Raw genomic sequence first — 282,647 nt, 5'->3', positions numbered from 1 at the left:
GAATTCATCCCACATACCGCCCCCCCGCCACTTTCCCCCCTTGGTGTCCATACATTTGTTCTCTACATATGTGTCTCAATTTCTGCCCTGAAAACGGGTTCATCTGTACCATTTTTCTAGGTTCCACATATATGCATTAATATATGATATTTGTTTTTCTCTTTCTGACTTACTTCACTCTGTATGACAGTCTCTAGATTCATCCATGTCTCTACAAATGACCCAATTTCATTCCTTTTTATGGCTGAGTAATATTCCATTGTATATATGTACCACATTTTTATCCATTCATGTGTTGATGGGCATTTAGGTTGCTTCCATGACCTGGCTATTGTAAATAGTGCTGCAATGAACATTGGGGTGCATGTATCTTTTTGAATTATGGTTTTCTCTGGGTATATGCCCAGTAGTGGGATTGCTGGGTCATGTGGTAATTCTATTTTTTGTTTTTTAAGGAACCTCCATACTGATCTCCATAGTGGCTGCATCAATTTACATTCCCACCAACAGTGCAAGAGGGTTCCCTTTTCTCCGCACCCTCTCCAGTATTTGTTGTTTGTACATTTTCTGATGATGCCCATTCTAACAGGAGTGAGGTGATACCTCATTGTAGTTTTGATTTGCATTTCTCTAATAATTAGTGATGTTGAGCATCTTTTCATGTGCTTCGTGGCCGTCTGCATGTCTTCTTTGGAGAAATGTCTATTTAGGTCTTCTGCCCATTTTTGGATTGGGGTGTTTGTTTCTTTGATATTGAGCTGAATGAGCTGTTTATATATTTTGGAGATTAATCCTTTGTCCGTTGATTCATTTGCAAATATTTTCTCCCATTCTGAGGGTTGTCTTTTCGTCTTGTTTATGGTTTCCTTTGCTGTGAAAAAGCTTTGAAGTTTCATTAGGTCCCACTTGTTTATTTCTGTTTTTATTTCCATTACTCTAGGAGGTGGATCGAAAAAGATCTTGCTGTGATTTATGTCAAGGAGTGTTGTTCCTATGTTTTCCTCTAAGAGTTTTATAGTGTCTGGTCTTGCATTTAGGTCTCTAATCCATTTTGAGTTTATTTTTGTGTATGGTGTTAGGGAGTATTCTAATTTCATTCTTTTACATGTGGCTGTCCAGTTTTCCCAGCACCACTTATTGAAGAGACTGTCTTTTCTCCATTGTATATCTTTGCCTCCTTTGTCATAGATTAGTTGACCATAGGTGCGTGGGTTAATCTCTGGGCTTTCTATCTTGTTCCATTGATCTATGTTTCTGTTTTTGTGCCAGTACCATATTGTCTTGATTACTGTAGCTTTGTAGTATAGTCTGAAGTCAAGGAGTCTGATTCCTCCAGCTCCGTTTTTTCCCTCAAGACTGCTTTGGCTATTTGGGGTCTTTTGTGTCTCCATACAAATTTTAAGATGTTTTGTTCTAGTTCTGTAAAAAATGCCATTGGTAATTTGATAGGGATTGCACTGAATCTGTAGATTGCTTTGGGTAGTATAGTCATTTTCACAATATTGATTCTTCCAATCTGAGAACATGGTATATCTCTCTATCTGTTGGTATCATCTTTAATTTCTTTCATCAGTGTCTTATAGTTTTCTGCATACAGGTCTTTTGTCTCCCGAGGTAGGTTTATTCCTGGGTATTTCATTCTTTTTGTTGCAATGATAATGGGATTGTTTCCTTAATTTCTCTTTCACATTTTTCATCATTAGTGTATAGAAATGCAAGAGATTTCTGTGCATTAATTTTGTATCCTGCTATTTTACTGAATTCATTGATTAGCTCTAGTAGTTTTCTGGTAGCGTCTTTAGGATTCTCTCTATATAGTATCATGTCCTCTGCAAACAGTGACAGCTTTACTTCTTCTTTTCCGATTTGGATTCCTTTTATTTCTTTGTCTTCTCTGATTGCTGTGGCAAAAACTTCCAAAACTATGATGAATAATAGTTGTGAGTGTGGGCAACCTTGTCCTGTTCCTGATCTTAGTGGAAATGGTTTCAGTTTTTCACCATTGAGAATAATGTTGGCTATGGGTTTGTCATATATAGCCTTTATTATGTTGAGGTAATTTCCCTCTATGCCTAGTTTCTGGAGGGTTTTTATCATAAATGGGTGTTGAATTTTGTCAAAAGCTTTTTCTCCATCTATTGAGATGATCATATGGTTTTTATCCTTCAATTTATTAATATGGTGTATCACATTGATTGTTTTGCATATATTGAAGAATCCTTGCATTCCTGGGATAAATCCCACTTGATCATGGTCTATGATCCATTTAATGTGCTGTTGGATTCTGTTTGCTGGTATTCTGTTGAGGAGTTTTACATCTATGTTCATCAGTGATATAGGCCTGTAGTCTTCTTTCTTTGTGACATCTTTGTCTGGTTTTGGTATCAGGGTGATGGTGGCCTCATAGAATGAGTTTGGGAGTGTTCCTCCCTCTGCTATATTTTGAAAGAGTTTGAGAAGGATAGGTGTTAGCTCTTCTCTAAATGTTTGATAAAATTCCCCTGTGAAGCCATCTGGTTCTAGGCTTTTGTTTGTTGGAAGATTTTTAATCACAGTTTCAATTTCAGTGCTTGTGATTGGTCTATTTATATTTTCTATTTCTTCCTGGTTCAGTCTCTGAAAGTTGTGCATTTCTAAGATTTGTCCATTTCTTCCAGGTTGTCCATTTTATTGGCATATAGTTGCTTGTAGTAATCTCTCATGATCCTTTGTATTTCTGCAGTGTCAGTTGTTACTTCTCCTTTTTCATTTCTAATTCCATTGATTTGAGTCTTCTCCCTTTTTCTCTTGATGAGTCTGGCTAATGGTTTATCAATTTTGTTTATCTTCTCAAAGAACCAGCTTTTAGTCTTATTGATCTTTGCTACTGTTTTCTCCATTTCTTTTTCATTTATTTCTGATATGATCATTATGATTTCTTTCCTTCTGCTAACTTTGGGGGTTTTTTGTTCTTCTTTCTCTAATTGCTTTAGATGTAAGGTTAGGTTGTTTATTTGATATGTTTCTTGTTTCTTGAGGTAGGATTGTATTGCTATAAACTTTCCTCTTAGAACTGCTTTTGTTTATCCCATAGGTTTTGGGTCATCGTGTTTTCATTGTCATTTGTTTCTAGGTATTTTTTGTTTTCCTGTTTGATTTTTTCAGTGATCTCTTCGTTATTAAGTAGTGTATTGTTTAGCCTCCGTGTGTTCTTATTTTTTACAGATTTTTTCCTGTAATTGATATCTAGTCTCATAGGGTTGTGGTCGGAATATATACTTGATATGATTTCAATTTTCTTAAATTTACCAAGGCTTTATTTGTGACCCAAGATATGATCTATCCTGGAGAATTTCCATGAGCACTTGAGAAGAAAGTGTATTCTGTTGTTTTTGGATGGAATGTCCTATAAATATCAATTAAGTCCATCTTGTCTAATGTGTCATTTAAAACTTGTGTTTCCTTATTTATTTTCATTTTGGATGATCTGTCCATTGTTGAAAGTGGGGTAATGAAGTCCCCTACTATGGTTGTGCTACTGTCGATTTCCCCTTTTATGGCTGTTAGCATTTGCCTTATATATTGAGTTGCTCCCATGTTGGGTGCATAAATATTTATAATTGTTGTATCTTCTTCTTGGATTGATCCCTTGATCATTATGTAGTGTCCTTCTTTGTCTCTTGTAATAGTCTTTGTTTTAAAGTCTATTTTTTCTGATATGAGAATTGCTTCTCCAGCTTTCTTTTGATTTCCATTTGCATGGAATATCTTTTTCCATCCCCTCACTTTCAGTCTGTATGTGTCCCTTGGTCTGAAGTGGGTCTCTTGTAGACAGCATATATATGGGTCTTGCTTTTATATCCATTCAGCCAGTCTATGTCTTTTGATTGGAGCATTTAATCCATTTACATTTAAGGTAATTATTGATATCGATATTCCTATTACCATTTTCTTAATTGTTTTGGGTTTGTTATTGTAGGTCTTTTCCTTGTCTTGTGTTTCCTGCCTAGAGAAGTTCCTTTAGCATTTGTGTAAAGCTGGTTTGGTGGTGCTGAATTCTCTTAGCTTTTGCTTGTCTGTAAACCTTTAAATTTCTCCGTCGAATCTGAATGAGATCCTTGCTGGGTAGAGTAATCTTGGTTGTAGGTTTTTCCCTTTCATCACTTTAAATATGTCCTGCCATTGCCTTCTGGCTTGCAGAGTTTCTGCTGAAAGATCAGCTGTTAACCTTATGGGGATTCCTTTGTATGTTATGTGTTGCTTTTCCCTTGCTGGTTTTAATATTTTTTCTTTGTATTTAATTTTTGATAGTTTGATGAATATGTGTCTCGGTGTGTTTCTCCTTGATTTTATCCTGTATGGGACTCTCTGCACTTCCTGGAGTTGATTAACTATTTCCTTTCCCATGTTAGGGAAGTTTTCAACTATAATCTCTTCAAATATTTTCTCAGACCCTTTCTTTTTCTCTTCTTCTTCTGGGATCCCTATAATTCAAATGTTGGTGCATTTAATGTTGTCCCAGAGGTCTCTGAGACTGTCTGCAATTATTTTCATTCTTTTTTCTTTATTCTCCTCTGTGGTAGTTATTTCCACTATTTTACCTTCCAGGTCACTTATCCGTTCTTCTGCCTCAATTATTCTGCTATTGATTCCTTCTAGAGAATTTTTAATTTCATTTATTGTGTTGTTCATGATTGTTTGTTTGCTCTTTAGTTCTCCTCGGTCCTTGTTAAACGTTTCTTGTATTTTCTCCATTCTATTTCCAAGATTTTGGATCATGTTTACTATTATTACTCTGAATTCTTTTTCAGGTATACTTCCTATTTCCTAGATTTGTTTGGTCTGGTGGGTTTTTACCTTGCTCATTCATCTGCTGTGTGTTTCTCTGTCTTCTCATTTTGCTTAACTTACTGTGTTTGGGGTCTCCTTTTCACAGGGTGCAGGTTCTTAGTTCCCGTTGTTTTTGGTGTGTGCCCCCAGTGGCTAAGGTTGGTTCAATGGGTTGTGTAGGCTTTTTGCTGGAGGGGACTAGTGCCTGTGTTCTGGTGGATGAGGCTGGATCTTGTCTTTGTGGTGGGCAGTACCACGTCCGGTGGTGTGTTTTGGGGTGTCTGTGACCTTATTATTATTTTAGGCATCCTCTCTGCTAATGGGTGGGGTTGTGTTCTTGTCTTGCTAGTTGTTTGCCATAGGGTGTCCAGCACTGTAGCTTGCTGGTCTTTGAGTGGAGCTGGGTCTTAGCGTTGCAATGGAGGTCTCTGGTTAGCTTTCACTGTTTGATATTACGTGGAGCTGGGAGGTCTCTGGTGGCCCAATGTCCTGAACTCAGCTCGTCCACCTTAGAGGCACAGGCCTGACATCCGGCCACCGTACCAAGACCGTGTCAGCCACGTGGCTCAGAAGAAAAGGGAAGAAAAAAGAAAGAAAGAAAGAAAAAAAGAAAATAAAGTTATTAAAATAAAAAATAAAATATAATTATTAAAAATAAAAATATTACAAAGTAATTTAAAAACAAGAAAAAAATAGAAAGAAAGAAAGAAGTGAGCAACCAAACCAAGAAACAAATCCACCAATTATAACAAGCACTAAAAACTATACTAAAAAACAAAACAGCCAAAAAAAAAAAATGGAGAGTCAGAACCCTAGGACAAATGGTAAAAGCAAAGCTATACAGAAAAAAATCACACGAAAAACTATACACATACACACTCACAAAAAGAGAAAAAGGAAAAAAATATATATATCATTGCTCCCAAAGTCCACTGCCTCAATTTTGGGATGACCTGTTTTCTATTCAGGTATTCCACGGATGCAGGGTACATCAAGTTGATTTTGGACGTTTAATCCACTGTTCCTGAGGCTGCTGGCCCTTTCTCTTCTTTGTTCACACAGCTCCTGGGGTTCAGCTTTGGATTTGGCCCCGCTTCTGAGTGTATGTTGCCTGAGGGCATCTGTTCTTTGCTCAGGATGGGGTTAAAGGAGCAGCTGATTAGGGGGCTCTGGCTCACTCAAGCCCACGGGAGGGAGTGGTACGGAATGCGGGGTGAGGCTGCAGCGGCAGAGCCCGGCATGATGTTGCACCAGCATGCAGCGCACCGTGTGTTCTCTCGGGGAAGTTGTCTCTGGATCACCGGACCCTGGCAGTGGTGGGCTGCACAGAGTCCCAGGACGGGAGCTGTGGATAGTGACCTGTGCTTGCACACAGGCTTCTTGGTGGCTGCAGCAGCAGCCTTAGCATCTCATGCCTGCCTCTGGTGTCCGCGCTGGTAGCCGCGTCTTGTGCATATCTCTGGAGCTCATTTGGGCCGTGCTCTGAATCCCCTCTCCTCGTGCACCCCAAAACAATGGTCTCTTGCCTCTTAGGCAGCTCCAGACTTTTTCCCAGACCTCCTCCCAGCTAGCTGTGGCACACTAGCCCCCCTCAGGCTGTGTTCATGCAGCCAACCCCAGTCCTCTCCCTGGGATCTGACCTCCGAAGCCCCCGAGCCTCAGCTCCCAGTCCTCGTCTGCCCCTTTGGGTGAGCAGACAAGCCTCTTGGGCTGGTGAGTGCTGGTCGGCACCGATCCTCTGTGCGGGAATCTCTTCACTTTGCCCTCCGCACCCCTGTTGCTGTGCTCTCCTCCATGGCTCTGAAGCTTCACCCTTCCGCCACCCGCCGTCTCCGCTCGCGAAGGGGCTTCCTAGTGTGTGGAAACCTTTCCTCCTTCACAGCTCCCTCCCAGAGGTGCAGGTCCCATCCCTATTCTTTTGTCTCTGTTTTTCCTTTTTTCTTTTGCCCTACCCAGGTACGTGGGGCAGTTTCTTGCCTTTTGGGAAGTCTGAGGTCTTCTGCCAGTGTTCAGTAGGTGTCCTGTAGGAGCTGTTCCACACGTAGATGTATTTCTGGTGTATTTGTGGGGAGGAAGGTGATCTCCACGTCTTACTCTTCCTCCATCTTGAAGGTTTCCCCCGATCTGTCCCTCCACTTTGAATCCCCTGCTGCACATGTTGCTTCTTCCTCTTACCCTTGTGACCTCATTTCATATCACTCTCCTCCTTGCTTATTCCTCTCGTGTTTTTCCGTAAACACACTAGTCTCTTCTGACTTAAAGTTCTTTGCTGCGGCTGTTTCTTCTGTCTGAAATGCTCTCCCAAGATATCTACTAAACTAATATTTTCACTTCCTTTATGTCTTTGCTCAAGTTTTACCGTCTCCCTAAGGCCTATTATGACCACCCTATATTTTTTAAATTGAGGTAAAATTGACATATAACATTGAATTAGTTTTAGATGTATAACATATGACATATATATATATATTAAGAAATGATTACTGCAATAAGTTTTGTTCACATCCCTCACAACACATATGTAGTTACAATTTTTTTCTTGTGATGGGAAATTTTGATCTACTCTCTTAGCAACTTTCAAATATACAATACAATATTGTTAACTGTATTCCATGCTGTACATTACATGATCACTCTGTTCAATACCCCAACCTGCTCCTTCACCCTCTGACATGCCTTGCCCTACTCCATGTTTTTTTTTTATTCCATAGCAGTTACCACCTTCTAACATACTACAGTATATATTATTTGCTTATTTATTATGTTTATTCCCTGCCAGAGTATAAGCTCCTATAGCAGGCATCTGTGTTTTATTCCCTGATGTATCTTAAGACCCTAGAATAGTGCTGAAGGCAAGCCTACTGAAGTTGTTGCCAATCACAAATGTTTTCGCTGACCCGGTAGCTGTAAGCTAGTCAAGCATGTCCTACATCAATAAATATGACAGAGCAGTGCCTCCTAGGGACCTAGTGCTATTCTTCTTTGGTTGACTTTTACCATCATCACCCTTGCTACTGAGCCTTGTGCTAGGCATCCCCCTCCACCCTGTGTCTCTTATGTCCTGACAAGTTTGGTCAGCTATGGCATGGCATTTTTTCTTCCTATTCTATTTCCTTTCTGCTGGATGCTGCGACTTCAGCCTTTTGGGCAAGGCTGTTGCTCTCATGAGAATCACACCATTCACCGCACCACTTTGTCTCTTTCACTGCGTGCTACCGCTGAGTCACTGGAGACTTGGTGATTACACAGACATTTGTAAGAACAGGCAAGAATACTTTTATTGTGCAATGCTCTGTTGGAAGGGCACCCCAAAATATTTTCTTACTTGTAGGGCTTTGCCAAGCACCATATTCATTTGAAAGAAACCATGCTATTCTTTGAATCACTCTTGCCTTCTAGCTACTTAGCATTTTTAAAAGCATTTATTTATTGAGCACTTTGATCAGTACCAGCCCAAGTACGATATATACATTTTTAAAGTTTTCAAAACAACCTTGAGAGATAAGTGTTATTCTCCCCAGTTTTATAGGTAAAGAGCCCAAGTTCAGAAAGCCTAAATAGTTTCCAAGTGTTGTATAGCTAATAGCTATGTGGTGGGACTCAAAGCCTGATCATTTGGACCCTGCAGAAGATGTTGATGCTGCAACTGGATCCACTTTACCCTGCTGGCCATCCCATCCTCAGCTGATATGACTGTGGGTTGCTAACTCAGCAAGTTACTCTCTCCTGGAAGACTGATTCCTCCTATCCCTACCAGTAGCTCTTGACCAATGACTAGATTATAAGGGTTACAAAGGTCTGACCACTTGCCTCAAGGTAAGGATAATTCTGTGGTGCGATTTGTGCTCTGGAGCTTTCCTGTTAGGTCAAACTGAAACTAGTCTCTATCTGGGCCCCTCTCTTGCTTCTCCTGACCTATACTATCCTTCACTTTTGAGAGTACACCGTAATAAAACTCATCTCAGGCCCTTCTAGGGAACCTGACCTAAGACCCCTAATCCCATTTTCTAACCACCGCAATACACTGCCTTTTTTTTTTTTTTTGGTACCAAGAGAGTTTACTCAGTTCTCTCTTCCCTTAGTATAAATTCTCTCCCAGAAGGTTCCTTGATTGCTCATGTAAATAGATAGGACAATAGATTGAATCCCCGTGATGAACACATCTTGTGATAAGGCTCAGTAGCTCTTATACTGTGTTCTTTTTACTGAGAGTATTTTAAAGCTGAACATAGATAAATTTTTGTAATCACTGCTTGGGCTGCTGCCAGCCCAAGGATGTCCAGTAGAAATTTGAGAATGTAATCCTCTCGCTAAAATTAGATTTACTACTTTGCATTTTGTCTGTTAGTGAAAGTTACATCAGTAAAAGCAAAATTGGAATACTTTTTGATAACAGAAAACTAGGATTAGTGGAAGAGCATATATTTTTTTTCTATTCCAGAGTATTACAAGTTTTTGCCTCTAGTTTTTCAGGTACCTATTAAGTACTAGTAGTAATATATAGTTTTTGTGGAGCAAATTCCATGTCCATCCAGGATTTTTAAATGTATATATAATAATAAGGATATATTATAAAATATCTGACTAGGAATAGGAAATAATACAAAGATTAAGAAATGAAATAATTTGGCTAGGTGGTGCTCATGAAGGACTTCATTTTTCCAAGCACATATTAATCTACTACTATTAGCTGACTAAGTGTGTATCTTATCATTACAAATAACTTCTGTGTAATCGATCTACACAAAGCATTCCAGTGGAGGTCCTTTTTGATTACAGATTGCTTACTTTTACTTCAAGGGCAGGGAAGCTGGTAGAATTTGTAATGAATGGTATAACTGTTGAACATTTAAGCAAACACAGTCTATTTGCAGATGAACTGTATGATTTACGTAATGGGAAATCATGCCACCCAATCAAATTGAGTTGAGTGGAATGATTAAATAACTATCTGAAAAAATAGGAACAAATAGATATAACTTATTAACGTTAGAAAAAATACCTTTGACAAAGTCTTCCTTCTCCTTGCTGTGCTCCCCCCATTCCCCTCACACATTCCAACACACACACACACACACACACACACACACAGACAGACACCCCAGAAACTATTTCTTAAGACACACACTATAGGGTTGCTATAGGGTTGGAGGGAAAGATTTGCTTTGTTTAGGAACTGATTTAGAGACCAGTAACAAAGAGTCAGGGCAGTTACTTATTTAAAAAGTAAAGTTTGGTAGTTGGCTCTCCCCGTAAGAAGTGCTGATGTTAGTTTAAAAATTTTATAGATGAGGCACTTATATTAAGCGTCTAAGTTCACAATCACATAATAAATGCTTTATAGATGTGGAAAAACTTAAGAAAGAGATTTTTAAAGTCTGGAATTATGGGAGGGAGGACAGAAAGAAGAGAGTTAAACTTTGGTATGGCTAAGTATAAGATATAATCTAAGCCTAGAAAGAATCCAAATTATCATTGTAGGGACATGATCTTATAAGAGTCACTGTAGACCTTCCTTAGAGATTTTGGGAAGTTAAAAATGATGGCTCATTAAAATTTTTTAAATTAATTAATTTGTTTTATTCTGGTAAAATATACATACCATAAAATGTACCATTTAAACCATTTTTAATGGTATAATTCAGTGGCACTAAGTACATTCACAATGTGCAACCATCCCCATCATCCATTTCCATAAATTTTTTATCATCCCAAATAGAAGCGCTGTATCCATTAAACAATAACTCCCTATTTCCTTCTCCCTCCAGACCCTGGTAACCTGTATTCTACTTTCTGTTTCTATGAATTTCCCTATTCCAGATATCTTGTATAAGTGGAATCATACAATACCTATCATTTTGTGTCTGACTTATTTCACTTAGCATAATGTTTTCAAGGTTCATCCAAGTTGTAGCATGTATCAGAATGTCATTCTTTTTATGGCTGAATAATATTCCATTGCATATACTTTTTTTAAAGGAAAGAGTATGCTGTCATTCACGCACTATGTTAAATTTTATGGGCAATATCTCATTTAATCCTCACAACAACCAATGGGGTAGGTAATATTATTATCTCCAGTTTATGGATGAGAACACTGGGGCCTAGAAAGTTTAAGTAATATGGTTTAGAATATGGTAGGGATAGAATCTGAACTAGGTCTGTCTATCTCTAGGGTCCAATCACATAAGCAAGACAGTACAGTGCTGTCTTAGTAGTATGTTCTCTCTTGTAATATTTATTTATTTTTGATACTGAACTTCAAGGAATACATAGAGCTATAGGAGAATGTATGGAGAATATGCTGGAGAATGCATTTTAGAATAAACAAAGAATTGAAGGACATTTACTGCCATGATATCAGTTAACAGAAAATTTTTTTCTTCTGTATAGATGAAGGTAGAAAGGGAAAAGGACTGGAGTTAAATTCTGAAGCCTATGCTTAGGATAAATAGAATCTTATTTGACAAATCCTGGAATATTAGAGGTAGAGAGTTTCCCTTAAAAACTTTCAAAATGAAAATTTAAGGTGAAGGGAATTACTATACTATTTTTTTTTTTTTACAAGAAAATTAGTTATTTCTGAGATATACATTTTAAAGTAATAACTAGGATTATTACTTATAACATTATACCAGAACATATAAGATTTTTAGACGTTTCCTGTAATGTCTGAAACATTTATATTAACATATTTCCATACATATTTCCATACAAATACAAATATAAGATTTTTAGAAATTTCATGTAATGTCTGAAACATTTATATTAACATATTTCCATACATATTTCCATACAAATACAAATATAAGATTTTTAGAAATTTCATGTAATGTCTGAAACATTTATATTAACATATTTCCATACATATTTCCATACAAATACAAATATAAGATTTTTAGAAATTTCATGTAATGTCTGAAACATTTATATTAACATATTTCCATACATATTTCCATACAAATACAGATATAAGATTTTTAGAAATTTCATGTAATGTCTGAAACATTTATATTAACCTATTTCCATACAAATAACCCAATGAAAGTTTAGTATTAGTTGTTTTGTTTGTTTTTTTATACTGCAGGTTCTTATTAGGCATCAGTTTTATACACATCAGTGTATACATGTCAATCCCAATCGCCCAATTCAGCACACCACCATCCCCACCTCATCGCAGTTTTCCCCCCTTGGTGTCCATATGTCCATTCTCTACATCTGTGTCTCAACTTCTGCCCTGCAATCTGGCTCATCTGTACCATTTTTCTAGGTTCCACATACATGCATTAATATACGATATTTGTTTTTCTCTTTCTGACTTACTTCACTCTGTATGACAGTCTCTAGATCCATCCACGTCTCAACAAATGGCTCAATTTCGTTCCTTTTTATGGCTGAGTAATATTCCATTGTATATATGTACCACAACTTCTTTATCCATTCGTCTGTTGATGGGCATTTAGGTTGCTTCCATGACCTGGCTATTGTAAATAGTGCTGCAATGAACATTCGGGTGCACGTGTCTTTTTGAATTACGGTTTTCTCTGGGTATATGCCCAGTAGTGGGATTGCTGGGTCATATGGTAATTCTATTTTTAGTTTTTTAAGGAACCTCCATATTGTTCTCCATAGTGGCTGTATCAATTTACATTCCCACCAACAGTGCAAGAGGGTTCCCTTTTCTCCACACCCTCTCCAGCATTTGTTGTTTGTAGATTTTCTGATGATGCCCATTCTAACAGGAGTGAGGTGATACCTCATTGTAGTTTTGATTTGCATTTCTCTAATAATTAGTGATGTTGAGCATCTTTTCATGTGCTTCGTGGCCGTCTGCATGTCTTCTTTGGAGAAATGTCTATTTAGGTCTTCTGCCCATTTTTGGATTGGGGTGTTTGTTTCTTTGATATTGAGCTGAATGAGCTGTTTATATATTTTGGAGATTAATCCTTTGTCCGTTGATTCATTTGCAAATATTTTCTCCCATTCTGAGGGTTGTCTTTTCGTCTTGTTTATGGTTTCCTTTGCTGTGAAAAAGCTTTGAAGTTTCATTAGGTCCCACTTGTTTATTTCTGTTTTTATTTCCATTACTCTAGGAGGTGGATCGAAAAAGATCTTGCTGTGATTTATGTCAAAGAGTGTTCTTCCTATGTTTTCCTCTAAGAGTTTTATAGTGTCCAGTCTTACATTTAGGTCTCTAATCCATTTTGAGTTTATTTTTGTGTATGGTGTTAGGGAGTATTCTAATTTCATTCTTTTACATGTGGCTGTCCAGTTTTCCCAGCACCACTTATTGAAGAGACTGTCTTTTCTCCATTGTATATCTTTGCCTCCTTTGTCATAGATTAGTTGACCATAGGTGCGTGGGTTAATCTCTGGGCTTTCTATCTTGTTCCATTGATCTATGTTTCTGTTTTTGTGCCAGTACCATATTGTCTTGATTACTGTAGCTTTGTAGTATAGTCTGAAGTCAGGGAGTCTGATTCCTCCAGCTCCATTTTTTTGCCTCAAGACTGCTTTGGCTATTCGGGGTCTTTTGTGTCTCCATACAAATTTTAAGATGATTTGTTCTAGCTCCGTAAAAAATGCCATTGGTAATTTGATAGGGATTGCATTGAATCTGTAGATTGCTTTGGGGAGTATACTCATTTTCACAATGTTGATTCTTCCAATCCAAGAACATGGTATATCTCTCCATCTGTTGGTATCATCTTTAATTTCTTTCATCAGTGTCTTATAGTTTTCTGCATACAGGTCTTTTGTCTCCCTAGGTAGGTTTATTCCTAGGTATTTTATTCTTTTTGTTGCAATGGTAAATGGGAGTGTTTCCATAATTTCTCTTTCAGATTTTTCATCATTAGTGTATAGGAATGCAAGAGATTTCTGTGCATTAATTTTGTAACCTGCAACTTTACCATATTCATTAATTAGCTCTAGCAGTTTTCTGGTGGCAGTTTTAGGATTCTCTATGTATAGTATCATGTCATCCGCAAACAGTGACAGTTTTACTTCTTTTTTTCCAATTTGTATTCCTTTTATTTCTTTTTCTTCTCTGATTGCCGTGGCTAGGACTTCCAGAACTATGTTGAATAATAGTGGTGAGAGTGGACATCCTTGTCTCGTTCCTGACCTTAGAGGAAATGCTTTCAGTTTTTCACCATTGAGAATGATGTTTGCTGTGGGTTTGTCATATATGGCCTTTATTATGTTGAGGTAGGTTCCCTCTATGCCCACTTTCTGGAGAGTTTTTATCAGAAATGGGTGTTGAATTTTGTCAAAAGCTTTTTCTGCATCTATTGAGATGATCATATGGTTTTTCTTCTTCAATTTGTTAATATGGTGTATCACATTGATTGATTTGCGTATATTGAAGAATCCTTGCATCCCTGGGATAAATCCCACTTGATCGTGGTGTATGATCCTTTTAATGTGTTGTTGGATTCTGTTTGCTAGTATTTTGTTGAGGATTTTTGCATCTATATTCATCAGTGATATTGGTCTGTAATTTTCTTTTTTTGTAGTGTCTTTGTCTGGTTTTGGTATCAGGGTGATGATGGCCTCATAGAATGAGTTTGGGAGAGTTCCTTCCTCTGCAATTTTTTGGAAGAGTTTGAGAAGGATGGGTGTTAGCTCTTCTCTAAATGTTTGATAGAATTCATCTGTGAAGCCATCTGGTCCTGGACTTTTGTTTGTTGGAAGATTTTTAATCACAGTTTCAATTTCATTACTTGTGATTGGTCTGTTGATATTTTCTGTTTCTTCCTGATTCAGTCTTGGAAGGTTATACCTTTCTAAGAATTTGTCCATTTCTTCCAGGTTGTCCATTTTATTGGCATAAAGTTGCTTGTAGTAGTCTCTTAGGATGTTTTGTATTTCTGCAGTGTCTGTTGTAACTTCTCCTTTTTCATTTCTGATTTTATTGATTTGAGTCCTCTCCCTCTTTTTCTTGATGAGTCTGGCTAATGGCTTATCAATTTTGTTTATCTTCTCAAAGAACCAACTTTTAGTTTTATTGATCTTTGCTATTGTTTTCTTTGTTTCTATTTCATTTATTTCTGCTCTGATCTTTATGATTTCTTTCCTTCTGCTAACTTTGGGTTTTGTTTGTTCTTCTTTCTCTAGTTTCTTTAGGTGTACGGTTAGATTGTTTACTTGAGATTTTTCTTGTTTCTTGAGGTAGGCTTGTATAGCTATAAACTTCCCTCTTAGAACCGCTTTTGCTGCATCCCATAGGTTTTGGGTTGTCGTGTTTTCATTGTCATTTGTCTCTAGGTATTTTTTTATTTCCTGTTTGATTTCTTCAGTGATCTCTTGGTTATTTAGTAACGTATTGTTTAGCCTCCATGTGTTTGTCTTTTTTACGTTTTTTTCCCTGTAATTCATTTCTAATCTCATAGCGTTGTGGTCAGAAAAGATGCTTGATATGATTTCAATTTTCTTAAATTTACTGAGGCTTGATTTGTGACCCAAGATGTGATCTATCCTGGAGAATGTTCCGTGTGCACTTGAGAAGAACGTGTAATCTGCCGTTTTTGGATGGAATGTCCTATATATATCAATTAAATCTATCTGGTCTATTGTGTCATTTAAAGCTTCTGTTTCCTTATTTATTTTCATTTTGGATGATCTGTCCATTGGCGTAAGTGAGGTGTTAAAGTCCCCCACTATTATTGTGTTACTGTCGATTTCCTCTTTTATAGCTGTTAGCAGTTGCCTTATGTATTGAGGTGCTCCTATGTTGGGTGCATATATATTTATAATTGTTATATCTTCTTCTTGGATTGATCCCTGGATCATTATGTAGTGTCCTTCCTTGTCTCTTGTAACATTCTTTATTTTAAAGTCTATTTTATCTGATATGAGTATAGCTACTCCAGCTTTCTTTTGATTTCCATTTGCATGGAATATCTTTTTCCATCCCCTCACTTTCAGTCTGTATGTGTCCCTAGGTCTGAAGTGGGTCTCTTGTAGACAGCATATATATGGGTCTTCTTTTTGTATCCATTCAGCCAGTCTATGTCTTTTGGTTGGGGCATTTAATCCATTCACGTTTAAGGTAATTATCGATAAGTATGTTCCTATGACCATTTTCTTAATTGTTTTGGGTTTGTTTTTGTAGGTCCTTTTCTTCTCTTGTGTTTCCCACTTAGAGAAGTTCCTTTAGCATTTGTTGTAGAGCTGGTTTGGTGGTGCTGAATTCTCTTAGCTTTTGCTTGTCTGTAAAGGGTTTGATTTCTCCATCAAATCTAAATGAGATCCTTGCTGGGTAGAGTAATCTTGGTTGTAGGTTCTTCCCTTTCATCACTTTAAGTATATCATGCCACTCCCTTCTGGCTTGCAGAGTTTCTGCTGAGAAATCAGCTTTTAACCTTATGGGAGTTCCCTTGTATGTTATTTGTCGTTTTTCCCTTGCTGCTTTCAGTAATTTTTCTTTGTCTTTAATTTTTGCCACTTTGATTACTATGTGTCTCGGCGTGTTTCTCCTTGGGTTTATTCTGTATGGGACTCTCTGCGCTTCCTGGACTTGGGTGGCTATTTCCTTTCCCATGTTAGGGAAGTTTTCGACTATAATCTCTTCAAATAGTTTCTCTGGTCCTTTCTCTCTCTCTTCTCCTTCTGGGACCCCTATAATGCGAATGTTGTTGCGTTTAATGTTGTCCCAGAGGTCTCTTAGGCTGTCTTCATTTCTTTTCATTCTTTTTTCTTTAGTCTGTTCCGCAGCAGTGAATTCCACCATTCTGTCTTCCAGGTCACTTATCCGTTCTTCCGCCTCAGTTATTCTGCTATTGATTCCTTCTAGTGTAGTTTTCATTTCAGTTATTGTATTGGTCATCTCTGTTTGTTTGTTCTTTAATTCTTCTAGGTCTTTGTTAATCATTTCTTGCATCTTCTCAATCTTTGCCTCCATTCTTATTCCGAGGTCCTGGATCATCTTCACTATCATTATTCTGAATTCTTTTTCTGGAAGGTTGCCTATCTCCACTTCATTTAGTTGTTTTTCTGGGGTTTTTTCTTGTTCCTTCATCTGGTACATAGCCCTCTGCCTTTTCATCTTCTCTGTCTTTCTGTAACTGTCTATACTATTTTAAAAAGTGGAGGTCATAGAGACTGAAAATATAGTTGCAAGTACGAATTTATAAAGATTTGTGAATTCTATTAGGAGTTAAATAAGGATATTATGGAAGTTCAACCCTAATTTCTTTAAGCTGGTGGCATATAGGGCAACTATTCTGTTCTACATCACATGCTATAACCACACTCTTAAAGTCACATGGATTGGCTTAAAGGTTATCTATTAGAATGTATGTTTCCAGAAAACTATGCATCAGCTTGTACTTCAACACGTCCAGTGACAGGGAGAAAATACAATCTCTTTTCATTATTGGGCTAGTCAGATAAACAATTTTATGTTGTTACTTTCCAACCTAAGTTCTTATTTCTTTCAGGGCACTATGCAGGGCAAACCTAATGTTTTCATCCCTATGATAGCCTTTCAAATATTTGAAGACAATATTGTGTATTTCCTATCCCTTCCCTTCCCTGCTTAATATGATTAGCAGCCAGGACTTGAGAGGCCAAAATGCTTGGAGAAGTAAACCTGGATTTTTCCCAAAAGACACTTGTATATTTCTAGCAGAATACAAAAGTACTCAACTATAAAGGAAAAGATTAATGAAGGACTTCATTAAAATTAGGTACTTCTTGGGACTTCCCTGGTGGCGCAATGGTTAAGAATCTGCCTGCCAATGCAGGGGACACAGGTTCGATCCCTGGCCCGGGAAGATCCCACATGCCTCAGAGCAACTAAGCCCGTGCGCCACAACTACTGAGCCTGCACTCTAGAGCCCACGAGCCACAACTACTGAGCCTGTGTGCCACAACTACTGAAGCCCGTGAGCCTAGAGCCCCTGCTCCATAACAAGAGAAGCCACCCTAATGAGAAGCCCGCGCACTGCAACGAAGTGAAGCCCCTGCTCGCTGCAACTAGAGAAAGCCCACGCTCAGCAACGAAGACTCAATGCAGCCATAAATAAATAAATAAAATAACTAACTTTATTTTTAAAAAATTAGGTACTTCTTTCCTCAGATGATATCATTAAGAGAGTGAAAAGTAAACCCACCAAAGGGAAAAGGATATTTGCAATATGTTATATCAGATGAAGAACTTATATCTAGATATATGAAGAATTTCCAACAATCAATAACAGAAAGAGAACACGTAATCTAGTGGAAAAATGAGCAGATGTGTTGAACAAGTGTTTCACAAGTGAACACATTCAGTTGGTCAATAAACATATAAAAATGGACTCAAAATTATTAATAATCAAAACCCACAATGAGATACCACTACTCACCAAAATGACTAAAATTAAAAAAGGAAAAAAACCCTGGTTATGCCAAGTGTTATCTTAGATGTAGAACAACTAGATCTCCCAACAACTAGATCTGCTGTTGGTAGAGCGTAAATTATGAAATGATATAACATTTGGAAAACTATGGAGATTTCTACTAAAATTGAGCATATGTAAAACTCATGACACAGATTTTCTACTCCTAGATATCCTAAAAGAAGTGCAAAAACTGTAAAATCCAAACATTCATTAAGAATAGAATGGATAAACATATCAAGTATATACATATGATGGGATACTATATAGCAATGAAAATGAGTGCACTACTTTTACATACAACGGTATGAATGAATCCCACAAACATAATTTGAGAGAAAGAAGCCAGACTCTAAAGAGAACAGACTGTAGAGTTCCACTTAGGTGAAATTCAAAACAGGCAAAACAAATCTATGGTGACAGAAGTTAGAATAGTAGTTTCTTTGGGGAGGAGGTAAGATTGAGAGGTGACCAGAGGGGACGTTCTGTTTTGCTGGTATATTCTATTTCTTGATCTGGTAATAATTACTTGGGTTTATTCACTTTGTAAAAAATCATCAAAAAGTTAACTTTAAAGGGAAAAAATGGCCATAAATAGGTCTAAAAATTCCAGTTACCTAAAATGTAGGGCTGTCTTACTGTGCAATTAATGAGTCAGAATTTTCATAGTAAGCACAATAGTAAAGATGGAATTTTCTGCTGCACACAACAAACTTAATTTTGTGTTGAGAAAGTCTGAAAATATCGAGAGACTGTCATTTCCTGATCCTCCTCCCCCAGAAAAAGAATTCTAGCTCCTTTTTTTTTTTTTTTTTTTTTTTGAGAATGAGAGCTGGGCAATAAATGAGCCAATCACAAACCCAAATTTGCATTATTACTCTGGGGTTTTATGAAATATGTGACAAGCTTAATGTAGTTCTGGCACACAGTAAGCACTCAGTGAAAACACATTGTTAACTTTTGGGGGAAAACTTGTATCACACTGTAGACTTATTTTAACTTTGCTAATATCTAAAATGTGCAAGTCTCTTTCACAAATGGTACCACTATGAACCTCATGCTTGTGCAACTTGTGGACAATGTAGTAATTCCTGTTTTATTTTACTGTGGTAGAATTGGTTCAATGTCCGGTTAGTTGAGATCTTTAAAGATTGGGGTTCACTATTCTTCATTCTCAACATTAATGGGAATGCTACTTAGGGAGGACTGGAGAAAAAGCCCTGCAGGACCACCCTCTGTCCTGGCTCACAGTGATCCAGTAATCAGACCCTTTTGGATAAGGTCATTCAAACAGTTATGAGTGCTGCTAATGAAACTCACCTAGTCCATGTTTAATTTGTCAGTAAGGATGTAAGGATGTAAATGACATAAAGTATCTCTCACTCTGACATGTTTTTATGCTTATATTCTTATTTTAACACGGTCATTTATCTGAACTATGTTAAATAGTGAAATATTTCCAAGTTCCAAACATTATTTTTTTATTCCAATATTAACTCACATATGAGTGGTGAGATAATATGATGGCAAATTAATCTTATGGAAAATTATATATATAACTCTATAGTACATTTCTTGTTTAAAAATAATACTTTTTCAGTATGTTGTGTGAGGCTTCTTTTTTTTTTTTTTTTTTTAAAGATTTATTTATTGATTGATTCATTACTATGTTGGGTCTTCGTTTCTGTGCTAGGGTTTCCTGTAGTTGCGGCAAGCGGGGGCTACTCTTCATCGCGGTGCGCGGGCCTCTCACTATTGCGGCCTCTCTTGTTGCGGAGCCCAGGCTCCAGACGCGCAGGCTCAGTAGTTGTGGCTCACGGGCCTAGTTGCTCCGCGGCATGTGGGATCTTCCCAGACCAGGGCGCGAACCCGTGTCCCCTGCATTAGCAGGCAGATTCTCAACCGCTGCGCCACCAGGGAAGCCCCGAGGCTTCTTTACTTTTCACTTTTCTCTTTTTTGCCAGCAGAGGGCAGGCGAGGAAGAGAGAAGAAAATATAGGTATCTCTTCCTGGTCTTGATTCAAACTATTTAAACACTTTTCTGAAATGTTTACAAAGCAGGTTATTTTGCTTTTTCTTTGGTTATTCTATTTTGAAAGATATTTAAGTATAAATTTTACTCTTTATAGATATATTTGGCTTAATTAATGAATTTCAAATGAAATTATTTGAATTTTTAAGTTTATAAATCAGTGATTATATTGAAAAATAGGAATTAATTTGCATTTTGAGGTTATATGTCTACAGTGCTCCTTATTTTGGCTAATGCTGATTAGTTAAACCTCTTTATTCTAATTTTCTAATTCAATTATGGATATGTTTATGTGTATATTTTACATATGTATCTTAATACAGTTATTTGGTCATTACTTCAATATGCAGGGTTGTTAAGCATAGTTTGCAGTTTTTTTCAATCAACTAATGTGTCTTTTAAAACAAAATTGAAGAAAAAAATGGTTCTGAAGAACCTAGGGGCAGGACAGGAATAAAGACGCAGATGTAGAGAATGGGCTTGAGGACATGGGGAGGGGGAAGTGTAAGCTGGGACGAAGTGAGAGAGTGGCATGGACATATATACACTACCAAATGTAAAATAGATAGCTAGTGGGAAGCAGCCACATAGCACAGGGAGATCAGCTCGGTGCTTTGTGACCACCTAGAGGGGTGGGATAGGGAGGGTGGGAGGGAGACACAAGAGGGAGGAGATATGGGGATATATGTATAGCTATAGCTGATTCACTTTGTTATAAAGCAGAAACTAACACACCATTGTAAAGCAATTATACTCCAATAAAGACGTTTAAAAAATAAAATAAAATAAAACAAAATTGAAGGAAACTCAAGCACAATGCAGTAGAGGTTTTTTTTTTTCTCTTTCTTGTAGTAGTGTACCTCATGGGAATGTTTAAATATAGTTTTTGTAGGTATATTAAGATGTTTTCTCTTGCAACTTTAAATTTGTTTAATCAATAATAAAACATCCTTTTCAAAACATTAGATGGTATGATAAACTATGTAATTCAACAGCTCAGGACAGTTTCCATGTAACCTTTGTTAAATCAGAAGTCAAGTGGCAGCTTGGAGTTTTGCATTCTCTGTTTGAATTATACCATTGTTCTGGAAGTACAGGAGCAGGAAGAAACTGAATAAGTTCTACCATTGGGAAGAGAAATCTCCATACTACTTATTCCAAGTGCTAGGAATTCCTTCTTTCCTCCTCTGTGAACGTCATCTGTAAGAATCTTTTTCCTTTTTTTTTTTTTTTTGAACTGTCAAGCGAAGTTATATATAGTGCTTAGAACACTACCGGCACATAGTGAGTGCTTTATAAGTGTTAGCGATAACTACAAAGTCATAGACTTATCCTAAGTTTAATCCATTTATTGAACTAGGCTAGGGGATCATGTACAGTTGAAAAAAGTTGATTCTTCAGTAAAAGGAAAAACTAGAAAAATAATCTCATTCTTGGAAAGGCCAGTTCTATTCTTCATTTATTCAATGGAAAAAAAAAAAACTTTGACTTGAGTGACTCTTAACACTAACTTTATTGAGCAGTAATGTTTGTCACTTAGTTGTCTTGGACTAAATGCTTCCTGGTATTGTGAATTGGTATTGAATTTCCTGACTATGCACAATAAATATATAATAGGATAAGATCTACTCCTTTTAAAGGAACCAAGCTGGGTGAGGAAGGAAATCTTACCTTTGATGAGAAGTCCCCCTGGTCTTAATAAGGAGTGTCTCAAAACACTGAACAAAAGAGAACTTCTTCTGATCACCCCCTGTACGTAAGCTTATAGCTTAGGTGGAGGGAGAATATAAGAAAGGGTCTTCAAGACTGAGGAAAAAGGAAGTTCTTCGGGTTAGGCAAAGAATGATGAATCTTCAGGCTGAGGGTTGCGTGCCAGCCTCCACACTGATTTCCCATACCATCTTTTCCTGATTCACTAGGGCACTGTGTGTATTTATTCCAGTTTTATCTTCCTAAAAGGCAGCATGATGATGTTACTTCCTTGTTGAAAACCCCATACTCACTTTCTTTTGCCAATGAGAGTAGGAGTGGGACTCCTTACCCTGCCATTTGTGACTCTGAACTACCTGGTCCCAATCTGATATTCCATGTTCACTTCCTCCTCTACTTTTTACACACCAACCAAACGGTGCTGTTCTAAAGATGTCCCTCTCCATTCATGTCTTTCTCACTCATCTGTGACTGTCAATAGCGCCTTGTTTTTCAAGCTCCATCTTCAATGACACCTCCTCTTAAAGATACTCTAATTCTTAACTGGAAATGGACATTGGTGCCATTGACTCTCACGGCTGTTTGCATCTCTAGAATGGCCCTTATCTTATTCTATTAACTATAATAGGTATGTTTGTATTTGATTCTTTTTTTCTGCTGACAGTAAGCTTGTTGAGAGCAGGGACTATGTCTTCTTGTCCCCAGAGAACAGCATGGTGCCTTGCAGCTGGCAGAACCTGTCAGATATTCAGAGAGGCTAGGGCCATTTGCATTTTTGAGGCCCTCAGTATATTAAAAATGCCAGGGTTACAAAGTTGTGGTGTATTTAAAATGTTATATTGATAAATGGATGCAATTAAAACATATGAATGCCCACAATAATCCCCAAAGTAATTGTGATGTTCATGAGATAATCATAGGATTTTTAAAACATTTAACTCATAGTACACTTCAGCTGATGTGGTCTAGTAACTGGACTCAAGTTTAACCTTGTATAGCAACTATCTTCTTTCAGTCTTGCCAGGGTATCCCTGGGACTGTGCATCATCTGAGGCCTGCGCTAAAGGACCCTCCAGCTTTCTGTGTGAGGGGCCCTGATAAATATTCACTGAAATGAGTTAAATTTAATTATATGCCAAAAAAGGTGCTGTATATAAATATACTGCATTAATTCCTATTTTTAATTTGATCAGAATATTATTCAGAAATAAAATTGAAAGTTAATATTAACTTCAAATTTAATGCCTGTAATTTAACCTCTACTTGTTTTACACTTGTCAGATCAAAGAACTAGACACTGGGAAGCTTAAAAAGTACTCATTCTTACTGATTGAGTGACTAAATGCATATTTCCCTGTACTATGAGGCACACAAAGAGAACTGTGTTCTCCGTGACTCTCCTTAGTATCAAAAATGAACACCTGATGAGAATTAGCATAATTTATTTCTTGAAACTAGGCTAGGGATGAAAAATAATGAGAATCTCTGTGATTTTCCTTCTAATACAGTGCATAGAAATCAGGCACAATTGGAAGCATGGACTCATTATTAGAATTACCATTGTTTATTTTTTGAAATGTATGCATTTAGGTATTCTTTTCTGATATAATCTCTCTTAGACTAATTAGTAGAATGATGTGTTTCAAGCCCTACTTTGCTAAATTAATATGAACCCAACCTTTTCTAGAAAATTATTTTATAATGAAAAGGAAAAGAAGAAATGAAGAGAACCCAGTTGCTTGTGATAATTCAGTAGTACGAAAGAAAATTTGGTTATTTAAGCAATAGGTATAAACCTTTTATCCTACTCCTATATACCTGAGGGATTTGACATATGCCCATAAATATCAGGGGTTCAAGAAGTAGGAGTGGAGAAGTATTGGGAACCAAGGAGTGGTGAAGTTAGAATCAAATAAGTTTTATTAAATGCAAGTGGTTCTGATATGTCCACCACAAGAATCATTCCTAAGAGATAGATAATTAAATATATGAAAACTTGAAAGTTAAACTTGTCAAGTTTATTGATAAATTTATTTTAAATACATTAACTTACACTTATTTAAAGTTTATTGTGCATTAAAAACATTTAAAAATCTATAAGAACGCTAAAGGTTTTTTAATGACTCGAAGTAAATTGCAATATGAATAACCCATATCCATATATGTCTCATATTCTCATTTTTTACCTATAAATTTTTTAATTTACCAAAAGTTAAAAGCATTTTGCTAACCTACAATTTGTTTTTAAGTATAGCACATGAAGGCATTTAAGATAATTCCCAATATAACTTAAACTTAGGAAAACTATTAGTATGCAAATGCTATCAATGTAGAATTTTATGGAAAAAAGTGAAGATAGTTTTTTAACGACTAAGGACAAATATCAAGAGGACAGTTTGCACATACAAAAATATATCTGAAGGATAGCTCTCATGATGACCTAATGACCAGCACTTTCCAGTTGAGTAAGCATATATATGGCCAACAGGTATCTGAAAATAAACATTTATTTGTGTGCAAAACTCTGTTAATTATGTAGTTGTGAAACACTCAGTGTAGTCCCAACCATTTCAAAGGTTCCAACAAGAATTTAAAATTTGTCTCATTTTAAAAAACTGTAAGTTTAAATATTTCTGTGCAGTGTTACAAAACAAAACTCAGTATGTGTCTTTATTTACAGATAACCACATGGAATTCCATGTTCAAATGCAACAAAACTTATATTACTCTCCAAACACATAATTTAACCTTAACCTCTTCTGCCAACCACAGGCCCTGGACATTGGTTTGAGCTCTGGCTTGAACTGTTGAATGAGAGGTGTCCCATCAACTGACTTCTTCTGAGTGTGGGAAGGGTAAAAAGAGAGTATTGCTTTGTAATTCTCTCCTTCCTTGCCCTTTGCTCTGTAAAGTGGACCTCTTGAGACTCAAGGGAACAACCATAGTGTCCCCTCTTCCAAATGCCAAAAATCTGTGTGATGTTAAGATGCCAGATGAAGTTTCCAGAACAAATTATTTTGCTGATATTACACGGTAAAAACTTAAAATTTTTATTCGTGAAGATCTGTTGTTAAAAACATATTGGGCATTACTTCAACAATTTCCTATTCTCAATGATTTTAGTTCACTGAGTGACATTTTACCCCACAACAGTGTAGTCAGAGAGTGGTCTTGGGATATAATCCAGGGCTACCTCTACTAGATAGAAGGCTCTAGATACGTATGGTAAGGATTCTTTTGAATTGTATTTTCCTCACGAGTAAAACGGTATAATAGTAATCATCTCATAAGGATACTGAGAGAGTTAAATGGGGGGAAAACAAATGAAAGGCTTAGTACATTAGAAACTCAATACTAATTAATTTCCTGCATTTCATTTATCCTGGATACACAGTGGGTTTGGTTCAGATTTGAAAATGAGACAGGATCAAGTGAGGAACAAAGATGCATATTTTATGCCACAATGTCTTAAAACATTAGTTGTTCCCCAAAGAAAAATATTTTATTTTCAAAGCATGTTTTACTACACATTTTCCAACAGAGATGTAAAAACTATGGCTGGACAACTTCAACTACTTCCAAAATACTTTTTCTTTTTTTTTTTTTTTGAGTGAAATGTGACAACTCTGTTAATTCATAGCAATCTCACATAAAATTTAAAGCTGAAAGTCAGTAATGTTATCTACAGAAGAAAGAGAGAACAGAGTGCGTGGACAGATGGAATCACACAGATACAATATAATTATTTCTGTGAAGTATTTTCCTAGAGAAAATAAACAATAGCACCTTAAAGTTGAATCCAATATTCTTCTAGAATCCAAATGTTTTTTACATAATACAATGTGAGTAGAAATTTTTCACCACTGTGGCCAAAGTCACCTTTATTTTTAAGTCATATGAACTTCATAGTGAGTAGTTAATATTACCTTGAAACTTTGGCATGAGAGATGACTTTCATTTTCTTAATAATTTCTTAAAAATAGCTACAGATTATGGAATAATTGCAGGTCAATTTGATGGTCCCGAGTTGACATTAGAACATGAAGACTTTATTTTTCTTGTGAGTTTTTTGGAATCAATAAATTTATTAGATTTTTAAAATTAGTTTTTAAGAAATACTCGTTGACTATTGTTTTTTACATGATTTATTTCCCACTGGGACTAGAAAGGCTTTTTTAAGGTCATTGAGTAACCCAATTTGAAGCCAATTTTCCAGACTTATGTGGTTCATGCTCTAAGTCCTAGATCCTATGCTCACCCTTGCAAGAGAAATAATTAATAAAAGTAAGTACAAAAGTATTAATTTTGAAAATGCTAAATATGAGATAAAAGGATCTGACTGGGCTTGAGATATTGTTATTAAATATCAAAGATTATTAAAAGTCTAAATTGTTAGTAATTTGTGGTTGCATGGAAATGTGCCAAAAATCAATAAAATTTTGTTCCTTAGTTTCTGAATAAAAATTTTATTTTAAAATAGTTTTAGATTTACAGAAATATTGTGAAGGTACTACAGAGAGCTCCCATACATCCCACACTCAGTTTCCCCTATTGATAACATCATAACATTAGTAGGGTACATTTGTCACAATTAATGAACCAATATTGATACATTATTAACTGAAGTCCATACCTTAGTCAGAATTCCCCAGAATTCTTTTTCTGTTCCGAGATCTCATCCAGGTTAACACATTATATTTAACCCTCGCGTTTTATTAGGCTCCTCTTGGCTGTGACAACGTCTCAGATTTTCCTTATTTTTGATGACCTTGACAGTTTGGGATTTGTCTGATGTTTTTTCATAGTAAGACTAGGGTTATGAGTTTTAGGGAGAAGGACCACAGAGGTAAAGTGCCATCTTCATCACATAATATCAAGGGTACATACTGTCAACATGACCTGTCACTGTTGATGTTGACCTTGATCACCTGGCTGAAATAGTGTTTGTCAGGTTCCTTCTCTATAAAGTTACCCTTTTCTCCCCTTGATACTGTACTCTTTGGAAGGAAGTCATTATGCACAGCCCACACTGGAGTGGGGAGTTGAGCTCTACCTCCTTGAGAGTGAAATATCTACATAATCTAAGTGAAATTCTTCTGTGCTGCAAATTTGTCTATTCTCTACCATTAATTTATTAAATCATTTATTTTTGCCACTATGGACTTGTGGATATTTATTTTAGACTTGGGTTATAATTGAACTGGGTTATGATTATTTTATTGCTTAAATTTTTCCAGCTTTGACCACTGGTGTGCTCTTTTCCCTTTAAAATACCCCAAATTTTATTTTTGTTTTGTTTTAGCACTTCTTTACTTTCTGGCACTGTAAGATTTTCTAGGCTCCTTTTGTATATTTTCTGCCCCAGTCCTAAAAGGAATCCTGGTTCTTTATATTGAGGAACAGTATTTAATACCAAGATCTGGGTGTTAGGGTGTATGGCTGCTATTGAGGTGTCATAGTTTCTAGGCTATCTCAGCTGACAGAGCAAGAAAATATACGTGTGTATGTAGTGTATACACATCTATAAATAATTCAAAATATAACCATCTATATCTTTATTAAACTAATAGTGAGTTAATACTGGTGTCTCTAATTCTAATTCTTTACAGTATGGATCATTCTAATCTCTTCCTCTTCCTTATCTGTAGCTTCCCACTCGAATAGTGAGAAAACTGACTTCCAGTATCCACTATCTATTTACTTACTCGTTCATTTCCAGTATACATGTATAGTGGTTTCGGAATTGTTAACCTGTTCCCCCGTGGGATAAAACTTTATAATCTAGAGGAGTGCTTATGTAGACTTTTACCTTTAGTTTTATAGACTCCACTATTTCCAAGTTACTTAGACCAGAAGCTTCTCCCACAACACTTCTCCCCCAGTTCCTTTCAGTGAGGTTGTTTCATATATTTGTAATACAGTGAGATTCTTTTGTCATATTCTGTGTTCCAACCTGGAGATCCCCCCATTCCTGATCACCTAAATGATTTTTAAAAAATTCACAGACATTAAGGTTCACTCTTTGTGCTGTAAAGTTCTATGGGTTTTGAGAAATGCATAGTATCATGTATCCACCATTGCAGTATTATAATGAATAGTTTCACTGCCCTAAAAGTATTCCTTGTGCCCCATTAATGTAACCCTCTCCTTACCCCAAAGTCCTGGCAACCAGTGATCCATGTAACATCTCTGAATAGTTGTACCTTTTCCAGAATGCATATAGTTGAAATCATACCATATGTAGACTTTCCCCACTGGCTTCTTTCACTAACAATACACAATTAAGATTCATCCATGTCTTTTCGTGGCTTGATAGTTCATTCCTTTTTATTACTGAGTAGTATTCCGCTGTTGAGATGGACCACAGTTTGTTTATACATTTGTCGGCTGAAATATATCTTGTTTACTTCAGGTTTTGGCAATTATGAATAAAACGACTATAAACATTGGCATGCAGATTTCTGTGTGGATGTAAGTTTTCAAACCAGTTGGATAAATACCTAGAAGTGTGATTGCTAGATTGTCTAGTAAGACTATACTTAGCTTTGCAAGAAACTGCCAAATTGTATTCCAAAGTGGTTGTACTATTTTGCAATCCCACAATCAATCCTCATCAGGATATGGTATTGTCAGTTTTTTGGATTTTAGCCACTCTGAAGGGTGAGCAGTGGTGTTTCATTGTTGTTTTCATTTGCAATTCCCTAATGACAAATGATGATGAGCATCTTTTCATATGCTTATTTGCCATCTGTATATCTTTTTTGGTGCAGTGTCTGTTCAGATGTTTGGCTTGTTTTTTAAATAGGGTTGTTTGTTTTCTTATTGTTGAGTTTTATTTTCCCTTATTTTTGAAGGAAGTAAATGAACAAAAAGTAAAACTTGTTGAGAAGATGTGCATTAAAAGAACTATCCCATGCTCATTTCATTCTTCCGTGTAAAAAAAAAAAAACGTGGAAGAACCACTTCAGCCTTCAGTGAATCAGTAATGTAAGGATGTGAAATTTGAAACACACACACGCACACACACACACACACACACACACACACACACACATGCTATTTATTGAGTGCTTATCCTATGTCAGATAATCTGTTACATTTTTTACTTATATCAACTCATTTAATCCTCACAACAACCCCTATGTAATGAAAGCTCTTGTTTCGCCCGTTTTACAAATGAGGAAATCTCAGTTCCCATTGAAGAAGCTCTGAACTTTAAAAGGAGATGACCTAAAGTTTATTTTATTACACAGCCAAATGAAAGTATATTTTAAATTTAATTATCAGTGAACATAGAAACAGATTCCAGAAGAAAGTCCATTTTTCTTGAATTATCCAGATTGTTACAAGCCTCAAATTTGTTTGGGTTGAGAACAAAAAGAATTCCTAAAGACAATTAGACTCATGACCAAATTGGGCCTTGAAAAACATAGCAGTGCAATCTCAGCTGGCGGCTGGCTCTGAGCTGGCCAGGAGCCCGCAGCGTGGGACTGCGTGTCCCACTCGGCCTGGCTCCTTTCCAGGGAGCTGTCAGTTGCTGGGTTCCCACAGTGCCAAGCACTCGGCAGGTGCAGAGAGGTTCAAGGTTTCTGTTTCCCCTAGGGCCCTGAGGGGCATGGGGAGTGGAGCTTCTGCTCTGTCTCGGGGGAGAGCTCTGTGTTGACAGTGGTGTGAGAACTGCTGAGCCTTCAGTGCCTTCCTTAGCCTGGCCTCTGAGAGGAGTGGCGCGAGTTTGCAGGGTCCTCCGCAGAAACAGGACTGAGACACTTCCATTTCGGAGGCTTCTAGTGTTTTTTTGTTTTTAAGAAAAAAATTGCCAAATTAGAGTTCTCAAAATTGTGTCTTATCTTGCATTTCTACACTTAAAAAATTATTGCTCTTAACCTGCACAAAATGAAATGCTGTATAACTGTGGCACTTACATAAGACACGTAACACTCATAGGATTTATTTAAGAATATTAACTTCCGATGAACTAGTAGAGGAAGCTGGTTATGGGTCATATGTTTAAAGTTACTTGATGGAAGTATTTTTCTGCTACTCTTGACAGGGTGTCTTTGTAACTGTATCCTAAAACCAGGAATGGGGAAACAATGCAGCTCTGGGGTGGGGCAAAAGAAAGACTGCTGAAGAAGATTTAGGGAGTTGCTGTAGATTTTGCAGAATCCAGAATGAATGAAAGAGACATGGACCCTGGTAATTTCCTTTGGGCTCAGGCAACTAATGCTTTGTTCTGTCAGTTTAAGTAACAAATTAGATCTATGAAGCCCTTTGAAGGTTGTAGCAGAATTCCATCTTTTCCGCCTTCCTGGCATAGAGCTGCAGCGCTATAGGCTTTCCAGAAACATTTGTGGAATGGAATCAGAAAGTCACTTTACTTCACAGGATGCATTTCTTCCTCCATCCCCCAACTGTCCAGGAACCCCAGGGTTTTCATCATCCAAAGGGGTTATTTCTGTTTCCAAACACCAGAGAGATGGAGAATATGGAGGACCTGACCAGGCTGCTGTCGCATGCCCCACCTCATTTTCTGCTGCAGGAGCCTCTGTCACCACAACATTGCATTACTGGTGAAAAAAGGTCCTCCCACAGAGTCTGATGCACCCTGGCACACTGCTACGATCATCACCCTGTTGGAACAGATCTCTGCACAGGTCATAGCAGTTCCTAGAGGAAGATGAAGCTCACTCCCCCACCTTAGTCTCAGCCAGTAGTACATTATAATTGGACTTTTAACATTTCTCCAGTAGTTGGCAAGGCCCGCCCAGCATCCCATGATGGGTAGGAAAAGGCCACCTTCCAGTTTCAGCTGCAAAGTGGCCCATCTCCCACCAAACTGAAGACATTGACATTAAACTTTTCCTCTCATGGTATATCTGGCTCTCCATGGGGACCCTTGGTGTCCATATTTGAGCATTTCAGTTGGGGTCATCTCAATTCATCAAATAGATTCTATTTTGAACCTCAAAAGAAAAAGAAGGGCCTCCCTGGTGGCGCAGTGGTTAAGAATCCGCCTGCCAATGCAGGAGACATGGGTTTGAGCCCTGGCCTGGGAAGATCCCACATGCTGCGGAGCAACTAATAAGCAGGTGCGCCACAACTACTGAGCCTGTGCTCTAGAGCCCGCAAGCCACAACTACTGAGCCCACGTGCCACAACTACTGAAGCCCACACGCCTAGAGCCCATGCTCCGCAACAAGAGAAGCCACTGCAATGAGAAGCCCACGCACCACAACAAAGAGTAGCCCCCGCTCGACACAACTAGAGAAAGCCCGTCTGCAGCAATGGAGAACTAATGCAGCCAAAAATAAATAAATAAATAGATAAATTTATTAAAAAAAGAAAAAGAAAAAAGATTTTGTTTCCCCCTTTCTCCCCTTGGATACCTACCTACTTTATAATCCTATAATGAAGAGACCACTCAGTGGATTCTGAAGAAATGAAGAAAAAGAAGAAAGAAACATCTCCTTTGTAATAAGCCCCTGTTTTCACCTAAACAGAGAAGCAAGTGGATAAATTGTAAAAAGCAGCTCCTTTTAGTTAAACAAACAAAACCGTTCTATATGGTCCAGTTACACACAGGGCACCATGATTAAATGCTCAGCTCCAGAACCAAACCAATAGGTTTGTTCAAATTCTAGCTCTATTTCTTGAATTTGGACATGGTCTTTAACCTTCTGTACCTCAGTTTCTTCATTTGTAAAATGGAACAACGATGAAAATAAAATATACCAACTTTATAGGGTTTTTCTGAGGTGTGTAATATTATTTATGCAGCAAATAAATATATACAACATATTTTTTCCTTGTAAAACAGGATCATGCTAAACTTTTGTTATAAAAAATTTCAATTAGTTTTAGGTAAAACTTTATGACTGTCTAATTTGTTTACATGAAAACTCTGATACATTTTGTCAGTTTGATTTTCTTTAGTTAGCATGATTCACTTTATTCTAGAAAGGATTTAGACGATTTTCATACATATTGCTAAACATAGTTCTTGCACAAGTAAATAAGAATTCCAAAGTGTTTTGCCATCCTTTCATCAGTGCTGCCTCTCAGCAGTCTTTGAAGTAAGGAGGTTCCAGTCACACTGGGAGACACTGGGATGCAGGCTGTGGAGGCCAATGAGCCAGAGTCCCTGAACCAGGAATTGGTTGTCCTTTTGACCACACAGATTAATCACCATAGTTTCACCAATCACATTGAACTTGTAGATCAGTAAGTAGCCAGCATAGTGTCTAAAACAACAAGATCTCATAGACTTTGTCTATATAGGGTAAGTTAAAGCAAAACAGAAAGGAAACTCTGAACCTGGGAATTCTTCTATTCTAGTTTCCCAGGCTGAACAGCCTTCCTTGAGTAACTGACTTCATGTTGTGTCCTTGGCTTTAATTATGAATTGGTATAAGAAATGACCATCAAATAGATGTTTCTGAAAAAATTATTGCTGAAAATAATGACCATGATGTCATTCAGTAATAATTCTATAAGTCTTTGAATGACAAACACTTCCAAGATTGGGGTGGAGGGAGGATTTTTTTTTCCCCAGGTGAACTTGCGTATCGACTTCTGTCAGGTATCAGACTATGAGAATAATACAACCTTTTGGACTTTGACAACCAAGATATTCAGAATTACTTTTAGTTCCCAGATACAATAACAATTTCCCACCTAGTCTCTCGTATTTTTTATTTCAAACATTCTCCTGATTTATAGGTTTTTATTATAAATTATCTATTTGGGGGGAAATAGTTACAAATAAGTAAATAACCTACTATTCTACTTACTGCACTCTACTTTCTTTTTTTTTTTTTTTTAAAGATTTATTTATTTAGGATGTTCCAGGTCTTAGTTGCAGCACGTAGGATCTTCGTTGTGGCATGTTGGATGTGGTATGCGGGATTTCTGTTTCCGCATGCATGCAGGATCTAGTTTCCCAATCAGGGATCGAATCCAGGCCCCCTGCGTTCGGAGCATGGAGTCCTACCCACTGGGCCACCAGGGAAGTCTCTCTACTGCCTTTCTAAATGGAACTCTTCTATGAAGCACATAGATTAGTATAGAATTCACCTGAGGAAAATTTTTCTTAGGGTTTAAATATATTAAACCACAATTTTAATTCTATAGAGAACATCTGCCTTTCAAGATGATATCATCAATGAAAATTTAATCTGGTGTTATACATTCTCTTGTTTCTAAAAAAGCTTCAGTAGGAAAAATGAAAAAGCACCAATGTAAACAATGAAACATTTTATAAAAAGGAGTTTTAGAAAATCCCAGACTTATTAGCTTTTACATTCATGAAAAAGTTGTATTTTATTTTTTTTACTTTTTATTTATTTTACTTTTGGCTGTGTTGGATCTTCGTTGCTGCGCGTGGGCTTTCTCTAGTTGTGGAGAGTGGGGGCTACTCTTCATTGTGATGCACGGTCCTCTCATTGCGGTGGCTTCTCTTGTTGCGGAGCACAGGCTCTAGGCGCACGGGCCTCAGTAGTTGTGGCACGTGGGCTCAGTAGTCGTGGCTCACGGACTTAGTTGCTCCGCGGCATGTGGGATTTTCCTGGACCAGGGCTTGAACCCGTGTCCCCTGCATTAGCAGGCGGGTTCTTAACCACTGCGCCACCAGGGAAGCCCCAAAGTTGCATTTTAAATATTGTTCACAATCATTCCAGTTCATTAGTAGCATTAATAAGCTCCTGTTTTGTACAGATTGAGGATCCTTAAGGCTTCCCTTACAAGGAAGTACTTTTAAGTTACAGAAGACCCTCAGGGTGCCAAATTCCATCTGGATACGGTTGTTAAGAATATACCACTGGTGATGAGCTGAAAATGAGAGGAACTGAAAAATAGAGCTTTCAAATGTCATTTCAATGCAAAAGTAGTAAGAATGTTTCCACAGTATAAAAACATAGTTCTGCCTCTAAATCAAAATTAGCTTACAATTGGAAGGATACCTGAATTTCCGCCTTTTATCTAATCTGAATACAAACAAATAACTTCAGAGGGGATGAGAGAACCCAGTGTTCCTGAGAATTCTGATAGCTGTTAGGGAGTTCCGTTTTCTGTAGCCATCCATTTTGCAATGCTACACTGATTTCTGATTTATCACTAGTGATACGTAACAATAAATTCTAAAGTTTGTGGAGTCCTTATTAGGTTCTAAGCCCTTTATGGCTGTTGTATGCATCACCTTTAAATAATTTCATCCAGTGATTCATAACGGGAGCAATTTTGCCACCCAAAGGGTATTTGGCAATCTCTGGAGACAGTTTTGGTTGTCACATCTGGGGGGAGGGGGTAGTTCTACTGGCATCCAAGGGGTAGAAGCTAGAGATGCCGCTAAACCTCCTACAATGCACAGGACAGTCCGCCCACATCAAAGAGTTATTCAGCCCCAAACGTCAATAGTGCTGAGGTAGAAAGACCAGGACTGAATACATTCAACAACACTTGGAAGTGGCTATTATTAACCTCATTTTCAGAAAAGGGAACTGAGACACAGAAAGGTTAAGTAACTTACCCAAGACCACACAGCTAAGTAAGTAGTGGTACCAAGATTGAAAAACCAGCTCTTTATTTCCTCAAAGCCCAAGATCTTTCCACTACACTCTGCTACCCTCTTCAGGGAATTTTGATGACCATGGGTAGATTCTGAGTTTTGGAGGGTGGAGATCCTCTTTTATTCCGTACTCCTGCCTTAGCACTGAGCTCTTGCTTGCTGAGAGATTAATGGCAATGATTCATCTCTTGAGCATCTTCAGATTCCCCCTTTAGGATGACATTTCAACTGTTAGGTCAGTAAGCCCGAGAGAAAATTGTTTGATTGTACACAGTCTTACTAAATAAGAGATGAGTTGAAAGGAAAACAGAAGACACAATTCTTGTCTCCAAGGAGGTTGTGGGGAAGAAAGGTTATGTATGTCTATAAACAGAAGTATGTGTGCATGTGTGTTTATAAACAGAATTTTCAGACCAAACAGAATGTTGGAAGTGGTAAAAATAAATGATAATCTGGCTTAGTCATGTACCAGGACACCTCTCTCTGGGTCTGAAACATCTTTGTAAGACTATGATGTGTACTCGCATCCTTGGCCAACACTGTGGCACACTGGGGGAGAGCCTCAGCTGCTCTTACGCTTCCGGCTTAGATACATTTATATGCAGAGCCAGCCTATGCACATGAAGCTGACAAGAATTTGCCCTTCTCTTGTTTTGTGACTTTTTCCTTTTTCCTTCTACTTTTCCAGGTTTTAGTGCACTCATGGTCATGGCCTACTTATCACTATTAAGGCCTGTTCTCAGGAGAGAATCTGAGGAACACAATCATATTAAATTGAACATAATGGATAAGTAAAGTACAGTGCAGTTGCACTCTGGTGATATGTAATGATGAAACTTCAGCCATCACCTGATGGCAGAGTGAGTAATGTATGACAGGAACATATGAGAGAAAGGTTATCTCAAGCTTTCATATATTGAGATCATTTGAGGAAGCACTTGGCACATTGCTGAACACATAGTAGGTACTAAATAAACATTGACTTTCTTTCCTTCTCCTTCTTCTCTTCTTCTTGCTTCTTTTTAATATACCTTTAAAATGATGCCACACCATTACACCCATGTTCACAGCAGCATTATTCACAATAGCTGAAACCCAAGTGCCCACCAAAAAATGAGTGGATAAGCCAAATGTGATATATACGTACAATGCAATATTATTCAGCCTTAAAAAGGAAAGAAATCCTGCACTATGCTACAACATGGATAAACCTTGAGGACATTATGCTAAGTGAAATAAGCCAGTCACAAAAAGACAAATACTGTGTGATTCCCCGTATGTGAGGTAGAGTCAAAATCATAAAAAACAAGAAAGAATTGATACAATGGTGGTTGCCAGGGGCTGGGGGGAAGGGAGAATGGGGAGTTATTGTGTAATGTGTATAGAGTTTCAGCTTTACAAGATAGAAGGGTTACTGTGATGGTGGTGATTGCACAACAATGTGAATGTGTTACTGGACTGTACACTCAAAAAAGGCGTAAGTTAGCAAATTTTATATGTATTCTACAATTTAAAAAACCCATACAAATGGCCATCTAATCTTCTATATTGAAGGTCAGTTCTGCTTAAAATGTTAGGAAATTCTGTGGGGGAAGTATGAGTAGTGGTTAAATGCTTGTGCTCAGGCAATAGACTGTTTAGGTTCAAATCTCAGTTTTCTCTGTTACTTTTTACTACGAAACTTGCTTGGGAAAATTACTAAACTTTTTATACCTCAGTTTCTTCACCTATAATATATAGACAATGAAGAAGGTAATATCTCATGAAGGTGTCATAAGGATTTAAAAAAGGCAAAGCATTCTGTGTATTTAGCATGGCACCTTACATACATGGTAAGTGCTTAACATATATAAGCTATTATTATAAAATTTTGTGAGCTGATATTTGAGCAGCTTGGAGAGAAGAGTTTCATTGTTTCTTACTACCACCTTTTATTTTCATCCTGGCCCTTTAATCTCTTTCCTATTCCTGACATCTCAAAGACACATTTAGGATTTCAGTCATGACCTTCAGCCATATTTGAACATTTTCCTGGTGCATAAATCTACATTCCCACATTACGTTTGTACCTAGATGCAAGCCTTGAATATCACGTCTCAATTAGTTCATTTGTTTATGTCAGCTAACCGTGTTAATGTTCTGAGTAATGGTGAAGTCTTACTTATGCCAGGAACAAATTTGGGATGTAACCTTTCATGATAAAAATCTAGGGTCTTCCTAGGTATGTGTGCGTGTACACACACTTAAAATGGAATATTATAGTTAGATGTCATCTTTTAAAAGTGTGAACTCCAGTAGCTACTTGGTTTGCAGATTTCTGCTTTATTGCCTCATTCTTGAACAGGTCTAGCAGTTACAATTGCATGAAACTAATATGAGAAGAAAGACTGGTTATACCAGTGTAAGTGATAGTACATAAATGCATGAGGGATGATTTGATTAGAAGCAATATTACACACTGATACGAGTGATGCTTTGAAATCAGACATGAGTTTAAATGTTAGCTCTATCATTACAGGCATTTACTTCTCTTTTCTGTTTCCTCTACTGAAAACTGGGGAGAATAACACCTATTTACATGGTTGTTGTTAGATTCCCATGAGATGATGCCTGGCAAATAGTAAGAAATCAAGAACTAGTCACTATTTTATCTATTCTTTCCAGAGGAAAGAGATTGATTGACAAATATTTGGTGTCTCTGAGGTATATCACTTGGTCAGCTTCTGTGATCTTCTTTGGAACTCAATTCTTAATCTCTTTATTGTCACCTGCTCTTTGAGAACAAAGAGGAACTGATTACCGCTTCCTTTCGAAATGTGTGTGTTACATTTGATGGGTTACATTAGCAGTTATAAAGCAAACAACAGAGTGGGGGGTGGGAAAGTGGATGAAGTGAGTTCAATCACATACCTGGGAAAAGTCAATAATGAAGGCAGAGCCTAGATTTGCATGCCATACGGGAGAGAGGAAAACACAGGTACAGGATTTGAAGCAAGAGATCATGAGTTAGAAATTAAGTTTTCTCCTGGTATCTAACTTTATGCAATTTGCCTATCTCTTTGGTGTTATTTTCTCTACTGTTAAAATTTAGGATAATAAAATTTAAATGTTTATAAAACCCACTTTAAGATTAAAGAAAAAGGTGGCATGGAAATGCAAAGGGGAGCTATAAAGACCTGATTTGAACTCATTTATTAATTTAAATACGTGTTCCTTTCTTTCTATTATTATGAAGTGCAGTTTCATTTGTACTATATCTGGGTGACCACAAATCAACAACAAGCAATTCACAAGTAAACGCCCTTGCTTTAGGTGTAGAGGCATTAAAGTAATCAGACCAAACTTTTTACTTCCATTTGAATTTTTCAATTTAAACTCAATGTGCCCTTGCTTTTACACAACAGGATTCAGGAACGAAAGCTTTGGCTCTTTAAAAACCATCAAACAGGCACACAATACACGCAGCACAAACTCGGGGAAGCTAGGGCGCCCACACCTGAGAAAGCTTAGATGCCCTTCAAGAGTTGAAGATGGCGTTTCTCTGAGGCAGGTCAGCGTTAACATGCTACCTTCGCTTCAAAGATTGTTTGGATTCCTTTCAGTGTTATTAGTCAAGATGTTTTACTGACCGAGACTAGGAACTATAGGATGGCGGGTGAGTCTACATACTGTCCGCTTCTCATCATCGTAGACGCTAACACACATAAAAGCCTTCTTGAAAAATGCAAGCCGGACTGAAAAACTTAGGACAGACAATGAACAAAACCTGGGCGGGTAATGGACAAAGCGGCAATTCCTCTTACGTCCTGATAGGGATTCCCTCCACCTGAAGTACATCTCCTAAGGGGCCACACTTGCAGCTCACCTAAGCCTGAAACAAACAAGCTTGGTTTTTCCCTCTGACACTCAAGGGAAGCGCTAAAGCGAACACATCAGACGCTGCCGCGGAACTTTGCAGCTCTCCGAGGCTGCAGTCTGATACAGGAGAGACATCTTTTCGTTTCCCTTTCAAAAGGCACCGTACAAACGTAACGCGAACCCGGCTAGGATCTCGGAAAAAGGGAGGAGGAAGAAGGCTCGGGGAAGTTGGCCGCGTCGTGCCCTGGGTCTCGCGGAGCCTGGCGCGCAGGAAGGTCCAGGAGGCTCCCGGCGGACTGACCGGCTCTGCTCGCGCTGGTGGCTCCTTCTGTCTTCGAGCGTCGGAGACTGGACCTGGAGAGTGGCCGCGACGGTCCCCCGCCTGCGGGCTGGGCTGGGGCCGGAAGGTAGGTAGGGACGCGCACCTGGAAGGAGCGCGCGCGAGGGAGGGAAGGCTGGGAGTCAGAACCGGGAAAGGGTGGCGCGGAGCAGCGAGGGAGGGAAGGAGGCGAGAACGAAGGAGCGGGCGCGGTGCGGGCGCTGGGGGCGGACGGGGTGGGGAAAGCCACTAAAGCAAATTTGGGGCCGGACCAGGCAGCGTCCAGCTTTTAACCTGGGCAGTGGAGGCGGGGGAAGGAGCGAAAGGAGAGGGGAGGTGTGTGGGGCAGGGGTGGGTGGGGGTAGTTGGAAGCAAATGACATCACAGCAGGTCAGAGAAAAAGGGGCGAGCGGCAGTCACCGAGAAGAGTAGGGCATTTGGCACTAGGAGCTCGTGCCCGGTCTGCCCCGGCAGGGACCCCGGTGCTCCCAGAGACCATGCAGAGGTCGCCTCTGGAAAAGGCCAGCGTCGTCTCCAAACTTTTTTTCAGGTGAGAGGGTGTCCAGCTGAGCTTTGGAAGCACACGTGCCCAGGAAAGAGGAGGACGCGTGTATGGGCTGGATTTTGGGGAAAGTGGAAGAGTTTTTTAAAAAAGATGTGCTGTCATTCATTGTTATGGAGGAGAACGAGGATTTTGTGGAATAAGATAGAAAGCATTAGGAAGAGATAAAAGAATAAACTGAAGCCGATTGTGTGAATAAAGAGCCTTAGCTTAACCCTGAAATTTTAACTACTTGCAACTGAAAATCACTCTCAAGACCCAAATGTGCTACTGTGCAATTGTCTTCTTAGATTCTTCTAAGAAACTTGTGAATTATAAACTTGTTAATAACAAATACTTACGTTTGGCCCTTATTTTTCCCCCCTTCATGCCTTGGAAACTTAGAAGTCTTCTTGGCTCATGTACTACAAGTGCCATGCTTGCATGTAGTAGGTGCTCAGAAAACACTTGTTGACTGAATTTTGAACGTTTATAGGGGAGAAGTATAAAGTGGGTAATATGTGCTTAAAGTTTTTATTGTTATGATACTGAGTATATCTAACAAGTATTTGCCGCAATTCCATTATTCTTTCTTTTAAGAATGAAAGCAAATCCTTCGAAATATCCGTTTTAAAAAAAAGCCAATTCTACAAGCTATACATTTTAAATGAGGGGTCAGAATTACCATGGAAATGTGAAACCATGGGAATAGATGCTGAAGTTAAACCAACTGACATTTAATAAATTGTACTCTTATCCTACTTTACGTGTGATGAGCCATAAAAGCTTGTGAACTTCATCTAATGAGATTTTAAAAAATAGAGTCTAAGTTCAGAGTCTTAGGCAAAGTGTAGTTAGATGTAGCATTTCATATTTGAAGTGTTCTTTGGATACTGTATCTACTTTATTTCTGTTATACTTGTATGAATGAATGAATAGGTTCAGCTCTCTCATGGGATATTACTTATCCCATTCATAATTATCTAATGAATCAGCATACTTAGGTATCAGAAAAGCCAAATACATTATAAATATGCTCATATGTGTGTGGGGGGAAGGAGCTTGGCTCTCACAGCTTTCTAATGTTTTATTCTCTGAATGTGCAGCAAACCTGGAACTCAGGTGCTAAGGAGAGGGCATAGGCCATAGAAGGAGAGCTCCTCCCTGTGGATGGGAGAGAAGGACTTTACTGTTTGGAATTGCCTCTTGGGTGGGTGTTTTCAGCACCTTTTGTTACTCCATCTATACAAATGGGATTGTCTGTTGATCTGTTTTCCTGTTATTTACAAAATCAGAATGCTAATTGGCATAAATTGTAGCCTTTCTACTAGAGCACTTGGAGGAACCTAAATGCCATTCTGTCTAAAAATGCAGTTTTAAAAAAAATGCAGTTTTCAGAAGAATACATATCCCATGGCTACGTCTAAGTATAATACTGAGGAACTTTAAATGAGCTCATTGTTGATTTAAATTATATCATTGTTGGTCTATCAAAGTATTTTTTTCTTTTTTTAAAACAGATCACCTTATACATTTTAGTATAGTTTTAAAAATGCTCTCAGGTGGATTTGTTAAAAAATAAATATTATAATGGCTACTAAATGTGTGAAGAGCATACTCAGTCCTGCTCTTCAAACTACTTTATAATAAGTTGCTCTAAGAATAGGTATATTTTTAAAAGTTAAGTTCCTACTATTTATAGGAACTGACAATCACCTAAAGTACCAGTGATTATAAACTTCCTTCTGGGTTGTAATTCTGAAAGGGTAAGAAACGTATTTTCTGTCTTCGGATTAGACAGTAGTCCTGCTTAGTGGTCCAGGGTTTTAGGCTTTGGATTCAGATTGTTTTGATTCAGATCCTGGATCTGCTACTTAGTAGCTCTGTGACCTGAGGCAAGTCCCTTAACATCTCTGTTTGTATGACTTCACCTTTAAAACTTGGACACTAGTAGGACCGATGTTTTAGGGGTTAATCTGTTGAGAAAATGCATGTAAAGTCGTTAGCCTAGTAAATGTTAGCTGCCACTATTATTATTATTAATTACCATATTTTTACATTCTTTACAATACCACATACCTTGTTTATATAAAATATTCAATTCATCTTTGTTGAATATAATTTTGTGACTATCCATCTGTATGTGCAATGGATGGGCCTAGATGAGAATTTAATTTAGGAAAAATCTCGTCCAACATGGCATTACCAGATATACAGGAAAAAAGTCATATGCTTGTATCATATGTTGTTAAATGCCTTAGAATTTAACTTTCTGAGTATGATCCATTCAGTTTCAGAGTCATAAAACAGTAAAGCTGTTTGGTCTGGTTTATAGATTATATTAAATATCTCTTTTATTGTCTAGATTTTGTTACTGGGAAAACTGATAATGTTTAGGAAAAATTTAAGTACTTTCTTAATTTTGCATGAGTTTCACATCAAGTATGAAATTTGAAAGATATCTGAGGTGTCATAATGCATAAAATAATAATAATGTCAATATTATAAACATAACCTAAAAGAGAATTTCACCACAAAAATTCAAATAGTGTGCATCATGGAGACCAAGTTACATTAACTTAAAGCTTTTATGAAATACAAAGATGTTTTTAAACTAGAGGTGATATATTTGCATAGAATTTATAATTTATATACCAGTGTAATTGATTTACAAATGTTTACCAAGAGAGATTATGTTTTTCATTTTTGAGCAATTTGTCAAGTTTACATTTTCTAACTTTTCAAGGTGGTTATTCAGTTTGTTCTCTGTCTTCTCTCATGCCCTGAATTTCCCATATTCTCTTTAGATGTTAGATTGTGTACCAAACCATGTGTCAGATGACACAGCTTGAATTTTGGTCATGGTTTTCATACCAGAAGTCTAGATCTATACTTGAGGAATTGTCAGAGCCCCACAGAATCCATGTGTACAATGCCACAGGTTTCTTACAAGACTGGATATAGGGGCCCCCAATAAGTTCCACAGGTAAGTCTCAAGTAAGACCAAAAAGTAAACAAGGTTAGGCTCTAAAGTGGAAATTCAGCAAGGAGTCGCATATTGTAAGTCTCAGGTTAATAATAAGATAATTTAAGTTACTTTTGTAATCATTAAATACGAAGTAATGAGAGATTTTTAAATAAAGAGACTAGAATTTCTACATCAGGATGGGTGTGGTGGATCAAAGTAGCTACCAGTGAAATTCTGCCTTTGATCAGAATATTTTTGGATTCTTTTAATGGAATTAACTTTAAAACAGTATATAAATTTATTCTCATAAGTAGCTTCATTACCTTTTAGCCATTATTTTATAGTCATAGCTTGCTTTGGATTAAAAGTTATATTACTCAGACTGATCACTTGGACTTGCTTCTAAATGACTTTTGATTGTAGCTCAAAAAAGTATAAAGATTTTTCATCATAATTTGCTTTGTTAACAGCCAAGTGCTACTTAAGTTTAGGTATTATCATTCCAAAAATGTATTGCAAACTTTAAAGACATTTCTTAATGAAGAGAAACATAAGTGCTTTGAGCAACAGAACATGATTACAACAAGTATGTAATGAAAGACCCATAAAGATGACAATTTTGAAGAGGACCACACTAATTTGGTTATATAAATTACAGTATATGTAAACAAAAAAATCCATCACAATGACTTTATATTTACATTTTATTTACTTTTGGCAAGGTGTGAAGAAATCTAAAGTTATGGCAGAGCCATAAGTATTTTTGCAGTTTGTCGGGGGTATTTATAGAAATGTTGCCAAGGGAGACCAGATGACCACTCAAACAAGGGCCTGTTCCTATCTTGATCAATACACGTATTGTATCTCAGGTTCGTCTCTCAGACAAGGCTTAGACGATCCAAATCAAAAGAAATAGATGCATAAAACAAAATGCCAATATGAGTTGCACAATTCTTATTGAGATGTACAGCTGCCAAGGGTCCCTCAATAGCATGAGTTCATTTAGTCAGTCAGTGGGCAGATGCCATCCAGTGAGGACAGCCCAGGGTTCCCATACATTCCCTTGGCTTTGTCTCTTGTAGGAATTGGAGGAGGCCACTTTTGGGACAGGGGCCCCTCTGGAACAGTGTTGCCTGAACACTGACAAATGTTGACTCCCTACACCAGTCCCTTAAAATTCCTTTCTACCCATCTGTCTTCTGCTAATCATGATTTTTATGATACAGTTCAGATTTTCAACTTGGGATATGTGCCAATTTTGATTGATTTAACTCTCAGAGTTCTAAAAGTACCTCCTCTGCATGATATTACTAAAATTGTAATTATATATATTTTATTATATAAAATATATGTGTATATATAATTAAGTTTCTTTTAGTTCATTTTGCAAGTTTAAAAACTTCCTCCTTGGTTATGAAGTGTATTCCAATAGTTTTTATATGCTGGTTCAAATTATTACTCACTTAACTCTCTGGGAAGATTCTTATATACTTATAACACATACCATACAGTGTAACTGTAATATTCCATCCCTTGCTAAAGAGAGAAGTGGAATCAGTTTTCTTAACTGGTTAATTAATATTTTATGTTTGATGTGACAGTCAAAATATCCTCTAGAGCCAACTGATACACTAGGGAAATCATGGTTTTTCAGTTTTCCATTTATGTTTCATGGGAAGAAGTAGGAGTTAGTGTGATAATATTCAATGCATAAATGTTAAAACTTGTTTAAAAGGCCCTTGAATGATCCCCAGTATAAAATGTATTATTATTGTCAGTGTTGCTTCACAGGAACCTATAATTTCAGTGATAGAGCTACAATATAAGTATAGGATTGTAAAACCATCAGGGAAGGGTGTTAACCGTTTAGCGTGCAGCTATATGTTGTTTATCAAAACTTTAAAAACAGCTCTGACTCAGCAGCAATTTTGGCAATTTTGATTCCAGTGATTCCTGACGCATCTGTGTAGGGCTCTTCCCTGGAGCAAAATCCCTGTGATGCAATGATGTCAAGAGGAGAAAACAGATTATGATAGAGGTCTGGTTGTTTGGGAACCCTGACTGAAGGCTTACTTTATAAATATGTTAACATTACTATTTCAGGTGCTTCTCTTCAGCTTCTAAGATTTTACCTTGTGGTCGTTTGAAAGTAAAATTAGTATTACAAAGTGGCTTTGCTATTGAGCCTAAGAGTTTAGGCTTCTTTTTGCAAGAAACCTGTAAAAATTCAATTAGGTTGCTTGATGTAGAGAACGAATATATTCTTACAGAGCTCTGAATGATCTGTTTTCACAGCTGTATCCAAGTCGCAAGACTTGTCAAGTTTGCTATTCTTTGTGCAGCTCTGTTAGCTTATTACTATCTTTTGACATCAATGACTCTTTCAAATTGTAAAGCCCTGGATGTCAGGGCCTTCTGTGACTTGTTTAGTATTCAGACCATTTCAAGACTCCTGCATGCAACAGTTTACTAAATATTTCTTTGTGATGATGATAATTCCATGGTGATCCATGGAGATTTATGGATATTGTAGATTGCTGACATTCAACAGTCCTGTAATACAGCATTATTCTGATAGAGAGAGGTCAAAGCGAGCAGGACCCTGGACAGATTTTCTAATACTTAGAGTAATTATTCCATGAAATATTTCTTATCTTCCTTTATAGCCAGGCCTTTGCCTTGCGGGAAGGCCTGCTTGCTAATTCCTTGCTCATGGGGTCAAGAAGTGATTTGAAGATTTCTGCTAAGTCCTTATGGTTAGGATTCTTAGCTCTGAAACTGGACAACTGGGCTTTACTCTGATATAATCAGAGAATTCTCCCATAGGTTGCTTCAGAGAACTGAATCAGAGCAATACTGACTTTGTAGATTATGATTCAGGGCAGCTTGGAGGATACCTTAATTCATTAATTTACCACCTTCTGTATTCTATGAAAGGCATTTTGAAGGTTGAGGTGGACAAGGAAGAAATTGGTGCTGCCTTCATGGAATGAGTTCTCTGAAACCCAGATTTTCAAGGGCTTATAGTAACTCTCCCTGGGCATCTAATCCAGTCTTAGACCGGTTAAGGAAGGCTTGCTGCAGGAGTGACTCTTGAGTTGGCACCTATCCAGACAAAAAGGGTAGGGCTGGGTTAGGAAAAATTTAAACACAGAAGCGGCAGACTGTGTGTAGGACTGACAGCAAAAGTGAGCATAGCACCTTCAAAAGAGTCAAAGAAGTTCCCTGTAACTGGAGCATAAGATGTGTGACAAAGATTTGTGGGAGCTGGATCTGGAACTCTAGCGAGGACCAGATCATAAGGGGCTTGGTGAACTTTGTCTGGGCTTTATCATACTGGAAGTGAAAAGCCGTGGCTTTCTAGCAGGGGAGCAATGTGTCCAGTTCAAAGCCGTTGCAGTTTTGCAAAAAACGGATGAACTGAAAGAGTAGCAGTTGGGATAGAGAGAAAGATGGATTTGAAAGACTTTAGGAGGTAAAATCAACAGGTTTGGTAATTGATTAGATGTGGAAAGTGAAGAAGAGAGAAGAATCAAGGATGCTGTCTAGATTTGCTGACATGGGTAACAGTGGGTGATGGTGACGCTTGCTGAGGGCAGAGGTTTCAGTTGGAGGAGGCATCTTGGGGGGGAGGTGGAGGCTTATGCAGACTCTCAACTTCTTTTTAAAATGAAAACGGAAATGATGCATATGGCTCAAGGCCAGGTAATATGATTATTTGAAAACACATTGAAGTGATTTAGAGCTTTAGGTGAGAGAGATTTAGATGTCAGAGGTGACAGTCAGAATTGTAAATACATCCCTCACACTGTTCAGTAAAGTCCGGGGTGGTATCTAGGTAATAATTTAAAGTGCTGACTTTTTGGGCTTTATTGTGATATGGAGTCACCTGAGAGTGTGTCAGAAAAAAAGCAGCGGTATACTAGGGACAGCACTGGTTAAATTCTACCTAGAAATTCTACTTAGCACCCTCCCAATACCCTCCCCTGCAAACCCACCAACTGATACATGAAGGGTCCCCACCCCACCATAACTTCACACATTTAAACAGCAGTTTTTACACAGCTGATTTCTATGATCATAGACGTTTAAGAAGGACATACGAAAATTCACTGGGGCTTCAAGTATTGTCTGCAGTGATTGAAAAAAAGATTTTCTGCAATACAATCTGAAAAAAATATAACTGAAAAAGGTAATGCATGATCATTAGCAAAAAGGTATTTCAAAGTTACAGAAATATATAATGTAGAATGTGTAAGCCCATGGGTAACACTGTGGTTTCAACATATATTTTAAACTCTAATTTAATACCTAATACCACTATTAAATTTTGTTAATCTGAAAAAAAAAAGATTCTCCTACTCTTGAAAAGATTACGTATCATTGTTTTATGTTAAAACTTTGAACCTGTTAAAACACACAGAGCTTTCTTAGCATTGCCTACATAGGTGCAGCTACCTTCTACCCAACTTCACACCCACCCCCAATACCTAGTGAAATTCTTAACTGAAGTTCTTAACTTCAAAAAGGGACCCAGGAGTTTCATCTGTTACCAGTCAGACCATTGTGTGAAAATTAAGCTTAATAGGCAGAATCCTAGAGGTGCTGACAGCTGTGTTTCGAGGAGATTCAAGGCCAGACCTTGGAGCCCAGTATTGGCTATGGGAGCAACAAGAAAATGAAGCCACTGCTGGCCAGGATTAGCAGTCCTCATAGAGGCGGCATACTGGAGAAACTTTATAAGAAGCTCTCTTTGCACATTTTATTTATTTTAAATATCTCTACGAACTCTGGAAAATAGAGCAACAACAACAAAGCCGTACTTTTTTCAGCCAAAATCCATTGCTATCCTTTAGATCAGGGGTCGGCAAACTTTTTCTGTAAAGGGCCAGTAAATATTTTCAATGTGTGGGCCACGTAGTCTCTGCCATTGTAGGAAAGCAGCCATAGACAGGACGCAAACAAATGGGCATGGCTGTGTTCCAATAAAACTTTATTTATGGGCACTGAAAATTGAATTTCATATAATATTTTTTTTTAAAAGTCTATTGCAATAAGCTTCAGAATTTGCAGCTTTAAAATTACTTAGTTTTAAATAAAGATCTAGGAAAAATTTCAGGGCTCATTTGTAATTAACATTAGTGTATTCAATAATTGAGTAATTTTAAAAGTAACTGAAACACTTAGACATGCAAAGTGGACTTTTCAGAAGAGGGAACAGTAGTTTAACATTAGATTAGATATTAACTTCTCAGAATAGTTTTGTCTTATAGGAACCTACTGACCATTTCTTCTTTGCTTCTTTTTTGCATATACTTTTTTTTTGATGCGTCCTTTAAGGTATAGGCTCTATCTTATCCATCTTTTGGTTCCAGCACCTGTCTGACTCCCTGGTGAATAGTAGGCCTTTAAAATATACTTGTTGAATGAATAAAACTTGACTAATTCAGTTTATGTTTATGCTTCTAAAATTTAATTTTTGATGGAAATGTAAAAATTTACTTATAAATATGAGATTTTAAAAACTTTCCATTTGACTTTTCTGAAGATAAAATATCAATTTTGAATAAAAATATTAGTTGCTTTACCAAATCCATGAATTCTAAAGTATAACAAAATAGGAAAATTGGTTTCTATGGTTTGCTTTCTTGTGTGGGTTACAGGACTTTCTAGGAAAATACCAGGTTAAGTTAGTACACTATTATTTTTCTTCAGAAGATCAACGCTTTGCTAAAGATGAGCTTTCCACCTGAAATGTTTTTTCTCTTCAAATATCATGTGAGTATTCTGGGTGCCTGACAGTTTAATTTTAAAACAGATTATTTAAATGATTATTTCCAGAATTTCTTCCTAAATGTATATACCACAATCTAGTCTTAAAAAAAAAAAAAAAGACCTTAAACTCATTTTCGTCTTGGACCTCTGAATACATTTTTCAAAATAATAAATAAGCTGATGAAATATTTATTACCAAAAGAACGTCTCCTTTCAATCAAAGATAGGGTTGGCTTCTGAAACTCACATTAGCCTCTTTTCCACCGCTTTTCATCTGAGATCTATTAGAGTTAATCTCTCCTATCCATAAAAGTGAATGTATATCTTGTATATATGGACTGTGAACAAAAGTGCACAAATAAATCCCCTACGGATTAATTTGATTATGGAGCAAACTTGGCTCAACATCATTAATGTAATTAAACAATATGTATTTTCATAAATCAGTTTCATAAATCAGAGCATAAAATATACAATGACAATGAGATCCAAAATTTTATTCACTATATTAAGAGTTTATAAGACTGATGAAATTAAAGCTCCAATTTAGCCATCCCAATAACATCAGAGCTAAGTTTTTTTTTAAATTAATTTATTTTTTATTTATTTATGGCTATGTTGGGTCTTCGTTTCTGTGCGAGGGCTTTCTCTAGTTGTGGCAAGTGGGGGCCACTCTTCATCGCGGTGCGCGGGCCTCTCACTATCGTGGCCTCTCTTGTTGTGGAGCACAGGCTCCAGACGTGCAGGCTCAGTATTTGTGGCTCACGGGCCCAGTTGCTCCGCGGCATGTGGGATCTTCCCAGACCAGGGCTCGAACCCGTGTCCCCTGCATTGACAGGCAGATTCTCAACCTCTGCGCCACCAGGGAAGCCCCACAGCTAAGTTTTTTTTTTTTTTTTTTAGAAATTCACGTTCTTTTTTATTTATTTATTTATTTATTTATGACTGTGTTGAGTCTTCGTTTCTGTGTGAGGGCTTTCTCTAGTTGCGGCAAGTGGGGACCTCTCTTCATCGCAGTGCGCGGGCCTCTCACCACCACGGCCTCTCTTGTTGCGGAGCACAGGCTCCAGATGCGCAGGCTCAGTAATTGTGGCTCACGGGCCCAGTTGCTCCGTGGCATGTGGGATCTTCCCAGACCAGGGCTCGAACCCGTGTCCCCTGCATTGGCAGGCAGATTCTCAACCACTGCGCCACCAGGGAAGCCCCAGAACTAAGTTTTTATGCAATTTTATTAGCTAGAAAGACAACCACTGTAAAATGAACTCATTAATGTAAAAGTAATTTTTGAAATACTAATGTGATTTTTATTCATTCATTTATTCATGCATGCATGCCTTTATTCAGTATAAATGTTGAATCTCTGATATATTCCAGGATATAGCAGTTTGAAGGCTTAGGCCACATATCAAAATGTATTATACATTCTAATTATTCTTTTACTGGAATTTTCAGATTGATATTTTTAATGAGGCAATGTTATATTCTCTTTGGAGCAAAGGCCATCATATATATCTATAGATTTTCCCTTACTCCATTTAATGAAGGGGGCCTAAATTTTTTTATTGATTTACCAAATGACTGTATAAAGGTCATCTCACATAATAATCTTTTCTAAAGTCAACAGTATAATTCCTTGACAGCAAATATTGTTTGATGTATTTAAAATTTTTTAAAATACTTCCTATGAAATGTACAGATAAGGTCATTACATTTAGAAATGTATATTGGATTTAGTCCTTGAACACAGTCTTTGGATCCACTGAGGTGTTAACTTGTAACTTGGCAGGCTTTTTGAACTCTCATACAAGGTTTTGCTGATTCAATTGCTTCTGTTTCTGCCAAGGGTAGCCACACAACTCTTGTCTTTCTTGAGTCACGGTCTGTCACTCCAGCCACTATTACTGCAAAGTAGAGTCAGGTTCTGGGGTTAGTAGACATGTATGTTATTATTAAAAAACAATGAGTTGCCAAATTTCCTATCAATGAAAATTTGATCAAAGTTTAGTTATTCTGTTGGAAAAGAAATCTAGCTAGAAACAGGATTAAGAAATTCTTTTTTTTTTCTTTTGGCTGCTTTGGGTCTTTGTTGCTGCGCGTGGGCTTTCTCTAGTTGCGGCTACTCTTCATTGCGGTGTGCAGGCTTCTCACTGCGTTGGCTTCTCTTGTTGTGGAGCACAGGCGTGCGGACTTCAGTAGTTGTGGCACACAGGCTCAGTAGTTGTGGCTCGCGGGCTCTAGAGCGCAGGCTCCGTAGTTGTGGCGCACCGGCTAAGTTGCTCTGCGTCACGTGGGATCTTCCCAGACCAGGGCTCAAACCCGTGTCCCCTGCACTGGGAGGCGGATTCTTAACCACTGCACCACCAGGGAAGTTCCAAGAAATTCTTTAGGTAAATACTTATGCTCTTAAAATTAGAAGCCCTTCACAAATATCAGTATTTTCTATAGCTTTAGATAAGTGCTTCTCAAATTGCCAGTCACCTGCTCAAAAAATATATTAAGATAGATCTATCTATCTATAATATATCTTATGTTAAATATGCAGATTCCTAGGTCCCACTCCATATCAACTAAATCCAGAATCTCTGGGAGAGTGCAACTATAATCTTGATTTTTTGTTTTCTGTTTGTTTGTTTTTTACATTTCAGGTGTTTCTTTTTGCATACTGAAGTCTAAGAGCCATTAAGTTAATCTTAAGAAAGTGGGTTTAAATGGCCCAACTAGTGCTTTTCAACCTTAATGAAAGATTGGGAAACTGCAGATTTGAGGACAAAAAACAGGATTCTACCACATAATCATAAAATGTGGGATATGGAGGTGATTCCATCTTTTCCCAGCTCCACTAAACTTGTCTTTCCTAACATTCTTCTTTTAAAAAAAAAAATTTTTTTTATTGCAGTATAGTTGATTTACAATGTTGTGCCAGTCTCTGCTGTACAGCAAAGTGACTCAGTTATACACATACAGACATTCTTTTTTTATATTCTTTTCCATTGTGGCTTATCACAGGATATTGAATACATTTCCCTGTGCTATACATTAGGACCTTGTTGTTTATCCATTCTAAACATAATAGTTTGCAACTACTAACCCCAATCTCCCAGTGCATCCCTCTCCCTTGGCAACCACAAGTCTGTTCTCTATGAGTCTGTTTCTGTTTTGTAGATAGGTTCATTTGTGCCATATTTTAGATTCCACGTATAAGTGATATTATATGGTATTTGTCCTTCTCTTTCTGACTTACTTCACTTAGTATGATAATCTCTAGTTGCATCCTAACATTCTTCTTTTTTAATCTTAGGATCCAAGGAAGAGAATTTTGAAAGTTCACATTTTTTTTTTTTTAGAAAATTAACAATAGAAATATAGATATTGTTCAACTTTCCACAGAATTCAAAATTTCCTCTTAAATAGTTCTTGAAATCTGCAGTTTTGCCTCCAGTATCTCCTGACATTTACTAAGCACTTTCTATGTACCAGGGATTATACGTATTATCTCAGTGAATTCTTCAAATAATTTTAGATAGAGTCTACATGTAAGAAATATGTAGTTTAGAAAGATTAAAGAGCTTATGCAAGGCCACCCAGCTAATTACTGTGAAGTCAAGACATGAACTTACATTGATCTCTAGAACTCTTAAGCAGTGTATCACACTATCCAACAATCTAGAATGGAATTGGTAAATTATATAATTTCACTTAATTTTGTATATAGGTTTTCTTAATTTTCTTGTCTCTGAAATTTATTTTTGATACATGTATTATCAATAATATTATTTAAATAAGGCATTAGACTCTGTTCTTCTTGCAAGTGCCAGGAGCATGCCCTCTTACAGTGTTTTGCATGGATCCATATGACAAACTACTTGAGGTGGAGAGAGGTGAAGAGGGAAGGATGGGGAGGGGAAGGGAAGGGTCTTGTCTTAGGTTAATGAGGTCTTTAAAATTCTAAATGTCCAGTTAAAGAGTGAGAGATGTGATCGGCCAAAGGCATGCCATTAGCCAACCATTGTTACATGGACACAGCTCAGTTTCACAAAACGTGACCCAGACTGCACTTCTTATCCTTATTTGTTCCATCCAGGTACTAATAATCTCCCTTCATCTTTTTCATTTTCTAAATCTAGCTTCCTGCCTTCTTCCACTTTGTCAAACCTACTGAGCTAGGCTTTCTGTTGCGTTTTTGTATCCATTCTTCTTACCTTAACAACTTAATCCCCTCCGTTGAGTTCCAGGTTCAGTCACTTCAGTGTTCCTCTCACCACCACCCACCCTCTTTGGTGTCCTGTTCTGATCACCAGTCCCTGGTTGTTCATCACTCATGTCATTTGTTTCTTTATGTTTACTCTTACTGTATTTCTTGGGGCTGAAGGAAGAGGCAGTCACCTCGCAGATAGTTCTTCAACTTGATGTTTGACTCTTTGTATGTATAAATCTTGGATTTTCCTAGTGCAGTGGTTTTTACAATTTTTTAAAAACAATATTTTTATCAGTGAATCCAGAATCCAAAGGAAATCTTCCATGGAACTGCAACATATGCAAATAAAAGTGACAATAAAAGACAGTAAGTCCTCCGTAAATACAAAGATATAGGTAATCTCCTGCCCCCAGATAAGGGCTGAAATGACTGTATAACATTTACGTGCTCTTTTCTTGGTCCTACATGCTTACATTTTTCACATTATGCTTCTGAAATTGAGATGACTCTTATAATTGATGTCAAAAGAAACCTGTCAGCCATCAGGCACAGGAATAACTTGAAATATGGGAGCTTAGCAGTTCATAGAAGGTATATCTTCCCGTAACTTCAGTTGAATTATTTGCATTGGTTGTACCCCACAAGGTTGACTTTTAACTTAAATTTAGTTTCTTGCTTGCAATTTCTTGAGAAAGATTATTCTGTGATCTAGTTTTGAAAGAACAGTAATTATTTAGTCTGAAGTTTGTCTGGCATACCAAGCACTGTAATTAAGGTAGAAGTTGCCCAAGCTCAGCACTTTGCTTTACTTTGAAATTATACTGCCTGTCCTACAGGTGAAGGTGGTGTGAATGCAACTTGTCACTTGTAACCCTATTCATAACTGTGAATACCAAGAATAATCCAAAAGTATATTTTTGACCTGAATGTTAAGAAGGCTTAGAAGAAAACTTTAATTATGACACTGAAGGAGGAAGTGGTGTGTAATTGTGTGAATTAAGTATATAATACTGAAAAAAAATTTTTTTTAACTGTGTATATTTAATTTAGAGGGGCTTTTTAGGAAAGGCCATTATTACACTGATGATGCGTCTTGTAATCAATGTCACCTTACTGTTGAGTAAGCATGGTAAAATATTGTAAAACCAAGATAATATCGTATGCTTCTTGTTATCATTCCCTGGGGATTGCACAACTCTCTGTTAGGCTGGAATGAAACCTTGTATGAGCAGGTATGCCAGAGATATGATGGGCTGTTAATTGAGCTTGGTGCACGTCTATATATGCATGTCTTGGTGCATGTTCACTATAGACTGTGTTCACTTGGTTTATAGTGAATATGCTCATTTATGCAGTGTGGATATAACCAATGACAGATTGCAATATGTTTAAATAGGTTCAAAGAGATGTCAGGGGAAGCTTTCCTACACAGTGGACACTAAATGAGTTAGCCTTAAAGTCCAGGATAATGTTTAGATGGATCCAGTGTGTTAAAATTTTCATATAACAGTTTTGCGAATGTGTGATGTTTTTTATTCTTATTTTTAGAATAGCAAAACATACTTTAAAATATTGACATTTCAGATCAAAAGTTGTTGAACTCTAGGAAGTATCTCAGGGGAACACTAGGTGTTGGGGTCCATAGTTTGAAAGCCACTGAACTAGTTTTTCCCCCATATTCGTTGGTCTCGACCTTCCCTTGAGTCCTCATTTCATCCATCCTATACTCTTAGAAAATGATCTCACATTTGACTTTGTCTCTATCCTTATTGTCAACTCTTAAGTAGCAATATATAGGGGAAGAAACATGTACTTTGGAATCAGACAGACCTGGCTTGAATCCTTGCTCTGTGACTTAACAACAATATGATCTTGGGTAATTTACTTAACTTTGATGATGATGTCATGCTCATCAGTGCAATGAGTTCTCCTCCTCTTAACACAGCTCAGCATTATGATGAGACCTAATATTCACTGAGTGTTTAATATGTGTATTAGTGTTCTCCAGAGAAATGAAACCAATAGGAGATATATATATATATATGTGTGTGTGTGTGTGTATATATATATATATATATATGTATATACATATATATGTATATAAAAGGATTTATTACAAGGAATTGGCTTACATGATTATGAAGGCTGGCAAGTCCCAAATCTGCCGCATAGGCTGGTAGGCTGGAGACCCAGGAGAGCTGATGTTCCAGTTTTATTCTGAAGGCAGTCTCCTGGAGAATTCTCTCTTGTTTGGTCAGGCCTGCATTTTTGTTCTATTCAGGCGTTCAGTTGATTGGATGAGACCCACCCACGTTATGGAGGGCAATCTGTTTTGTCCAACGTCCACCAATTTAAATGTAAGTCTCATCCAAAAACACCCTCTTACCATCATGCTCTTATAAGCCAGTGCATTACTTTGCTAGGGCTGCTGTAACAAAGTACCAAAATCTGGGCGGCTTAGACAACAGAAATGTAATGTCTCACAGTTCTGAAGGCTAGATGTGTCTGAGACCAAGGTGTCAACCGGTTTGGTTTCTGCTGAGGCTCTGAGAGACAATCTGTTCCATGTTCTCCTCCAGCTTCTGGTGATTTGTTGGCACTCTTTGACTTATAGACACCTCACTTTGGCCTCTGCCTTCATCTTCACGTGGAATTTTCCCTGTGTGCCTGTCTCTGTGTCCACATTTCCTTTTCTTTCTAAGGAGACCAGTCATATAGGTGTAGGGTCCACTCTAATGAACTCATTTTAACTTGGTCACCTCCGTAAAGATCACGTTCTGAGGTACTTGGTGTTAGAATTGAAATATATCTTTTTTGAGAGGAGCACAATTCAACCGAGAATAGTAATAGTTTTCAGGAGCAGAATGAGCTATGGAAGCAATTTGAAACTCTAAAGTATAATACATACAGAGGGTTACACTAATTTATGAAATTTTTTAAAAAGCTGTGTTTACCTCATCTGTAATGGTACACAGGTAACATGGAGACAATGTCAAGTACGTCAGGTGACATGACATGGGAACGGTCAAGAAGGGTCAAAATAAAAGGGTCCAGTTGTTCTTAAGTAGACTGAAGAACAACTTTCCATTTATGAAATTTTGGTACATCTCCACTGAGAGTAAATAGCTTGAAGGCCAGACATTAGACTGTTTTGGTAATGAAGAGTGTTAAAAATGAAAACATTTTATTGAGGAGAATTAAATAATTTTGGCTGGAAGTTTTAGAATTACTGGCTTTAACTTATGACTCAGAAAAGGGGCATAACTGTTAATAAAGAGTGGTCCCTGGAAAAGTATAGGCACCCTCACATTTGCATTGCATTTACCATTGACTTGGACAATATTTTCACTTTTTTTTTTTTTTTTGCTTTTAATACATTTGATCAAGAGTAATGGCTGGGCAACACCTATTTGCCATCATATCAGTGTTCTCACATGGGCTATAAACATATCAGGTTTGAGTAATTAATTAGTTAACACTTTAATTCATTCAGCTTTTATACTGCCTCAGACACTGGACCAGACAATGGAGATATAAAGATATATATTACAACTACATTGTCCTCAGGAAGTTAATCTTATGAGGGAAATAAACTAGCAAAGTATAATGTGGTAACATATATTTAACAGTTTAAAAAATAATTGAGTGACAGTTATGTGCTATGCTCTGTGGTAGGCAGGGAATACAGCAGTAAAAAAAATCTCTAAGGTATTTGCCCTTGGGGAGTTTATAGTCTGGCATGTTTGGAAACACGGGGGTTTGGCAGACAAGCAAATAGACAGTAGTGACACCTCAGGTGGAGGAAGTACAGGAGAGAATGGAGCACATGGGAGGAAAATTAAACCTAGATTGTAGAGAGACACACATAAGTCATATGAAACTATTTCAATGCATTTGAGATTTTTGGGAAATAGAGGTCAGGTTTTATTTTGAGGAAGTTATTACTTTTTCTTCAGTGTGACCTGGCATTTGGCTGGTGTTGGAACAAAACCAAAAAAATGCTGTATCAACTGATACGAATAGGAGAATCCTTTAAAAAATTAAGAGCCATCTTATTATCAATGGTTTCATCCAGTGAGAGCTCCTGCAGAGTTTAAAAGGAAGAGAATCTGGCTTGATGTTTCCTTTAAAGTTCTTTTTCCTAACGTGTATATGCAAGCAAGAGATTATGACATTCTGAAGTAAAAGTAATTCTTAAATGCCTGTAAAAATGATTTGCACTAAACTATCATCATTTGTGTTAATGATTTCTGTTTTTAAGGACCTGATTGCAAAGGTGACTGTTCTGAACTTTTAAATTGCTTGTTAGGATCTAATGATTCAGTCATCCATTATTGCGTGTTTTGCTATTGGGGGAAAAAGTAACTTAGGTTATTTTGTGGATCTTTATTTACTTATATGTTGCCTATATGAAAAAAAGATGTAGAGATTAAGTGAAGAGGATTTAAAGTAAGGCTCTTGCAGTGAAGTCTTATTTCCATGATAAATCTTGAACCAATGGCTGTCTCCATTCTCTGCTTCTGTCAGGCACCTTTTTTTCCTGGGATTCACACTGGGGATGAGTGAGGGTTCAGCCACTACTGTTCTCCTCCCCTTACATCTCATAGGAGTTTTACTGTCAGTGTCCCTCTTAGTGATATCAAGGCTCCAAGAAAATGAAAAATAGCATTAGCATTGCTCCAGAACCTCAGGAACAGGATCTGATACTTAAATCCTGAGTCATACAATGTGTCTACAAACACTCCCCACCTTGCCAAAGCAGGGAGAAATAAAGAAGATGCTAAATTTACCTTTTAATGCTATAATTTGTGATGTGTTTTCTAGAGGGTGAACTAATAAAATGGAAGATAAAAAGGGGTTAAAATGCAACCAATGACCAAATTCCATATATAGTTTGAAGATGGGGAATTATCTGTAGCTGAGAAGTCTGAATACAATGCCATAAGGCTCTTTGAGTCCTGAGAAATTATCATGAGTAACAGCAGGATAACAGTATAACAGAACATACAGCATATACAAGTTAGAGTAAAGAGAAAGTTAAGATAAATGAGAAAAATTCTAGAATTTGACTGATCGTTTATCTGGCTAGAGGATTCCAAGCAGAACCCTAGAGACTAGATTTATCATGCCTAAATTTAAAAAATCATCAGCTTTGTCTTCCTGATGTGTCGTGTTTGAATGTTACCCTTGGAAGATTCATTCTTAACCATCTTCATCTTAAAACATTTCTGAGGTTGTCTCCAACCTCCATTTTACCATTCCACCTATCAAGCAAAATAAACAAGTAAACATCCTCAAATAAACTATGTTAGGTGGACTTAGACTGCTTTTTTTTTTTTTTAAATTTTGGGAAAAGTTGCTTTCAGGCAGTAACTGGAAAGCAGGTGTCACAGAGGATTTAATAAGTAGTGATTTTTTTTGTACACATGGTGAGGGGTCATTAAGTCGTTTGGAGGTTGAAGGTCATGAGAGTCTAGCATGTGATTTGCCTATTACAGCTCATACCAAACAGATCACTGACTCCACAGCCCAGAGCTTCTCAGAGGATTTCTGTCCCCAAGAGGGGAGAGTTATCTCCATATTGCGAGAAAGACTTTAGCAGAGAAATATCAAGTGGCCTTGACTCCAGATGTTGAGTTAATTCTAGAATGGCAACCCTGACTCCGAAGGACATGGGGATTTCATTGCCGAAGGATGAAGAAGCCTGTTAGAGAGTGTTTACTTTGGGTCCTAGTGATGGTGTCTGAACAAACTAGGTGAACAAAGAGCTTCAATAAGGGATTCAGAGTTCTATAAAAAAGTGAGGGAATAAGTGGGTTAATTATAAAACAAATACCAGTTAAATCAGTATATCATGTGGGAGATATCCTTACATCACTCATGTGAAGTATGTTTTGTTCCTACCTTAAAAGATCACGTAGAACTTGTTTCCCTTCTTTTCTTTTCAGCTACCACTGGGCATGCTTGAAACTGCTTCTCTGCTCTGTTGCTAGTATGGAATTGTCTAAAATAATAGTAATAGTGGTGATTTTCTGATAGTCACACAAGTTTCTCTCTGTAAGCTTTTACAAATGCCAGCCAGTAACCCAGTGGCATTTCTACCATAAAATCAGAAGGCCAATCCATTTCCCCTCTTCCTTATTTTCTTGGTTTCAGATATATTTCTTATTGCTAATGGAAATAAAAATCAGAAGTTAGACAGCAATGTTATCACTTGTCTTTCTTGGTTAGTAAAGAGCTCCTAAAAGTGAACTCATACAAGATGCAGCAATTTTATTGGTAGTTAATCATCCTATCTTTCTAGCCAGTTGTTCCAGCTATAATCAATTTCGTGTCTCTTATTTGTGGCTTCATGCCCAGATAGAATAAAAATCAAACTAAAACCATGAAACAATGCTCTGAGGCTGCTTTTCTAAAGTACACGGACTTGGGCTATTTTTTGTAGCATTGCTTATTGTCTCTCAATTGCTTGAGTCCCTGAAATCCAATACATGTGAATGGCTTAAGTATAGCTGTTAGAAGTGGTCTTTTTATGCCAATGCTACTCCCTCACCATTCTTATTTTTTCTGTATTCATAGTAGTTCCAGCAATTAAGTGCTTTGCTTGTGGGGGCCAGGAATAAACGATTTATATGACTCATGTTTCATGTCATCAACCCTTGGAGCCTTTTGTGGGCTTTGCAGAGTCTTAATCACTTGTAGCAGCTACCCAGGCACTGACATATATGAAAGGGTTTAGAGTGTCAAAGTCACCATAATAAAAATGTGCATTTCACCAACTCTAGGAGGGAAAATCAAACATTTGGGAAAAGTTTCTAAAATCCATGCTAACAATTGATTTCTTTATGCTGTTTGTCCTAATACCAGCTTTTTTGAGATATAATTCACATACCAAAAAATTTACCTACTTAAAGTATACAAGAGGTGCGTAACTATCACTACAACCAATTTTAGAACACTTGCATCACCCCAAAAAGAAACTCCATACCCATAAGCAATCATTCCCCATTCCCTCCTTCACCTCCACCCTGGACAACTACTAATCCACTTTCTCCATAGGTGTGCCAGTTCTGGACATTTCATATAAATGAAACAATGTGGTCTTTTGCGACTAGCTTCTTTCACTTAGCATAATGTTTTCAAGATTCATCCAAGTTGTAGCATGTATCAGTATGTCATTCTTTTTTATCGCTAAATAATATTCAAGTTGTAGGATTATACATTTATCCATTCAGCAGTTGGTAGATATTTGGATTGTTTCTATTTTTTGCTTATTATAAAAAATGCTGTTATAAACACTTGTGTACAAGTTTTCATGTGGACATATATTTTCATTTCTCTTGGGCATACACCGAGGAGTGGAATTGCTAGGTCATATGGTAACTTTCTGTTTAATATTTTGAGTACCTTTCAGATTGTTTTCCAAAGTGGCTGCATCATTTTACATCCCCACCAACAGGGTATAAGGACTCTAATATTATTTTCCACATCTATGTCAACACTTATCGTTACCTGTCTTTTTGATTATGGCCTTTCTAGTGGGTGTGTAGTAGAATCTCACTGTGGTTTTGATTTGCATTTCTCTAATGGCTAATGAGGTTGAACATCTTTTCATATGTTTTGGGGTGTTTGTATATCTTCTTTGGAGAAATGTCTGTTCAAATCCTTTGCCAATTTCTAAATTGGGTTGTCTTTTTATTACTGAGTTGTAAGAGTCCCTTGTATGTTCCAGATACAGGTCTCTTATCAGATATATGATTTGCAAAAATTTTCTCCCATTCTCTGGGTTATTTTTCTACTTTATTGATGGTCTGCTTTGAGGCATAAAAGTTTTATAATTTGATGATGTCTAATTTATCTATTTTTTCTATTGTTGCTTATGCTTTTCATATTATACTTATCTGTGTGCTGTTTTTTTTTTTCCTTCTAAAATTAGTCCTAATATGGCAAATTTGGTACAAGTGTAGGCTTTGGTATCACAGTCCTGTTTTGAAATTCTAACTTTGCCTTGGATAAATTATTTAAGCTCCCTCAGCCTCAGTTACTCATCTGTAAGATGGAGATAATATTAGGGCTTATCTCTTGAATTGTAGTAGGGATCAGATGAAATAACGTATGTGAAATACTTAGAATTTTAGAGAGTTATAGGAATAGTCTATTAAGGTTAGCTAGTACTTTTGTTATAATCCCAATAATAATAAACTCCAGTGCTCTGAAAATTAAACTAAAGCCAAGTAGTTTCTATGAAGAAGCAATGCAATAATGTACAGCTGTAATATTTTATATACAACATTGAATTTGGCCCCCATGAAAACCAGGTAGTCATAGTAGTTATTATTTCCAGCAGGAGCCACGGCTGAGAGAGCTTAAGAAGAGCTATTTCCAAGGTCACATGACTGGAAAATGACAGAGACAGAGTTAAAACCTAGAGCTTTCTTAAAATCACTAATTCAGTTTTTTCAGTAACAGATTCGTAGTAGAAGTTAGGTAACTAGAGTTTTGTAGCCTTCATGATAAAGTTTTACCTCAGACAATCATATCAGGAAAGAAAAGAAAGCAATTTTATGGGAAATGAAAATTAATAGTGAGCATTATATGCAAATCATGGAGTTAAAACATATTTGACTAGAAAGTTTATGTGCATAGCTAGCCATAGCAAGTACTAATTATAATATGTAACTTCTTTTTTAATTAAAAAGAACTTCCTCCTTATTTCCAAAGTTATACATGCTCATAGTTAAACATTAGTGAATATAGATAAGCAAAAAAAGAAAATATCTTTCCTGAAGTTTTCTTAATATGCTTACATTCCAAATACATTTATATTTGGGAGCATCTTTTAAAATGGGCAGATCGATTTCCTATTTAATGTTTAGGTTCATTAAGCATGAAGTTAATTTATGTTATGGTTTTAAATTCTGGGCCTCTGGAAGGTTTTTCAGAATTGGTTTGTAGTGTTTTGTTGAGCAGCAAATAATTATCTTTCCAAATCTTCTAAAATGCATTGACTACATTTACTGTTTACTCATGTACAGAAAGAAAAAGAACTTCTACAGTTCTCTTGGTAAACTAGGAGCCTCATGAGAAATTAACTCTCAAACACAAAAATAGCTCATCTTTAGCAAGCAAAAAGGTGATTGAGCTGACTAAAGTGGTTATTTATTATAAATTTACCATTTTATGGGTAAGCAGCAAACACTGTTTAATTACCTTGTGGGATGAGAGGACAGAGACTCACCGACTTGACCCTCACCCCAATGCTGTGACTTTGGGGTGCATTCTTGAAGCCTACAAGTTTTATACAGGACTTTTGAGAGCTAGATGCCACTACTTTCTCCAGTTTTATTTTTACTAAAATTCATTGAGAAAAAACATATCCAACTATAAGATAACACCAGATCTAAGTTGATAAAATAACTGTGACATTTGAAGTGTTATTTATATGAATTAGAAAAGAAACATCCTTTTAGAGATGAAATGACTTCTGGTCTCAACTCAATTCTTCCCATCATAGCCATTTATCAAAAAACCTAAAGCAAACTGGCAGAATATGCTGCAGGAATTTGAGATTTGTTGTCACAGTCTGTTCAAATGATTCCCCCTCTTTCCTCAGCCTGAACTTCAACATTTTCTTTAGTTAGGACTATCCAGCTTATTTGGGCTATTTCAAACTCATGGTAAACATATTGGATGATGAGAAAACCTCTAGCATATTAAAATTTGTCCATACTAAGCAGTTTAGAGTAATTTCTACTTAGTTCCTCAAGTATTATTTCATGCAAAAAGGAAAAAGACTTAGTCATTTGAGTGTATCAATTTGTCAGTATTTGGGAGATGTGTCATGCAACCATGGGTTTGAATTTGCGATTTCATTTCATTTTATCTGGCTAGTTAAATCAAAAGTAATGTTAAATAATGTGGAGGCATGATTGTTTTATACAAACAAAATCATTTGAAACTGAAAAGATCTGATACCTGACCTTTATCTTAAATTCTAGCAGATGAAAATGTCAGATGCCTCTGTTGGATTAATAAAAGCCAAATGTCAAATGGAAAAATGATTATAAGCTTTAATTATGTGGTTTTACGGGGATAGGTTTCATGAAAATCAAGGCTTTAATAGTGTCTATAATTGGAAAATTCTTTTCATCATGAGGAATTACCAGTCACTCTAAATTTATGTAAAAATCGGAAATTTTGTCCTAAGAAACTAAATACAGTTTCATTGTGTGTATGTGTGTGTATATATTAAAAAAAATCAAGTGATAGCATTTTTCCTTAATAAAACCTGAAGACTCTTATCGTTAAGTGCACAGTGTGTCTGGGTACTAGACTTTTTTAAAGTTTGTTGAAAACTTTAGGAAATATATATATATTTTAAATAAATTTATTTATTTATTATTATTATTATTATTTTTGGCTGCATTGGGTCTTCGTTGCTGCACACGGGCTTTCTCTAGTTGCTGTGAGCGGTGGCTTCTCTTGTTGCGGAGCATGGGCTCTAGGCACGTGGGCTTCAGTAGTTGTGGCTCACGGGCTCAGTAGTTGTGGCACACGGGCTTAGCTGCTCCGTGGCATGTGGGATCTTCCTGCACCAGGGCTCGAACCCGTGTCCCCTGCATTGGCAGGCGGATTCTTAACTACTGCGCTACCAGGGAAGTCCCAAAATTTTAGGTTATAAAGAACTATATATCTTAAGGATTTCTGTCTGCTACCTTGTAATTAATGATTAGCTAGTTTCTGTTAGAAATAACGAGAACTTTGGAAACTGTCACAGTTTCTAAGTAGATCAATTTATAAGTCCATTTTCAATATACACTGACAGGTTATGGATGAAGGAGAAGGGTAAGGTCAGTTAGAGGTAGAGGAAGGGTGGGTGGGAGCAAATTTGAGGATAAGGAGGAATAGTGTTTATTGCTTTTGGTTATCCCAGGTGTACCTGCCTTGCTAATGAAACACCTGGGTACTCATTAATATTTAATGGAAGAAATACTGAAGTACAAATCCTGAGTTGGCATTTCTAAATTCTATCCAAGTATGTTTAACATACTCAAGCTCATTCAAAAAAAGCGGTGGCTGGAGTTTTACAGTAACTAATATTTCATTGAATGTCTAAGTGTAGATACCTGGGGAGTCTTTTGTTTGTTTTGTTTTGTTTTTTGTATTTCTGCGACTGGCTTGAGGTAGTCATGGAGACCTCCTTGATGGGGCAGAAATTTCATTCAATTGTCTTTTTGGTTTAATCTCACAAAATAAATTCTTTCAGATAACTCTGGTGATTGCCAGGCAGCCTAAGGTTAATTGATTTTAGTTCTCATAATTTACCTTAAGTTGTTTCTATTTCAGGTTACAAATATAGGTTTACTGTAGTGAATCTGTCAGAAACACTAAATTATATTAATAATTATAAATGGCTAACTTTTAATACTACTGAATATGTTTGATTTGATGATGCTGGGCTATGGAACTCTTGATAATAAAAACTAGATGTCTTGGTATAACATATATATTAAAATGGGCATGGATAACGCAGGAAGCTTTTTATAAATGTAGGTGTTACTTAAAGTATTTTAAAAATGAGCTAGAAACTCATTAATGGAAACGGTGATCAAGTCTTAGATATGGACCAAAAGATGTATGTTTATTTAGTTTTTAAAAGAAAGAAAAGATTTGCTTTTAAATTTCCTGCAAATGTCTTTGGTATTGTAATATTTACAGATAGTGAACTTCTCTTTATTTGTAAATTTAGTTTCATATTTTAACAATTTCAAACATACTGAAAATGAAAGGTTTATTAATAGATAGAGTATATTTTTCTCTTCTAAATTTTCCATAGGCCCCTTCCTTTCCATTCTCAATGCTATTACCCTTGTTCTGAGTCTTTCAACCATCTGGCAGTCAGTGATCTATTGCAGTTGGCCCTTTCTGGCTGAGCTGATTGTTAAATTTTCAGGAACTTTGTGAGCTGGTTGTTAAGAACAACTAGTATTAAAAATTAATTGATTTATACTTACAATTAAATAAATTATGTTAAAACGAAGATAGTAATTGAAAAGTTATCGCTACATAATTATTATCTATGTATTGAGGTTATGTTGATTGTATCTGAATGGTAATCACACTATCTTATAATATGCAGCTGTGTATCTCTTCCCAACTCTGTGTTCAGTGACTTCACATTTGGTGACTTGAAACTGGTCATGGTGGGAGTATTTACACCACAGAAATTGGCAAATACCATAAGTCACTTTTTGTTTTTGTTTTCCTGGAGAAGGCATGGTTAAAGATTTGTCAGTACACCGCACCACACCACTGCCTGCAGTCTGCTAGCTTCTGGTCTCCCTGCTTCCAGACCCGCATTCCAGCACTATGTCTAGAATAACCCACCAAGCTTAATTTTCCTAAATATAAGAGCTGAACATGGTAAAGGAAGGCATGACATCAGAAGAATGTGGTAAAAATCTAGTTTTTGGCATTTAGTAACAGACAAATTTAACATCTTTGAGCCTCCATTTCTTTATCCTTAAAGTAGGGCAATGATCTCTTCTTGTTCTACCTACCTATCAAGATTTTCAAATTAAAATCACAATATGCTAGTGTTTGTGAAAGTGCTATATACACATAATTTTTTTATTAGTAGTAAACACTTGCTTCACCTTTTCACTTCTTAAGTTTACAAAGGCTTATAACCAACAGAATGGAGTTTGTATCCTAAATTGCTGTCCCAGATTTTTCACACCCTTACTGCCCCCTATATTGGCAAATGTGCTTCCAAAGTGCTTATGTTGGCTAGTGGATTGTGAGTGCCAGGCAGGTGTGCCAGCACTCTCACAGACGATGCCCAATGCAGATGCTGCATGATCACAGCACTTCTTTAACTGCTGTGTTCAGACTGTCCTTAACTATTTTCATTCTTGTTCTCCAGGAGAAATTGCCAATGGATCACACTGGGCAATAAAGATAAGACAATTATCACCCTTTGCTGAGGTTTGAAGGCTCTTGTTAAGATGCAAATATTGCAAGTTAATGGAAGAAACTGACATATTAAGCCATTGTCACTCGTTGATATCTTGGTCAGAAATGGTTGGTGAAACTACTGAGCCTTTGAGCAGGGTCTTTTTTTTTTTTTTAAATATTTATTTATTTGGCTGTGCCGGGTCTTGGTTGTGGCACACTGGATCTTTAGTTGCAGCATGTGGGGTCTTTAGTTGCGACGTGTGGGGTCTAGTTCCCTGACCAGAGATCGAACCCGGGCCCCTTGCATTGGGAGCGTGGAGTCTTAACTGCTGGACCGCCAGCGAAGTCCTTGAGCTGGGTCTTAATTCAGTTAAATTTTAAGGAAGGACAAGTTGCAGAGACATCAGGAACACAGGGCAGTGGCTGACTGAAGAAGGTGGAGACAAGGGAAGTGAAATGAGAATCTGGACTCTTGGGGTGGGAGTGGTGAAGGTGGACATGAGAGCCTTCTCCAAAGTTTTGCCCTGAAACAATGTCAAAATGTTTGCATTTGGCATAGCATTTCCTCTTTTTATTCTGAATGGCTTTGCTAGAATACTTTTCCTAGTATAAGTTTATTTTGCTTCTCAGATATTGCTAAAACACTCCCTATTGATTTTTGGTGGGTAACATGAATTTTGATGTATTACCAAAGTCTCGATGACACCAAATTTTAGGACTCTCTGGAGAAAAGAAAGATGGTAAGGGTAAAAGCATATGTTGGGAATCACTGATTCCAAGTTCAATTCCTTTCTTTAATAAATATATGACACATAGCACAGGGAGATTAGCTCGGTGCTTTGTGACCACCTAGAGAGGTGGGGTAGGGAGGGTGGGAGGGAGACGCAAGAGGGAGGAGATATGGGGATATATGTATATGTATAGCTGATTCACTTTGTTATAAAGCAGAAACTAACACACCATTGTAAAGCAATTATACTCCAATAAAGATGTTAAAAAATAAATAAATATATGAAATTTCACATGAGAAAGGTCTCATTTGCTCAAATTTCATTTAGAAGTTTCTCTTTGTACGTGATTTCTTTGTTTTACAATTCTCCTGCCCCTCCCTCCTTCCTCTTTGTTTTCCCTTGTCTTTGACTTCTTTTTAGATTTTCTTATCTCTGTGAAGATTATTTTGCCTTATTCACAGTAGTTAGAAACAATGTATTTGAAAATAACTAGAGTATCCTGCATAAGTATTTACTATGCCAGCTTCCCTAGCTTCCATCATAAATTGTTATTTATTAGATGCGTAGCGGGCAGATGTGCGTAACTGCTATGGGGTGAGGAGACAAAACATAAGAAAATAATGATCCCCACTCTCATTCAGGGGTGATGATTAAGTCAACAAATTGATACTCCAGCTACAGTCAGTTCATTCAACAAATAGCTCATTGCTGAGTACTGTGAGCTATGGTTAACAAAATTATATAAGGGTGTTGTTTGAGGGTCTGTCTTCTTATTCAGAGATCATTTTGTATTTGAAGTGGTAGAGACTGGACTTCAGCAAACTATAAACTCCTAGTATCTGGTTATTTTGGGGAATTTTCTTCTTTTTTTTTTTCTTGAAGAATACTTTTAGTCTAGAATGTTTAACAGTTTGTTTTTTCCCTCTGGGAAAGATGATGATTCTACCGTCATCCCCGATCCTTTTAGACAAAGCTATAGTCACATCAGTTCAGAGGTGATGCTGTTTTATAGAGTTGTGTTCTGTAAGATATGACTCCCTGGCATTCCTATAAGTTGGCTTATTTTATTCTCGTATTTATGCACTACCACCATTTTCCACATGCTAGAAAATTTGAAACTGTATCTGATTCCAAGTCTACACTGGAGATCAAATCAAGTTAACATTTATATCTGTCTCTCCTCTCTTTATTTTAGCTGGACCAGACCAATTTTGAGGAAAGGGTACAGACAGCGCCTGGAATTGTCAGACATATACCATATCTCTTCTTCTGATTCTGCTGACAATCTATCTGAAAAATTGGAAAGGTATGTTCACGCACATTGTTTATTGAAGAGAGAAATTAATATTATTATTTAGAGACTAGAGAACAGACATGAGAGGGTTTAATTCTTAAAATGGCATATTTATAATAGGAACATCCTATTTTCTTGATGAAGTCTTGATTAGTCAAGAATTAAACAATGAAAGGATGAAAGAAAAAAAAACCATTCTCCTGAGATAGGACCTTTTTTTGAAAAACACATATTTGAATTCTGAGAAGCTACCTGCCTTTAAAGACTATTACGTGGATTTTGTGAAGACTGCAATCACATCTTTATGAAGCAAGTTGTGTACATTTGCCTCCATAATCTTAATGTGTGAATACAAATGTACATACTTGGAAATTTTAGGGTAAAGGCTGTTGGATGTCAAAGAAATGTAAAAATTTCATATTTTTGAGTATACGTTGAATGCCAAGTGTAGTATCTCCTCTCAGCCACTCTGGAAGGAAAGCATCATTATCTCTGTCTTACAGAAGAGCAAACTGACGCTCAGAGAGATGATTTAATTTTCCAGCTAATAATTGATTGAGCTGTGGTTCAAACCCAGGTCTATACTCCTGGCCTCCCCAGGAACAGTGTTTCCCGTTGTAAAGAAGTCTCCCTTTCTAAGGGTATTGGTTATAATCCTTTTGGTTGCCAGTGAATTTATTTAAGAGGGAATTTATTGGCTCATGTAGTCAACCTGTGTGAAGGCCTAGGTAGAGAATTGGCCTTAGGGACTCAGTGGAACCAGGAACTGGTTTTATTCTCTCAGACCAGCTTCCTCCATTCAGTGGGTCCTCAGAACTCTTTGCTCATATTTTTGTAGACCACAGAGGAAAGAGTCCTTTCTCTGTGGCCAAATGTGAAAAATCCCAGAAACTTTTGAGTCACAAGCTCACTCCTTGGACCAACAACAATCTATGAATGAGCTAGACTGGGTCTTGTGCCAGCAGTACAGGGTCTGATACCAGATGAAGGGGAGAGGGAGTTGACAGAAAAAAGAAAAAGAAAAAGAAGTAGCTACTTTTTACTGCACCAAAATAAAATAGTTGAGTAGATTTGCAATTTGTTTACCTTATTTTCATGAAATTCATTGAATTTCTTTTGAAATTTCAAGGCAAATAAGATATTCAACCTTACTTTTTCTTGATTTATTCAAAGAATTAGGCTAGTGGGAGTAGCAGGTTCACATTTCCAAGTTCAAGGTCCAGCTCCTAATATTGAGTACTTAGTGTGTGTACGTGCCATGAGGGCAGGGATATATTTTTTTGTTTTGTTTTGTTTTTGTTTGATTTGTTCAGCTTATGATGTGCCTGGAATAGGGTCTAGAATAGGGTCTGGTATATACAGTTGTCCCTTGCTAGATTCCCCCTGGATATAATAATCTATGGATGCTCAAGTCCCTTATACAAAATGCATATAACCTACACATATCCTCTTGTATAGTTTAAATCATCTCTAGATTACTTATGGTACATAATACAATGTAAATGCTATGTAAATTGTTGCCGGCACATGACAAATCCAAGTTTTGCTGTTTGGAACTACCTGGAATTTTTTTTGGTGAGTATTTTCCATCCCCAGTTGGTTGAATCTGAGGATGAGGAACCCGCAGACATGAAGGGCTGACTGTAGTAGGTGCTCAGTAAATATTTGTTGAATGAATGAATGATGATTGAATGTGAAATGGCTAGCATTATGTAAAAACCTGTAACACTTCTGCAGAGATAAAATATATAAACATAGTATATTGTAGGTATATCAGCAAGTTCAACATAATATAGTAGATGATGAATATCTAAGTTCTAAATGGATGCTGAGGGAAAGATTAATCAGAGTAGGACTAGGTTAATCAAAACCTGCGTACTCCAGATTTATTTTTACTTATGGCCAAATAGAGGACATAACCTGAATTTGTAGGATTATCTGGCCTAACATTTTTTTCTCCTCAGTTTTCATTGTGTCTCCATATCAATTCAGTGCTTAAAATGTACCTATTTTGTTTCAATCCAACAACACTGTGCCAGCATAAGTCCATAGACTATTATTTTTGTCTTTTTTGGGGTATCTCTTCTTCACTCTGTTATTTCTTTTTTATAAAAATTGTTATTTAGAATTTACTGAAATATTTTGAAAGAGTGAAATACCACTTATAGTACTTTGTATCTCTGCACCCTTGGAAAGTGACCCTGGCCACAGATTTCAAAGATGACATGTGACAAAGGCCCTAGGTGGTTACCATGTGGTTGAGGTACCTTGGCCCATCTAGCTCAGTTTGTGGCCGTGGATTTGAACCCTGTGCATTACTCCTGTATGCAGACCGCACATCCATTCCATGATTGTAGCTAAGCTACAAACTTGATAAGTATAAAATTTCTTCCATTATGATTCAAGTCTTGGTGTTTGGAATGCTTACTGGGTCTGTCGTGGTGTTGCGGGAACCACCCCATCTACTCTCGCTGCTGATTCCTTCCCTCAGGGTCCAGTAGTTCAAGTCCCATCCACTGAAAAATTCCCCAGCTTTGCCTTCCCCTCAGATCGCTACCTCATTCATTTTTTTTTTCCCCACAGCTAATATCTCTGTGCTCTCCTCGTCTCTCTACTTCTCCTTTCCTTTACATCTCAGCTCCCTGAAATATGGTTTCTGTGTCTACCATATTCCTAAAATGACACTGACTAGGGTCATCAGAGGTCTCTTAATGTCAAATATAATGACATCTTCCTACCATGACTTAAGAGTGGACCACTTCTTCCCAACTTGAAACCATTTCTTTGGTTTATGTACCACCTCTCTTCCTGGCTTTCTCATCTGACTCATTCTTCCTTTGAAAGAGAGGCAGAATCTGTCTCCATATTTAGCTTCTTACCCCGTTGTGAATCACCAAATGACATGGATGGGAGGCAAGTCTTGTGTGTGAGTGAAAGAGTGGGAAGAGTGTGAGCAGGTAGATGGATGGCATAGCGTAATTAGGCATGATAGATAGTAAGCTTTTCAGGGAAGCCAGTGTCCATGCACAATGCCCATGACTGCCAAACCTGCCCTCAAATCTCAGTTGTGTGGTCTTCCTTTGGAGTAACTTAGAACCACCTCTAATAATGGTAGATGGACAGTAATGAAAATAGCTGTTGATAAAATATAAAGTCTTTATATAGTTCTTTCCTGTGAAACTTTTCATCTCTGTACAGTTTAACAATGAAGATGAGGGTAACATTTAGGGATATATTTTATCCACTTGGGAAGAGAAAGAAGGTTTTTATGAACAGAAAGTAGTGGCAAAAATGTAAATATAATCGGCTGATGAATGTATAGTATTTAAAAGAAAACAAAAACATTTATTTGACACCAACCATTTTTCAGACTTATTTAATTTCTATTCCTGCCAGAAAATATAGAATTTGATTCTGTTCTAATTTTCCAAAGATTTTTATTGTAAAGAATGACTTTAGTATTTGAAAATCAAAGTTGATGATACTTGTTTCATACCCCTACATTTAAAAACAACAAGTTTTACTAATGTTAAATCACAGAAAAATCCACCTGACTTTTAATCTTGTTTTCGGTTTGACAGTTAGATTTTGTAAAATCCACTACAATTCTAAACAGGTAAAGATCAAGAGGTGAAGGGAAAAAAATTAAATATTTATTTTTCACCTTGTTCTAAGCACAGCAATGTGTATTCATAAGAGTCATATTTTATTTGTCCACCTCTTGCATTCATTGCTTTTTAGAAGTCCAGAACCTTTCTTTAACACATATAGAGTGGCCTTTTCATGAAGTCAACTCCTCGAAAATTGATATATGGCGGAGCATTGAATTCTGCCAAACATCTGCCTGAGCGTTGGTGTTGGAAGGTCCCCCCAAGGTTTTGTCTCTTTAGTCACTTGGGTTAATCTCCTTGACTGTACTTGTGTGAATAAAACTATGTTAAGGGAAATAGAGAACTCAGATATTTGCACATGCAACTTACTGGTCCCATTTTGTGTTCTTTTGCAGAGAATGGGATAGAGAATTGGCCTCAAAGAAAAATCCCAAACTCATTAATGCCCTTCGGCGATGCTTTTTCTGGAGATTTATGTTCTATGGAATCATATTATATTTAGGGGTAAGGATCTCATTTGTAAATTCATTATGGATAAAATAATTATATTCATTTTTATTTATTTATTTATTTTTGGCTTTGTTGGGTCTTCATTGCTGCGTGTGGGCTTTCTCTAGTTGCGGTGAGCAGGGGCCACTCTTTGTTGCAGTGCATGGGCTCTAGGTGCACAGGCTTCAGTAGCTGTGGCACGTGGGCTCAATAGTTGTGGCTCGCGGGCTCTGGAGTGCAGGCTCAGTAGTTGTGGCACACGGGCTTAGTTGCTCCGTGGCATATGGGATCTTCCTGGACCAGGGCTCGAACCCGTGTCCCCTGCCTTGGGAGGCAGATTCTTAACCACTGTGTCACCAGGGAAGTCCCTATATTCATTTTTATGATTATAGGAGGACTAGGGTAATCTGGTACACAGGTAAAAGGCTAACTCTGAATACAAAGAAACCACTAAAACTCTAGTGGAGACAAGTAAAAAATGCATTGGAACTAGGATGTCCTGGAACACAGGTGGCCATTTATAATTTCAAATGGGTTCAGTAAAATAAATTTCTTTTAAAAAGTTATTTTCTCTTATGATCCCAAATCACATTATATTACTGTTATATGAGATTGCCGATGATTTTATTTTCCTGTATTCAACAGGAGAAAGTCAGGAGACAATGTCAGGAGGAGAATTAGGTAAAATTCAGCCAATTACATATATGAGTGTTTGTAATATTTTGAAATCATATCTGCATGCTGAATGGTTTCAAGAAAAAATAGCAAAAATTTAAAATATGGCAGTGAGGTACTCCTGCAGTATGTTTTCTCAGTCTCCTATGTCTTCCTCATTGTGGAGAGAGCTCAATGCGTGAAGATCCCAGGCTTTATGGTGTTTAAGTGCAGTCTGGGATGTTCCCCAGCTGTTGTCAAATATGACTCTGATCTATTATTTTTTACCTCACCAGAGCATCATTTGGAATCCTTGACTGTAACCTGTAAGACTGATGGCAAGTTGAAAACTTATTTAGTCTTCAAGTAAAGGCTGTGCACAGTATTTGCTTTGGGAGGTTAGGTACCGGTTGGATGGATTTGTGTTGTAATTATATTGGTCTTCATGCCTTTGGGAGTGAGGGTTGCCATAGTGTCTCTCGAAGAGATGCTATGCAAGTTGCATTGCTTTAGGAACTTGTACTTAATACACAGCAAATAAATACATTTACACATTTATTTTGACAAAGATGACCACATTTAGGTCCCCAATGTTTTGTAATGCTCTTGATTACCTCCTGGGAGAAATGCTCTGGCTTTTGAAGTTATCTGTCTATTGATGTCCGTCTATCTGTCTGTCTATCTATCTGTCTATCTATCTATCTATCTATCTATTTATCTATCTATCTCTATAGAAACCTGCAGCAGTTTGGGGGTGAAAATATTTTATCTGTAAATATGAATAAGGTAGCTGAAGAATTAACTATCTTTTAAGATATCTTTGAGGTGATTTTTCTTAATGAGAGCAGCCAGAGCTTTGGGAAACAATTTTTTTTAAAAACTTTATTTATTTATTTTTTAAATTTTATTTATTTTTTGGCTGCGTTGGGTCTTCGTTGCTGTGCACGGGCTTTCTCTAGCTGCGGCGAACGGGGACTACTCTTCGTTGCAGTGCGTGGGCTTCTCATTGTGGTGGCTTCTCTTGTTGCCGAGCACAGGCTCTAGGCGCGCGGGCTTCAGTAGTTGTGGCACACGCGCTTAGTTGCTCCGTGGCATGTGGGATCTTCCCAGACCAGGGATTGAACCCGTGTCCCCTGCATTTGCAGGCGGATTCTTAACCACTGCACCAACCAGGTAAGTCCCAGTTTGGGGGAACAATTTTATCCATAGCTCTGGCTCCATTTGACTTAATGTTTTAAAATGTTTTGTTGTTTGCCTTAATGACTGTACTCTCTGCATTTGAATCAGTGTATAGAAGTACAGTTTACTCCGCCCATAGCATATAAGAATACAACATTCTTTTTTTTAAAATATATGTTCAGCACTGAGTTATTTTTCTAGTATTGTACTAATATAGCCACTAATCTATGTCACCCATTTTATTTATTTATTTATTTATTTATTTATTTATTTGGCTGTGTTGGGTCTTCGTTGCTGCACGTGGGCTTTCTCTAGTCGCGGTGAGCGGGGGCTACGCTTCATTGCGATGTGTGGGCTTCTCATTGCGGTGGCTTCTCTTGTTGCAGAGCACGGGCTCTAGGCACGCGGGCTTCAGTAGTTGTGGCTCGTGGGCCGTAGAGCACAGGCTCAGTAGTTGTGGTGCATGGGCTTAGTTGCTCCCCGGCATGTGGGAAATTCCCGGTCCAGGGATAGAACCCGTGTCCCCTGCATTGGCAGGCGGATTCTTAACCACTGCGCCACCAGGGAAGTCCCAAGAATGCAACATTCTTAATAAGTCATCCTTGGATTGAAGTGAATGATATTTCAAATAATTGTTATGTCATAACTAAGATTGTATAGAAACTCAAAATTTTCTCTTCGTGTTCTCCATCACATGCTGCTTCCATCAATTAACATAAGCACAACTGAGTAGAAGCTGGGAGAGAGGCTGAATTATTAAGTCCCTTTTATGCTCTGCCTGACTTGTGAGATAATTTATTCCTCTAGATTCCACCAGCATAGAAGTTTCATGTGAACCAAAGCAGTCACCTAAACATGAAAATTTAGATGATACATGAACATATTTATAAAATTTATTTTTGGTCTGGTACACACAGATCAAAAAATAAACAAAATATAGTTTAATATTTATTGAGTATCTACTCTGTTCCAGGTTCAGCATTAAGCCCTTTATACAGATTATTTTAGGTAATTCTCCTAGCAGCTCCATGGAGCAGACATTAGTATCTCAAATATATAGAAAAGGAAATTGAGATGCAGGAAACTAAGTAACTTTTCCAACGTTATGCATGTGGTAAATTTGAGTGATAGCCAGGTCTCTTTGGTTCCAAAACCTATGACCCTTGCATTAGATCAGATTATAATTGCTATGTAACTATATTTGTAATGATTGTATGTAGGTACTCAATAGAATTGTGACTGTAGTAATCAGTCTTGGGTCTGCTGAGCTTCTTTGCATCTGCTCAGGAGACATAGGTTAAAAGCTTGAATGTTGAGGATTCTTCCAGGGTCACCTCAGGGGCAAATCTGAAGAAAGTTCAGAGCAGGTGGCAGGATAGGAGAACCAACTGGAATCTTTCCACTTATACTTGGGAAGGAACTGTGTGAAATCCACCCAAGAGCCAGCAGTGCTAAGAGTCAAACATACAGAAAACATTAAGGGTAGAAGAATGGAGTGGATGTGGAGAAGGACTAACTTATTCTTAAACTTCTCGAGCTTAAAAATATCCCAGCAAAAGGAATCTTAAAGCCTTTCTTGGTGTATTAATTAATTACCCAGGGGTGGGATTGAGGGGAGTGAGTGGTGCCACTGATCTAAGCTGAGCCCAAGGCCACTGGTCTGGAACTGACAGCATGTTTAAAGGGCAAAGGTGATTTCCATCAGCTCAACTTCTACTGATAACCAGTAGAAAATGGGCGAGGAAAAGAACCGATGGGGAAAGCAGCTGAAGTGTGTATGGTGAGAAGGCATGGAGAGGAAATTTACATTGGCAATGGCACAGGTGTGGTGAGGCTGTGGGTTTCTCACCCTTGTCACAGAGTAAAGGCTTCACGGCCTCACCGTGCAGTTTTAAGTAGTAAAAATGTTAAAAACTGTTAAGTCTTTAAGAACTTATATGGTGGTCATTAAGATGAGTGTAGCTTTTCAGAGCATCTGATCTCTCTACTCCATCCTTTCTGTCTGTTACAGGAAGAAAAGAAGGCGAGAAAATTTCGCTGTTATTATGATAAGACCTCTATCCTTTTAAACAACTTATACCAATGCCTTAGTATTTATCGTATTCTTTCTGGGGATTCCTTCTTTTTTCTGTGTGTGTCATCTTGATAATGTTTTAATTTCCATTAAATGAGCAGGGATTCTTGAAGTTGCTTTACACTACTCTTGGTAAAAGGTGGACGTACTTTCAAGATATCCTGTGTGTTCTTAATCCCTCTAAACCAGGATAATTGTGGTATGAAGAATATTTGATTGGTTTCAGGACTGAGAGAAAAAGTACTATAAAATTTGCTGTTGGGACTTTCCTGGCATTCCAGTGGTTAAAACTCCAAGCTTCCACTGCAGGGGGCACGGGTTTGATCCCTGGTCAGGGAACTAAGATCCCACATGCCATGCTGGTGTGGCCAAAAAAAAAAAAAAAAAAAGCTGTTGACTGTGAAAGGTTAAGAAAAAAAGGAAATGCCATCATGAAAGAGTTTGTCTCTCTGCAATACTGATGTAATTTTAAATCATATTAGCTATGGCCTCTCATGATTAACTATGTACTTGTTTTTTCTCCATTTGACTCAGCAGCCAGATATAACATTGCCTTTAACATTTAAGACTCCCAGCATAAAGGAAAAACTGGCCATTGAAGAATTGAGTGTGCAAGTCAATTAAGGACAGTCAGAGGGAAGCCAAGGGAAGGGAGTCCTGTAAGCAGGTTGCTGAGAGAATATGGTTATCACAATATCTTTATTATGATAAGAAATTTACAAGCATTCACTCAAATATATTCTTGACTCCTAGGCAGCTCTGGGCATATTTCCATCATCAAATTGAGACAAATGTCAGTACAACTTGAGTCAAACTACTTTTATTATTTACATTTCTTAAACCCCAAGAAGTTTAAGGTCATAAAGAAGTCTTAGGACTTAGGCTGTTAGAGTTTTCAAGTCCCACAGTCTACCTTGCAAAAGATCTTTGTCCCTTATGTTTTGACAGAGACATTGGGTAGGTGTTGAATTCAAGCAAACTGCTAACTAAGAGAGTGTTTTGGGGCGTTCTGCACACAGGTAGTCTCTGGCTTAGGCACTTTGACTTACTTATGTCCCTTTCACCTAAGGTCACCTACCTCCAGCAAATTTTCTAGATGCCTGTCATGGAGAACTCTTTTCTCAGCTTTCTCTCCCATCCCCCCATATCTAGCTGCTTCTCTAACCCCAGCAGGGACTTGAATGCTACATTGCCTACACTCACCCTACATCCTGAATATTTCTACCCTCTACTAGAACCCCCATCCGTAACACACATGCTGTACTTCCTGTGCTACCCACAGTGTACTACCCAGTTCCTGTGTCAAGGTTTGTAAAATCATGGGGTTTAGATTTCTTTGAAACAGAGAATTTTTACTTTAGAGTAACCAGCAGCCCAACCCCAGATAATGTGACTTAATTGGTTTGGGATGAGCTTGGGGCTAAAGTTCCCCAGGTGATTCTGATTGAGGTAGACAAGCAGGAACGTTATCACTGAAGGCATCTGACTTTCGCTAGAATCTAAGGTGAGGGTATTGGGGGGTGGTACACATGGAATTTTTTAGTTTGATTTTTTAAAAATGATAATATCAAAAAATTTTTAGACAAAAAATAAATATTAAGTCCTTTAATGACAGAAGGACAGTGTTTCTCAAACTTTTATATGCATACCAACCACTGCCCCCTCCCATCTGGCTAAAATGCAGATATTTAGGTGGAACCTAAATAAACCTCAGGTGGAACCTGAGATTCTGCATTTCTAAAAGCTCCCAGGTGAAGATCCTGTTTGCCCTAGCACCATGCTTTGAGTAGCAAGGATTTACAGGGTCATGAAAGAAGAGAAAGCCTAGTTAGAAGTTACAGTTATTGTGAAAAGATAAGTAGGTGGACTAATCATGGCCAAGGAGCCCCTGAATAGAAGTGACAAGAATCCCACTGAGATTAAATGTGGCTGAGGGTTTACTGCAGTATCCCAACGTTAACTGTTAACTTTCTGCATCTTCCTCCGGCACTCTCTCTCAGGACTCTGCTGGAGAGAAGTAGATGACTGTGTGCGTGGAGAGGGCAAAGGTATAGCTAGGAGGGACTATGTTTCTCTTCCAAGACTGCACGGAGGAGATGATCCATCTCTTTCTGTAAAAACATTGTTATGCAGGTTGGTTAGGCTTTTACAGTACTATTGAACTCAGAGGTGCTCCAAGAGCATTTACCATTATATGTGCTTTTGAAGGCGAACCTAGGAATCCAACACCATGTCTGGTAGGATATTGTATCTAGGGCAAAATGCGTCTGTTCTCACGTGTGAAATTTTAGAACAAAATCGATTTGTAAATTAGGAATTGTCTGTGATCTTGTACTTTCAACTTAAACTAGATATGAGGTGGCCCAGTTTCCTCATTCTTGGTGTGAACATGGTGCCTCTTTACTTCTTGTAGTTAACCAGTATCCTATGGTGACTAATGAGTGTGATGTGGTGAAAGTGTACAGTTTCTATGATCCCTTCTACCTTTTAAATTATGTGTCTATGATACGGGGCCTAGAGAAATGGCTTTATCTTAAATTACAGTGATATTAAGTTGTAACTTTATTTGGTAGGTTGATACTGAACTAGTCACAATGCTTGAATTGATCAACTGCCAGGTCATATTATAACATTGTCTTTTCTATTTAAGGTTATGAATAAGATGGGGGGCTCTGGAGTCAAACTATCTGGTTCAAATCCTAGTTCTACCACTTGCTAGCTGTCTGATACCTGGGAAAGTTATTTAAATTCTCTTTGTCTCGGTTTCTTTGATTGTAAGATGGAGACAATAATAGCACATATTTCATAGAATTATTGTGAGAATTAAACAAGTTAAGCATGTAGAATAGATCCTGGTACGTAGCAAGTGCTTTATAAATGTTACCTGTTACCGTATCATTCAATACAATCTCTACCTACCTTCACAAATACTCCTATTATTTGCATTTACTTGTTTCTCTATATATGCTATAAGCAAGTCTTAAAGTACCAATTTCATTTTTATAGGGCACAGGAAAATATTTTGCTAATGTTTAAAAATGATACCTAGATTCTAAGCATTACTTCAGAAATTAAAATTAATATTTTAACGTGTCTTCCATTATTGCATTTTCTGGATTAAACCTACTTTTGCTGCTATATCAGCAAGTCTAGGATTGTTTTCTTACAAAACATGAAGAACAGAGCTTAGATTTCTAGTGAAGACATTGCTGGTAATAGTTAATAAATCAATGAACACTCAAAGGAAAATACCAAAAGCAAAACATTTTAAATTAGGCACCGAACCTAAAAACATGATTCAGGGTAGACAGATACTATAATAATACTTTTGAGATTCTGTTCTTGGTATGGCAGCGGTCCCCAACCTTTTTGGGACCAGGGACCAGTTGCGTGGAAGACAACTTTTCCACGGACTCGGAGGAGGGGGGAAGGTTTCGGGATTATTCAAGCGCATTACATTTATTGTGCATTTTATTTCTATTATTAATACATTGTAATATATAATGAAATAATTATACAACTCACCGTAATGCGGGATCAGTGGGAGCCCTGAGCTTGTTTTCCTGCAACTGGATGGTCCCATCTGGGGGCGATGGGAGACAGTGACACCCGTGTGTTGCTCATGTCCAGTCTACTCCGTAAGATGCAGCTTAATTGTCACTTGCCACTCACTGATAGGGTTTTGATATGAGTCTGCAAGCAGTTGATTTATTATGGTCTCTGTGCAGTCAAACCTCTCTGCTAATGATAATCTGTATTTGCAGCCGCTCCCCAGCGCTAGCATCACCACCTCAGCTCCACCTCAGATCATCAGGCATTAGATTCTCATAAGGAGCGTGCAACCTAGATGCCTCGCATGCACAGTTCACAGTAGGGTTCTTGCTCCGATGAGAATCTAATGCCACCGATGATCTGACAGGAGACGGAGCTCAAGAGGTAATGCGAGCGATGGGGAGCAGCTGTAAATGCAGATGAAGCTTTGCTCACTCGCCTGCCACTCCCCTCCTGCTGTGTGGCCCGGTTCTGGGGGTTGGAGACCCCTGTGGTATGGTATACATACATTTTTGTAAAAACTACATACAGTTGGGGCATTGGATAGGTTTTATTTTCTATGCTGAATATGGAAAATTTTTTCATTTAGCAATTGTATAAAGCCAAAAATTTCCATAAGACTCTAGTGTATCAAGATAAACAAAAATTTGACACCCTTGTTTACCATGTCAAAGGCAGAATCTTAAGCCTTTGCTTTGGTATATAAGCCAGTACTCTTTGTATTTTATGATAAATTCTGGGTGTATGCCTGCATGTGTGTTCACTCTGTTCTATTTTTTTGTATGGGTGTTTTCTTTTTATCATTTATTTGTTGTCGTAAGTTATATACAATTTTCTATCCAATATTTTATTATTTATTTTATCTTTTAAATATTCTTTTATGATTCTGAAAATAATCAGATAATTATTGATAAATTTGATGTTTATCTTTCCAGTTTTTTCCCATGAGAATATATACTTAATGAAGGGAGGTGGATCATTACTTTATATATGTGTCATAAATCTACTTCTCCTCTTAATGTTTTGTGAATGCCTTTTCATATCATTAGATAATTCTCTTCCTAATCATTTTAATGTTTAATGACTCATGTGGCTGTACCATAGTTTATTAGTTCCTCATTGTTGAATATTTAGATAGCCTCCTATTTTTCACTGTCATAAATAATTCTTCAATGCACATCTCTTTAAAAGCTAAATTTTAGTAGATATTCCAGTTGCCTTCCAGAAAAGATGTATTAATTTACTTTCCTGATACTAAAGTATGAAATTCAGCCCTCACTAACAATACTTATTATCATTTTAAAAATGTTTCCAAATTGCTAAGTGAAAAACAGTATATTATCTTTTGTATTTGCATTACTTTTGGTTCCTAGTGAGTTTAAACTGTTTTTATGTATTAATTATGCATATCTTTTGTGGGGTGCAAATTGCCTTTTCATATTCTTTGTCTATTTTTATTTTGGTGTGTTTGTCTCTTTCTTATTGATCTATGAGAGACTATTTTCCTCAGCCTGTCATTTGTTTCTTTTTTTTTTTAATTAAAAAAAATTTTTTTTAACATCTTTATTGGAGTATAATTGCTTTACAATGTTGTGTTAGTTTCTGCTGTATAACAAAGTGAGTCAGCTATATGTATACATATATATCCCCATATCCCCTCCCTCTTGCGTCTCCCTCCCTCTCTCCCTCTCCCACCCCTCTAGGTGGTGACAAAGCACTGAACTGATCTCCCTGTGCCATGCAGCTACTTCCCACTAGCTATCTATTTTACATTTGGTAGTGTATATATGTCAATGCCACTCTCTCACTTTGTCCCAGCTTACACTTCCCCCTCCCCGTGTCCTCAAGTACATTCTCTACCTCTGCGTCTTTATTCCTATCCTGCACCTAAGTTCATAAGAGCCATTTTTTTTTTTAGACTCCATATATATGTGTTAGCACATGGTATTTGTTTTTCTCTTTCTGACTTACTTCACTCCGTATGACAGACTCTAGGTTCATCCACCCCACTACAAATAACTCAATTTCGTTTCTTTTTATGGCTGAGTAATATTCCATTGTATATATGTCACATTTTCTTTATCCATTCATCTGTCAATGGATACTTAGGTTGCTTCCATGTCCTGGCTATTGTAAATAGTGCCGCAATGAACATTGTGGTACATGACTCTTTTTGAATTACGGCTTTCTCAGGGTATACGCCCAGTAGTGGGATTGCTGGGTCGTATGGTAGTTCTATTTTTAGTTTTTTAAGGAACCTCTATACTGTTCTCCATAGTGGCTGTATCAATTTACATTCCCACCAACAGTGCAAGAAGGTTCCCTTTTCTCCACACCCTCTCCAGCATTTACTGTTTGTAGATTTTTTGATGATGGCCATTCTGACCGGTATGAGGTGACTGTCATTTGTTTCTAGTGAGTTTTGTTAATTTTTTATTTTCTTGACAATCAGAAGTTTCAGTTTTTAAAAATTTGTTGCCAGTATCTATAGTTTTTTTGTTTTGTTTTCTGTTTCTGGCATTTGACATTTTAAAAAGTCCTCTCTACCCAAGTATTGTGTAAACACGTATCTATGTTTTTATTATTTCATCTTTTACATGTAACTATTGCATCCATTTGAATTTATTTGGATGTATGTATGAGATAGAAATCTAATTTTTAAAAAATGAGTTTCCAGTTTCTCCATTGCTTATTACACTTTCTCCACTGAATTAAAATGCCGTATTTTATTATATATAAAATGGCTACATGTACTTGGACCTGTTTTTGAACATTCCAGATAAGTTAGTCTATTTCTTTGTCATGCCACATACTATTCTGGCTGTATAATATAATTTAATATCCAGTAATGTAAACCTTCTCACACATTATTCTTATTCCTCACATGTTTTTGATTAGTCTCTCATTTTTTTTCCAAATGAAATTTAGAATCATTTTATCCATTGATTCAACAAGTATCTGCTGAGTGGATATTCTGTGCTAGGTGCTGTGCATGATGTTGAGATTGTTGCAAAAACTAAGGCAGTCCCTGCTCTTATGGTTCACATCCAAAAAATCCACTTGGAATTCTGATGAAGATTGTATTAATCTTATAAAATAACTTGGAGGAGAATGTAATCTTTGCAGTATTCAGATTTTTTTATGGAAACTTTTAAAGTCTCTCCATTTATTTGACACTTAAAAAATATGTCTTAGTAATGTTTTTTAGAATATATTGTAAGATATGTATATATTAATTATTGGTATTTACAAAGTATCTTTTGTATCATTACTATAATTGGGATACTTATTTAATTGATTATTATGCTTGGTATCTAGGAATCTATTTTCTTATTTTCTATTATTTTTATTTTCTTATTTCTGTATTTCTGGGATTAAGATATATAAAATATATTTAAAGCAAATTGAGATGATGATGATGATGATGATGATGATGATGGTTTTACTGACTACACACAATAGAAAACAATGTAACCTTAGAAGTTCTTCAGTATTGATTCTTCCCATATTAGAAACAACTATGCTTTGGATTTGGAATTGTAATTTTTAAAGTAAAGTTATTTTGGGATTAATTAATTTAATGTAATTGCAAGCATGAACTAAGTTTTTTATTTTCACCTGAAATTTCTTTCTTGGTCTGAATATCCAGCGGACATCCCCATCTCTAGAAACATCTGACCCTGTCCTAGGTATGCAGGTAGAACAAAATGGTTAAAGGATTCAGACTCATCTACAGTGACTTTAAGTTCTGGTCTGGGGGATCCCATGAGAGACCAGATGTATTTCCCAGGAGGTATTTCCAGGCTTCCTAATTTTCCCCTGGGAGGCTGATCTAAATTGAGATTCATGATTATTCCTAGCAGGAATATAGTCACTTGTGTTGTTCTCTAACCTGATACCCTCTACTCAGATGGCATTCTGAACTCATCCTATTCAGACCTGCATCCCTCTGAGTAGAAAATACCCATAGCGATGTCAGGATGTGTGCCAGGACCATTTGCCCAAGAATCATCAGCCTCTGCCACAGGACTCCCCAGACTCAGATCATATATTCCAAGATATTAGCTCTGGAGGGGAACTTTAAGATAAGCTTGCTCCACCACTCATTTTATCAGTGAGGAAACTGTCAAGAGAAGGGAAGTGACTAAGGTGACACAGAGAGTGTAGGTAACATGCTGGGATAAGAACTTGGGTTTCATGACTCTGAATTCAGTGTTCATTTCCCTGTCATGCTGACCTAAAGATTGGTATCAGGCTTCTTCCATTAGCTAAGTGAACCCTTAATTTCATCTTGATTTGTGTCTAATTAAAAATTAATAAAATATTTTATCAAATTTTCAAATTAATTTACATTCCGACTCATTACATTCAAGCCTTAGTCTGCTTACACTATTTTACATGGTGGCAGATTGGGAAATTTCTTGTGTAACTGAAACTATACTGGCAACAGGGTTCACACAGCTTTCACATATCAAGAATAGACGACTGCGTTTCTCCCAGTCATTACAGGGATGATTTTTGTAAAGGACTGCACACCTAGATTAAGCTAGGTATCAGTTACCATTGTTTTCCCTCCCAAATTATAAAATCAGGTGATGTCTGTAAATGCTTTCCTTATAAATATTAGACAACATGCTGCTTAAAACAGAGTAGGGGAAACTAAAGGAGGGAGGGGTCTGGAGTGCTGATTTTGTCCTTGAATGTTGACAGTTCCATGTTGTGGTGAGGTTTATGTTGTTTTGCTGCTGGCAGATGGTCCAATTATTGGAATTTTCTCTGCCAGAAATAAACTGCATTTTTTTTCTATGAACAGGTACCCTCCCACAGTAATGCTACCAGTGTCATTGTGTAATAGCTGTTATTGTTCAGAGGATGAGTATGTCCTCTTTTGCTTGAGGCAAGAAGACAAGTAATTAATTCAGTTATGCAACCTGCAGAATAGGTGTCTGAATTGGATTGACACAGTTTTATTTATTTTGTTATAAATCAAAATAAATTCAGCAAATGGGTCTATTGTGATAGAGGTGACAGGTTCTGGAAAAAATATAATGGTGATACAAGGGCAGGGACTTTAGTTCAGATTACTCGATAGGAGAAAACTTATGTAAGCCTGTACATTTCTAACTCTAAAAATTCTGTGTACAGCTCAATTACTAAAATATTTCTCTTTTTCCTCAGAATGCTCCTTTTAGCATTCCATAGATAGGAGTTACTCCTTAGAAATATGTATTGTGGTCTTTATCAGTGGTTCTATTATTATCTATTAGGAGATTATATATATATGAGTTCTGGAAAAAGGAGAAAGGTGATTATGTTAATTACGATATAAGCAGTTGGATTCATGAGAAGCAGTCACAGATCATAGTCTTCTGATTATTGTCTTATAATGAACAAGAAATTATGTTTTATCTGGTATGCCTGGTAAACATCCAAGCTCCTTACTTACTCTCTGCTTTGTGGCCACACACAATATCTCCAGCATGGGTGGCACACATGAATCCAATGCCCTTGACTGCAACTTGAGAGCATTTTAGCCAAGTGCAAACCCACTATTAATGGAAAAGTAAATCAAAGTAGATGTGGCATTGACATTTGTCTAGGAAGAACAACATAATATTGAAAAATTCTAGGATAAAATATTGATCTAAAAATAATTTTGAGGATGAAATATTGCCACTATAAACATACTATGAAAAATTATATTTGTATTGCAGATATATTTATACATATAATTTAAAATCCAAGGTTTATCTTAACTGTACATTTTCCTAGTTTAAGGAGTTATTTTGAAATAAAATTATCTACTCTAGAGAAAGTTTGGCATGGATCTATAGAATTTAATGAAAACAGTGAGTGCAACACTTGCACAGATTGTAATAGTTTAAGAATGGAAACAACCCATCTTCTCCAACATAGGGCAGTGGGGCAAATAGCCTGATTTATTCACAGGATGTCATGTTAAACAGCACTCAGAATAAATGAGGTAGATATACAAGTATCAATTAGACTAAATGTCAGAAACACAACTTTTAAGTTAAAAAAAAGTTGCAAGAAGCACGATATGATACCATTTATATAAAATTTAAAACCTGAAAAACAATTCTATACATTCTAAAAACGGATACATGTGTAACAAAAGTACAAAGCATGCATAAAATGACACATGCCAACAAGCAGTAATTGTTCACTTATTTACATTTTAAAAAACAAATGCTGGCTAACACATATATATGGAATCTAAAAAAAAAAAAAAGGGTTCTGATGAACCTAGGGGCAGGACAGGAATAAAGACGCAGACATAGAGAATGGACCTGAGGACATGGAGAGGGGGAAGGGTAAGCTGGGACGAAGTGAGAGAGTGGCATGGACATACATACGCTACCAAAAGTAAAACAGATAGCTAGTGGGAAGCAGCCACATAGCACAGGGAGATCAGCTCTGTGCTCTGTGCTCTGTGACCACCTAGAGGGGTGGGATACAGGGGGTGGGATTGAGAGGGTGGGAGGGAGATGCAAGAGGGAGGAGATATGAGCATGTATGTATATGTATAGCTGATTCACTTTGTTATAAAGCAGAAACTAACACACCATTGTAAAGCAATTATACCCCAATAAAGATGTTAAAAAAAAAAAGATGATATGAAGTTCAAAAAAAAAAAAAGTGCTCTTCAGTTGATATTGGCCAACTATTAACATGGTATATCTGGGTAGGTAGTTAGCGATTTTCTTTTCAGCACCTGTCTGTTTGCTGTAATTCAAACTTATATTAAAATATGGCTATGTGAGATGAGAGAACTCTAATATTCCATGTTTGTGATTAGTTTGGAAACTGTTTTTTAAAGGTTTGAATCTTTTCCTACATTCAGATCCTTGGTCTACACAGTTAATTTGAAATGAGGTACTGAATACCAACCAGGTATAGAGTGAGCAGCTACCCAAAGCTAGTGGTCAGTCAATGATGGTGCTATAGCTTAGGATTCCTTGTGGGGATGAAGTTGTTATAGGAAAGCATTTTCATTTATGGAGAATGAGAGGGCTGATGGGATTGGGCACTGAGGTTTAGAGAAGACATAGTAGAAAATAGAAAAGAAAAAAAAAGCAAATTATGGGCTGCCAGAAAGTAATGCTGAGCCATACTGGGGGGAAGGGCAGTCTGGCTTGAAAATATACATTTGAAATGGAATCAATTAGCATAATATTATTTCCCAGAAGGGTTTAGCCTCAGATCCCCATTTCACTAGGCCATCATAAAACAAAACAGGATTACATGTCTTTCTCTTTTGAAGGCAAATTAGCAAGATGGTTAAGACTTAGACCTTCTGGGTTCAAATCCATGTGTTCAGATTTATTCTTACATATTCAGGCAAAATGGTAATGAATTTGATGAACAATTTGATTTAGTGATCAATTGAAGATCTGATGAGGAAGATTTGGAAAACACAACTTTGGTCTTCCCTTGTTAACTCATAGGCCTTTGAGGGCTTGATGAATTGTTGGAAACTGGCCTGAGGCTGAAGTCTTCTGACACACTTTTTTCCTAAAATCCCCACCTACCCCAGACTGCGAAGGGTGTGGCACCGGACTTTATTTAAATACCACCAGTGCCTTTACGCTCCTCCCTCCTGTTGCCAGTTCCCCTTTATGTGGTTGCCTCAAGAAACTGTTCATTCTGGTAATAATTCCATCACTCAAAGTGCTTTTGAAAGTTCTATTTTGAAATCACATCAAATCACCTGGTCTCTTTGGCCTCAGTTTCTTCACCTGCAATGTGAAAATATTAATGCTTACTCTGACTCCTAAAGTTGTCATAAAAATCAAACGAAAAATATTTTATAAATTGCTAAGTGCCATGTAGATGTTACCAATTAACACACTATTCCAGAAATTACACCTTTGCTTTATGGCCGCTATTCAGTTTTTAGTAAAAAATACCTCATACATAAACGTCTCCAAATGACCTTTGCTATAACCTAAAATAAAATCTTATTTCAAAGTGTAAAGATATTACAAAGGACATCCAGAGTTTCATGTATGGCATGGCCCTCTCTCATCTCCTGTAAAGATGAAACTTCTTGTGTTGAAATTGTGAGGGCATTTTATGAAAGAAAAATAAAATTTCATTTCTCTGTTTTCCCTCTTCTGCAGGAAGTCACCAAAGCAGTACAGCCTCTCTTACTGGGAAGAATCATAGCTTCCTATGATCCAGATAACAAGGTGGAACGCGCCATTGCGATCTACCTAGGCATAGGCTTATGCCTTCTCTTTATCGTGAGGATGCTGCTCCTTCATCCGGCCATTTTTGGCCTCCACCACATTGGAATGCAGATGAGAATAGCTATGTTTAGTCTGATTTATAAGAAGGTAATACTTCCTTGCACAGTCTCCATGCTACGTGTTAGTGGCGTCATGTTTTAAATGCCATACTGATACAAATAAGGGGTAAATGCTGAAATCAGTTTTGTATACCTGTGAAATAAATGGCAGCAATAATGAATATTTCTAATTTTCCTTGATAATTCACCTCACTTCAACTAATAATTATTGAGTGCCTTCTATAAACTGCCTATATTTTAGATTTCATTTTTTTTTCACTAGTCATATACCATTTTTTGGAATCCATGGCTCCCCATTGAAATGATTCTTACTATCTGCCTAAAAGTCATTGACAAAATATCATCTTATTGTAAACTGCCATGTATCTTTACGTTCAACAACAAGAAATTGTTAACAATAACCCAAGCAATAGAAATTTCTACCTTAACTAGTTGTGACACAGTGGTGGTATCCACTGCCTTATTTTCAGTTAGATTTTTGTCATCCTAAGTTCTGCAAGTTAAAAATTTTTCGAATAGCACATGCATGGCAACCATAAGAACCTTCTCTGCTTTTCTGTGTGCACTGTCCAGTTAAGAGCCCAAGTTGCTGATGTGTGCTTTGGGTGAATTCAGATTAAGACTTCCTTACCTTACAAACACAATTTAAGGTCATCTCAATGACATGTGCTTTCACCAGCCTGATTCATGTGTGACCGTTTGATCTACCAAGTGATTATAGAAACCTGTTTGGTTGAATCATTTGGATATTGCTTTATCCTTCTTCTCTTTTTTCTTACCCCAATGTAAAAACTTTATATACTTGGCTTATAAGGGACACGGACCTGAAATTCCCTCTAGCAAATAACCCGTAACACTTCCATAATATACATGCAAGGTCAGTGGTGTTGTAAAACCCTGATAGCCATACTCTATTGTTCAAAAAAGCCTTCTGTGGAGGCACAAGGGGAAAACCGAGTCTACAGTTTAATCAAATCACCTCAGCCACAGTCTCATCAGTTCACAAGTACCAGGAAAGCATGGGTGATAAATCAATAAAAATTTTATCTTGATCCAGAAATTATATGTAAGTGATGAAATTATTAGGTATTATTTGGAGGGTAGAATTTACACAGAATGCATATCAAAGAAAGTTGAATCCAGTTTAAAAATATTTATAAAAGTGATTTTATCATAATGGTAACTAATAGCTAAGGATGTACATGACAAGCTTCTAAGTGATTTTTAGGTATATCATTTCATTTGACCAAAACTCCATATGGTAGAAACTATTATCCCTATTTTATGGATAAAATATTTTGAGAAACTAAGACCTAAAAGTTATAAAACATTGTACCAGAACTGCGTCAAAATTTCTAAAATGGGTAAGTCACAATCCTTAAAGTGGAGGGTTTTCCAACTATTAGAGAACATAAAATAAGTACTGAAATAATATAGCAATTCTAATTGTGTTATATAGGCAGAGAGAAACATGAAGTGCTCTGGGCTAAGGGGAGGGGAGATCAAAGAAGGAGCAGGTTAGTTTGTGAATAAGTTCATATAGAATGTTTAGCACAAATACAGTGATATATGTGCTTTCAGACCCAGAATGCATTAATAAAAATTTAGAAGTTGTGCCTGTCCTTTTTCAACATTGATTATCTGTGTTCTTACATATTTTCTTTACCCCTCTAGCCACACCTATTGACCTGCATTGACATCATCACCAAAGAATACAATTTCATCTCCATGTGGCTGTGGTTTGGTCCCTAAAATAAACTGGTACCATATCTGACCAGTTTCATCCATGTGGCAGGCAGCCACTAATTCTTCCCACATTGTTCCAGATTTTGTAGTAGTAGAGCATAGTTTTCTTTGTTCCAAAATCTGTAACCATGATACATTCAAATTATATTTTAAATAATGAATCTAAATACAAACTAGATTGAGCTTTGCCTGTGAATTTCAAGAAGATAAAGTTAACTAGAGTGAACAGATATTCACTGTTTATTGTGCACATAAACTCCATGTTAAGCCACGTAGAACCCGTGTTAAGCCCAGTCTCAAGTTACCTGAGACTGAGCATGTTACCAGGTCATGTGTCATCCAGCTCAATGGACTCCCCCCCTCCCCTGCCCTGTATCGCTCTAATAGCATTTTGAAATTAACTGCTTTATTCCTTATTCATCTGTGCTTATCTAAATGCTATTCATTATTCCACACCCATCTTAAAATTCAACCTCAATAAAATATTTGCAGATTTTTATAACCAGATATGGGAACTTTCTCTTAATCACCCTATTTTATTCTATCTACTCCCTTTAACTAATTTATCATATTTAGTTATGTATGTACTAGGTTATCCTGAGGCAAGAATTATGTTTAAGAAATCTTAACAATAATCCCTGAAGCCTTGAATATAGTGATTTGTATCTACTAAGTGCTCAATACACATATGAGGGATTCAGTTGAAGCAAAAATTAGATAGGTACTCTTCAGTCAAAGCCATCTAATGGCAAATCAATTCTTATTAAAGTCTATAGGCAAAGTATGACTTATCTTTCATAATAATAATTTATCTACATAAAAATTCTATTTTGTATATATGGATATATTTTTCTTTGTAAAATTTAAGAATTTTTTATTAATGTAATCTTTCACAAAATTATTAATGATTAAATTATTTGTAATATAATTTTATTGACTTTAACAGTAATTTTATTCAACAGAGTTACTATAAGATCGCATGAAAAATTTAAGGCCAAGATTTTATTAAAAAATTTTTTTTATTGACGTATAGTTGATTTACAATATTGTGTTAGTTTCAAGTGTACAGCAAAGTGATATAGATATATATATCTATATATATATTTTTTCAATTCTTTTCCATTATAGGTTATTACAAGATATTGAATATAGTTCCCTGTAAGGCCGAGGTATTAATCTCAAATTTCACTGCCTTTGGTTCCATCTTTTATAAAAACAAACAAAAGCAAAAAAAAAAAAAAAACCCTCTACAGTATATAAATGAATATTTAAGTACAATATTGTTCCCATTTTGGATTAGAAAAAATAGTTACTACTCACTAGATACTGTAAAATAAAATAAGAAGAGGCATGCCAATGTAATATTTGTTGTAAAGAGAAATATTTATAAACCTGAGAAGATACTGAGTTAGAGGAACATAAAATAATTTTCATTACCTTAACTTAAAAATGCGTGCATAGTTACCTAATTCCTCAGCTGTATTGTAACATTACTTATAAATATATTTGTCTACTGTTCATTGACAATATCTAACTTCCCATTTTCCTTTTAGACTTTGAAGCTGTCAAGCCGTGTTCTAGATAAAATAAGCATTGGACAACTTGTTAGTCTCCTTTCCAACAACCTGAACAAATTTGATGAAGTATGTACCTACTGATTTAATCTTTTATGCATCTTTATTATAACTCATACAACCCCAAAGGTTTTCTGGGTCAGATAACAGTAATAAGTGGTTAAGTCGTAAGCATCCCTACCTTACCTATTTCTGAAAACTGAGAAGGCTAAGTTGGGTAGCAGAGTGCCATTTTGGTGTCTCACGGGACCACCCAACTCAAGGGCACCTCAGCTTGCTTTGTGTTTACAAGGTTTTTTTACAATTCAGTCCCTATCAGATCTTGTTTCCTTTTAATACTTTAAATCAGTTATTTACTTTGGCTGAGTATGATACTCTGAGCAATTCTTGTTCAGTGCTGTCTTCTGTCACAATAAAATTGGAGGTCCTTGAGGACAGATTGTTTTATTTATCTTTGTATTTCTAGTATTTTACATGGTATCAAACCCTTAGCAGATGCTAAATAAATTACTGTTGAATTGAGCATGCATATGTTCTGAATATATTGTCAGGTGATAAGGTTGTACAGTTGTGTAGGTTGAACTTCTGAAGAGTCTTTTGTTCTCTCATGTTCTGTGTCATGGCTCTTGCTTTATCCACACAGAAGTAAGTTATTTAAAATAAATTCTTCAATCACCATGCAATTCCACTGGAAAAAGATCACAGTGACTTGAAGTTTGTTTTGGGGGAAATCCTATGCGTAGAATGTTTAAGCACATTGCTATGTGTTCCATGTAGTGAATACCTAGATTTTAGTGTGTTCAGAACCATGAAGTGTTTGATTGTATGAGCTCACTGTGCTTGATTTCTTTCTTCTTTGCTTGTTTTTTCCTTTGTTTTGGGGGTGGAGGATAAAATGTCAGTGGTTTTCACTGTGGTTTTATTTTTCAGGGACTTGCACTGGCGCATTTCGTGTGGATTGCTCCTTTGCAAGTGACGCTGCTGATGGGGCTGCTCTGGCAGTTGTTACAGGCCTGCGCCTTCTGTGGACTTGCTTTCCTCATAGTCCTTGCCCTTCTTCAAGCCGGATTAGGGAAAATGATGATGAAGTACAGGTAGCACTCTTATTTACATAGTTTGAAAGGGTTTTATATTAGGTTTTCCAAAAGCCCACTCTAATAAAACCAGAACTTCTCTAGGCACTGAACTTGCTAGGTGTCATGTAAAAGGAATTATTTTCATGACGTAATACTTTCTATATCAAGGAGACATGTTTTTGCTTGTCAGTCTATAGAATTTCTTTATAAATATGTTACCATCCAGTTCACTTTTTGCACATCAGAGATTTAGGTACAATGGATAAAACATTTATGTGAATGGGAGGGAATGCATATATTTTGGGGAGAGTTTATAGGCTTTTTCTACCCTGGTTTGTGAATCATCACACCACAGGCTTAGTTGCTTTTTATTACAGAATGAATCAGTGACACCAGTCACTGCTTATGAAAGAGGACTTCTAGTTTGCCAGCTAGAGTATGATAGAAAGTGTACACATTTTGGAGTCAAATAGCTCTTAGTTTGAATCCCAGATTGCATGCTTACTAGTTACATGACCTGTGTCAAGCTGCTTCAGCCACTGTGTTTCTGCTTTTTTTTTCATCTTTAAAATGGAGGTAATCACCTCTGTTAGGTTGTCAGAAGAATTAGGCATAACGTATGACATGCATCTAGTACAGTGTCTGGCACATGGGAGGCATTTACTAAATGACAGTTACTATTTTTGTTACTATATATTTGATAATAAAATAAACATCCATCTGTTTAATAAAAGAAATGTGGCTTTTCTTAAAAGCTTGGGCAGTTCTTAGTGGACATTTTGACTTGTTTTTACTAAGTATTTGATTGGTGGATGGATTAATTTACAGAGATCAGAGAGCTGGAAAGATTAATGAAAGACTGGTGATCACGTCAGAAATGATTGAAAATATCCAGTCGGTTAAGGCATACTGCTGGGAAGAAGCAATGGAAAAAATAATTGAAAACCTAAGACAGTAAGTCATTCTGATAATTTCAGTATCAATTGAATTAGCCAATTAAGGTTTAACATATTAAAAATGAGTATGTCAGAGTGGACTTCAGCTCATATTTGAAATTTCTGACAACCAAACAGTTGTATTAAGTTATATCAATATTCATGTGTTATGGCTTAATGCCATTTTCATGGGGCTATCGTTTTACATAGGTGTCAAGTGTGCTATTTTGCACTACAAGGATATGTATCCCTTATGAAAGAATTGCCTATATGTGCTTATAGCTGCTTAATATACTTATTGACTAAAATAATGATCATGATTCTAGAGACTGATTGAAACCTTAAGTGGAACTGCTAGAGTAATAAGGATATGATTCTGAACCAAATAAATGATTCTCTAGTATTATAGCTTCCTTAATTTATATGTTATGGCTCATGAAAAACAAACAAAAAACAAACCCTTCTGTTTGTTTAAAATATGTTTGTTCTTCCTTAACTTACGAGTAATGCAGGGTAATATCTATACATTGTGTTTCTATAAACCCTCCACTTGAGAAATCAGTTCAAGTAATGAAAGCCGCCACCTGAAGTAGAATCAGTACTTGGCAACCATCTACATCTCTGGTCTTGTTTTACCTTAGATAACCTTTCTCTCACTGATTAGTAAAGATTATAGCCAGCAAAAATGTACAGCACAGACTGAGATACTGTTACTGAGAAAATTTTGGACAAAATATAAACTAGGGCATTTCTATAGCTGTGACCATTTTTCTTTAGTCAAGTTCCATGTTCTACAAATTGCAATCCAAAAAAAAAAAAAAAGACTCTCTGAGATTCAGTGGGCATAGATCTTCTGTTAAAGGGCAAATAATTTCAGGATGAATTAGCTCATGAGAGCTTCATGGGGAAAAAATGTACTAAAGGGAAGAGTCCCATTTTGGATGCTGTGAATATGGGTTATCAGGGATTCAGGCTGCTGATTCCAGTAGACAGTGGTAACTGAGCTGCAGGTGTGTGATTGGAACAACAAAAGAAATGCTGAAATGTTAAGTCCTTTGCAGTGTAAATAGAAAGAGTAAAAGCGTATTTATTGCCCAAACATAATTGGTCACCTGTTTTTATTATGCCTTTCAAGACAAATCCAGGAAAGAAATTATATTTTCTTTCCAGAAACATCCTTTAAGATCTTGTTTAGTTGGTTGAAGGTTTTTCTCATTAACAAGTGAGTTTTCCATCACACTTGCCCCTGGATCACTCTTAAATGCCTATAGGCACAGGCATAACCAGAATGATGAGGAGATTATCAGAGAATTTGGTTTTCTCAAGCTTCAGGGTAAACTCCTGGTCAGATCATTCTAGGTGCTGACTTTTCTTGACTTTGGGTTTTTTTTCCCCTCTTCCTCAAAAGATGAAATCCATCCTTCCTATTCTGTATTTCTGTTTAACCAATTCTAATAGCAAATGTTTGGTTTTAACTTGTATAATCTGGTTCCTTAATCTGGCATGAAATTGTTACCTGAAAAGGCTGCAAAGTGCTGACGTAAATATGGGAAAGCAAAAATTGCTTCTACTCAAAAGAGCAAATAGAATGTTCTGGAAGAGATTGGCAGGATGTGCTGCAAAGGGATGACCTCAGCCTGGGCCACTGCTGCACTGGGCAAAAGGCTGTGTAACACTCCCTGAAAATCTACTTCTTTATTGCTCTCTGGTAATAAAGTCACTTTGAATTTTTTTTATAAGATAAAATATTTTTATGACTCCTATAGTGCTAGTGATTTTATTATGGTGAGTACTACTTTCTAGGTGATTCTTATATATGTTCTTTTTTTTTTTTTTTTTTTTAAGAAACTCCAAGTCTTTTATTTCACTCAGGAGCAATTATTTATTTTTATTTGTAAATGTCCATATCAGGGTATACAATAAAGCATTCTAATGATGTATTCTAATTAGCAAGACTAAAGTCATAGGGAGATTGATTCAAGATGGCAGAGTAGAAGGACATGCTGTCACTCCCTCTTTTTTTTTAATTTTTAAATTTTATTTATTTTTTATACAGCAGGTTCTTATTAGTCATCCTTTTTATACACATCAGTGTATACATGTCAATCCCAATCTCCCAATTCATCACACCACCACCCCCACCCTCTGCTGCTTTCCCCCCTTGGTGTCCATACGTTTGTTCTCTACATCTGTGTCTCAACTTCTGCCCTGCAAACCGGTTCATCTGTACCATTTTTCTACGTTCCACATATATGCGTTAATATACGATATTTGTTTTTCTCTTTCTGACTTACTTCACTCTGTATGACAGTCTCTAGATCCAACCACGCCTCAACAAATGACCCAATTTCGTTCCTTTTTATGGCTGAATAATATTCCATTGTATATATGTACCACGTCTTCTTTATCCATTCGTCTGTCGATGGGCATTTAGGTTGCTTCCATGACCTGGCTATTGTAAATAGTGCTGCAGTGAACATTGGGGTGCATGTGTCTTTTTGAATAATGGTTTTCTCTGGGTATATGCCCAGTAGTGGGATTGCTGGGTCATATGGTAATTCTGTTTTTAGTTTTTAAGGAACCGCCATACTGTTCTCCATAGTGGCTGTATCAATTTACATTCCCACCAACAGTGCAAGAGGGTTCGCTTTTCTCCACACCGTCTCCAGCATTTGTTGTTTGTAGATTTTCTGATGATGCCCATTCTTACTGGTGTGAGGTGATACCTCATTGTGGTTTTGATTTGCATTACTCTAATGATTAGTGATGTTGAGCAGCTTTTCATGTGCTTCTTGGCCATCTGTATGTCTTCTTTGGAGAAATGTCTATCTAGGTCTTCTGCCCATTTTTGGATTGGGTTGTTTGCTTTTTTAACACTGAGCTGCATGAGCTGTTTATATATTTTGGAGATTAATCCTTTGTCCATTGATTTGTTTGCAAATATTTTCTCCCATTCTGAGGGTTGTCTTTTCATCTTGTTTATGGTTTCCTTTGCTGTGCAAAAGCTTTGAAGTTTCATCAGGTCCCATTTGTTTATTTTTGTTTTTCTTTCCATTACTCTAGGAGGTGGATCAAAAAAGATCTTACTGTGATTTATGTCAAAGAGTGTTCTTCCTATGTTTTCCTCTCAGAGTTTTATAGTGTCCAGTCTTATATTTAGGTCTCTAATCCAGTTTGAGTTTATTTTTGTGTATGGTGTTAGGCAGTGTTCTAATTTCATTCCTTTACATGTAGCTGTCCAGTTTTCCCAGCACTACATGTAGCTGTCCAGTTTTCCCAGCACTACTTATTGGAGAGACTGTCTTTTCTCCATTATATATCCTTGCCTCCTTTGTCATAGATTAGTGGACCATAGGTGTGTGGGTTTATCTCTGGGCTTTCTATCCTGTTCTATTGATCTATGTTTCTGTTTTTGTGCCAGTACCATATTGTCTTGATTACTGAAGCTTTATAGTATAGTCTGAAGTCAGGGAGTCTGATTCCTCCAGTTCCGTTTTTTTTCCCTCAAGACTGCTTTGGCTATTCGAGGTCTTTTGTGTCTCCATAGAAATTTTAAGATTTTTTTGTTCTAGTTCTGTAAAAAAATGCCATTGGTAATTTGATAGGGATTGCACTGAATCTGTAGATTGCTTTGGATAGTATAGTCATTTTCACAATGTTGATTCTTCCAATCCAAGAACATGGTATATCTCTCCATCTGTTGGTATCATCTTTAATTTCTTTCATCAGTGTCTTATAGTTTTCTGCATACAGGTCTTTTGTCCCCCTACATAGGTTTATTCCTAGGTATTTTATTCTTTTTGTTGCAGTGGTAAATGGGAATGTTTCCTTAATTTCTCTTTCAGGTTTTTCATCATTAATGTAGAGGAATGCAAGAGATTTCTGTGCATTAATTTTGTATCCTACAACTTTACCAAATTGATTGATTAGCTCTAGTAGTTTTCTGGTGGCATCTTTAGGATTCTCTAGGTATAGTATCATGTCATCTGCAAAGAGTGACAGTTTTACTTCTTCTTTTCCAATTTGTATTTCTTTTTCTTCTCTGATTGCCATGGCTAGGACTTCCAAAACTATGTTGAATAATAGTGGTGAGAGTGGACCACCTTGTCTTGTTCCTGATCTTAGAGGAAATGCTTTCAGTTTTTCACCATTGAGAATGATGTTTGCTGTGGGTTTGTCGTATATGCCCTTTATTATGTTGAGGTAGGTTCCCTTTATGCCCACTTCCTGGAGAATTTTTATCATAAATGGGTGTTGAATTTTGTCAAAAGCTTTTTCTGCATCTATTGAGATGATCATATGGTTTTTATTCTTCAATTTGTTAATATGGTGTACCGCATTGATTGATTTGTGTATATTGAAGAATCCTTGCATCCCTGGGATAAATTCTGCTTGATCGTGGTGTATGATCCTTTTAATGTGTTGTTGGATTCTGTTTGCTAGTATTTTGTTGAGGAGTTTTGCATCTATATTCATCAGTGATATTGGTCTGTAATTTTCTTTTTTTGTAGTATCTTTGTCTGGTTTTGGTATCAGGGTAATGGTGGCCTCATAGAATGAGTTTGGGAGTGTTTCTTCCTCTGCAATTTTTTGGAAGAGTTTGAGAAGGATGGGTGTTAGCTCTTCTCTAAATGTTTGATAGAATTCACCTGTGAAGCCATCTGGTGCTGGACTTTTGTTTGTTGGAAGATTTTTAATCACAGTTTCAATTTCATTAGTTGTGATTGGTCTGTTCATATTTTCTATTTCTTCCTGGTTCAGTCTTGGAAGGTTATACCTTTCTAAGAATTTGTTCATTTCTTCCAGATTGTCCATTTTATTGGCATAGGGTTGCTTGTAGTAGTCTCTTAGGATGCTTTGTATATCTGCGGTGTCTGTTGTAACTTCTCCTTTTTCATTTCTAATTGTTTTGATTTGAGTCCTCTCCCTCTTTTTCTTGATGAGTCTGGCTAATAGTTTATCAATTTTGTTTATCTTCTCAAGGAATCAGCTTTTAGTTTTATTGATCTTTGCTATTGTTTTCTTTGTTTCTGTTTCATTTATTTCTTCTCTGATCTTTAGATTTCCTTCCTTCTGCTAACTTTGGGTTTTGTTTGTTCTTCTTTCTCTAGTTCCTTTAGGTGTCAGGTTAGATTGTTTATTTGAGATTTTTCTTGTTTCTTGAGGTAGGCTTGTATAGCTATAAACTTCCCTCTTAGAACTGCTTTTGCTGCATCCCATAGGTTTTGGATCATCGTGTTTTCATTGTCTTCATTGTTTTCATTTGTCTCTAGGTATTTTTGATTTCCTCTTTGATTTCTTCAATGATCTCTTGGTTATTTAGTAACATATTGTTTAGCCTCCATGTGTTTGTGTTTTTTACATTTTTTTCCCTGTCATTCATTTCTTTTTTTTTTTTTTTTTTAATATTTATTCATTTATTTATTTATTCATTCATTTATGGCTGTGTTGGGTCTTCGTTTCTGTGCGAGGGCTTTCTCTAGTTGTGGCAAGTGGGGGCCACTCTTCATCACGGTGCGCGGGCCTCTCACTGTAGCGGCCTCTCTTGTTGCGGAGCACAGGCTCCAGACGCGCAGGCTCAGTAATTGTGGCTCACGGGCGTAGTTGCTCCGCAGCATGTGGGATCTTCCCAGACCAGGGCTCGAACCCGTGTCCCCTGCATTAGCAGGCAGATTCTCAACCACTGCGCCACCAGGGAAGCCCCTGTCATTCATTTCTAATCTCATAGCGTTCTGGTCAGAAAAGATGCTTGATGTGATTTCAATTCTCTTAAATTTACTGAGGCTTGATTTGTGACCCAGGGTGTGATCTATCCTGGAGAATGTTCCGTGCGCACTTGAGAAGAAAGTGTAATCTGTTTTTGGATGGAATGTCCTATAAATATCAATTAAATCTATCTGGTCTGTTGTGTCATTTAAAGCTTCTGTTTCCTTATTTATTTTCATTTTGGATGATCTGTCCATTGGTGTAAGTGAGGTGTTAAAATCCCCCACTATGATTGTGTTACTGTCAATTTCCTCTTTTATAGCTGTTAGTAGTTGCCTTATGTATTGAGGTGCTCCTATGTTGGGTGCATGTATATTTATAATTGTTATATCTTCTTCTTGGATTGATCCCTTGATCATTGTGTAGTGTCCTTCCTTGTCTCTTGTAACATTCTTTATTTTAAAGTCTATTTTATCTGATATGAGGATTGCTACTGCAGCTTTCTTTTGATTTTCATTTGCATGGAATATCTTTTTCCATCCCCTCACTTTCAGTCTGTATGTGTCCCTAGGTCTAAAGTGGGTCTCTTATAGAGAGCATATATATGGGTCTTGTTTTTGTATCCATTCAGCGAGCCTGTGTCTTTTGGTTGGAGGATTTAATCCATTCACGTTTAAGGTAATTATCGATATGTATGTTCCTATGACCATTTTCTTAATTGTTTTGAGTTGTTTTTGTATGTCTTTTTCTTCTCTTGTGTTTCCCACTTAGAGAAGTTCCTTTAGCATTTGTTGTAGAGCTGGTTTGGTGGTGCTGAATTCTCTTAGCTTTTGCTTGTCTGTTAAGCTTTTGATTTCTCCATCGAATCTGAATGAGATCCTTGCCAGATAGAGTAATCTTCGTTGTAGTTTCTTCCCTTTCATCACTTAAAGTATATCATGCTAGTCCCTTCTGGCTTGTAGAGTTTCTGCTGAGAAATCAGCTGTTAACCTTATGGGAGTTCCCTTGTATGTTATTTGTTGTTTTTCCCTTGCTGCTTTCAATAATTTTTCTTTGTCTTTAGTTTTTGCCACTTTGATTACTATGTGTCTCGGTGTGTTTCTCCTTGGGTTTATCCTGTATGGGACTCTGCTCTCTCTGGACTTGGGTGGCTACTTCCTTTCCCATGTTAGGGGAGTTTTCGACTATAGTCTCTTCAAATATTTTCTCTGACCCTTTCTCTCTCTCTTCTCCTTTTGGGACCCCTATAATGTGAATGTTGTTGTCTTTAATGTTGTCCCAGAGGTCTCTTAGGCTGTCTTCATTTCTTTTCATTATTTTTTCTTTATTCTGTTCTGCAGCAGTGAATTCCACCATTCTGTCTTCCAGGTCACTTATCCGTTCTTCTGCCTCAGTTATTCTGATATTGATTCCTTCTAGTGTAGTTTTCATTTCAGTTATTGTATTGTTCATCTCTGTTTGTTTGGTCTTTAATTCTCCTAGGTGTTTGTTAAACATTTCTTGCATCTTCTCGATCTTTGCCTCCATTCTTTTTCTGAGGTCCTGGATCATCTTCACTATCATTATTCTGAATTCTCTTTCTGGAAGGTTGCCTATTTCTACTTCATTTAGTTGTTTTTCTGGGGTTTTATCTTGTTCCTTCATCTGGTACATAGCCCTCTGCCTTTTCATCTTGTCTATCTTTCTATGAATGTGGTTTTTGTTCCACAGGCTGCAGGATTGTAGTTCTTCTTGCTTCTGCTGTCTGCTCTCTCAGTAAAAGTTTTAAATATCACAAAATTGATTTGATTGTCGGCAGCAGATTGCTTGCTGAGCTGCAGTTTCTGCTAGTGTTGGAGGGTCTCCTGCAGAGGTGGGGGGTGGCTGTGTCTCACCGTCAGGACAAGGACACTGACAGCAGAAGTTCTGGGAAGTACTCCTTCTCTTATAGATGTTCTTGAGTGCATTATTCTTACAGTACCACTTCTTTCATTTTCCTCATTTTCCTCCTTTCATTTTGACAAATTTATTAACATTTTTGTAAACAGTATTTTCTAGCATTAAAAACATATAAGCCTAGCCAATAGTATTCTTCTTTCTGTTGAAGATTAGAGACACACATGTAGATTCTAAGTGCAAGACCCTGTGCTGTGCTGTCATTTATCTTGGCAGCAACTCCACAAGGGACATATTATGTTTCTCTTCTGTAGATGTGGATTCTGTAGGATCAGAGGGAAGAGAAACTTGCTTAAGGTGGCATAGCTATAACCAGGAGAGCTGAGAGTCACACCCCAGTGAGATTCCCAAATCATAATCTGCCTTCAATACCAAATAATTAAAATAGGTAGGCTAGACCGCATTAGACTGGGAGTCACAATGAAGATTGGGAACATTGAACTTCGTTGTCTTCATCAGAGTGCTCAGGATTACATTTTTTTTCAGACTTAAAAAAAAAGATTTCCTCTGAATTCTACAACTTGAGAATGAGAACTTTTCTGAGTTGTACAAGCATGTGGAACTAAATGCCGGGCACAGCTATTGCTCCTTCCCACCAGCACTCTCTACTTGTCTGTTTTATCTCTGCTCTTTCCCTTGCGAGAGCTGAATAGGAGGATCACAAGTGACTCTAGTTTTGATGGTCCTGGAAGAGTAGGACAGAGGTTGAAGGCAGCATTGTCCTCTCTTCTCGCCAGCCTCTGCACTCCCTGTTTTCTGCTTATTGGTGCATTTAAACCTCTTCTGTGTGTGTTAAAAAAATAGTTCACATTTGTAGTTCAGACTATAGGATCAGAAGTGTGATTGCAAATAACTATACTGAAAGGAGAGAGACAGGGAGGATGCAGCATCTACTCACTTATAATTTTTCAAGAATTACCTGGGTTCTTTTTTTAAATTTATTTATTTATTTATTTATTTTTGTCTGTGTTGGACCTTTGTTGCTGAGCACGGGCTTTTCTCTGGTTGTGGCGAGCAGGGGCTACTCTCTTGCAGTGCGCAGGCTTCTCATTGCGGTGGCTTCTTTTGTTGAGTATGGGCTTTAGGCACATGGGCTTCAGTAGTTGTGGCACACGGGCTCAGTAGTTGTGGCTTGCGGGCTCTAGAGCACAGGCTCAGTAGTTGTGGTGCACAGGCTTAGTTTCTCCATGGCATGTGGGATCTTCCCAGACCAGGGCTTGAACCCATGTCCCCTGCATTGGCAGGCAGACTCTTAACTACTGTGCCATCAGGGAAGCCCCATTTGGGTTCCTTTTTAAAATGCAGATTCTGGAGGCCTACTGCAGACTCAGTATCTCTGAGTGGTGGGCCTGAAACTCTGCATTTTAACAGGTTTCTCAGGTGATTTTTACTCATGCTAAGGCTTGAGAACCACTCCTCTATGGCTTATATGTTATTTTCAAGGTTCCCCAAAGCCAAGCTAGAACTTCTAAAATGTTAACAATCCATTAGGGAATCCCAGAATTGTCTTTTTCCTTTATAAGTCTTTCAACATTATTCTCATATCCACACTTAATTACTTAAAACACCAACCAACCAACAAACAAAAAATTATCAGTGTCATTAATCTTAAAAATTAATAAAGAAGTGAATAAAGATATAAAAACAATATAATAATTATAGTAATAATTATTAAGATTATTGTAATTTAAAAATAATATTTACAGGTATTATATGCAAGACACTGGTACATTCATTATGATCCATCTCCCTTTCAGATAAGGTAACTGAGGCCCAGAGAGGTTAAATAACTTGCACAAGGTCACACAGCTCATGCAGGGTAGAACAAGGATCAGAACACAGAGAGAAAGATTTGAGAGTCTATGTTCAGATTTTTAATTCCAAGATGCCTGATATTTGAAAAGTAAATAAGCATCCCAAATCCCATTTTTTTTTATAGAACAGAACTGAAACTGACCCGGAAGACAGCCTATGTGAGATACCTCAGTAGCTCAGCCTTCTTCTTCTCAGGGTTTTTTGTAGTGTTTTTTTCTGTGCTTCCTTATGCACTGCTTAAAGGAATCGGCCTTCGAAAAATATTCACAACCATCTCATTCTGCATCGTTCTGCGCATGGCAGTCACTCGGCAATTCCCCTGGGCTGTACAAACTTGGTATGATTCTCTTGGAGCAATAAACAAAATACAGGTAATGTACCAAAATTGGGCATCATCACAATGAATTTAGAACAGTTTAGAACTTTATTCATGAGCAAACTCTCTGGAGAGGTATTCTTGGCCTTGGGCCTGTTTGATGCACAGTATTTCCTGTCTTGATGTCTGTATGTGGTCTAATGAGCCCTTGTAATGAAAGCCTAGTGAAATAAAATGAAGGCCTGTGAAATTCTCTTAAGTCAGAGAAATTGAAGAAAATATTGTTTCTGTATTCTGGAGATTTTTATTCAAGTAATCAATCAATAGAGCAGTTCTAATGAACTTGGCAAATGTGCAAAATGATGGTGGCAGATTCATCCGGTAGTTATAAGATTTTCCAGCTAACACCAGGAATGTTCACCTTAAACTTTTCCAAGTGTTTTTCTGGACTGTATGATGGATGACAGTGGCATTTTATGACACATTAATTACCTTAAAATCTCAGCAAGCTGATGTAGCTGGTAATTTTGAAGAGAGGTTCTAAAGTCCTCAGGTAATGAGACTCAATTAATGCAAAGCTAACAGAATCAGCACCATAACCTTGGGTGTGGTTATTATTTTTATAATTAATATACAGTTCAAAATGTTTTATTATACTTGGTTGATATCCATTTAAATATTTAACCCAGAAAATAAATCATTGTGACATAAATTTTAAAAATGAGGGTGAAGGGTGAGCCACTTTTAGGTAGTTCTGCCATTATTTAGCCTAGGCCAGAGTTTGCAAATGGTGGCCCATGGACTTAATTTTGGCCCTTGACCTGTTTTATTTGACCTTTACATTAAAAAACAAAACAAAACAAAAAAACCTAAAACAACGCATTTGAATTAGTTGGCAGCATTTAAAAATTGTGTGCTGTCACATATACAACAAATCATGTCTTCAGCCTCTTTTGAAAATTTGAAGTATACAGTAAACTGGGTCCTCTTCCCTCACAAGCTGTGGCAGCTCCCCCCTCAGAGAGGGTCTGCCCTCTCCAGTTCATCACAGTCTCTACTTAGCCACCTTCCTTAGTTTTATCATCTTGAAAATATGTGAGTTTGAGATCTGCAATTTAGACAGATTGGTGAATGTAGCTCAGAACCATGGCAGCTCTTGGACTAGTCTTATTTCTTCTGTTAGTCCATCACAGCCATGTGGGAGGTGGTGAGGAGATAGAGAAAGAGAGAGAGAGAGAAACAGACATAGAGACCCAAAGAGAATGCATCAGAGAAACAGATTCACTAAACAGGAATACAGACAGAGAAACAGATCTTAAAAACAAAACTGGGAGAAAAAGGGGGAAACCAAAATAGAGATAGTGAGTGAATTGAAGAGGCGAGAAGGGAAAAAGTGAGCAAGCACCAGATTTTTAAAACTACCTCCTATGAAGAAGACTTCAGGATGCATAAACTTAATTCTTCCTCATGCTCCCACCATCTCTAGGAGCACTGTGATTCTGATTCGCTAATAGAGCCCTTCTTTTAGAATCAAGGTTTGATACCCTAAAATCAGTTAAATCAGATCTTCACACCTTTACTTAACCCAGAGAAGTGACGCTAATGATGCCTCTAATCAGGAGGGTGCTATAAAGATGAAGATAATAGTTTTCTCTCTCTTAATGTTGAATTGAGGCAATTGGTGGGTAATTCAGGTGTGCTTTATAAATTCATCACTAAGGGTAACATGTAATAGTACAAGGATGAATCAGTGCTATGTTAAAAATCTAATGTATAAAAATAGTTTTATAAAATATCACATTTCAAAATGATGAATTCTAGTACTTGGCAAATTAACTTTAGAACACTTATAAAATTATTTTATTAAGAAACAATTTCTAATATAATTCATAAAATCCAACTACAGAATGCATCACTATTAGAGTGTAAAATAGATGTAATAATGTATTAATGGTATCCTGGTTCTGCAATACGTTTTTGCTCTCTTTTGCAAACAGGATTTCTTACAAAAGCAAGAATATAAGACACTGGAATATAACTTAACAACTACAGAAGTAGTGATGGAGAATGTAACAGCCTTCTGGGAGGAGGTCAGATATTTTTCGTTTTTGTTTGTTCTAAATATTTAAGCTTTGCTTGTTTGTGGTTCTGGTTTTCATCCGAATGGGCAATAAAGTTAGAATGATGATAGAATTTATTTTATAGATTAAGAGGTAGAGGCCCAGGAATATTAAATACGATAGACAAGCCTCGTCATTTTTTTCTAAGTCATGTAATTTGTTTCACATAAGAAATTAGGAAGTAATACAAAGCTCATAGGTTTTGGAGCCAGATAGAGCTGGGTTTGAATCCTGGTTCTGCCATTTACTATCTGTGTAATCTAGACCAAGTTACTGAACTTTGTGGAGCCTCTCGTTCTTCATCTATAAAATGGGAATATTAATATATACCTTGCAAGTTTGTTGTGAGGATTGACTGAGATAACTTATGGAAAGTATTCAGCATAGTACCATGCACATAATAGTTCCTCAGTAAATGCTACCCTCTCTGATCTCAAGTTCCAATGCAATTTACATACACCAGTCACCATAAAGATGTATGAGAAATAGACCAATGTATTGTTTTCTACTATTTTTACTTATTTTAATTCACTACTAAAAATTCTCTCATATTTCTCATGGTCAGAAAAAATATTATCAATGATTTTTTTCAGCTTCTAAAGAAGTAATATTTGATTATTGAGAATACCTGTTGAGTTCCTCTTTCCTTATCACTTTTTTATGTTGAGTAAACATAGGAGTTATGAAACCAATGTCCCATTTCTACATATTTCACAATATCTTAAATTGGTTTTATTTATATAAGTAACCTGATCTCAAGGGCTTTACTATACTTCGTTTTTTTAGATGTAAGTAAGAGAATAATTCTTTATCTGCCCAGAAAAATTGTGGAGAGGTGTGTGGATCAGATTGATTTTACTTCTTTGATTTTAGGAATTTCAAATGCCCTTCTAGGCATGAAGAAAAATAAGAAGTTTGACAGTACTTACAGACAATTGTTTTTCTAATCTCCATTTCACTCTGCTTTCATCTAATAAAATAGGTAGCATGCTTGAGCCTTTACAATCTGCCAGGTACTAGATAAGCACTTTATATGTTTTGTCTTATTTCTCATAACATTCCTATGATGAAATCTTAATGTTTCCATTTTGCTGATAAGGGAATGGAGGCTTAGGAAGGTTACAGAACCTGGCTCAGCTCACAGAACAGGCAAGGGCTGAAGTCACGTTTTGGACCCCAATGTCACAGTCTACAACTCTTTCAGTGAACCTTCTGTCTGGCTGTATCCTCATCCTCCAGACTCTGTCAGCTATCAAATTCTGGACACTCCTTGATGATATTTACCCAGGATAGTGGTGCTTGTTAAATCTCTGCCATCATGTCTGAGACTTCAACACCCACATGAGAAATCCTTCCAGTACTGTCCTCAGAACTTACATTTTACAGTTTGTTCAGAAGCTTCCTTTCATGGTCACATGCTGAGCTTGGTGAGCACCTAGACTTACTCCACTTTGGAAATGTCGCACTCTGGAATCTCTTTCTTAGTTCAGAATTTCCTGACCTTAGCTCTCTCAGTCTCTTCATCCCACCTTTACTGCCTTCCAATTTGATGAAAATTTCTAGGCTCCTTAGTTCTCCCTTTTGGACGACTCCTGGTTTAACCTCCACCAGTGACAACACCAGTCACTTCAGTTCTTCTCCCAGCAGCACCCTCAATTCCCTTTTCCTTTCACTGAATCTTTTGCTACAAAACATTCACTTGATATCTTTGATGAAGGAGGTGCTATCTGGGAAAATGATATACTCTAGTCAGTTATAAGTTTTATACCGTTATTGTTTCAACTTCAAATGGGCCTATAAACTTTCTTGGGAAATATTTTCATTTATATTTAGTTAATTTTCTTTACCATTTCTCTAAAAGCTTTTCCAGATTTTTACCACTTTCCTGAAACTCCCAATCTCTCCCAGGTTCTGCTCACCCCCAGCAGATGGCCTTGACTTCTGTAAGATATAGAGAAAATATATAGATGCTATAAAATATGCAGCATCATGTATGAATGCTTATAACTTCTTTCTTCACCCTTGGGATTATTTTTTCTTCTCTTTCTTGTCTAAGTGAAAGATGTATGCTTCCTCCTGCCTTTGACTAAACTGTTATTGTCTTGCTTCATCTTCTCAGGACATGGGGCCAGGAATTAGTCTCTCTCTACAAGTTTCAACATCTTTTTTCAACTGACTCCTTTTCACATTTAAATATTTTCAAGTTAAAAAAATTTCTTCTCTGACTTTTGCGCACCCAGCCTCATCCTCCAAGCTTTATCATTCTGCTTTCTTTTGCCATCAAAGCTGTTCTTGCTTCGTCATCTTTAATGACTTTTCCCTGCTGCAATCTGGATTCTGCCCTTACCAATACATTAAAACTGTTCTTTTAAAACTACTTATTTAAATTAGCTTTAGTGAACCACTCTTTCCGTGTCATCTTATATTCTGACCATGACTTCTAAGTCTTCCCTCTCTGCCTCTTCAATGGTGATGGGCCACTGCATCTGCACCTAGGCTTCCTTCAGGCGTTTCATGCTCTCTGGGTGACTCAGGCTCAACTGACATCAATGTGCTGATGACTCTCAAAGGCAAATCTCTAGCCCCAGTTTCTTTCCTGAACTTCATACATCATTTCTAAATTCCCTGCAAGCTCCTCAGGCACCCACATTCATCACTCCCCAAGCTTCATAAACCTGCTCCTTCCAGTGTCTTCTCCACACATTTGATGATGTCACCGTTCACCCAGTTACTCAAGAGGCAAGTCCCTGATGAGTTATATATGACTCCTCACTCACACCACACCTGTGAGTAGGTACAGTTTCTATTTATGTATTAGGAAGCTGAGCTTTAGGGAGTTTAAGTAACTCGAACAAGGTTATACAACTGGTTAGGAGAGAGCCAAAAGGTCAGCCTAGGTTTCTCTGCCTCTAATTTTAAAAAGTGGACTAATGCTTTACTGTATACAAAATACTTTCATATATATTATCTCATTTAAAACCCTCAACAACTCAGGAGACTGAAGTTCAGAATGTCATGATTTATTACCCAGCTAGTTGAGAAGATGAGACAGAGACTGAAGTAAAGACAAAGGGTATCATAATCCTTCCTCTGACAACCACAGGGGACTTGTAAACACGGAACATGTTCAACTTTACTAGGGATCAAATAAAAATAAGATAAATAGTGAGATTCCATTTTCACCTATAAAACACAAAAAACAGAACAAAACAATACAAAATAAATCCCAAACCAGAAAGCAACAGTGTTGATAATGGTTCCTCAAATCTAGCACTCTCATACCTTAATGGAGGAAAATTTGGAACTGCTTTTCAAAAGACTTAGAATTTTTGCTATACCTTTTGCCCTGGAAATCCCACGTGTGGGAATTTATACTTTAAAAAAAAAAAAAAGAGATTTCCTCCAAGATTTATAGCAAAGTACATGCATCACAGAATTATTAAGTTAAAGAGAAAACCATATAATGTCAAAAATAGAGAACTATTTATAGTTTATCCATACTCTTGGATACTATCCTGCAACTTAAAATTATATTTAAAAGAATGTTTAATGGTATGTGAAAATATTTATGATTTATTGTAAGTCAGAAAAAGCAGGTCACAAACCTTATGTATAATTTTTCCTTAATGTTGTAAAATATCATATATATGATTTTATATATATATGTGAAGGAGTGGAGGGGTATCATTAAAATGTTAAACATGGTTTCTTTTCAGTGGTAGGATTACAGGTGATTATTTTTTTCTTCTTGCTGCTTTCCTCTGTTTACCAAATTTCCTGAAATAAGTGTTTTACTTCTGTACTCAGAAATTAAAGTTATTAGTAAAAACAACCTTCCATTGGTCCAAGGGCTTATTGGATAAAAGTCCTATTTCTAAGCATGGCACATGAGCCCCATAATAGCCTGCACTGCCCACCTTACCAAGGATACCCTTTGTCATCTTACCATATACATCTCACCTAGCCACTCACCATTCCTGAGATCTATTTTGTTCTTTTAAGCGTAAAATGTTGTGCATCCAGATCCTTCTTCCTGGAACACCTAGACTATTTCTTGCTCTTGTGAAATAACCACTTACATCCTTCATAGACTAGTACTGTGTCATTTACTTGGTCAAATTCCAGACTGAGTCAGTTGCTTTCTCTAATGCGCTCCTATAGGACTTGGTGTGAATTTTCGGTTGTAGCACTAAACACATTGCAGTATTAATATCTATCCATATGTTATTCTCCTATGTGGGATTTTTGAAGTGGTCTTTTTAAAAAATATGTATTTGTTTATTTGGTTGTGCCGGGTCTTAGTTGCGGCACGTGGGATCTTCGGGGATCTTTAGTTGCAGCATGCGGACTCTTAGTTGTGGCAAGCGGGATCTAATTCCCTGACCGGGGATCGAACCCAGGCCCCCTGCATTGGGAGCATGGAGTGTTAACGACTGGACCACCAGGGAAGTCCCTGAAGTGGTCTTTAATACAGAGGTGATGCTCAATAAATGTCTATTAGATAAATAAATGAATAAAGGAATAACAGATGACTTTGTCTCATTTAAAGACTTTTCATTGCCTGCTTCTTAAAAGCTTTGCTTTTAGTTATCTGTTGACTGAAAGGGATGTTAGCCATTCATATCATAAGTATTCACGCAGTGGTCTTCAAGCTTAATTGCTTATGTATGCCCTAAAATAGTTCTGAAAAACTATGTATATCTGATACATTTTAAGTTGACTTTTCAACTTAAAAACTAATTTTTCAACATAGGTTTAAGTGGTGGCAAAGAATGTAATTCTTGTCTATTGTACATTGTCTTCATATGTTAAATAATTTTTTTCAAAACTTGGGAGCTGCAGTTTCAGTGCAATTTCATGGGAAATAAATGAATTTATGAAGTCAGGTCTCATTGTCAAGCCAATCAGCTAAATGTGACTTGCTTTATGTCAGGAAAGTGTGACTTGACTTTAAAATGCAGATAATAATTTGTATTAATTTATTAACTCATTAAAATTAAATAATTAAATAATAAGTTAATTAAAATATCTTATTTCTCAATTCATTTCTGAAATATGATTCTGAGATGATAAGACACATAGATTGCCATCAGTTTGAAACTTGGGTGAAATAAGATGTTACCTCCTTCAGTATTTCTGGCTTTGCTTTTATGGGATCACCTTTCAGGAGAAAATCATTCTCTTACGGTCCCATTGTTTGTATTACTGAACTTTTTGCACTCCAGAAAGTGCAACGTAGCTAAACTTAGGGCTGGTGAGAAGGCTGCCTCTTCTGTGTAAAGTGAGGGAAGGACAATTGTGAACAGGAAGTGGGAAAGAGAAATGACAAACAGCAGGCAAATTCTCAGGCAGATTAACTTTAGGAAGGAGTACTTTTGCATGTTGAGGATGTGGGAATACATTCCATTAAAACTGTGTGCACTACCTTCCTCCTGATAATCTGTAGTGCTGTTTACTTTGGTTTGAAGGCCACTACCCTAAAGCTTCCCATGGGGCAGTATAGAAGCAGGGCACTTTCAAAAGAGAATTCCTTCTCCCAGCTACCCTTACAAAAATGGAATTCATTCAAATCATATGGCAGTATCATCACATTTATACTTAATAATAGCTAATTAAAGAAATGCTTTGAGCTTCTCAGAGGAAGGTACTACCAGCATGATAGAGCAGAAGATTTGGGTTGTAATTCTACTCAGGCCTACTACTTACATGACTTTAGTTGCTTAACCTCTTTGAGTCACAGTCTACAGCTTTGAAAGAGAACGATTATAAAATCTACCTCATATATTGTTATTCTGCTGAAGATTAAATAATTATGTTTATGTACCCAGCCTATAGGAGAGGATATATATTTATGTGTGTGTATATATTTACATACACACATATATATATATACATGCACACATATATATAGATAGATACCTTTATATATGTAGATAGATATCTTTAATTAAATTTGGTGGTGAGCAACAATCTGAGAAATTGAAATTATTATTATAATTTTCAGATGTTTTGGATCATGTGCTCTAGAAATCATGTGCTATCAATTGTGTGCTGTAAAGTACGGGTCATGTGCCATGTGCTTTTCAAACTAATCATACATAATGCAAGTAGCTATTGAAAATATCTGAAAAACATGTTTGTTTTTTTTACAGGGATTTGGGAAATTATTTGAGAAAGCAAAACAAAATAATAACAATAGAAAAATTTCCAATGGTGATAACAGCCTCTTCTTCAGTAACTTCTCACTTCTCGGTGCTCCTGTCCTGAAAGATATCAGTTTCAAGATAGAAAGAGGACAGTTGTTGGCCGTCGCTGGATCTACTGGAGCAGGCAAGGTAGTCTCATTTATACCCCATTATGAAGATCTTAACTTGACATGATTTTCTCCTTTCTTTTTCTAGTTTGTCTGTAATGTAATAAGGTGTTTTGGAGAAATTCTTACATTGGTATTAGGAGAATACTTGGATGTAGAGTTCCTTATAATATAAGTTATTCCACTGATAGCATCCTCTAGCCTTTTATTTCTTCCTATTATTTTCAGTGACTTTTTCTTTTATATCTTTATATTTTGGACACCACTCAGCACAGCGTCATGCACATACAGGATGAGCATTCAATAACTTTATTGAACAAATGAGGCATCCATTTTTACCAGTCTGTGGCACAGACATTTTCTCAGAGCTGGTCCAGGAAAATCATGGCTTAGATTTTACTTCAGTGACTGTATGTAAAAGGTCCCCATTTTGTTGACATTAGAATTTTGGAGAATGGACTCAGACTTGCTTATGATTTATTATGAGGAAAAATTATTGAGTTGGGACAGTTTTTTGAAGGCAATACATAGGAATGTTAATTTATTCAGTGCTGGTCAGCCTCAACACCCCCCCCACCCCAACTAATTATAAACCATGGATATTTGGAGATATATCTGACAAAAATTAATAGGTTAGAAAGCTAAAGGGTCAAACTTTATGGTCAGAAGAAGACTTTATAGTGATCTTCAAAGATCTGAGTTATTGTTCAGATAATTATAAACACTTGTTGTCTTTACCTAGGAAATAAATTTAAAGGGCATGAAGGAATAAAATCAGAGATAAGAAAGGGCCTCCTGGCTTTGGAATGGGCTACTAAGGATAATAGGTATTTGCTTTGAAAGTCTATTAAAAATAGGTTCTTCATCCCATTTGACTATAATTTTAGCTTTGATGAAAGAAAAGGAAGGAAGGAAGAAAGGGAGGGAGGGAAGAAGGGAGGGAGGGTGGAAGGGAGGGAGGAAGGGAGGGAGGAAGGAAGGAACAATGCTGCTATAAGATAAAAATGTAAATAAAAATAGAAATACTCCTGAAAGACAGTTATTTATTAATGTCTAATATAGGAAGAACCATATTTTGAAAAGTTTAGTCTGAGACGTGGGAAACAAAATGCCACAGAAAATTTCTAGTCATTGAATTTAGTGTTCATAGTGCTAGTGATATACAGTTTGCTTATTTCTCTCTCCAGGTACGTTTCCCCACATGAGAAACAGGCCTTTCAATAAAGTAGCTGTAGCTGTGCATTTTCTTCTTAGAAAAATGTGTTTCTTCTTCAAGTGCTACTTTTTCCTTCTATTTCTTGTATAATATTACTAGCAATTATCACTATTCAAAGAAAATGATACCATAGGAGGAGCTGCTAATAAACAAGTCACAGATGATCTAAACAAGAATGATTGCTTGTGAGCAGACAGTAATAGTATTTCACAGAATTTTTAAAATTAATTTTGTTTAGGTGTTTTAAATTACTTCTTTAAAGGTGTAAACAAATAGCTTTGGGATTACAGATTACAAGACTTAACCAGCAATTAAATTTCAGGCAACTCTATTAAGAACTGATGAGCAGATAATTGCTGGCTGGAGTTACAGTTGCATCTTCTGGGAAGTAGATATGAAGATGGAGTCAGATGGAGGCAGTGGCCCCTTAGGAATAATTAAACCCCTCTGAGAAACAACTTGGCAACTCAGTCTAGGAGGATGTCCTTTCATAGTATAGGAATGGAGCATTTTATAATCTTATTAGATAAAAGATCTAGCTAAAATATATGGTAGAATAATTGAAAATATTCACATTTCAAGATAAATCCTGCACCACTCAATTTGGTAATTTGTATATCCAAAGCCTTAAAAATAACCAAATAAATTGTCAATTTCTATGACTTATCCTAGTATGTTTGCAGAGATTTTATATATTCATCACAACATTGTTTCAGTAGCCCAAAATTGGGGGAAGCCCTAAATATCTAACAATAGGGGATTGATTAGATAAATTTTGGTGTAGTTATATAATGGCATGTTATTCAGTCAGGCTAAGGGATGTTAAAAAATGACTCTGAAGATACTCTTAAGTGAAGAAAGACAACAGGTTATAAAATAATATGTACATTATGATCTGCATTTTATAAAAGCATATATATGTGTATACTTGTGTCCAGAAGGACATTATGGATCAAGTAGCTATCTCTGAGATTTTGGTTGTATTTTATATCTCTGGAAATCCAGAGATATAAAATACAATAAGGTCAGGTATAAGGATTAGATAAGCAAATGTACAGAAAACCCTTGATGCAGTACTTGGAACAAAGTACATGCTTAATAAATGGTAGTTGTTTATACTGTTGTTAAAACTTTGTAGAAAAGCAAGAAAATGCAGATAGAACAAAAAATATCGGGAAAAAATGCACATTATTCCTAATTTCACCTCTTAGGGATAATCAGGTAAATATTTTGAAATATTTTTCTTCCAGACATTTTCCTATATATATGTGTTTATAAAAACCAAAATAGGATTATTCTCTAATACTGTATTGTAACCAATTTCACTCAGATAGAAATCAAACACATCACAAAGATTTATCTGCAGAGCACTGTCATTCCCAATGGCTGCATAGCATTACATGTTTTTGTTGAATATTCAGATTATTGCCAAGTTATTTTTGCATAAATGATGTTGTGATGGCATTCTCTATTATTTGTAAATCTATTGCTCTGTATCTTTGTGCATTTCATAATTTTCTAATGATCAGTTTCTAAGACTAGGATTGCAGAGTCAAAGAGTTTACAGATTTTAAAACCTAATTTTTATTGGACTGTTTAATTTTTGAATAAAACACACATCTTAGTCTCTTTAAAAAAACCCAGTAAGGTCAGGTTTAATTTTATCACTCTCCCTTGTTATTAATGTCTAAACTGTAGGGGAACCATGTCTTCTTTGTTTTTATATTCCAAGGACTATCATAGTACCTAGCATGTAATAGGTGCTTGATATAAATTTATTTAATTGAATGTCTTTGGGAAAATGAATTTTGGGGGGGAGGTTCTAATCTACATTCAATATCTTTCATTTATGGAACTTCCTTGAATTATTTTAATTAAGCAGTATTGGTGTAAGAGTCTACACTCCTGGGTATCCCCAACTAAAGGCTGGCTTATGGCATCGCCCCCAGGGTGTGGGGATTTTTAGTTCTTCTGTTGTCTACACAACTGAAGCAGGTCTGTGGCCTTGCTGACAACCCCTGACACCACATAGTCTCTGTCTTCTGCCCTGGCTGGCCTTGCTCTGGAACTCTTAGCTTGCTCTGCTAATAACTGAGCATCAGATGTGTGGAATGGCTGTTGGCTTCTGTTTTTGCTTACTTTTTAAATAAAATACAAAGTCTGCCAAGTTTTATCAATATTTGGTATTTTATATATATATTATATTCAATGATGTTTACATTTAACTTCACATCTCTCAAAATACCAAACTATTGATAAATGTTTATATTGATAAATATTATATATTTATCTATATAAGTTTATATAGATAAATATTGTTAAATATATATTTAACCTTTTTATTTAACATATACAAACCTATATTTAACCTGTATATTGTGTGCATATATATGTATACATATATATGTATATATACACATATAATATTATATGCCTACACATATATATATCTATATATTATATATATAGATATGTAATCCATATATAATCAGATCCATTCCATTGTTGGGATTTATAAAGCTGTTCTATATGAAAATAACACTTCTAGTTTTCATTTTTATATAGAAGAATTTTATGTAGAAATAAGGAATTTCGGATTTTTTTTCCCTATACAATAAGAATTTTAAAATTTACTGAACTAGATATCACAAAGATGTCGTCTCTTGTCCCTCCTTTCTTCCTAATATATTTTAGGTGATAGTATTATTTATTAAAATTTAATCAAAAATTAAAAATTCTGGAAAATTAAAATGTATAAAAAGTTGAAAATTTTCCCTCTCACTTCTGTTTCTCCTCTGCTTATTTGCCACTTTCCACCATTCTTTCTCCCAACCCAGGCAGCTACTCTTGTTAATTTTTTGAATGTATATATATTATATATATCGCTACATAGTATTTTATTGTTTGGATAGAGGTCTGTAATGTAATGAGTCACCTATCGATTGACAATTTGGGTTATTTCCAGTGCTTAGCTAACACAAAGAATGATGCTATGACTAATCTTGCATATATGCCATTCAGCACGTCTACAAGTATTTCTGCAATGTAGCTTCCTAGAAACGGTAAAGCATTTGTATATCTGTCAAACTTCCTGAAGGTTGCATCGATTTATTCACAGGCCATACAGTCCACATAAGATTGCAGATTTATTCCCCCACAGCATCCCCAGCAGACGGCATCTAATTTTTGAATTATTTCCAGTCTCATTGGGTGAAGCCATATGTCAGTGTGTTTTTCAATTTGCACTTCTCTTATTATGAATAAAGTACAATGTCTTGTCATATGTTTAAAGGCCACTTCTATTTTAATTTTTGGTAAAATATCTGTTTGTATACTTTGCACAATTTTCTAATGGGATGTTGGTATTTTTCCTTTTGATTTTAAGATCACTTAAGAGGGAAATTATTCCTTTGAGTGATATAACTTGCAAATATTTACTTCAGCTTGACATTTTTTCCTTTAGTTTTCTGTGCACAAGATTTTTTTTAACGTGATTTAATTTATCTTTTATTTTATGGCTTCTGGATTTTGAGTCATAGAAAGGCTTTCTTACTCCATTTTTTTTCTTTCTTTTTTAATTTAGGCATCCTTCAATGTTTTCTTCAAGTATTTTATGGTCTTATTTTTATACTTATTCTTTGGCCTGTTTGGAGTTCATCATGCATATGGTGTGATATATGCCTACAGTTTTTTTGTTTGACCTCCAGTTGGCTGTTCAGTTGTTCAGCACCATATACTGAATAGTCTATTTTTCTCCACTGATTTTAGATGCCATCTTTATCAAACACTAGTTCTTTTATGCATTTAGATCTGTTTGTGTAGTTTTAATTCTCTTCCATTGGTTTCTATATTTGTGTACCAGTAATTCACTGTTTAAAGTTTTTGAGCCCTTCTAATTTAATATAATGTATCATATCATTAAATTATTGAGTAAAATACAATATCATTTAGCGATTATATTGAGTAGCTACTTTGTGCCAGGTACCATTCTAGGCCCTGAGGATATAGTAGTGAAAAAAACCCACAACATACCCTCTTCCTCAACCCAAAAGGCTCACATTCTAGTGGGAGATATACATATGTGTGTGTGTGTGTGTGTGTGTATGTCATATGATAGTAAATACTATGAAGATAAAACAAAGGAAGATTGGTGATAGGGGTATGATTTTAAGCAGTGGAGATAGGGAAGGCCTCATTGAAAGGTAACATTTGAGCAAAAACTTGAAGGAGGTGAGAGATTAGGTCATGTGGCTCTCTGGGGAAATCTTCCAGGTAGGGGGTGGAGCAAACCTGTGAAATGGGACTGTGTCTGTCCAGTTCACACAACAGCAAGGAGGTCGTTGGGGTTGGCACAGTGAGCCATGGAGAGTAGAGCTGTCAGAGGAGTAATGGGTGCCACACCATTACTTGGGACCTTGTAAAAAGGCTCTGTGGGACTTACAAAGGGCCTTGTGAGGAGTTAGGCTTTTGTTCTGAAGACATTAGAAACCTTTGGAGGGTTTTCAGTAGAAAAGTAACATGATCAGACTTACATTTTGACAGGGCCACTTTGAGAATAGATTATAGGAAGACAAGGGCAGAGCAAGGAGATAAGTTAGAAGGCTATTGTATTTATTCTGGCAAGAGATGATATTAGCTTAATCCAGGTAGTAGTGGAAGAAGCCCCCAGATTCTGAACATGTTTCCAAGAAAAGTACAACGGCATTAGATAGATTGAATAAGGCATGTGAGAAAATAAATGAGCTGTCAATAAATGTCAGCTGTTACTAATCTTTCCCTGACCTCTTCCAAACCCATCCCAACAATCTGAATTAGGTGCCCCATCTCTGTGAGCCTCTATTGTAGCACTTATCACACTCCATTGTAATTGTCTCTTTTATTCCTCTTTGTATCTTTTGTGCATAGCAGTATATCTAGAACAGGAAGTGCTTAAAATTTTTTGAATTGAATAAATTAATATAGAATCTTTAAAAATTAGAATAGATACTTCTGCTTAGGATGACAGTTGGAGGCACGTGCATCCTGAGAGTGATTTGATCAAGTGATTTAACTTAATAACAATGGGTTTATTTCCAGACTTCACTTCTAATGATGATTATGGGAGAACTGGAGCCTTCAGCGGGTAAAATTAAGCACAGTGGAAGAATTTCATTCTGCTCTCAGTTTTCCTGGATCATGCCTGGCACCATTAAAGATAACATCATCTTTGGTGTTTCCTATGATGAGTATAGATATAGGAGTGTCATCAAAGCATGCCAACTAGAAGAGGTAAGTAACTATGTGAAAAATATCTGATTATGCATATGAAACCTTCAAACTATATATTTAACTTTTTACTTAATCAATCTGTATATATATTTTTTATTTTTATTTTTAAATTTTATTTATTTATTTATTTATGGCTGTGCTGGGTCTTCGTTTCTGCGCGAGGGCTTTCTCTAGTTGTGGCAAGCCGGGGCCACTCTTCATCGCGGTGCGCGGGCCTCTCTTGTTGCAGAGCACAGGCTTCAGACGCGCAGGCTCAGTAATCGTGGCTCGCGGGCCCAGCCGCTCTACGGCATGTGGGATCTTCCCAGACCAGGGCTCGAACCCGTGTGTCCTGCATTGGCAGGCAGATTCTCAACCACTGCGCCACCAGGGAAGCCCTCAATCTGTATATATTAATCACATTTCCACAATGGGTAAACTGTGAGTAAATTAATTAATAAAATATCTGACCCCTGCTGTAAGAAGCTTGCAGAAACATAAAGAAGTTACGATTTATTTATTTATTTATTTATTTTTAAAAATTTTTAATTTTTTTTACAATTTATTTTTTAAATGGTGGTCTGGTTTGGTTACAATAAAAACTCTATGAATGGTAAGAATTTTGTACACTTATTAGTGAGACAGATGTCCTCCATAGACATTTATATAGCATATATTTTTTAAAAGGTACTTCAAAATTACATAAGAGGATTTTAATTATTTTAATAACACCATAGCCTAATGAAACAAACATTGACCTCCGGTAGGGAATCAGCGATTAAATTGTGATTATATCTCATCCTTTGGCCTTGAACATGTAACCATACAACCTTTAGTGACTAATTCTCTGAAACAGAGGCAAAATTATGACGAATCACTTCGTAACAATATCGAGGAATGAGCTAATCATCTGGAAATACAGAAAGCATTCCAAATGAAGTCAGTACATGGATCTTGTACTATTCAATACATAAATTGCATGATAAAGGGTTCAATAATTATCGATGTTAATGGTAGGGAATATATCATTATGAGGTTTATCAGCAGGGAAAATATGACATTATGAGGTTTATTAGTAGTATTGCCTGAATAATGATCTTGATTCAAAATCACTATCCTTGGTAAATGGCATTTGACATTAGTAGATTCCTTTAAATCAACTTTTATGAAAAAAAATTGCAGTGGAATAAAATGAAGCTTAAAATGCAGTGCAAGAAAAATAGAAAAAAGGCTAATTGTGGATTAGATAGAAACTGCAGTCCTTACAAAAGAGGGCTACATCCTTGAACAAATGGCTTTTTATGTATGTACTGACTTATTCAACAGTAGTTTTTTAAAGCTCCATTCTCTTATTTTTCATACACCCTGAAAGCATAATAAAAATGAAAGCTATCCTGAAAAATACTGGATTTACCTTGAAGAAATATTCTTCATTCCTCAAAAGCTCTTCTTCCAGGGATAGTATTTCAAAACCTAGAGGTTGGAACACTCATTAAATTTGTTATAAAGAATCTGCGTGTTTCTAGACAATATAGATATTTGTCTAGGAGGGGGCTAGGATGTAGGACTGATAGTGAGTGCCCTGCAAGATAAATCATGGGCTCTCTTTGTTTATTAGTGGCAAGGTGTTGGCAGGTTTCTGGTAGGTTTTATTTTTTGCTTTGAATATATCTTTTCCCATAGAAATGGTTTTATAATTGGTGTCTTGATTCCCCCCAAGTAAACCTATGAAAGTATATTTAACCCAAATATGGCATAGCTATATTAGTAGTAGTAGATTCAGAGGTATAGGTACCTAATTCATAGAATGAGCATTTACTATCTTCTGAATACTGTGCTAGGTCCTGAGAATGCCAAGTTGAATAAGATGTAGTCTATTTTCTAAAGAGTGCATAGTAAAGTGACCTGTATTTTAATGAATGGTTGTATGGTATGTGAATTATATCTTGATAAAACTGTTAAAATAATGAAGGAAAGAGGATAAGAGTAAAAACATATTATTCCTTTTTTTTCTGATTCCATGGCCAGCCTTAAAATTATTTTTAAAGTGTATAATCCTTTTTTTTTTTTTTTTTTTTTTTAGTATATTCTCAAGGTTGTACAACCATCACCACATTTTCAACTCCTCTAAAAGAAATCCCGGTTAGCAATCAATTTACATTCTCTCATACCTAACTCGTCCACCCAGCCCTAAGCAAACTTTTGTCTTTAAAATATTCCTATTCTAGATATTTCACATAATTAGAATCATACAATATATGGTTTTCTGTGCCTAAATGAACTTTTAAACTATAAGAAAATAGGGAGTCAATTTTGAAAACATTTATTGAGACTTGCTGTATTTTATGAAAATATGAATAGAGCAAGATCTATATACTGCGGAAGTTCATGGGCCAGTAGGAAAAAAAAATCAATAAAGAATGTAATGGCTGCTCTAATAGGAAGAAAAGAGACATTTCTATAGGAGTAAAAGGATGAAGCTGAGTCTGCTAATGTAAGGAATAATCTCCAGAGGAGGCACAAGGCTGATGTCCTCTGATGGAATGATTCCCTGTGGAATACTAATGGTGACAAGAGTGAAACTTATGGCGTTGGAGGAATTTTTTTGATTAAGAACATTAGAGCTGCCAATAAAGTAGAGAAGATTAGGTTGATATGAAGAAGTGAAGATTGATGAGTGATGTTCCCTGGATTGTTGAGAAAATTAAATGCGATAAATAGGTGCCTAACAACATGTGGTACAAATTAGCCATTCAGTAAACAGTAGCTCATTTCTATTTCCTTTGGAGGTGGAGAATACTGCTAGAGAGCATGACGTAAGATAAATGTGTCTGAGACCCTGTTCTTGTTAGTGAGTACTGTGGAAAAAGGTGGGGTTTGGCATAATTGAAGAGAGCCATGAAAAATCATCAGTATCAATTTTGATGCTGACAAAAGCAGTTTTAAGAGAAAATTATAAAAGTGGTCATCTATAGCTGGTCTACATGACCCAATCAACAAAAGTTGGAGTGTTCTGTGGAAGAAAACAGTTGGCATACGATCCTGAAGGTCTGGCGTGTAGGCATATTGGTTCCATGCTCCAGAAATGGCCACAGGGTTAGGAGGTGGTTCTAGTTTCTCTGTCCCTTTCAAACCCCACAACATGACTTCTGTGATTACCAGACACCATTCACTGTGGTGGAGGCAGGGTGGGTACCAAATGAAAACCTTATTATTCCTTTACTCAAAGAAAACATATGCAAAGAGACTATTTCAGTATAATATAGCAAGCGTTGGGCTAGAAGTGCTCTCAGGTACTACAGAAGCCCAGCTGAGGGAGCTTCTCAGGGAGGCTTTCTCTAAAAACAGACACCTTGAAGGATAAGTAAAAATGGAAAATATATTCTGGACAGAGGAAACTGCATGAGCAGAAAAACCAGACATGAAACCACTTGGTTTGCGCGGGGAACCACAAGCATCTTGATAGAAGGAGAGTGTTATTGGGGGACCGTGAGTGGGGAGGAATGAAGCCGGAGGGCCATGACTTGGGAGCCTTGAAAACCAGTCTCAGGAATTTGGTCTTGGAGAGCTTTAATCAGGGAAGTGATGTAATCAGCTTTGCAATTCAGATATATCTCTTTGGCTGTGATATGAGAAGCAGAATTAAGGTGGACATGATTCGAACCTTTGTGGATTAGCAGAAAGAACAGAGATTTTGAAACCTAATAGAGCTGGGCTACTGAAGAAAGTTATTTAACCTTGCTGTATACTGAGTTTTATCCTCTGCAATATAAGGATAATATTACCTATTTTATAGGGTTTTGTGGATTCTTCTGGCACATAGAAAGTACTTAATAAATAAAACAGCGATTATTATTAGTAGTAGTAGTAGTACTTTTTGCTATTCTGATTAGAAGGAGGAAGACTAATAGGAAGCTATTTCAGTAATCCAGATAATGTCAATGATGGACAAGAAGAGACAAAAGTATCAGAGTAATTATGAGAAGATAAGGAATCCCTTATGTGTATACTGTTCAATATTTGCATCCTTAGGAAAGAGCATCAGGAAAAATGAGCCTTTGGGAAAATGAATATTTCTTTCCTCTAGATATTAGAAGAGAAGAGAAATTGGTTTAGGATTAAGGATTCCTTGCGTAACAGGAACTGGAAAGAGGTACAGGTAGAGATGCTATGGGTTTAGCAAAGAAGGATGTGGAGGTCAGTTACATAGAACTAAGATGTCTGATCAAGCAGAGGGATCACAGGTCTTGCTAACAAAGTACCAGTGGAGGACACCACTAGATGGGTTTTAATAATGACGATGTTTTTTGTTTTTTTATTGTACAATTCACTCTTCATCCTCTTTGCCTTAAAATAGCAAATAAAACACTTAGCTTTTTATTTTTAATAGTCCCTGAGTCCCTGCTCCTTTCTGTCCTGCTGACATTTGCAACTGACTTAGGTCTTCCTAGTCATCTTACGATAGGCGAAACCATCCAGCATCTCCTAAATTCCTGTACTTTAAACTGGCAAATGTAGTAAGTACAATGAGTACATTAGTATATGATTTTCTCTTCTCTTTACTGAATGTTTCCTGTATGCTGTTATCTATCCAACTACATGGTAAATTCCTTGAGAATAGTGAGTCTAAAAACTTTATTTTGGGATACTCCACCAAGCACATTGATAGGGAGAAGGATAAATTCTTGCTGGATGACTGTTTCAGAAATATTTTGAAGTAGGCATGTCAGTTGCAAGAATTTTGCTCAGAAAATGTTCTTTTCTGAGTCTCACAGTCTCAGAGTTTGAGGAGACAATTATACAACAGAAAGTTTTTGCTGGGAGTGACAAACATAATTAAAAGTGCTAGACTATCCTGGCAGTCAAAATCAAGTTTCCCCTATTTTCAGTGACTTTAGAGTTTCCGATTTTTGTTGTTGTTAAACAACTGTTCCTGCCTTTGAAAGAGGCCAGTGAGAACCTTCCAAAATGAAGGTTTTATTTTTTTAAGCATCTGGTGGAGGAGTTTTGAGCACAGGAACACAAAATACCTACAGAATCCTTGAGGGTTAACACCTGGTGTCAGCCCAGCACTCCCTCAGCGTGTTCTCTCTGTGGCCCCTATCACCAAATACAAACATTCATGATTCAATAGGTTTTCATTTTGACTGCCAAAGCTGATCTGTTTCTTAATGTACTACATCTAGACTTGGAACTGTAGATGAGGCGGAATATTTTCTTCATCATTTTTGTGTTTTTATTCAACTTTGATATCTACAAAGCACTTGAGTGTGTAATGATGCCTGGTGTCATAGGAGTAGGCAGGTAGGTGCAAATTCGCTTGGATAGGAAAAAGCATGCACAACATAGTTCACATAGTTTTCTGATTTCAGTCTGTGGTTGAAAACTATTCAGCCAGTGGGATTGAGTGAAGACTTTATCACAGGGAAGGGCATGGAGACAGTGCTATGCTGATAGAATAAATTGTAACAAGCAGACACGAGAAAGCAAGTCCTGTTCAGACTCTTCACCTTTAGGTCTCCTCTTTCAGGAACTTCTCCATGTCTTGCTTATATGTCCTACTTTGGATCTAGATTATAGTAGAATGGATTTCTAGACAAATTAATAGTTAATTCTTAAAAATACCATTTTGTATCCTTGTGCCCATTAACTTATCCTCCAATGTTTTCTTTCCACGTTCCCAAACTACCCTTAGAATCCTCCTAAATATTTGTGTCTTTTGTAACCAGCACTGAAGATTTTGCTAGCTCAAAAAGAGGAATTAATATAATTGGGCCCCCATTAATTTACTTATCCCGTAAGGAGATTATAATCATATTTTGTCATTGAAAGAGTGACAGGTTTCACTGTCCTCTTGCCTTGTAAAACTTTCCAGAATACCGCTCCTTTGCCATTCTCCAATATCTTATCCTATGACACTGCCTCACAACTGACAGCAACGGATCCCAGGCAGGCTAGTGTTTGGGTACCAAGTAATTGGACTGTCTTTCTTCAGTGACTCACTCTCTTGTAAAAGGACCTGGTTTGGAGCAGTAATTGGCTTTTGTAATAGTGCGTGGTGGGAGGTGGGGTGGGGGATGTGAGAATAGGTCCGAGGCTAAGGATATGTAATTGGTTTTCACAAAGCTGTTGCAGTCCTTCTGTAACCACAAAATGGTCGTCATTAGGTAAATATTTGTCACGGCCATTCATTACATACACGTTGTAATAAAAATATTTACTGTGTAAGTTGAAGAAGTAAAATCTGTTTGTGTTTTCTATTCCACTAGACAGTTTCCATATTTAGTCACTAGAAGAAAAAAAAATTGGGAGGGAACTTGGCAAGAAATTACTAAGAGAAAGAAATCTTGGGAGGGAAACTGGCAAGAAGTATGAAAAACTTGGGAGGGAAGTAAGCAAAGAAATGAGTTAACAGCTGTGCTGGAAAATAAATTCCATCATGCAGATACCACAAGACTAATTAAATTTGAATTTGACCCCTGGATCTTCAGATCTGGCCAAAAGTAACCTGCATTGAACAGACTTAACCTTTGGGTGGTCAATCCACCATTGTAGGAGAATTCAGGAATGTTCAGTTGTGAGATCTGTAAATAAAATGGTGCCACACAAATTAACATTTGCATTCAGTAGTAGCCAAGATATAATAGACATCCAAAGCAGATATTCGAAACACACTGAACTATGTCCCCTAAACCAGAATAAACCACACTAAGTGACTGTACCTTGAACCACCTGTCATTTTCTACTGATTGATAGGTAATTAAGTTTGAAAGCACTCCCACTGATTTATTATGATATGAAGCAAGTACATTTATTTAATAAAACTGTGGAACCAAACAGGAACACCATAGCGTTTCCTGAACTAGACTATTATTTCACTTCATTTGAACCCTGGAACTTAAAAATAAATACTAGCTAACATCCATTGGGAGGGCATAAGTCAGCATTGCTCTGCTAAGCATTTTTGCACACCTTGGTCCATTGAATTTTCACTTTCTAGTTATCTAGTGACCACTTTCCCTAGAGTTTACAATCAAAATGAAAATGTGCTGAATTCTAAAAGTGTGAACTAGGGTTTAGCAATTAAGATTACAATTCTGGAACTAATTATTAGCTTAAACAAATGGGAGTTCTTGCATCTCTAAAACCTGAATAACCCTAAGACTGCCCCTCTTCCTAAGATGTGGGCAGGTCAACAGAACAGTAGTATAAAAGTTGTATTATAACTGTCTGGGACCAAGCTATCTCATGAATAGATAATGAAATTAAGATATTTAGGCCAGGCCTTCATATTAAAAAACAAAAAATCATTAAGTTTTCCAAAGGTCAAAGCCATGCTGTATCATTATATATAGGGATATATATTATATATATATATACCATCATCCCTTTTGAGGAACTGGGATACTGGACCCTACACTCTTGGAATTTTCCATTTTGTAGTGATGGCTAATTAAACGAGATCAAGAGAAGATTTTACACTTATATTTTAATAGAACTTTAGACTTTAATAGAACCTTAGAACTTGGTAATGTTCATAAATTCCTTTCCAGGAAGGGAAACTTGGGTTTTCTAAAAATTGAGTATAAGTATTCTCTAGACAAAAATAGCCCTTGAAATAGCAATTATATTACCATGAATATATTTCAGAACCAAGTCTATAATACCTAATTTTTATTTAGAAGGTTTAATTACCCTTGATTCAAATTTCATAAATTAAAAAATTGATTTCAATAAGCATTTGTTGAGTTTCTGCTATGGACACAGTATATGTTAGGTACTCTGAATGCTGCCTGCAAGTATAACAAGGGTCCTGTCTGTAATGAGTTTTTGACTTACAGATTTTTTAGGGGGGGAAATATATATATATATATATATATATATATATATATATATATACACACACACACACACACACACATATATATGAATATATATATTCACTCATGTAGTAAATATTTGTGAGTGCAAACATTAAACTAGGGACTGCGTCAAACTCTGGGAATTACTGGTGAAAAAGGCACAATCCCTGTCCTCAAAGGTCTTTCATTCTGGTTGAAATGAACAAGTAAAACCAGTGCAGTTTGTTAAGTTCTATGATATTGGTTAATACCGGGTACTTATATGGTATAGAGAAGCAGCACTTAATCTGGTCTTAGAAGGTCAGGTGAGGTTTCCCTGGAGGAAGTGACATCTAAGGTGAGAGTTGATGGATGAGTAGGAATCATTTGAATGAAGAACAGGGAGAACATTCCAGAAAGAGAACACAATGTACAAAGCCGGGAGCCAACAGAGAACATTGTACCTTCGAGGAGCTGTGGCCAGTTGTGTGTGGCTGGGGTGTAGGATGAAACGGGCTGGAGTCAAGTGAGAGCACTGCACTTTCAGGGGAGCTTTAGGTAGTGCAGCGAAGCTGGGACCTGGAAAGGAAGGGGTATATGATGAGAGCTGAACTGGGAGAGAACAACCAGATCATGGTTTCTGTCTCCCCACTTGCCAGCAATTAAACCAAATAGCCACAAGAGGCAGAAAGGGAGAGTCATCCACACTTCACTTTCATGTTTCATATACCTGGGGAAATCCAGTTCTCATGCAGCGGTTTAGCTGCAAGAGGAGTCGGCAAAACGTGGTGCTTAGTGGGAGCACAGGCCCCTTGGGAGGGGAGCAGGTGGGTCCTCCATGGTTGCTTTTCTTCACTGGAGGGAGTGCCATAATAAAAACAATATTTTAGGAAGATTTATCCAGTGTAACATGCAAACTGGAGGGGGATAATGGAGATGTGGATAGACATTTATGAAATATTGTTATGCATATTTTAAAATGTAAGAAGTGAAAGTTTGAGAGACTTGTTGAAGATCACGTCTCATAATTGATGGGACCAGCAAGAGAATCCAAACCTTCTGACTTCTTCTCTTTTTTGCTATACTCGATTAGGGTTGTTGCCTATTAGAAACTCCTACGACTTATGCATTGAACATTGCAGACTTTGAGTTAGGACTTCAGGCTGGTTAATGTCACTATGATTGTAACAGTATTATTAAACCATTGGGATTATAAGTCTGCCATTTGTGAAAGAGAAGGTTATGATAACAAAGACTTGTGAACTAACGGCACTGAAAATTTCATGACATAGTTTTGAAAAGTCTTTGGAGGATATTTATTTTCATATAATTGACATATCAAGCTACCATACTCCTAAATTCCGTACTCCTGGATCTTGGGAAGACCACCTATACTAATACACTTGAAATTTAAATGTCAGAACATTTCTTCCCGGATCTTCTCCCAAATTATCTTCTTTTCTTCTCACCTTGGGGCAGAATCTCTTCTTCATGCCTCATGACCTCAAATTTAAAACATGGAGGTCCAAGTAGGTGGGCAGTCAGCTCAGGGAAGGAAGCCTTCTCAGGGCAAGTTGAGCAGCTGGTTTTCTAAAATGAGCTCTTGAGAGAATAAGGATCTTGGTAGGATTACTTCAGAGGTGATGGGTGAGGACGTATTGAAGCCCATCTCCTGAGGAGCCCTGGTTACTAGGGACCTGGGAGACCTGCGAGGAACTCCAGAACAGGATCAAGTGCAAGATAACACAGTAATGTGCCAGTGAAACTCTGAGAAAGGAGTACTTTCTGGATGCTGGATTTGTCCCAGCATCTTGGGTGGGTAGCCCTAGAAAAGATAGTTAAGGAATGAATAGGTTCTTAACTGCCAATTCTTAGACCAACTGAATTAAAATCATCTAGAGAGCTTTTAAAAAATAGATTGTTAAGAATCATTTCAGAGAATCTGAAATCTGGAGTCCAGAAATCTGTCGTTAAATGAGTCTAATGTAGAGCTAGAACACAATAAATAAGATTCTTTGTCTCAAGTATCTTTTCTAACTTCCTTGGGGACACTTATCCCAAGATACATTAAAGCACTGTATTTTACAGCTCTTCGAGCTATGAATAGAATTACATATATACTCACAAGTTCATACATAAAACCATGTATGTATATATATGTATATGAATGTTAAACAGTAGTTTAATATTGACGACAAAAGACCGTAATATCTATTATAATAGTGCTTTTTGTACTTTTGTTGGGTCCAATAACAAATATATTGGAATTCGAGTTTTCTGCTATGAAAACTTTTGGTCAGTACCAAAACCCAGTGAAAGAAGAGTTTTTATTTTTCAAGTTGATAGAACGTTCTCACTTCTTAAGCTTTCTAGCAAGGATTAATCTTTAGCCAATATTTGTAGGTACAGCTATTTGTAATCAAGTTTGACTTAGGCCAACAAACTATCTTCCCTAATGAACAGAACTCCAGTTTTTAATTTATAGAATTCATTCATGTATATTCCCTGCTTTAGCAGTTAACCTCCCTCTGTGGATGCGTATCATACAGAGCTACATCCACAGTTAAAACAGCTGTGTGCAGACATGGTTAATTCATTTTTTCTCTCTATACAGTACCTCTTGGCGTTCTCACATTCTCTTCTTCCTCTCTTCTCCCTTCCCCTTCCCTCTGTTCCCCCAACACTTCTTTTCTCCTTCCTCCTTCTTGCCTAGTTTCCATGTGCATAAAGCATAATACAAGTGCTTAGTAATTATTAAACATTAACAACAGGGGCATTAACTGTCTAATGATTCACTGTTAAAGACATGCCTTATTGAATGGCATTACTTCTGAAGTTCATGTTCCCTCAACCCAGGCTGCTCACCGTCCTCCCTTACCACAAGCAGCTGTATTGTCAAGGTTGTTCTGAAGAGGGATAAGACGGCCATAAAACAAGGTTTATGGTATTTTCCTATCTACAAAGTCGCAGGAAGCTCAAATGTACTCAGCAAATATTGCATAATTACATAGGACCATTAAATGTAACACTCCACCCTTTCTTTAAAGTTCTCTCTCTCTCAATATAGTAATACCCTATACCATTCCTCTATGTTCAAGTCAGAGTTGATGAGCTTTGTATTAGCAGTTGCTCTTTAACAGCTTCTGGTTTGTCTGGCTCAGTTGAATAATATCAGGGTGAAGAAATTTAGGTGCATTTTAAAAAAGTAAAGTGATACACATTTGTGTGAAAAGTGTGTTCATAACATTGAGTATATTATATACTTTTTAATAATAAAATAAGTTAATCTTTATTGAACATTTATTATAATATTACTTTGACCCTCTCTGGTACTCTTTATCTAAGTATTTTCAAGTGCTTTACAATCTTAAACAGACTTAATGTATTTTGTGCGCAGAATCCTTTGAAGTTGATATTTGCCTTTCTGACCAGCATGTTGTAAAGGAAGTTAGCCAAAAGAACAGGTATCTATTCAAACAGGCATAAAAATCACAGGTTAAAAATCACAGATTCCTGCACTCTGCCCTAATTCTTCTGAGTAAGAATAGGTGCAGCATTTTTAAACAAGCTCCCCAGGTGATTCTGAAATAATTGGTCCAGGGATCACACTTTGAAAACCAATGATCCAGATATTTGATTTTATCTGTAAATAAACTGTGATGAGAAAATTATTAAAAACTGAAATGGCAGTGTAGGGTGGTTACAAAGAAAGGTTTTTCAGGGTCTCCTTCAACAGGAAAATTAACTGATCACAATTTTTAAAAGTTTATATTTGATTTATTTTAAGATTTAGGTTTAGAAAAATCTCAGTAGTTAATTTTTATATTAGAAATCAAATCATGCCCCGTATCTTAATTCCAATAAATGATTTCCTCCAATAATTTTTATGGGTAACTCCAAGAGAACTCAAGAGAAGTTGCAGTGCAAGTAAAGAGAAATAGAATTTGTCTCTGCGTGCAAAGCTTCTCTGAGCAGCACATGCTCTTACGCTGCTTTTTAAACTCATGATAGCACCAAGGCTGAAAACCAACACCCTTAAGATAAATATAGCACCAGATTGGAGTGCCCTTAGTAATCAGCAAAGATAAATGTTTAACAGTGTATACAAAACAAAGTGTTTTATGTTAAATCAAATAGAAGCTAAATACTAATAAAGAAATCTCCAAATGAACAATACAGTAATCAGAACAAGTACTCACGTTAGCAGCAGGATATTGGTGTTATTAATGCATCTGATCTTAAAATAATGGGCTTATTCACAATTCTCTTCAGCCTACCCCTACTATTTTGTTTCACTTCAATCTCGGCAGCTTTCTAGTAGTTATGATCTTTGAGATACTTGTTAAATTATCCATATTGACACATTTCTCTTCATAAATGGTTTCAGTCCAGAAAAAGAGGCCAAGTGCATTGGTTCAGAACATCAAATCTTTTTCAGATGCAGGAATCTCTTATTTTCGTGCTTTTTCAAGGTAATCTGCATCACTAGCATCTATTCCAGATAGGAAACATTCATATGACGACATCCCTGTTTTCTTAACTATATTGTTAGAGCCCTAGACGAATTGTAAGAACATTTCACCAAATCCTCAAGTCCATTCTCTAGTAGGTCTGCGTCTTTATTCCCATCCTGCCTGGGGAGGGGGAAGGGTAAGCTGGGACAAAGTGAGAGAGTGGCATGGACATATATACACTACCAAATGTAAAACCAATAGCTAGTGGGAAGCAGCCGCATAGCACAGGGAGATCAGCTCAGTGCTTTGTGACCACCTAGAGGGGTGGGATAGGGAGGGTGGGAGGGAGAGAGACACAAGAGGGAGGAGATATGCGGATATATGTATATGTATAGCTGATTCACATTGTTATAAAGCAGAAACTAACACACCATTGTAAAGCAATTATACTCCAATAAAGATGTTAAAAAAAAAAACCAGGGCTTCCCTGGTGGCGCAGTGGTTGAGAATCTGCCTGCTAATGCAGGGGACACGGGTTCGAGCCCTGGTCTGGGAAGATCCCACATGCCACGGAGCAGCTGGGCCCGTGAGCCACAACTACTGAGCCTGTGCATCTGGAGCCTGTGCCTCGCAACGGGAGGGGCCGCGATAGTGAAAGGCCCGCGCACCGCGATGAAGAGCGGTCCCCACACCGCGATGAAGAGTGGCCCCCACTTGCCGCAACTAGAGAAAGCCCTCGCACGAACCAAAGACTCAACACAGCCAAAAATAAATAAATAAATAAAAAAAAAAAAAACCCAAACATTTCACCAAATCCTTCTCACCATGATTCTTCCATAAACCCCAAACTTCAGGCAATCACTGTTACAAATGTGATATGTACTTTTCCAATCCATTTAAATGAATTTACACCATATATATTTATCTATAAACAATACTTAATAGTTTTGTGTGGCTTTAGAATTTACATAAATGGTATAATTTGTACACATAATTCTTCAACTTGCTTTCTTTGCCCCAATTACCTTTTTGAGGTATAGCTATGCTACTTAGATGTAGAAATTTATTTCATTCTTTTAAACTGCTGTATGGTGCTTATGTGTAACATTTTATTTACTCTGCTCTTGATGAATATTTAGATTGTTCTAAGGTTTTACTTAGCACTGCAATGACAATCTTTGAATATTTCTCTTTGCACATGTGTAAGAGTTTCTCCGGTGTAAACAGATGAATTGTGGTGTCCTAGGATATGTATGTACCTTTCCAGTGTCACTAGATGCTGCCAAATTGTATTTTTTTTTTTTTAAAGGATTTTCTTATTTATTTATTTATTTATTTATTTATTTATTTTTGGCTGTGTTGGGTCTTCGGTTCGTGCGAGGGCTTTCTCCAGTTGCGGCAAGCGGGGGCCACTCTTCATCGCGGTGCGGGGACCGCTCTTCATCGCGGTGCGCGGGCCTTTCTCTATCGCGGCCCCTCCCGTCACGGGGCACAGGCTCCAGACGCGCAGGCTCAGCAATTGTGGCTCACGGGCCCAGCTGCTCCGCGGCATGTGGGATCTTCCCAGACCAGGGCTCGAACCCGTGTCCCCTGCACTAGCAGGCAGACTCTCAACCACTGCGCCACCAGGGAAGCCCTGCCAAATTGTATTTTAAAGTAGCTGTACCGATTTACACTACCACCAGTCATTTATGAGCGTTCCCATTTCCTCAGTCTTTGAAAACTCTTGTTATTGACAGAGAGTTTAATTTTTGCCATTCTAAGTTGTAAGAAGTCCTATCTCTTTACTGTTCTAATTTGCAGTTCCCTGATGGCTTGTGAGATTATATTTGTTAGCCATTTGACTACATATCCTTTGCCAGTTGCTTTGGTAAGATTGTGGTAGCTGTCAGATGTGCCTTATACACCTCTGTCTTAGGGAATGTAGTTGAATGAGGGCCCACTGCTATGAGTTAAAATCCTTCACTTTCAGAGTTTGTCTTGAGACTACACCTTCCCACAAATGATTGACTGTGGCAGGGATACTGAAGCAGATTTGTGTCTGAAAGACATGGGACTTATTTATTAACGGATTTTGGCTCAGAGACTCCCAGGTGGCTCTGTCAAACCTTGCTTAGATTGCAAAGTGTTCTAATGTCTTTCCATCTAACCTTCTGTCCTTCTCTCCTTCACTTGGGTTGGAACTGCATTGAGGTCTGACAGGTCTCCCAGCCTTCCTTGCCTCCTTTCCTGTTTTCTTTTATACAAGTATTTCCCATAATAAGATAATTTCATGTTCAATACTTTCTTGGTATCTGCAGCTTGGAGGGACTGGACTAAAACAGTTATATACATTGCATTACTGTCCTTTAGGGATGGGAGGTAATGCAATGTATGTTTTGTTCTAGAATCTTCTGTTATAGAGAGTTTTTTTGATTTTCATATAATGAATTACATCCATATTGTCTTTTATGGTTTGTTCTTTATCTTTAAGACAATCCTTTCTAATACAAATCATAAAAATATATTCTTGTGTATTCTCAATATTCTTAAAGTTTCATTTTTTCCATTCAGGACTACAAACCATTGGAATTAATTTTTGTATTTGGTATGAGCTAGGGGTCTAATTTTATCTTCCAAATGGGGATCCATATGTCACGAGATAATTTTTTGAGCAGTTTCTCCTTTCCCTATAAACTGTCATTCTAACACTTTTATGCTAGGTTCTGATCTATGTGTGGGTTTGTTTGTTTGTTTGTGGAATATTCTGTTCCGTTCATCTGTCTGTTTATTCTCCATCAGAATCTACTTTTCTTTTTTTTTTTTTTTTAAGATTGATTGATTGATTGATTGATTGATTGCTATGTTGGGTCTTCGTTTCTGTGCGAGGGCTTCCTCCAATTGTGGCAAGCGGGGGCCACTCCTCATCGCGGTGCGCGGGCCTCTCACTATCGCGGCCTCTCTTGTTGCGGAGCACAGGCTCCAGATGCGCAGGCTCAGTAATTGTAGCTCACGGGCCTAGTTGCTCCGCAGCATGTGGGATCTTCCCAGACCAGGGCTCGAACCCGTGTCCCCTGCATTGGCAGGCAGATTCTCAACCACTGAGCCACCAGGGAAGCCCCCAGAATCTACTTTTCAAATGACGGTAGCTTTACCATTTAACTTTATTTATTATTTTGGGTTAACGAGTGTGCTCTGGTGACATATCCCAGTATCTCAAGCTGGCCAGAGAGATAAGTTGGGGGCAGACTTGGTTAGGTTCGATGAGGAAGACACAAAGGTTCTCCCAGGCATGAAGCCACATCTCAGCTCAAAATCCAGCTCTTTCATTAAGTTGTCCTTGATAGATTATAGATTGTAAGCTCCCGAATGCAGGGGATTAATCTTAACCATCTCTAAGTTGCCTAAAATACTTGCTCACTGTTTGGAACATATGCCTATAATAATTTAAACCTGTCCTGGTTCCCAAAGCATAGAGCAAATTATAACCCTGCCCTTGCCCTTGAGAAGCTCACAGTCTTTGAGGGTAAACAGACAATAAGAAAAGAGATGAAAGCTCTTATAACACATAGGAACAGAAAAGTCATGACTAGTTGTCAAAAAAGTCATGGAAGACTTTATGGAGGATATTAAATTTTTATTGATTTTAAAGGAATTTGCCAGATAAAGAAGTAGAGGAAAGCCATTCTAGATAGAGGGACTGGCAGGTGCAAATAGTGAAAGATATGGTAAATTTGGAGAACAATAAAACTTTCGTGTGGCTAAGGGTCAAGACGTATTTGGAGGAGTGCTGGGAGGTGAGTCTGAAGAAGTGAGCTGGGAAAAGTTTTGTATGCCATCTTTCTATTTTTATTTTTTTAATTAATTAATTTATTTTTTGGCTGCATGGGGTCTTCGTTGCTGCGCACGGGCTTTCCCTCTAGTTGCCGTGAGCAGGGGCTACTCCTCATTGCAGTGCACAGGCTTCTTATTGTGGTGGCTTCTCCTGCTGCAGAGCACGGGCTCTAGGCACGCAGGCTCAGTAGTTGTGGCTCATGGGCTCCAGAGCGCAGGCTCAGCAGTTGTGGCACAGGGGCTTAGTTGCTCCGTGGCATGTAGGATCTTCCTGGACCAGGGCTCAAACCTGTGTCCCCTGCATTGGCAGGTGGATTCTTAACCACTGCGCCACCAAGGAAGTCCCTGTATGCCATCTTTTAAAGTTTGGATTTTATTCTGGAATTCACAAGGATCCAATATATTTTTGGGCGTCTGTTTTATGATGTTTTGTTTTAAGCAGGGGTGTGACATGATCAGTTTGATTGAATGAATTTGAATTGTTTAAAGTAATGTGGATCATACGTTCTTTGGCCAAGCTATCTGCCACCAGCTGAGAAAAAATATGACTTCTCCTATATTTTAGGGTCATGGGATATCATCGTATCCCATGAATCAGCTCTCATTATGTTATGTTAACAGGATTGAAGAGGATAAACCTTTGGAAAGTGAGACAACTTGATACTTAAGAACTCCATATCTTCCACATATGTTTTATTTTTTTTTGATAAGAGAACTAGTAACCTAGTTCAGAAGGAAAATATCAATAAACATCCCCTTTTACTTATGCAGAATTCACTTGCTTAGCACCATAATAGTGGATGATAGAGATCAAGCTGAATAAACACATGCATATATGTATGTATACCATACATATATGTGTAAATAATATACGTATACACACATCTATGTACATCTATACAGATGTATAAAAATGCAATCTACATGTGTGTATATATGTATGTATATTCAAATGTATGTGTGTCTATACCCCAGTCACTATAATGAGTATTTTGGATAGCAGTTGTGATAACCTCTGGTTAGATATACTATAGTTACCAAAGAAAATATTTTATACACCATTAAAATATTATTGAGGAAAGTACTGCTACTGGATAAAGTCTTTTTTTAATTTTTATTATTTATTTATTTAATTTTTAAAAACATTTTTATTGGAGTATAATTGCTTTACAATGGTGTGTTAGTTTCTCCTTTATAAAAAAGTGAATCAGTTATACATAGTCATATATCCCCATATCTCCTCCCTCTTGTGTCTCCCTCCCTCCCACCCTCCCTATCCCACCCTTCTAGCTGGTCACAAAGCACCGAACTGATTTCCCTGTGTTACGCGATTGCTTCCCACTAGCTATTGGTTTTACATTTGGTAGTGTATATACGTCCATACATACGCTACCACTCTCTCACTTTGTCCCAGTTTACGCGTCCCCCTCCCCTTGTCCTCAAGTCCATTCTCTAGTAGGTCTGTGTCTTTATTCCCGTCTTGCCCCTAGGTTCTTCATGACCATATTTTTTTCTTTTTTAGATGCCATATATATGTGTTAGCATACGATATTTGTTTTTCTCTTTCTGACTTACTTCACTCTGTATGACAGACTCTAGGTCCATCCACCTCACTACAAATAACTCAATTTCGTTTCTTTTTATGGCTGAGTAATATTCCATTGTATATATGTGCCACATCTTCTTTATCCATTCATCTGTCGATGGACACTTAGGTTGCTTCCCTGTCCTGGCTATTGTAAATAGAGCTGCAATGAACATTGTGGTACATGACTCTTTTTGAATTATGGTTTTCTCAGGGTATATGCCCAGTAGTGGGATTGCTGGGGCGTATGGTAGTTCTATTTTTAGTTTTTTAAGGAACCTCCATACTGTTGTCCATAGTGGCTGTATCAATTTACATTCCCACCAACAGTGTATGAGGGTTCCCTTTTCTCCACACCCTCTCCAGCATATATTGTTTGTAGATTTTTAGATGATGGCCATTCCGACTGGTGTGAGATGATATTGCATTGTAGTTTTGATTTGCATTCCTCTGATGATTAATGATGTTGAGCATTCTTTCATGTCTTTGTTGGCAATCTGTATATCTTCTTTGGAGAAATGTCTGTTTAGGTCTTCTGCCCATTTTTGGATTGGGTTGTTTGTTCTTTTGATATTGAGCTGCATGAGCTGCTTGTAAATTTTGGAGATTAATCCTTTGTCAGTTGCTTCATTTGCAAATATTTTCTTCCTTTCTGAGGGTTGTCTTTTGGTCTTGTTTATGGTTTCCTTTGCTGTGCAAAAGCTTTTAAGTTTCATTAGGTCCCATCTGTTTATTTTTGTTTTTATTTCCATTTCTCTAGGAGGTGAGTCCAAAAAGATCTTGCTGTGATTTATGTCATAGGGTGTTCTGCCTATGTTTTCCTCTAAGAGATTGATAGTGTCTGGCCTTACATTTAGGTCTTTAATCCATTTTGAGTTTACTTTTGTGTATGGTGTTAGGGAGTGTTCTAATTTCATTCTTTTACGTGTAGCTATCCAGTTTTCCCGGAACCACTTATTGAAGAGGCTGTCTCTTCTCCATTGTGTATTCTTGCCTCCTTTATCAAAGATAAGGTGACCATATGTGCGTGGGTTTATCTCTGGGCTTTGTATCCTATTCCATTGATCTATATTTCTGTATTTGTGCCAGTACCATACTGTCTTGATTACTGTAGCTTTGTAGTATAGTCTGATGTCTGGGAGCCTGATTCCTCCAGCTCCGTTTTTCTTTCTCAAGATTGCTTTGGCTATTCGAGGTCTTTTATGTTTCCACACAAATTGTGAAATTTTTTGTTCTAGTTCTGTGAAAAATACCATTGGTAGTTTGATAGGGATTGCATTGAACCTGTAGATTGCTTTGGGTAGTGTAGTCATTTTCACAATGTTGATTCTTCCAATCCAAGAACATGGTATATCTCTCCATCTGTTTGTATCATCTGTAATTTCTTTCATCAGTGTCTTATAATTTTCTGCATACAGGTCTTTTGTCTCCTTACGTAGGTTTATTCCTAGGTATTTTATTCTTTTTGTTGCAGTGGTAAATGGGAGTGTTTTCTTAATTTCTCTTTCAGATTTTTCATCATTAATGTATAGGAATGCAAGAGATTTCTGTGCATTAATTTTGTATCCTGCTACTTTACCAAATTCATTGTTTAGCTCTAGTAGTTTTCTGGTGGCATCTTTAGGATTCTCTATGTATAGTATCATGTCATCTGCAAACAGTGACAGTTTTACCTCTTCTCTTCCAATTTGTATTTCTTTTTCTTCTCTGATTGCTGTGACTAAAACTTCGAAAACTATTGTGAGTAATAGTGGTGAGAGTGGGAACCTTGTCTTGTTCCTGATCTTAGTGGAAATGGTTTCAGTTTTTCACCATCGAGGATGATGTTGGCTGTGGGTTTGTCATATATGGCCTTTATTATGTTGAGGTAAGTTCCCTGTAGGCCTACTTTCCGGAGGGTTTTTATCATAAGTGAGTGTTGAATTTTGTCGAAATCTATTTCTGGATCTGTTGAGATGATCATATGGTTTTTCTCCTTCAGTGTTAATATGGTGTATCACATTGATTGATTTGTGTATATTGAAGAATCCTTGCATTCCTGGGATAAACCCTACTTGATCATGGTGTATGATCCTTTTAATGTGCTGTTGGATTCTGTTTGATAGTATTTTGTTGAGGATTTTTGCATCCATGTTCATCAGTGATATTGGTCTGTAGTTTTCTTTTTCTGTGCCATCTTTGTCTGGTTTTGGTATCAGGGTGATGGTGGCCTTGTAGAATGAGTTTGGGAGTGTTCCTCTCTCTGCTGTATTTTGGAAGAGTTTGAGAAGGATAGGGGTTAGCTCTTCTCTAAATGTTTGGTAGAATTCACCTCTGAAGCTTTCTGGTCCTGGCCTTTTGTTTGTTGGAAGATTTTTAATCACAGTTTCAATTTCAGTGCTTGTGATTGGTCTGTTCATACTTTCTATTTCTTCCTGGTTCAGTCTCAGAAGGTTGTGCTTTTCTAAGAACTTGTCCATTTCGTCCAGGTTGTCCATTTTATTGACGTATAGTTGCTTGTACTAATCTCTCATGATCCTTTGTATTTCTGCAGTGTCAGTTGTTACTTCTCCTTTTTCATTTCTAATTCTATTGATTTGAGACTTCTCCCTTTTTTTTTTTTTTTGATGAGTCTGGCTAATAGTTTATCAATTTTGTTTATCTTCTCAAAGAACCGGCTTTTAGTTTTATTGATCTTTGCTACTGTTTTCTTCATTTATTTTTCATTTATTTCTGATCTGATCTTTATGATTTCTTTTCTTCTGCTAACTTTGGGGGGTTTTTTTGTTCTTCTTTCTCTAATTGCTTTAGATGTAAGGTTAGGTTGTTTATTTGAGACGTTTCCTGTTTCTTAAGGTAGGATGGTATTGCTATAAACTTCCCTCTTAGAACTGCTTTTGCTGCATCCCATAGGTTTTGGGTCGTCGTGTTTTCATTGTCATTTTTTTCTAGGTATTTTTTGATTTCCTCTTTGATTTCTTCAGTGACCTCTTGGTTATTAACTAGTGTATTGTTTAGCCTTCATGTATTTGTATTTTTTACAGATTTTTTCCTGTAATTGATATCTAGTCTCATAGCATTGTGGTCAGAAAAGATACTTGATACAATTTCAATTTTCTTAAATTTACCAGGGCTTGATTTGTGACCCAAGATATGATCTATCCTGGAGAATGTTCTATGAGCACTTGAGAAGAAAGTGTGTTCTGCTGTTTTTGGATGGAATGTCCTATAAATATCAATTAAGTCCATCTTGTTTAATGTATCATTTAAAGCTTGTGTTTCCTTATTTATTTTCATTTTGGATGATCTGTCCATTGGTGAATGTGGGGTGTTAAAGCCCCCTACTATGATTGTGTTACTGTCGATTTCCCCTTTTATGGCTGTTAGTATTTACCTTATGTATTGAGGTGCTCCTATGTTGGGTGCATAAATATTTACAATTGTTATATCTTCATCTTGGATTGATCCCTTGATCATTATGTAGTGTCCTTCTTTGTCTCTTGTAATAGTCTGTATTTTAAAGTCTATTTTGTCTGATATGAGAATTGCTACTCCAGCTTTCTTTTGATTTCCATTTGCATGGTATATCTTTTTCCATCCTCTCACTTTCAGTCTGTATGTGTCCCTAGGTCTGAAGTGGGTCTCTTGTAGACAGCATATATATGGGTCTTGTTTTTGTATCCATTCAGCCAGTCTATGTCTTTTGGTTGGAGCATTTAATCCATTGACATTTAAGGTAATTATCAAAATGTGTGTTCCTATTACCATTTTCTTAATTGTTTTGGGTTTGTTATTGTAGGTCTTTTCCTTCTCTTGTGTTTCCTGCCTAGAGAAGTGCCTTTAGCATTTGTTGTAAAGCTGGTTTGGTGGTGATGAATTCTCTTAACGTTTGCTTGTCTGTAAAGGTTTTAATTTCTCCATCAAATCTGAATGAGATCCTTGCTGGGTAGAGTAATCTTGGTTGTAGGTTTTTCCCTTTCATCACTTTAAATATGTCCTGCCACTCCCTTCTGGCTTGCAGAGTTTCTGCTGAAAGATCAGCTGTTAACCTTATGGGGATTCCCTTGTATGTTATTTGTTGTTTTTCCCTTGCTGCTTTTAATAGTTTTTCTTTGTATTTAATTTTTGATAGTTTGATTAATTTGTGTCTTGGTGTGTTTCTCCTTGGATGTATCCTGTATGGGACTCTCTGTGCTTCCTGGACTTGATTAACTATTTCCTTTCCCGTATTAGGGAAGTTTTCAACTATAATCTCTTCAAATATTTTCTCAGTCCCTTTCTTTTTCTCTTCTTCTTCTGGGACCCCTATAATTCGAATGTTGGTGCATTTAATATTGTCCCAGAGGTCTCTGAGACTCTCCTCAATTCTTTTCTTTTCTTTTTCTTTATTCTGCTCTGCAGTAGTTATTTCCATTATTTTATCTTCCAGGTCACTTATCCTTCTTCTGCCTTAGTTATTCTGCTATTGATCCCTTCTAGAGAATTTTTGATTTCGTTTATTGTGTTGTTCATGATTGTTTGTTTGCTCTTTAGTTCTTCTAGGCCCTTGTTAAGCGTTTCTTGTATTTTCACCATTCTCCTCTTCATCTGGTAGGTCTGGTGGGTTTTTACCTTGCTCCTTCATCTGCTGTGTGTTTCTTTGTCTTCTCATTTTGCTCAACTTACTGTGTTTGGGGTCTCCTTTATGCAAGCTGCAGGTTCGTCATTCCCGTTGTTTTTGGTGTGTGCCTCCAGTGGCTAAGGTTGGTTCAGTGGGTTGTGTAGGCTTCCTGGTGAAGGGGACTAGTGCCTGTGTTCTGGTGGATGAGGCTGGATCTTGTCTTTGTGGTGGGCAGGACTATGTCCGGTGGTGTGTTTTGGGGTGTCTGTGACCTTATTATGATTTTAGGCATCCTCTCTGCTAATGGGTGGGGTTGTGTTCCCGTCTTGCTAGTTGTTTAGCATAGGGTGTCCAGCACTGGAGCTTCCTGGTCGTTGAGTGGAGCTGGGTCTTGGCGTTGAGATGGAGATCTGTTGGAGATTTTCGCCGTTTGATAAAACGTGGAGCTGGGAGGTCTCTGGTGGACCTATGTCCTGAACTTGGCTCTCCCACCTCAGAGGCACAGCCCTGATGCCTGGCTGGAGCACCAAAAGCCTGTCATCCACACAGCTCAGAATAAAAGGGAGAAAAAAAGAAAGAAAGATAAAGATAAAATAAATTAAGATAAAATTTAAAAGTTATTAAAATAAAAAACAATAGTTATTAAAATTTTTTAAAGTAATTTAATAAAAAGAAAGAAAGAAGAAAACAACCAAACCAAAAAACACATCCACCAATGATAACAAGTGCTGAAAACTGTACTAAAAAAAAAAAAAACAATAAAAAAGGACAGACAGAAACCTAGGGCAAATGGTAAAAGCATAGCTATACAGACAAAATCACACACAGAAGCATACACATACACACTCACAAAAAGGGAAAAAGGGAAAAAATATATATATATCATTGCTCCCAAAGTCCACCTCCTCAATTTGGGATGATTCGTTGTCTATTCAGGTATTCCACAGATGCAGGGTACATCAAGTTGACTGTGGAGATTTAATCCGCTGCTCCTGAGGCTGCTGGGAGAGATTTCCCTTTCTCTGCTTTGTTCACACAGCTCCTGGGGTTCAGCTTTGGATTTGGACCTGCCTCTGCGTGTAGGTCACCTGAGGGCGTCTGTTCTTCGCTCAGACAGGACGGGGTTAAAGGAGCAGCTGATTCGGGGGCTCTGGCTCACTCAGGCTGGGGGAGGGAGGGGTACGGATGCGGGACGAGCATGCAGCAGAGGCTGGAGTGACGTCGCACCAGCCTGAGGCGCGCCGTGTGTTCTCCCGGGGAAGTTGTCCCTGGATCACGGGACCCTGGCAGTGGCGGGCTGCACAGGCTCCCGGGAGGGGAGGTGTGGAGAGTGACCTGCGCTCGCACACAGGCTTCTTGGTGGCAGCAGCAGCAACCTTAGCATCTCATGCCCGTCTCTTGGGTCCGCGCTGATAGCCGCGGCTCGCGCCCATCTCTGGAGCTCGTTTACCCGGCGCTCTGAATCCCCTCTCCTCGCGCACCAGCAAACAGAGAGGCAAGAAAACATCTCTTGTCTCTTCGGCAGCTCCAGACATTTTCCCGGACTCCCTCCCGGCTAGCTGTGGCCCACTAACCCCTTCAGGCTGTGTTCATGCAGCCAACCCCAGTCCTCTCCCTGCAATCCAACCGAAGCCCGAGCCTCAGCTCCCAGCCCCCGCCCACCCCGGCGGGTGAGCACACAAGCCTCTACGGCTGGTGAGTGCTGGTTGGCACCGATCCTCTGTGCGGGAATCTCTCCGCTTTGCCCTCTGCACCCCTGTTGCTGAGCTCTCTTCTGTGGCTACGAATCTCCTCCCCCCCGCCCCCCTGCCAGCCCCCATCTCCACCAGTGAAGGGGCTTCCTAGTGTGTGGAAACCTTTCCTCCTTCACAGCTCCCTCGCAGAGGTGCAGGTCCCATCCCTATTCTTTTGTCTCTGTTTTTTCTTTTTTCTTTTGCCCTACCCAGGTACGTGGGGAGTTTCTTGCCTTTTGGGAGGTCTGAGGTCTTCTGCCAGCGTTCAGTGGGTGTTCTGTAGGAGCTGTGCCACATGTGGATGTATTTCTGATGTATTTGTGGGGAGGAAGGTGATCTCTGTGTCTTACTCCTCCGTCATCTTGAATCTCCTCTGCTAGCGGATAAAGTCTTATCTAACACTTAAAACATCTTCAATTCCCTAAAAAGGAAACAAACGATCAAAACCCTTAAATTTCATACCTGTTTAGATCTTTTGCAAGTAATTTTGAAGATCTCTTCTCTTAAGCTAAATTTAGCGCAAACCCCAGTTTTTTAAGTTTGGCTAATGAATGTCTGTAAAAATCCATTCAAATTTTAGGAAATACATGTAAGCCCTTCTAATAGCACTCTTCTTCCACTCAAACTTTTTCCTTTTCTTTTCTTTCTTTTTTAAAAAATCGTTTCTTAGCTTCTTCTTAAGTCATAGTTTGGAGTTTCTCTTTTTCTTTTTTTTTTTAAACCCAGATTTATAGAATTGCCATTACATGATGCTATCTTTTATTTTTAATTCAATTTAATTTTATTTATTTATTTTTGTCTGTGCTGGGTCCTCGCCTCTGTGCGAGGGCCTTCCCCAGTTGCGGCAAGCGGGGGCCACTCTCCATCGCGGTGCATGGGCCCTACACTATCGCAGCCTCTCTTGTTGCGGAGAACAGGCTCCAGACGCGCAGGGTCGGCAATTGTGGCTCATGGGCCCAGTTGCTCCGCGGCATGTGGGATCCTCCCAGACCAGAGCTCAAACCCGTGTCCCCTGCACTAGCAGGCAGACTCTCAACCACTGCACCACCAGGGAAGCCCTGGAGTTTCTAATGAAAATGTCTGACTAAACATGTTGCCTATGCTTGGTAAAAGATAACATTTGTTTACATATGATTAAGCTAGTTAAGTTGAAAAACACATACTTTGAGAGGTAAAATCTCCTGACTGAGTGTTAATTGTTTAAAATCTAGAATACATTGAAAGAGTGAACACTTCATATAAAAATCTACAGAACATGACTGTACTCAGAGGGAAATTTATAGCTTTAAATGCCTTTATTGTTAAGAAGCAAGCCTAAAAATACACAAAATTCATATTTTTCTTGAGAATTTTAAAAAAGCAACCAAATAATAAAAAGTTAAAAGAGGGAGTAAGGAAGGATAAAAATTTAATGAAGTAGGAAACAAACAGATAAACGAAAGATATAATAATTCTTCAAAGCCAGTTCTTTGAAAAGACCAGTAAAATAGCTGAATCTATCCTTATCTTTAGTAAGGAAAAGACTTAAAATATTAGGAATGACAAAGAAGCTTAAGCAAAAATATGGACAAGATTAAAATTATTATTAAAAATTAATGCAAATCTGTTGAAAAAGTTAAAAACCTAGAGGAACTGGATGATTTACTAGCAAAATACAACTGATCAAAATTGAAGAAAGAAGCATAAGGAAACTTGAATAGACAGATTACCATTGTAAAGATGGTTCAATGTCGATTAATAAAAATTAAAAGGTACTATCACTAGATAATTGCATAGCTGGATTCTATTTTACCTTTAATAATGTAACTTCCAATATTATTTAAACTATACCAAATCATAGAAAAAAATGAAAAACTCTTCATTTTCTAAAGCCAGAATAGTCTTTGTACCAAAATATGAAAAATTATATAAAAAAGAAAACTGTAATAAATCATACTTATGAATATAGATATTTAAATAAAATACTACTAAATAGAATTCAGTATGGTATAAAAAATAAAATATCAGGCAAGATTCATGAATAAGAATACAAGGGTGCTTCAATATAAACAATCTATAAATACAATATAATTTGTTACATTGACAAGGAAGAAGACCATATAATAGGGTCAGTACATGCTAAAAGGGTCTTACATAAAATTCAGCAGTTATTTCTAATAAAAATTCAAAGTAAGAATAGTAGAAGAAAACTTCATTAAAGAGCTTTGTACCTTTTTTAAACCAAACAATCCAAAGTAAGCATTATTTTAATTTTATTTATTTATTTATTTAAATTTTATTTATTTATTTATTTATTTATGGCTGCATTGGGTCTTCATTGCTGCACGTGGGCTTTCTCTAGTTGCCGTGAGCGGGGGCTACTCTTCGTTGTGGTGCACGGGCTTCTCATTGCGGTGGCTTCTCTTGTTGTGGAGCACGGGCTCTAGGCACATGGGCTTCAGTAGTTGTGGCTCACAGGCTCTAGAGTACAGGCTCAGTAGTTGTGGCGCACGGGCTTAGTTGCTCTGTGGCATGTGGGGTCTTCCCGGACCAGGGCTTGAACCCGTGTCCCCTGCATTGGCAGGCAGATTCTTAACCACTGCATCACCAGGGAAGTCCTAACATTATTTTAAATGGTGAAAGGTTAATGCCATTTGTCTTAAAATAAGAATAATATTACATGTTGGTGAAAAAATTGTTCACCTAAGAAAACCCTAAGTGATTCTAGCAAAAGGAAACGGAGAGCAAAACCCTGCCAGAATTAATAAGGGACTATGATAAGATGGCTGAATAGTAGATGAGCATACAAAAATAATCAGCTTTTCTTTACACTGGCAATAGCAATCTAGAAGTGGAAATAAAAAGCTATTCAATTCACAATAGTAGAAAACCATAAAATACTTAAGGATAAATCTAACAGGAAATTTACAGGATATATATGAAGAAGATTGCAAAGTCTTATTGAAAGATCTAAAACAACTGAATTAATGGAAAGATATGATTTTTAATAAGATTTAGTATCCTAAGGTGTGAATCACATCCAAACTTATGTATACTTTTAATAAAATCACAATACATCTGAATGAGATTGCTTTTGGAATTTTATTAAACCGAACTTAAATTTCATGTGGGAGGAAATATAAAAAGTAGTTAAGAGTACACACTTTGTAGACAAACTGCCTTGGTTTGAATTCTTGCTCTATTGTTTATTGGCTGTGTTATCTTTGGAATGATATTAACCTTTTCTGACTTTCAATTTTCTCATATTTATAATGGGGATAGTGTTGTGATGAGTATTAAAGAAGTTAATACTTGTAAAATGCTTAAAATAGTGCCTGGTGCATAGTAAGCACTCAATATCCATTAGCTATTATTAGTATTATTTATATTATTGTTGTTGTTAATATTGTTATTATATAGAAGACTAAGTAAGCAAAAAGAGACAAAAATTTATGAAGAAGAATCGTGCTTTGTCAGGTATTAAGTCATACTTAAAGCCGTTAAAAAACCTAAACACCAAAAACTCAGCAGAATATTAGTGTAGGAATAGAGAATGGATCAGAGGAACCAAACAGAGAGCCCAGAAATAGATCTTTGGAAATATGAGACTATGATAGATGATATATAAATTGAGTCGAAACATCATTTAATAAATTATGTCTACTATCCAACTAAAAGGAAATAAGACTACATTCTTATCTCACACCATGTATAAACATAAATCATACCTTGAATAAATTCTTTAATTTAAAAAGAGTAATAAACATTTTAAAAGAAAATTTAGGATACTATCTGTATAACCTGAAAGCGCAGTAGTATTTTTTAACCAGTATACTAATTGCAGGTAGATATATTGACTACATGAAAAATTTAAATTTTGCATATGACAGATGGTACATACATAGTAAAAATAGAAACAGGGAAAATGTTTTAAAAATATTAAAGAAAAAGTTGTTAATATCTATACCTTACAATGAAAAATGAATTGATAAGAAAAGGACAAAAATCTGGTAAAAACAGGCATTTCACAGAAGACAAACCCCACGTTACCAATAAATATTTAAAATTTCACCATTATTAAGGAAAATGCAAATTAAAATGACAAGTTAGCAAAAATTAAAATGTGATGATACCTATTGTTGGTGATGATGTGAAGAAAAGTGACAGTTCCATCAAATCTTGCTGATGGAACTGTTACTTTTTTAAAAAAATAAAGTTATTTATTTATTTTTGGCTGCGTTGGGTTTTCGTTGCTGTGCGTGGGCTTTCTCTAGTTGCGGTAAGTGGAGGCTACTCTTTGTTGCGGTGCGCGGGCTTCTCACTGCGGTGGCTTCTCATTGCGGAGCACGAGCTCTAGGCGCGTGGGCTCTAATAGTTGTGGCTCGCGGTCTATAGAGTGCCGGCTCAGTAGTTGTGGTGGACAGGCTTAGTTGCTCCGAGGCATGTGGGATCTTCCTGGACCAGGGCCTGAACCTGTGTCCCCTGCATTGGCAGGCAGATTCTCAACCACTGCACCACCAGGGAAGCCCTGGAACTGTTACTTTTAAAAGTTGTTTTGTAAAGGATTCTGGCAGCAGTATCTTTTAAAAAGAAAGAAGACACATACCTGTGACCATGCTGTCTCATTCATGAGAATATATCTCACAGAAATAAAATCACAGAAGCTCAATGATTTATGTACAATGGTGTTATCAGTAGACTTTTTTTTTTTTTGGTAGCAAATGCCAGGGAAGATCACAGAGCATCTGACAGAGCTATGTTTTTTTTTTTTTTTAATTTATTTATTTTTTATTTTTGGCTGCATTGGGTCTCTGTTGCTGCACCCGGGCTTCTCTCTAGTTGAGGCGAGTGGGGGCTACTCTTTGCTGCGGTGCACTGGCTTCTCATTGCGGTGGCTTCCCTTGTTGCAGAGCACCGGCTCTAGAGCGCAGGCTCAGTAGTTGTGGCGCACGGACTTAGTTGTTCCATGGCATGTGCGATCTTCCCGGACCAGGGCTCGAACCCGTGTCCCCTGCATTGGCAGGCAGATTCTTAACCACTGCGCCACCAGGGAAGCCCGGAGCTATGTATTTTGAAATACAAAATCTTACACTTCCAGTCCAGTCTAGTCCAGACTGCAAATAAATGTGGACCAGTGAATTCAAGCACAGAGCTTCCTGAAAGGAGCTTGCATCAAGCTGCTTTCTTATTATAGAATTCTGATGTTGACTCATCAAGAAGGTTACTGTGGTGTTGATTGCTAAAATATTTATTTGTCTAACTAGGTGTTCTTCATTCAGTAATACCGCAGTCAATTAGCAGAATGTGGGGATTTAAAAATAGTCTTCTTATTTGTTTGTACTGTTGAAACATATTCTGGTGGAAATTTCAAGTCAAATACTACAGAGTCATCCCAAAAACATGAAAAAGTTTCTCAGAAAAAAGAAGGTAGAGAACTGGCATTCCCTACCCTCCTTGCTTCTTTTATAAGATGAATAAAAATATCATAGCACAATTTACCATGGCTAAAATGTTAAATAAAATTAACTAACCATCTCTAGAGAGGTAGCATTTGGAAGGTATCTAGATCTTGTCTGGGAATATGGTGTCACCCTTAAGAACCTTGACTTTTAGTTTCAAAACATGTGACTACATACATAGCAACCTCAACAAAAGTACATCTGGTAAAGGCACGCGAACTTGGGACTTGAATGCACGGCTTCCAATTCTAAGTCTGATTCTTTTCCGATACATTATCCCTTGTACGTTTCTTACAATCATATGCTAATAAAGGCTATATTTTCAGGCCTTAATAAGAATCTGCCTTTCCTTTAATAGGAGAATGGGGCAGAGTATTACATCAGGTAAGCATTCTACTTAAGGCCAAATGGAAATGAATGATGTACACAGATTGTTGGTAAATATATCATTCTAAAATTGCAAATCACCATTATGGACCAAGCTCTTTATATGAAGTTACTTCAAATTTTTGCAACTGTTAAAGGAAGGTACTATTACCCCCATTTACAGAGGGAGAACTGAAGGCCAGAATAGACTTGCCCAAAGCTACTTATCCAGTTATTAGCGGAAACAGAGCTAGAAAATAAGTCATTGTGCTCTCTGGTCAATGTTGCCATTCATGTTCTCTATTTTGTTTTAAACTTTATTTTAGAATTAAAAATATTCTACTTGGATTGGCACATTTCATTTCATTGATTTATATTTATTGAATTGCTTTGTATATGACATATTCTTAATTCTTATACTGAGCACCCTTTATAAAAGACGGACTATAATTACACCTAGCTTATGGTTAGGAGAATTAAGTTACAAAGCTGTTAAGCAACTGAGATTTCACAATAAGCCTGCAGAGCAGGGTTCAAATCCTGGGCCCCACGCTATGCAGTTCAGTATTCCAGCTTTGTTACTTATTGAACCATCACCATTAGCATAGTTTACATGACATCCCAACAGCTCTCTAAATGGGCACTGCAAACATAATTCAGATTCCAGCTCACCAGTGACTTGGGAGCAGAGACGCTTAGATTCAGTTCGTCGTGGCATTTTCCCAGGGTGCACCCAACCTGGACATTCTCCCAAGTATGAGGGGAAATTTCACACTGAGAAATCCCATTCTGTCTAAGGCAGGCCAAAGAAGATGAACAGTCACTTACTAGGCATCATGCCAGGCAGGCCTGGGGCACCCCAGGGATGCAGGCGTGGCTTCTGACTAAACGTGCTGAACAGACCAGGCACGGGGCAGAGTACATTATCATAGGAGCTCAAAATTAATAGCGTTCTGAAAATAAAAATGAAGCAGAGTAGCTTGTGGTTATAATCGAAATAGATTAACTTGGTACCAAGAAACCATCTAAGCAATTCCTTCCTTGAATCCCTCATTTTCTTAATGTATTTTTCTCCTTTCCCCGGACCAGTTCCAGGTCAGGATTTGAGGAGTGATACTCAAAGGAATGGCTATTTCCGGTCGTTTTTGGAGGAATTTGATGGTTTTCCATTCGATCTGAACATGTAAAGCCTAAGCTCACTTGAGGATCTTCCAATTTCTTTCTCTAATATTATGTTTCAGCCTACTCATATAGGAAAGAAGGAAGAGAATGTTTTTTTTCCTTCTCCCTCCTATTTCCTTGGCTTGTTTAAAGGATGAATATTACAGGCTCCTGTGAGAGAAATTTGGCTGAAACAGCCTCTTATTTATTCTGTCTTAAGAAAAGAAAATTATTGAAATAAATTGCATTTGTATTCTTTGGACATTTACATTCACTAGGGATATTTGCTAAAGTGTCAATTATAGTTCCTTGTCTTCTATCATTTCCAATCTTTCCCTTCACTTTTCTTGTCTCTTTATGCTGCCAGTATCTTCCTGCTTTTTCCTACAGATGTCTACTTCTTCTGACAATTATTCCTTTTCCCATTTTCTTTCTTTTTCTATGCTGTACACCTTTCTTATTTTCTTATATGCACCTGTTTCTTTGTCACTTAATGTTTGTTTACCTTTCCTTCATCCATTCTCTCCTTTTTTCTTCCTTCATTCCACAAATCTTTGTTAAACTCTTGCACTGGGCTAGGATTCTACACCCTCCAAATCTATAATCCCCTAAGTGTAACAGTGTTATAAGCGTACCATCAAAATAACCACTGATATTTCTAAATTTAAAAAAAATAGAAATTTTAACTGATTTAACTGATACTGTATTGAATTCAAATTTGAAAAAAAAAAAAACTCCAATAATTCCAGCAACCTCTGGTTTTTTAAGATCGTGTCAGAGGGTTTCCCTGGTGGCACAGTGGTTAAGAATCCGCCTGCCAGTGCCAGGGACACGGGTTCAAGCCCTGGTCCGGGAAGATCCCACATACCGAGGAGCAACTAAGCCCGTGTGCCACAACTACTGAGCCTGTGCTCTAGATCCCACAAGCCACTACTACTGAGCCCGCGAGCCACAACTACTGAAGCCCGCACACCTAGACACCTAGAGCCCGTGCTCCGCAACAAGAGAAGCCACTGCAATGAGAAGCCCGTGCATCCCAACAAGCAGTATCCCCTGCTCGCTGCAACTAGAGAGAGCCCGCGCACAGCAACGAAGACCCAATGCAGCCAAAAAAAAAAAAAAAAAAAAAAAAAAGATTCTGTTAGAAAATGTGCCTCCTTTACAAAAGCCTGCACTCAGTCTATTCATATAAGATAAATTATTCTTTCTTTTCCTCTAAAAGATTTAATTTTTTTGAAAGGGAATGGGATATGGGGAAGGAAAATATGGTGCAGCAGAGAAGAAATACACATGTGAGCCATTTTACTAATTGCTCTAAATTGAGTACAGAGGTTGTGCTGCATAGAACTGCTCACTAAAGGCTTAAAGGCTGAGGTGCTCCTGGACATGCTCCCTTAGCAAGACTGAGATTTAAGACCTTGGGTGTGGAATTTAGCTGTAGTCCTTGTTATTTGGATGGAATCCTGGTTATGTGGCCTGGTTCATGAGTTGAACAAAAAAATTCAGTCCAGTGGAAAGAAATGAAGCACTTCGTTTCACGTGTCTCATAACTACAGAAGGTCCTCCGCATCGCAGTGCTATATGGGTCTCAATGACCTCTCTGTGTTGCATTTCTCCAGTGCCTGAGTAGCTAGCTCCACTGGGTCCTGCTGTATCTCCTCCAACATGTCAGCATTTTTTTAAAATTATTTATTTATTTATGGCTGTGTTGGGTCTTCGTTTCTGTGCGAGGGCTTTCTCTAGTTGTGGCAAGTGGGGGCCACTCTTCATCACGGTGCGCGGGCCTCGCACTATCGCGGCCTCTCTTGCTGCGGAGCACAGGCTCCAGACGCGCAGGCTCAGTAGTTGTGGCTCACGGGCCTAGTTGCTCCGCGGCATGTGGGATCTTCCCAGACCAGGGCTCGAACCCGTGTCCCCTGCATTGGCAGGCGGATTCTCAACCACTGCACCACCAGGGAAGCCCCAGCATTTTTTAAGTCACATTTTTGATCCTTTTTGGTCCCCTTAGCTCAGGAGTATTGACAGCAGCCATTCCTTGGGGGCAGTGGCTGGCATGGTTCTAAGCCTACAGGAGCTGCCAACTAGCTCTTAATATGAATGATCATGTACTAATTTACCAGCTTTGTGAGTTTACAGTTTTGTGTATGAAGTTCTATTTGACTTTCATATGGTGGATAACAGAAACAAATGGACAATATAAGTACCCATTTTGACAATTTAAATACAGGTAATGTTCATGTCAGGTCAAGGAGAGCTGATGTGCTGCTTCTAGATTGTGAAAGAAAAAGGAGGAATAGAGTGGAAGAGTATTTTTAATAGAGGGAGAGAGAAGAAGGTGGCAACAAAAGAAAAGAGAAGATGTATGGGGATGAGAAAAGAAAAGGCAAAGAACTTGTTTTGAATTAAAGAGAGAATCCTATCCATCTAACTCGTCACATTCTCAAGTCTCAGGGCAAACCTCACCTATTCCAGAAAGCCTTACAGCATTTTCTATCTACTTTACAATACTTCTGTATTCTGAACAATTAATTTGCCAATTAATTGCATATTGTTTTATTCTCTTAAAATGGTTAATTGATTCTTTGGGATGTTTTTTAGCTTTCTCCAGGATTATGGCTTATTTTCCAAGTTAGACTTACAATGACTGCAATTTGAAGATTATTTCTTATAAATTCTAGTCTTTTACAATGTCTAGCATGGTTGTTGCCACAGAGTTCATTAACTGGAGAAGGGATGACAGGACACGTGTGGCAGGGAGGTGACAGGAGAGACAGAGCGGATGGGGAGAAGACATAAGAATGAGGTGGGAGGATGGATGAGGGAGAAGGCTGTGTTGTTTGGGTGGGTAGGTGAGAGAAGTGTGGAAAAGAGGTGCCTTGTACCCCTGGTCACTGAATATGCTTAGATACTGCAGGGAGCTGTAAATGGTATTCTTTTAGTTTCTCTTATTAGGAGGTTTATTCATCTTTGGGGATTTCCTTTTAAAGGAGTGAATTTAAATTGGAAGGAAGTGCACTTTAGCACATTAATAGCACTTGGGTTTGTAAAATGGTCAATGGATGATATACACACGTCTTTACGTATCATAAATATGCATATGCTTTACTTTCTGATATTTTCCAATTCTTATTTAATTATCATAAATAACATTTGAAAAATTAAAGAAAGTTTTCTTTATAAAATTTCAACAATGTTTTGAGCAATTGAAATGCATTTAAAATAACTGAGATGCGGTATTTACAATTTCTGCTGTGGTTAAAGCAGAAGTCTGATATATGATTGCATTTGAAGGAAAATGTACCTTTCAAATTCCGATCCAACATACTGACAATTCCTCTCTGTCTATTTTTGATAACAGGACATCTCCAAATTTGCAGAGAAAGACAACATAGTTCTTGGAGATGGTGGAATCACATTGAGTGGAGGTCAGCAAGCAAGAATTTCTTTAGCAAGGTGAATATCTGATTATTGGTCCAGCGAGCATTTGTTGTAAATATCATGCATGTAAAAATTATAGTTGATTCTCTATTTCTTTATATTCTGTTTCCGGAATTGAAAAATGCCCGGGATCTTATAGGTAACAGGTTAAGAATAACCTTTAAGAACTATAGTTAATGATATAGTATTCATGTCTGATAAAGCTGATGGCTTTTTTAAAATGCATACCCTTATGTTGGTGTGTGTGTTTGTTTGCCTCATGACATGATTTACTACAAATGGAAAACCCTGGCACTCTGCCTAGCAGAGTGAAAGAGAAGATGTAAATTTTTATTTAGTCCTTCATACAGTTCCTTGCTTGCCCCATCCCAAAATGTACACACCTGCTCTAGGCTTCTGTTTATGCTTCTTGGTTTAGATAAACATAAATTTTCAAAATTTTCAACATAACTAATTAATCTCATGACAGAAATAGCAGGGCAAATGATGTCACTTAGCTAAAAGTCTGTAATCTTTAAAGAAAAATAAATAGGACAAGCACATCTAATATAGTGGGGGCTATGGTGGTCCCTTGGTGGAGACATTCTTGGTCTAAGCATTTTGAAGTGTCAAAGGGAAGTGTATATATATGTATAGTTAATTTGTGTCAAGAAGAAACCTTTCTGGTTAAATTGTAACTGTCAGTTTAAAAAATTATTGGTGATGTGGTATGGCAAATGTTACTCCAGTTTTATTTGAACTAAATTCTTCTTACTGTGTTGCCAAAGTTGTTAGCAAGAAATCACCTTGACCTATTGATATTCTGGCTTCTTTCCCTTACTTTCTTGTGCTTTCAAAAGCTGGGGCAGGAAACTAACTCACTGAGCACCTACAGTTGCCTAGTACTATTCTGGGTTGGGTGTGCATGAGTACATGTGTAATTTTACTTAATCCCCATATCACTCTGCCAAAAAAGGATTGTTCTCCCCAATTTATAGAAGAGATAATGAGATAAATGAGAAGGTTAGATCTTAACTTGCCAAAATCCACACTGGGAAATTCTAGGGTTACAGTTTGAACCAGGTCGTCTTGACTCTACATTAAACCACGCCTTGATCTTGGGATTACAATGTCAAGTAATAAATCAATAGATATGGATAATTCCCAGACAAAATAATAGTTTCTAAATAATTGAAAGTTGATTAATCTGTGAGCCAAAGTAAGACTTGTCTTAAACATCTCATTTCAAATTTAGGTAAGATATGCTCTATGGCTTCAGGCATTCAGTATAGAATTGAGTTTGTATTTACCAGTTGAAGATTCAGTTTTATTATAAAATGCACACAGTTTGAGGCATTAAAGAAAATAATTGTTTATTGCTATTCTGATCTGAATGTGTCGTATATTGTCCATTTGGGGATGATGAATATGTTATTTCTGATCTCTTGAGAAACTGTGGTCATAGATGCATAGGAGAGAGAGAAGAGCTGAGTAAGAGAAGGAAGCCCTCAAGGGTACATTTCGATGGGGGACTTTTATCTAGTTCTTACGTGTTATCTTCAAAAATAATTTACACTGCAAAGGTTCTTCTAGATTTTACTTCGACTTTTTGTCATTTCTGTTTTTTAATTATTATTATTGTTATTACTTCTCTTAGTTACCTGCTGACTAAACACAGTTTCCTTTTTACAGAATTATACGTAAACACTGAATGCTATGTGACTGGCACAGGTATAGGGTACTAACAACCACAGCTGAAAAAAGTTTAAATGTTATGAAGAAATTGCCTCACTTCTGTTCATATGGGACCATATCTTCATCTTATTACTGTCCTAAGATCAACTTAATGAAGATTTTACTTGCTCATAAAATTTTATTTTTTAACTTAGAAAATAGTAAAATTTTCTAAAATTTTATAATATAAAACAATATGGGTATACATTTTCATTGCAAATTTTTCATCCTTTACTTGTGTGGAATTTTTAAGAGTATGGTCCAGAAACTAAGACTGTAAGGACCAAAGAGCAATATCAGTCATACAGCTGTAAAAACACTGCTATCAATTTGTCAGTAACAGTCAACACTGGAAAAATATTAAAAAAATAATTTCACATAAATGCTGCAATTTAGGTGCTGTCTCTGACATTTTACAGGTTTGAAACAGTCTATTCTTCTTTGTTTCCCACCAAAATGCAAGACCTTTGAGGGCAGAGCTTGTGTAATTTTTACCATTGTATTCCCAGCGTGTGGCATAGTGCTTGGCTGTAAATAGATACTATTGTTAAAAGGTTTTCTTTTTCTTTTTTAAGGTAATATTTAAAATTGTATGTATGGTGTGATTCAGTTTGTAACTTTTGTAACTTCAAGTGTATGTCACTTATATTTAGCAAAACCACTTCAGCAGTTTTTGGAGTATTGCGAAAAGCCATAAAAATCACATATGACTTATCTTTTTGTTCTTCACTTAAAATCATCTATACCAGAAGACATGGGAAATATTGAAGGAATATAATTTCATTTCCATTTTCTTTTTAGAGCAGTATACAGAGATGCTGATTTGTACCTATTAGACTCTCCTTTTGGATACCTAGATGTGTTAACAGAGAAAGAAATATTTGAAAGGTATGTTCTTTGAATAACTTATTCATGCTAAAAGACAAGAAAGAACAACTATACCACCATAGGCTGCATATTATTCCTTGAGAAATATGTCCACCATTGTGACTCAGAATGACAAAATGTAATGTAGCCACTTATTCAAATCTGATCTTCCCTCCACGGTCAAGATTAAAGATCACATCCACTTTTCTGTCCACCTTATGCTGAACCAATTTTTCCCATTATTACTTTAACAGTCACTATTTATGTAGTTTTTATAGTATTATTGTCTTGTGACATAGCGTATATTATTTTAATTGATTATTATACTTAAATTTTTCATTCACTTTTTTCGTGTTAGTATTTTATTTTATCTCCTCCTTAGGTAGTAAACTTCTTAAGGAGCCAGAGAAACTGAATGTTTTAATGTTTTAATATAGGTGAATGCTCAGACTATTCATCTACCTCAATACCTCCTTCAGAACCTTCTCCTCAGTCACACAAAGCTCGGGGTATACATTTCATTGGAGCTCCCATTAGGGCTCAACGTATGTGAAGTTCCTAACAGGAACAGTTAGTTATATAACTTGATTTTAAGGTTTCAAAATGATTTCATAGACTATAAAGTAGTTTATTCAGAGAATTATCATGATTCATTTTAATCAATAAGGATGTAGATTGTGTGTGTATAAAATGGCCATATTATTTCTAGAAGCACCTTTCCTAGAATTTAGCGAAATTTAATGCCTATGATACTATTTTTATAGTCCTGTAACTATAAGTACCTTCTTACCAATATAAACTTTGCTAGTTATGTTAGTATGTTAGAGTATAGACTAGAATGATACCTCTTTCTATCAATATATAATATAAAATGTTTTAATGCCAAAAAGAAATTGGTCTCCCTTAGATGGTTCTAGAAAGGATTTACTTCTAGACTTAGAGGGAAGTTTTGTTGGAGGAGGGTCAAATTTATTATCCAATTCTCATGTTTGTTATTGTTGTTGTGTTTTTAACAAATCAAATTAGTCTTAATATAAGCTCTTGAGGACAAAATTTGTGGTCAACTTAAAATATAAAAGGAAATGAGTGGAAAATTTAAAGAACAAGAAAGCTCTGACATTTTAGAAGACACGTAGAAATATAAACCCTGAGGAATCTTAAAGGTCATCTAACGATTCCCTCATTTTCTAGATGAATCAGCCATGACCCAGAGGGTAACCAGTTCGTTCAAAGTCAAATGTTTATTTAATATCAGATATTTAATTTCATTCTAGGTCTGTTAACACTCAGCTTTATAATGTAGCATACTATAATAATTCAATAATACAGTATTTCATGCCATAATAATTCAAGAAGTGCAAATTAGTTACTATTGCATATTTACTTTTAAAATTATTTTAAGTATAATAACATTGTATGATAGAGGTTTTATACAAGAATAGGTTAATAAAATGTTAAAATGCAATATATATACTATTGTAATAAATTGTTTATAAAATTAATATTTATATATTTTTATATTCTTAAAGCTGTGTCTGTAAATTGATGGCTAACAAAACTAGGATTTTGGTCACTTCTAAAATGGAACATTTAAAGAAAGCTGACAAAGTACTAATTTTACATGAAGGTAGCAGCTATTTTTATGGGACATTTTCTGAGTTACAAAATCAACGGCCCGACTTCAGCTCAAAGCTCATGGGATATGACACTTTTGACCAGTTTACTGCAGAACGAAGAAATTCAATCATAACTGAGACTTTACAGCGTTTCTCACTAGAAGGAGATACTTCTGTGTCCTGGAATGAAACAAAAAAGCAATCTTTTAAACAGACTGGAGAGTGTGGTGAAAAAAGGAAGAACTCCATTCTCAATTCAATCAGCTCTATGAGGAAATTTTCAATTGTACAGAAGGCTCCATTACAAATGAATGGCATCGAAGAAGATTCTGTTGAGCCTTTAGAGAGAAGACTATCCTTAGTTCCCGGTTCTGAACCGAGAGCGGCGATCCTGCCTCAGAGCAACATGATCAGTGCTGGTCCCACATTTCAGGGACGAAGGAGGCAGTCAGTCCTGAACCTTATGACCCGCTCCTCAGTGAACCAAGGTCAAAGCATTCACCGAAAGACAGCAACATCCACACGAAAAATGTCATTGGCCCCTCAGGCGAGCTTAACTGAAATAGATATATATTCAAGACGGTTATCTCAAGATACTGACTTGGAAATAAGTGAAGAAATTAATGAAGAAGATTTAAGGGTGTGTATAAGTAATCAGTGTGGTGTTTCCGTTTTTTCCTTTCTTTTTTTTCTTTTGGCCACAAAGAGTGGGATGTAATACATACTATGTAGCAAAACTTACTCAAATTTGAGTGTAGGATGAGGTTTATTTTTAAGATTCCCAAAGTCCAAAGTATGTAAATTATGTAAGCAACTTCGAAATGTGAAAGAATCAACTATTTCCTTTTGTGATGTCTCTTACCGTAAGATGTAAGTCAAAGCAAGGACTAATATTGAGTCCTTTACGAAGCAGTGATAATCATTATTATTAATGAGAAAAATTATGAATTATTATAAATCTGTTTCATTACCCTCCTAAAACCTCTGTGGGAAGAGGTGGAGTGAAAACAAATATATAAACAAGTAATAGCTTTAGTTATTGAGAGACAAAGAAATGTTGCTGTATGCAGGTAGCCTCTATAAGGTATATAAACATCTAGTCTCTCAACAGGACTAACATTCTGGCTTATACATCGGTCTTGCCTGAATTTAGTTAATGTGAGCTTTTTTATCGTTTAAATTTGCATTATACATAGGATTTCTGGGCAGGTTTCTTTCTTTTTTTTTTTTGAGTAGGAACTCTCTTTTTTTAAAAAATTTTATTTATTTATGGCTGTGTTGGGTCTTCGTTTCTGTGCGAGGGCTTTCTCTAGTTGCGGCAAGTGGGGGCCACTCTTCATCGCAGTGCGCGGGCCTCTTACTATCGCGGCCTCTCTTGTTGCGGAGCACAGGCTCCAGATGCGCAGGCTCAGTAATTGTGGCTCACGGGCCCAGTTGCTCCGCGGCATGTGGGATCTTCCCAGGCCAGGGCTCGAACCCGTGTCCCCTGCATTGGCAGGCATATTCTCAACCACTGTGCCACCAGGGAAGCCCTGGGCAGGTTTCTTTTAAAGAAGGTATGTGAAATTCAACATATACTAGTGCCAACGTTCAGGTAGAAAGTCTTTTATATTAAGTTCTAAAGAATAAAATGCTTTTATTCTTAAAATAGGAGGCAATAGAAAAGAGGAGGGTTTTTTTTTTTTAACTAGAAAAATTCCTTAAGTGCCTTGGATGAAACAATGTTGTAATAAATTGATACGTTTAATAGCATAGATCAATTAAGAGTAGTGTGACCTTTGGCAAGTCACATGTCATTTAATGTCTCTGAGCCAAAGTTTCTTTGTTTGTAAAATGAGGGAACAGAATAGATGATCTCTAAAATACATACTTTCAGTGTTTCTATAATCTTAAAAAAGGTTTCCTAAAAGATAATTTATCTGTATGGTTTTAATACCAATCCGAATGAATTTCTCAAACCTGATTCTATAAGTTTAATTGTAAAGAATGATCACTTTGACTGATAATAGTATTTATTGATTGCTTCTAGTGTCATGAGCATATTCTTAGAAGGTACCTCTCATTATTCTCATTTATAGATAAGGAAACTAAATTTTAGAGAAGTTCAGCTGCCTGAATTCAAGCAGCTCCTAGGAAGTCAATGATAGAGTCCAGATTCAAATGCAGGTTTACTTGACTTCAAAAATTTTTACATCTAACCAGTGTGTCATATTCCAATTTCCTAGGACCCTTTCTTTGATGTTCTAGTGCTTCTTCTGTGAATTTTGTTGACTTTATAAGAAACAAAACTATCCTTTCCCTTTGAAATATCTGGATTTTCTCTCTTTCAAATTATTGAACTATAGTTCTCCAAGTTAAGTCAAGGACGGTTCTGGGAAGCTTCAGTTTGCTGGTACCATTTATTTGATAAAATGTGTGACACTGTTAAGCGTTAAAATGGTAAAATTGTTCAAAAATAATACAGTTGTTTTATCAGCAATATTACATTCAGAGTTTGAAGAATCGCAGTGTTTCTCATTTTTCAAAAAGCTATGTTGCTCCAGTGGACATTATATTGGCTGTGGAGTGACATCACCTGTGTCATTCATAATGGTTTATATTTGTTGAAATTCACTTAGTTTCAAATAGTAATATTCCTTTATTTCCACACATTCAAAATAAAACCACAGTGCTGGTGTGAACCTGTATTGTCTCATTGTAATAACCATGATTCTTTTTTTCAGGAGTGCTTTTTTGATGATGTGGAGAACATACCAGCAGTGACTACATGGAACACATACCTTCGATATATTACTGTCCACAAGAGCTTACTTTTTGTGCTAATTTGGTGCTTAGTCATTTTTCTAGCTGAGGTAAGAATTTTCTGTTATTAAATATTAATGTGATTTAAAGTTAAATTAAGAATAGTTTGGAAGGATATATATATATATATATACACATGTATAAATGTATATATATACATAAATATAAGTGTATATGTATATATGAAATTTTATATCATTATAATGATATGTATAGTTCTTCTATTGATATTTTATTACTTCATACATAGCATATAAAATATACTTAAGCACATATCTTCTATATGAAGAGTTTTTAATTGAGACATTCAAAACCTCAAAGTAGAATGTCTTTATATGAACTGAATTTAAACAATGAAAATTATTCTGTACTAAATATTAAATTCATTTGGCTCTAGATATTGCGTTATTAAATATGCCAGTGATGAATCACCACCTTTAAAAGACTATCTCCTCACAAAATAAAATAAATATATATTAGTGGCTTAGAAATCATTTTTTTTTTTTTTTTTTTTTTAAAAGCCAGGTCTGATTTATTTATTTATTTATTTGTGGCTGTGTTGGGTCTTCGTTTCTGTGCGAGGGCTTTCTCTAGTTGTGGCAAGCGGGGGCCACTCTTCATCGTGGTGCGCGGGCCTCTCTTGTTGCGGAGCACAGGCTCCAGATGCGCAGGCTCAGTAATTGTGGCTCACGGGCCTAGTTGCTCCGTGGCATGTGGGATCCTCCCAGACCAGGGCTCGAACCCGTGTCCCCTGCATTGGCAGGCGGATTCTCAACCACTGCGCCACCAGGGAAGCCCCTAGAAATCATTTTAAACAAGCCTTTCAGAGATTCAAATCACCCATTTGCCTACAGAATTCTTTTGTCTTCAATGCCACCATCATGGTCTCTTTACCATGCTGCTGCTGTCCTTCACATCACCAGGTTAAAATAAAAGAGGGGGGCAGTAGGTCACAAGTTCAGTTCTGCATTAAGGTAAGAGGTTTCTGAAGCTGGTTGGTGAATGAGGTTTTTCTCTAGATCAGGAGCAGCCACTTAAATGCGAAAAGAGGCTTGGCAGAGGATGTCTAGGGGTGAAGTGGCTTTGAGGCTCGATGGAGAATATTTGCCCTCCAATTGTCGAACGGGGGCAGTCGTAACTCAACACCAGTCAAGGACTTCCCATGAGGGGTTTTGGGATCAGTTTCGCTAAACCTTCTTATTTTTCAACAGAAGATGAAGATACAGATTTTTTCTGTAAAAATTTCCCATTTTTAAGTGTGGGTAGTTGGTTAAAGTAAAACAAAGAAATGAACACTACGTGGGTACAAAAAAACACATCTGTGGATTGGATTCAGCCTGTGAATGACTACTCTAGATATTTATCTCGGAGGATACTGCTGGATGTGTCCTAATATACAGCCTGAATCCAACATAAAGGCCCAGGCTGCCTTCAGGGGAGAAATGACCCAGGTGAAGTACTGCCTCTCCTGAGGGCAATTATATACATACCTGAAACCCAAACTTAAAACTACTTCATTGTCTTATTAGGCTGTTTCTAACCTCAGTTAAGAAGTCTACATAAAATATTATCACTCCTCCTTGACCAAGTAAAGTAGTGTAAAATATTAAAGGTATGTGCCAAAAGTTGTACATACCACTTCACCTATAAAGTGTTGGTTTCCATTTGATCTTTGAGTTTTGATGATATCTCTTCGTTTGCTCTACTACTATTTTAAATTAATGAAACAAATGGAGGCTGAATGTGAGATGCAGTATTGCGTAGTGCCACCTCTGGACTCAGACTGATCTGGCTGTGAATTCTAATTCTGTGTTATTAACACTATGACACTGAACAAGTTAGTTAACCTCTCTGAGCCTCAGTTTCCTCACCTATAAAATGGAGGTTGTAATAGTACCAATTTCAAAGGTCATTTTTGTGGGTTAAGAGATATCATGATTATAAAGCACTTACTGTAGGGCTTGGCATATAATGAGCAATGCTAATTGCTATTCTTACTAATATCCTTAATGTCTATCATCATTATAAAGCTCAAGCTAGTTTGAGGTGGACAAGTCCATGACAGAGATATAGTGAAATTTTCAGTAATTCCTTTTACAGTGTAACAAAACTATGGGGTTGAGTAACTTGAGACTCTCACATGAGATAATGAAAATTGCATTGAAATGTATTTTTAATTTACCTCATTAATCTCTGCCAATCATGCCAAATGACTAACATTAATGTGAATGAAACTCAGTCCTGTGCCACAGTTAATCTCAAACCAGCCCTTTGTCACTGTTAATGATTTGAACCTCTTCATTGAAAGATCAACATTACTTGACTGTCTTCAGTTTAGTTTTATGAGAAAAAATGGTCCTATCTGAATGTGGTGGTGATTTATGTTCACTTACAGGACCCTTGTCCCATGTAGAGCTGTAGAGCTGAACTTACGTGACTTTCAACACAGTGTATAGTTAATTAATTAGAGACTGAGCATTGAGCCACTGAACATGTGTACAATATTATTAGCTCACTTACTCAAGAAGACAGTGGTCCTTTGTCTTTAGGCTAGAAACCAAACTACAACAGAGGATGTAAATGTTGTATAACTTCCCATTATTAGTTGAGCTCTCACAATTATAGCAAAAACTTTTCTTTTTAATGGACAAAAAAAACCAGTAATGTCATTTTCTAGGCAAGAAATAATATAAAAAATTATGAACCTTTTTTGGCCCAATATCCTGAAGGCATTGCCAATTGCCTGGTTCTCAAAATTTTGAATAACAAAAACTTGGTGATAGTAGAAAAACAGTAATTGTTTTCATCATGTGCACAGTTATGCAGCTAAACAAATCATTCAGATGTTCACAATTCTGTCACATCTTTGAATCAAAATTTCCGTAATTTTACTTTTAGACTAAGCTCCTTTCTTAATACCAATGTGCCTCTTCTCATTACCATTGAAATATCTCATATGTGCTTTGCATCATGGTACAAGTGCTAATCCAGGAAGATAGTTTAGGTCTTTTAAACTTTATTTAGAGCCTCATACTCAACATGATCAGAGAACCTAAAGAAAAGTTAAGATACATTTCTTCCTTTGTGGAAGTGATGTACCCATTTTTAGTTTTCATAGGGGCCATACTTCAATCTAGATTTTATAATTTTATAGAGTACGTTCAATAAACTTCCCTTTTAGAGTATGAAAGTAATAACTTTTTTTATTTCTTCAAAGTGCTAAACTGAAAAAATTAGTTTGGTCTACTCAGTTTGTTACCAATTATCATTAGAGTGTCATTTTGATAAAGGAGTCAGTCTACCTTATATTTTTGTACTGTTTTCTTTACCATAGAACAATATCTTCTGTTAAGTTCTTAGATATTAGCACCAGGGATATAGGCTTTTAAATTTCTATTATGTTGGTCTCTCTAGTGCTCTAACTTGGCAGTACAGCATTGACTAGATAGAGAAGAAACGCAAATTATACAGTAGGAAGCAGTTTCCTCCTTCCTTTTACAACAACCAGAGGGTATTATTGTTGCCTGGAGTATCTAAAGATCCAGTTTAGTCCTTTTATTCCTGAGAGTTTTAAGAAAAGTGTCAGAGAATTGCTATATACTATTCCCTTATGATTTCCCTTCTGTTTGCTAATGAGGAATCACTAGGTGGCTTTACATTATTAGCATACGCAATATATGCTCCCATAATACCTTAATGATAGTTATACCTTTATTGATAGTAGTACTTTTCAGGCAGCATTACTTAGCAAGTGTCTATGTTTTAGGGCGTGATTTAACCTGCAAAGCATTGAAATCTACGATTAAGTCATAACAAGGTGTCACTTTACTATTACTGCCTGTCATTCATTCAGCCACTTACTCATTCAACACGTATTTTTTTAGTTCTTTCAGTGTGTCAGGCATAATTCTATATGCTGTGTATACCATGAAGAACAGAATGTACAGATAGAATACACTAATGTACTTATGTTAACAGAACATTCATAATGCTGTGCTCCTTTGGTGAAAACTCAAAATGCCAATACTATTTTTTTTTTTTTTTTAAAGATTTTAAAGCTTTTTTTTAATTTTTTTAAATTTTATTTTATATTTATTTTTGGCTGTGTTGGGTCTTCGTTTCTGTGCGAGGGCTTTCTCTAGTTGCGGCAAGCGGGGGCCACTCTTCATCGCGGTGCGCGGGCCTCTCACCGTCGCGGCCCCTCCTGTTGCGGAGCACAAGCTCCAGACGCGCAGGCTCAGCAATTGTGGCTCACGGGCCCAGTCGCTCCGCGGCACGTGGGATCCTCCCAGACCAGGGCTCGAACCCGTGTCCCCTGCATTGGCAGGCAGACTCTCAACCACTGCGCCACCAGGGAAGCCCGCCAATACTATTTTAATGGTAGTCATTTACACACAGATCTCCTTGTGTGACTTGGGAAGAGCTCTGAATTCTGCATTTGTACAGAACTTATAGAATGAATTGGTTCCGGTTCTTTATCTTTATCCTACATAACATATCATGATATGTTATGCTTTTAAAAATGTTTTCTATGTGATTAGTATATAATTTCTCTCTGTTGACATTGGTATTTTTTATTTTTTTTAAAAAAACATTTATTTATTATTTATTTGGTTGCACTGGGTCTTAGTTGTGGCAGGCGAACTCTTAGATGTGGCATGCATGTGGGATCTAGTTCCCTGACCAGGGATTGAACCCAGGCCCCCCGCATTGGGAGTGCAGAGTCCCAACCACCGTGCCACCAGGAAAGTCCCTGTATTTTTTATTTAAGTATACTCTTATTTATCCCTTCCTTTATTTATTAAGTACAGATTTACCAAATGCCTACTGTTTACCGGGTGTTGTTTTAGACACTAAGGCTACAATAGGAAAGAGGACAGAGGATAAATACATTTTGATGGAAATAATCACAGAGTGTAATAAGTGCCAGAAGGAAATAAACAGTGAACTAATATAAAGCTGGGCAAAGGAGGGTAGACAGGGAAGGCTTCCTGACGAAATGACATTTAATTGACACCCAAAAGATAAGAAGGACTCAGACATGCAGAAACTGGGGCAAATGCAGAGGTCTTGGAAAAGTTTGGTAAATTATGGAAACTGAGAGGAAGCCAGCGCAATTGGAACAGTGGGAGAGAGAAGTGAGTGGCATGTCACGTGGTGACATCGGAAAAGTAGGCCAGAAACAGGTTTGCAGAACCATTGGCTGAAGTAAAGAATTTGGGTTTTATTTTAAATGCAACAGGAAGCCTTTGAAAGGCTTCATTCAGGGTATGATATGACTTTTTTATGCTTTAAAAAAGATCACTCTGTCTGCTATATGGAAAATGGATTGGATGGGGACACGAAGGGAGGCCGGAACATCTGTTATGACAGGAAGGGATTGCTGTTATTAACTAGGCTCAGCATCCAGAGTGTTTAGAACCTTTAAGTCATATTTAAAGGCCTCTGAAGATATTCCACAGTGAAGTATTTAGGAGTGTCTTTTTTGTAGTTCATTAAAGTTCTTCATGATAGAATATTGGACCGTTATACCTCATTTGGTTGTATTCACGTTTTTGAACCTTTTCTATACCTGGTCTTGGCAGTTTTCTTCTCTTTTCATGCCTATTTTCTTTCGTTGTGAGTATCAAACTTGTACCTAGCCAGGTTATGTCATGGTAGGGTTCCTCCTAAGTCTTGAATATATTCTTGCTCTAGTTCTCCATCACGTCTTATTTTCGAAATCATACTGTTGGTGTTTTACTATATAGATGATCAACCTTCATCTATCACGTCTCCAAAGATGTTTACTAGTTCATTTAGCAAATAAGTCTTTCAGAAAGAGGCACTTAATTTCTCTTTCCGTATGTATATGCTGTATATTCTATCCCCGACATGCCATTATTTTTTAAATCATAGAGACAAATTATCTATATAATTTAAATTGTGACCTAGCTTCTAAATACTGGCTACTTCTTTTTCATTTGGGGTCATTTGCAAAGTTCGTGAATCATCATGTTGACTGTTCATGGATCTATCCTTAGAGAACACCATCATCAGACTCCTGATACCTAGCATGGGTATATAATAAATACTCTGGCTACACCCCTATCTAACTAACAATTTTAGTCTATTCATACACTGTCCAGTACAGTAGCCACCCACCAGCCATGTATGACCATATAAATTAAATGAAATTATTTAAAATGAAACACAATATAAAATTCAGTTCCTCAGTCACCCACACTGGTCACATTTCAAGTGATCAAGTGCCATGTGTATTAAGTGGCAATGATACTGAACAGTGCAGATATTGAACATTTCTATTTTTGTAGAAATTTCTCTTGGACAGTGCTGATCTAGACGGGACCATTTTCTATGTGATATGGAATGATGTTTAAAACCCTGAAAGAGCTGAAAATAATGACCTTTTTGCTTTTCCTCGAATCTTTCAGGACTGTCACTCTATCACAAACTGTATGAACTTTATAACCCTGACATTTTGGAAATTAAATGTTAGAACTTGCTTGCTTAATTGTTTCTATATGCCCCAGACATTTTCATTAAAGTCATTATGTCAAGTCCTTGGAAATGTTTTTGTTCCAGTCAATAAAAGTAGTTTGGGTTGGTGGTTCCACAAGTGGTCTCTTCCGCAAGTGGTCTCTATTCACAAGAGCCAAGAAATAACTTTATATTACACTGATTAGATCAGTGTCTTTGAACAACTGCTTTGGTTATTGTAAATATTATAAAATATTTATTTCTGGGATTTACTCACATTCAGAGAAGGTTAGAATGCCAACATTATTGACACTTCTTTCACTGGAACAAAGAGGGACTATAATAACCAAAGAGTCACTCAGAAATATACCCTTATCTAGGTTCTTGAGTAATTTGATTAGTCTTAGGAAATCGGAAAACATTTGCGCTGGAACAAAGACTTTTGAAATAGCTAGATTATTGCTGTGTTTCTTGTCATTTTGAATTCACTTGAATTTCAAGGAAACAAAGGTGGGTTTTTTTTTTTTATTAATATGGTTCATATAGGCTATGTGTATAATGAAAAAAAGTAGGAAAGTGAGAATGATGCTATTAGATTTTTCATTATTATACTCCTATCTGATATGCAAATTTACCTAAAATTATATACTATTTAAAGTATAGAACTTCATAATGTAATTTCTTAATTAATGTTAATTATTCTCCATAATTTTTATATGGTACTGTTAAATACTTAAGATAAATTGATTATGAAATAAGAGATAGATTTCTTATACCAAGCGTATTTGTTTCTCCCCTATTTATTTTTATTCTGTGTTCATTTTCAAATTATTTTACTTACAATTTCTCCTTTTTTTTCTATTTGATTCTTTGTTAAAGTTATCGGGCTAATTGTATAATTTGTCTTATAATTGTGTAAATATTTCTGGTGTTATAATTGTGTTGGTATCATCACAAGATGGTTTTCCCACAGCATTTAGGAGACTGGAATGCCAAATTGAAATAGAGCAGAGTACAGATCATTTAAATAACACAGAAACTAAAAAGAAAAATCATGGTTGTTAAACATTTTTTTATTTTGGTTTAGTTATGGTATAGAACATTTGTTCTTCAACCAAAAGTTTCCACCTTGAGAAAGCCCAAATAGTGCCAATAGTGTATGTTTTAACCTGAATGCACCTTATCTTTATTCAAAAACCATGAATTTATTTATTTATTTATTTATTTTGAATTTTATTTTATTTATTTATTTTTTATACAGCAGGTTCTTATTAGTTATCTGTTTTATACATATTAGTGTATATCTGTCAATCCCAATCTCCCAGTCCATCCCACTACCACCCCCCCCAAAAAACCATGAATTTTTACACTTTTGAGATTTTAACTGGTTTTCATAAATATATATCTCGTCTTTTCCAGTAATTAATTGGTCTTATAGTTATGTCCCTCATAATCATTGTATGACAAATGAAATTATTTATAGCCACCAACCGGATAAATTATCTGCCAGCAGGCTGAGAGTAATCTCTGCATAAGAAACAAACTTTATTATTTAAAATGTTTAACTGCAATATTAGCTCTGCTGTGAGGTTCTATGAACAGTTCCTGTTGAATGAAGGAGAGAAATGGAAAAGTATTTTATTCAGTGAAATTTGAATTCCATTAACTTAACATGTTCTCACCTCAAATAGTGGTTCTTAGAACAATTATTGCAGCTGCTGGACCCAGGAAAGTAAAGCAAAGGAAAATGAAATTGTATATATTTCAATGTTAGTCATGGTGGAATTAGAAGTGGTTGTGGGAAAAATAGGAGAAGATGCTGGGAAAAAAATCAAGTGTGTATTGTTCCATTCCAGGTGGCTGTTTCTTTGGCTGTGTTGTGGCTGCTTCCAAAGTGAGTATTCCATGTCCTATTGTGGATTGCATTTTGTTTCTATTGATTATTTGGGTCTTATTAATTATTGTAATATCCACTCTGCTTCATTTCCCCACAGTACTGGAGTGGAAAATTGAGTTCTTTTGTTTAAAATTGTGAGCATGTGCAGTTCCTGCAGCTCTTTACCAGTTTTTAAAGGATTTAGTTGTGCTTAGTTTCCATAAAATGCAATAACAATATTTAAAACAACCTTGCACACTTAGTATTTTCTCTGAGTATTTGAAATTTTGTCTATTTCAATGGTTAAAAACTTAATCTACTTTCTTGCAATAGTAAGTCCTTCAGGTTAAAGGCATAAGCTCTGCTAATGAAATATGTTGTGTTTCTTTAGACTCAAATTCAGCATCATTTACATGTATTGGAAATTCAATGGGAAAGTTTGGTTGCCTGATAACAATTTCCTTTTGCTTTACAGACCATCTCCTCAAGACAAAGGGAATAGTACAGCAAATAACAGTTATGCAGTGATCATCACCAACACCAGCTCGTATTATGTTTTCTACATTTATGTGGGAGTAGCTGACACTTTGCTTGCTCTGGGACTCTTCAGAGGTTTACCACTGGTGCATACTCTAATCACAGCGTCAAAAATACTACACCACAAAATGTTACAGTCTGTTCTTCAAGCCCCTATGTCAACCCTCAACACGTTGAAAGCAGGTACTTGACTAAGTGTACAAAATGAAGCTGCTGCTCCTCCACAAACAGGGCCTGTGAGTTGGTTGGTTTTCTAGTAGTAGCACTGGCTTTTGCATGCAGGCATCTACCCTTTGTTGAGCTTCCTTATGACTGGCATGTACCTGTCTCAGGTATTATAGGCTCTCAGATACCATCACTCCTCATATTTCTGTATCAGTTAATTAGAGTAGCTCAGTTTGTTAGGACATGATGCTGATGGGACTGTAGCAGCAGAAGCAGGCCCTTCTGAGTCAGCTGTCCTTCTCTATTCAGATATTTGATCTAGCCCCCTTCTAGGCATCTTGCTGCCAATGTATATTGTTGTTTAAAAGAGAAGATTTGAAGTGATCAAAACAATTCTAAGATTCTTTTACTAATAAAGTGTTTTGATGAGGTAGAGTAATCTAGTTTCATGTAACTGTTCAAAGATGATCCCATAAATTCATTCAGGGTTGTTTTAAATGGGTTGGGCGAATCCCAAATGTATTTTAAAAGTATTTTTGACACTATCATAGAGGTTAATAAAAGAGTACAAGCTGTCAGTTATAAGATGAGTAAGGTCTGAAGATCTAATGTATAACGTGGTGACTATAATTGATAACACTGTCCTGTATAATTGAAATTTGCTAAGAGAATAAAACTTAAATGTTCTCTCACACACGCACAAAGGTAACTATGAAAGGGGGTGAATGTGTTAATGAACTCAGTGAGAGGAATCCTTTCACAATGTATACATATATTAAATCATCACGTTGTATACTTTAAATATCTTACAATTTTTTTGTCAATTATACCTCAACAAAAATAATTAAGGCCACAGAAAGTAAGAGTAGTGAAATAAAGGGACCAAAGATTTTAAAAACTAAGGACAATAAGGTACTTTGAAAGTAATCAATTTTATTGATTCCCCTTTAGACAAATTCACATTTAAAGAATCTGAGGTTAATAAGGAATCTCCCAAGTTTTATTCTTACAGAAATCTGTTGAGCACTTACTTTCTATGGCACTAAACCAGGGACTGGTATGAAAGGATGAATAAGGCACAGTTCTTGCCCTGGAAGAATCCAGACAAGGGAGAGGAGGTAGACACAGGAACATTTGATTATAAAGGAAAGAATAAATTCCAAGACCGAGATTTTTAGAGTGATTTGTATCTAAAAATCTCAAGATAAGAATTATCCATCATTTTTTTCTGGGTAAAACATTTCAGTGTTAGTATTCAAGAAGATCTTCCTTATATTATTCTTTTAAGTCCTTGTGTATCACTAAAGCCTTGCCTCATTTGGATACACTCATCACCACGCTTCTGTTTTAGAGCTAAGAAATTTTAGACCTAAAAGAGAATGCCCAATTACCTTGATCCAATGATTTCATTTTTTTAAATGGGAAAACTGAGATCCAGAGAAGATAGGGAATTTGCCCAGGATTCTAGCAGTGAGAAATGGGCAATGAGATATAATGAAAGGAGCATGGGAATTGTTTGAGGTCTGGCTTGTCCTCATGAGAGTGATGATCATGGGCAAGTTACTCTTCTGAGACTTTGCATCCACATCTGTAAAATGGGGAAAGGAATAATTATCTCAGAGGATCATTGTGAGAATGAAAAAAAGTCATCATCTACTAGCCTGTTACATAGCCAACATGAAATAAATGCCAGTTCCCCACTGTTGTTCCCTTTCTATTGTTTCCCATTTGAAATATACTAAGCACTAGAATGATATATATATATATTTTTTTAACCAAAGCAACTTTCATTTTCTACACAGAATAAATACCATACGCTACTTTTTTTTCAATTTTTGATTCATTTATGAAAAGATATACAAATATATTTAATTAAATATGCTAAATAAAATATCATTAGTAAGGGCAAGGGGATAGTGACAAATAAAAAATAAGCATTGAATTCTTCCTACATAAGGCTTTTTGCCGAGGGCTCAGAGTGATACAAAATAAATGTGGCATGGTCCAATGACCTCTAGAAATTTACAATATAGAAAAAAGAGGTAAGACATGTATACAAGCGACTGTACAACATGTATATAATTATTATAACACAGAAGTGCTGTAAAGATGTATTAAAGGTATTAAATGTGTCCAGAGGAAGAAGGGATTAATTTGAGGTGGTGCAAAATTTGACGCTTCCTTGCAGGAAAGGCATTTGAGTTGGGCCAGGAAGGAGACATAGATTTTGACACGTAGACATGAGAGGAAAGGGTTCTCAGGCAGAGGAGCTACATGGAAAAGGCAAGGAGGTAGGAGAGTATAAGGTGTATTTAAACAATAAGCCAGTTTGAAACAATGTTTGAGAAGAGGAAGCTTGTACCTAGGGTAGTTTAAGGCCAAATCATGGAAGATATTAAATATTAAACTAAGAATTTTAGACTTTATCCTGCAATAAATGGCGGGGGGTAAATGATAAGATTCAATATCACTTTGTTTGTACAGTATTGTGTTGTATTTTATCTAATTATAGGTTTAACTCACCCCTAGACAATGTATTCCTCAAGGGCAAGGAGCAAGGCTTATTCACCTCTGTTATCTCAGTGCCTAGCATTGTGCCTGACACCTAGTAGACACTCCATGTGTAACTTTTCTTCATTGAAGGAAAAAATGATCAGACATACAAATGTGAGTCTGTTAATTTAGAAGACAGACTGAAGCTTAGATTGCCAGTGAAGAGGGTAGAAAAGGAGGACAGGGCAAAGGAGGTCCACATGGTGGGCAGGAAGGGGTTGAGAGCAGCCACGGGTTCTGCTGAGGTATGTTTTAGAAAGGTGTGGAAGTTGAAAGATAGGGAGGCTCTATATTACAAAATACGATATAAGGGAATGATGAGAGCATATCCAGAAAATTATTACTAAATTCAGGCTTGTAAATGGGAGACTTTAGTAGTAGGATGGGTGCCTATTCCTGACATAATTTGTGATAGGGCTCTATTAAAGACCTTGGTTTTTGCCTGAATCTTATAGCAATCTGTATTTTATAAAAGTTTAAAAGTAGTAGACAATAACTTGAACACAGAGTTATTTAGAATCTTTGTACAAGTTACTTAGAATCCTTGTACTAAAGTTGTCTACGTCATTATATATATATATATATATATATGTATATATATATGATTATGTACTCATTTGTATTTGAGTTCTGAATGCTTCTGCTGTGATCCAAATTTATCAAATTCATCAAATATTGATACATATTTTTAAGATTACTAGTTTTTGAAGAATTTTTCTTCACATTATAGGTGGGATTCTTAATAGATTCTCCAAAGATACAGCAGTTTTGGATGATCTTCTGCCTCTTACCATATTTGACTTCATTCAGGTTTGTAAAAATAAGTACTATTAAGTGACTTTGCTTTGTTGCACTTTTTAAAACTAATTAGAAAATGTAGTAAATTAGTTCTTGCTTACTTTTCATTCAATTAAGAGTTGAAGCCTGTATATTGTAGAAATCTTTTCAATATTAAAAAAAATCTTCAAAATAGTCATAAATTTAGTAAATTCAGTAGTAAGTCAGAACTGTTTACCTGACCAAAACCTAAGGCAATTCCTCATTTAGATATAATAGCTGTCTACTTGGGAGTGATTTAAGATGCATAGCAGACCGTTTTCCCCCAAATCACTGTCCGTGAAGTGTGACATTTTTGACATTGGCATCACTATTTGATAGAAGTCACCTACCTCCAGAGGGTCTGTGTTAAAATGAAGATCAGTCAGTTTCCTGGTGGACTACAGTTTCAACCATTCTCATTCATGAACACTTTGGCAAAGATTAGCTAGTTAGCAATCTCACAGTAAGGACCATAATGCAGGGACAGAAGTACAGGTAAGTTTTCAAGCAGGTGAGAGAGGAAGGAAAAATTCAGGACTAGTCAGGACTATCCCTGGGTGACAGATCTGAAGACACCTGCAGGGCAGCCTGACTCTGAGCATGTGTCCTTAGGGTGGGGTGATTGATGGTGAAAGTGGAGAAGGGAAGAAGGGGTTGGAGATGAAGGTGACCTGGGGATACCGCATCAAGACTTCCTAAGTGACAGAACTTGAGTGTTGTGAGTTAATAACCTTGGCTGTTGAATGAGGTTTGAAAACAGCTTACTGTCTGGCTTAGGTTGAGCTTCAGAGAGTAAATGACGCAGTCTCAAATAACCTCCTTGGAGAGACACTTGGAACAGGATGCTGCCCATCTCAGGATGAGTTGTTCGTCACCCCCGCCACTGAGAACCTATGAAATAAAATAAAATAAGGGCTATCACATTTGTGTGTATACACAACTGACATTGGCAGGTGCACAAAAACCAGATTGCCAGTTTGCCTCATCTGAAATGATTGGCACAGTCAAACACATTAACTGTTCCAGGTGAACTTTAGTATTTTGAGTTTCCTTCAGTTACTCTGTTTAGGGATATAACTTAGCAGCCGCTGCTGGAATTCTTTAACCGATGCTTTGAGTTTATGCATGTGAAGGAATGTTTCCCATGTCTTTCTTTCTTTAATTTCTGGACATTTCTTCCTTGTTCTAGGATTGTAAATGACTGACCTCAACTGTAATATTATTAAATCAGGTACAAACTGGAACATGGACATCTTGACATGATTGCAAAAGAATTCGCAAATGTTAGCCCTTGATAATTTTTTTGAAAAAACTTTTGTAGTCTGCTGAGTATTTTCTGAATCAGTGTAAGGCTCACTTCAGAAATCCTTTGGGAGAGTGCAGTTTTGAACACTTATTTTATGAATTAACACTTCTTGACACACGTGATGGTTCTCATCCTTTCTCTTACGGCAATTTCAGTAGTTTCTGCTCAACTTCTAATGTTGTTGCAGCTCACTAGCTGTTTCATAAGTGATTGGGCAGGGCTTTTTTATTTTGATTTCCCCATTTTATTTACAAGGAGGTCTCACATTAAGGAAGCATGATACATGACAATCAAATACAGTAAAAATCCGATTAATTTTGATTTTATTAAGAAATGCATCAGAGGGGTCCTTTAAATTGTGAACCCCTTTGGTTATACTTAGGTTCAGATTAGTTAAATTTCTTTTTAGTCACATTTCAGAAACAGATTTTTTCACAGAATGAGGCACACCTGTAAATTTCCTTTTTTTAAAAAAATGTTATTTCTATTAACTCTAGTTCTTAACATTTGATAATATTCTGGGCAATTTACTTTCTGGATTGGAACATTGTATAGTGAAAATGAAAGATCCAGATTCTATTCTGCAGATACCACTATTTATTTTACCTTGAGCTAGATACTTTATCTCTAAGAGTCTCAGGTTTCTCAAATGAGGAAGATAAGTCTGATGATGGTCACTTTCAATATTAAACTCGTATGCTTCAGATTGGCATACTGGAAGTGGACCATACATGACAAATTTGAACTTGAAGCCACACAGAAAAAAAACTATCCTGGTGTCCTACTTATCTCTATGCTTCAGTGACTGATTTTTTTCACGAAACAGAAGCCTCCGTGTTTTAAAATATGCAAATCTTCTCTTGTCAGCCTCAAAACCTTTAGGTTTTTTTGATTCTTTCTGTCTTACCCTAATATACGAATACACAGTGAGTCCCGCCACTTTGATCTTTACTATGTCTTTTACATCTTTTTTCCTCCCTTATTCATTCTATTAATCCCATTAATCCCTGGCTTAAAAATTCTCAAGGATTAACTATCAATTATGAATTAAATTCCAGATCTGGTGTTCATTGCCTGGTTTTAAATAGGTATTTATTCTCTATTTATTGATCAATCAATTAATTAATTAACCTTCTAAATGATTTCAAAGTGATCCTTCATTCTTATCATCTGGTGCCTTGCAGGTTTTATAGTCTGTTGATTTTTTCCCCCTAGAATTTTAGGATTTGGGTAGGGATGAACGGGAATTAGAATCTGTACTCACATTTCCATCTTGTATTGAAGTCCCTCTATTTATTTATTTTGTTGTCCTCTCACTAATATACCTGGTCTGAAATGACTTGTTTCTTATTCACTGTGAATTAAAAACTAGGACAGAATTTAAAGTTTCTTTGTATAATTAGAATATCAAACATATTAAACCAGTGCCTTTAGTTTTGCACAAGTGCTAAATTATTAGCTTCTGACCTCAATGCCTAAGGATGGCTCCTTATAAAGCAAATAGAGTTATTTTCCTCAAAGCTTAGATTTACTGTTCACTTCTCAGTTTGGGCTGTATTCTGGATAATTTTAATCGCTGGAAATCTACCTTGTGAATATTTCACCATTTCCAGTTTTACCCACCTTCTCCATTCTTCTCAAACCCTATGTGATATCTTGGTAGGGTTGGCTGCACAACTCTTCCTGTTCTATTGTAACATAGTTACATTGTCATTCCTAAGAATCTCCACCATATCAGCAATAATTAAGTTAGAAAGAGAAAAACAAATACCGTATGCTAACACATATATATGGAACCTAAAAAAAAAAAAAATGTTCATGAAGAACCTGGGGCAAGACAGGAATAAAGACACAGACCTACTAGAGAATGGACTTGAGGATACGGGGAGGGGGAAGTGTAAGCTGGGACAAAGTGAGACAGTGGCATGGACATATATACACTACCAAACGTAAAATAGATAGCTAGTGGGAAGCAGCCGCATAGCACAGGGAGATCAGCTCGGTGCTTTGTGACCACCTAGAGGGGTGGGATAGGGAGGGTGGGAGGGAGAGAGACGCAAGAGGGAAGAGATATGGGGACATATGTATATGTATAACTGATTCATTTTGCTATAAAGCAGAAACTAACACACCATTGTAAAGCAATTATACTCCAATAAAGATGTTAAAAAAACAAGAAAACAAAAACAGAAAAAAAAAAAAAAAGAAAAAACAATGATCACTTTCCCCACCCATTGTTATAATCCAACAGCTCCAGATTGGAATTACATGGTAAAAATAGCACAAGACAAATGAACACACAGTACTGTTTACAACTGTCAACAGCAAACAAAAAAAAAACCCTGATTCTAATGGAATAGCTGAACGTTTCCATGTTGCCAATGCAATAGCATTTGTCTTTCAGACATACTGGTATTTAATATAGTGGCCCATTTAAATTAAATTGTATTTCCTAGTAAATAATGCTTGGAAGTTAATTTTTCTCTTTTTTTCAAAAGATCCTATTTCTGAGAAATAAATACCCTCAGTTAAAAAACTGAGTCATTTGCCATTGATGAAGTCTTGTCATGTAGTAACTAGGGTGTTTGAGGCTTTCCCATTGCACTGGTGGAACTTGTAGGGCAAGAACAGAATAGAGAAGACTTTCTTTAGATTATTGAGTCATCATATGTACTTAGTCCAGTGTTTGGCACTGTATTTATCTGAGTATTTGTTGAACGAGAATGAGTGAAGGGCTTATTGTAGAATTTGATGATGGACACCTTAGAGGCATTTTCCCTAGAAAAGTATCATTGAGATATGATCATCCGAAGCTTTAGATGAACATAACAACCCATTCAAAGAAGATTTATGCAGATCTTAGTTACACGCTTATTCATGTTTTCATCTACCAAAATGTTCTGTATTTCTGTATTGGTTTTAAAGTACATGTGTCACCCATGGCAGTTGATAGACAACTGGCTCAGTGATTATCAGATAGATGTTATGATAGGTTTATTTTTCAACCCTTGTTGTGAGTTACTTTATTTATACTTTATTCACATGGGGTATTGTGGAACAAATGTTAGAAGATTTTTTTTTAATATGTATGGATTTAGTGTCCTTTGGAAATATAGAATTTAAGCCTTGAACTTGATCTGAAGAACACCAATATGGTTAACTTATTTCTGAGACTGCCCACAAGGATCCAGTTTTGGGGGTGGATAATGTGAAGATATGTCTCTAATGAATGGGCTTGACTGAAACACAAAATTCATTTGACAGTATATGAGAGAAAAGTGGTCTAATTTCAAATTAAATCAGCCATACCCCCAAAATCTTCTTTTTGCTTTTTTTTGAGCCTCTAGGTCATCTTCGATTGTTTTAAGGAACAGGAACAAAAACAGGAAGGGGAGTGAAATTTATTAAGTATACTTTTTTTTTTCAATCTTAAATGTTAATCAACTAGGTTTGGAGAAATTAAGTAGCTTGCCTAGATGACCAAGCCTACCAGATTTTTCTGACTCAAAAGGCTCCAAGGTGAATGCCCAATTTTCAGAAATTGTCTGAACAAAATAAATCCTAAAATTTCACATTCATACTAAAATTATTTTAAAATAGAAAGTTTTCTTTTAAAAGAAGCCCAGGCTAGAAAAAAAATTATGTTCATTTAAAATTTATTTATCATACAGCACTTTAAAGTGTATAGGAAGTGAGTATACACTAAGATGCAAGAATACCGTGTTTTCTAAACTGCAAAATATTATTATGAGCAACCTAAACAATTTTTGGAATTTTGATAGAACTTATGAAAAATGTACTTTAGGTGGCTGCCTTCCCAGTAGGAAGAATGGAACAGAGTGTGAAGACCCTATTTAGAAAGATGTTGCTAACATACCTTGTCCACTTTGCAACATGGAACTGTTTACTTACCAGTGTATTTTCTTTGATCCCACAGTTGTTATTAATTGTGATTGGGGCTGTGGCGGTAGTCTCAGTTTTACTACCCTACATCTTCCTAGCTACAGTGCCAGTGATAGTGGCTTTTATTCTGTTGAGAGCCTACTTCCTCTGCACCTCACAGCAACTCAAACAGCTGGAATCTGAAGGTATGATGCAGCCTGTGCAACGCTCACCTGGGAAAATATCACAAGAGCTATTCGTGGATATTTATCTGTGATTTATGTACCTTTCCAAAATTTTTTTCCCGTTTTTAATCTCTGGCATTATATGACAATGACTTTTAAAAACATCTATTTCAACTGTGATCCAGGCTGTCTCTGTACATTCTCATCATATATAACTCTCTTGGGTCTCATACTTTTGTTATTCATTAGATCTTAAGTATTATTATTGAGAATTTGACCTTTGTCTTCTTTCAGATTTAAAATATAATGTTAAACCACAAACTATCCCCCCCCCCAAAAAAAGTATAAGTAGGAAAAGGAAACAGTAAATTATAAAGCACACATAGATTGTTTTTATCAATGAATGACCATGTGACTTCGTTTTGATTTTAAAACAAGTATATAGAGTCTTAGGAGGCTTGATGTATATGATATCCATTCATAATCATATAAACTAAAATTTGAAAACATAGTGCTACTATTACTAAATGTTTGTCTGTGTTCCCAAATGATACTGGACAAAATTCTTCCCTCTGGCTTGTTTTCAGACACCTTTCCTTTCTCTCCTGGGGGTCTGCCTTTTTGTGTGCCCCCAAACACTGCTTGAGCTCTTTGGGAAGCACATTGTTCAGTAACAGCCTTTGTTTGGGTGCATTTTCAGGGGATATATTTCCAGTGTGTTTCTGCATTGAAGGTTATTTGCTAAATTAAGTCACATAAACTTTCTTAATTGAGGCCTTGAATAAATTGCCTCAAAAGAAAAACATTTTCTCTGATTAATTTAGGATTAGTCAGATAAACAATGCCCAGTGGTAGCCAAGGAATATGAATAAATAATGGCAGTGATTTTATAATAAGTTCCCATCCATGGTAACCAAGTAAAAAAGAGGGTAACTCATTAAAAAAATAACAGATTGCGTCTATTCAAAGTACGGCACCAGAATGAAAAGCCTTTTTAACCAATGACATTTGTTGTTTGGTTATTCTTTAAGCCACTCTTTTTAAAGTAAGAATTTGCATTATGTGGTCACATGACTTGCATTGTTTTCTATGGAATATTTCACAGGCAGAAGTCCAATTTTCACTCATCTTGTTACGAGCTTAAAGGGACTATGGACACTTCGTGCCTTTGGACGGCAGCCTTACTTTGAAACTTTGTTCCACAAAGCTCTGAATTTACATACTGCCAACTGGTTCTTGTATCTATCAGCACTGCGCTGGTTCCAAATGAGAGTAGAAATGATTTTTGTCCTCTTCTTCATTGCTGTTACCTTCATTTCCATTTTAACAACAGGTACTGTGGACTCCTTAACTATTTAGCTAAGCATTTAATTTAAAGCTTTGCCAACCAATAAAATGCTACATTCTTATAGGTTAAAAATTTTAGATATCTTTAAATCAATTTTTTGAGAGTTTATTGATCAAAAAATTTGTTTATTGTTGAATGAATGATTTCTTTGAATTAGAGATGTATGCAGTTGAAAAACTGAGATACAAGGAGTGTCAGATAACAAATCTGTGATTCAAAGAAAAAAACCATCTCATGACTCTCATTTTGATAAAGGATCTTGGCTTCAAAAGTAATAGATCTCTTTATTAAAGAACTCTCTGGATAGGGGAAAAGAAACATCCAAATTTATATACAGGTACACACAAAATCCCCCTCCCTGGTAAGTTTTGTTCTTTTAACCACCAGTTGGTGCAATTTGTCATCCTAATGTGAACTTTGCATGGTGAAAAACTGCCATAGAAGTGAAATAACTTAGGTGAAAGTGCCATATTTTTCAAATACAAATGTTCTGAGTTTTAGGATCTTTGGGTGAAAAACGTAAAATATTTCATCGTAAGTAAAATGAAAACCTATATAGACAAGTGAGCTCTTCTAATTAAAAAAGGTGAATTACTGAGCTATAAGAAAGGTTGAAATATATAGACAAGTGAGCTCTTCTAATTAATAAAGGTGAATTACTGAGCTATAAGAAAGGTTGAAATATCTTATATATGTGACTGTGGACAGAGATTCAGAGTGACTGCCAAATCTGAGGGGTCGTTTGGTTCTAAGGATAGAATCCGGATCAAACAAAATGAAGCGCGTGTTGGAGAATTATAGGAGGACCTCGTGGAGCACAGGGCGGTAGGCACACGGAGCCTCCAGGGAAAATGGGACAGGCGTGGAGAGTCAGACTCAGAGCTTCCCGTCTCTGGAGACCGGATGCCGGCCGTGCCCATTCCTTCCTCTGGCTACTTCATTCATCTCTCTTTCTCTGAAGACTGGTTTCCCTGATGTCCCAGAGCTGTGCTACAGTGACCTTATATGGCCTCTCCATTCAGGCCCTTTGAATGAACAGCTGACTTCCTCTGTCCAGTTACCAAGTATGGGCAAGAACCGAAAACAGGCTCATTTTGGCTGAAGGGTCCACCTGCCATCCACACAGGTGCCGCGAGAGTAGTGGATTCCCCGCCTTCACTGTTCTCTCAGCCTAGGGCGATGGGAAATGACTTTATGAAAGGACTATAAGGGGGCAGGCAAATGAACTAAATCCTTAGCAGTACAGTAATTTGGGGCAACTTTAAAACAAAATAAAATTTCTTTTGTGGTTCAGGATTTTTAAAAAATTTTGCCTTTAATTAAGTTATTTGAAATGGGATCCAAGAGGGCTGAGTGAACAAGGATTTGTTAACAGTGAATTCAAACCAATATATCATGTGCTATAACATAATGGTTAAGGATCTGATTGAGTCCCGATTTACCAGGCATGATAGTCAAAGCATTTCGCAATCAGTATAGTTCAGGACCTATCCATTAAATCAGATGCCCACCCAGAGTGAATGTTAGCCACACAGCTAATAACAACCCTGCCTCTGCTGGTCTTCAGCTGTGGTAACTTGTACACTTTAATTAACTTCTCTAAAGCCCTCATTTTCCTCATGTGTAAATAAACATAATAATAGTACCTATCCCATAAGTTTGTGGTGAGTATTAAATGTGATAATTTGTACAAAACACTTAGTGTAGTGCCTGGTCCATAGTAAGCACCTGAAAATCTTATATTACTTATTATTGTTATTATTTTAAAAATTTTATCTTACTCTCATCTTAGTCTTCAGAATGAGTAATATATTGGGGCCCTGGATAAATCTCACCTATTTAGAATAAATGATTTAGTATTAAAAGCACATACCTGCTGTCTATGGTTTGTCTTCTGTTAGAGGAATTGTAGAAGCAAAAATTTCAATTCATAATAATGGGATGAATTATTTCTCCCAATTTTAGAACCCTATGGCAGTTTTATCATGCATTACATGTGCAAGGACTGACCCTCAATTGAGACTTGATAACCTAAATTTATAATAATTTAAGAACATTCTTATTAGAAAAATTTTAGGGCCATGAATAGAGAGTATTTATGAACTTTAATTAGTGGTCCCCTCTAGCCCTTAAAAACTATTTACTCTAATTAGACTTTTAAGTATTGTTCTTCCTGGGTGAACGAGTCAATTTTATTTTAACATAAAGAGCAGTTTTCTCTTTTTCCAAATGGCAGACCCATGAGTTCTGACTTCCCCATGAACCTCGAAGTTCTTTCTTCCCAACAGCATCTGATTGGCAGAGAAAGTCCGCCTCACAAAGGCATGAAGCACATCTAAACATTTTCTGGATGCTGCTCACACACATATCTCTCCTACTTTTGACTTCTTTGTAGAGGAGCTTATTCAGACAGACACAGGACTTTTTTTCCATTGTCCATTGTAGTCTTTGAAGGTATTATTACTTACAGAGTGATAGTAGAAGGGATAAAAGTGATATTTACCCAACACCAACATCCCCTTCAATATCTGAAGCATTTAAAAAAGGGCAACTCTTTCCTAATAGTCAATCACTCTTTGATTTAAAATGTTGGTTGAATACTTATTATATACAGGGCATATTATTACTAGTGATACATGCTGTGGGGATCTGAGATGAAAAATGGTTAAAACTGGCACAGAATCAAAATGTAACTTTAATATGTGCCCTCTTCTAGGAATACATAAAGTGGTTCACAGAAGAGAGAAATAGCATAAAGTTTGTTTATATCTTTTTTCCACCTGTAGGTGAAGGAGAGGGAAAAGCTGGGATTATTCTAACTTTAGCCATGAATATCATGAGTACACTACAGTGGGCCGTAAACTCTAGCATAGATGTGGATAGCTTGGTAAGTATTATTTTTTTTATATTCTATGAAAAAAAATTCAGATGAACCAAAAAGTGTAGGTAGTAACATAAGGGATGACTATATACCCAGACCCAGCTTAAGAAATAAAACACTGCGGATAAATTGAAGGTCACTATCTATCTCTCATTAAACCCATAACTCTTCTTTCCTCCACATAAATAGCCACAATCAAGATCTGGTGCTACGGTGAACATTCTTGCAGTCTCCTTGCCCAGGATTTTTCTAGGATAGCCATCCAGGAGTGGTATTGGTAGGCCATAGAATTCACCCACGTTCAACTTTACTAGATGGTGCCAAATTATTCTAAGATCTGTTGTACCAGTTTAACCTCCCATCAAGAGAGTATAAGAATTCTCAGAGGTCCATAGCTATGACATGCAACACTTGATATTGTCGGACTTTGGTTTAATTGAAGTATAGTTGATTTACAACACTGTGTTAGTTTCAAGTGTACAGCGAAGTGATTCAGTTATATATATATTTTTCAGATTATTTTCCATTATAGGTTATTACAAGATATTGAATATAGTTCCCTGTGGATACAGTAAATCCTTGTTGCTTATCTATTTTATATATAGTAGTTTGTATCTGCTAATCCTATACTCCTAATTTATCCCTCCGCCCCTCCCTTTCCGCTTTGGTAACCATAAGTTTGTTTTCTATGTCTGTGAGTCTGTTTCTGTTTTGTATGTAGATTCATTTGTATTACTTTTTAGATTCCACATATAAGTGATAATGTAGAGCATCTGTATTTCTCTGACTTACTCACTTAGTATGATATTCTCTAGGTCCATCCATGTTGCTGCAAATGGCATTATTTCATTCTTTTTTATGGCTGAGTAGTATTCCATTGTATATATGTACCACATCTTCTTTATCCATTCATCTGTCGATGGACACTTAGGTTGCTTCCATTTCTTGGCTATTGTAAACAGTGCTGCTGTGAACATTGGGGTACATGTATCTTTTTGAATTAGTTTTTAACTTTTCCAGACGTATGCCCAGGAATGGGATTGCTGGATCAAATGGTAGCTCTATTTTTAATTTTTTTAAGGAACCTCCCCATACTGTTCTCCATAGTGGCTGCACAAATTTACATTCCCACCAGTAGTGTAAGAGGGTTCTCTTTTCTCCACAATCTCTCCAGCATTTATTGTTTGTAGACTTTCTGATGATGACCATTCTTGTCAGACTTTTTAATTTTGGAAATCTGATGGGTGTGAAGTGAATGCTGAGGAGATAGGGCAGCTTAATACATATTTATTGGCCATTTGAGATTCCTTGTCTGTTAATTGCTTGTTCATTTCGATTGCTCATTTTTCAAGTAGATTGGTTTTTTTCTTAATTCATTTGTTGGAGTTTATGAATTCTGAATCAGTTGTCACTTGTATACATTTCAAACATGGTCCTCCAGTCAGTGGCTTGGCTTATAGTATCTTTTGATGGAAAGAAACTTTAAGTTTAATGAAGTTAAATTTTTCAATATTTTCCTTTATGTTTTGTGCTTTTGGTATCTTTTTAAGAAATCCTCCCCTATCTTGGGTTTTCAAATTTATCAGCATTACATTTTTCATAATATTTTTCATATTTAAAATTTCCACAGTCTTTTTTTTTTTGTGGTAGCTCCTTTCTCATTCTTAAGTGTTTATCATTGCCTTCTCTTTTTGCTTGGTCAATATTGTCACATATTTATGTAATTTATTAGTGTGTACAAAGACCATATTTTGGTTTTGTGATTTCTCTTGTTTTGGTTCCTTGGAGTGCAGAGCCTGCAGTAATGTATGTGAGGTAACACTGTGTCCAGGGCACAAATCCCATGGCAGCAAGAGTGAGAGATAAATGGAATCAAGGCATATTTCCTCTTTTTATTTAAAAAACAAATGCATAGTTTTCATCAGATGGTATAGTTGGTCTGGATAGCTTCATCATCAACTTCTATTAGTCTAGCTGGAGTACTGTATTCAAAATCAGACATCCAGTACTGTATTTGTGGACGGTCTAGAAACCCATGCTGGGAATGACTATATAACACTTGTTATTACCCTTTTGGCTTAGGTTCTTTTTCTTATTGTCTGAGACAGTTGGCATGTTCTCAAAATGCACACATTCGTTCAGCTGTGAAATTTGTATAATCAGTTCCTGTCAGAACAAGTATTGTTATAAAAAATACTTCTATAGGGAAAAACCAAACCTTTTCATTCCCTCTTCTTGTCTATGTGACTTAATATTTTATTTAACCAAAGCATTGTAGTAATTCATTGAAATGTAATTTAACCTTAACCTGATTTATAGCAGGGTTTTTTTCTTTTCCTTCAACATCATTTTTTTTGTGAGTTTGACCAGCTCTTTTTAGTGACGCCATTCATCTCCTCACTTAGCTCTTATGCTTTTGGGGTTGAGTCTTGTAAATGTACTTTAAAATGTTTCTGTTGGAAGATAGCAGGAAGATAGTAAGTAAATATTGTGCTGGCATCTATTTAATTCTTTGTTCAAACTTTCTACAACTTTGACTTTACGATTAAAATCCTCATGCACTTCTCTTCGTTTTCTTTATCTGAAAGCATCTCTTTAGCTCGTATATGCACAATTCCTTTCTCTTTGTCACATTAATTTGCTTGGTTTATGTAACAGCCTCTACAGCCTCTCTTTGTTTGGTGTCTGTTTTGCATGTCTAGTCTCCATTAAAATTTCTTTCAGGCATTTTTATTTCTCTAGTTTTTCACATGGTCATCCTGGGCTTTGTGACCTGTGCTTTGACATTGTTTCACCTCCTGGCATAAAAGGATCTTTGCAAAAAACTATTATGTTCTAATACAGTCTATGGAAAGTATCAATATTTGCATTTCATCATATTTTTTAAAGTCGTTTTCTTTTCTTTGAATATCAAAGTGATCATGTTAGTTTTCATTTCCCTGCCAAACAGCACAACTGGTCTTTCCTGGGCCTTTATCTAGTTATTAATTCCCATCTTGCTGCTTCCACCCCTGCAACTGCTAAAGTTGTCCAGTAATCTGTTGGTTTTCACCTAGCATCTGTTGAAAGTAGAAGGGGAGAGAGCTCTGCCCTCAAACTTCATGTTTACATATATGTTAACACTAAAGGTCCTTGTGACCTCTGAAGTGAAAACTCACTTTACTTTACTGAGTTCTGAAATGAATTTAGACCTGAGTTTAAAATGCAGTAAACAGGGTGTTTTGTTTGACACACACTTTTAGTTTTTCAGTACAAAGGTACTCAGAAAAAAATGTCTTTAGACTTGGAAAGAATATTTCATTTATGCATCTGGCTGGGTTTAGGCATGAACAAAGAGTCAACCGTCAACAGAAATATGAAGTTATAAAAATGGCAATATGACTTTTCTTCTACTGCTCATCCATTGCTTAACCCAGGTGCCTAGCTTTCATTAGCTTTCAAACGGTAGAGGTAATATTTGGAGGATAACACTTCCTCATCACAACCTCAGGTATCTTTGCATTTATGACTGACTGCACATCTCAGATGTTGGCACTCAGAACTGGTCAACAACCCTTTTATTACATTTTCCTAACAAATTCTCTATTTTATTCCCTAAGATGGTTCTTTCCCACCTTCTTGTCTCTTCTCAGGTGCTCCAATAATTCCACCCCCTGCATTCTCAGCCAATGACCTTGCTACATACTATATAGAAAAAAACATGCAACCAGAAAGAATTCCCTCCTTTCTCTCCACCACCCTTCTGCACCACTACTCATATGCTCCAGTGCCCTCTGTGTCTTCGCTCCTGTATAAAGGCCAGTGATATGCGATCAACCCCTCTTTGTGGGACCTTTCTCCCTAGCATAAAACTACCATCCTGGGAAGCTGCTGCATAGCACAGGGAGATCAGCTTAATGCTTTGTGACGATCTAGAGGGGTGGGATAGGGAGGGTGGGAGGGAGGCTCAAGAGGGAGGGGATATGGGGATATAGGTATACATATAGCTGATTCAGTTTGTTGTACAGCAGAAACTAACACAACACTGTAAAACATTTATACTCCAATAAAGATATATATATTTAAAAAAAAAAAACTGCCATCCCTTGATCTCCAGCTAGCACTCCATTTCTTTGACCAGTTTTCAGCAAAAATTCTTAAAAGAGTGCCTGACTCCATTCCTCCCCCCTCCCCCTTTCTTTACATAACCTGCTTCATTTCATTTCCATCATCCCCAGCACTCATGACCAACATCTTTCCGGAGCCAGCATCTTTGTTTCTCTCAACCTCTCAGCAGTTACTTATGCCATGGACCATCCTTCTTGTGATCCTTTCTTCTCTCGATAGGGTGATGCTTCTCCCACCTCGTTTTCCTCTGCCTCTCTGGTTCCTCCTTAGTTCTCTTTGCTGGCCTCTCATCTTCTTGCAAAGTTCTAAACATCAGCTGTATTCCAGCCCTCCTCTATCTACACTTTCTCTAACTGTTATCTAACTCCATGCTTCATAAATCATCTCTCAATGCATTGCACATTATATCTCTAATTTAGACCACTCCCCTGCCCTCTAAATATATATCCAACTACTAACTTGACACCTCCCGGTGTTTATAAAACACAGTGATAGAATGTCTTCCAGTAGACTTGACATTTTAAGGCATAGTTCTTGTTTGGAATCTCCTCAAAATATGCTTGCAGTATCAAGAGACCATTAAAAGTGAACGAAACTTCTACCTGCTAGTTTGTCTAGTTTTATATAGCAGTTTGGGAAAAAAATCATCTGAACATTGTCACCTTATGAACAGCATAGTGTGATAGGTTGTGAATAACCCCAGAAATTTGTAAAATAGTAAAATTATCAGAGTCCAACTTAATAATTCCCACTAGAAACCTCCATGTTAAGGGATTTCCAATTATTTCAATTGATATCACAGTGTTTTAAAAACTATTATTTCTGATTCACTCTTCATTTTAACATGAATAGCATGTATGTCTCTATTCATTTCAATTGTGTATCTCATACTATTCTGTAGATAGGATGAAAAGAGAAGTGTTAATTCTTTTTAGCTCCATTCCTCACGTACTATATGGATTATAGGTGTTATTGCTAGAGCTGTTATCTTAAAATTTTTGTGTCCTTAATTAACAAAGCTGTATGCTTATTTATTTTATTTGGATTCACAAGATGCCTGCCATTTTTAGTACCATAAAGCTTCTCTGTCTCCTATTGTTAGCTACTTAAACATTATATATCTTAAATAGGCTGTGCATACCTAGATTTTTGCCTCCATGAATGAGTGAAAATTAAATAAATAAATAAGAGGTAGAAAGGATGAAAAGTGATGAGGTGATGTTTCAGACTTAGTGCTTATCAAGCCGTTTGGTGACTAGTGAATTGCCCACACTCATAGTCTCATTGTTTGAATGAGGCAGTTGACAATTCATCTGTTTTCAGGGCTGTCTACATCCTAGTGGGCACAGCTAAAAGATCTGAGCATATGAATAGTATCCACTGCCTTAATTCACCAATTGCAGCAGCAGATAAGCCATCCCTGTTATAGAGTGTGTTCCTAATAACACAGGAGTATGGGAGCCGCCGGGATGAGCAGGGAAGACTGTGCCTCTGTACGGTTCACAGTTAGATTCCAGTTAATGAGTTTCCAGAAAGTTCTTGCAAGATTGATGTAATCTGAGAAGAGTTTTCTGTCAATAGAAACTCCCTCTGTTTCTCCTTTGTCCTTTTATTGACCGTGTTTATTTTGGGTTCCAGTAAAGATCAAGTGACTGATTGTACAATGACCAACAAGAAACCTGATGGGAGGAGAAGTGGGGAACCTGCCTTTTCTTCAGTGCTCCTGATGCCTAATTCTATTGCATTGACAGTAGTTTCTGCCATGAGAATCTGAGGGGAGGATTCACTCCTCCTATTTTTTTTTAACCTCCTTTTAATGTCCTCTTGATAACACCTTTCTTTGTTTTTCTGTTCTCATGAGTCTTTGTGGTGTAGTTTCCACTTATGACCTCTGTCCCAAGACTTCTTTCCACCCAGCCTTTCTATTTCCATCCTGCAAAGTGACTTTCTATTCTGTGTTCCACTCTGGCCCTACCACCAAGAAGTTGTGTGGCCTTAGGCAAGTCATAACCCACTTGAGGGCTTCACTTTTCTCTTTTGTAAATGAAACAGTTTGGTTAGAAATTTTGTAAGCTTCTGTTAGCTCTGACATTCTCTTCTGAACCTATGAAAGATTTCAAGTCTTGATTGGCATGTACGCAGGCACAATTCCAGGTGCTCTCAGGAATCACACGTATCTGCCACTGTCCCCGAATGCTCATGTCCAATGATTAGGTCATTCACCGCTGCAGTTGTCAGAGCTGATAAAGAACTCTGAACCAGTGTGTTACTAGAACCAACAAAGACAAAGAAAGCACCATTAAGATGTTCTTGGGTCTTGAATTAGTAGGAGAGGCTTATGAGAACCTGAAGGGATTGCGGGAGTGTGGAAAAGTTTGGAAAATTTGTTGAGCTTTGTGCCTGTCACTTTAACTTCCTGGGTTTAGAATTTTTCATTTGTACCGAGAAGGAGTGGATTAGAACAGAGGTTCTCAACCTGACAGCGTATGTGGAAACTTTATAAAGATAGAGATTACTCAGGGTCCTCTAAGATTAGTTAAAGCAGTTCTCTTGGTTGGGGGCAAGGTGACCAGGCATGATGTCTGTCTTTTAAAAAGTGTTCCAGGTGATTCTGGTATATCTAGACTTGAGAATCACTGGATTAGATGGTCTCTAAGATTCATTTTCACTCCAGTTTTCTGTGAGTCATGACACGGAGTCAGAAAACTTTGTCTATAAAGGGTTAGATAGTCCTTTTTTAAGCCTTGTGAGCTATGTGGTCTCTATGACAATTATTCAACTCAGCCTTTGTAGGGCAAAACTAATGTAAACAAATGGATGTGGCTGGATCTGGCCATTGGGCCATAGTTTTGCTGACCTCTGGTCTATGGGATAGAATTTACTTTGGAACTGAAAGACCATCAGCAAATTATTTTTGTCCTGTATATCAACCAATGACACATATAATTCTGTATAAGACATATAAAGGAAGGTGCTTAATGATAGAGAACTTGGGGAAGTTGCACTATCTCAAAATTAAGATGCTTAGAGAAAATCAAAACCTTAGGAAAATATTTTGATTTGTTGTTCTGGATTTTGTTTTTTAGTAAATCTTCTCTTCTTGAGATTTCCTTTGAAGTATGTTTAATGGATACCACATAGACCCAATTGCATTCACCAAGCACTTACTGATGGCCTATCATGTGCTTTTAAAAAACGTAACACCAGAAAGAGTTCAAGTTTGAGTAGTAGATTCAATAAGTGATATCAGACCTTTTCAGACAGGTAAATTTGAGAGTCTTCCTTTGCCTATTGGCACTTAGTACCTTGATTATTGAAGCTCTTACTTATTGAAATAGGCACAACATATTTGATACCTCTACGTTTATTTAGGATATGTCTTTTGTCATTCGTTGTAATGTGTTTTCTTTCTCTTTCTCACTTCTTGCAGTCAGAAAAAGTGACATTGACTTGCCATGTGATTTGCCACAAGTTAAATAGCAAGCTATAATAATTTCCAAAGGGTTAGAATTTATAGTATACTATAAGTAACTCATTTATGCTGTTAATGATTTATAACAATACAGTTCTGATTGACTTTTTAAGAGCTCTAGGAGCATAAGTAATAGGTGCAGAACGATAGACCAGAGTTTCAAGAATATGTTTTGGGCAGAGTCTGTTTCCATGATAACCATTATCTCTTAAGTCTATATGCATGGCTTAAAGGTTATGCCAATGACTCTAACGTGGTCTTGGGCCTCAGGTCTCTAGTTAGTTGATTCTGAAAAGCATTTAGTTTGGGCCTACCAGGAAGAATCTATGATTTAAAACACTTTAATCCTCCCTTTCACGTACTTCACGTTTTGAAAATTTCTCTTGCAAAATGTGTGGTTTTTCACATGTCACTCTTCTAGATGATTCTCTTCACATTTATTTCTTATAATCTTCCTATAACAACCAGTTATGAAAACTCTTTACAGTGTTGCCAGCCAGATCTCAGGCTTATGAAATATATTTTCTATCATCATGGCTTTTGGGGTATTACAGCATGTAGTTTAGGTGTTAATGCACAATTTTGATGTACTGGTTTCCAAATGGCCAAAAGGATGAAAGGAAAAAGAGCAATATTTTGTGAGGGAGAGGAGTCTGGCTTCCTGACTTCCCCTAGAATAGATCTTTAAGCCTTTTCTTCCCTCTTTGTTAACAAAAGGTGGAAAGGAAAATCAGGAATCATTTTTTTTTTTCACTAAATATATCTGTTATAAAGTTGAGATGAGGCTGTGGAGCTGTCTTTTCCCAAAAGACTCTGTTCTCCTGCTGCTTAGATTAGTAATTTAGGCCAGCGGTCCCCAACCTTTTTGACACCAGGGACCGGTTTCGTGGAAAACAATTTTCCACAGACGGGGGGTTGGGGGGGTTGGTTCAGGCGGTACTGTGAGCGATGGGGAGCGTCAGATGAAGCTTTGCTCACTGGCCCACCACTCACCTCCTGTTGTGTGGCCCTGTTCTGTAGAGGGGCCGCAGAACTGTAGAGGTCCGCAGACTGGGGGTTGGGGCCCCCTGATTTAGATGCTATCATAAAGATAATGAGATTCAGTTTTAAAGATTGACTCAGGAGAATTTTTTGAGCATAATAAATTTAAATAATCAAGCCAAAAATTTAAAGCAGATGCTACTCAAGCAAAAATCCCACTTCATTTTAGTTAAACTCCAATTTTATAGAAGTCTGTGCAAAGTATATCAAGTTTTCCTCTTCATGTGAGGGAAGGTTTGATGTTTCAGTGCCTGAGTCTCATTTTGGCTTCATCATTTACTTCTTAAAATCTAAGACACAGTCTCCCACCTAAGCTGGTAATGGCTACGTTGAGACTTTGCTGTCAGTGGGCTACACAGAGCCTCCCCCTCATTCCTCTTCGGGAAGCACTTTTCTATGCACAGAAGCAGCAGCTTAAGGTTAAGGAGTTTGCCCGACTCCATCTACAGAACTCTGAAAACTGCCAAATCTGAATTTCCATCCAGCTCCATCTACATAGCTGGACAGTGGCGTAGCAGTTTTTACGTATCACCTGAAAATGTTTAGACATTCCAAATTAGAGACAGGATTAAGTTAGTTTAAAAAGCTCAATGAAGACAAAAATATGAGACTAAAAATAGTTTGGTATGTTACAACTTCCTTCTAATCCAAATAGCAATGTATATTTTCAGGCTGAGAGGCCGAGGCTACAACCGCAGCCTGGATTTCCTGCTAAGGTCCCCACAGCACTGTCATTCTCCCTGCTCAGAAACTGCTTTCTGCATATGAGGTAGAACAATGCATTAATTCATTACGAACAAAGATTTATTAAGGGACTGCATGATGGTAAACACTAGATGGGGAAGATACAACAAACAATGCTTGAATAAGTTTACTGTAATAGCCACAGTGGATTTAACTGAAGCCCATGAGATGTAAGCTTCACGTTCTCTCACTTGCATGGAACCCTTTGAAGGCCCTATACTTAATTTTCTATGCAGAATTTTAATTCTTTTTCTTTCTTCCCTCTTTTTGAATATTGTTCCCTGTAAATCCTTGTTGTTATACAGTAAATCCTTGTTGCTTATCTATTTTATTTATAGTAGTGTGTATCTGTTAATCCCATACTCCTAATTTATTCCCCCTTAGTAACCATAAGTTTGTTTTCTGTATCTGTGAGTCTGTTTCTGTTTTGTAGATAGATTCATTAGTATTCTTTTTTAGATTTCACATACAAGTGATATCATATATTTATCTTTCTCTGTCTGACTTGCTTCACTTAGTATGATATTCTCTAGATCCATCAATATTGCTGCAAATGGCAATATTTCATCCTTTTTATGGCTAGGATTTCATTGTATATATATTCTTTTTCTTAAGAAGAGTCCCCTAAATTACGTAAGTTTCAGGTTCCACCAAACCTGGATCCATCCCTGATTTCAGGTATGAATCTTTGGCTGTGAAATCAAGTGTACGAGAAATATGACTACTTGTGCTATAGTCAAATTTATTTTCTATTTGAACATGCCTTCCGTCGAGTGGAAGAAACAACCTCAGCAAATACAGAGATCTTCCCAGAAGTGAATCTATAATAAATTGTGAGTGGAGTCTACAGGATACCAAGACACTGAGGGAGGGGGCGTCTGGCCCTAGGTTGTCCCTTGTTGTGCTTGCTGTCTCTGAGACTGTCTCTGACCTAGAGGTGTACAGTCCAGGTATATTGGGTCTTTGTCCTTCTGGTCCTGATTATGAGCTCTCCCTAGGTTAGCTCTCTCTCTCTCAGCTTCTTCCATGTCTCTGAGGAAGGGAAGACCCTGAGGGATCAAAGCGTTGGGATTCTTTGGCTTCCCTTCAGCACCATTCTGGAAATACAAGAAAATCTGAAGCTATGTCATGTTATCTATGTCTAGACATGCCAAGCATCCGTGTCCACTCTATTGCTCCTGTGCCATGCCGGGCACTGGAAGCTTCTCTGAGGCCCTCCTCATTCCTGACTCCACCTTAGAAATGAGGCATAGGCTTCCTATGTTCTAAAATCCCTCAAATCTACTTGAGGAGAGAACCAGAGTTCAGTTGCAAGGCACTGCTTCTTTTAAGAGGAACTGGTGTCTCAGCCCATTCATGAGTTGGATTGTGCAGTGAGGAGAGAAGCTATTTCTCATCCATCAGAATTTCATCCATGACTACTGTTTTTTACATAAACACTGTGCTTTGTGTCCTTCAGGGTTTGGTTTTTGAAGCTTAAAAGGCAATATTCATGTGCCTCAAAATTTTCAAACTGTCAATCTCTGACTACAAAGGCAATTTTTTGCAACTTGCAAGACCAGAAATGATTTTCTGTGCTCTGGTTCTCCTTGAGAGGCAGTGAAAGTAGAATGCGCAAATTGGAGAGCCTGCGAGGCACAAGGAATTAGTTAGCAATTCATAACATTATCTGGCCACATCATCTATTCAGTAATGGCATTTCAGTGGCTGAGAAACTGACCATAATGCAGGTGTCTGCACTAGCCACCTTTTCTTCCCATCAGAAAATATTCTAACCCATTGAGTTGAGTGAATGTTCATGTGCTGTGGATGAGTGCCCATTGTTAAGGTGAACTAGTTCTTGGTCAGGGATATTTGACCATGCTCTGGGTAACTATAATAGCCTGTCTTGGGGTCACTTTATGCAATTAGACTATATGAAAGGTGACGAGTTGAAAATTGTTTTCTAAATTTGATAGGTACTTTCCATCTATCATAGCTGGCATTAGAAGTTCTGCATTCAAAAAACAAACAAAAAAACAAACAAGCAAACAGAGAAGTTCTGGATTCACCCTTGCTAATGGAGAATGTAATTTGCTGTACTCAAACACAAATCCTTACACAGAAAGCTTATCCACTACATTTTAGTGCTACCAAAATAGTAGTTTTGAATGTCATTTTCTAATAACACCACATATAATTTTGAGTAGTTTAGATAGCAGTATTTACATGTTTTTTGATTGCTTGGAAGTATGAAAATATGAGGGATTTTTGTTATACAGTACCTTTCTTGACATACTAAAGCACCTAACAAAGACTAATTTAGAATTCTTCACAGCATTGACATGCAGAAATGTCAACAGTTTACTTTAATTCAAAATTAATAAAAAATAACTGAATCAGGATTTAACAAACCCTGAAAATCACCCATAATTTGGAATTTAAAATACTATGTCAGAGGACTAGTTATAATATGCCTTTCATTTCCTGTAGAGTTATTTATGATGGATGTGGGCTTTGGATACTTTTCACTTCCATTTACAGTGGGTTTGGCTTAAAAAGATTCCCTTTTTGAATTTCAAATAATTATTGAAGATAATTCGAAGGTATTTTCAAGATGAAGGAAATTGAAGCACACAATTACTAGATAGAAGAAAGCTCTTTATAAATAGCAGGCTTGATCAGTGCATGTGAAAACAGGCAACGCTATTAGATTTGCTAAGATGGAACTTTTAATGTTCAGTTAAGGATCAATATCTAAACTTCTCTGATTCAGCTACCAGTCATTTCATACTAAAGGTGAAGAATTCTTCCCATTTCACCTTTTGATAATGAAAAATAGAAATAATAGAGACAAATGCCCAAAGGCATTTCTTCCCACCATTTTTTTTGCAAAAAGAATCATTTCTAATAATCTAAACCTTAACTATAAATACGATGATAAGAAATTAACATTGTAAAGGAGAAGGTTAAATTCTTGACTGGGTAAAGCCAGAATCAACAATTACTTTTAAGACAAAAAAATTTCTGTCTAGTAAGCTGTTAACACCTGTGAAGGACTAAGCCATAGAATCAAGGATGATATCTTTTAAAAATAGAAATTGAGTGAATTCAAAGTCTCCAACTCTTTCTTCTTATTCATTTATTTATTTATATATTTAATCATTCACATATTTATCCTTTTATTCACTTAAAATTTTTTCAAATATTTATTGGATGCTTATTATATGCCAGGCTATTTTAAAAATCACATTCCAAATTCCAATAAATTATAATTGTTCAGAGAAATATGTTCTCGTTAAAGAATTTAAGCACCTTTGAAAAATAGTTGAATTTCATAATGCCATTTGCAGCAACATGGATGCAACTAGAGATCATCATACTAAGTGAAGTAAGTCAGAAGGAGAAAGACAAATACTATATGATACCACTTATATGTAGAATCTAAAATATGACACAAATGAACTTATTTACAGAACAGAAACAGACTCACAGACATAGAGAATGGACTTGTGGTTGCCAAGGCGGGTAGGCAGTGGTGGGAGGATGGATTGGGAGTTTGAGGTTAGCAGATGCAAACTATTATATATAGAATGGATAAACAACAAGGTCCTACTGTTGCAAGGGAACTATATTCAATATCCTGTGATAAACCATAAGGGAAAAGAATATGAAAAAGAATTTATATACATATGCATAACTGAATCACTTTGCAGTACACCAGAAACTAACACAACATTGTAAATCAACTATACTTCAATAAAATAAATTTTAAAAAATAAATTAATTTAAAAAATGGTTGAATTTTAAATACAGCCCTTATACACAGTCACATTTTGCTCAGCAATGGAAATTGATCTTTAAGTAATTCAGATTAAAAATGTAATATTTAACTACAGATATATGCCAGTGACTTAAATTTGTTTGAAGATTATTGTGAAGTTATTCAAAATTTACTAAGCTTCAAGAGTCCACTTACCACCCAGCTGACATAGAATTGTTGATAGTTATTAATGTACTGTGAGAGTAAGGCAAGACTCTTATGTAGTGGTTTAGAGGTGTGAAACATTTTATTATAATATACCAGTTGTAAAACATTGTGTAGTACTACTCATGGTAGAAAAAAGTTTTCCCCTTGACATCATCTATTCCCTTGAGTAGAGTTTGGCTATTTATGTGTGGCTTGCATAACTGAGAATTAACTGATCACAAAAATAAGCAGTTATATACAGAGCGCATTTATAGAAATCCTAGTTAATTTTCTTGGTTAAGCTTTTAATTACATCCAATTATTTCCTGTTAGTTCATTGAAAAACCTAACAAATAACCAAGTGACGACTAGCTAGCATCACATCTTACAAGTTATTTTTTAGGAAACACCAAACTAATTATGACTTTGCCTGCAGCTCTTAAACAAAAATTAAAAATTATTTTTATTTCAGATGCGATCTGTGAGCCGAGTCTTTAAGTTTATTGATATGCCAGCAGAAGACGGTAAACCTAACAAGTCATTGAAACCATCCAAGGATGACCAGCTCTCGAAAGTTATGATTATCAAGAATCAACATGTGAAGAAAGATGACATCTGGCCCTCAGGGGGCCGAATGACCGTCAAAGACCTCACAGTGAAGTATACAGATGGTGGGAATGCCGTATTAGAGAACATTTCCTTCTCAATAAGTCCTGGCCAGAGGGTGAGATTTAAACATTGCTTGCTTTGTTAAACCTGTGTTCAGTAAGTGAATCTCAGTAGCCTAAAGCAATGTGTTAGTAGAATCCATTTGTAACACTGTTATTGTAGACTAGGACCAATATTGAACACAAATATTTTCAAGTTATTATATGAAGTCATTGTTTCATGTGAAATATACTTTGCAAAGTCCTGAATCTATATAATGGAACCATTTTATTCCAATTTATTTTATTTTTGTATTAATTTTTATTGGAGTATAGTTACTTTACAATGTTGTGTTAGTTTCTGCTGTACATCAAAGTGAATCAGTTATATATATACATATATGCACTCTTTTTTAGATTCCATTCCTATTTAGGTCACCACAGAGCACTGAGTAGCGCTCCCTGTGCTATACAGTAGGTGCTCATTAGTTATCTATTTTATACATAGTAGTGTATATATGTCAGTCCTAATCCCCCAATTCATCCCACCCACCTCTTTCCCCCTTGGTAACCATGAGTTTGTTTTCTACATCTGTGATTCTATTTCTGCTTTGCAAGTAAGTTCATCTGTACCACTTTTCTAGGTTCCACATATAAGCAATATTATATGATATTTGTCTTTCTCTTTCTAACTTACTTCACTCTGTATGACAATCTCTGGGTCCATCCATGTTGCTGGAAATGACATTATTTTGTTCCTTTTATGGCTGAGTAATACTCCATTATATATATATATGTATATATGCCACATCTTCTTTATCCATTCCTCTGTCGATGGACATTTAGGTTGCTTATACAAACAGCTCATGCAGCTCAATATCAAAAAACAAACAACCCAATCAAAAAATGGGTAGAAGATCTAAATAGACATTTCTCCAAAGAAGACATACACATGGCCAAAAAACACATGAAAAGATGCTAGACATCACTAATTATTAGAGAAATGCAAATCAGAACTACAGTGAGATATCACCTCACACTGGTCAGAATGACCATCATCAAAAAGTCTACAAATAATAAGTGCTGGAGATGGTGTGGAGCAAAAGGAACCCTCCTACACTGTTGGTGGGAATGTAAATTGGTGTAGTCACTATGGAGAACAGTATGGAGGTTCCTTAAAAAACTAAAAATAGAGCTACCATATGATCCAGCAATCCCACTCCTGGGCATATAATGGGACCTTTTTTTTTTTTTTTTTTTTCAGTTTATTTATTTTATTTATTTATTTTTGGCTGAGTTGGGTCTTTGTTGCTGTGTGCATGCTTTCTCTAGTTGCAGTGAGCGGGGGCTACTTTTTGTTGCGGTGCGCAGGCTTCTCATTGCGGTGGCTTCTCTTGTGGAGCACGGGCTCTAGGCACGTGGGCTTCAGTGGTTGTGGCATGCTGGCTCAATAGTTGTGGCTCATGCGCTCTAGAGCACAGGCTCTGTAGTTGTGGCACACAGGCTTAGTTGCTCTGTGGCATGTGGGATCTTCCTGGACCAGGAATTGAACTGCATTGGCAGGCGGATTCTCAACCACTGCGCCACCAGGGAAGCCCTGGGACCATTTTAAATGTGATTCTACTTGCAGAATATCTAATTGATTGCTACCTTACCAACTAAAGAAGCTGTTAAATAAACAAAAATTATAACATGTTTTAGATTTTGCATCTTGAAACTATCTTCCATTTCAGGTGAGGGAAATATTTTGTTGCTGATTCCATCTAAAGTTTTCTTAAATTTTACCTAATTGACACTCTTTCAAACAAGTGGTACTTTTTTTCTTAGCTTTTTTCAATTTGCTTGTTTAGTTGCAGTTTTCATCAAGGTATGGATTGTTAAATTTTTTTCCCAATAATGCACTAAGCTATAATTATTTATGAAGCAATAATTTTTTATTATTTAATAAGCAAAAATAACCTTGTACTATTTTGAAGTGTTTTTTATGGATCCCAGCACTGGGCTGAATTCACAGAAGTTACTCAAATATACGGATTCTGGAATTGATTCTTAGAGAAGGGGATGGTCATTCTACCTGCATTTTATGCTCTGTAAATGTGATTTTATATTCTCTCCAGATTCCTTATTCTGGGCCACTCTGTAAATCTAGCAGGAGTATTATATTGTTTTGATTGCTTTCTTTTCCATTTAAATTGAGATAGAATACAATAGGGCCACTTCTTATGAAAACTGAATTTTATTTTATTTTATTTATTTTTAAAAATATTTATTGAGTTGCGCCAGTCTTAGTTGCGGCTCACCAGCTCCTTAGTTGTGGCATGCATTTGGGATCTAGTTCCCTGACCAGGGATCGAACCCGGGCCCCCGGCATTGGGAGCACGAAGTCTTAACCACTGTGCCACCAACGAATTCCCTGAAAACTGAATTTTAAAACTTCATCTCTCTGTGGTTTAATTTCAAACAGAGATTTTTTTTTTAATTGGGGAGATAATGGTCAGTAAGATTTGTTAGGCCATCATCACTGTCACCAACACAGAAACAGACTGTTTTCACTTGCTTTTGCCCATGGGTTTAGGAATGTTTGATAATTGGATGTATTAGGCAAAGTTCTGATAAGAAAAAAGTATAGAGTGAGCAAAAATTTTCTACATCTTATGCTAAATGGCTTGAAATTGCACACTGGAAATTTTGACTTACCTTTTAGTCTAGTTAGGAAAAATATATTCACATACTACTAAAATTAGCTCTTTATTATATTTATGCTCATCAAGAATGAGATTTGTTTTTTCCTGAGAGAAAAGTATAAATGGGCATAAATGGAAAGACTAGGTTCTAGACTGAATTTTCCCCTAATGTTAGAATGAGGTTGTCTAAAGTTATGCTTTGGAACTAAGTAAAATTAATGGTTTGCCTTCATTCTTCCCTTCCATTGAGAAAAGCATAATTAATTACTCTTTCTTGCTTCATACATCAATGAATGCCATAGGCAGCTGAAGGTCACCAGGATGGATGCCAAAAGTGCTGTGAAGTTATAACAACAGCAACAGATAGGTTGATCCACAAGAGGAATAGATTTGGTAAATTATTTGCTTTCCCTCCTCCTGACATTCTCCCATCCATTTGCTTTTCCAATGCTCACTTGCCCACTAAATTAAATACAAACAAGTCCTAGTAGAGTGATAGTTTCAGAGTCCTCATTTTTGTAGGTAGTTTCCTTGATGTGAGAGTAGTAATCAGAGATGCTGTAAAATGAGAAGAAGCAATATGCCCAGGCATTCCATCTTCTCTGAACCTTTATACAGGAAGCAGGCGATGTGTCTTTGCAAGACACTCCCTAGGTGCTTTGGGAGAATTGAAAATTACTCACATAAGGCTATAGATGTTTATAGACCACTTATCATGTCCTAAGCACTGTTTAAAGACCTTTATTTGCTATCACATTTGATCTTATTATAACTCCAAAGGTAGATGTTATTACCCTTTTTGCGCATAGTGGAAGAAACTAACAATCAGTTAAGTGAGTGAAGTAGCAGGGATCTCAAACTCAGATCTCTCTGACCTCAAAGTCCTTTTTTACCTGCTTCTCTTAAAAGAAGAAAAAGAAGGAGCAGAAGAAAGAAGACAGAAAGAGAGAGAGAGATCTGTCACAGAAGATGTCAATCTAAAAGGGGAAATGTGAAATCCAGTAACAGCTAAAGCAGAATTACTCTGAAGCTAACGAGGCTGAGGTTTCAAAGAACTTCACTTGCCTGAGCCCCTTTCAAGGGCCTGTACATAATTTTGTGTTTATAATTTTGAAATCTTTATTCTTGAAAAGAGCTCCCCTCCCCGCCCCCAAAAATTATACCCTTGAATAAGAGATATATAGATAAAATGCTAAGGTGATTCAGAAGAGGAAGCAGTTATTATCATTTGGCTGGGAGTTGGGCTGTTCAGGGAAGGTTTACCACAGGAAGTAGCATTTAGAATGAGGCTTCAAGACTTAAACTGTGATTTGAATAATTAAGGTGGGTGAAGAAGGGTGCTGTAGGCAGAGGGAAAAACATGAGGCATGGAGCATGTATGGAAAACAATGACTGGTTCAGTCATTCGATGACTGGAGGATGCATAAAGGATGTAATTGGATCCAAGATTGGTGCAAGTTGGTGCAGATTATGGATCTTGAGAGCCAAAGCAATAAAGGGAGGTTATAACTCAGAAAATCCTAATTGCTTTTGCTACCACATGGTCTTTGAGAGCAGTGGTTCTCAAAGTGTGGTTCCTGCACCAGCATCATCTGTGTCACTTGAAAACTTGCGAGAAATGCATATTTTTGAGCCTCACTGAGCCCTACTGCCCAAGGGGTGGGGACAGTGGTCTGTGTTTTATCACACCTTCCAGGTGGTGCTGATACATGCCCATCTACTTGTGAGAACCCATATTTAAGAGAGTCGTTAGGTGTAGAGGAGTGATGTAGAAGAGTGAGGGTAGAATTCCAACTGTAAAGGCTTAGGGAATGGGTGAGTCCTAAATTGAGGGGTTATATAGAACACCAGTGTTGGTGGTGGGAGAGAGAAAGCAAGAACATCTGTCTAAGAGGATAGGTATATAGAGGGATTTGCCTTTGTTCTGTAGGAGTAGTTGGGAGTTTTTTTGTTTGTTTGTTTTGTTTTGTTTTGTTTCTTGAGACAGGAGGAAAGGAGATAAGTGGAGTTAAAGAGAAGTGGAGTTAAAGAGAATCATTGAGCAAAAAGCTGGAAAACTGAAGGTGTTCTTATTAGGCTGCCTTAATATTTTAAGTCAACTTCCACAATCATCAAAGTTGAGTAGTGTCAGTCCTCTGATTTTGTTCTTCTCCTTTAATAATGTGTTGACTGTTCTTTTGCATCTCCATATAAACTTTAGAATCAGTTTGCCATATACACAAAATAACTTGCTGGGATTTTGACTGGGATTGCACTGAATCTATAGATCAAGTTGAGAAGAACCAACATCTTGACAATATTGAGTCTTCCTATCCATGAACATGGAATATCTCTCTATTTGTTTAATTTTTCTTTGATTTAATTCATCACTTTTGTAATTTTTCTCATCCCGATCTTGTGTATATTTTCTTAGATTTATACCTAAGTATTTCATTTTGGGGAGTGCTAATGTAAATTGTATTTTGTTTTTAATTTAAAATTCCACTTGTTCATTGATGGTATGTAGGAAAGCAGTTGACTTCTGTATATTAACCTTGTATCCTGCAATCTTGCTATAGTCACTTATTAGTTCCAGGAGTTTTAGTGTTGATTCTTTTGTACTTTCTACATATATGATAACGTCATCTGTGAACAAAAACAGTTTTACTTTGTTCTTCTCAATCTGTATGCCTTTTATTTCCTTTTCTTGTCTTGTTGCATTAGCTAAGATTAGGATGCTGAAAGCAGTTGTAAGAGGGGAGCATTCTTGCCTTGATGTTGATCTTAGTGGGAAAGCTTCACGTTTTTCATCATTCAGTAATAATAGCTGTAGGGTTTTTGTAGAGGTTCTTTATCAAGTTGATGACCTTCCCCTCTATTCCTACTTTGCTAAGAGCTTTTATCAGGCATTGGTGGTGGATTTTGTCAAAGGCTTTTTCTGCATCTGTTGATATGGCCATATTATTTTTCTTGCCTGTTGATATGATGGATTGTATTAATTGAGTTTCAAATGTTGAACCAACCCTGCATATCTGGGATAAATCCCACTTAGTCATGGTGTATAATTCTCTTTATACTTTGTTGGGTTTCATTTGTTAATTTTTTAAAGCATTTTGCATCTATGTTCATGAGAAATATTGATCTGTAATATCTTTAGTTTTGGTATTATGGCAATGCTGGTCTCATAGAATGATTTAGGATGTATCCCTTTTGCTTCTATCTTCTGAATGAGATTGTAGAAAATTGGTAGAATTTCTACTTTAGGTGACTTGTAGAATTCACCAGTGAATCTATCTGGGATTGGTGCTTTCTGATTTGGAAGGTTATTAATTATCAATTCAATTTCTTTAAAAAGTATATGCCTATTCAGATTGTCTATTTCTTCTTATGAGTTTTGGCAGATTGTATCTTTTAAGGAATTTGTTCATTTCATCTAAGTTATCAAACTAGTGGGCATAGAGTTTTTCATAGTATTTCTTTACTATTAATAATATGTATTAAGAGATGTAGTGAGTTTCCCTCTTTCATTTCTTTAAAAAATTTTTAATTGAAATATAGTTGACATACTATTATGTAAGGCTCAGGTGTACTACATAGTGATTTGACATCTGCATACATTATGAAATGGTCACCACAATAAGTCTAGTAACCATCCATCCCCATACAAAGTTATTACAATATTAACCACATTCCTTATGCTAAATAAGGTAAATATTCTTTCATTTTTGATGTTAGTAATTTGTGTCATCTCTCTTATTTTCTTAGTTAGCCTGGCTAGAAACTTATAAAATTTAATGATCTTTTCAGAGAACCAGTTTTTAGTTTCATTGATTTTCCCTACCAATTTCCTGTTTTCAATTGGTTGATTCTACTGTAATTGTTATTTATTTATTTTTCTTCTGCCTAATTTTGATTTAATTTACTCTTCTTTTTCTAGTTTCCTAAGATGGAAGCTTAGATTATTGATTTTAGTTATTTCTTCTTTTTTGTATTACATATTCTTTTCCATACAAGATATTTATATTATACTACAGATATATATTTATTTTGTATGAGATATATTAGATATTTCTATATTAGATATTTCTTCTTTTCTATAGCATTTAATATTATAAATTTCCCTCTGTACTGCTTTTGCTGCATACCACAAAATCTGATAAATTTCTTTCTTATTTTCATTTATTTGAAATCTTTTTTTCCCTTGAGATTTCTTTTTTACCCTATGTGTTGTTTAATGTCCAAGTATTTGGGGATTTTCCAGCTGTCTTTCTGTTATTGATTTCTGGTTTAATTCCATCGTGGTCTGAGAGCATACATTGTATGAGTTGCATTCTCTTGAATTCGTTAAATTGTGTTTTATGACCCATAATGTGATTTATCTTGGTGAATGTTCCCTGTGAGCTTGAGAAGAATGTTATTTTGCTGTTGTTGGATGAAGTAGTCTATAGGTGTTAATTATATCCAATTGACTGATGATTGTGTAGAGTTCAATTATATCCTTACTGATTTTCTAACTTCTGTGTCTGTCCATTTTTGATAGAGGAATATTGAAGTCTCCAACTGTAATAGTGGATTCATCTATTTCTCTTTGCAATTCTGTCAGTTTTTGCCTCATGTTATTTTGACACAATGTTGTTAGGCATATACACATTAAAAATTATGTCTTTCTGGAGTATTGGCCCCTTTATCATTATATGGTACCCCTTATCTGATAATTTCTCTTGCTCTGATATCTGCTCTGTGTAAAATTAGTTACTACAACTTTCTTTAATTAGTGTTAACATGGTATATCTTTTTCTGTACTTTTAATCTATTTCTATATGCCTTTACATTTAAAGTGGGTTTATTTCTTTTAAGTGAAATTAGTCAGGGAAAGACAAATACCATTTGGCTTCACTTATACACGAACTCTAAAAACAAAAAAAATGAACAAATATAACAAAACAGAGAGTCATAGATACAGAGAACAAGTGGTTGCCAGAGGGGTGGGCACTGGGAGGATGAGAGAAATAGGTGAGAGAGATTAAAACTTTTTGTAGTTGCCCTAAAATTTGCAATATATGTTTTCAACTAATCCAGGTCACCTTTAAACAACACTATAGTGCCTCACAGGTCGTGGAAGTATGTTATTATAACAAAATACAGTTGACCCCTGAACAGGGTGGAGGTAGGGGGTGCCCACCCTCTGCACAGTCGAAAATATCTTCTCTGTTTATCCGAGATTGCTCTGTACACATGGTCCCTCTTTATCCGCAGTTCTGCATCATCTAATTCAACCAACTCTGGATATTGTAGCACTGTAGTGTTTACTATTGAAAATAATCTGCGTGTAAGTGGACTTGCACAGTTCAAACCTGTGTTGTTCAACGGTCAACTGTACTCCCACTTCCTCCCTCTTTGTCCCTTGTATTGTTGCTGCCATTCATTTCACTTATACAGAAGCATATATATAAACATACATAATTGAATACATTGTTGCTATTATTATTTTGAACACACTACTACCTGTCAGATCAATTAAGAATAAGAAAAATAATATTTCTTATTTTACCTTCACTTATTCATTCTCTGATGCTCTTCCTTTCTTTACGTAGATCAGAATTTCTGACTTAATTTTCCTGAAGAACTTTTTAAAACATTTATTGCAAAGCTGATCTACTGGCATCAAATTCCCTTGATTTTTGTTTGAGAAAGTCTTTATTTCTCCCTTATCTTTTGAAGGATAATTTCACAAGGTACAGAATTCTAGCTTGGTGGTCCTTTTCTCTCAACACTTTAAATATTTCACTCCATTCTTTATTTGCTTGCATGTTTTCTGAAGAATAGTTGAATTTAGTTCTTTTCTTTGTTCCTCTATAAATAAGGTGGTTTTTTCCCCTCTGGCTTCTTTCAAGATTTTTTCTTTATCTCTGATTTTCTGTAGTTTGAATATGATATACCTACATGTAGTTTTTTGGCATTTATCCTGCTTGGTGTTCTGTGAACTTCCTGGACCTGTGGTTTAGTTTTTGACATTAATTTGGGGAAGTTCTGAGTCATTATTGTTTCAAATATTTTTGTTCCTTTCTCTCTTTCTTCTCCTTCTGGTATTTCCATTAGTGGTATACTATACCTTTTGTAATTGTCCCACAGTTCTTGGATATTCTGTGGGGTTTTTTTGTTTAGTCTTTTTCTCTTTGTTTTTTGGTTTGGAGGTTTCTGTTGTCATAGCCTCAAGCTCACAGGGTTTTTTTCCTAGCCATGTTCAGTCTGCTGTGCCCATCATAGCCATTCTTCATTTCTGTTAAAGTGTTGTTGTTGTTTTTTATCTCTTGCATTTCTTTTTTAATTTTATTAAAATTTCATTCTCTCTGCTTACACTATCTGTTCTTGCATGTTTTCTACTTTTTCCATTAGAGCTCTTAGCATATTATTCATAGTTGTTTTAAATTCCTAGACTGATAATCCCAACATTTCTGGCATATCTGACTCTGGTTCTGATGCTTGCTTAATCTCTTCATACTGTGTTTTTTGCCTTTTAGTGTACCTTGTAATTTTTTTTTAAAGATTTTTTTTTTTGACATGGACCATTTTAAAAGTCTTTATTGAATTTGTTACAATACTGCTTCTGTTTTATGTTTTGGTTTTTTGGCCACGAGGCATATGGGATCTTAGCTCCCTCACCAGGGATCGAACCTGTACCCCCTGCATTGGAAGGCGAAGTCTTAACCACTGGACCACCAGGGAATTCCCTACTTTGTGATTTTTTTGTTGAAAGGTGGGCATGATATACTGGATAAAAGAAACTGATAATTAGGCCTTTAGTGGTGTAAGGTCTGGGGAAAAGGGAAGTGTTCTATTGTTCTATAATTAAGTCTCAGTCTTTTATTGAGACTGTGCCCTTGAGCAGTGAACTTCACAAGTGCTTCTCAGATTCTTCTCCCCCTTAGGTGCAACAGTACACTTGTGTGGGCTGGAGTTGGGTATTCTCCTTTCTTTGAGCAGTTAGGTTCTAATAAAAAACCCAGTAGGTTAGGTTCTGGTAAAATAGTCTCTCTTGAAGGAGGCCTTGTTAAGAAAAACAGAATGTTCTGTAATATTATGAAATTGTGGTTTCCCACATCTTCCTGCTGGATGCACCAGAGGGTATTTCTGTGTACTTCACTGTGAGATGAACTGTAATTGAGCTCCTGGAGGTAATACTTACAAAAGTGTGGGGACCTCTCTATGAATGACCTCACTGGGAGGTTTTTACTCTCAGACTTGACCACACTGAGCCTCCAGCAATTTGTTGGTTACAGTTTCGATTTCCTTACCCTCGCTCAAGTTGCTATGGAAGTTTCTGATCATGTGTTTCTGCTCCAGTAAGTTGTGATTCTGTCTCTCTCTCCACTTGTGGTGGCAATGATTTGCCCTGTGACTTCATTTTCTGAAGGATCTAAGAAGAGTTTTGATTTTCAGTTTGCTCAGCTTTTCACTAGTTGTTAAGATAGAGTGATGACACCCAAATTCCTTATATGCTGGACCAGAAACTAGAAGTCTTGTTTTTCAATTTTTTGGTCCCTTTGCCTGGCACATTGCCTAGCTTACTATATGTTAAATGCGTGAATGAATGAATGGATTATACCTACTTCTAGGTCATATGATTGATTACAGTAGGAATTGATTCTTAAAATGTTATTCTGAGCAACTCTCTTAAGAATGTAATTTCTACTGCTTTGCCCTTAGAACCTTTAACAACATCTTGCAAACTGTAACAAGATGCCCCCCAAAAAACTTCTTGCATGGTGATTAAGAAGTAGGCTCAAGTTTAGTATGGATCTTCCTTGACTTATGATGGGGTTATGTCCTGTTGAACCCATCATAAGTTGAAAATATTAAGTCAAAAATGCACTTAATACACTTAATCTACTAAACATCATAGCTTAGCCTGGCCTACCTTAAACAAGCTCAGAACACTTACGTTAGCCTACAGTTGGGCAAAGTTGTCTTACACAAAGCTTATTTTATAATAAAGTGTTGAATATCTCATGTAATTTATTGAATATTATACTGAGTGAAAACAGAATGGTTGTATGGTTATGGAAAGGTTGTGAGTGTATCAGTTGTTTACCCTCATAATCACATGGCTGACTGGGAGCTGCAGCTCACTGCTGCTATCCAGCATCATGAGAGAGTATCGTACCACATATCACTAGCCCAGGAAAAGATCAAAATTCAAAATTCAAAGTACAGTTTCTACTGAATGCATATTGTTTCGCATCATTGTAAAGTCAGAAAATTGTAAGTCAAACCATCTTAACTCAGGGACCATCTGTATATTATTTCTATTATCCAAAAATCCTGCAAGCTTAACTGTGGTCTAATTCATCTTCTTAAAAGAGAGAGAGAAAACATTGGAAAAGGACTTAAATGGGCATTTCTTGTTTAATTTTTAATGAATTTCGGTGTTCTTGGTTCTATGGTGTGTCTGAGTCCATTCAGGCTGCTATAACAAAATATCATAGGCTTTGTGACTTATAAACAACAGAAATTTATTTCTTACAATTCTGGAGTCTGGGAAGTCCAAGATCATGGCACCACAGGTTCAGTGTCTGATGAGAGCCCACTTCATCATAGGTGTCTGTCTTCTCACTGTAACCTCACATGGTGGAAGGGACAAGGGATTTCTCTGGGGCCTCTTTTATAAGGGCACTAATCCCATTCATGAAGCCTCCACCCTCATGACCAAATCACCTCCCAATGGCCCTACCTCCTAATACTGTCACATTGAGGGTTAGGATTTCAACATATGAATTTAGGAGAGACACAAATATTCAGCCTATAGCATGGTGAAAAGATGAAAAAATCAATATTTTGTGCAGAAAAATGATTCAACCTTCATATTAAAACACTTTGTTCATAGAAATTACTTTAGTGAAGAGATGTCCTATTACTTTCTGGGCTCTTAATTTAGGCCTTTACTTCACAGAACCTGTGCTTTAAAATTTTATTTTCAATGCATGAGAAATGTAGCAAGTATTTCATAACTTTAACTTAAAAACAGTAACTTTAAAAAAAACTTATTTTTCTTTTCAGTCTCAAATAGTTTTTTCTTAAAAGCTTTTGATTTTTGCCTAAATTTTTAACATCACCTTCCCCTAACTAGAATATCTCTTCCTTTTTTTCGTTTTCTCTTTCCTCTCAAAATACAGGCTGTGATTTTAATTTGGAGCTAAGTCTTTCATGATAAACCTAGATTTAACAAAATGCCTCAGATGATATATTGTATATATTACAGTACTGGACAGTCCTCTGATTAAATAGATATTGCATCAGACTTCAAGGTCTGTTCTTTTGGGTGAGCTTATCTGCTTTCTCCATTTGTAGTCTCTTTAAAATACTAAGATGCCACAAACAATTTCACACAATATCAGGGGCTCAGATCATAGCAGCATAAGTGCCTAGTATCTATTTGATTTGTTAAACACATATGGAATTCTGTCTTATACTGGTTTTATAAGGAGCATAGTCTCAAGAACTTATTATGTTAGGAATTATGTTTTATTAATAATAAACAGATTAATAATCAATATATAAAAGTTACAATTATTATAACTCTGGGGATCCAAATTTCATTTGATTTGGCATCTTGATTTCTGGAGACTAAAGGAGGTGAAAAATAATTACAACAGGTTTCAATCTGTTGCAGTATTAAAATGGCGAATAAGACACTCTGAAAAGAATGTACTGAGACTGTTCTAGTCATGGTACAATGCAATTACAGCTAGCACCAAACTCAACACTGTTTAACTTTCCACATAACATTGTGATTTATCTTGATCCAAAGTTCTCAAAGAGGAGGTACACTGAAGTTACTAGAAAACATTGACTTGGAATTAAGATCTATCTTAAAAGCTTATTTGCGGGAAGTACTCTGGCCTTATTCAACAGATCACTGAGAAGCCTGGAAAAACAAATCCTGGAAAAGAATTATTATGTGCCAATTATATAAACAACAGAAGACTTTGTTATGTATGAACCAATTAGATTCCGTGCTGTTGAAAACCGTGTATGACATAATGCAATGCCAGCAGTTCAACAATATAAGGAAACCAGAGTGATAGCTAAAAACTTTAAAGCTAAAGATTTACAAATTGCGTCTTAATCCAGTTTTATCCCAACATAAAACCTGTGTTCTCTAAACATTCAATGTTTGCTTCTTAAGGAAAAGGAATGTAGTCATTTATCCTAATCATTAGAATCCTGGCTAATGATTTAAGAGTCTGAAACTCAAGGAACTTTTCATCAAAAGTGCTTGATACGACTTTAGAGCAGATCACTTTCTGCTCTTGAATTTGCCTTTGCTTCTCTTTCCTCATGCCTCGTCTACACAGGGCATACTCAGATTGCTTATACAAAGCCTTACTGTTGTGTTTGGAAAATCATGATGTATGGTGAATGTGTTTGTACAACATGGGCTCATTCAGAAATAGAAGTGTGCATATGAAATTCCACAAGATTTTTAAATTAAGATTTGATCTGGTAATTGACCAAAATTGACTATATCAATTTATTTATTAGATCTACTAAATAAGTTTATTCATTCATCTGCCCTCCCTCCCTTCCTCCCTTCCTTCCTTCCTTCCTTCCTTCCTTCCATCTATCTACCCACCTGCTCACCCACCTATCTGTCTGTCTGTCCATCCATCCATTCATCCTTCCATCTGACTGTCTCTCAGTCAATCCAAATAAGTTTTTATTGAGTATTTATGTGAGCCAACCACTATGCCAGGTGCTGAGAATTCAGTGGAAAACAAGATAGATTACCCTGACCTTTTTGAACTTATATTCTTTGGGTGAATACAAGCAATAATCAAGGAAAGAATAAATAAAATAATTACCAATTGTGATTAGTAGTATGAAGAACCTCAACAGAGTGTTATGTATAACATGTTGTTTATCTGATTTTCTCAGTTGTCTCAGAAAACAAACGTGTGAAAGTCCCATTATAGGGCTCTTATGATAGAAAGACAGTTGTGTCACTTTTGTTTATCAGGTTACCTAAAGGCCTAGTTTACTACCAGGTTCCTAATCAGTATTCAATAAGTTATTATTATTGTGGGTTTCTGTACGCTCTCAAGCATTTATTGTGGTCTGTAACTAGTTCCGGTTTAGAAACTGTTACTAGTCTGTAATAAGTATAGAAATTGAGAGTAAGCATTTCGAAATTCATTTTTATTTTCTACTTTTTAAAGTACTGGTGGTGGATTGGAAACTAAAACACAAAGCAAAACTGTCCTTTACCACAAATAGTGTAAAAAGCACGATTTACAAGACCATTTGTTCAGCTCTCTTGTAAAAAGGCCAAATGATAAAAAAGAAATAGCAATAATGTAAGGGGAAAGAAAGAAACATTCAATGCCACTAAAGGTTGAGCAGTTTATTCAGGGTTTAGTTAATGACTGCAGAAATGTTCTGTCCCACTCATAGCGTCTTCCTCTAAGAGCTGGGTCTAAGCTGGCATCAGAACACAGAGTCAGCTCCCTGTGGGGCACATGAGGCACCTGTCCTCTCTTTGCAGTACACAGCCTTCTCACTTCCATGCTGTGTTCTTACAGTCTTTAAGGAACAAGAATAGTTTTTTCTTTTCCTTAATATCCCTTTTGTTTCCTAAAATTCTCTTCTTGCCAGTCAGAATGGATATAAGAAGTTGATTTGACAACTGTCCACGTGCTTATCCACTGAGGAGTGGCAAGGCCCAACCTGCCTTCCGTGAGAATGTGAACTTATTCTTTATTTTAGGCCTAAACTTGATGCTCGCTTATTTTATTATGGCAGTATCTAAATATTAGAACTGTTGCAGATTTATTAATTTTCAAACTCATATTCATGTTTGGAACTAGATCAAGCTATAGGTCTCTGCTTCTGGCTTGAGCCCATTCTCAAAAATTATGTGCATTAAGACACTCTATCTTTGTTTTCTTCGATGCAAAATGGGCATTTTCAACCTTTTTGCCGTTCGTAAAGGTCAGTGATAAATGAACCCAGCATCAGGGGTCCAATCCGTTATGGCCAGTTTCTATATTGTTTTCCAGGGTTGCTCTATTCCAGATCAATTTTGGTCAGAATTTGAAGTGTGCAAAAAGGTTTGAATGAATAAGTGAAACTTCCCCTGGTGATGATTTAAAAAACAAACAAAACAACAACAGCGACAAGAAAACGGTTCCACTGGGGTTTTTTACTAACGTTTAATACCAGATTACATTTATGGTATTGTATCTATCTGTCACACGAGTAATTCCATCACTTATGTTCTAGGTGGGCCTCTTGGGAAGAACTGGATCAGGGAAGAGCACTTTGTTACTGGCTTTTTTGAGACTGCTGAACACCAAAGGAGAAATCCAAATAGATGGTGTGTCTTGGGATTCAGTAACTTTGCAACAGTGGAGGAAAGCCTTTGGAGTCGTACCACAGGTAAGCCAGAAAGACTTAGCTAGTAAAAAAAATGACTAAGTACATTTTTCCCTTTATTTGACACTTGCACTCAAATTCACATTTCCCTGCAAAATATATTCCCTATGTATCGCTGTCTTTTTTTTTCTGCAATGCAGCCTTTTCATACGGAGAAAAACTACTTCTAGAAGTTTGGAATTCTCTGACATACAGTTATTGAACTATTAATAGTTTTGATAGCTTTTTCCAGAAGACATAAACCACAGCAGGAGCATGGGGCTTTTGTTTTTATCAATTTTTTTTTTTTTCTGCTTCAGTGGTCTGAGCTCCAAGTTAACAATCACAGCAGGTTGAGAAATGCTTTGCAAGATATAAAAGATGCTGCTGAAATAACAAACACTTGGAAGCATGAAGTAGTGGAATTGAAAATAAAAAGTGTAATGATTGTTTTTTTTTGTTCTTTGAATAGAATGAACCATGTCAGAGTAATCTGTAGCTTTTTTTTTTTTAATGTCACTCTTTTATTTGCGTCACAAAGGATCTTCAGCCTCACTGGCTTAGTATATTCTATCTGTGTTATTGGGCAAGAGGACTTTTTAATTATGAGAGAAATAGCAACAGTTCCATTTTTAAATGATCTTAATGGAAACCAAGGAATGTCTTTACTGGGACCAAATCTGAAAGGCATGGGCTGTATATCTACTGGTGTTTGTTCTCATCTCTATGGATATAGTTGCTGTTTTAATATCTTTGTTCCCCTTGTACTAATGGGCACTGAATCCTTTCTACTACCATGGTCCTAAGAATTCTCTACTTTTAACACAAAATTAAAATGCCAGGAGCATCTCCAGGTAGATGCTACAGGCTGCAAATCTAGCCTGAGAAAACAGCTTGTATTTCTTGATAGATTACCTCTGTGGAACATTTGCTCCTTTCATCTAATGCGGCACTAAATATTGTAACTGCTAGACTGATGCTTTTAATTCATTTGTCTAAACTTTGTCATGTTGCCAGAAGCTTCATCAAAAGCTTTTTCAAAAGTTCAGCTTTGGTTGAACTTTTGAAAAACAGTATTGTTTCTTCAGAAAGAAAAAAGGGATTGTCAGAGGGTCTGAAGATAAAGAAACACTGGGAATACAAGTATCCCAAGGTGACAGCATTAGGCAAGATAACAATGTTGAAGAGCATGGGATAGAATTTGGTTTTCCGAGAAGCATTGCCTTCAGTTGACTCTGTTTTCTGATCCCATTTTAAACTACAGTAGTGAAACTTTTGTTCTTTTTTGTTGTTCTTGTTTATACAAATTTGCCCATTAGAATAAGCAAAGCTCTAAGAAATAATTTCAGTTTCATTGAGAATCCTTTAGTTTATCTGCCATGTGATGAATAGATTTTTGTTTTATTGTATGTTCTATTTAGGAACCCAAATATGCAAAACGTAGAGGAAAACCAAGTGGGCTAGAATTATGAAAATTCTTTATCTTGCCTCTCTGCCAACATGAATCTTCCAAACTTGCCTTTTCCCTCTTCTATGGCATCAAGTTTTTTATAAACTAAACAAGAAATACTTTGAGCTACGCCTTTAAAACTGTGTAATCGTGCTAATAAAAAGGCTTCTCATTGTACATGTTTATGACCCTGGTTTCTGGGACTGTCTTCCGGTATCACAAGGATGTCTGTAGACAGAAGGTACTATTTCTTGTACAGTGACATCTTGAGAACGTTAAGTGAATGCCCAAGAAAGAGAGAAAGAGGGTAAACTCCTCAGACCTTTATAACATCCAAACCAAGAGTTGCTTTTATTTTCCCAACTTTCCTTTGAAAGTTCAAATTAAGTAATTTTTTTCCTTTCCTGGAGTTTGATCTTTAAAAAGCAGAAAGAAGAAATTAAAAATCCAGGAACTATTTTTGTTTGCTTTTCCATCTTTTTTTTTTCCCTTCCATCTTTCTGACCTTACAAGAGGTTCCCCCAAGACCTCTGACATTGAGATAACAGAGATCTCTAGGTCAATTAGTCACTTGTTTTCAGACACATGAAACAGGCACTTTGAACAAGAAACTTCCCTCTCCCTCATAGTGATCCCGAGACGTCAGCTGTGGAATCACAAGATGTCATTAGTTTCGGCAAATTCTTGCAGTGTGTGTGTGTGTGTGTGTGTGTGTTTGTGTGTTCTTCCCTCCTGCAGCTAGAAAGCAATCTTAGAGAAGGTACCAGCGTGGAAAACAGGACATTGTGTACATTTCAAGGTGGAGCCTTCTTTAATTTGATCTACTTTACCTCTAAGCTCTGAGAGCATGGAGAAGACAGCGAGGCCTATAGTCAGCATCCCATTGGCTTAGGCAGTTGAACACCAAGACTTAAAATTGTTCATTCGCCTTGAATCTTGTTAATCACTTAATTCACGAAAAACAGAAAAATAAGTTTAAATTTATTTTAAAGCCTCAATTACAAATGTGAAAGGCTGCAAACTATAATTGGGGAATGACTAGGCCTATTCCTGTAATAAGACTTTATGATCTGAAAATAATCCACACCTGCATACGACTTCCACCAGAGCTGGAGCATCTTTTGCTATCAGGGATATCAGATAAGGCCAAATCATGTATCTGTAGAGCTGAACAATGAAACTGTGAGTGCAGCAGTTCACATTCAATTTCACAATAATTAACAATTTAATAATTAGTTATTAAACTACTTCCATATGCTTTAAATGATAATAAGTACCATAGGTTCCATACTTATGTAAAAGATACTGAGGTCCCAATCCCACCCATGAGCTTTCGGTGGGAACTCATTGCCTTAAGTCAGAGATCAGAGGAAGAAGCCAAGATGATAAATTAAGCATAGGTAATTAAGTATAGTGATGGAGTGCCGTGGGTAGTGATGAGCAAGAATCCAGCTCCAAGCTCTGTCATTGCTACCTCCACCACAGAACTGTAGCCTTCCTTCTTTTACTCCCACTGCTGTGCTTTTCTCACCTTATTCTTTGGAATTCTCTATTACATGTTGCACACAGATTAAACTTTTTACAGTAGCATTCCAGCTCTGTGATTTGCCAAGTCAAAAACCTTCTAGGACACCCCTTTCTTCACTGAATAACATCCAGATTCTTCCATTTGTGGTTTAGGTCCCTGATAATCTGGTCCCAACCCAACCTGCCCAGTCAGATCCACCACTCTTCATACCTGGGCACCTTTAAGTTTCAGTCAAGCTGGACTTACTGTGCCGTGAGATATACCTCACTTTTCTCGCTCATTTCCTCTGTCCGCGCACTTCCTCTGTCTGAGATGATCTTCCTTCACTGGAGTCACTTTGGCATCTCCGATGTTAAACTCTGCCAGATGGCCTTTTCTGACTCCCTCCCTTTCCCTGTTAACCCTGACTCTAACCCCAGCTCTCCACTCCCACATCCCAATCCCAGATGGGATCTAGAACTTTGTTTACAAATCTCTCCTGGTACTTCTCTGTGTCTTGTATTGGAATTATCTGTGTATTTGTTTAATTTCCACTCAGTATTATAAACACTTTGTAGACATTACTAGTTAAGGAAGCAAGACGTAAAGACAAAATCATCAACAATCAAAGAAATCTAGCAAGAAGAATAGAGTAGCAATGCTAAATTAAACATAGATTTTTTTTCCCTTACTGATTTTTCTATCTCTTATATAGCACATACAGTAAGTTACATGGTAGGAATTCAAGATGTATATTTTTCTGCTGAGTCACTAAATGCTTGCTCTCTTTTACAAGAGGCTGTGGTTCTACGAGTGTCTGGGTTTTCTTGCCGTATAACCTTATGCAATTTATTTAATTTCTCTGAGCCTCGATTTCCTTGTCCGTAAAATGTGTATAATGGTAGTAACTACTTCATTGGGGTTTTATGAGGATTAAATGAGTAAAGGAATAAATAACTCGAAGTACTTAAACTACTCCCTGGCCTGTAGCAATTACAACACACTGTGTTATGCTGGTTGTTACTATTTTTTAGAGTTCCTTGAGGATAGAGAAGCATGTCTCTTTCATCTTTGTATTGGATTGGAAATGAACAAATGAGTATTGACAGTTTCACAAAGAAGATGATGATGAAGGTGGGCCTTAAAGGGTCGTAAAATGTGTAGGTTTTAGAAGGGTTGGGGGCAGGGAGTTGTGGAGAGGATATTCCAGGATCCTAGACACGGATATTGTAAACAGCTACAGAGGTGGAACTAGAAAGAGCTGTGGGGGCAAAATGGGCAGAGGAGGCCGCCTGTTAGGGAGCGTCAGGAGAAAGAGGGAAAGACTTCACTAGTACTAAAGTGGTCAAGGAGTGGGTTGAGTCTTCTTGAGCTGGGAGGAGGGTGGTAAAAGGGCAGCCGAAGAACATGCTGCGGCTGGCTGTGTGTGGACAGAGGAGCAGGCAGGATGGGAAGCAGGGAGATGGGCTCAGACACTCTCTAGCTGTGATGTGGTAAAAGCCTGGACTAAAGTGCAGAGGACAGTGGGCATTGGGCGTGGAGTGCCGAATTCAAGGGAGAAAAGAAAAATAACTAGTATGGACATTAGTGCAACACAATTGTACTATTTCTGAGCCTAACCATTTGAAATTTGTGATAATTTGGCCAGATCTGAAAATCATTTTTTAATGCTATTTCTGAAAAAGTGTGTATTAAAACGTAGTGTAAAAAACAAAACAAAACAAAAAACGTAGTGTAAAAGGTTGTGAAACATTAAATGACTTTACAGAAACAATAATCTGAACACGTTACATGCAGTTATTTACATACAAATAAATGATATGTACATCAAAATTTTAAAGTTATTCTCAAGTTGTTATCAACCTTAAACATTTTTGACTAATAAAATTCACCTTGTTTTTGTTCCTAGATGTTCCTAAAAGCAAAGCAGCATTTATTTTTAGACATTCTGTAATCCAACCTTAGGATCTCGATTTGTTCATATTGGATGAATTTTTATTGTACAAATTCAATGTATAATACAGTTTTGCAAACATTGCCAAAAGGCAAGATCACAGACACTTTGATGCTTATAAACATTTGAGCCACATTTTAATAAAACTGTACATTGTATGTGTATATATATATATATTGTGTATATATGTGTGTATATATATATTTTTCCCCCCTTCTGAGCCAAAACAAAACAACACTATATACTTAAGGAGTCATTCCTCCCACTTGTTTAATTTATACTACACTCAATAACCACAGAAGACAGATGCTTTTTTGTTTTTCATCTGACCTCCAAGGCTAAAGCATAATGCCTGTTGCTGTGATGCGTGGCCAGCCCTGAACGCCCCACACAGGCTCAGCCATCGCCACTGAGCTGAGCGGTTGAGGAGTCAGCTTCAGGGAAGAGATGAGTCAGGTGGCGAACAATGGTGCTCTCTTTGTTCTTCCTTGAGCCCCAAGAACTGTTCTTTGTAGCGTACATACATGATGACATTACATAAATATCAAATATTTGCACATCCTAATTTTCCTACCGGTGAACAGTTTCTTGAAAGAGAGGTAGATGATCATTGTGATATATAATTTCCAGCGTATTTTTTGTTGCACAATCAGACTGTGCCTCCTTGGCCAAACCATATAACTTCTTAGGACCCTGGCTGTTTCATCCGTACACCAGGAAAAGGACATAGATGACCTCCAAGGACCTCTCAGCTTTAGAGATGAGTTTGTAGAAACACTGTTTCCAATAGTATAGAAAACAATGGGACACCCACTGGCACCCCTCAAAGCAAATGAGTGCCAGGTACTATTTGTCAGACAAGAATGGAATGTTTGATTAATTGTATGAAACTGAATTTTAACTGAACCAGTTTGTTCACTTAATTTTTCTTTAAAGTTAAAATTAAAGTATTATTTTAATGCTAGACAATAAACTGTAAACAAAAGACCTATAGAATTTCTGAATGGTATCAAATCCACTACATCTAAAACTTTTGTATGTCTAGTTTCAACAAAAACTTTCTTCCTTTGTAATTTTGAATATATATCTGTTTTAAATAAGAGTAATATCTAGTATATTGCCATACATTTATTATGTATAAATTATCAGGCTTCTGTGAAAAAAGTTAGGCATACCATTTCTCAAGCAATTACAAACATCAAAGTTTTAATGCGCTGTTAGTACTATTCATTTAAACACTCTAGGTTGTGGTAGCTATTCTTTCAAAAGGAAGAAAAATAGTATGTGCTGAACTGTGGCTATGATGTTTCATAGTTTTTACTTCTTATGTTCACATCAGCCCATTTATTTATTCAGGCAGTGTTTACTGAGCATATACTATGTAAAGCCTGTGTGCTAATGACAGCGTACACAGCAAAGTTATGGTCTAGGAGAGGAGATAGACATTAAAAACAAAATGCTCATAAATGCATATGTAATTTTAATATTCACTATAAGCCGTATCCTACTGGACGACCTTATTCCGTGTTAAGAATCAAGAGAGATTCTCTGAGGAAGTGACATTGAACTTGAGACCTGAAGGATGTAATTGGCCATAGGAAGAAGGTAGGGGATGAGATTCCCAGGCAGGGAGGATAGAATGTGTGAAGTGAACTGAGGAAGTAAAAGAAACCCAGGTGGCTGGCGGCTGGAGTGAAAAAGGGAGTGGAGTAGCCAAGGGCACTAAATGAGACAGGCGAAGTGGAAGCGGCTGCATCGTGCAGGGTCTGTAGGCCATCTTAAGGGTTTTACATTTTGCTCTGAATGTAATGGAAGGCCACTGACAGTTTTTTAAAAGGTTAGTGACATGATGCAACTTACACTTGTGGTGATTGCTTTGGTTGCTAAATGAGAGTGGACTGGGCGGGAGGCAAGAGTGAAAGGAAGGAAACCAATGAGGAGGTTCTTACAGCGTTCAGAGAAAGATACTGGTGGCTTGAACTATGTGGTGGCCGTAGAGATAGAGAAACAAATGGATTTCAGATATATTGGGGAAAACAATCCACAGGACTGATGATTGGTTCCTTTTAGGAGGATCAGGAAGAAAGATAAGTCATGGATGACTCCAAAGTTTGTGGATTGATAAAACGAAGGTGCCACCTATCAAAATGGGAAAACCCAAAGTTAGAGCAGATTTGAGAAGAAAGGTAGCATCTCCCCATTTTACAATAACACTAAGGCTCAGAGAGATTGGGTTCCTGTTCACAGGTATACCTACCAGGCCAGAGCTGCATTGCCACAGCATCTTAGCAAGGCACTTTGCCTTTATAACTTCTGTGTCTGCTTTGATGTTATGACACCTTTGGCCTCTACACAGTCCTCCAGAATAATGGCCTTTTCCATTTGGCCAAAGTAAAATTTCCTATTGTGCTCTTCCATTGGCTGTGTTAAGTCTCTTTGAAAGTTACAAGGTCACTGTAACCCATATAAAAGCCCTCAAGTCAGGTCCTGAATAGGAACAGGAAGCTAAAATCTCTACTCCCAGTGCAGGAACTGAGCCTATGACCAGAGGGATGGATAGCAGTGCTTGGATTATGACCATGCTGCCGAGCACTGATGGGCTCTTTATGGACCCAGTGGGCAGCACCTGCTCAACCTTTTATCTTTCTTGCGCTCCAGATAGGAATAAAAACTGGTCTGCCCAGGACTTGAGGCATTTTGCTATGGTTATGAGGAGCACAGGTTTGGAGACAAACACTCTTAGGTTTGAATTCCAACTCTATAACTACTAGCTAAGTAACCCTGGGCAAGTCACTTAACTTCTCCCAGCTGTGATTTCTTCATGTACAATAAGATCTATTTCATTAGGTTGATATGAAGATAAAAAGAGATAACACATGTAAAGAGCCTTACCTGGCACATGGTAAGCCTGCCGTAGACCGGAGCTCTGTGTTCTGGCCTCTGAGTTCCCGGTGGAGATAACTTTAGTGACTGAGGTAGTACATTGGCTTATACTTGGTAAACCCTCACAGTTGTTATTTCCTATGTTTCTCAATAATGCTAGAAGCTTTTATATAAAGGAACATAATATTAAAAGAAAACATGTGAAAAACAGTAAATGGCAAAATTCCATTGGCAAGCCTTTGAACTTTAGATACTAAATAAACCTAATTGCTTCAATAATACATTGGCATTCTCAGAGCCACTTCTTATTTAATTCTCTTTATCAGAATCTCCTGATAGCACACTTTGTCTGCTCTCTTTAGCTTATTTGGACATTACTTTCATTTACTTGGAAGCTTGGAGGAGGATGTACAAATATATCCATCGTCTCTTATGAGTCATATATTTGTCCCTTATATTCACTTTTTTAAAAAAAATTTTATTTATTTATTTATTTATGGCTGTGTTGGGTCTTCGTTTCTGTGCGAGGGCTTTCTCTAGTTGTGGCAAGCGGGGGCCACTCCTCATCGCGGTGCGCAGGCCTCTCACTATTGCGGCCTCTCTTGTTGCGGAGCACAGGCTCCAGATGCGCAGGCTCAGTAATTGTGGCTCACGGGCCTAGTTGCTCCGCGGCATGTGGGATCCTCCCAGACCAGGGCTCGAACCCGTGTCCCCTGCATTGACAGGCAGATTCTCAACCACTGCGCCACCAGGGAAGCCCTTATATTCACTTCTGTAAAGCAATGGAAGCATCCCTTAGGAACGTGATTTGATGCAGATTAAGAAATACCAGCATAAGTCTTGTTGCCTTCTCCAGAGGGTTCCTGTGATATCTGGCCACAACTTTGTTCTTTAAGCCATAAATTATGCCCCGGGGAATGAGGTTTCTAATGTGACTCTCCTTGAACTTGGCTGCCATGGTGAGGATATTCTCCTTCTGCCTGAGAGGCACAGACACCATTCATCTGGGGCTGACTTACCTTGTGCAGTTCCTCACAGACCAGTTGGGCACTGAACATTCTCTCTTAGTCTAAGGCAATTAGTGAAAACTAAAGCTTCAAAGAATTTAGTTCTCAATTCTCCTGACTGGATGTTATTAACCAAAGGCAAAAGAAAAATGGTAAAGAAAAAAATTTTCTGAATGTTACGTCAAAAGTATTTTTCAGTTCACCCATGTGTACAGAGAGAGAGAGAGAGAGAGACCTAAATATTATTTTTATTGTTGCATCAGCATTTCCCAGTGAGACAGTGATTGTCTTTAAAAAATTTTTTTTATTCATATAGGCAGACCTAAGTAGACAGTGATGTAGCAAGTAGGGGTGATAGTTGTGCAATGCTCCTTACAGGAAATTTGCTTGTCATTTTGCCACCTCAGCAGGATCCAGCTCGTCTGCCTCCCTTCCCTTCTGTGACATGCATTCAGTTAAACAAATATTTGATTTTCGTTCTTTCACTGATTTCTAAGTCGTGACACTCTCCTGTGTCTGTCTGGTTGTATAAGTAGAAGTGTGCCTTGGTTTATAGACCATATGAACATATGTGTTTGAGTGTCTGTAAATTCATAGAGTTTCAGAATCCCTGAGGAAGCTAGGATCATAAAAGAAATCCAAGGAAAATACATGAACAAAATAGGAATTTCTTCTAACAAGTTAATTATAACTCATAAACTTATAATTTTTAACTTTAATTTTATATTATATTTGTTCATAGTAAGGAATATTACTAGGAATAAAAAAAATTTAATTTCCCACAACTTATAGTGATCTCAATTTCTTTATTCTAAGGACATTGTGATTAGATAAGTGTTAACAAGAGACTTCAAATGTAGCTGTAATATTTTATTTCTTAAAAAAGATACAAAGCAAATATGATAAAAATTTAAGAAAACTGGATGGTAAGTGCATGGATGTTTGTTGTGCTATTTTTTAAAATATTTTTTTCTGTGTGGAATATTTCACAATAAAATGAGGGAAATATACAAAGTTGTTTAGGTTATTCATGCTTTCCTCTTTTTTTTTTATTGCTATAGAAAGTATTCATCTTTTATGGAACATTTAGAAAAAACTTGGATCCTTACGGGCAGTGGAGTGATCAAGAAATATGGAAAGTTGCTGATGAAGTAAGTATGCTCACTGAAGTAATTTTGAAAAAGGTTGCTCATAACACACGAGTGGTTATCACAGCTGAGAGAATTTTATGCACTTTGTGCATGTATGTGCATGTGTGTGTGGATAACTTTAAAATGGAAAACTCTAATATACCTCGAGCACCAAGTTTTCTGGATTAGACCTAGCCCTTTCCTCAGTAGTAAGTCTCCAACTATCAGCCCCCAGAGACAGTATACTTCGGCCTTCTTCCCAAACGCGCATCACTGAGACATGAACTAGGAGAGACCCAGACACCTACAGCACACCAGGATTATTCCCAATACAGAGGCGCATCTGTCCACACCTTCTCATCTACTCCCTGTCTGGGTTCTGAAACTTTCCCAGCACAAGAAGGAGGCTTTGGTTTGACATGATATACTTCTCTGGGAAGCATAGGTTTAGCACAAAAGGTTAATGATCATCCTAGAACACCTGCAGATGGCTACAATCTTCTCTGGAAGTCACCAGAAATCAACTGCCTTCAGAGGCTTTGGCTATGAGCACCTCCAGCCAAAATACCACATGACCTAGACGTGGCAGACTCTATTCCTTGAGGTCATTAGGACACCATAGGAAATACATGGATTAAAATGGAATCTAAATTCCTAAATAATACCCTGTATTTACCCTCCAGGTGGTTCATTATAACTGAAGGCATTATATGGAGGAATTTAGGGTTGGGGGAGAACTAGAGTGGGCTTCTTCGTTCCCTTAACAGACACCCTAGGTGTTAACTGATAGTTCTTGAAATACAGGCATTATTTTTAAGAAAAGGAGAACATAAATTGTTCCAGTTTACTAAACTTGAGGTTTATGTCCAAAGCTCTGGATGGTGGCAGAGTACAATTATGGGACCTAAGAACGTTGAGATGCAAAGGTCTTCTCAGGGAACAGCTTTATTCCACTATCTCTGACATATTTGGTCCTTGTTGTAAAGCCCAATTCTGTTTATCCCAAATGTTCTTTCCTTTGCTTCCTCCCTTCAGAGTGGATCTTGCCAGAAGCTTTGAAATGCCTGTGAGTGTTAAACACTTACCCATTGAGTGTCTAACCTTAACATGCCCCTAATAAAATGCACTTAGATTAACCGTCTTCATTATCAAAGTTTCCTTATTACCGAACAAACAGGGGTTTTAAAGAAAACATTAACTAAATTGCAAGTGACACACTTTAAGGTCTTTGATGTGACTTCAGAGAATGAACTATAGGAACACAATGTGGTGGGAGAGAAACTTTGAAAGGAAGACATTAGACTTTATAAAATCTGCAAGTATTGCCAAGTCACAATAAAGTTTACAGGAAATCAGGATCATAAAAATAATCTAAAATTTTAGAAGACACGGTTAAGATTTTAAATGCCAATATATGCAGAAGTTTTACCTGTTTAGATTTTTATTTGATCAACTCATACTTAGGTGTATCTTTTTACTGATCCTTTTAAAAATAATTTGCTGTTCAAAAACAGAGATGGGCTGCTGTCCTTACAGTAATGTCATGTGTTTGAGTAGTAGTGATAAATTTTTGTTGAGGAGGCCTGAGAATGGAGTACAGACAAAAAAGCAACATCCCAGAGAAGCAGAAAAGGCATTGGTTTACAAGTTGTGGGGTCTGGACTTTAGTCCTATATGATTGATCATATACTTTGCCCAAACAGGACCATTTGGGGAGGGGTCAGTTTCTCACCTGGACAGGATAATGGGACAAAAGGTGTAAACCAGGATTGGCCAGGGCAAACTGGGATTGAATTTCATTTCGTCTAGTCCTCTCTGTGACCTTGGTATGACTTGTTTCTCTAGAGGGAAATGAATTGAATAACAGCAGAGAGCCAAACACTTGAATCTTATCCCAATTCTTTGTAACTCCCCTTTCCCTGAAACGGAAATCAAAAGTGTGCACGATGACAATGTCAGGCCAAGAAACACTCTATTCCTACCTTGGATTGGGCCCTGCACTCCAGTGTGAAACCTTATCTTTGCAGATCTGGACTGAACTGTGTGAAGCCATGAGGAACATGCTTAGTTACAAGCTCTAAGACTTGGAAGCAAAACTGGCCAAAGCAGCTTCCTTACCCTTTGTGCCCTAGGCCCATACCTTCATCTTGGCACTGTATGCCTTATAATTCTATGGATGAATTTAAAGCAAGTCCAAGGGAGGGAAAGAGTTTCTAAGACCCAGAACTACAAAGATCTCATTTTCCCCTTCCCAAACCACTCAGGACCAGATAGCTTCTCCACAGGAGCACTGACTTTACCAGCTGTGTAGACCAAAGAGAATTTCAAAGGAGGCTGCATCTTGAGGAAACAAAAAGTTGACCCTAACATTGTGGTCTAATAAATTGGTAGCATTGCTGTACATTTTCAGGCTAATATGTATAATGGGCCCAGCCTAAGGCCTGGCACATAATAGGCAGTAAGTAAACGTTAGCTATTATAATCATGTTTTCATGAGGTCTTTACCTGGCTGTCTCTTAAATGTTGTTGCTTACCAGAATCCTAATTGTTGTCTTACTTTACTTACTCTTCCTGGGAAATATCATGCATCCTCTTAGCTCTAACTAATACTTCTGTGCTGATGACTCCCAAACCTGCCTGTCTCCAGAGCTCCCTCCCTGACATCTCAGCATGGACAGGCATCTTATGTCCATAAGTGAGTCTCTTAGCTGCCCCACCCGCACAAGTGTCCTGCGTTTCCAATTCCAGTGGATGGCATCACCAGCTTCTCGTTGCCCAAAGCCAAGACCTGGGTCTCATCCTTGACTCCCAATTTCTCCACCTGTCTTCACATATCAAGCCCTGTCAAGACTGTCTCCTGTAAAAATCTAGAATATACTCACTTTTCTCCATCCCCATCTCACGCCACTACTAATTCTCACGTGGATTTTAGAAACAGGCTCCTGTCCGGTGTCTCTTTTACTGGCTGCCTACAGTTCATTCTGTTCTTTGCAACCTTGCATCTGAGCACTTGTTTCTCCCCTTCTTAAGGCTCCTTATTGCCCATTGGACAAAGTCCACACTGCTCAAGGTGGCTTGTAACGTCCTTCATGATTTCATCTTTGCCTGCCTCTCTAAACTCCCTCCCCAACTGCCTCTGCTTACCAGGATCCAGCTACACTGAATTCCTTTGGTTCCTCTAAGGCACCATGTGCTCTCTGTTCTGCAGAGGTTTTTTCGCACACTCTGTGCCTGGGGCACCCCCCAGTCCTTCACTGCCTGCTCCTCCTCATCATTCAGGCCTCTCCTTACACATCGCTTCTTCCCAGAAACCTGCCCTGATGCTCCAGGTGTGAGGGAGGAGCCCCTCCTACGTGTCTCCTATACCTCCACCCCTTTCACAGCTTTCTTCGCACGGGAGAGAGATTTACCTCTTAACTTGTCCATGTCCGCCACCGGCTTGTAAGTTCCTTGAGGGCAGAGATATTCACTGTGGTATTTCTTTGCTTAGAGTAGTGTTGGGCATGTGGTTGGTGTTCAGTAAACATTGATTGGATGGATGAATGAATGAATGAATGATCTGATTCATTTATTTAAATGAATAAATAAATGGTTCATGTGTAATGTATCATGCAGGTAGCCTTGTGATTGACACACAATGGGTATCACCATTAGCAATGAGGACACTGAGCCCTGAGACATCTGAGGGACTTGGCTGAGATGGGTGGTGGGCGCAGAAACAGCTGTCTCCCTTGATTTCTGGTTCACAGGCTCTTTCACCACAGTGAGCTTTCCCAGTGTTGTCCATAATCTCAGGCTCCTTCACCACAGTCTGTGTTACCCAGTGTCATCCAAGCAGCACATCTGTTGGTTCTAGAATGGTTTAGAATGCTTTTAGAAGGAAGACTTTTTGGTAATTGTTTGCTTTTTAGATTACTTAGAAAATAGTTTCCTTCCTTACACATCGATAGTCAGGTAAGCTATTTTAGAGGGCAAACAAAATAACAGAAATAGTGGCCTTTTAAGGTGAAAATTTGCCCGGAAAACCTGCAGAATAGCAAAAGGAGTGTCTAAAGGAATTGACAGAGTCTATTTTTATAACTGCCCAGTCCAACCACAGTTCACTTTTCTGATTTTTTTTTTCATGTTTCCTTATCACAAGAGCAAACTCTTGCTCTATAATAACATTCCAGAGTGCAGCAATAGCAAAAGTCAACACTTTGAAGAAAATGCCTGGTCCTTTACAGACTGTAATACATTTTTTTAGTTTGATATGTCACAAAATAAAATTTCTTCTTTGTCAATAGCAGTTTGGAAATACATATGATTTATTAGCTCAACCACATAAAGCTGGCAAATTCTTTCTTCCCAAAGTTCTTTATATCCACAAACTTTTGATGCTTTGATTTATTTGTAATGCTAACTTGGAACGAAAATACTTAGAAATGTTTAGATTCCAGTAATTAAAATTCACCTTAGTTTGAACAGAGCTAATCTAAAGTTTGTATTTTTTTTTAATCTGTTGAAAAGTGGTTTGTGACAATAGTGTAAATAACATTATATTGGGAATATATATGTATATGTGTGTATATACATGTATATATTTAATTTTAAAGAATTCTGCTGTTAAAGATCACTAAATTAGATGATCTTTGTAGCAAGTTCCCTTTAAGTCTTTCCCCCCACCCCATAGCTCTTTTCTCTTTTAACAGTAATTTCCCACTTATTGTTTTTCTCCCTGTCTGAGCCATGAGTTCTTTCAAGGCAGAGCCTTGTGTTATTCATCTTTGAATTCCCAGGTCTGCCATAGTGCCTAGAATTTAATAAACTCTCATTAAGAGTCTATTAAGGAATACATGACTAAGCACCCAAACAATCATGAGGTTAATTTAAGCCATTCTTATCGGCACGTGGAGTTGGTAACAAGAACTTTATATCTTTTAAAAACCAATTACTAGTCTATCTTCCTTCCCATTTTCTCTCCAAAGCCTATCACAATATCTGGCAGAAAATAGGTAATTAATACATTTGTTAAATATTCACTGACTTCAAATTTAAAGTTTTACTGACTTATGTTGACCTTTCTCTAGTGAATATGATTTTAAAAGATTTTTACTATACTTGATAGTGAGTAAAACAGTTGAGATAGGAATGTGGCAAAATGCACCCTAGATTGGTCTGTGTCTCTGTCACTCATTTTATACAGTTTTCTTCTCTAAATATTGACAGTGCTATATATTTAGGTACTTATTTACTTGTGTTAAGAAATAGTTTCATTTGGGTAAGAACCACACGCTTTGCTCAGCTCTCTATCACAAGAAAGTACAAAGTATAACACACTAAAGTAGCTTTCCCCGTATGGCCTTAGGAAACTAGGGTATGATTGGTGTGAATCTAAAGGGAGACTACATGCTGCAACGTTCTTACCAAAGTCTCAACCTTGTTACTAAGCATGATGTAAATTACTAGTATTGTGACACTTCCTGCTAACTTGCATTCCAAGGTAACTTGTAAAGGGAAAATCTTACAAATCATACTGTCATACCAGGGAAGTGTTTCAGTGGCCAGGCCCATGTCTTGGGATTTCCCAGGCTCTAACAATACTAATAGTTAGGGTGGATTAGGTGCTTACCACAAGCTACACTCTGTGGCAAGCTCTTTCCACAAATTATCCCATTTAATCCCCATTACAAGCCTTTGAAGTCTATCCTAGCATTTTCTCCATTTTTTTCCAGTGAGCTAAGTGAGACTTCCAGTAACACATCTGACAGCATCAGCCAACGAGTGGTGGAGTGCAGACTGAAAGCCACTTCTGTGTGACTTCATAGCTCCAGTCTTTCATCAGTACTTTTCTTGATGCTTAATTTGACTTAAGAAAAATTCTCAAGTATTTCTGATTGATCTGAAAGGAAATACTGACCTATCAGTGTTAAAGAACTTCTTATTTTATAATTTGTTTATAAGGGGTTTTATAGAGTCTTAAAGATGAGAAAATGGAGGCACACCAACAGGTGAAGTGACTGGTTTTAGATCACACTCCATATTGGGGGAGCTAAAACCAGCACTCATTCATTTACCATTTGTCATTCTTCCTTAAACTGGATTTATTTGTCATTCATCAAAACTGTGTTTGTTTTGTTTGGCCAGCATTCCAGGGGCTCAGTACACATTTGTTGAACAAATGAATGGATGTGTTGAGGCTGACAGTGTGTCTGGCATTGGTACTGAGCTAAAGAGCACATGTCTTTACCCTCAGGAAGCCAACAATCTAACAGGGGAACTTGCACCCATGCTTCTGTGACTATGTGCCTGACTGCCCTAGAGGATGATCAGGAGTATTTGGAATGGTGCTCCTGGCTAAGCAATGGCACAAACCTGAGAAGGTCAAGGTGTATAGGGAACTACAAGCTGAGTGTTTAGTGCTGCTGGAAGTAAAAGTGGAGGGGGCTCAATTCTGGATGCCTTATCTGCCATGTGAGAGAGTTCAGTTGTTCTGTCAGCAGGAGAGCCACCATAGGATTTAAAACAGAGAAATGATGGGGTCAAACCTATATTTTAGAAGGATCCCTGTGAGGTTGTCGGGTGACAAATCAACTTGAGATTACAGTATGAAGCTTAAGAGATAATAATGGCCTGGCCTAAGGTTGTTGTAATAGGGCTAGCATGGAGATGGAAGATTAAGAAGTATTTGGAAGAGGTCCAGGGCTGGAGATAAAGATGAAAAATCATTCGCTTATCGGTGGTAGTCGATACTCTGAGCATGAATGAGATCTCAGAGGGAGCATTTGGAGAGTTGGCAATGAGGAAAACTAATATTCAAGGGACAGGAAGAGGGAGAATTACCTACATGTGATAATAAGAAGAAATGTCCATAGAGGGTGTGGTTTCTCATAAGGCAAGGAATAGATGTTTGAAGAAGGGAAAAAAATGTTCTATGGTCTCAGGCAGTAGACAAAACAGATACACACTCATTATTTAAGATTTCTAGATGAGAAAAGGGGGAGACATTAAATAATAGCTAGGGCTTCCCTGGTGGCACAGTGGTTAAGAATGCATGTGCCAATGCAGGGGACACAGGTTTGAGCCCTGGTCTGGGAAGATCCCACACGCCACGGAGCGGCTAAGCCCATGAGCCAGCCACAACTATGGAGCCTGCACGCCACAGCTACTGAAGCCAGTGCACCTAGAGCCCATGCTCTGCAACAAGAGAAGCCACTGCAATGAGAAGCCCGTGCACTGAAATAAAGAGTAGCCCCCACTGGCTGAGACTAGAAAAAGCCCGTGCGCAGAAGTAATGAAATTGAAACTGTAATTTAAACCTTCCAACAAACAAAAGTCCAGGACCAGATGGCTTCACAGGTGAATTCTATCAAACATTTAGAGAAGAGCTAACACCGATCCTTCTCAAACTCTTCCAAAAAATTGCAGAGGAAGGAACACTCCCAAGTTCATTCTATGAAGCCACCATCACCCTGATACCAAAACCAGAAAAAGATATCACAAAGAAAGAAAATTATAGACCAGTATCACTGATGAACATAGATGCAAAAATCCTCAACAAAATACTAGCAAACAGAATCCAACAACATACTAAAATGATCATACACCATGACCAAGTGGGATTGATCCCAGGGATGCAAGGATTCTTCAATATATGCAAATCAATCAATGTGATACACCGTATTGATGAATTAAGGAATAAAAACCATATGATCATCTCAATAGATGCAGAAAAAGCTTTTGACAAAATTCGACACCCATTTACAATAAAAACTCTCCAGAAAATGGGCATAGAGGGACTCTACCTCAACATAATAAAGACCATATATGACAAACCCACAGCAAACATCATACTCAATGGTGAAAAACTGAAAGCATTTCCACTAAGATCGGGAACAAGACAAGGATGTCCACTCACACCACTCTTATTCAACATAGTTTTGGAAGTCCTAGCCACGGCAATCAGAGAAGAAAAAGAAATAAAAGGAATACAAATTGGTAAAGAAGAAGTAAAACTGTCACTGCAGATGACATGACACTATACATAGAAAATCCTAAAGATGCCACCAGAAAACTACTAGAACTAATCAATGAATTTGGTAAGGTGGCAGGATACAAAATGAATGCACAGAAATCTCTGGCATTCCTATACACTAACAACGAAAAATCAAAAAGAAAAATTAAGGAAACAATCCCATTTACCATCAGAGCAAAAAGAATAAAATACCCAGGAATAAACCTGCCTAAGGAGGCGAAAGACCTGTACTCAGAGAACTATGAAACACTGATGAAAGAAATCAAAGATGACATAAACAGATGGAGAAATATACCATGTTCTTGGATTGGAAGAATCAATATTGTGAAAATGACTATACTACCCAAAGCGATCTACAGATTCAATGCAATCCCTATCAAACTACCAATGTCATTCTTCACAGAATTATAACAAAAAATTTTACAGTTCTTATGGAAATACAAAAGACCCCGAATAGCCAAAGCAATCTTGAGAAAGAAAAATGGGGCTAGAGGAATCAGGCTCCCTGACTTCAGACTATACTACAAAGCTACAGTAATCAAGACAATATGGTAGTGGCACAAAAACAGAAATATAGATCAATGGTACAGGATAGAAAACCCAGAGATAAACCCACACACATATGGTCACCTAACTTATGACAAAGGAGGCAAGAACATACAATGGAGAAAAGGCAGCCTCTTCAATAAGTGGTGCTGGAAAAACTGGGCAGCTACATGTAAAAGAATGAAATTAGAACACTCCCTAACACCATACACAAAAATAAACTCAAAATGGATTAGAGACCTAAATATAAGACCAGACACTATAAAACTCTCAGAGGAAAACATAGGAAAAACACTCTTTGATGTAAACCACAGCAAGATCTTTTTTGACCCACCTCCTAGAGTAATGGAAATAAAAACAAAAATAAACAAATGGGACCTAATGAAACTTCAAAGCTTTTGCACAGCAAAGGAAACCATAAACAAGACGAAAAGACAACCCTCAGAATGGGAGAATATATTTGCAAATGAAGAAATGGACAAAGGATTAATCTCCAAAATATACAAACAGCTCATGGAGCTCAGTATCAAAAAGACAAACAATCCAATTACAAAAATGGGCAGAAGACCTAAATAGACATTGCACCAAAGAAGACATACAGATGGCCAAGAAGCACATGAAAGGATGCTCAACATCACTAATTATTAGAGAAATGCAAACCAAAACTACAATGAGGTATCACCTCACACCAGTCAGAATGGCCATCATCAAAAAATCTACAAACAATAAATGCTGGAGAGGGTGTGGAGAAAAGGGAACCCTCTTGCACTGTTGGTGGGAATGTAAATTGATACAGCCACTATGGAGAACAGTATGGAGGTTCCTTAAAAAACTAAAAATAGAACTACCATACAACCCAGCAATCCCACTACTGGGCATATACCCTGAGAAAACCATAATTCAAAAAGCGACATATACCACATTGTTCATTGTAGCACTATTTACAATAGCCAGGACATGGAAGCAACCTAATGTCCATCGACAGATGAATGGATAAAGACGTGGCACATATATACAATGGAATACTACTCAGCCATAAAAAGAAATGAAATTGAGTTATTTGTAGTGAGGTGGATGAACCTAGAGTCTGTCATACAGAGTGAAATAAGTCAGAAAGAGAAAATACTGTATGCTAACGCATATATATGGACTCTTAAAAAAAATGGTACTGACGAACCTAGTGGCAGGGCAGGAATAAAGATGTAGACATAGAGAATGGAATTGGGGAGACGGGAGGGGAGGGGGAAGCTGGGGCGAAGTGAGAGTAGCATCGACATATATGCACTACCAAATTTAAAATGGTTAGCTAGTGGGAAGCAGCAGCATAGCACAGGGAGATCAGCTCAGTGCTTTGCAATGACCTAGAGGGGTGGGATAGGGAGGGTGGGAGGGAGGCTCAAGAGGGAGGGGATATGGGGACATATATATGCATATGGCTGATTCACTTTGTTGTACAACAGAAACTAACACAGTATTGTGAAGCAATTATACTCCAATAAAGATCTGTTAAATAAATAAATAATAGCTAAAGGAGAACCTGGAGGCAAGTGAGGGATTTTTGTTTTAAGAGGGGAGAGATGTAGCAGGTTCACAGGCTGAAGCCAATAAAAAGAGAAAGTTGAAGAGAGAAAGAACACAAGTCCTCCAGTTCCTCACCCGAGAGCCCTTATTCACATTCTCAGCTGGTTAGATCCAAAATTAGTTTTATGTTTGAGTCTTCCAGGATACATGAGAATAGTCCCCCTTGTCTAATTAATATGTTTACTTTCCCTACCATCTCAGAAACTCTTTTCAAACATTAATGAATTCCCACAAAGTGAGGTTGCTTTAATGAGAAATCCACTCAAGGAAAGGAGTATTGGCTGCAATACATATCCTGGGCACAGTTAATATTTACTGAACAAACACAGTGATGTGGGCCATCTCCAAATTCATCACTGAACTCATGAGAGTCTGTCTTAAGGCCATTATCTCATTCTGCCTGTATTACAGGTAGGTGGGAACACATCTTACCTCCCAGTACTAAATCCCAGACTTCCCAGGGGCAGGATATAATCATCTGTGTATCTCTTTAGGTCTCAAACACTCAGCAACGCTTGGCAAAAATATATATGTCAATGCACATTTATTTGAATAAGTGATATGAGGCAAGGTTTCATTTTTTATCTTATTTCAAAAGAATGGGTTTCTCTATCTCATTTGCTTTTTCAACCTATTTATTTTTCCTATCTAGCTTAAAAAAATAAGCCATTGACCCTAACACAACTCTCATATTCCACCCCAATATTTAAGCACCTTTAAATCTCCAGTAATACACCACTATTTTAACTCCAGTTATCTTTACTTCATAGTTTCATGACTTTCTTAAAGTCAGTTTTTATGAATTAAAGAGATGAGTAGTGCATTGCCATATGTGTTTTTAAATGGCTCCTCAGTTGATTTTTATTGCTGCCTTTCATGCTCTATTATTACAGAGTAGAGAATGGAAGGTAGCATAAAAGAATCTGTCATGATAGAGTAAGTAACTGCATTCTATACATATTATCTTTTCTAGCATGTATTCAATTGTGTTATAATTATCTGTGTATGTCTTTATAAACCCTGAGCTTTGCAGGGCCCATGGGCCATTTATCATCTCTTTAATCCCTATTGGAGGACACCTGGCATAGAATAGTCACTCACTGAAAACCTCATGAAAGGAAAAGTACAGAGCTGAAACAGTCTGTAGACTGATGCTTTAGAGCTGCCAAGATTATACATAGTGTTTTGTTCAGTGAAAGCCAAATAGCAGGAATGGTGGGGGGTTGTTATGAAATTTAAACTTTTGGAACTCCTGTCTTTTCAGATTATCAACCTCTTAAGTGTTTTTAACCCTGTAGTATGTGAACTACCCCTCCTAAGCCCAGTGTTTTCCCTCTTTCTTTTCTGCAGGTTGGACTCAGATCTGTGATAGAGCAGTTTCCTGGGAAGCTTGATTTTGTCCTTGTGGATGGGGGTTGTGTCCTAAGCCACGGCCACAAGCAGCTGATGTGCTTGGCCAGATCCGTTCTCAGTAAAGCAAAGATCCTGCTGCTTGATGAACCCAGTGCTCATTTGGATCCAATGTGAGTTTCAGAATTTCTGCTGTTTAATAACACAGGGGGAAAAGAATCATTGAGACATACTTCATATTGACACAAATTTCCATCAGGCTGTCATGTCTGCAAGCAGAAGACTACCTTCTAGATATGAAATAATTGCCCAGTTACTATTTGACATGAACACAAGTACTTATTTCCTAGTATAAGAGCTGTGTGCTCTCTTCTCAGTGTAATTTTGCAATTTCATACAAACTCTTCCCCCTTATTGACGTGTGATAAAATATTTAGTTACATAGGCATACTTGGGTCCTTAGGGTTTTCCTTACTATCCCATTTATAACATAGGAAGTATTTATAGCACAAAATAAAGAACTACTATTGATGCTACATAATGAAAAATATACTTATTTGGGAAACTTTTTTCAAACTGTGAAATTTTTTCCCAAATATTTGTCCTATTTATTTATGAAAACTTAGAATCTGCCCTGTGGTTGGAAAGCTGATTGTGACTGACTCTATTGCAACATTCTGTTAAAAGGATTCAAGGAAAGATAAGTAATTTAAGGAATTAAACTGACAGAAGAATAGGTATGTTATCAAGGGTAGAGACAGATTATTAATGTTCTGTGATGTTATATGTGGTATTTTTTTCTTTGCTAGAACATACCAAATCATTCGAAGAACCCTAAAACAAGCATTTGCTGATTGCACAGTAATCCTCTCTGAACACAGGATAGAGGCAATGTTGGAATGTCAACGACTTTTGGTGAGTGTTTCTAATTTACCTAAGATCTCATCTCTCCTTTGATTCTTGATCACAATCTGATATGTGCTGGTTCCTGCAAGTCACAGCAATGTACAAGCTCACAGCTATCCAGCTTTACTCAAAATACCTGCCCAAGTTTCTCACTTTGATGTATGCAACGAGTTGAGGTTGGATTTCAGCAAATCTAAAATAGCAGCTTATTACTAAATTACATTAATAAATTGGAACATCTATACTTTTTGCTTCTTTTATTTGGGGATCAAGTCATGAAAAAGACTAAGTCCTGATGCTTTCAGTAACTAAATCTCCCATGGATGGGGTCCAGGACAGGCCTGGATTGTCTTGCAACCTGATGTATGGTTTTAATGCAGTAGTTGAAAGGTTTATTTCATTTTTCTAGCTATTATTTGGAACTCAGCTTAGTGCGTCTCCCAACCACCTTCTCATTGCGGTTTCAAAACTGTCACAGATTCTCTCAAGTGATGTTTACAAATTCCTTTGAGTTCAGCCACAAGGAAATCCTGAGGATGATGTATCACATCATTTCTGTTAAGGCTTTTCAGGCTCCTGGAGGTAAATGCTTTCCTTACTGAAGGATTGTTATTACCATTATTATTACTAAGCTTCGAGTGACAAGTTAGGGGCCGACTCACAACCTCTTGCCCAGCTACGGTCAGGCTCAGCTTGAACATGTGAAGGAGGCACAGTAACTCAGGCACATCCTGACCAATTTGAAATTGTTAAGCTTCAAATCCGCTGTTGACGCGGTTCAACTCTTTATGGTGCTGTGGACTTACACTCATTTGTAAGGTTAATGCATAAGGGATCTAACATGAATAATTCTTGTTTTCAAAGGCCCCTTAGTTCCTCTAAAGTTCTCTGAAGAAGCACATTGTTCAGTACTATACCAATTAAAAAAAAACAATCTCCCAGCTTCTAAGTAAAAAATTACAGCTAATTTCACAAATGGTAGAAGCTCCATAAAGCACGAGGACTCAGCAGTGAAACGAGCTCTCCCTGACTGTTCAGACTGCAAGCCTCTGGACGGACGCTGTGTGTTCTTTCTGGCTTTCCTCATCCTCTGAGCCTGTGCCCTTCTTGCCTTGCTTTGGTCCGCCCTGCCTCCTTGTCCAAGATCTCACTAACGGCCACTTCCCTAGGTCATAGAGGAGAATAGAGTGCGGCAGTACGACTCCATCCAGAGGCTGCTGAGCGAGAAGAGCCTCTTCCGGCAGGCGATCAGCCCCGCCGTCCGCTTGAAGCTCTTCCCCCACCGGAACTCGAGCAAGCAGAGGTCTCAGTCCAAAATCGCTGCCCTGAAGGAGGAGACGGAAGAAGAGGTGCAAGAAACAAGGCTTTAGAGAGCAGAACAAAGGTTTGCCTGGGACATTCACACATGGAGTTGAAGAAAAAAAAAAAAGAGTTTCTGCCTCAGAAAACAAGGATGAATGATGTTTTTTAAAAAAAGGAAAACTTCGGGTAAGAGGAATTAAGGATGTTCCGGTGGATGAATGGCTTCCTGGCAATGGTCAAACCGTGTGACAGGTACTTCAAATCCTTGAAGGTTTATACCGCTTGTAATCGCAAGCCAGCTTTTCCTGAAAACTTTTTCCTTTGGTCGTCATTGGAAAGGTGGCTGTAAACGTCAGCCAGCTTAATTCTTCAACTTATTGTTTAGTGAAACTTACTCATTTGTATTATTGAAGAAGAACTGTAATCATACTACTTAGAGATACAATTAAGTAATGATAACTGGAAACTTTAGTAGCTTATATATGTTTATATACCTTTTACTCCACTTTCTGCACGATATTTAAAAACACAGCTATATTGTCTGTTAAGGATTCAGACCACCCCGTTTCCAAGCAAGTAATGGAATGCTGTGAGAGTCACAAGACAGCCCATCCAAATGTGCACCACGTAACACCTAAGTATCAGTCAGGAGACAGAACTTCCCGATCTTGGAAATCAGGGTTAGTACCATTCAACAATACCCAAATGCAAATAAATCAGAAAACATCCCTTATCTGGGAAACGGGCTGTTACAGCCCCATGTAGGGAACAAGGATGTAGCTCCCTTGATTTGGAAGTGAAGATGTCTGCTTCCAGAAAGTAACAAGCTCATAAGACTTCTAAGCTGAAGGATGGCTGGAAAAACGCTTTAATGCAAATTGGTGCAGGAAAACCCTTCATCACACAGAAGCTCCAGGTAGAGAGTGTGTAGGTAGATAGGCAGTGGGCGCTCCAGGTAGATGTACATGAAATTCAAAGATCTAGATATAGAAAGGGTGATGTGGTGTGTTTTCAGGCTACCTATGTGCACTTCATACTGTATATACTGAGCAGGAGAGATAATGGACACATGAAGTAGAGTCAATCTTGAATTAGTTTTATATGCTTCTGTTTTATAATTTTGTGATGCAAATGAAATTTTCTCTAGGAAATATTTATTTTAATAATGTTTCAAACTCATATAAATGGCTGTATTTTAAGAATGATTATATTATGAATTATATTTGTATAAAAGAATTTTTATATTTGAAATGTTGACTTTTTATGGCACTAGCTATTTTTATGATATGTTAAAACTGGGAGGGGGGGAAACCTTGGGGGATATTAGCCAGGGTCTATGAATTATGTTGTTGGTGTGGAGAGAAACATTAGGGCCCACACAGATGTTGCATACTCCTGTGTGATTCCCGGCCAGTACACTCGTTCCCTCTTAGATGCAGTCCTAAAGAAAATGGTACCACAAAATCTGACCACCCCTATCAAGGATACACTGCCTTCTCAACTCCAAACTAACCCTTAAGATTGCATTCTATTTATTACTGTAGGAAAATATCGTGTGTCAATAAAATCCATATGTTTGTGTGAAACTTAGCTGTTTTCAGATGTGTTCATTAATCGTGTCTCATTGATCTCTTACTTCAGTCTCTAAGGATCATGGTACACAACACATGAATCTTTCCTTTAGATATAGCTTCTTGAGAATCCCATGTGAATTAAGGCCCTCTAAAAATTATTTCTTTTTTTAAATTGTGGTAAAATATACATAACCTAAAATTTACTATTTTAACCATTTCTAAATGTACAGTTCAGTGGCTTTAAGTACGTTCACATTGTTGTACAATCATCATCACAATCCATCCACAGAAATTTTTTCATCTTGCAAAACTGAAACTCTGAAACCATTAAATAAAACTTCCTATTTATCCTTTCCCCCAGCTCCTGGCAACTACCATTCTATCTTCTGTCTCTATGAATTTAACTACTCTGCGTACCTCATATGAGTGGAATCATATAGTATTTGTCCTTTTGTGACTGGCTTATTTCACTTAATAATGTCTTCAGGGTTCATCATATTGTAGCATATGTCAGAATTTTCTTAAGGCTGAATGATATTCCATTGCAGGTACATATATATGACATTTTGATTCTCCTTTCATTTGTCAATGGACAACTTAGGTTGCTTCCACCTTTTGACTATGTTGGATGATGCTTTTATGAACATGGTTGTACAAATAACTATTTGTGTCCCCACTTTCATGAATGAGGACACTTTTGAGCTTATTTCTGTTTTAAAATGGAGACTTACAGAATAAAAAAGATATATATTCCACAACGGTTCATTTATTTATTTTAAAGCTTATTCAAAGAGCAGTAGCTATTTTTATCACTATCTTGACAAGTGAGCAAATCTCATCAAGGGAAATAGTATTTCTACACTAGAACCTGGCTGGATTTCTTTGTCCAAATCCCTGTTTTTAATTGATGAGGCTTCTTGGGACCCCTTTTCTTCCTTGCAGAGTTTCTTCATGAAAGATGCAGGTGCCATTGTGTGGTAGATGGACAGTAGATCCCAAATGAGTGCCAAGGCCTCCCACTCTCTTTCCTTATTGGGAGAAAAAATTTTTTATTTTCACATGTGACCCCGAGAGGGCAGTCTCAGAGCATGCTCTATTCTAGTTATCCCAGTTCAAGTTTTTAAATTAATAAACTTTATTTTTTAGGGCAGTTTTAAGTTCACAGCAAAACTGAGCAGAAAGTAAGAGAGTTCCTGTAGCCCACCCCCAATCCCAGCCCTCCCTAACCTCCCCCACTCTCAACATCCCGCACCAGAGTGGTACATTTGTTACGATCAACACATCATTATCACCCAAAATCCAATGTTTACATTAAGTTTCATTCTTGGTGAACCCTTATTCATACCTTCCTCCTTCCAGAGCCCCGGTAACCACAGATCTTTTTACTGTTTCCATAGTTTTGCCTTTTCTGGAATGTCACATAGTTGGAACCATATAGTATGTAGTAGCCTTTTCAGATTGACTTCTCTTACTTAGTATTGATAATTTGCATTTGTTTCCTCCTTCAGATAGGAAAGCCCTGTCTTCTCATGGCTTGCTATCTCATTTCATTTTGGTATAGAATAATATTCCATTGTCTGGATGTACCACTGTTTATTTATCCATTCACCTACTGAAGGACATTTTGGTTGTGTCCAACTTCTGGCAATTATGAATAAACATTCCTGTGCAGCTTTTTGTGTGGACATAAGTTTTCAAATCCTTTGGGTAAATACCAAGGATCTTGTGGTAAGAATATATTTAATTTTGTAAGAAACCTTCAAACTGTTTTCCAAAGTGACTGTACCATTTTGCATTCCCGCCAGCAATGAATGAGAATTCCTGTTTGAATCCTCACCAGCATTTGGTGGTGTCAGTGCCTGGGAATTTGGCCATTCTAATAGGTGTATACTCTTATCTCATTGTTGTTTTAATTTGCATTTCCCTGATGACATGATGTTGAACACTTTTCATATGCTTATTTGCCATCTGTATATCTTCTTTGATGGGATGTCTGTTCAGGTCTTTTGCACATTTTTTAATTGGGTTGTTCATTCTCTTATTGGTGAGTTTTAAGAGTTCTTTGTATATTGTGGGTAACAGTCCTTTATCAAATGTGTCTTTTGCAAGTGTGGCTTGTCTTATGCTCCTGACAATGCCTTAGGCAGAGCAGAGGTTTTTAATTTTAATGAAGTCCAACTTATCAATTTTTCTTTCGTTAATTGTGCCTTTGGTGCTGTATATAAAAAGTCATCGCCATACCCAAGGTCATGTAGGTTTTCTATGTTATCTTCTGTAAGTTTTATGGTTCTGTATTTTATATTTAGGTCTGTGATCCATTTTGAGTTAGGTTTTGTGAAAAGTGTACGGTCTGTGTCTAGAGTCATTTCTGGTGTGAGGATGTCCAGGTGTTCTAGCACCATTTGTTGAAAAGACTGTCTTTTCTCCATTGTATTGCCTTTCCTCATTGTCACAGTTAAGTTGACTATATTTATGTGGGTCTGTTTCTGGGCTCTCTGCTTCATTGAACTATTTGTGTATTCTTTTGCCAATACTATAGTCTCTTGAAGCTTTGTAGAAAAACTTGAAGTTGGGTAGTGTCAGTTCTTGGACTTTGTTCTTCTCTTTCATTATTGAGTTGGATATTTTGGGTTTTTATTCTCTTCATATAAACTTTAGAATCAGTTTGTTGATATCTATAAAATAACTTGGGATTCTGATAGGGATTGTGTTGAATCTGTAGATAAGTTGGGAAGAACCAATATCTTGACAATATTGAGTCTTCCTACCCATGAATATGGAATATCTATTTAGTTCCTTTTTTATTTCATTCATCAGAGTTTTATAGTTTTCCTCACATAGAGGAAATATTTTGTTAGATTTATACCTAAGTATTTCATTTGGGGGAGGATGCTAATGTAAATGGTAATGTGTTTTTAATTTCAAATTTTACTTGTTCATTACTAGAAATAGGAAAGTAATTGTATTTTGTATATTTACCTTGTACCTTGCATCCTTGCAATAATCACTTATGAGCTTCAAGTGTATTTTTTTTTTTGTCAATTCTTTTGGATTTTCTACATACTTGATTATGAGCAAAGACAGTTTTATTTTTTCCTTCACAATTTGTATGATTTTATTTTCTCTTCTTTTTGAATTAGCTAGAACTTCCGGTAAGATGCTGAAAGCAGTGGTGAGAGGGTACATCCTTGCCGGGTTCTTGATCTTAGTGGGAAAGCTTCAGATTTCTCACCATTAAGTAGGGGTTAGCTGGAGGGTTTCTGTAGATGTTCTTTATCAAGTTGAGAATGTTCCCCTCTAATCCTACTTTGCTGAGAGTTTTTATCAGGAATTGGTGTTGGATTTTGTCAAATGCTTTTTCCGCATATATTGTTATGATCATGTGATTTTTCTTATTTATCCTGTCATTGTGATGAATTACGTGAACTGATTTCAAATGCTGAACCAGCCTGGTGTACCAAGGAATAATCCCATTTGGTCATGGTGTATAATTCTTTTTACACATTGCTGAATTTGACTTGCTAATATTTTATTCAGCATTTTGCATCTATGTTCCTGAGAGATATTGGTCTTTTATTTTCTTGTAAAGCCTTTGTCAGATTTATTATTAGGGTAATGCTGGCTTCAAAGAATGAGTTAGAAAGTATCTCTTCTGTGTCTATCTTCCAAAAGAGATTGCAGAGAATTGGTAGAATTTCTTCCTTAAATGGTTGATAGAATTCACCAGTGAACCCATCTGGGCCTGGTGCTTTGTTTCAGAAAGTTATTAATTATTGTTTCAATTTCTTTAAAAGGTCTATTCAAATTGCCTATTTCTTCTTGTCTGAGGTTTAGCAGATTGTGTCTTTTGGGAATGGTTCCATCTCCTCTAGGTTATCAAATTTATGGGCATAGAGTTTTACATATTATTCTTTTATTGTCTTTTTAATGCCCATAGGATCAGTAGTGATTTTCCCTCTTTCATTTCTCATATTAGTAATTTATGTGCTCTCTTTCATTTTCTTAGCTAGCCTGGCTAGAGATTTGTCTATTTTGTTGATCTTTTCAAAGAACCAAGTTTTTGTTTTGTTTATTTTCTCGAATGACCTCCTGTTTTAAATTTCATCGATTACTGCTTTAATTCTTTATTATTTCTTTTCTTTGCCTAATTTGGATTTAATATGCTTTTCTTTATTGGTTTCTAAGGTGGAAGCTTAGATGATTGAATTTAGGTCTTTCTTCTTTTCTAATATATGCATTCAATGCTATAAATTTTTGTCTAAGCACGATTTTTGCTGCATGCCACAAATTTTGATAAGTTGCTTTTTTATGTTCATTTAGTTCAAAATATTTTTCTCTATGTTGAGATTGCTTCTTTGACTTGCGTTCTTTAGAAATGTAATGTTTAATCTCCAAGTATTCTGGAATTTTCCAGCTATCCTTCTGTTATTGATTTCTAGTTTAATTCCACTGTGGTCTGAGAGCAGACATCATGCGGCTTCTATTCTTTTAAATTTGGTAAGGGTTTTTATGGCCCACAGTGTGATTTTCCATGCAAGGTTGAAAAGAGTGGGTATTTTTCTGTTGTTGGATGAAGTCTGTAGATGTCAGTTATATCCAGGTGATTAATGGTGCTGTTGAGTTCGACTATGTCCACACTGATTTTCTGCCTGCTGAATCTGTCATTCATAGAGTCTCTCAACCGTAATAGTGGATTCATCTATTGCAATTTCTCCTTGCAGTTCTGTCAGTTTTTGCTTCATGTATTTTGTGTGTACACACACCTCAGTTGTTAGGCACATACACATTAAGGATTGTTAAGGCTTCTTGTAGTATTGACCTCTTTATAATTATGTAATGCCCCTCTCTATCCCTAATAACTTTCTTTGCTGTGAAGTCAGCTCTGTCTGGAATTAATATAGGTACTCCCACTTTCTTTTGATTAATGTTAGCATGGTATAACTTTTTCCATACATTTCATTTTTAAAGTTGGGTCTAATTTTTTTGATTCACTCTGACAGTCTCTCTCTTTTAACTAGTGTTTAGATCATTAAAATTTAAAGTGATTATTGATATAGTTCAATTAATATCTACCATACTTGTTATTATTTTCTATTTATTGCCCTTGTTCTTTGTTCCTATTTTTGTCCTCGTCACTTTTTCTCCCTTTTATGACTTTAATTGAGCATTTTATGATGCCATTTTTTCTCCTTTCTTAGCACATCAATTAAACTTTTTTTCAAACTTTTTAGTGGTTGCCATAGAGTTGGCAATATATATTTACAACTAATCTAAGTAACCTTTAAATAACACCATGGCACTGCAGGCGTAGTACAGGTACCCCATAATAACAAAATATTCCTAATACCTCTCTCCTGTTTCTTATATCATTGCTGGCATTCATTTTATTTATTATGTAAGCATATTTATATGCATGCTATATGTAACCAAATATGTTTCTATTATTTATTAAACAAGCTATAATATTTTAGATCATTTAAGAATAATAAAAATAAAAGATTTTATTTTCCTTTACTTATTCATTCTTTGATGCTCTTCCTTTTTTCATGGAAAGCTGAGTTTCTGACCTATATAATTTTCCTTCTCTCTGAAGAACTTCTTTTAATGTTTCTTTCAAGGTAGGTCTACTGGCAACAAATTCCCTCAATTTTTGTTTGTTTTGCACTGTCTTTATTTCTCCTTTACTTTTGTATGATAATTTTACAGGGTACTGAATTCTAGGTTTTGGGTTTTTTCTGTCAACACTTTAAATATTTCACCCCACTCTTCTTGCCTGCATGATTTTTGAGCAGTAGTCAAATGTAATTCTTGTCTTTTCTCCTCATAAGTATAGTGTATTTTTTCTTCTTCTTTCAAGATTTTTTCTCAATGTTTGATTTTCTGCAGTTTGAATATAATGCCTAGGTGTGGGGCTTTGGGGAGCCATTAATCTTGCTTGGTGTTCACTGAGCTTCCTGGATCTGCAGTTTGGTGTCTGACACTACTTTGGGGGAAGTTCTCAGTCATTATTGCTTCGAATATTTCTTTTGTTTATTTCTTTCTTTTTCTTCTGGTATTCCTATTACAGATATATTATACCTTATGTAGTTGTCCCATAGTTCTTGAATATTAAAGTTTTTTTCTCTATGTTTTTCAGTCTGGGAGGTTTCTATTGTCATATCGTCAAGCTCAGAGATTCTTTCCTCAGCCATGTTCAGTCTACTAATGAGCTCATCAAAGGTATTCTTCATTTCTATTACAGTGTTTTTGATCTCTATATTTCTTTTTTATTCTTTCTTAGAATTTCTATCTTTTTGTTTACATTATCTATCTGTTCTTGTATCTTGTCTATTTTTTCTTTTAGATCCCTTAGGATATTAATAGTTTTTATGCATTCCTGGTCTGATAATTCCTGGCATATCTGACTCTAGTTCTGATACTTGTTCAATCTCTTTAAACTGGGTTTTTTACCTTTTTGTATGCCCCTTGTAAATTTTTTGTGAAAAATTTCCTTTTGGGGAAAAGGAGCTGTGGCAAATAGGCTGTTAGTTATGTAGTAGTAATACATAGGGGGAAACAAGAGTTCTGTACTCCTATGACTAGGTCTCAGTCTTCTGGTGATCCTGTGCCCCTGGACTGTGAACTTCACCAATGCTTCTCAGCTTTTTTCGCCCCTCTTAAGTGGAGCCGGACTGCTAGAGTGGGTTGGAATTGGGTACTTCCCTTCCCCAGATAGGTTAGGATCTGGTAAAATAGTTTTTTCTGAGTTCAGGCCTTGATAAGAAAAACAGAATTCTCTGGTATTTTTCAAAATGATTACCTTTCTGCTCCCCCTGCTGGAAGCAAAAGGGAATTTTCATCCATCTTTCTTGTGAGACCCTGTTAGAGCTTTGGGAGGTAAAACTCATGAAGGTGTGGGTCCCTCTCCCCTGATGACTGCATCCCCTTGGAGTTTTCATCTCTCAGGCTTGCCTACACTGAGCCTCTAGAAACTCATCAGTTACAGTTCAGGTTGTCCTATCCCAACACTGGTTCCTACGGAGATTTCTCCTTTGTAGTTTCTACTCAGGTAAGTTGTGATTCTCTGTATACACCTGTCTGTCTCCAGTTTTTTAAAGCTGTTTATACGGGTTTAATCTATGTCAAATGTAGTTTACAAAGGTAAAGGACAAGTACCTTTGTATAGAATACACAGACACAGCATCACACCATTGGGCCCATTAGAGGGGCAAGGGAGACAACACTTTTCCCTGGCAACAGCAGCTCTGATCCCAGGAAAGGTTCTTGACAGAAGGCTGGGCAACCAGGAGCACCCTCATCTAGCCCCAGTCTCAGCCCCTGCTTCAGCAGCAGTTTGTCCTGTGACTTTACTTCTCTGACAGATCTAAGAAGAGTTGCTGATCTTTCAGTTTGTTCAACTTTTTATTTATTGTTAGGTTGGCATGGCAACTTCTAAGTTCCTTACATACCAGATCTGAAACCAGAAGCCTTTCTAGTTCTTTTTGAGTAAAAAACAAACAAACAAAACTTTGCAAAGGGAGAAGGAGTCAAATGCAAACTAAATGTAACAAAAGAAGCCCTAATTCTAAAAGCTCACTTTAAGAAGGAAAATGCTGAAACAAGAAGGGAAAGTCAACGTTGTTCACCCAAGCTCCACTGCTCATCATACCACCTGGCTTTTCTTCACATCAGATTTTCTTCACTCTTTTTTTTTCATTTTCAAAATACATTATTCTGGCCACAGGCCTTCTACTTTTATCTGTTTATTTTCTATATGTAAGTCTAGAGTTTTGGGTTCTACTTGTCTCAGTCTACACCCACTCTCATCTGACTCATACTTTTTTCATTTATTTCTCAGACCTTTCACTTTATTCTTCCTCATTACGAGAAAAAAGCTAAGGCTTGAAACAAGTACATTTCCTTCCAGTAACTGAGAACCTTCCAGGGTTGGGAAATTGCAGTGTATCAGCGTGAAAGGTTAATAAAACCCCCAATGTAAATATTTTAGTAGTTTGCTAAAGAAAGAACGCTCAAATATTATGTGGAAGACAATTTAGAATGAAGTTTAAAAAGCTCAATATAAAAACCTGTTTGACCTGTTAAAACAGGTGCAGACAATCACAATTCCCTATTAAAAGATACAATGAGAAAAACCCATAAATTCAAGACAAATGCCTTGGGCATGAGAACTCCAAATCAATAGATGGTGAATTATTAGCTGCTCCCAGTGTGTAGAGCCAAACAGACCCCAGTCACTTTCTGTCTGTTGACAGGAAACTGGGGAATCAGTATCTATGTACCTTCTCAGAGAAGGGAGACTTCTTGGCAAAAGTTTAGGCTTTATCCTTAATTCATTATAGTGGGACCACTCAGTTGCTTTTTTAATAACTCAGGTTCTCTAACTGTAAAATGATATAGCGCATTGGGAAATGTGGTCAAAATTTTTGTCTAAGCTAATATGCTAATGCTGGCCTTTAATTTCATGTAGCAAAATGAATTAATGCAGCAGTAATGATAAATAGTTACTTGGATCAAAAGTTGACACAATTTACATCTTCCATTCATCAAAGTACAAAATCGGTACAGAAAGTACAGATTGACCTTCAAATAGTGCTCCCTTGTAGAGATTTGGTTCTATTGTTAGGATAACTGCTTTTCCCAAAAAAAAAAATGCATATGCCAATTACTGAAGTGAACTCAGACTCACACGCTAATTTAAATGAATCTCTAATACATTTTCTCCTGAAGCCATTGTAAATATTGGAATTTAAGCCTAAATAATTTTCGTGTATAAACAACTCTTTAACTATGTTCTTCCCCATTCACCTTTGACACTGATGGAATAATAGAAGGAATGATCTTCAACAGCAATGACAGATGTGCTGATAAATGGAACTAAAGCTGAATTGTATTTTGATTGACAAGTATTGACACAGATGCTAAAAAAATACAGAAATCCATCTTGCAATTAACTCCTAAGAAATTAAAGTTGTAATTTACCTAAAATTATAATGTAAAGAATAGGCTTTCTCTGTTTTATTTTTTTTAAAAATAGAGTAAAATGGTGGTTGCCAGGGGCCAAGGGAAATAGGGAGATGTCAAAGGATACAAACTTCAGTCAAAGGATAAAAACTTCCAGTCGTTAAGATGAATAAGTCTGGGGATGTAATGTGCAGCATGTTGATTATAGTAAACAATCTGTGTTATATACTTGAAAGTTGCCAAGAGAGTACATCTTATATATTCTCACCACAGAAAAGAAGTGGTGATTATGTGATGTGTTGGAGGTATTAGCTAACACTATGGTGGTCATCATTTTGTAACACATATGTATATCAAATCAACACATTAAATTTACACAGTGCTATATGTAAATTATATCTCAATAAAGCTGGAAATTAAATTCAGTGGTAAAAAAAAATGGTTGGCCACAGTTGATTGACTGACCATCATTTTTGTCCGAGTTCTATAAGCTAACAAAAACAAGACAATTTTCTAAACAACCATCTCTCTTCCCCTCTGCCTCTTCACTGGCAACAGGTACCAGGGGCTTATTAATATTCTATGGAAATGTATAAACAAACTTATGATCATAGGCAATCCTCTTGTGAGGAAGAAATCTTTATTTTTATTTCCTCTTGTCACACATTTAGGTTGGATGCTCCAGTGCCCTTGAGGAGGCAAAGCAGGCACTAGAGTGTCCTTGCACAGACTAAGCTTCCTTCCTTCTTGGGAGCCCATACTAGGCTTTGCACTTGAACTTTGCAATGTTGCCTGGCTATTCTGTGGCCAGGGATCCACAAAGTAAAATTAAACATTGGATGATGGTCTTTTTACATTATCTGGTCAATTAGCATATTTAGAAAATTTTGGAAATTTCAAATATATATAAAAGTAGGCATATAATATAATAAACTTCACATCCCTGTTGCTGAGCTTCAATAGGTATCAACACATAGCCAATCTTATTTCATCTGTTCTCCCTTGAATTTCCCTCCTACATAATTTTCAGCAAATCCCAGACATCATACAACTTTAGCTGTGTGTATCTCTGAAAGGCAAGGACTTCCTCTCTTATCCTTTTGTTAAAAAAAAAAAAGAAAGAAAAAAAAACCATATCCACAATGCCACTGCAACAACTAAAAAGAAAAAAGTCCCTAATATCCTGAAATATCCACTCAATGTACAAGGCCATTGTCTCATTTTTTTCCAAACATAGGTAGTCCTCCCTTTGCACAATAGTGTGGGAATGTTAAAGTACCATACAAAAATAATTTAAATAATTAATGGGAAAAATATGATTGTTCCATGACCTTTAAAAATATTAAACAATTGGACATTAAAACCTCTCAAACTGCTGGTTATAAATAAGGAAATGAAATATCTGGTAAAACTAATATTTAGTACACTCTAAAACATTTAGAATTAAAGTGTTTTATTTCTTTATAAATACTTGTCAAGAATAGTTTGAGCAATGCTTTTCTTCTGGGCATGTAACTCGCGATGTGAAGAGAGCATGTCTTGGCAAGTTGTCATACTTCTTTCTGTTTGGATCGGCTTCCAACATTTTATCCTTAGTGCCTCCAATGTTGTGAAATATCTCCAAGAGACTGTTTAATGTAAAGACTTTGGCTGATGTCACTTCCTCTGGGACATCTTTGTCTTTTTGTCACAACCGCTTTCCTCGTTTATGTCACTAAGTTTGCCTTCATCAGGTCCCTCTGGCTGCATCTAGAATCTCCTAAATAGCTGCTCAACATTCCCATGGTCAGCTGTTTCTTCCATAACTCCATTTACGTACTATTTGAATTTCACTTCCAGCATTATCACTTTTTGTCGCTGCTGCATTTTCATCTTTGTTGGCCAATTCCCTCTTGGTTTTCCATTTTTGTAAACTAGTATGTGGGTTTATCACTGTGAGACCGTGAGGCCTGCCACCACACACTCCACACACTGTACTGTTTTGTTTTTTTTTTAACATCTTTATTGGAGTATAATTGCTTTACAGTGGTGTGTTCGTTTCTGCTGTATAACAAAGTGAATCAGCTATACATATACATATATCCCCATATCTCCTCCCTCTTGCGTCTCCCTCCCACCCCGCCGTACTGTTTTTGAGTGTACTGAGTAATGGTTGCACAGAGACCAGTCACCAATAGACTTTGAAAGAAGTGACATGATTGGTCACTGAGCCTGATGCAAAACCTGCAGACATGGAGGGTCGACTGTATTCATTGTACTACGCCATTTTATATAAGGGACTTGAGCATCCACGGATTTTGGTATCCACGGGGGCTCCTGGAACCAGTCCGTGTGGATACTGAGGGATGATGCAGAGTCACGGACAGAAGGGCTAGTAGTGAGGTTTGTATTTTATGCAATTATTCACAATCAGTATACTGTGTCAACTGAAATTTGAACCATGTTGCCGAGGGACTGGTATCATTTAACTAAACTGTTGTAACAGATATTTATTCATATCTGAATGGTATAAAATAGGCCTGCCTAGTTTGTTTGAATCAAGATCCAATTAAGGTTTACATATTGTAATTGGTTTATATATCTCTTAAGTTCCTTTATAGATTCTCCCTCCATTTTCTTTTCTTTCTTTTTTTCATGCAATTTACTGGTTGGAGAAACTGGGTGTTTTATCTTTTGCAGTTTTCCACAGTCTGGATTTTGCTATTTTCTTCTCCCTAGAGGTGTTTAACAAGTTTCTGTACTCCCTATTTCCTGTTAATTAGTGGTTAGATCCAAAGGTTTCTAGCTGAGCCCTTTTGAAACACCCTAGTAGGTTTTGATAGTTTCTTTTCATCTTGGTATCTCAGCTTACTTGTACATATTCTAAGCTTACTTGCAGACATGGAACTCACCACTTCTCTAAGGAGCCCAGGTTCCTCTCAGTGGGAAATGGTATTTGAAGACCAAAATTTGGTCACTAGAGTTGCTCCTTGCTATTGAATTGGTCATTGCATTGGTCTTTTCAGTGGATCGAGCTAAGAACTAGATATAGATAAAATATATAATGGATTTGAACTGAGCAAAGAAGTACATCTCTATATATGTCTATTTCTATGTTTATGTCTATGTCTATATCTCTACCTATTTCTATACTATAGTGAAAATATGTCATAAGGTCATACCATCACTTTCAATCCAAATTCAGGACTATAGGGTTTTTACTTACCTTTCTTCTACTATCTGCATTTTCTCTCCCATGCCAAGAATTCCAGTCCTCAAAACACTAACAGTGATAAAAATTAGGGTATTATGTAATTACTCTCTGGCTCACAGTTTCAAAATAATAGTACAATACTATACCAACACTACAATTACTGAAAAATGTTTAATTTCCTTTTCCTCTGTTTCCCTTGCATTTTTTCTTTTTTTAATCTTTAGGGTATATTCCACCAGAGATGCAGGCAAATTTCCGTGCTTTAAAGTCATTTGGAATAATCCCTTTCTGTGTGATTAAGCTGCCTGCTTGAGACACATTTAGGTTCCTTTGTTTTATTTTATTTTTTCTTAGCTGTCTTTTTTCCTGGTTCTCTCTGGTAAACTAGCTGGCCTACTGGTTTAGCTCTTGTTCTTTTTTTTTTTTTTAACATCTTTATTGGCGTATAATTGCTTTACAGTGGTGTGTTAGTTTCTGCTTTACAACAAAGTGAATCAGCTATACATATACATATGTCCCCACATCTCCTCCCTCTTGCAGTGTCCCTCCCACCCTCCCTCTCCCACCCCTCTAGGTGGTCACAAAGCACTGTAGCTACCTTGTTCTTCTGGAGCTACCAGCCTGCTCTCAATTGCTTCCCACCTAAATCTCGATTGTTTCTGAAAGTGCCTTCAGGCTTGAGCTTCCCCCACACTCTGTTCCCAATAAAGTCCTTTCCTTTGGGGAGAGTTCTCTGTCCCGATGATGTGCCTCTCCACCTGGGCAAAATCTCTGAGCCACTGTTCCAGAACTGGGGGCAAGCAGTTTCCCACTGCCCTTGGAGGACACCCCAGTTTTATAGCAAGGTATTGAGTTGGGGTGGTAGAGTCTGGTCTTCTAAGCTTGCATCTCCTGACATAAAACTTCTACCCTTTGAATGAGCTAGTGTGAGAGCAATCAGGGCCCAAGGGTTCTCGGCTGCCACACCTGGGATGAGCCTCCGCCCTACAGTGGGGACTGGGGGCAGGGGGGACCCCTGACCTCTCCATTGCACTCGTCTGGAATTTAGCCTCTGTGACACAGAGCTGCAGGTGGGGGAATGCGAAATGCTGCTGGCCTGCACCCCTAGGGAGATCCTGTAGTCCCAGACTGTGAACGGGGGGAAAAGGAACCCCATCTTCTTGGCCACAACGTCCCAGAGTAGAGCTTCTTTCATACCAAGCTAGGGAAGGGATATGGGAGCAGGTTATGGCTGAACTGCTATGGACTTCTGCTGTTCTTAATAGATTTACTATATTTTCTTGAATAAATGTTTCTTCATTTACTGTATGCCTTTAGTCCAGAGACTTTAAATGGTTGTTTGATGATTTTTACCAGTAACCATTGTTTCACTGGGGAGCAGGTCCACGAGTTCCTCACCTGCTGGTTCTGGAAGGTGTCTTCTAGCTTAATACTAATTCCTGTGGTTTTCAGCTTTTCTGATCTTTCACCCCCTGGTTAACTCTTTTTTTTTTTCCACTGAGTTTGTGCCAGGTGCTTTGTATATATGGTTCTCATTTTGTTCCTCACACAATCCCTGTTGAAGGATGTTCAGAGAGCTGTGAGGCTCAGAGGTCACAGGTCTTTCCAGAAATCACATCTGACTCCTGGATTTGGAGCCCCTGGAAGTTTAGACTCATTTCTAATCAGAGGCAAGTCACCTGACTGTTTACCACACAAAGAGAGAAGCACTTTCTAGTTATGCTTTCCTCTGTAGAGAGCCTACCAGCCCTGCTCTACTCTCCCAGTGGGTCTCAAACTGCAGAAAATCCCTTCAGAAAAACAGAATGCTCACAGCTGGAGAAAGTTCATGTTTTCCAGCACTGCCGAGATTCAGGTTTGTGGCTTTGTCGTTGATTTGTAACAGGCTTTACTAATGCTGAAATGATTCTATCTAATATAGCCCAAAGTCTGTAAAGGTATACTAACAAGGGGCTTGGAGGGACCTGTGTCAGTAGTTTCTCAGTCTGTTTAGGGGGATGTTGTATGTTACTGAAGGACTTTTCAGAGCCTTTAACTTGCAAAGGTGCATTTTCAACTCTCTAAGAGTGGAATATCATGTGCAATGTTTCCCATCTTATTTGGCTGTGCAACTCTATTTCCTTGTGCTACTTACACTCTATGTGGGGGATGGTTGGCCTAAAACACTTATTCAGCAAGGAAAGGGCTGGGAAATCCTTACCGATGGCTGGAAAATATTTGCATATTAACAATGTTTCCATCAGCCATCCTTTAGGGTTAGTTTTTGGATGAGAGTACCTACTTTTTGTCTCTTAAAGGGAGAGCACATGCGCAAACTGTTCAGTTGCTGCAAGGGTCTGTGAGGGCACATCCAACTCCCTATTGAAGCCTAATCTGCATTTCTGTCTGGAGAACTCTGGAATAACCTCCCAGGCTACCTGTTGATCCTTGGAAGAAATGCAGAAAAACACTTTGGGGCCAGTGGTTAACTTTGCTATGGCGAGAACACCCTGCTGTATCCTCCAGTGCCAAGCATGGTGTATTGTGCATAACAGGAGTTTAATAAATTATTTTCTTTTTAATTTTATTTGTTTTCTTTATTTTTTTGGCTGCGTCAGGTCTTAGTTGCAGCACACGGGATCTTCGTCGAGGCGTGTGGGATCTTTCATTGCGGCACACGGGCTCTTCCTTATGGCATGCGGGTTTTTTCTCTCTAGTGTGGCGCGTGGGCTCCAGGGCGCGCGGGCACTCTCATTGAGGCGTGCGAGCTCCGTAGTTGTGGCGCACGGGCTTAGTTGCCCCACGGCATGTGGGATCTCAGTTCCCTGACCAGGGATTGAACCCATGTCCCCTGCATTGGAAGGCAGATTTTTTTTTTACCACTGGACCACCAGGGAAGTCCCAATAAATACTTTAAATAAATACCAAGTCAATGCACAATTCAAAGTCAAGCTTCCCCCAAAAAAGGAAAATTAGTTCTGCCCTCACTGTTGGGGAGGGAACTCACTCTGAGAGAATGAAAGAGCCTTTGCTGCTGGATTCCCAGGTGTGGGTGCCTAGAGGGTATGACCAGGATTGCAGAAAGTGCTATCCTGCTGAGAGCTCCTAAACCCAGTCCCTGCAAGGTTACTGGAATTTTCTCCACAGAGATAGTAACCTGAAAGAACTAGACCAGTGGTTCTCAGAGTGTGGTCCTGAGGCCTGTAGCATCATGCATTACCTATAAACTTATTAGATATAGAAACGCATGTACCACTCCCCGAACCTACTGGATGAGAATCACTGGCGGTTTGCCCAGGAAACTGTTCTAACAAACCCTCCAAGTGACTCTTATTCACATTAAAGTTTAAAAAACACACTATTCTTTCAAGGTCAAAATGATTGCTATGGTCTGAACGTTTGTATCCCCCCAAAATTCATATGTTGAAACCCTAATCTCAGTGTGATGGTATTAGGAGGTGGAGCCTTTGGGAGGTGATGAGGCCATGAGGGTGGAGCCTTCATGAAGAGAATTAGTACCCTTATAAAAGAGATCCCAGGATGCTCTCTGGTCCTTTTCCGGTGAGGACGCAGTGAGAAGACGGCTGAGTATGAACGAGGAGCTCGCTCTCACCAGACCCCGGATCTGCCGGCACCTTGATCTTAGACTTCCTAGCCTCCAGAAATGTAAGAAATAAATTGCTGTTGTGGTGATATTTTTTTGTAGAGCCTGAACTAAGAGTGATAATTATCAGAGCAGTGGTTGTGAAACCTGGATGAACATTAGGAAAATCTGGAGAACTTGAGGAAACATGGAGACAAAGCCCCATTTCAAACCAATTAAAGAAGAATCTTGGGAGAATGGAGTTAGGTTATTGATAGCTCAAAGGCTCCGCAAGTGATTCTAATGTGCAGCCAGCTGAGAACCATTGACCTTGTAGCTTGGGCAATCAAGCAGGCTGAAAGAGCTGGGATGCTTAGGAGACCAGTGGAACACGACAGCGGTGACTGGGGGGACCGAAGCTTGTCAACTGACGACAAGAACAGTAACGTGATGCCTGGCACCTGAGGGTACTGCAGAAGCATTTATGAAAAAGTGACAGCAAATGAGAATTCTTAACCAGATGTTCAACAAATTATCAAGTGTCAGCTCTGTGTTCTAGGTGATAGTGATATAGCAGCAACGAAAAAGGCAAAGTCTTCAGTCTCATGCAGCTTACATTCTATTGGGTGGGGACAGAAATAAACAATTGGTTAAACTATGTAATATAGTAGATTAAGGAGAAAAACTAACTAGAGATTTAAAGGGAAGTAAGCCATGTGGGTGTCTTGAAGAAGAGTCATTGAGGCAAATGGAAGAGCAAAAGCAAAGGCAAAATGATGCTCATTAAGTTGGAGGAACAACAGTGAGGTGTTTTATTAAGATTAGAGAGAGAAATAGAATCATAGGGATAAGGGTGGTAGGAGGGGAGATGATATGGTCTTCCATAAGAACACTGGCTTTTACCCCAAGTGATAAGGGAAACCATTGGAGTGAGAAGTGAAGTGATTGGAGTTATATTCTAGCAGCGTCACTCTGCTGCTGTGTTGAGACTAGACTGAAAGAGGTAAGAACATAAAGGCAGAGAGACCAGTTAGGAGTCTGTTGACATGGTCCCAGTGAAAGACCACAACAGCTTGGACCGAGGTGGCAACAATGGTGTAGCTGAGAGGTGGTTGGACTCTGCATGTATCTTGAAGAAAGAAACAACAGAATTTGATGATAAATTGGATATAGGTGGGAAAGAAGGATAGTACTCAAGGATGATGCTAAAGTTTTTGGTCTGAGAAGTTTTAAGGATGAAATTGTCAGTTACTGAGATTGGGAAGACTGAAGGAGAAGCTGGTTGAGGGACAGCAGGATTCAGGGCTTGTTTTAGATATATTAAGTTTGAGACATACAAGTGGAATGGCAAGTGAGCAGTTGAATATGAGTCTGAAGTTCAGGAGAGAGGTCCAGAGTAGAAACAGAAATATGAAAGTCGTCAAAATGTAGATTGTCTTTCATGCCATGAGAGTGAACTAGATCATTGCTCCTTGCAGCATTAACATTACCTAGGAGCTTGTTAGGAATGCAGAGTCTCAGACCCTACCCCAGAACTATTGAAAGGATATTGGCATTTTACCATGATCCCCAGGTGATTTTACGGCACTTTAAAGTTTGAGGATGCTTTAGGATTAGATGACCTGGGGCCTGAATCAATATAGAAGAGAAGGGCTGAGGGTTCAAGAGACTGGGGAGAGAGCAATTAGAGACAGTAAGTATAGACTTTGAGTTTTGCTTAAAAGGAAAGGAGAGAGATGGGTTGTAAGTGGATGGGAAAGTGAGGTCAAGTTTTTTGTTTGTTTTTAAGATAAGGGAAATAACATCCTATCGGTATATTGGATGTGGGAATAAGCAGCTAAGGGGAGGGGGGAGTTGTCCCAGCTACCTTGAGTAGGAGAGAGTGAAGGGTCCTAGGACACAAGAGGAGGGATCACCTTTAGTGAAGATGATGGACGTTATTTACAGGAATGGAGAAAAAGCAGGTTGATAAATGTGGGGGTGGAAATTACGAAAGTTTTCTCTTGATTGACTCAATTTTGTCAATTAAATAGGGAGAAAGCCGTAAGTTAAGCATGAGAATTGGGAAGGAAACATTGGGGATTCAAGGAGAAGGAAGTATGAACTATTATCTAAAATACTTTCCCTAATCTTTTAAAGTCATGGCACACATAAAACCGTGAGAATATTTGGGTGGCACACTTGGGTATTTATGAGGGCATTTGGAGCTCTGGACAAGTTTATTGGGGTAGGAGCCAACTGGCTCAGGTCTTCTGCTTGCCATAGGTCCTGCTTAGATGTTCACATGGGTAACAAAAGTAATATCTCCTGGCATCCTGGTTCTGTTTGCCGTATGGCTTTGGAGTAAGATATGGGAATGAATGGACCAGAGTAAAGAGATAGCAAGGTATCGTGAAAGGATCCATGTGCCGTAGAGTTCATGAATTTGAAGAGAGACTGGTCAGGATGTTTGTATGTTTTTTAACCATCTTCAGCTACACAGGTATAGTCAGTCATACAGTAGGTGGAGAACTGGATTTAAGTAGGTTTGGAGTTATGCCAAGCAAATACAACAGGAAGAGAGAGGGGATGAGGGAGTTGAGGAGAATGCAAAGGAATGACTTAAGTTTGGAGCAGGTAATATAAACTAGGTGAGGAGGGAGACCAGGACACTGAATGGGTGAGGAATATTGAAAAGGTGAATGGTTGACTGGACTGTGAATTATGTGGGGTCTCAAGGTTTTTGGAATTGGGATACCAAAGGGAAGGAGATGATCAAAGAATGGAATGCTTGATCATGGATGGGATGCAGATATTGGTAATGATGAAGCCAAGGTACTGCATGAGAGTGGTAGCTGAAGAAAGGTGGAGGAGAAGAGATTGATGAGCTGAGAGGTCAGGGTATCAGAGGAATAATTTACATTGATGTTAAAATCACCAAAAGTGATACCAGCTGATGGTAACAGAGCACCTGGAGATAAAATCTTCAACAAGTGAGGGAGAATAACTCTAAAGAAAGATATGTGACCATAAAAAAGAGCCACTATTGTCTGCTGATAGAGTCTGATGTCAGAACTTCAAAGAAGGGCATTTGTGGAGGAGGGAGGTACAATATGTTGGTGGGATAAGGAGGTCGGGGAGGCCGTCATCCTCCACTTCTGGGTCTGGTGGTACAAGATGTGTGGAAAGGAGAGCAATCCACTTGAGGGCACCAGGAAAAGCGGTGTGCTCAGAGAGAGCCAGATTTTCATTAAAACCATTTGGAAAAAGAAACAGTTGGCCATGTTTGAAGATGCAGGAGATTTTGCTGAGAGGGCTGTGATTCCAGAGGGTACAATGGGACGATTTGAGGAGTTGGGAGTTTGCGAAATCTGAGAGATGAGATCAGATTGGGGGTATGTAGAGTGATGGGGTTGAGAGTTCAGGTGATGAAGTGATGGGTATTGCTATTACTGCTACTGTTATGATTATTGGTGAGCAACAACAATTCTGAAAATTCGTTCAGAATTTTCTACCTAAGCAGCTGCAGGTTATCTAATGTCACTTTTCTACCTAAGCAGCTGCAAGTTATCTAATGTCACTTTTCACTTTTCACTTTTTTCCTAAGAAATTATTTTCTCATAATCTAGCTGAGAAAGCTGCTTGGCCTTCCCTTAACCCTTTCTTTCTTTCTTTCTTTTTTTTTTTTAACACACACACACACACACACACACACTATTTTATTTTTACAAGAGATAAATAGACTGACACCAAGCATTGTACATGGATGACCACAACAAAAGCAACAATGATTGCAATTACCAAACATGAAACACACTCATACTATGTCATAATATTGACATTCAGTCCAGTAATCCTCCACTGTAACAGCTCCTTTACTTTGCAGTGAAAATTGATTTGTATGTTCTTTGCCTCTGAGTCCTTGTGGGATTTTTTTTTTTTTAATTCAGACAGAAAGTCACAAAAATTATACTCATCCTCATCAGTTCACTCAGTCCCATGTAATTAATTTTTTTTTCATCTTGATCTTTTGTTAGCACTTTTATGAGTTCATCAGTTTTTCATTAGAGTTCTGAAAATGCTTATTCATTCAGTTCAGCAGTACAGTCAGTTACCAGAAACCTGTACTTGTCAGAGTCTTTTCCATGAATTTCTTGAAGATGAAACCCTTTTATAGGAACATATTTGCAAAAGCATCAGAGTACACCCAGAACTGTCTGTAAATGACAAAAGACTTAAAAATGACCACAGTTAAAGATTTGATGAAAGTTCATAATAATGCAGTTGACAAGAAAATTAGTTATTTCTGAGATATACATTTTAAAGTAATAACTAGGATTATGACTTATAACATTATACCAGAACATATAAGATTTTTAGAAATTTCATGTAATGTCTGAAACATTTATATTAACATATTTCCATACAAATAACCCAATGAAAGTTTAGTATTAGTTGTTTTGTTTGTTTGGTTTTTTTATACTGCATGTTCTTATTAGGCATCAATTTTATACACATCAGTGTATACATGTCAATCCCAATCGCCCAATTCAGCACACCACCATCCCCAGCTCACCGCAGTTTTCCCCCTTGGTGTCCATATGTCCGTTCTCTACATTTGTGTCTCAACTACTGCCCTGCAAACCGGCTCATCTGTACCATTTCTCTAGGTTCCACATACATGCGTTAATATACGATATTTGTTTTTCTCTTTCTGACTTACTTCACTCTGTATGACAGTCTCTAGATCCATCCACATCTCAACAAATGACTCAATTTCGTTCCTTTTTATGGCTGAGTAATATTCCATTGTATATATGTCCCACAACTTCTTTATCCATTCGTCTGTTGATGGGCATTTAGGTTGCTTCCATGACCTGGCTATTGTAAATAGTGCTCTAATGAACATTCGGGTGCATGTGTCTTTTTGAATTATGGTTTTCTCTGGGTAAATGCCCAGTAGTGGGATTGCTGGGTCATATGGTAATTCTATTTTTAGTTTTTTAAGGAACCTCCATATTGTTCTCCATAGTGGCTGTATCAATTTACATTCCCACCAACAATGCAAGAGGGTTCCCTTTTCTCCACACCCTCTCCAGCATTTGTTGTTTGTAGATTTTCTGATGATGCCCGTTCTAACTGGTGTGAGGTGATACCTCATTGTAGTTTTGATTTGCATTTCTCTAATAATTAGTGATGTTGAGCATCTTTTCATGTGCTTCGTGGCCGTCTGTATGTCTTCTTTGGAGAAATGTCTATTTAGGGCTTCTGCCCATTTTTGGATTGGGGTGTTTGTTTCTTTAATATTGAGCTGCATGAGCTGTTTATATATTTTGGAGATTAATCCTTTGTCCGTTGATTCGTTTGCAAATATTTTCTCCCATTCTGAGGGTTGTCTTTTCGTCTTGTTTATGGTTTCCTTTGCTGTGCAAAAGCTTTGAAGTTTCATTAGGTCCCATTTGTTTATTTTTGTTTTTATTTCCATTACTCTAGGAGGTGGATCAAAAAAGATCTTGCTGTGATTTATGTCAAAGAGTGTTCTTCCTATGTTTTCCTTTAAGAGTTTTATAGTGTCCAGTCTTACATTTAGGTCTCTAATCCATTTTGAGTTTATTTTTGTGTATGGTGTTAGGGAGTATTCTAATTTCATTCTTTTACATGTGGCTGTCCAGTTTTCCCAGCACCACTTATTGAAGAGACTGTCTTTTCTCCATTGTATATCTTTGCCTCCTTTGTCATAGATTAGTTGACCATAGGTGCGTGGGTTTATCTCTGGGCTTTATCTTGTTCCATTGATCTATGTTTCTGTTTTTGTGCCAGTACCATATTGTCTTGATTACTGTAGCTTTGTAGTATAGTCTGAAGTCAGGGAGTCTGATTCCTCCAGCTCCTTTTTTTTCCCTCAAGACTGCTTTGGCTATTCGGGGTCTTTTGCGTCTCCATACAAATTTTAAGATGATTTGTTCTAGGCTCCATAAAAAATGCCATTGGTAATTTGATAGGGATTGCATTGAATCTGTAGATTGCTTTGGGTAGTATAGTCATTTTCACAATGTTGATTCTTCCAATCCAAGAACATGGCATATCTCTCCATCTGTTGGTATCATCTTTAATTTCTTTCATCAGTGTCTTATAGTTTTCTGCATACAGGTCTTTTGTCTCCCTAGGTAGGTTTATTCCTAGGTACTTTATTCTTTTTGTTGCAATGGTAAATGGGAGTGTTTCCATAATTTCTCTTTCAGATTTTTCATCATTAGTGTATAGGAATGCAAGAGATTTCTGTGCATTAATTTTGTAACCTGCAACTTTACCATATTCATTAATTAGCTCTAGCAGTTTTCTGGTGGCAGTTTTAGGATTCTCTATGTATAGTATCATGTCATCTGCAAACAGTGACAGTTTTACTTCTTCTTTTCCAATTTGTATTCCTTTCATTTCTTTTTCTTCTCTGATTGCCGTGGCTAGGACTTCCAGAACTATGTTGAATAATAGTGGTGAGAGTGGACATCCTTGTCTCGTTCCTGATCTTAGAGGAAATGCTTTCAGTTTTTCACCATTGAGAATGATGTTTGCTGTGGGTTTGTCATATATGGCCTTTATTATGTTGAGGTAGGTTCCCTCTGTGCTTACTTTCTGGAGGGTTTTTATCATAAATGGGTGTTGAATTTTGTCAAAAGCTTTTTCTGCATCTATTGAGATGATCATATGGTTTTTATTCTTCAATTTGTTAATATGGTGTATCACATTGATTGATTTGCGTATATTGAAGAATCCTTGCATCCCTGGGATAAATCCCACTTGATCATGGTGTATGATCCTTTTAATGTGTTGTTGGATTCTGTTTGCTAGTATTTTGTTGAGGATTTTTGCATCTATATTCATCAGTGATATTGGTCTGTAATTTTCTTTTTTTGTAGTGTCTTTGTCTGGTTTTGGTATCAGGGTGATGGTGGCCTCATAGAATGAGTTTGGGAGTGTTCCTTCCTCTGCAATTTTTTGGAAGAGTTTGAGAAGGATGGGAGTTAGCTCTTCTCTAAATGTTTGATAGAATTCACCTGTGAAGTCATCTGGTCCTGGACTTTTGTTTGTTGGAAGATTTTTAATCACAGTTTCAATTTCATTACTTGTGTCTGGTCTGTTCATATTTTCTGTTTCTTCCTGGTTCAGTCTTGGAAGGTTATACCTTTCTAAGAATTTGTCCATTTCTTCCAGGTTGTCCATTTTATTGACATAAAGTTGCTTGTAGTAGTCTCTTAGGATGCCTTGTATTTCTGCGGTGTCTGTTGTAACTTCTCCTTTTTCATTTCTGATTTTATTGATTTGAGTCCTCTCCCTCTTTTTCTTGATAAGTCTGGATAATGGCTTATCAATTTTGTTTATCTTCTCATAGAACCAGCTTTTAGTTTTGTTCATCTTTGCTATTTTCTTTGTTTCTATTTCATTTATTTCCACTCTGATCTTTATGATTTCTTTCCTTCTGCTAACTTTGGGTTTTGTTTGTTCTTCTTTCTCTAGTTTCTTTAGGTGTAAGGTTAGATTGTTTACTTGAGATTTTTCTTGTTTCTTTAGGTAGGCTTGTATAGCTATAAACTTCCCTCTTAGAACTGCTTTTGCTGCATCCCATAGGTTTTGGGTTGTCGTGTTTTCATTGTCATTTGTCTCTATGTATTTTTTGATTTCCTCTTCGATTTCTTCAGTGATCTCTTGGTTATTTAGTAAAGTATTGTTTAGCCTCCATGTGTTTGTCTTTTTTACGTTTTTTTCCCTTTAATTCATTTCTAATCTCATAGCATTGTGGTCAGAAAAGATGCTTGATATCATTTCAATTTTCTTAAATTTACTGAGGCTTGATTTGTGACCCAAGATGTGATCTATCCTGGAGAATGTTCCGTGCGCACCTGAGAAGAACGTGTAATCTGCTGTTTTTGGAAGAAATGGCCTATAAATATCAATTAAATCTATCTGGTCTAATGTGTCATTTAAAGCTTCTGTTTCCTTATTTATTTTCATTTTGGATGATCTGTCCATTGGTGTAAGTGAGGTGTTAAAGTCCCCCACTATTATTGTGTTACTGTCAATTTCCTCTTTTATAGCTGTTAGCAGTTGCCTTATGTATTGAGGTGCTCCTATGTTGGGTGCATATATATTTATAATTGTTATATCTTTTTCTTGGATTGATCCCTTGATCATTATGTAGTGTCCTTTCTTGTCTCTTGTAACATTCTTTATTTTAAAGTCTATTTTATCTGATATGAGTATGGCTACTCCAGCTTTCTTTTGATTTCCATTTGCATGGAATATCTTTTTCCATCCCCTCAATTTCAGTCTGTATGTGTCCCTAGGTCTAAAGTGGGTCTCTTGTAGACAGCATATATATGGGTCTTGTTTTTGTATCCATTCAGCAAGCCTGTGTCTTTTGGTTGGAGCATTTAATCCATTCACGTTTAAGGTAAATATCGATATGTATGTTCCTATGACCATTTTCTCAATTGTTTTGGGTTTGTTTTTGTAGGTCCTTTTCTTCTCTTGTGTTTCCCACTTAGAGAAGTTCCTTTAGCATTTGTCGTAGAGCTGGTTTGGTGATGCTGAATTCTCTTAGCTTTTGCTTGTCTGTTAAGCTTTTGATTTCTTCATCAAATCTAAATGAGATCCTTTCCGGGTAGAGTAATCTTGGTTTTAGGTTCTTCCCTTTCATCACTTTAAGTATATCATGCCACTCCCTTCTGGCTTGTAGAGTTTCTGCTGGGAAATCAGCTGTTAACCTTATGGGAGTTCCCTTGTATGTTATTTGTCGTTTTTCCCTTGCTGCTTTCAATAATTTTCCTTTGTCTTTAATTTTTGCCACTTTGATTACTATGTGTCTCAGCATGTTTCTCCTTGGGTTTATCCTGTATGGGACTCTCTGCGCTTCCTGGACTTGGGTGGCTATTTCCTTTCCCATGTTAGGGAGGTTTTCGACTATAATCTCTTCAAATATTTTCTCTGGTCCTTTCTCTCTCTCTTCTCCTTCTGGAACCCCTATAATGCGAATGTTGTTGCGTTTAATGTTGTCCCAGAGGTCTCTTAGGCTGTCTTCATTTCTTTTCATTCTTTTTTCTTTATTCTGTTCCATAGCAGTGAATTCCACCATTCTGTCTTCCAGGTCACTTATCCGTTCTTCTGCCTCAGTTATTCTGATATTGATTCCTTCTAGTGTAGTTTTCATTTCAGTTATTGTATTGTTCATCTCTGTTTGTTTGTTCTTTCATTCTTCTAGGTCTTTGTTAATCATTTCTTGCATCTTCTCAATCTTTGCCTCCATTCTTATTCCGAGGTCCTGGATCATCTTCATTATCATTATTCTGAATTCTTTTTCTGGAAGGTTGCCTATCTCCACTTCATTTAGTTGTTTTTCTGGGGTTTTTTCTTGTTCCTTCATCTGGTATATAGCCCTCTGCCTTTTCATCTTGTCTGTCTTTCTGTAACTGTGGTTTTTGTGCCACAGGCTGCAGGATTGTAGTTTTTCTTGCTTCTGCTGTCTGCCCTCTGGTGGTTGAGGCTATCTAAGAGGTTTGATGGGAGGCTCTGGTGGTGGGTAGAGCTGACTGTTGCTGTGGCGGTCAGAGCTCTGTAAAACTTTAATCCACTTGGCTGTTGATGGGTGGGGCTGGGTTCCCTCCCTGTTGATTGTTTTGCCTGAGGCAACCCAACACTGGAGCCTTAGTGGGCTCTTTGGTGGGGTTAATGGCAGACTCTGGGAAGGCTCATGCCAAGGAGAACTTCCCAGAACCTCTGCTGCCAGTGTCCTTGTCCCCACAGTGAAACAGAGCCACCCCCTGCCTCTGCAGGAGACCCCCCAACACCAGCAGGTAGGTCTGGTTCAGTCTCCCCCAGGGTCACTGCTCCTTCCCCTGGGTCCTGATGCACACACTACTTTGTGTGTGCCCTCCAAGAGTGGGGTCTCTGTTTCCCCCAGTCCTGTCAAAGTCCTGCAATCAATTCCCACTAGGCTTCAAAGTCTGATTCTCTAGGAATTCCTCCTCCCGTTGCCGGACCCCCAGGTTGGGAAGCCTGACGTGGGGCTCAGAACCTTCACTCCAGTGGGTGGACTTCTGTGGTATAAGTGTTCGCCAGTCTGTGAGTCACCCACCCAGCAGTTATGGGATTTGATTTTACTCTGATTGTGCCCCTCCTACCGTCTCACTGTGGCTTCTCCTCTGTCCTTGGACATGGGGTATCCTCCTTGGTGAAGTCCAGTGTCTTCCTGTCGATGATTGTCCAGCAGCCAGTTGTGATTCTGGTGCTCTCGCAAGAGGGAGTGAGAGCACGTCCTTCTACTCCACCATCTTGGTTAATCCCTCTTAACCCTTTCTTGAAAATTTCCTCAATTATCAATTCCAGAAATGAGAAATGAATCTCGTCTAATTCCCTGCCTTAAGATAATTCATTCTAGAAAAGTGATGATCCATTTTCTTCAAGACTCTTTTTAAAGCCTCTTTATTGAGTCTCCCTTCTGATTTGAACATTGATCCAAATCTTTAGCAGCCCTCATTCCATCTTAGTGTTCCGTATGAGGACGTGAGCCTTTGCTCTGGAGGTGAGGGCGGGTGTATACCAGTGTATGTGAATGTGTGTGTTTGTGTGTGTGTGTGTGTGTGTGTGTTGCCAGGTTGGGAGTGGTGGTTTCCTGAATGCTCTTTAGACCTGATCTCTGTGGACTTCCATGGTATTTCCAATTCCTGTGACCTGGTGACATTGGGTGTAACTCACCTTGAGTAATGTTCTTCTCAAAAACACTGTGCACTGAAGGACAGCTAGGAAATTCTAGGAGTCTGTCCAAATTCTAATGTGGAGCAATTCCCCTCCCTCACAGCATTTTATTGGGTAACTTTTGTTAGCACTTGTTTTCCAAGTTACCAGATTCTCATTTCAGAGTTCAACTACCCAGAAACTTTCTTCTAAGCCCACAATAAGAGACAAACAATAAAGACAATCAGTATCTAGGATAAGGGCTGGCATGTGGGGTGGTCCCATCTTGGCTGTGATGCTACAGGGAAGTAGTGGGGAAGAGAGAAGCCAGCCTTCCAGCAGGCAATTGAGTAATCCTACTGCAACATCCCACCTCACATCTTGGTAGGTGTATTAGTTGGGTTTTTCAAGGTCACAAGAAGGAATCTTATACATAACATATCACCTTCTTTGATGGGATTTTATTGTCAGAATATGTGAGAACTTAGGGTAGGATGGGAAATTTCCTCATCAGCTACACAATTCCTCCTGGTCCAAGAGCCTCAGGGCTGGGATGAGGAAGCACAACAGATTTCTCACCTGTAATCAGAGGGAAGAGAGGTACTGTCTTCTCTTTGTTCCCCTCCCAACACAGGGTCTGAGTCAGCTTTCAGCTTTTCAGTGTGAGGCCCCCCCAACTAGAAATGGTTCCCCAAAGTTCACCTCTTTGATGATCAGCTTCTCTAGCATCGGGGAGTTTTGACCTGAGGCTTTGGGGATCCACAAACCCCCCTGGAATTATATAACCGAATGAGAGTCTGTTCCTATGTGCATTTTCTTGGGAGTTGATCACCGATTGCCAAAGGGACCTTAATCCTTGCTTCACTTAACCATGGCTCAGGTAACAGCTTTGGGCTTTACTCATGGCCCATGACAACGCAGGCGGGAATGAGTTCATTCGAGTCATCACCCTCAACAGGGGTCCATGACCTGATGGCAGCTGGAGGCTTCACAGCCTCCTCCTGCAGCTGGTCACAGAACAAAATGTGCAAGGTAATCCTCTCACCTCCCCACACTGGATACTGATATCTCCTTCTGGTCTTAACATTAATCACAGAAATTCCACCATCTGTCTCCATGTGCTCATACCCACCCCCTGACTCAGTGACAGATGTAGAATGGTTTTCTTGTGTGGTTCTATGGCCAAATAAGTTTCTTTTACGCTGCTCAAATAGACTCTGTATAATGACCTTAACAATGGTTGCCATAGTTGCTGCACTCAGTTCTCATTTCCTCCTGAGTGATCAAGGTTCAATAAGTGAAAGCCATTCCAGGATTTTCACTTTTTAGAAAGCAGACAGTTTTAGATACCAATCTCCCACACTTTAGTGGTAAAGATTCTCCGACTGTATATACGGGAATTCCAGGCAATCCTAAAGGTTTCTCTGGCCCATGCCTCTGTGCAGAGGTAAATTTTTAACTACCTGCAGCAGGGTTTTCAGTATATCCGACATTGACTCAGACCCAATCAACAGCATTATCAAAATAAATGGATAGCAAGTCTAAGAAGAAAGTCCAAATGCTGTTCTTCAACCCCAAAGATGACATGGATGACGTGAACTCATGTTGCTTGTGTAGTCAGCTATTCCAAGTTGAATGCACTTATCTCTTGATGTAAACAATCACTTTCATAGCCAGGGCTCTGCCTGGGCTTCAGGGCCCGGAGTTAGAGAAGATGGAAGGAAGGTTTGGGTGTTGTTTGTCTTTGGAGTGAAGCAACGCATGGTTCAAGTTCAACCTGATGTCATTAACTCTGTAAGTGAATTAACCAGCGCACCTACCAAAGCTAACCAAAGCCAGGAAACAAAATTTATTTCACCAAAGTTTTCAGTTCACTGACATTGAAAGGGTTTAGGACTTGATAATGTGAATATATTGTAAGGGTCTTTACAAATTTTTAAGACAAATCTGTTGAGAAAAGGGATGATCACTACTCAGTTCCCTGGGCATCAAGGATCATTGCTAATTTTTGCAGAAAGTTTCTTATGCAAAGACCAATGTAACTGTAAGAAATACTCTTATTTTTCATCCTTTGAGAAATCTGAACTCTTTTTAAAAAGTGAATGAAAATTCATTTCAGTTGAAAAGGCATTTAGGGCTTTCATTTTTATTTTCTGCATTTGTTTTGGAGGATTTTTTTTTAACGTTTATCAATACCAAGTCTTTTATTATAATAGTCTATTCTATTAAGGTAAAGAAAAAAGCCATATTTCAATAACATGCTCTACACAAATCTTGAATACAGCTCCAGGAAAGACACATAAAACATGATGATTACATTTTACTTTTCTCTTTGGATTTGGAAAGGGTTAGAACAATGCTTACATTGAATCAAGAAGAGAGAAAACCCTTATGAAGGAAGACAGATCAACACAACCAGCTGGCATTATATTTATCTTCTCAGCATTTTTTAAAAACTTTTTTTTGGCTCTGCTTCTGACCTTACCTTTTATATTGTTGTTCATGTAGTTTTCAGAGGGCTTGGTTCTTTTCCTTCTATTTGAACACACATCTTATTTGTTGGAAAAACTTCCATTAAATTATCTTGTCAGCTCCCACCACACTTTCTTTTCATGGCTCTTGCTGTCTAGGTTATAAGAACCCACGGCAAACACAAGAGGCCCCGAAGGAATGTGTGACGGATCTTCTTGAAACATTATTGCTTGGATCCAGTGAGATCTTTGCCTCTGGGAAGCAGCGGGGAAAAGGTAAGTTGGCCTGTGCACAGTCTCTCATAGTGGATGGGTTTTTCTTTAGAGTAACCATGTCAAGTAGTACCTCAGGGACTAACTGATACCAAGCTGAGGGGTTGGCAGAATGTTCTTAATAAATGTGAAATAAGCAACTCTTCTGCAGGTACTTCTTGGTTGGTATTTACCTTATGATTTCCATCTGGTGCTGTTCAGTGCATCCTCTCAGAGCCTAGGAGGTTGTCTTCTATCTCTCCCTCAGGACAAAGGGGTTATTGTTTTCAAGCTTTTTTGCTATGAAGACAAAAGTAATAAAAACAACCTTATTTCAGTGACCAGTTTTATTTCCTCTAATAAAGAGTGATGACCAGTGTGACTGTGCATCACTACATTAGGTTAACATGGCCAACAGCACATATGAGACCATCAGCTGACCCTAGGGAGGCTGTCTCTCTTTGGAGTGCAGCCCCAGGTAGACTGTGACACCTCGTCAGACTTGGCTTTAGTTGGAGAAGAGCTCAGAGACAATAGAGTCTATTTTCATGTCCTTTTAAAACCCAAATGGTTGTTTTAATTAAAATACTACCATGCACTGGCAATTTACGTTAAAAAAAAAATGATACACAAGTTAGAGGAAAAAAATATAAAGAAATGCTATCTTCTAGGTTTGACTTAAGCATCCTTTTTCCTGAAATTAAGGATTATTGAGCTTTGCTAATGTGGCATAGAATGGTGAAAGAGTTAAACACCCAGGCTCTGCATCAGGGGACTTGTTTAATAGTGTGATGCACCCTGGGAAAATCCTCACTTTTCAATGTGGAAGTTAATCCTCCCACCCAAAGGATCAGAGAAGAAAGGCACCACCCCCCCACAAATCCAGGTGGAATGCATTAAGTTGAACCATATGATATTGCTGATATTGACCATTTTTGCCCGACAAAAAGAGCAATTTCGTATTATTTAACACAAGAGAATCAGAAACTTCTATAAGAGGTACTGTGACCATTTCCACTTTTTCCTTTCTCATATGCTTGAGCAGAAATTCCCAGTAAGGAGTAAAGCTTGCTTTGTTCCCAGGAGAGACTAGGAATTGTTTTTTCCTTCCTCTTCTCTGCAGTGTCACAAAATATCTTGAAGTATCCCATGAGACCTCAATATTATGCCTGCTCTCTCCTGGGATCCAGACTTCTCCATCCAGATTGGCCTTAACTTTCTCTCCTAATTAAGCCTCATATGTTTGCTGGGGCAGAGGGAGTGTGGGGACAGACATGGGGGTGTCTTTCTCTACATATATAAAGTTATTTTTCCATAGGATAGGTTTAATTTTCTCAAGGTTTTTTAATGACTTGGGTGAAGGAACTCCTTCAGGTATTGTTAGTGATATATATCTATAACCTCAACTGATGATTTCAGTTAAGATTGTTTTACCCAATGAGTGTAGGCCAAGTAAGCATCATTCCTTACATACTGCTGCTGTTTAATGAGTGTGTAGCTGTCTAGGTGTGTTACATGTTACATAAATCTTGGCTTTCCTAGAGGCTGCCTCAGGACATATTCATATGACTCAACTACTTCAGTGTTCTTGACTTTCTGTCAGTAAAGCTAATAGCAATGTGTGTTTGCTCACCTCACCAGCTGTTACACTGAGCACTGATTTCCCTGGAAATAGCTTCTCATTTCTTCAGGCAAATGTTTAACAGGCCAAGCCAGTTTGTCATTAGTTTCTCACCTTGAATAATCTTGTCTTTTATAGAATCTCCAACATTCAAAATGGAGGAACTTCTAAACCACTATCAAACTCTTAACTGGTTTTTGATATTGACACCATTATATCTTTTGATTAATAACATTTTTTTAAAAAAGAGAGATGGTGTATTAAGTTTCCTAGGGATGCTAAAACAAAGTAACACAAACTGGGTGGATTAAAACAACAGAAACTTACTTTGTCACAGTTCTAGAAGTTCTAGAAGTCCAAGATCAAGGTGTTGGCAGGGCCATGTTCTCTGAAGGCTCTAGGGGAGGAGCCTTCCTTGCTTCTTCCTAGCTTCTGGTAGGTGCCAGCAATCCTTGATGTTCTCAGCTTGTAAATGCATCACTCTAGCCTCTGTCTCCTTCATCACATGCCGTTCTCCCTTTGTATCTTTGTGTATCGGCATTTCCCTCTTATAAGGGCACCGGGCACTGGATTAAGTGCCATCACCTTCATCCTCAACTTAATGTGATCACTTCTGCCAAGACCCTATTTCCAAATAAGGTCACACTCGCAAGTTCAAGTGAATTTTGGACAGACACTATTCAACTCAGTACAAGTAGTCTTGAAGATATTCTTCTAAATATGCTAAATCCTTTTAAACTAAATGTGGTTCAAACAAATACCTAGACAGAAATAATCACCATCACATTCCCAAGTGACACACTTCCATTCATTTAACAAATACTTATTGAGAGTCTGTCAGACGCCACGGACAGTGGTGGGCACTAGGGAGACAGTGAAGAACCAGAGACACGAGGTCGCTGCTTTCAAGGAGCTTACATTCTAGTTGGGGGAGAGATATACAAGTATAATTTCACTGGGCTCACATACAAGTATAATTTCACTGGGCTCACAGGCAATATATATTGAGAACTGACTATGTGCTGGTCACTGAGGATGAAGAAGGGGAAGAAAGAGCAAAAGTCCATGCCCTCGTAGAACTTACTTTCCATTGGTAGAAAAACAATTCATAAATTAAGGAAGCAAAATAATTTTAGCTAGTGATAAATGCCATGAAGAAATAAAAGGCAGGGCCAAGTGGTGCAGGGCGTTCTTTTGTTCTGAGCCTGAAGGAAGCCAGGATATGAGTCTCCTGAATGTCTAAGTTCAGTGTTCTAGTGGGAGGGACTGGAGGTAAAGGAAGTTCCTGGTACATTTAGAAACAGCAGGAGGCCACTGTGGAGTCAACCAGGAAGGAATGGAAAGAAAGGGATTGAGCAGTAGTAGCCTGGGGCTCAGATAGAGCCTAGTAAACCACCAAAAGATACTATGGCTCTAAACCTCTGGAAGGCAGTCTGAGGGTTTTGAGCAGGAGAGTAATTTGAATTTACTTGGATTTGATAGGGAGCCTCCTTGGCTATTTTTTTTTATTTTATTTATTTTTTATTTATTTGTTTTTATTTTTGGCTCTGTTGGGTCTTTGTTGCTGTGCATGGGCTTTCTCTAGTTGGGGCGAGCGGGGGCTACTCTTTGTTGCGGTGCGCAGACTTCTTATTGTCGTGGCTTCTCTTGTTGCGGAGATTGGGCTCTAGGTGTGTGGGCTTCAGTAGTTGTGGCACATGGGCTCAGTAGTTGTGGCTCACGGGCTCTAGAGCGCAGGCTTAGTAGTTGTGGTGCACAGGCTTAGTTGCTCTGCGGCATGTGGGATTTTCCCGGGCCAGGGATTGAACCCATGTCCCCTGCATTGGCAGGCGGATTCTTTACCACTGCGCCACCAGGGAAGTCCCCCCTCCCTTGGCTATTGTGTGAGTAATGGGTGGAAAGGGGCTCAGGTTTGGGAGGGATTTTGACTACAGAGCCAATGGGATTCAGATAGTGAAAAGTGCTGTGAGGTAAACTTGGCATGAAGGAGAGGAAGGGTGTGCAGGAAGGTAATTCTGTTAGGCTGCTAGTAACCAGGCAAGGTCTCCCTGAGGAGGTGACGTCTTAGGTCATACATGAATGACCAGAAGTGGCCGGCCTTCTAAAAACCTTGAGGGAACAGAAATTGGAAAGCCTTAAGTCCAGTGTGTTGAAGGAAAGAAAGGACAGCTAGAACCTTGATGATTCCAGCCTCTGAAGCCATCAGATGCACCATAGCAATCAAAGGGAAAGAGGCAGGGCAGCGTCAGATGGGCCCCTGTGGGTCCTGTCTTCATTTCCTGAGCTTCTTCAGAGTACCAGAGGGGACACGAGGCTCTGTGGCTGCCTTCCAGGAACAGGATACTGTCCCTGGCCCCTGAAGTCGCTGTTTGTGGCACGTGGGCTCCCACTGCCATTGTAAGGCACAGCATTCCTCAATGTAAGAGGAAGGAGTGACCACTTTGTGAGATATGATCATTCAGAGGACGTCCCTCTGCAAAGCATTACAACTAACTCTAAAACATCTATGCCTTTCACACAGCAAGATCATTTCCAGGAATCTGTCCTATAGAAACAAAATTATTAATATTTAAATACAGAGTATAAAGATTTTACTGTGCCGTTGATGATAATAGTAGAAACAACATTCAAAAAACTGAAACAATCTCCTTCACTGTTTTCTCAATTATTGATTTTTTTAATTAAAAAAAAAATTGGAGCTGACTGTCATTCTAACTTCATTCTTCTAATTCTCCTGATTAATATTTTCATATACTGAGTTTTGTCAAAGGCAAATTGAAATATAGCAAAATTTGGATCAAACTTACACCTGATAACAAAAAGCTTTATTAAAGCACAAATGAAAAGAATTGAAGCTGCATAGTGGCTTCTCACCGTGGTTCAATGTATAATGACCCACTTTGACAGATAAATGGCTAATGTTTCACAAAATTGTCTATTTTCTCAGTGAAGCGAGATCTCTCTTCTTTGCTCATGAATTACAAATCTGTTCTGATTGCTGGTTATATTGTGGATTAGATGATTAAACGAACAATTGAATGATAATGCTTTCCTTGTATGCAACCTAAGAAAGTAAGTGGGGGGAAATACACCCATGACTCAAACCCCAAGTTTCTTTTAAAGAAAAAGAAGTCACATCTTGGACTTCCCTGGTGGTGCAGTGGTTAAGAATCCGCCTGCCAATGCAGGAGACACGGATTTGATCCCTGGTCCGGGAAGGTCCCACATGCCGCGGAGCAACTAAGCCCGTGTGCCACAACTATTGAACCTGCGCTCTAGAGCCCGCGGGCTGCAACTACTGAAGCCCGCATGCCTAGAGCCCGCACTCCACACCAAGAGAAGCCACCAAAATGAGAAGCCCATGCACAGCAATGAAGACCCAATGCAGCCAAAAAAAAAAAAAAAAAAGAAAAAAAAAAGTCACATCTTACCAGTGATTTTAGTACAAACAGCAGGAGATAAAATACAGGATTTAATATGAGGGGGAAAAAGAAACCCTGAAACAATCTGAATAAAGCCCATCAACAGGGAAATGGATGAATAAATTATGGTACATATATAAGATGGACTTCTATGCAGCTATTAAAAAGAATGTGTTGGATCTGTATTTGACTTAGAAAAATGTCCACAATACATTATTTTGAGTAGTAGACTGGCCTACAGAAATAATATGTAAGTAGAAAGTGTAATACTATATAACAATCTAAAATGATTTTTAAAAACCCATTGTGTGGTGATGGAAATGTTTTGTGTCTTAATCGTAGTGATGGTTTCATGGGTATATACAACCGTTAAAACTCATGGAATTGTACTTTGAATGTAGTTCATTTTACATAAGTCATTTCTCAATAAAGTTGAAAAATTACACCCCTAAAAAACCTGTCTACATTTGAGTAGGTTTGTGTAAGCAAATGAAGAAAATAAAGATAGTGTTTACATAGGGATGAATTTGGAGAGGATTGTACCTAATCTAGAATCCTATAGTAGCCTTAGCCTCAAGCTGCTATCTAGCCAAAATGTCTTAATGTGACAATACAAATTTGTCAACAGAGCTGAGCTAGGTAAATATTTGGGCTGGCTAAGTGAGGAAAGTAGCTCCCATGTCACTTCTGCACTTTGTGTGCGTGTGTAAGGAGGTGAGAGATGAAGAGGATATGGTTGTGGTCAGCTATAATTAAACGTAAGCCTCGGATTGGATCATTGACCAAAGGATCATTCTTTTATAGCCAGTCTTGGAACACAGTGGAAGAGCAAGATGTTTGAGGTTAGAAATGCCCGAATTATAATTACAGTCTTTCTTTTCTTCAAATGCAAAAAAGTAATAACCCTCATAGGATTGTAGAAGATTAATTCAGGTGAAATGTTCACAGGGCCTCCTGTGTTGAATGTCAGTACACAATATTATTACCCATGTGTAAAAGTTCTTTTTCTAAGGATTGGTGAATTTAGTGTGCTTATTTGCATGGCTGGGCAAAATGTTCATTAAAAAGTCCTAATTCTACACTCTGCTGTGAGCCCACTCTACAGTATTGTGATTTGGTACACTTTTAAAAATTGAATTTGTAAAAACTTCAGCACGTTCTCCAACATCTCAATGAAATCAATGATCATGTTTGGTCAGAGAGTGTGTAATTCTCTGAAATTTGTTTTGTCAGGTTTAGGGCAGCCAGAACTCCCTCCGCCATGATTTTCTTGCAGCCAGTGAAATTGCTCTGATGAAATGATGTTCCCAGATGTCCATGGATTTTAGGAGACTGACTTGCCCAAGTGGCTTCTGAAACTTGGTGGTAGTGGGGTGGGTTATCATCAGGAGACAACACTGATTTTTTTTTCAGGTAACAAGTAGAGGAGATGAAGTTGCCTTTTGATCTGTTTCTACAGATGCTATATTGTCTGCCAGAAAGTGTCTGAGATTAAGCTGTGTTCAGAGATGCATGGAGTGAGGAGAGCGAACTTTCTCTGAAAGATGTCTGTGTCCCATTGTTGTAGGGCAGCCTCGGCTGAAAGACCTGGCCTCCAGTACATTTATTCCCTGTCACCCTTCAGCCGCCTTCTTGTAGCATGAGGTGCACTGCACTAATACACCAGAATCCTAGGTCTTAGTTTCCCTTTTACAACAGGCTTACTGGGTGACCTTGGGTTAATCACTCAGGGTCTAAGCTATACATCGGTAAATTGGGGATAAGATTATTTCCCTATTTGTCTAAAGGCAGAGAAGTGAACACGTAGCCCTTCCAATTTTAATTTTTATTGTGTTCAACTTTATTTTTCTGCTTTGCTCTTGTCATCTTCTTTCTGGGTTTCCTATCTTTTATATACAGGACACTCTAGCTATCCTGCTCAGCATTTTGTGCTAGAAACTATCATCCATGTTGTTTCTAACTGGAGGGAAAAAGTAAGGGTGACTTGCAGGTTTGTGGCTTTATGCTCCTGACACCTGAGATAAGGAACAAGAATAAAAGCATGTGAAGGTAAAGAAGGAGTAGGTTCAGATGTGGCCATGTCAACTTCAAGGCAATTGTCATCGTTTCACAAACAGATCTAAGTATTTACAACCCACAGTACAGATATGAATTTTTGGTAATCATTAGCACATAGGTTGTTAACACCGTGGGAGTGGATAAGATTCTTCAGGAAAAGTTTAGTGAGCAGAAAAACAAGTGCAAAGGGAGGTTGTGCTTGAACTTTTGAGTTGAACAGATAGAGGTTCCAGTGAGGGAAGTTGAGAAGCAGCCACTGGAGTAGAAAGAAGACTGAAAGAGCTTGGTGTTCTGGGGGGACCATGGAAGGCGAAAGCCTTTGTTGTGGTGGTGGAGGCAGGAGGGGAAGGAGAGGCATGATCAATAGTACCAAATACAGCATGGAAATGTAGTAACTCAAGGCTTAAAAACTGCCCATTGGTTCTGGAAGTTAGAAGGTCATGGGTGATTTTAGGGATAGCAGTTCCACTAATAGAATGAGCACAGAGCCCATTTTAGTTGATTAAAGAATAAAGGAGGGGAGGAAAAGGCTGGTTGAGAAGACATGGGAAGAGATGTCATTTGCTAGAGGTGGTCCTTTTCATTTTTTAATGAGGGCTTTTTGAGCTTACATGTGGGCTTAAGGGAAAGAACTATAATGAGGGAAGATAAAGGAGACCAAACAGGTCACTGAAGGAGCTAGGTCCTGGGCAGTTGTGCAGGTGAAAGGGAAAACCTCATTTTGTGATAAGAAGTATGTTAGTTTGGGTTCTCCAAGAAGCAGACAACAAGATGTGACTGGATGTGTAAGAGTCACTGGGGAAAACACTTGTGAAGGATAAGAGGGAGCAAGTGAAAGTAGGGACAGTTTTCAGACTTCGGTGGAGATCTGACACCTGTGAAAGAAAGGGGAAGAAAGGAGGATTAGGCAGGAAGTATCTCATCTCTAACACAGTTCCAAGGAAGTTTTGGCCAGGCCTATGGAGTGCCTATGGAGTGTCAAAATCTCTAGTTAAAGAAGTTCTATGTCTCATAGGAATGGGCCGGTCAGTATCCCTTCCATGCTCACTCCCTGGCTGAGGGGCAGCATATGGGCAGTGGTGTGGCCTCAAACCAATGAAGGGCTGGACCCCTAGGGGCAGCAGCTGGAGTCCTCAGGGATTCTGCTTGCTGCAGCGTGAAATCTGGGTAGTGCATTTTCATGGTAAAATGTTGATAACAACTGTGGCTGTATTTGGATGTCAAGAAATGAGAACAGGAAGATAAGGGAAGTCTCAGCTGGTAGCCTCATTTTTCTTTGAAGTATGGAGCTTTTACGTTTTAATCTGGCTAAAATGAAAAAAAAGGAGAGAACAGGATTGGGGAAGGGACTTGTGTGATGAAGGTTTGGAACAGCAGAAACTGAGATGATAAATGATTTTGTGTCACACAAGGTATCACTGAGAATGGAAACTTAATGGACCGTGATGTGTAGTGGTACTAACAAGGCACAAATGTGCTTTCCTCCCGAGGGATGTAGTAAGAATAGAGAAAGACGATCTTGTGACTGATCCCTTTACTGTTAATGCCATCCCTGGTTCCAAGGCAGACTCACATTGAGACTTTTTAAGTTATTAGTAAGTTACCGCTCATTTAAATGCAAATATATACATATACATATATATATGTATATATATATATATCACTTGCTATGTATACAGCACAGAGGGAGATATAAACATGGTTTTCTGCCCTCAAGGAATGTGTAACTTTGAACAAGGGAGGCTATGATAGGTGGCGTAAGAGAGGTACAAATAAAGTCTACGGGATTTCAGAAGAGGTATAGAGCCACCTGGACAGCAGATAGTAGGGAGGGTAGGTAGGTCAAGAAAGCCTTTGTGGAGGTGGCTTTGGGTTGGGACTCATAGAGTGGATAGAGTTGTGGCAGGGTTATTATCTTCAATGTCTAAAAATAGCACCAGGTGCCGACCCTTCTCCCCATTTGTAATCTTCTAATTCAGGACCTTGATCCGGGCCAAGTGGTGACCACCTCATGTCTAGATTGCTAATCAACTGCTCAGTCACTCTTTAAATCTAGTGTCTCATATGCCCAATTTCAAACACAGTTGGGTAAATCTGTTGTTCATATACTCCACAAGCTTTTGGGGATCTCTCCCCTATTTCCCAAGCTTAACAGATGCTACTGCATTTTGTACTTCCTGCACATTTTCAAATTTTGCACATTTGCACCATGCCATATTGCACCAAGGTATTTCCCTCTACTAGGCAGTGATAACTTTGTGGGCAGGAAACTACATATACTTGGTACGTAGTAGTCTTGGTGCAGGGTCTTAGTTATTTACTTAGTTATCTTACCTGCCAATGAGTCTGTAAATCAGTCAAGGTCTGGGTTTGGACAGGAAAGGAGGGAGGTAGCCCCGCTATATTATCTAATTCACCTTAACCAGTAAATAAGCTAACCCTGAATGTTGATTATTAGTCTGTTTGGGCTGCTAAAACAAAAATACCATAGAGTGGGTGGTTTATAAACAACAGAAATTTATTTCTCACAGTTCTGGAGCCTGCTGAGTCCAAGATCAAGTCACTGGCAGAATCATGTCTGGTGAGGGCCTGGTTCATAGACAACTGTTTTTTCCCCTGTGTCTTCACATGGCAGAAGGGGCAAAGGAGCACTCTGTGGTCTCTTTTATATGGGCACTAATCCCATTCAGGAGAAACCTACCTTCATGACCTAATCACCTCCTTAAGTCCCTACCTCCTAAAACCATCACATTGGGGATTAGGTTTCAACGTAAGAATTTGAGGAGACACAAATTTAGTCTATAGCATTTCTTCACTTGGGCCCTTTTGTTCATTTCCAAACGTTTGAGACTCCAGCTAGTCATAATATGTGGAACTATTTTAAAAATTTCCCCCTCAGTAATAAGCCTCTTCTGTCTTCTCAGTAACTTGGGATAAAAACTACTGGAGGATACAAGTATAATATTATATAGTCAGGGCCTCTACCTTATAAGGTAAAAATGAATTGCTGTACAGAATGTACTTACTCTACAGAATGGAGGGAAATGTACTTACTGTACAGAATGGAGGTTATTCAGTGCTATTGCTAAGTTCTTCAGATGACGCTTAATACAGTCCATCAACTAGCTATGCCCAGCCTCATTATCTTCACTGTTAATGCTACACAGTAGACTCCAGTAAAGAAAACATGTTTAAGACTCTTCACACTTGATTAATTCACTCCAGACTTCACAATGTCATACAGAAATATCAGTAAACAGTTATGAATGAAATTAAAGTCATAGAGCCCTTGCCAATGTGATAAGCCCCTCCAAGAGACTTTTCTGGTGGTTTACTCAGATAACCAGTACTTAGATGTTTCATAATTAGTGATTTTTCATCTTTTCTGAAGGTTAATATTTTGCTCTCTATTTAGAGGTAAACTCTGAGGACCGAGATTTCAGCTCCAATTTCTGCTTGCTATGTAGCTACCATTGGTCTCTCAAGGTTCCGTTCCTTCAGAGGAAGAGACATCTTCTTTGAGGAAACTTTGACAAGGTCAACAGAACAGAGTGGATTTATTTGAATAATCCTTTTGTATTAACATTGTCTACTTTTAAGGTTATTAAGATCTATTTTCCTCCCACGTAGCAAGCTGGGCTCTTGCTACTTCAGAAAAGTGGAGTTTGTTAGTGTTGGCGAAAAGGCTGGAAACTTAATGTCATAAAGGAAAGGAAGATGCAGTTGGATAGGACCTTAGAGTAGCTGAGAAAAGGACTCTGAGGGAGGCTTGCTCTTCTATCTTAGATGTGGTAGAACCTTCCATGTGAGAGTCTTCTCCAACACATATGAAAACTCTTTTTTTTTAATTCTCCGTAGGTCGAACTCTAAGTGTTTTCTTTGCACTTTATTTTATTCTTTGAGAGTTGGGGAGGTGAGCTGCCCCTCCTTGGATTTAAGGTTCTCACTTTTTTAGCTTTCAATCTGCAGAGTCTCTGGCTATCTGGGTCTGAACACAAAGGCCATTCAGAGCTCCATTTCAACAAGTGATTTCATCTTTGATCCAATAATCCTCTAGAACCAGAATTTGACAATCCTTCTCAAAATATTTTCCAAACAGCTTACAACCATCCTTTTCATTGTGTTAAGTGCCAGGTAGATAAGCATGGAAAGGCCAAACACCTTCCATGCTGCCTTGACAAACATCTAAGACATGGATAATTGACCCATGATTGTAGGAAGTTCACATAATATTCAACCACCTCTCAAGTTTGCTTGTGACTGCTCGGTTACTTGTGACATTGGGCTGACATCCTACCTTTAGACAATCTTATTTTCACCTATAATGTGTGATAAAAGGATTACTTGGTCAGTGTCTCAAAATGACCAATTTATAGACCACTGAAGCCCATTGGTGGATTATGTCCAAGTTGGTCCCTAAACTTCATCATAACATAAACCTTGGTAGCTGGATCCTCTTCCTTTCCCCTTCCTCTGACTCACTCTTAGAGACTTTTATAATTTAGGTAAATGGCTAGTTCCAGGCTTAGGGTTACAAATATGCCAAAGGAATTTACCATGAAGCTTAAGTTCATGGATGTTCTCTTATACTGACCCATTCCAAACCTCCAAATATTCTCCTCAGTGGTTGCAGGATAATACAATAGCCATAGCATGTGATAAGAGATATAGTGTCGTTATCCAGAAGCTTTGCTGACCCCAGACCAGTAGACCTCATCCAGGATCCTGGTAGACCTCATCCACGATCAAATCCTGTTTTTGCCCCAAGGAGAAGAATCTGAATGAGTCACTGCTTTGCTCTCTGAGCCAGACCACCGTGACTTAGCCTATATGACCATCTGGCCTATCCTGCCCACAGCCAGAAGCACCAATAATTAAAATAAAGTTTGAAAAACTCTGCTAGAGTCAAGACTGAATTATCTTTCTATTTTTTTCTATAGAAATTTTTACAACATCATTGCCACGTTAAAAGGAAAACAATTCCGTGTGGTCCCTAAAAGAGTACAATCCTTAGACTGCAACTTTTTATTTTATTTTATTTTGGTAACAACTTTACTGAGATATAATTCATATATAGGTAGGATATCGTACAATTCTTCCATTTGAAACCACTACAATTCAATGGCTTTTAGTGTATTCAGAATTATGCAACCATAACAAAAATCAATGTGAGATATTTTTATCACCTCAAAAAGAAACCCTACACCTTTAGCTATCACTTCCCTCAACCCCTCTATCTCCCCTAGGCCTAAGCAACTGCTAATCTACTCTCTGTCTCTTCACAGTTATTGGTTTTTCGGTTTTTAAAAATATATAGCGTTCTGTAAGAAGATTTAAAAAATGGTTTTTTAATATATTCTCTGGCTTGGATTTCCCTGTTTCAGTCCCTTGGTGTGGAGAAACAGACACTGGGTTCTGTTCTCTGCACTCCAGTTGGATTAGCACCCATGACTAAACGTACCATTTACTTCAAAATTAAGGCAGAACAAAATATATTTTTTAGCACTCTACATAATATCAAAGCATAACATTGAGAAGGAAAAGAGATCTGTTCTATGATTAGAGAATGTCTGATTAGTTTTAGATAGGCTTTCTTTCCTTTTTTACAAAACGTGATCATGTGTGGCATGGTATAGTTGGAAGTTATGTTACTTAGAATTTCCAATCACAAGAGACAGAAGTCTGACTCACACTGGCTTAAGCAAAATGGGAATTTATTGGCTCATGTGAACTCAGGGCTCTTAGGTACTGCCAGATTAGATGCTCAAACACTATCACCAAGGTTCAGTCTTGTGCCCTCTGCTTTTCTTGGTTGACTCCATTCTAAGGCAAGCTTGCTCCTTAAGGGGGCAAGGTGGCTGCCAGCAGCTCCAGACATACAATCTATCCTCTCAACGACCTTAGTGGTGGGGAGAATACCTCTATGTGAACCAGAAACGTAGTCCTAGACTTGAGTGTCTTTGGCTCTGATTGGCCTGAACTGGGTCACATGCCAACGCTTGGCACTGGAGAGGGAGTCAGCTCTGTCTGGTCCACTTGACAGAAAAGGGGAGGAATTGTTTCCCAAGGAAAATTGGGTGCGTTACCAGACGAAGCGGTCAAAGGGATGGCTTTGGGGCCAGTAAAAAGAAAGGATCATGATTAAAGACTGCTGCAGTATGAGTCATAAAATCTGGGTTTTAGTCTTATTTGCCACTAAGTAGTTTTATTACCTGAGACAAATCACTTACTCTGTAGACATTCGTTCCAAATTTTGTAAAATTACAGACTTGCATAAGGAGTTCTTAAAGATCTCTGTTTAAAATTCTATTTCAGTGATGAATTGGCTAGGTATTCTGGTATTAAATAGGCATGACTAGCCCCGAGTTTCTTTGATAAAAATCAGTACAATGACTTTCATGGAATATATCCTATAGCAAGCACGGTTCTGCCTGGAGTCATGAGGTTGTGTGCTGTCTTTGATACTGAATATTAACTAGAAGAGTGCAAGGTTTCTAACTCATTGTTGAATTCTCCAGTCTGTTTAAAGAAGTTTAATCCCTTATGATTTAGAAGAAATCATACTGGATATCAAGTTGCTTCCAGTACTTTCTGTATGTTTACATCAAGCCTTGTGGTGTTGCTTAGAGAATGAATGAATTCTTGGAAGTAGCAGGGATCAGTTAGAAAAAACAAGGTAGAGTCAGGTTGCTAGCATAAATGAACCTTCTGATATGCTTTTTTTTTTAAATGGAGCTATCATCACAAGTTAGGAACTACAGAATTGAGCTGGAGAAAAGAGTAAGCTCAAAAGAAAGGTCTTAAGATGTTTGATGAGAGCCAAGACCAATAGTCAACTTGGCAGCTAGGCTAGCTCAGGGTGTGATTGAGAGCAGCTGGGAAAGACCTTGGTGTGGGGAAGACAAATTCTTCATGCTTGGGTGTAGCACACGAATTAATTTTCTCAACTAGAGGTTCTAGCTTTGGGTGATAAAGGACTTTTTAAAATAAGTTTTCAATAAAAATGCAAATACTTGAGTGCCCCACAGATGACTGAGACTCAGATATCAATTAAAAGTCAGGAATTATGACTCTTTTAGAAATTCCAACAAAACTCATACGTTTCATCTGTCTGTTATATTGGCAACATACATCTTGGCTTTTGCTTTGGTATAGATGTGTCACTCATGTGGGGTTTCAAAGCAACACATCTTTAATTTAGGATAGGCTTTTTCTCAGCTTGGACATGAATGGCAGATACTCTGGGCAGGTGGACATCCAAAGGAGGCACCGTTCGCATGGAATTCAATGTAAATTGTGTCCCCTGAAGCATAAGTCTGTTGATGTCTCTTTAAAGACACTATACTAGTCAGATTCCGCAATTTACAGATTGACTATTCCCAGGGGGAAATGTAGCTCGATTTGAAATTAAAAAGCAGGCATTCAATCTCAGGTCTACCCCAAAGTATACGCTTCCATGAATCTGGGCCACGTTTTTGAAAAGTCTAAAGTGGTTATGAAGTACATCTGTCAAGGAAGGTGTGAGAAGGAGCAAAATAATGATCCATCTTGGCAATGCAAATGCTCCAGTGAATGGGGAAGTTGGCAGATGTTGGGCTTATACTGAAATATATACATACACATGTACCACAAGATTTCCATGACTGGCATGAGTGCCCAGTCATGAACCTTGTATGAAGGATTAGTTGGTACAGTAATGCTCTTCAAGTACTTTGGGTAAGTATTAGGTTTAAAGGTGAAGTACTTTATAAGTATTTACAGGATTAAGTGAGGTATAAATTAATATTAGCACCTCAAAGGGAGGGAAAGAAGATGATGTTGTAGTCACCCCACAGAGGGAGTAGGAACCCTCCACCCGATATTTGGTTCAGATATCAAAACTGATGAGCACACACACCCCACCAAGAAGGTATGAAAGCTTTATTACTTATATAATGAGGTCTTCTAGACAAAGCAGGGTGGGCTCCCACGCAAGTCCAAAAGTGGACTTCAATCAGGGAGGACTTGGGGTTATATGGAGGTTAGGCGGTAGGGCTAAGGTAATGATTCCTTTGTATGGGCGAGGCTTATATGATTTGAACTTCTCCCCAGTGCTAAAGGAAGGAGAATCCAAGTTTTCTTATCAGCTTGCCCAGATGTGGGTAAGGGGAAAGAGGAGTGGTGGAGCTTGAAAGCAGCCAGCAGTCAAATTCAATGGTTCGTGCTTTTTACATCCTGAGAAATCTGTGCCTAATCTGAAGTTAAGGGTTTTTGCGTATGGTTTCTTTTAGAAGTTGCATACTTTTAGCTCTTATATTTAGGTCTATACCCCCATTTGAGTTGATTTTTATATATGATGTAAAGTAAGGATTGAGGGTTTTTTTTTTTCTTTTTGTTTTTTACATATTGATATAAAATTGTCTCAGTACCATTTATTGTAAAGATTATCCTTTCCCCATTGAATTTCTTTTCAAAATTGGTTTGGCTATTTTTTGTCTTTTCTATTTCCATATAAATTTTAGATTCAGCTTGTAAATTTCTTTAAAAAGTGCAGGGAGTTTAATGGGGATTGCTTTGAATCTATGGGTCATTTTGGGAAGAATGGATATCTAAAATATACTAGCTCTCTTCATCCACTGGCACAGTATATCTCTCCATTTTTCTGAGTTTTTTTCCCACATTGTTTTACAGTTTTCAGTGTACATGTCTTACATACTTATTTTACTGAAGGTATTTCTAAATTTTTCTTAATTTTGCTGATATTATTAATAAGGTATCTTCTAAAATTTCCATTTGCTACTGTATGAAATTCCTAGTGATTTTTTCTTTTCTTTTTTTTCAAAATTGAAATATAATTGACATTGTGTTAGTTTTTAGGTGTACAACATAATGATTCGATACATGTATATGTATATTGTGAAATGATCACCACAAATTTAGGTAACACCCATCACCACATGTAATTACCATTTTTCTTTTGATGAGAACTTTTAAGAACTATTGTATTAGTAACTTATAAATATATAATAGAGTATTATTAATTATAGTCACCATGCTTTACATTACATTCCCTGGGCTTGCTTAATTTATAACTGGAATTTTCCACCTTTTGACCACCTTCACCCATTTTACTCCCCTACCCTGCTTCTGACAACCACCAATCTGTTTGCTGTATTGATGGGATGTTTTTTGTTTTGGGGTTTTTTTACGATCCCACACATACATGAGATCATACAGTATTTGTCTTTCTTTATTTGACTTATTTCATTTAGCATAATCCCCTCAAGGTCCATCCATGTTGTCACAAATGGCAGATTTCCTTCTTTTTTATGGCTGAATAATATGCCGTTGTGTATCTATGCCACATTTTCTTTATCCATTTATTCACTGATGGTCACTTAGGTTGTTTCCCTATCTTGGCTATTGTAAATAATAATTCAATGAACATGGGGGTGCAGATAACTTTTTGAGATGGTGATTTCTTTTCCTTCTGTGAGAAGTTTTAAGAACTATTCTATTAGTAAATTTCAGACATATAGTAAAGTATTATTAATTATAGTAACTGTACTGTAGATTACATCCCCAGGACTGACTTATTTTGTAACTGGAAATCTGTACCTCTTGACCACCTTCACCCATTTCACCCACCCATGCCCTACCCCGTACCTCTGGCAACCACCAATCTGTTTGCTGTATCTATGAATTTTATTTGTTTTTTTAAGATTCCCAAAGTGGAATTGCTGGATCATATGATAATTCTATTTTTAATTTTTTGAGGAACCTTCATACTGTTTTCCATAGTGGCTGCACCAATTTACATTCCCACCAGCAGTGCACAAGTGTTCCCTTTTCTCCACACCCTCTCCAACATTTGTTTTTACTTGACTTTTTGATAACATAGCCATTCTAACAGATGTGAGGTGATATCTCATTGTGGTTTTTATTTTCTTCCTCTGTGCTGGGGTCAGGGTGTATAGCTGGGATAAGGTGAACTAGTAAGAACTTAAGTTTTTGTTTCCTACAGTCCTGTGGAACTCCTGAATAGAAACCCCATTGGTGATCAGAGCTAAGGTAATCTGGGCACCCACCTCTTAGGTGGCAGCTGCAAAAGTGGGGTATAGATGTGTGTACCAGCTCCCTCCAGGGAAATACTGGCTACTTGGGGGCACGCAGGGAGGAGATGGTGGGTGAGGTGTCTGCGGGCTTCTCTCATCTCTGGGAAGGATTGCAGTCAGCCCCTAGGTGTATGCTAAATTACAATTTTGACCCTGAGGCAGTAGCTTTTAAAGGATGCAAATAGATTTTATTCAGGGGAAGACTGGGAAATGGGCATTTTTGCCTGCTCTCTCTGAGTCGAACCCTGGTGATAGCGTCAGTGAATGTTTGTACCGTTAGAGTCTTGTGGGTCTTGTGGATCCAAGCTTTGTTAGGTTTCAGAGGTAGGTGAGGCCCATCCCTCATGTGGGATTCTTAAAAGTTGGAGTGCTAGACTGGGGTCCAAACCCTTTACTCCTCACGGAGAAGCTGGGAGTTGAGGGTTCCCTCCCAATTGTATGGCACTGTGCTGAGGTGGGGTTAATGGCAGGAGTGAGGCCCCTCCTCTACCCACCTCCATGTGGGTTTTCTTCTTGTTTGCCCTATGCATAGGAATCGCTCAGCCAATTTCTGGATTTCTTTCGGAGGAAATTGTTCCATGTGTAGTTGTTCATTCAGTGCATCCATGGGAAGAGGGGGGAGTTCAGGAGCCTCCTGTGTCACCATTTTAGAAGGCTTCCATGTTGGTTTTTTTTTGTTTTTTGTAGATGCCCTTTTTCAGGTGAAGTCTCTTCTCTTCCTGGTCAGCTGAGAGTTCTTATCATGAATGGGTGTTGAATTTTGTCTCATGTGTTTTTCTGCCTGTATTGAAATGGTTATATATCAATATTTTTTCTCCTGTATTTTAACCCTCAGAAGATATTTTTCACTGGATATAGAAACCATAGGTTGATAGTGTTACTTTTTTTAGCGCTTTAGAAATATCATTTGATTTTCTTCTGGCTTTTATAGTTTCTGATAAGTCTGCGGAAGTTCTTATCTTTGTCTGTAATAAGTCTGTCTTTCTCTGACTGTTTTTAAGATTTTCTCTTTATCACTTTAGTTCAGGCTGTTTTCCTAATCAGAAATCCATACCCCAGGGGTGGTTGGCCAGCATTCTAAAGAGGAAGCTCAGGCAACAGAAGCAGATACTACAAGCACTTTTCTAACTTCACCATTGATCAACATTAGATCCTTGGCTAGTTAGTGTAATACATGTCTGAAATAAGTTTTCATTGATGAAATTAGTGACTTGTCAATTAGCTAAATGAATGTTAGAAATATCTTGTTGGTTAAATGAGTATTCAAGTTTTATGACCTGGCTAGAATATTTTGGAGACATTCTTTACAGAGAATAAATTATAGGCAGCTTGGAAATTCTAACACCTCGAAGACGGTGCTTGATCTCTTAAGTGCTCCCAGATCCAGTCATAGGTTAAAGGTTTTTCTGGTTGACCAATTCTGACTATAACATAAATCAATCTGCCTTAAGAATATGTCTGCCTCAAGCAAACTTTTTTTTTAAATTGAAGTATAGTTGATTTACAATGCTGTGTTAATTTCTCCTGTGCAGCCAAGTGACTCGGTTATACATATATATTGATATGTTCTTTTTCATATTTTTTCCATTATGGTTTGTCACAGG

At 37.4% G+C, this 282,647-nt stretch overlaps 1 protein-coding gene across 3 annotated transcripts; it reads left to right on the top strand.

The window, feature by feature from the left end:
• The first annotated feature begins 39,093 nt into the window (after window positions 1-39,093).
• CFTR (CF transmembrane conductance regulator) lies at window positions 39,094-234,714 on the top strand. Of its 3 annotated transcripts, XM_007195128.2 has the most exons (27): window positions 39,094-39,225; window positions 67,038-67,148; window positions 71,143-71,251; window positions 86,840-87,055; window positions 90,327-90,416; window positions 91,278-91,441; window positions 92,252-92,377; window positions 101,939-102,185; window positions 104,128-104,220; window positions 110,403-110,585; window positions 116,856-117,047; window positions 151,355-151,449; window positions 153,949-154,035; window positions 155,544-156,270; window positions 158,354-158,482; window positions 166,769-166,806; window positions 167,264-167,508; window positions 170,774-170,853; window positions 176,106-176,256; window positions 177,341-177,568; window positions 180,370-180,470; window positions 194,250-194,501; window positions 209,367-209,522; window positions 219,361-219,450; window positions 230,921-231,093; window positions 231,730-231,835; window positions 232,996-234,714. In XM_007195128.2, the coding sequence occupies exons 1-27, from the start codon at window positions 39,173-39,175 to the stop codon at window positions 233,194-233,196; spliced, it is 4,443 nt and encodes a 1,480-aa protein (XP_007195190.2). In that variant the 5' UTR covers window positions 39,094-39,172; the 3' UTR covers window positions 233,197-234,714. The 3 variants fall into 3 exon arrangements, with proteins under 3 accessions (XP_007195190.2, XP_057406576.1, XP_057406577.1); XM_057550593.1 differs by lacking the exon at window positions 92,252-92,377; XM_057550594.1 differs by lacking the exons at window positions 176,106-176,256; window positions 177,341-177,568; window positions 180,370-180,470.
• Window positions 234,715-282,647: the final 47,933 nt, after the last annotated feature.

Source organism: Balaenoptera acutorostrata, chromosome 7 (genome assembly GCF_949987535.1).
Source record: "Balaenoptera acutorostrata chromosome 7, mBalAcu1.1, whole genome shotgun sequence".
Lineage (NCBI taxonomy): Eukaryota > Metazoa > Chordata > Mammalia > Artiodactyla > Balaenopteridae > Balaenoptera > Balaenoptera acutorostrata.
The sequence above is the reverse complement of the archived record's forward strand: the minus strand, read 5'-3'. Positions and strand labels throughout refer to the sequence as shown.

Excerpts from the sequence above, each read along its gene's own strand:
- CFTR (XM_007195128.2), top strand. The coding sequence starts at position 39,173 with ATGCAGAGGTCGCCTCTGGAAAAGGCCAGCGTCGTCTCCAAACTTTTT. Across the intron at positions 176,257-177,340 it reads CAAACAGCTGGAATCTGAAG|GCAGAAGTCCAATTTTCACT; the intron begins GTATGATGCAGC and ends AATATTTCACAG. Across the intron at positions 231,836-232,995 it reads TGGAATGTCAACGACTTTTG|GTCATAGAGGAGAATAGAGT; the intron begins GTGAGTGTTTCT and ends CCACTTCCCTAG.